Genomic DNA, 254,009 nt, shown 5'->3' on the forward strand with positions numbered 1-254,009 from the left:
TCCATCTTGGTGAAGCAGCTCTCTAATGGCTTATTGGAGGTTAAATTTTTTTTGAGACTTTGCTTGTATAAAATATCCTTATTCTCCTATCACACTTGATTGATAATTTGGCTAAGTATGGACTTGCAGATTAGGAAGAATAATCAGATTTTTGACATTGTCCAAAAATCCACTGTTGGGAACTCCCTGGTGGTCCAGTGGTTAGGACTCTGTGTTTCATTGCTGAGGGCCTGGGTTCGATCCCTGGTTGGGGATCTAAGATCCCACAAGCTGCACAGCGTGGCCAAAATAAAAAAATGAAGTCAAAAATCCATTGTCTTCTAGCTTCCAGTGTTGCTACTGAGAAGTCTGCTATTCTAATCGTCAGTTCTTTGCACGACTTGCTTATTTTTGTCTCTGGAAGTTCTTAGGATTTTCTCTTTGTTACTGGTGTTCTTAACTTCCTTGGTATATGTCATTGTAAATGACTGACAGTCATTTCCACTTAGATATATGTTTTAAATTTCTTAGGGATTTTCTTGAAAAATATAGTATTTTCTTTACACTTTCTCAGTTCTTACTTTTTGGATTTTTTATTATTCAAATGTTGGGTCTCCTGGGCATACTTCTTGGGAGTGAAATTCAGTGTAATCTGGATGTCACACAGCTAACAGTGTCTCCGAGGAGGGTCACATACAAGGCATCAGGAGGCTACGACATGATAGCAGCACAGGCCAATAACTCACTGCTTCTAGTTCAGGACTCGAATGTGAAGAGACCACCTTGTTAGCATGTGGCTGGGTGTTGAGAGTCTGCAGGTAACACTGGGGTGGCAGGTGGGAAAAAAAGTACACAGAAGCTTATGAGAACATCAGTTAGGGGACATTAGAATGTCTTCCTCAGATTTGTACCACGTTTGTGGATTGAAACACATTTTTACATAGTTTATTTCACAGAACATGGGTCAAAATCTCGAAATCTTGGCTGCCCTTGAAGAGTGGTGAACCTGGACCCAGGCAAACTAGGAGACCTGAGTCACAATTTTCAGTCCTCAAGAAGATAATCTTGTTCCCTATGCTAAAAGGACTTTTTTTTTTTTTTTTTTTTTTGGCTGCGTCGGGTCTTAGTTGCGGCTCACAGGATCTTCTTTGTGGCATGCGGGATCTTTCGTTGCAGCGCGTGGGATTCTCTCTAGTTGTGGCGCACAGGCTCTAGAGCTTGTGGGCTCAGTAGTTGTGGCAATGGGCTTAGTCTCCCCGCAGCATGTGGGATCTTAGTTCCCCAACCAGGGATCAAACCCACGTCCTGTGCATTGGAAGGCAGATTCTTAAACACCACACGTTTCTTAACACCAGGGAAGTCCCCAAGGGCTGTTTGTTTCTTACTGATTGTCTTTTTGCCTTGGGAATGTGTCTGTACCCCTTTCTCAGTGTGCTCTGTGCAGTCACACAAGCTGTGTATTGTGGTGCCAAGCAGCGAGGCCTGGAGGAGGGTGTCTGTTATTACATAACATCACGGTGCACTGTTAGGCACACAGCCCAAAACCTGTCACCTACCCCATATGGGAGTTATTACACAGTGATGGTTCCCTGCAGTGTCTTGTTACATTCGTCTTTCCTTTCATTTCTTAGATTTCTTTAAATCATTTACCTTATGTATAAATAATTTCTTTAAAAAATTTTAAAGTAGCTATAACCTTCCAGATTATAGCAGGAAGTTAGCATTAGAAGAAGAAAGCTTCAATTACCCCCCCCCCCCACTTATTTTGTTCTTCATTTGTTTAATAGAGCTAGACTTTAATCTGAATATAGTACAAGGTTCTGGGTGCAATGCAGGAGTTTGAAACCAATAGCGCTGTCATTAAATGGCTATTTTAAGTCCCGCTTACCCTTGCCACTCACACTCCTTCCACATTTCCACACCCTGGGCAAACCAGAAGTTTCTTAAAGCCAACTTCTAATTAGTGAGCACGCTTTCTCTTTTCCTTTCCCTCTCTCCTTTCCCCCAAAATCTAATGTCAGCTATCAGACAAAAATCTTGTTTTGCATTGTTCTGACTCTAGTCCAGTGCTGCGCAAACTATCTCTGGTAAAGAGCTGATTTCTTTACATTTCTAAATCGGTCGTAAACTGGTAATTTTGTAAAATGTAATAAACGTGAATTAGTAGAAAAATGAATTTAAAAATCTAAGGGAAAAGCACTCCTGTGTGTCTCCTTTACACTCAGTACTCTACTTCACTTCTGACACTCCTGGTCACGAAATATTTGTAGGTTTTCCCCCTTATAAGCAGTTCTGAAACACCAGCTGGGTGTCCTACCATTCAATTCAGTTCTGACACTATCTACCTGCAGAGAGCACCAGATTCCAAAGGTTAAGGGCTCAGTCCTACAAGAATGCTCCCCCCACCACTTCAGGTGCCAATCACAGGTTCAGGTTACTGACTGGCTATAAATCAGAGGTTTCGATCACCCGCTCCATGGGTTTGATTAATTTGTTGGAGCAGCTTACAGACCTCAGGAGAATATTTTACTCTCTAGATTACCAGTTTGCTAGAAAAGGATATACGGTCACTGCTCCAAATTCACAGTTTCAAACCAGCTTCAGATCAAAAGAAAAAAATTCCGCAAAGTTCCAAAAAGCAAAACTCGAATTTGCAGCATGCTGGCAACTATTTACATGGCATATACATTGTTTTAGGTATTATAAGTGATCTAGAAATGACTGAAAGTATATGGGAGCAGATAGCCTCATCCAACAGAGGGCAGACAGCAGAAGCAAGAAGAACTACAATCTTGCAGCCTGTGGAAGGAAAACCACATTCACAGAAAGACAGACAACATGAGAAGGCAGAGGACTTTGTATGAGATGAAGGAACAAGATAAAACCTCAGAAAAACAACTAAATGAAGTGGAGACAGGCAACCTTCCAGAAAAATAATTCAAAATAATGAAAGTGAAGATGATCCAGGACCTTGGAAAAAGATCGAGAAGATGATGCAAGAAATGTTTAACAAAGACCTAGAAGAATTAAAGAACAAACAAACAGAGATGAACAATACAATAACTGAAATGAAAGACACACTAGAAGGAATCAATAGCAGAATAACTGAGGCAGAAGAACGGAAAAGTGACCTGGAAGACAGAATGGTGGAATTCACTGCCGTGGAACAGAATAAAGACAAAAGAATGAAAAGAAATGAAGACAGCCTAAGAGACCTCTGGGACAATGTTAAACATGACGTTCTCATTATAGGGGTCCCAGAAGGAGAAGAGAGAGAGAAAGGACCCGAGAAAATATTCGAAGAGATTACAGTCAAAAACTTCCCTAACATGGGAAAGAAAATAGCCACCCAAGTCCAGGAAGTGCAGAGAGTCCCAGGCAGGATAAACACAAGGAGAAACATGCTGAGACAAATAGTAACCAAATTGACAAAAATTAAAGACAAAGAAAAATTATTGAAAGCAACAAGGGAAAAACCACAAATAACATATCAGGGAACTCCCATAAGGTTAACAGCTGATTTCTCAATAGAAACTCTACAAGCCAGAAGGGAGTGGCATGATATACTTAAAGTGATGAAAGGGAAGAACCTACAGCCAAGATTACTCTACCCGGCAAGGATCTCATTCAGATTCGATGGAGAAATCAAAAGCTTTACAGACAAGCAAAAGCTAAGAGAATTCAGCACCACCAAACCAGCTCTACAACAAATGCTAAAGGAACTTCTCTAAGTGGAAACACAAGAGAAGAAAAGGGCCTACAAAAACAAACCCATAACAATTAAGAAAATGGTCATAGGAACATACATATCGATAATTACCTTAAACACAAATGGATTAAATGCTCCAACCAAAAGACACAGGCTTGCTGAATGGATACAAAAAAAAAGACCCATCTATTTGCTGTCTACAAGAGACCCACCTAAGACCTAGAAACACATACAGACTGAAAGTGAGGGGATGGAAAAAGATATTCCATGCAAATGAAAACCAAAAGAAAGCTGGAGTAGCAATACTCATATCAGACATAATAGACTTTAAAGAATGTTGTAAGAGACAAGGAAGGACAGTATATAATGATCAAGGGATCAATGCAAGAAGAAGATATAACAATTATAAATATATATGCACCCAACATAGGAGCACCTCAATACATAAGGCAACTGCTAACAGCTATAAAAGAGGAAATCAACAGTAACACAGTAATAGTGGGGGACTTTAACACCTACTCACACCAATGGACAGATCATCTAAAATGAAAATTAATAAGAAAACACAAGTTTTAAATGACACAAGAGACCAGATAGATTTAATTGATATTTATAGGACATTCCATACAAAAACTGCATATTACACTTTCTTCTCAAGTGCACATGGAACATTCTCCAGGATAGATCACATCTTGGGTCACAAATCAAGCCTCAGTAAATTTAGGAAAATTGAAATCATATCAAGCATCTTTTCTGACCACAACACTATGAGATTAGAAATCAATTACAGGGAAAAAAACGTAAAAAACACAAACACATGGAGGCTAAACAATACACTACTAAATAACCAAGAGATCACTGAAGAAATCAAAGAGGAAATAAAAAATACCTAGATACAAATGACAATGAAAACACAACAATCCAAAACCTATGGGATGAAGCAAAAGCAGTTCTAAGAGGGAAGTTTATAGCTATACAAGCCTACATCAAGAAACAAGAAAAATCTCAAATAAACAATCTAACCTTACACTTAAAGGAACTAGAGAAAGAAGAACAAACAAAACCGAAAGTTAGCAGAAGGAAAGAAATCATAAAGATCAGAGCAGAAATGAATGAAATAGAAACAAAGAAAACAATAGCAAAGATCAATAAAACTAAAAGCTGATTCTTTGAGAAGATAAACAAAATTGAAAGACCATTAGCTAGACTCATCAGGAAAAAGAGGGAAAGGACTTAAATCAATAAACTTAGAAATGAAAAAGGAGAAGTTACAACAGACACCACAGAAATACAAAGCACCTAAGAGACTACTACAAGCAACTCTATGCCAATAAAATGGACAGCCTGGAAAAAATGGACATATTCTTAGAAAGGTATAACCTTCCAAGACTGAACCAGGAAGAAATAGAAAATATGAACAGACTAATCACAAGTAATGAAATTGGAACTGTGATTTTAAAACTTCCAACAAACAAAAGTCCAGGACCAGATGGCTTCACAGGTGAATTCTACCAGACATTTAGAGAAGAGCTATCCCCCATCCCTCTCAAACTCTTCCAAAATATAGCAGAGGGAGGAACACTCCCAAACTCATACTATGAGGCCACCATCACCCTGATACCAGAACCAGACAAAGATACTACAAAAAAAGACAATTACAGACCAATATCACTGATGAATATAGATGCAAAAATCCTCAACAAAATACTAGCAAACAGAATCCAACAACACATTAAAAGGATCATACACCACGATCAAGTGGGATTTATCCCAGGGATGCAAGGATTTTTCAATATACTCAAATCAATCAATGTGATACACCACATTAACAAATTAAAGAATAAAAGCCATACAATCATCTCAATAGATGCAGAAAAAGCTTTTGACAAAATTCAACACCGATTTATGATAAAAACTCTCCAGAAAGTGGGCATAGAGGGAACCTACCTGAACATAATAAAGGCCATATATAACAAACCCACAGGAAACATCATTCTCAATGGTGAAAAACTGAAACCATTTCCTCTAAGATCAGGAACAAGACAAGGATGTCCACTCTCACCACTATTATTCGACATAGTTTTGGAAGTCCTGGCCATGGCAATCAGAGAAGAAAAAGAAATAAAAGGAATACAAATTGGAAAAGAAGTAAAACTGTCACTGTTTGCAGATGACATGATACTATACATAGAGAATCCTAAAGATGCCACCAGAAAACTACTAGAGCTAATCAATGAACTTGGTAAAGTTGCAGAATACAAAATTAACGCACAGAAGTCTCTTGCATTACTATACACTAATGATGAAAAATCTGAAAGAGAAATTAAGGAAACACTCCCATTTACCACTGCAACAAAAAGAATAAAATACCTAGGAATAAACCTACCTAGGGAGACAAAAGACCTGTATGCAGAAAACTATAAGACACTGATGAAAGAAATTAAAGATGAGACAAACGGATGGAGAGATATACCATGTTCTTGGATTGGAAGAATCAATATTGTGAAAATGACTATACTACCCAAAGCCATCTACAGAGTCAATGCAATCCCCATCAAATTATCAATGGCATTTTTTACAGAACTAGTACAAAAAAATCTTAAAATTTGTATGGAGACACAAAAGACCCCGAATAGCCAAAGCAGTCTTGAGGGAAAAAAACGGAACTGGAGGAATCAGACTCCCTGACTTCAGACTACACTACAAAGCTACAGTAATCAAGACAGTATGGTACTGGCACAAAAACAGAAATATAGATCAATGGAACAAGATAGAAAACCCAGAGGTAAAACCACATACTTATGGTCAACTAATCTATGACAAAGGAGGCAAGGATATACGATGGAGTAAAGACAGTCTCTTCAATAAGTGGTGCTGGAAAAACTGGACAGCTACATGTAAAAGAATGAAATTAGAACACTCCCTAATACCATACACAAAAATAAACTCAAAATGGATTAAAGACCTAAATGTAAGACCATGCACTATAAAACTCTTAGAGGAAAACATAGGAAAAACACTCTTTGACATAAATCACAGCAAGACTTTTTTTGATCCACCTCCTAAAGTCATGGAAATAAAAACAAAAATAAACAAATGGGACCTAATGAAACTTAAAAGCTTTTGCACAACAAAGGAAACCAGAAACAAGACAAAAATACAACACTCAGAATTGGGGAAATTATTTGCAAATGAATCAACAAAGGATTAATCTCCTCATGCAGCTCAATATTAAAAAAAAAAAATCCAATAAAAAAATAGGCAGAAGACCTAAATAGACATTTCTCCAAAGAAGACATACAGATGGCCAAGAAGCACATGAAAAGCTGCTCAACATCACTAATTATTAGAGAAATGCAAACCAAAACTACAATGAGCTATCACCTCACACCAGTTAGAATGGCCATCATCAGAAAATCTACAAACAACAAATGCTGGAGAGGGTGTGGAGAAAAGGGAACCCTCTTGCACTGTTGGTAGGAATGTAAATTGATACAGCCACTATGTTGAACAGTGTGGAGGTTCCTTAAAAAACTAAACATAGAATTACCATATGACCCAGCAATCCCTCTACTGGGCATATACCCAGATAATACCATAATTCAAAAAGACACATGCACCCCAATGTTCACTGCAGCACTATCTACAATAGCCAGGTCATGGAAGCAACCTAAATGCCCATCGACCGATGAATAGATAAAGAAGATGTGGTACATATATACAATGGAATATTACTCAGCCATTAAAAGGAATGAAATTGGGTCATTTGTAGAGATGTGGATGGATCTAGAGACTGTCATACAGAGTGAAGTCAGTCAGAAAGAGAAAAACAAATATCGTATATTAACGCATATATGTGGAACCTAGAAAAACGGTAAAGATGATCTGGTTTGCAAGGCAGAAATAGAGACACAGATGTTGAGAACAAACGTATGGACACCAAGGGGGGAAGGGGAGGTGTTGGTGGGATGAATTGGGAGGTTGGGATTGATATATATACACTAATATGTATACAATGCATAACTAATAAGAGCCTGCTGTATAAAAAAATAAATTAAATTAAAAAGAATAAAGTATATGGGAGGATGTGTGTAGGTTATATTGGGTTGGTCAAAAGGTTCGTTCACTTTTTTCCGTAAGATGGCTCTAGTAGCACTTAGTTGTCTTTAACTTCATTCGAGACAATTTTGTTAGATTGTATGTGACAGCTGTCATGTCAGCGTGCATTTAAAAGAATACATCAAAATTTGTGATTTTTGTGCAGCCATTTTAATATTGAAGATGGAAGAAAATAAAGCAACTTTTTGGGCATATTATGCTTTATTTATTTCAAGAAAGGTAAAAACGCAACTGAAACGCAAAAAAAGATTTGTGCAGTGTATGGAGAAGGTGCTGTGACTGACTGAACATGTCAAAAGTGGTTTGCGAAGTTTCGCACTGGAGATTTCTCGCTGGATGATGCTCCACGGTCAGGAGCAAATGTCAAATCAAGACATTAATTGAGAACAATCAACGTTATGCCACACGGGTGATAGCCGACATACTCAAAATATCCAAATCAAGTGCTGAAAATCATTTGCACCAGCTTGGTTATATGAATCTCTTTGATGTTTGTGTTCCACGTAAGTTAAGCGAAAAAAAACCCTTCTTGACCGTATTTCTCCATGCGATTCTCTACTTAAACGTAATGAAAACGTTACATATTTAAAACAAATTGTGACGGGAGATGAAAAGTGGATACTGTACAATCATGTGGAATGGAAGAGATCGTGGGGCACGTGAAATGAACCACCACCAAGCACACCAAAGGCCGGTCTTCATCCAAAGTCTGTTGTGTATATGATGGGACTGGGAGTCCTCTATTATGAGCTCCTTCTGGAAAACCAAATGATGAATTCCAACAAGACTGCTCCCAATTAGACCAACTGAAAAGCAGCACTCGACGAAAAGTGTCCAGAATTAGTCAACAGAAAACGCATAATCTTCCATCAGGATAATGCAAGACCGCATGTTTCTCTGATGACCACAAAAACTGCTACAGCTTGGCCGGGAAGTTCTGATTCATCCGCCGTATTCACCAGACATTGCACCTTCAGATTTCCATTTACTTAGGTCTTTACAAAATTCTCTTAATAGAAAAAATTTCAATTCCCTGGAAGACTGTAAAAGGCACCTGGAACAGTTCTTTGCTCAAAAAGATTAAAAGTTTTGGGAAGATGGAATTATGAAGTTGCCTGAAAAATGGCAGAAGGTAGTGGAACAAAAGGGTGAATATGTTGTTCAATGAAGTTCTTGGTGAAAATGAAAAAGTGTGTTTTTACTTAAAAACCGAAGGCACTTTTTGACCAACCCAATATATAAATACAGGTCATTTTATATAAGGGGCTTGAGCATCCATGTATTTTGGTATTCAAGGGGAATTCTGGTACCAATCTCGCACGGATACTGAGAGAAGACTGTAATTTGGAAACAGCTGGATGGAAGAGATGCATAGGGCAAGGTACATGTGAAGGGGCACAGAGCTTCCATGCCCTCTTCGGGTGCACCAGCTCCCAGCATGTGGATGTTTTCCCAACCTGGAAGCTTTTGGAACTCCTGTCCTTTTGGGCTGTTATGGAAGCTTCATTACATAGGCATAATTGATTGCATCATTGGCCACTGGTGACCGAACTCAACCTCCAGCCCCTCCTTCTATCCCTGGTGGTCTGCGGGGTGGGGGCAGGCTGAAAGTTCCAACCCTCTAATTGCATGTTTTTTTCTCCCCTGGCAACTAGCCCCTATCCTGTGGAACTTTACAAAAGTCATTTCCATTAACATAAAGTCAGGTGTGGTTGAAACGGACGTGTCATGAATACAAAAAACGCAGCTGGAGAATTCCCTGAGGGCCCAGGGGTTAGGACTCAGCACTTTCACTGCTGAAGGTGCAGGTTCAATCCCTGGTCGAGGAACTAACGTCCCCCAAGCCCCGCATGGTGGCCAAAAACGAATAAACAAAACAACAACAACAAACCACTAAAACTCAGTTCACCTTTATCCTCTGGAGCTATTTTGGGAGCTGCTGAACAAAAGATGCCCCTAATGCTCTCATCACTTAGCAAATTACAAAGGTTTAAGAATCTATGTGGTGGAGGGCTTCCCTGGTGGCGGTTAAGAATCCGCCTGCCAATGTAGGGGACACAGGTTCGAGCCCTCGTCCAGGAATACCCACATGCCACGGAGCAACTAAGCCCGTGCGTCACAACTACTGAGCCTGTGCTCTAGAGCCTGTGCTCCACAACAAGAGGAGCCACCGCAATGAGAAGCCCACGCACCGCAACGGAGAGTAGTTCCCGCTCACCGCAACTAGGGAAAGCCCGCGCGCAGCAATGAAGACCCAACACAGCCAAAAATAAATAAATAATTTTTTTTTTTTTTTTTTTTTTTTGCGGTACGCGGGCCTCTCACTGTTGTGGCCTCTCCCGTTGCGGAGCACAGGCTCCGGACGCGCAGGCTCAGCGGCCATGGCTCACGGGCCCAGCCGTTCCGCAGCATGTGGGATCTTCCCGGACTGGGGCACGAGCCCGTGTCCCCTGCATCGGCAGGCGGACCCTCAACCACTGAGCCACCAGGGAAGCCCAATAAATAAAATTATAAAAAAAAAAGAATCTATGTGGTTGAATTATGGTTTGGACGTCCCCCTGCAGATCAGCCTAGAGCAGGTTCTAAGATCGCTGTTCAGAACCACACCCATGGCGCTGGAGGAGCACAGATTCTGATGGCCGGGTGCCCCTGGGAAGTGCCTTAGCCAGAGACCCACTACCTGTGCCCCAAGGCCTTTGCCTCTTCCCAGTCCACGGATCCAAAGCCAGTGCCACCTCTGCTGTCTGCAAAGAGGAGGGGAGCTGGCACCCGAAGGCATTGAGCTTTCCCCTTGCCCTGAATGCGCGTTTCCGGGCTGAGAGCGTGAGGACGTCGGGGGAGGAGGCGGAGGCGCGCGGCGGGGGTCCCGGGGGACCACAGCTGTCTGCGTACCACTGCTGTTAAGCAGAAGACAAATGCTACTCAGGAGACGCCCCCACCCTTTAGCCTCTTCTATACTGCCTTTTCCTAGCAGAATGTGCTGGAATTTGTCAGATTAAAAAAAATGGCGGACTTCCCTGGTGGCGCAGTGGTTAAGAATCTGCCTGCCAATGCAGGGGACACGGGCTCGAGCCCTGGTCCGGGAAGATCCCTCATGCCATGGAGCAACTAAGCCCGTGCCCCATAACTACTGAGCCTGCGAGCCACAACTACTGAGCCAGCGCACCACAACTACTGAAGCCCACGCGCCTAGAGCCCGTGCTCCGCAACGAGAAGTCACCGCAATGAGAAGCTCGTGCACCACACCGAAGAGTAGCCCTCGCTCGCCTCAACTAGAAAAAGTCCGCGTGCAGCAACGAAGACTCAACACAGACAAAAAAAAAAAAAAAATAGGCAATCATCAGCATTATCCACCTTCTCCTCCTCCTCCACCCCTTTTCCGGGGACTCTAATCAGCAGCGGCTCCTCCTGATTACAGAGTGTGGTCCACAGCAGCTGCAGTGATTGTATAAGCCAAACGGCTGATCTCTTTGGCTCGGGAGAATGAAAATGAACTCCTAACAGTCCGGCTTGCAGCACAAGCAGCTTAATGGCCCTGCCTCTCGCCTCTCTCCCGCGAGTCCGCGTATGGGAGATGTCGCCGGAAGGGGGCGCCTGTTGCACGGCTGCGGCTCTGAGATGTATGGAAGCGTCGCTACGTCCCTGCTGGGAGCGGTTCAGGGCCAAAAAAAAGGTCAGGAGGAAAACCACAGTGAAGAGCATCTTTTTGATATAGTCAAGTCTCCTTCAGAACCAGGACTAAGCAGACATTTTTATAGCCTGGTGGAGAAGAGCCCGGACTTGGCCTGTTGCTTAGCAACGTAAAGTGTTAATAAAAACCATTAAGATGAACATTTACAAAAGGCAGGTGGTACAAAGTAAATGGATGCCACTCATCTCATAAATGAAATGCGTGAAGGCTAAGTGGAGAGAGAGAGTAGTTTTTGCTTCCAAATACGTCTCTGCAGAAAGCTACCATACATTCCCTTTGGAATGGAGCTGTTGGTACATTAAGTTCTGTATAATTCTGTTCTTAATTTATGGTGTGGGCATTCTAAGACGGCCAAAGCGGTTAGCATGTTTATTATGAATTTGTTCTTTCCGAAGATATAAAGTATTGTGCAGAGCCCGTGTGCATCTCCACGCAATTGTCTTTATGTAAAGCTCTTCATACCTACATCTGTTATATCTTTCACATCTTTTATATCTGTTACATCTTTTATATCTTGTGACTATATTTTGCCCTATTCCTGCTCTTTCCTACCCCCTCAAAAAAGGCAAAGGCAGGAAAGATGATGACTTGGTAGGGGTGCAGGTTGGGGAAGGAAAACAAACTGATAGTTAATACCTGAAATCTTGTGCCAGGGCCTTCTGAAAGCAGCAAACGTGAAACTAAAAGAGAAGTTGAGTCAACCATTGCTATTCTAGCTCTCAAGAAAAATTTAATAAACTTTGCAACCAGTTCTCCAAAAATTCCCTGGAGAATTAGACTGGGCAATGCGATTGTTATGATCTTATTAAAATTTGTGCAGCCAATAACCGTAACCCATTTGTTGCACCATTAAGGTATAGATAAATGTGGGAAGGAATGAAAAATATCTGCAACTCGTTAAAAAAAAAAAAGGTACGTAGGTAAAATTTTTCTTTTTGGGGAAATCACACTCCCAGCTGCTGCATCCATAATATATGTATAGAAAATGGATTTGGGTTAAATCCACACGTATGTGGCCAAGGTACTTAAAAATAAAGGGCCCAGAAATGTACGGGTGGTGTAGTTCACTAAAAGGCCACCAGAGGGCGCCCAAGCTTGCTTCCTACAAAACTGCAAGTCGCACTTCAAAGGACAGACTAAGCCCATGAAGGTTCAACGCTTAGAGGTCTCCTTCCTGGAAAGTGGCGTGGAGAAGCAGGGCTGATAACCTCGGGACCATCAGTAGGAACTGGAAGATGGCTAGGCTAATGCTCACTGGTGGAGGAGAAAGTCTGGACCTCGTTTTCAGTTGTGGTTTGCTGCCACTTGGTAGGAATTTCTCTCTCCCCTCCGTCTCAATTTGTCCACCTCCAAGGGTACTTAGAGCAATGGTGGACAGTGACAATCCCAGGAAAGGTGTATTTACAGCCTAATGGACATATAGGTATGAATGAGGGGATGTGTACATCTACAGAGGAGAACAGTGAGTGAAATCAGCTCTACCTAATCGGGAGAACTTTGTCATATGTTCTAAAAGTTAAAAGTTTTGAATGAATACAGGGATTCCGTTTATTTTCAAATACGTATCGGAATCTCTTTTGTCTTGTTTACTGTGACTCACTGTATTATCTATTGCTGTGTTACAAATAACCCCCAAATTTAGCATTTTAAAACAACAATAAAGGTTTATTATCTTGCAGTTTCTATAGGTCAAGGATTCAGGTGTGACAGCTAGATAGTTTTAGCTTGGGGCCTCTCATGAAATTGTTGTTGTCAAGATATGAGCTGAATCTGCAATCATCCAAATGTCTGACTAGGCTTGAGGATCCACTCCAAGAAGCTCACTCTCATGGCTGTTGGTAGGAGGCTTTAATTCCTTGCCCTGTGGATATCATCACAGGGCTATTTTGAGTGTCTCCACAATAGGCAGCTGGTTTTCCACACAGTGAGATCCAACAGAAAGTAAGGTAGAAGCCACAATACCTTTTGTGGCCTAACTTGGAAGTCATACACCATCATTTCCTCAACATCCTAAAGGTTACACAAGTTAGCCCTATACAATGTGGGAGGGGACTGACTACCCAAGGGTGTGAATACCAGGAGGTCATAGGAGAGTCTCTTGGAGGCTGGCTACCACTCTGTTTTCCTTTTTTTTAATTGTTAAAAAGTATTTATTTATGGCTGTGTTGGGTGTTCATTGCGGTGCGCGGGCTTCTCACCGTTGTGGCTTTTCTCGTTGCAGAGCACGGGCTCTAGGCGCACGGGCTTCAGGAGTTGTGGCACGTGGGCTTCCGTAGTTGTGGCACGTGGGCTCAGCAGTCGTGGCGCACGGGTTTAGTCACTCCGCGGCATGTGGGATCTTCCCAGGCCAGGGCTCGAACCCGCGTCCCCTGCATTGGCAGGCAGATTCTTAACCATTGTGCCACCCGGGAAGCCCCTCACTTTGTTTTCAAAATGCATATTTAAACACCTTTTCAAAGGCACATTTTACATGTTTAATGTTACTGTTCCTGTTTTAAAAATGTGTATTCAAAAATTTTTTTAAGTTATTTATTTTTGGCTGCGTTTGGTCTTCATTGTTGCACACGGGCTTTCTTTAGTTGCAGCGAGTGGGGGCTACTCTTCATCGTGGTGCATGGGCTTCTCATTGCAATAGCTTCTCTTGTTGCGGAGCACAGGCTCTAGGCATGCGGGCTTCAGTAGTTCTGGCACATGGGCTCAGTAGTTGTGGCTCGTGGGCTCTAGAGCACAGGCTCAGTAGTTGTGGCGCACGGGCTTAGTTGCTCCACGTCACGTGGGATCCTCCCGGCCCAGGGCTCGAACCCGTGTCTCCTGCATTAGCAGGTGTATACGTAACCTCTGCACCACCAGGGAAGCCCTAAACAAATTTTAAAATGTGAACCAGAAGTTTATTTTCCTATGAGTACAAAGACCGACCTCCTCTGTGGATCAGAAAACGATTTCTAAAGAGGTGTGTGTTGGGTGTGTATGTGTGTCCTATCACACACACACACACACACACACACACACACACTATATATATATATGATGTCTCACAACTGTAAAAACGGATGAGTTAGGGAGCAGTTGTCTACTCTCTGGATGGGAATGCTCTTGTTGCTTTCTGCACGCAGACTTTCTAGAAAATGACAAGTTATATTAAACAATAAAATTCAATAAAGTCATTCAGGAAGTTACTGGATCACTTTGCTTCATAGTTAACAATCCCAAGACTTTTCTCGTATGACATGACACTAGCCATCTCTGAATAGTACCTGGACTGATTCTTATGTTCTCTTTTCACAAATGAGGGCTCGAAGGCAGAGAAGTTCTAAGCAACCTCAGAACTGGAGAATGGCTGAGAACTCAGTTCTAATTCACAGCGACCTTGGATGACATTAAAAAGTTAAGAGAGAAAGGCTCTGACAATCACTCAGCAGACAGTCTCCACTTCTGTAAACAACAGAGCCAAAGCTGTGCCCAGCAGCGACGGGCACGCTCGTAGCCGTACAGCCCACTTCAGCTCCAGAGCATTCCTGATGGGTTTCTGGGAAGGACGAACCTTTGTCTCCCTTAACTCGACTCGAGGAACTGGAGCTGCTGCGTTTCCTTGGGTGAGAGGGTACTGGGAGTCTTGGGCAGGTTAAAAATGTGAAACTCCGGTTTAGTGCCCCACAGCTCTGTTAGAAGGTTAATTCTGCTTCCCTCTGTTGGAAGAGACGGAGACCCTCCAGAGGGACATGAGTCCTTTCCGGCTGCCTGCCCGTCAGTCCCTGACCTGAAGGAATCCAGCCAGCAGCCAGTGGGCAGCCGGGGGGCGGAGGGGCCGAGCCAGGCATCCAGCTGGGCCCGAGGCCCGGACAGAGCCCCTCCTCTCTCCCTCCGGCTCCCTTCCCGGCCCCTGTGTCTGTATCTAGCTCATCAGAGCTTTCTCCTTCAGTGTCGGCCTCCAGCTTCTACTTCCCTCGTGCCCCAGTGCCCCTGCCCACAGGCCTCACCCTCCCACGGGTCCCCAGCTCCTCCGCCAGCATCAGGTGAGTCCCTGTGTCCAGCTGCCTGGAGACTCTTCCCACTCAGAACCCCTCTGATTGGGGTTACTGGGAATAATTTAATTTTTAACTTGCTTCCTCACCCCTGCCAGTCAAGAACCCATGCCCCAGGAGGGGCAAGATAGGAGTAGGGAACTAAGAGGTACAAACTACTGTGTATAAAATAAGCTACAAGGGTATACTGTACAGCACAGAGAATAGAGCCAATGTTTTATAATGACTTTTTTCTCTGGCCACACTGTGTGGCTTTCAGGATCTTAGTTCCCCGACCAGCGATCAAACCCGGGGCCCAACGGTGAAAGCGCCAATTCCTAACTACTGGACCTCCAGGGAATCCCTGCTTTAATTTTTTTTAAAAAAGTATGCATGTCCCTTGTAGAAAACTGAGGAAGTATAGAAACGTTAAAGAGAGGCGGAAAAAAAGATCGTCTATGAAATAAGTAGATAGTACTTAAGTTTTTTCATAGAGGTTAACATTTGGTCCCTGATTCTGAGCCCTGCTTCTTCCTATATAGCTGTGTGACCCATGGCCACTTACCTACCCTCTCTAGGCCTGTCCGCATAATAGTGATATTGCATCCATCGTGTAGCATTGAGGATAAAATGAGCTAATACTCGTAGCCCATAGTAGAGCTTAACAAATAATAGGCATTGGTATCAACTAAGTGGCAGCAGTTATTATGATTAGATGCTCAGTACACGGGGCGAGGAGTGACTGTACTGTCGTCCACTGCCAGCTCAGCACCGCGGGAAGGTCTCACCAGGCAGGAAAACAGAGAACCACTGCCACGGGTGCTGGTAATGCCTCTGGATTTGAACAAGCTCCCCGTGGAAGGTGAACAAATAGGTTTGGGTCCCGTCGTGCTGGTGGCCTCCCTCAGGACAGATTGGTCCTGGGGGTCCTCTCCCATCTGCTCTTCCTCACTAACCACTGTGCTTCACTGCCAGGCTCTCTGCCAGTTCTTCCTGGTTCACCTCCAGACCTTCCTGGCTTTTCTTGCTTTTCCTCTCTGGCCTTTAACCTGACCTGCTTGCTTCCCTGACTCCCTGCTTCACTTCCCAGAGAAACTGATGACAAAAGTGAGAGACCTCAGGCAGTTTATTTTACTAACTAGTTTTTTTTTTTTCAAATGTACTTATAAAAGTACATTTTGGAGTGTGTATATATACATATGTTTAACACAAATAGACTCATAGTGTGTATACTCTTCTGCAAGTTGCCTTTTTTACTTAATGTGTAGTGGACATCTTTCCATATTAGTTTATAAAGCTTAGCCTCCTTTTAACAGCCTCATAGGATTTATGATAAGGTTGTACCATGAGTTATTTAAATGTTTTGCCTCTTTTAGGTGTTCCATGTTTGGGTTTCATTTTGTTCTGCTTTACTTTATAAACAATACTGCACTGAACATCCTTGCCCACAGATCCTTGTGTGGCCACACCCATTTTAGAAGGCACCACCCTTGAATAAGTGGCCAGCATCTCTAGGAGGATCTGGCAGTCACAGTGGTGGTGTGTCCAGACCTGACTTCCATCCTGATTCTACTCATACTTCAGGGGCCCTCATGTAAACAGTTTGCAAATCTGCTACAAAAGTTCATGAGGAGCCCGGTTTCCATAAAGACTAGGATCACCAGTCCCTCCAACCCCTGTTTACCCACCTTCACTTCAAATTTCCATGCAGTGAGCTTTCTCTTCCTTTCCTGATAACCAAAAATAGGTCAAGGTCAGGTTTTTCCTTTTTACATTTTCTTCTCAGAGTTTGAATATGCTCACAATCTTCCCATTCCTGGCTGCCTGTTCATATTTTTATTTTGCTTTAGAATCTTGCTGTAGAATCAACTCCTGCATGAAGGAATCAGCTTCTCCTTATTTCAACCCATACAACTATGAACACTTAACTCCTTTAAAAAAGTACTTCTTGATGTAGCTATAAATATTGACATCAAACCACTATGTGTGTGGTTAAAAGATCAACTAGCACAGAGGACCTGGGAGGAAAAGCAGCAGTCCCCGCACCACACCTACCTCCTCCTCCCCAATCTCTTTTTATCTAGACCATGACTTCTACAGCTTTTTGTTTTCCTGGAGTTTAAAATTGCCTTTTTGTTCCCCTCTCTATCGTAACCCTCAAGTGTTTTCAGGTTCTCAGTCATGCTAATAATTCCATAGAATTCCTCTTTCCCATCTGGAACCATCAGTCCTCTTTCTCCAAACTCGATTATCCCTCTGCCGTCCTGGGAGTTCTCTCATCACTCATCTTTATTTTCCAATCCTTCAATTAAGAAGATGTTTTCATCACAATTTTTCCATCTCCAGAAACTCTGTTCTTTGATTTGTCAAATTTCGTAGCATCGTGTTCTTCTTTCATAGATGCTCTACCTTTGTGACTTTCTCTTAGGACACTAATTAGAGGGTATTTTTGCTGTTTGTTATAGTTCTTTTCTGTCCCTTGAATTATGTCTGTTTTCTGTTTTTTGTGAAGTTTGTCCTTCTTTTGTGCTGAAGGCTTTCTTATTCACATTTTTTAAACAAGGGAATTGAATGTTTGATTTGGAGCTCTGTGCGTGTGGGCAGGACTTTCAACTGACAGACTTCGCTTTGTGGTGAGGTTGGGAACCTGGCCATGGTTCTGGGGATCCTGAAATGCCAGCATGTGGAGGACCTAAATATGGGACATCACACATTCCGACTGCCCTGATTCTCCCCAGAGTTTATCCAATTTTTTAAAGAGAAAAATCCTATGTAATGTCATGTTATGTTTCAGATAGGTAGATAACCTCACAACTAACTGGGAAAGTAAATATTATCTCCATGTTTCAGAGGGATACAGTTAGCCTTAGAGAGGTTAAATAAAACATCCAGGGTCACGCAGCCAGTGAGAAGTGAAGGGAGAATTAAACTCAGGTCTCTCTAACTCCAAAAGTCATATGCTCCTAACCACAAGAGGGGGATGGTTTTGGTGGAGCTTGGCTTACCTCCCTTCCCCACTGAAGGATCTTTGTTCAGGTCTTATATAGAAATTGTAGGATCTTAGTGTTGAGAGAGTTACCTTTCCACCCGGCCCAGGCTTCCTGCATCTCTACATAAAAACATCGCCACCATCACCGTCACCGCCGATCCGATGGCGTCGGTTTCCCGCCAGACTCCTCCAGTTTCTCTCCTCTGCTCATCTCGTCCACTTCCAGCAACTGTCACCTCCGTGTCACTGCTGCCTCCAGACCTCCAGTCTCTAGTTCCACACCTTCAACTTCAATGCCCTGACTGCAGTCTGGTGTCATCAAGTCCAGACGGGGGTTGCCAATGCTTTTCTCTACCAATCCGTAGTAAGTAAAGAAAAAAAATCCCAAATCGTCATTTCATCTTGGATCTTTCTTCTCCCTCATCCCCCATATAAGTTACTAACGCTGCTTATTTCTTTCTTCGGAACATCTCTGTTCTCCTCCTTATCCATTTCCATCTTAGTTCTCAACTTTATCCGTTTATTCATTTAACAAGTCTTTATGAAATGTCTCGTGTGCCAAGCACTGTGCCAGAGAAGGGTCAAACACTGACTCCAAATGCCAACCTGGTAGGAGGACCCGCACGTGGCCTTCTCACCCAGCAGCCTGGGGTCTCCCTCCTCCACCTCCCCCCGCCGCTGACCCACCAGGTCAGGCCAAGCTCTCTGAGCTTCAAGAGCAGTTCTGTTCACACAAATTCTTCCCCAGGGCCTAGGAGTTTTAGCAGGGCCACTACTTCATCATTCACATATCTCCCTAAAACCTGTTACTCTGGAACCATTTCTTGAAGAAGGAAATTTAAAACATCAGCAAGAAGAATTCTCCTGAGTCTCCTTGGGCATGTTTGCCAGCAGAGTGATACCAGGGAGGAGGAGGTCAGGGCTCTAAAAGCATGGAGATTTGAGAGAGAAGACACAGGGGACAAGCTCAGTACTTGTACTGAATCCGTCTCAGAATGCAGTGATCTGGGGAGCATGAGCTTAGTTCCTTATTGATAAGCTTCCAATAAATTATAACATTGTGGAATGAGTGTTCAAGAAATGGGCCTATGGGGAATTCCTTGGTGGTCTAGTGGTTAGGGGTCCGCGCTTGCTTCCACTGAAGGGTACGGGTTCCATCTCTGGTCGGGGAACTAAGTTCCCACATGCTGGGCAGTGCGGCCGAAAAACCCACAAAAAAACGGACCTATAAACTACATTATTACACTGCTGCATTTCTATCCTTTATATTTGGGTCCATGGGGCAGATTCATTCTATTTTTTTGCTTAAGCCAGTTTGACTTTCTGTCATTTGTAACTCAAAGGGCCCACACTAATTAAAAAAAAATTAACATTTACATATTCTTTGACAGACTATAGTTTTGCCCTTACAGGAAACAACGTAAGGTAGGCACTTTGTTGTACCCTTTATAAGGAAGAAATGAAAATGCAGAGATAGAGGCTGTCCCCAAACAGCTGAAATTTGAGCCAGAGTTCCTGCCCCAGAGCCTCTGCTCTTTTCTATTGAACCCCCTTCTCTCATCTGTACAGGAAGTTTTTTAAGGGGTCTCAAACGTTTTCTGAGGATGGGTGTGGTTCACATTACTTACACATGATAAACTGAAGCAGTGCAATTAGGAGCTATGTTTTCATTGATTTTTTTTTTTTTAATGACAGTGCTTTAAAATATATATATATTTATTTATTTTGCCTGTGCCGGGCCTTAGTTGTGGCCCGCGGGATCTTCGTTGCCACATGTGGGCTCTTAGTTGTGGCGTGTGGGATCTAGTTCCCCGACCAGGGATTGAACCTGGGCCCCCTGCTTTGGGAGCGCGGAGTCTTAACCACCAGGGAAGTCCCTTCACTGATCATTAATTTGAATATTCCCACAGTCTGATTTCTTTAGGTCTTTTTTTTTTTTTTTCCCCGGTACGCGGGCCTCTCACTGTTGTGGCCTCTCCCGTTGCGGAGCACAGGCTCCGGACGTGCAGGCTCAGCGGCCATGGCTCACGGGCCCAGCCGCTCCGGACGCGCAGGCACAGCGGCCACGGCTCACGGGCCCAGCCGCTCCGCGGCATGTGGGATCCTCCCGGACCGGGGCACGAACCCACTTCCCCTGCATCGGCAGGCGGACTCTCAACCACTGCGCCACCAGGGAAGCCCCCTCTTTAGGTCCTTTTAATTTCTTTCAAATTCTGGACAATGGGGCCTGACATAAATGGCAAAATGTGAGACCCCAGACTTCCCTTTGCACAGGTTTAGTCAAAGCCTTAAGGGAATCGCTAACTTCTCAGCCAGGACACTTCCTTTCTCCTTTCCCACTCGAGAGGCATGAGCTATTTCTGCCCCTATTATCAAGTCTCTCTGCAGCCACGTGAGGGGATGGTGTCAGGTGCCGGGAAAAGTAGAGGCTCCTGCAGGCCTGACGGAGCTTCTAAATTTCCTTTGTCAGGGGTCAGCGGCTGAACCCCCTGCTGGCTGTATCACGCTCATTTCCACCATCCCGAGCTCTGAGGTCAGTCTGAGTGTTTTCAGCCCGCCTGCTGGAAATGCTATTCAACCCAATTTAGATTAATTTGGCAAGTCAGTCCTCATTAGCTGTGGCACCACCACCCTCTTCAAAACCAAAGTAGATCGTGTAGGTGTAGCCTCTGCTTTGATAAATAACAGACTTGTGCACTCAGTTCACGATGAGGCAGCCAACTGTTTTCAAGATACGGTTTGTTCATCATTAAAACAAACATGATCTGGAGATAAGTCCTCATCAAGCTCGCTCAAGATGTGAGAAGCCAACCACTGCACCAAAACAAAGATGTGTCCAGACTCCTTGTCACCCAACTAGGTGAGGGTCTCCCCTGTTCAGAGGTGTCCACGTCTCCTTGTGTGTCACCAAAGCGAACGATGGCACCAACCCAGTGAGAACTCCGAGAATCACACACTTTCTATTTTTCACCACTGTGGACCCCAAAGTGCGTAGGACTTAAGGGTACAACTGAAAGTGCCTGCCTTCCAAGGAGTGACCATGAAGAGGCATTTTCTCCATCTATTTTTAGTGCTCTTATCTCCCGAGATGTACGGAGCAGACATTGAAGGAAACGAGGGACCTAAAATCCCAAATGACTGGTGTTTTGGAGGGTAAGTTTGTGCACAGCACACTGGGTTGGGGGGGGGGGGACAAGTGCTTCCTCCTTCCATTGTTTACACTGGGATACTCGCGCCAAGGAGCGACTTGATAGGAAAACTGACAGGTGTGGGATCCAGGCCTGGACAGACTGGCTTGCCCACTCTGGCAGCCCTGCTGGGGCGAGTGGAGGTGAGGGGAGACCTGGTCTTGGGGCACCTGAACCCACAGGGTTCTACACCAGTTAGCAAGGCTTGAGGGCCAGTCAATATTTACCTTTGTTTTATCCCAGACTGGAGTTAATATTTGGCCTGTTTGATAAAAACAATCGCCATTATCCAATATAGGATTTCCTAGGTCTTCTGCTTTTCATACCTATTAATAGTTTTGGCCATTTCCTGTGAAATGGCTAGAAATGAAAGATGCAAAGTGCAGGATACCTTTACCACTTAGTGACACTATCTCTGGAAACAGATTCAACAATAAACATTTTTGAACATATACAATGCAGCAGACACTGAGCCACAAGAGCTACAAACGCTCACGTAACCCTCCAGTCCTGGTTGGAAGTATTCTCATCTTTGGACTTCAGACGAGAGCAGGGAGGCCTCATGAGGTGTCCACGTCATACGGTCAGCGTGGATTCACCCTCAGCTTCTCAGGGTAGGCTGTGTGGGGTGTGATGCGTACGTAATAGATACCACCGCACTTTTTCAGGAAACCTGGAAACTCTCCTAAAAGCCCTTCACGGTCGGGAAAACACAACCTCCCTTATTTGTTCTGGGGTTGGAAATTTTGACGAGCGCAGCTGCTTCCAGATCCGGCTGCTCGTCAGAAGTAACTGTGGAGGGACTTCCCTGGTGGCGCAGCGGTTAAGAACCCGCCTGTCAATGCAGGGGACTCGGGTTCGAAACCTGGTCCAGGAAGATCCCACACGCCATGGAGCAGCTAAGCCCATGCGCCACACTACTGAGCCCACGTGCCACAACTACTGAAGCCCGGGTGCCCTAGAGCCTTAGAGCCTGTGCTCTGTAGCAACAGAGGCCGCCGCAGTGAGAAGCCCGTGCACCACAACTAGAGAAAGCCTGCACGCAGCAACGAACATCAATGAAGCCAAAAATAAATAAATTTAAAAAAAAAAAAGTAACTGTGGAACCTCATTAAAATACAGAGCCAGGGCCCCACTCCAGGGATGTTTCAGTTCTCGCGTGGCGCCCAGCAGTTTGCATTTTGCACGCCCCCTCCCACCACAATGATTCTGATGACTAGGGAGGTTCAAGAGTCCTGGGGCTGCAGAGACCACGGCGCTGGGGATGGTTCACCTCTCTGTGCTTTTCTGTGTCTGTAAAATGGGGACAGAAAGGGCTATTAAACTGTAAGAGATGTTAAAAGTGCCTTTTCTGTGCACACTAGCAAGTGTGTAAATACAAGTATCACCTCAACCTTCTCAGAACTGGAAATCAATTATTTGAAAACTTTTGCTAATAGTATGTGTGAGATGGTCCTTTATTAGCTGAATCTGCACATAAGCACGTCGCCCTTCTCTTCTATCGATTGAGTAGTCTCTGTTCTTCTATCTTTACAGGGGAATCCCAGGAATTTAAAGCCGGAAGGCCCTTTTCTCGTAATTCTCAGTTACCTGAGCTTCATTGGTGCATCTTTCCCCAGTGCCCTCTCTCTTCAGCTGTGGGACTCCAGGCACAGACTCTCACCAGAAAGGAATACCCTGGAGCAGAACCCCAGGACTCTTCTATCCCCAGACGTGCATTCCTGAGTGACTCTGTTGGGAGGGCACCGCGGTCGCCTTCGGGGGTGCTCGGCTGGCAGAACCGCTTCCTTGGGAAGCCCTCCTGTCCCCGCACTGGCAGGGGCTCTGTGGACACACATTTCCCTCCACCGGTCAGATTAGGAGCGGGCAGCAATCAGATTCTTGCAGGAAAGCTGGAGATGGGACCCAGAGTTAGAGTCAGTCAGCTGTGGGAAGCTGGGCTGAGGCTGGAGCAGAAGATAAAGCAAAGTGCGTGCTGCAGTTCTGGCGGGAACACGGACCTCTGAAGCCAGGGAAGCCTGCAGAGCGCAGGCTGGAGGCAAACCAACGGCAAAGACCACATGGCCCCTAAGCAGGAGGGAAGAAGGGCCAGTTCCCCGGAGGACTGTCCTTCCTGCCTTTGAGCCAACTGGAGTGGATTTCTCCTTCTTACCACTAAAGAGCCCCGGGTAGGACGCAGTTGAGTAAGGATTGCGTGACGGGTGAGGATTTCCGGGCACGGGCAAGATGTGCAGAAGCAGGGGGGCCCGCAGTGGGGGGCAGGTGATGCTGTGAAGCCAAGTAGCAGATATCTTTTCCCAGAACACACACGCCTGTCAGTGTCTGCCATCCTGTCCACAGCGGGACATCGATGTGTACAGCTCAGCGTGTGTGCTGTAGCTGGGGCTGTACCACGTGCAGAAGCTGTGAGGGAGAATAGTAAACCCTGTTCCAGTCGTGGGATGGGCAACAGTGACGGGCCAGCCTGGCCAGGCCCACGGCTTAGAAATACGGAAACCTATAAAACGAGGCAGGATGCTGGAGATCATCCTGGCCAACTTTTCACCAAGTACAGATGCCCTCTTCTGCTGACCAGTTTCCCTCCGGCCACTTGCCCTAAACCACAAGTTTCTCTGTCCCAGAATACTAGTGATAGCAACAACCTAAAAGCACCTGGCAAAAATAAGTATTAGATATGACAGAGAACGTGAAACCCCAATTCTAACTTCCTGGCCTCTCTCCCTGTTCTTTTTTAGCACGATACTCCAGCCTCGACTGACATACTCAGTATTTTCATGAGGAAATCAACTACTTGGGCCCAACAGAAAAGTGTTATTTCAGATAATGCTGGGTTTTTCTTAAAAGATAAATTTATTTTTGGCTGCATCGGGTCTTCGTTGCTGCGTGCGGGCTTTATCTAGTTGCGGCGAGCGGGCGCTACTCTTCGTTGCAGCGCGTGGGCTTCTCATTGAAGTGGCTTCTCCTGTTGTGCAGCATGGGCTCTAGGCGTGTGGGCTTCAGTAGTTGCGGCACGTGGGGTCAGTAGTTGTGGCTCGCGGGCTCTAGAGCGCAGGCTCAGTAGTTGTGGCTCGCAGGCTCTAGAGTGCAGGCTCAGTAGTTGTGGCGCACGGGCTTAGTTGCTTCGTGGCACGTGGGATCTTCCCGGACCGGGGCTCGAACCCGTGTCCCCTGCATTGGCAGGCTGATTCTTAACCACTGCGCCACCAGGGAAGTCCGATAATGCTGTTTTTCTTTCCTGTCCTTTCCCAGTTGATTACTTGGTAACCATCTGCAACAGCATTTAACTTGAGACATCCACATGCAGAGGTGTTCTCATTTCAATGTACTAAGCTTGCAGGCAAAGGTTTGTGGGCTTTCAGATGAATCTTTGTGTAGGTGGTTAACAGAATGCAATCTCAGTGCTGACTGATGCTGTTAAGGTTTCACTTGCCAATGCTGTCTGAAGGTGATTAATTAGAGTTTTATTTTCTGAGAGGATATAAAGTTCGGTGAGTAATAAGCACTCACTACCTCCAGAAGTTGCATCTGAACAGGTCCATTTGCCTGGGCTCACTGCAAGGCTGGCCTGCACCCAGCAAGCGAGGGGGGCCCCTGCGCTCCTCTTACACCCTTGGCTCCATGCAGGGATCAGGCTGATTACCCAGAGGCATGAGACATGAGAAGGTGGATGGTGCAGGGCCGGCAACATTAGCACAAGATTCAGCTCAAGCTGACTCGAGTTCTAGCCTCAGCTTTTCCACAATCCCACCGTGACATGCTCGAGAATTTATCTCGGTTTACTCTGCTTTAAAAACAGCACATCTCTTACCTCTCCTACTACAGTAGGAAATAATTATTCAAAATTGCTTTCTCATACATTCAGCAAATCAAAGAAGGGGTTTCTCTTTCCTCAGTGACACTCATCTTCCAAATTTATTGTGCGTGTATAAATGACTCGTCTCACTGCTGACTTTTTGTGGACTCTCTCCCAGTGGACTTACTTAATTCAAGGCTTTCATCGTTGCACATACTGGGCACTTTCTTCCTTTTTGGAGACGGAACTGACCTCTGTTAATCCTAAGAGAATTTGTCAAGGCAACAGAGCAGGCCTCTCTCAAACACTCTAAAAGGGTATTGACCCACTTATCATGTCCTTCCCTGACGGAAGCGATCCACAGACCCGTGGGCTTGCAGTGCAGGATGAGGATGGAGCCTCATTCGGCTCCCCCAACCCAGCAGCTAGGGTGGCACCTAGGACGCAGCAGGTGAAATTCAATAAATGTCTGAAGTGCAGTTAGCCTCTCTCCCACATTTAGTCCTCTAGGGAGAGCTTCTTCCTTGATGGCTGGACTTGACGTATTCTCTAACCCTACTGTCGAGTGGGGTAGAAATGGAGTAGTGTGTATCTTTGTAAGTTAATTTCATAAAAGGCACGCTCTCCTTTTAAAATATAGGTAGTGTAGTGGGAGAGAGGGTGACGCAAGAGGGAAGAGATATGGGAACATAAGTATATGTATAACTGATTCACTTTGTTGTAAAGGAGAAACTAACACACTATTGTAAGACAGTTATACTCCAATAAAGTTGTTAAAAAAATAAAATATAGGTAGTGTAATATATATACATATATATATATATATATATATATATATATATATAAAGACACATATTCAAATATTCAAGTCAGTAATATACTCACTCTCATTATAAAAATACAGCCATCCCTCGGTATCCAGAGGATTGATTCCAAGAGCATCCTCGGATACCAAAATCTGCGGGTGCTCAAGTCCCTTATAAACAATGGCACAGTACAAGGAATACTGATGGAGAGGACTGTACACACATAGAGAAACCTCCCCCTTGCCCTTCTTCTTATTCTAGTCTCCTCCCTAGAGGTAGCTCTGTTAAGAGTTTTGTGTGTTTCCTGACTTTTTCTTGTTTATATACATGTCTGCTCATGTAGAAATACATACTTTGTTTTGCTCTTAACAGAAATAGGACCTTACTACTCACACTGATTTGAAACTTGCTTTTTACACTCAAGAATACTGAACTCAGGCTTCCCTGGTGGCACAGTGGTTGAGAGTCTGCCTGCCGATGCAGGGGACGAGGGTTTGCGCCCCGGTCCGGGAAGATCCCACATGCCGCGGAGCGGCTGGGCCCGTGAGCCATGGCCGCTGAGCCTGAGCGTCCGGAGCCTGTGCTCCGCAACGGGAGAGGCCCGCGTACCACACACACACACACACACGAAAGAATACTGAACTCTTTCCATGGCAGTATACATTCTTGGACCTCATTTTTTAACTGCTGCAGACATTCCATAATACAGATGAGTCATTGTTTAACCTTTCCCTATTGATGGATTTTTCCAGTTTTCATCCAGTTTAATTTTCTAAAGCCAGATGTATTGAGGTATACTTTATATGCAGTAAAATTCACCCTTTTAAATGTGCAGATTACGTTTTAACGAACAGTCACGTAACCACCACAACGATCAGGAGTTCCATTACCGCAAAAGTTCCCTTGTGTCTCTTTGTAGTAAACCCATTCACTCACCCTCAACCCCAGGCAAATACTGACCTGTTTTTACCCCCATAGCTTTGCTGTTTCCAGAATGTCATACAGTCAGAAGCATACAGTATGTAGCCCCACAAGTCCGGCTTCTTTCACTTGGCACAAGGCATTGGAGATGCATCCAGATGGCTGTATCATTCGGTCCTTTACTTTCATTGCTGAGTTGTATTTCACTGCATGCCTACACTACAGTTTATCTAGGCAAAAGGTGGTGGACATTTGGGTGGTTTTCAGTTTCTGGCAATTAGAATTAAATCTGCTTAAACATTTGTGTACAGCTGTGTGTGTGCATGTATTATTTTCATTTCCCCTGGGCAAATACCTAGGAGTGGGATTGCTGGGTTGTATGGTGGTATGTTTAGCTTTACAAAAAAAAAAAATGCCAAACTACTTTTCAACATACCTGTATACTTCTGCATTCCCAGGAGCAATTCTCACGCGTGAGAGTTCTGGTTGCTCTGCATGTTCATCAGCACTTGGTACTGTCAGGTTTCTAAAATTTTAGCCATCCTTGTAGGTATGTAACGTTATCTTGCTGTGGTTTTAATATGCATTTCCCTAATGACCAACGATGTTGAGCAGCTTTTCATGTGCTTCTTTGACCATCCATAGCTTCTCGGTGAGGTGTATGTGTACATCCATTGCCCATTTTTAAGTTGGGTTGTTTTGTTATTATTGAATTGAGAGGTCTTTATACAGTCTAGATACAAGTCTTTTATTTGTAGTTTATAAATATATTCTCCTGTATAGGATTTTTAAAGTCTCCCTTTCAACATCACTGATGAGAGATCATTACTTATTTCTGAAGTGCTATCAGCAGTTTCACGCTATACTGCTCTCTCTTTGGAGATCCACACGTGACAAATGTTAACTGAACGTACGGCTGAATGAATGCTCACTAATGTCTCGGCTGAGTCCCGGGGGGAATCGGGCAGTACGCTGACTTAAGGAAGGGACTCATTTGAGAACTCTTCTGGTAGCTACCATTCCATCGTCTGTAAAGCCCATCTTTGTTTCCACCGAATTAACAAAGATTCCTTAACAGTGTATCAAACAGCTCTGACACAGCTGTATTCCTCTGTTCCCATCCTCCGTTCTTGAACCCCTATGTTCACTCCTCATGGGGTGAGCATGCCAGGCTGTGCTTGCCTCTGGAAAGCCTGGATGTTTTTTGTCCTTATTATTTTTACCTGAAATACGTCTGACATAAAAACACTGTGTTAAGGTATACAACGTGATTTGATAATTTATATACTGTGATATAATTGCCATTGGAGTGATAGTTAGCTCCTCTATCACATAATTACTTCTTTTTGTGGCTGGTATAATTAAGATCTAGTCTCTTTGCAAGTTTGATGATTATTAATACAACAGTGTTGCCTTTACTCATATCAGCTCTCTAGGACTTATTTACTACTAGTTGCAAGTCTGTACCCTTAAACAGCATCTCTCCTACCCCATCCCCAGAGGCCCTGGTAACCATCATTTTTCTGTTTTTAGGAGTTTAGTTTTACATTCCACATATACGTGATATCATACACTATTTGTCCTTCTCTGACTTATCTCATTTAGCATAATGCCCTCAAGGTCCATCCACGTTGTTGCAAATGGCAGGATTTCCTTTTTCTCACGGCTGAACACTATCCCATTGCATACATGTACACTACGTCTTCTCTATCCATTCATCCATAGATGGGCACTTAGGCTGCTTCCATATCTTAGCTATTGTGAATAATGCTGCAATAAACACGGGAGTGCACATATCTCTTTAATATCCTGTTTTCATTTTCTTTAGGTATATACACCCAGAAGGGGAATTGCTGGATCATATGGTAGATCTATTTTTAATTTGTTGAGGAACCTTGGTATATTGTTTTCCATAGTGGCTGAACCAATTTATACTTCTACCAACAGTATACAAGAGGTCCCTTTTCTCCACATTCTCACCAACAGTTCTCATCTCGTCTTTCTTGAGGACAGTCATTCTAACAGGTGTGAGGTGAAAGCTCACTGTGGTTTTGATCTGCATTTCCCTGATGATTAGTGATGTTGAGTATTTTTTCTTGTATCTGTTGGCCATCTGGATGTCTTCTTCCAGCCGCTCCAGATTTTTTACCTGCAAACGGTTAAGTCAGGCCAAGCAACAACCAGCGGCTGGCTAGTCGTCACTAACTGAGGAGAAGGATAAGTAAAGAAAGCTCTATTTCAGCCTCAGCTCTTAGCTAGGTCCTCCAGTCCAGCTAGGAGTTAGTGGGCCTCCAAACGGAATCATTTGACACCTCTAGCTCTTATCCCCTATTTATCTTTATTGATTAGTTTGCAGTGGTGAGGGGCAAATCATTGGAACCTCAAACCTCTAACACATAATTGTTGGTTTGGACTGCTACTTTAATAGGCATACTAAAGAAATGTGTTCAGGAATAAATCAATGTGAAAAGCATGCTACAAATAAGGGAGCAACTGCGAGGTCTGCATCATTTTGAGCTTGTGTGTACAACCGAAGGAGGTGAGCCCTGCCTAAACCCTCATCCATTCCACCTGGGCCCAGGGTGCGATTATCTGACCTCCAAGTTCTGCCACGAGACTGAGGCTGGACTCAGCTTGTCCAGCTACACTCCTCTGCTACTGAGCGATATCTGTAAGAACACTGAAGGGGTGTGTGGGTTCTCACCCCAGCTACCTTGTGAAGGAAGGCTGCTCCCTAATGCCCTTACGCTTGTTCTTTCTGTATTTCCTGCCTCTTGACTTTTATTAAACTCCTAGACCCTTCAAAACCCACTTCAGATATCAACTCCTCTAAGAAGGCTTTCCTGATTCCTCAAAGATGAAATCAATCATCTCATGCTCCGTACTACTTCTATATTTTACATATTTTGTATATGACAAAGTTGATACTTATAAAGTACTTTCTATGTGTCATGTAGTGTTTCAAGTGCTTTATATATATTGACTCATTTAATTTTCACCACATTCTATTCAGTAGATACTCTTAATATTCCTATTTTGCAGATGAAGAAACTGAGGAACAGAAGGTAAACAACCTGCTGTAAGTCACAGGCTTTGAACCCGGGTAGCTCTTTAAACATTTTGCCATGTATTTCTACTGCTGCACTTACTACGCTATATTGCCATGTACTTGTTTCCAAGTCCTCTTCATCACTTTGAGTTTTTGAAAGCAAGGACCTGTCTTATTTGCTCAGCTCTGTACCTGCAGTCTTATGCTGATGAACTTCCTTTGTGCTCACTAGGCCATGGCAGAGACCCTCAACTGTGACCGGCCAAGTCAGCATCTTTCTCATGAGCCTGGGACTGGACATTCACTGGGCAGTCGAGAATGTAAGCAAATCAAATGCACTGGCCACCTGCATTCATTCCTGGGAAATACCTCATCTGAATCTAGAGCAAAAAAAAGGAACTTCATCCCACAAGTAAGAAACTCTAGAACCTGAACAAGAATTGGAAATAAATCTCTGAAGACAAAACAACTCAGAAGAGACTTTGCTGCCCATTAGTTAGAAGTCAAACACAAGTTATATGTCAATTAATTTTCTTATATTAAACCATTAAAGACTTACACTGCTGGTCTGTCAGATGTTACATCATACTATTGTATAATCAATGGTGGTACCTGCTCAAAGGAAAGGAAGTAGGAAGAAGAAAGGATGGGAGTATGTGAAGAAAACTAATGTTAAAAAGTGACCTCTGCTCCCTCCTCTTACACACTATGAAAATGATATTAGGCTTAGGAACCTGCTCTGGACTCACATAGCAATGAAAACTGAACCAAAAAGATACCCAGCTTACCACCTCCTGGACCGTCACACAAATGCCAGGGAAAATGGCCAATGCATTGGCCATCAGCTAGTGCCCCGTCCTCCTGTCACATTCCACTGCCATCCTGAACTCCTATGCAGGTCTAAGAGTCCATTCTAAAGCTGCATACCCTACTTGGGTACTTGAAGTGTAATAGGGATTAAAATGTCAGCAAAAGGAGTTTGACTTGAAAGGAGGGAATGTAATCTTCATCCTGTGGGTAAGGGAGGTTTGGGTGTCTGGATTCAAGCAGGGATGCCAAAGACAATTTGGCTGCCATTTTGATAGCCCTTTTCCTGGTTTGGATATAAGACTGGGAGGAGGGGGGCATGTGTGGGCTTCTGGGAAAGTATACTCTAGTATTCACTTTACCCCAAGGGTAGAATTCCCCTAAAGAGGAATCAGTACTCATGATAATATGCTGGGCAGGAAATGGTTCTATAAAATGGACATAATCTACCTCTTACTTAGCACTAATTCTTTTGTTTTTAAATTCAGTTTTATTTTTATTTAAAAAACAAATGGTGCCCAGTTCCTCCAAGACCTTATAACCCAGGAGAGATCTGACTGCATCTGCTGAAGTGTTGTCATTACTGAATTGCTGCAATGTGCCTCTCTATGTGTAATACCTGGTCATTACACTACATATCTCTAGATCGTTTATGTAGTTACATGAGCCTGTGTTACCTACACAATTAAGCAAAGCTTTAATAATAAAAAAGCAGCATTTAGTCAACAGCATAAAATATCTGTAAGAGAGAGTGGTTAACAAGCTTATTAATAAGGTTAATAAGCACATTAATAAAGTTAATATGTTTATGCTCATCAAGTTAACCGCTTGATGATATTGACGGTGTTTACTGTAGAGCAGAAGGGTATCTAGTGATTAGATCTAAGTATATGTTGAATCATTAGTTTCTTTTCATTTCAGAGACACAGAAATAGATTTTAAACTAGAAAGAACCTGACTATCTCTTAGGCAAGAGTAACTGAACAAATACTGTACATGTCATTTCAATGTCAGTCTATAATATGTGTTCATTTTTAGTTTATAAAGAGGTTATAAAAATAAAATGACAAAATACTGTATATTACTGACGTAACAGTGTTTATATAAGGTACACTTCTAAAATTAAAAAAAAAATAAAAATTATGTCTTAGTACTAATTCTGAGGATTAAATGAGATACTATTTTAGAGCATTTAACACATGGCCAGGCACTGTTTACTCTTATTATCACTAATAGGTACCAACAATGATGAAAACAGCTTCAAAGAAAATGTATTCACAGACCATTAGGAACAAATGCAACTCTGCTGAAATCCAGGAGAGCTGCTTCTGTTACAATAGAGCAAAACCTGTTTACTTTTTTAAGCTATATCACTTTAGATGTTACTGTGGCAACATGTGATTTCAAAGCTTTCCACTGCCCAGCAACTATAATCTTATTACATTCTGTCAGTTAAAATATCCCCAAAGTGGGTGCACTAGTTGAGTTTAACAATCTCATTTGTTACATATGACCTTCCTGTCCTCTTAGGATGTGACATCTTACCAGATGTGCATCTCCCTTATCAGCCTTCCTCTCTCTCCATCTCACAGTGGTTATAAGGGTTTAGGATGTTTGGCTGCCAAAACCATGTTTATCAGGGCAACAGAATCCTGGAATAAAAGAAAAAGGGAACCCAGGTGGAAGGGAGAGTCTCCTCCATGGCCAATAGCTGTATTTTTGTACTAAATAAGAAAGCAATTTCAAAAAAATTAATCAGGAATGGCACCAGTCAACCACCTAGATTAGCTCTCCTACTGAATAGGTAACAAGTTGTTTAAGAGACACAAGCGGATACTATCAGGTGTGATGAGGTACAAGGTCACTAAAACAAGCTAAAGAAACCAGGTTTGCAGAAAATACCAAAGCATAGCTTCAAATGAGATGAAGTTCTGCCTCGGAAACTCTACCAGCAGCCAGCAAGTTCAATCTGGAAGGTGTTGTCACCACAAAAACAAAAGGCAGGGGTAGAGGAGACACAGGTCTGTTTCAGGGCAGTACCATACCTCCAAAAAAGACAAGGTTTGGGGGGAAGGTATATACTATGAACAAAGAGCATGACAGGTGTCCAGAATTCTCAGCTCCATACGGATTTATCACACCATTGTCCATCTGCTCTCTGACACCGAGGCTTAAGTAACTAGGAGTTGAAAGGTAACGAGGATACAACATTTGGTTCCTGCGCCACAACAAGGCAGGATGAGACAATTGGAGGTGGGGGAGGGAATGGGACCACCCTCTTCAATCAATTTCATTTCACAGCGGGAATGCAAGGACAAAATTTTTCTTAATGCAGTGGTACCCAGCCTCAGCATTCTGCTGCTCTGCTGCTAAAAATCAAATAATACAGGAAAATATTTATCTCAGTGGATAGATTATTTCCTTGATTTGCTTTAATTACATAACATCAACAAATTTTGGCATTGGCTGCTTCCTGGTTGCAGCTGACAAAATTAACAAGTAAAAAAGACGCTTTTCATTGTGTTTAGTTTGCTAAAGCTTCTTTTGTCCTGGTGGTCTTGTTCATGGGTATGCTTTTGGATTGCCTAATATATAACATTTTCTACTAGAAAGACTTTAACCATGGACATGTATTGATTTTCCTTATTTTTTTTTTTGACATGTATTGATTTTATTTTAAATTAATTAAAGAGAAAGATAAAAGAAGCGCTGTCATCCCCCAGGGACTGGCCTCAACCTTTCTGTCTGTACCTATCAGCCTCACCCCTACAACCCGCATCTAGTCTGTAAACAGCAAGAGTCAGTGCATGCCCGCAGAGGGTGCAGGAAAAGCTGGGGGGCAAAGTCAGTCTTTGAGAAACTTATAATCTGGGTGATCTGGGTGGGGGATACATATCTTGAATTGGAAAAATATTTAATTTCTAATGATTTTATTCTTTTTTTTTTTTTTTTGGTGGCCACACCGCGGGGCTCGTGGGATCTTAGTTCCCCGACCGACCAGGGATCGCATCCGGGCCCTCAGCAGTGAGAGTGCGGAGTCCTAACCACTGGACGGTCAGGGAATTCCCAATTTCTAATTATTTTAAAAGAAGAAAGAAAATCTAATTGACCATGATTTTTTCCATTTCTCATGTCACTATCGCTAGGGTAAAATAAGCTAATGATGAAGACAGCTCTCTTAGTACAAACATAAATGCTATCCTTTCATTAATGTGTGTGAACATGAAAAACAGCCACCTGTTAAAAAAAAATAAAGACAGCGTGGTTCTTCGACAATTTCAGAATAAGGAACTCTTTTTAATTCCTTTTGAGAGTTTCTGTAGTTGACTACTTTTTTCCTGCTATGCCATTCAGTTTGGATCTGTATTACCTCAGCTCCTCAGACAGAAACAAGTACGGGGAGTCCTCATTTAGAAAACATTTCCTAATTTTACATTTTAAAAGTTAATATTTAAAAAGAAAAACCTTCTTTAACCCCCAACCCCATCATGAATAATCTGATTATGTATATAAATAAATGTGTTCTTTTTCCTCAAAAATCACTTAAGCAACTTGACAAGAATTATTGTTTAAAAAATTTACCTAGAGAAATTAAAGTACCAGTCATTTCCCCCCTATAACAGATGGTGCTCAAGGATTCACGTATCAAGGCCGTTTGCTTAGCGCATCACCCTTCAGTTGTTCTGTTAGCAGGCAGGCTTCGAGTCTTCTTAATCACTCTTTTCTTCTACTTGATAATGTCTATACTCTGGCTTCAGCTCCCATGTGTTTTTGTGGATCCCTTTTACATTTTGAATACCAATTTCTTTTAAGATTTCCTTCAGGTATGACTGAAAAACAAAAACAAAATAACCTTGACAGGTGAGATTATGAAAGCAGGAAACAAGATTTAAAATAAAATGATACACCGAACCACATTTTTATTAGTAATAAAAATTATGATCCTGAAAGCTCAACAAGATTTCTCTATAAAGAAGTTCAATAAACTGCTGTTTTGATTCCTTGCATACAATACATGAAAACTGCATTAAATATATGATCATTTGCATTAAAGGGGTTGGAAGTCCTGAATGCCAGCAACCTTGAGAGCTAAAAAAAAAAAAAAAAAAAAAAAGACGAAAAAAAAGTCTAGATGAAAATACACTAGAAAATTCGCTGGTGCTTAATTTATTAAGATTACACAGCATACCAAGTGTAATCTGCCCTTGAGTTCAGTGGCATCACCGAGTTCACAGTCAGATAGGGTTATTCTTGGATTGGAAACAGTTGTTTCAGAAGCAGGAGCATATATTTTATTTTATTTTTTATTTATTTATTTTTTTTGCGGTACGCGGGCCTCTCACTGTTGTGGCCTCTCCCGTTGCGGAGCACAGGCTCTGGATGCACAGGCTCAGCGGCCATGGCTCACGGGCCCAGCCGCTCCGTGGCATGTGGGATCTTCCCGGACCGGGGCACGAACCCGTGTCCCCTGCATCGGCAGGCGGACTCTCAACCACTGCGCCACCAGGGAAGCCCAGGAGCATATATTTTAAAAATGATATATGCCTTTGGGACATGAATATTCTATGAAGCAAGCACATGATAGGTATCCAGAATTGTCAGTTCTAAGGTGAGTTCTCAAACTTGCTATTGGGCCACTTATTTTTCTTCTGGGGGCTGCAGCTTTCTTGTGCTTGGCTCCACCAAAGGAAAGAGGTGAGTGATGATGGAGGGCAGAACACTGCATTATGGTATTTCAGGCCACTGAAAATTCAGTATTACCCAAATGCTTACTACAGTCATGAAAATGATGGTTACGACAAGTGTAATATCAGGCCCCACCTCCGCCTGCCAACGCCCACGGTGAAAAAACATTTCACTATAAACTGATCAATACAAATCACAGTACTTCCTTCTTGGGGAAGACAGAAAAGTTAATCATTTGAAACGGACTTTTTCTTTTTTTGCTGGAGAACAAACCAACCCAACAATAATTTTTATGTGTATGTTTCAAAGAACCAGTCACAGGTACATTTACAGTGACTCATCCCATGGATGGAAGATGTAATATTATGTAAATTTTAAAAATTTACTGAAATGAGGCACTAATTAGAAAAATGGCTGAGAAGCTCTTACCTTGATAATGTTTAAGGCAGTGCCTTTCTCAAGTGTGGTGCTAGACTATCTGCATCAGAACCTCATGGGGAGCCTGTGAGATAAGCCCCATTTTCGAGCTAGTCCATCAAAATCTCCTGGAGCCAGGCACGGGACTATGCATTTCACAAGCCCCCAGGAGCCTGATTTAACTACACTAAAAACCACGGCATCTGCTTAAGGGATTCTTCTGGCTCTAATAGTCTGGCACCTTTGGGTCCTCGAAAGTGTTACTTAGTTTTTCAGCCTCACTGTTGTAGAAGAGTATGCGTGAACCAACGTCACCTAACACCACCGTACACAGACTGGTACAATGCTCTACAGCTGATAAAGTACTTCCATTTAGGACCACCTGTTTAGCACTGGAACTACATACGGGTCCCTCAAACAGCCCTGGATGGCTCAGCTCTCGCTGGAGCAGCCTCCCCACCCCGGCAGCCAGGTCCCAGCAGGTGGCAGCAATGAACCGAAGGAGGCCTGGGTTTCCCCGGGAGAAGGCCTGCTTGCCTCCCACTCCTTCTGCAGCTGGCTTCACCGAAGGACCCACCCGAGTAAATGAGTAAAGCGAATTACTCAGGTGAGCTTCAGACAGCCAGGTAATGTGCACGCCTGCCACCTGCTGCTTTAGATAGCGTCGAAAAAAATGGGACACTGTTCGTAAACTACTTTCTAATTAAACAGGATTCATAAGTGGAAAATGGTGGGTTGGGCTTTGATTTTCAGTTTAGGTGCCATGAATGACTTCTTTGTAAAATTCCAAAGAATGGTTTATTGTGAGAATGGCCAGACCCTGGGCACAAACAATCATGCAATTGTGGATGCACTGTGATGGGTCAAAAATGAACAGAGCAAGTGCCAGGAGCATGCTGGTTGCCTGACAGACGCTCTTCACTTCAAGTCTAGCAGGGTCGTTTATAATCTGGATACAGAAGATGAAAAGCCTAGAAAGGGTTCAACACAAAATACTAAGAAAGTCTTAAGGGTACAAATTCAGTTGTCTTCATGTATAGCCCACCCTCACTTTATTAAACTATCAATAGTATAATAAGGTTATGGAGTATTTGTTTTTTATAAAGATGTCACTCTTTTTTCTTTTTTAACAATAAGAATGCAATGAGACAGTCACAGTCTGTCAATTTTTCAGGTAACAAGATGGGATTAGGGTCGCGATATCTAGCATGGTACAGAAATCTTTTGGGGAGGGAGGGGCAAACTTCTGAAGTTTGAGAATGTTCCAAACTGCAACCTAAGACCATTCTACTATAACTAAATGAATTAACTTGGCACAAAGCATTAGCAGAGAAAGTCGTAGTAATAACAGAGAAAAACAAGGTCAGAAAATCCTTGAAGGAAAGACATAGGTAGAGAACAGTGAGATTATGTCATTTCTCTGTTTAAAAATTCTCTCTGACTTCCCCTTTGGCCTACAGGTTAAATTCCAAATTCTTTCACAGGCATCCACCCAGGTCTGTCTTTGCCCTTTGGCCTCTTTCTCTAATACCTCCCCATACGCGCACTTGCCATTTCTGTGTCTGCATGCTCTTGGTGTTTTTCCAGGAGCTAAGAGGGTTTTGCAGGGTGTGGTTGGCTGTGGGGAGATCACTTAGAAGGCCCAAAGGAATAAACCTCTAATTGCAGTTGTTTTCATTTTTCACCTCATTAACATATAGGGCAGCGACCCGGTTTGAGAAATAAAAATTGATTAAACTGTATTACCTGAATCTGAATGACATTTACTACTAAAATCTGTATTATACTGCTAAAATATTATTTGAGACAAAGCCAACTGAGGTGGAGATTTTAAAGGTTTTAGCAGGATTGAAGATTAATTGGGAATCTAACTTTCCTTTTAAAAAATGTATATACCTTCACACTAATATTTATTCTAGTATCAGGCTGAGTGGCACACAGTCTGCTGTCATCCTCACAGAGTTCACAGTTTAAGATCGGGGTGTTAAATGGGGGAAACAAAGGCATATAAGCAGGCAATCATAAACTAAAACAGAAGCACAGTAATAGGACATACACACAGGACATTGTGGGAGCACTTGGAAGGGGCACCTAACCCAGCCGGAGTCAAGATGTTAGGTTCTTGGAGGATGTACATTTGATCATTTGAACTGAATGGCAAGTCTGTGCAAGGATCAAGGGAAACTAGTTCTCCTCTTACTAATTCTAAACACTGATTTTGCAATTTAATCTTTTGCCTCATCACTTGTATTTTAAACACCAGATTCCAGAACTGAGTAGATCACCTTTATGTCACATAGGACTGGAAAGATTTCTCATTACCAACTGTGGGCAGCTCTGCAGAACAAGCTCTGAACTAATAAATTGGCTCAGGTCCAGCAATTCTTCATCAAAGAGATGTGTGGGAGGGTATTTACAGCAAGTCCAAATGCAGAGAAAAAGGGGATAGAACATTACAGCTTTCTTGCAAGGGAAAGGCAAAGCACATACTGGAGCAGAGAGGTCTAGTGAGTAGGATGTGGTGTGCATGTGTGGATCAAGACAAAATTGTGGTGGCCAAAAAGCTGTAAATTCATAGATCAAATTCCTGATCTCTCCCCCAAGATCAAGACAAACCTATGTAGAGTCACAAGGCACAGTAGCCTACTATTTTAGCCTCTCTTCTCCCTCCTTACCAGCTTCCAGCCCTGCCATTTTTCATATTGTCTTTTCCTCTACTGCTCTGCCAGCCAAATGGAAGATTTATCTGCATTTCATTTTATTGGGAATTTTAGTGTTAAGCATTAACATACATAATAATAAACTAACTATAACTAAATTCCTAGAAGTTGATTAAAAAAACATATATCTTTGACAGAGAGCTGATCACCATATAATAATGCTTTAGATAAGCTAAAGATATAACCCTCCTAGACTTATCACAAAATCTTCCCAGAAAAGTTTGGAATAAATGTGCATCATGTAAATCAATACCAAAGATGGCACTGGTTAACAGAGTCACCAAAGGGAAACTGCTATCTGCCTTTTATAAAGTGACCCAGGAGGCAAGGGCATTCATGATCAGTTATGTGATAATTTCAAAGTATCACTTCATATTTATGTGATTTTCACGTGACTGACTGTGACTCCTTTAAACAAGGTTAACAGAACAGAGGACTTACTGATGAAGATGTTAGTGGCTCCAAGGCACAAAATTCTTTCATTAAAAAAATAAACTGCACATTATACATAAGCTGTGAACAAAGGCAACCTATGTTTCTTTCCTTTAGACAGAGAGAACTGTGAACAGGAGAGGGAACACGATACTGAGGGCATCTCTGGAACATGGGCCATCTCAGCATTTTTCTCCTATTTTCCTTCTGGTTTCACCTCTGTTTTTATACTAGTCTCCACCCTGTCCTCCTCTCGGGGTCCCACAGGCTGCATTCCTCCCTTTGTAAAACTCTAAGAAGCAGAGAGATGATCGGTAATGAAATGGCCAAGCCACAAACTCTACCCACCCCCAGCCCTACTTTATGGCTTAATCCAAATTCTAAAGAAGAAATTTATTACTGCATTAATATTCATGTGCTGGTACATCATCTTACTTTTAGTTAACACTTCATCTGTCCAGCAGTGGCAATGACTCACATACTTCCATATTTCAGATAAAGTTTACTTCCTTTGGGCCAAAACTTTTAATTTTAACTGTATGTTTAAAGACATGCTTTCTAAACTGTATTAGTTTATTTGTATGCTAAGCATAACAACCTTGGAATACTGCAAGGTATTCCAAGGCTGGGATATGATGGCTTCCAACTGGGGGAAAAAAACATACATATATTCATATAGTTAATGTTAAAAATGTTAACTAGAAAAATATAATCAAAGATATCTAAAACTTAATAAAGATGAAAAAAATTCCTTTGAAATATCAATATGAATTCTTGCATTTAGAACCATGGAAACTACCTATTAGTGCATTTGGTATGACAAGTAGTTTAGAATGTACAAAAAATAAGAAGATATCAATTGGCAGAGTTATTATTAGTCCACTTGAAAATACTGCTAGAAATTCAATGGCAAGCAAAGAGACTCTTTAGGTATATATTTTACCATAAAGAATTTTTAGAAAATTAGCTAGTATTCTCAACAATGAAGCATTATTCACCCTTAAACTATTTGGAATAGATAGTAAAGTTTTACTTTAAGGCAACAGTAGATAAAAGGTTTGCTGACTAAGGATTTAAAAAGGATTGATGACAATCTGGCAGTTCCTCAGATTAAACAGAGTTACCAAGTGACCCAGCAATTCTAATCCCAAGAGAGGGCTTCCCTGGTGGCGCAGTGGGTGAGAGTCCGCCTGCCGATGCAGGGGACACGGGTTCGTGCCCCGGTCCGGGAAGATCCCACATGCCGCGGAGCGGCTGGGCCCGTGAGCCATGGCCGCTGAGCCTGCGCGTCCGGAGCCTGCTCCGCAATGGGAGAGGCCACAACAGTGAGAGGCCCGCGTACCGGGGAAAAAAAAAAAAAAAAAAAAAAAAATCCCAAGAGAAATAAAATATATGTTCACATAAAAACCTGTACATAATGTTCATAGCAGCTTTACTACAGTAGCCAAAAAGTGGAAACAACCATCTATGGGTGAATGGATAAACAAAATGTTGTATATCCATATAATGGTACACTATTTGGAAATAAAAAAGAAGAAAATACTGATACACAACATGGATGAAATTTGAAAACATTATGCCTAAAGAAGCCAGTCATAGGAGACCACATATTATATGATTCCATTTATATGAAACATCCAGAATAGGCAAATCTTTAGAGACAGAAAATAGATTAGTGGTTCTCTGGGGCTGGAGAGGGGGTGGGTGCATAAGGGAGTAACTGCTAATAGGTATGGGTTTCTTTGTGGGGTGGTGAAAATATTCTAAAATCGCTTGTGGCAATGGTTGTACAGCTATGTGAATATATGAAAATCCACTGAACTGTAACTTAAAAAAAAGTCTAACTTGTACTGAAAATAAGGTTTTAAACTGATGGGAAAAAAAGGAGACCTCTCCAGCTCCTAACAAATTAAGATAATACCATTTTTTTATTACCAAATTACCATGGATAAAATAACATTTCCAATTAACAGCGGATAGCTCTGTGGATCAGTCCATATGGACTGGAAAATATGATGGAATTAGAATATCTGTCTTGGGACATTCTAAAAGGAATGGCTCTCTAATGCTGCAATACAGAACTGAAGGTGGCCAGCCAGGCTGGCACTATAAACTCTTCTGCCACAGGCTTATCCTCTGGTATCTCAATTCCCCTGCTGAGTTAGAGAAACCAGGAGGCTTCAAACACTTATCTAAATCCACACTGTAATGTTTTCTCTTATGCAGAGACCAATGCGAAGAACATGACTTCTTCCCCGAGATAATTCCCATAAGGATGGCAAGTTTAAAACAAGTCCTTCCTTCTAGCTTGCTCAGGGACTAAATAAAGGAATCAGGAGAAAGCAGTTAATGAGCTTAAACATTTACTTTTCCCTCCCTTTAAAATTAAATGGGACCGGAAGGGTAGAGAAAGAGATTTTATGAATAATGACATTTTTCAGAATAAATGTAGTGTGGCCTACTGCTTAATTAAAAACTCTGTGAAAATTCTGTATGTAAATAATGCCCAATTTTGATTACTGGGAGCCTATGTCAGATATTGCTTTTACCTACGTAATATCTCATGTAAAATATGGACTCAACTGGTTATGTTAGAAAATTCACCCCCAATTTTACCCCATGCAGAAATAAGGTAAAAAAGAAAAAACAGTAAAAAGGCTGAAACAAACTGCACAATAAATTAAAAGAGAAAACGTTACTATTTCATAATAAACTTATTAGTAGTAAATCTATTAGTTATTAGAACCTTCTACTCATAAGGAAAGCATTAAAATTTCATAAATGTGTTTAACTTTTATCCTTTTATATTCAACATAGTTAATAATTTATTTTAGTATGACATTTCATATTCTAAAACTTTTAATTAAGGCTCAAATTCACAAGCAAATAATTATATTTTTTAGCCCCCCATTCTAACCAACTAAGTTAACCGGCCACTGCAAATAATTATTTTTTAAAATGGAAGTCTCGGGACTTCCCTGGTGGTCCAGTGGTTAAGAATCTGCCTTCCGGGCTTCCCTGGTGGCGCAGTGGTTGAGAATCCGCCTGCCAATGCAGGAGACACGGGTTCGTGCCCTGGTCCGGGAAGATCCCACATGCCATGGAGCAACTAAGCCCGTGAGCCATGGCCGCTGAGCCTGTGCGTCCGGAGCCTGTGGTCCGCAAAGGGAGAGGCCACAGCAGTGAGAGGCCCGCATACCGAAAAAAAAAAAAAAAAAAAAAAAAAAAAGAATCTGCCTTCCAATGAAGTGGACATCGGTTCGATCCCTGGTTGGGGAACTAAGACCCCACATGCTGCGGGGCAGCTAAGCCTACGTGTTACAACTACTGAGCCAGTGCACCACAACTAGAGAGAAGCCCGCACGCCACAATGAAGAGCTGACGCAGCTAAAAAAAAAAAAAGTCTCACAGAGGGCTGTCACTAGCTAATATGCTCTGCTGGGAAACTGGTGGTCTTTTTAGTTTTGGTAGTACCATTCAAAAATCAAAGAAGAGAGAACGGAAAGGAAATATGTGAACAGAAAGGAAATGATAAAGATTCAGGGGAAAAGAAGAAAAAGGAATCATGTAAAAAAGGGAAGGCAAATGTCAGAACAAGATATTATAATAAAAACAGCATTATTTAGTAGTACATTTGGGAATGAACTTCAAACACTTAAAAAAACCATTTTTGGGACTTCCCTGGTGGCGCAGTGGTTAAGAATCCACCTGCCAATGGAGGGGACACAGGTTCGGGCCTTGGTCTGGGAAGATCCCACATGCCGCGGAGCAACTAAGCCCGTACACCACAACTACTCAGCCTGCGCTCTAGAGCCCACGAGCCACAACTACTGAGCCCACGTGCCACAACTACTGAAGCCCATGCGCCTAGAGCCCGTGCTCCACAACAAGAGAAGCCACCGCAATGAGAAGTCTGTGCACCGCGATGAGGAGTAGCCCTCACTCACTGCAACTAGAGGAAGCCTGTGCGCAGCAACAGAAGACTCAATGCAGCCAATAAATAAATAAAAATAAATTCATAAAAAAATAAAAAATTTAAAAAGCCATTTTTACTTTGGATTAGAAACTGAATGAGCTAAGATAAAGCTTAGATTCCATTCTCTACGTACTTAGATTAACGATGACGATTCTTTCTTTTTTTAAGTTGGTTTCTACTTTTTAACGATACAGTTTTTAAAAATTGATTAATCAATTAATTTTTACTTTTGGCCGCACCGGGTCTTTGTTGCTGCACGCAGTCTTTCTCTAGTTAGGGCGAGCGGGGGCTACTCTTAGCTGCAGTGCGCGGGCTTCTCATTGTGGTGCCTTCTCTTGTTGCGGAGCATGGGCTCTAGGTGTGCGGGCTTCAGTAGTTGCGGCTCAACGGCTCTGGAGCGCAAGCTCAGTAGTTGTGGCGCACGGGCTTAGTTGCTCCACGGCATGTGCGATCTTCCCAGACCAGGGCTCGAACCCGTGTCCCCTGCATTGCAAGGTGGATTCTTAACCACTGTGCCACCAGGGAAGCCTGGTGATTCTTAATAACACAGACATTTGAAAGCAGTCTGCCTGAGAGAGAAATTAGCTTCCCCTCTGCTCATTAAAAAGGGGCTCCTATTGTCAGAAAAACATTTTCTTTGCTTGTCTTTGGTTGTATACACATGTCTGAATAGAAGACGCAATGTGGCTTGTGCCTTCAAGCCACTAGGCAACTTCCTTCTCTGGGACTATAACTTAGACTAGATTATCTCTAGGATTACTTTTATCTTTTAAGATCCTGAGCCAGAGATATAGAACATATATATGATATATATGTACCGTAATGTGTAATTTAGATATCATGAAGAGGAAACAGGGGTACAGATGTCTGCCTTGAGCAACGTGGGGAATGGTGGTGTCACTGCAATGGGGAAGTCTGGGGGGCGGGGTTGGAGGGGTGTAGAAATCAAGAGTTCTGTTTTCAACAAACTAAATTTGAGATAACCATCAAACGATTATGACTCATCAGGTGCTACTTCTGTACCAAGCAGTGTGGCACAAGGGTGGGAGAGGCAGTGGGCTTGGTTGATGGACTTCCGTACCCTTGGCTCAGGAATGAGCATACAAGCCCTACCAGGGCAACTAAAATCTTCCCTGAGCTTTTGCTGGAATTATCAGGACAGATATTCTCTTTCTGCTTCGAGGCTGCTAGCTGTGAGGTGCTTCAGGAGGCCACTTTGGTTACCACATGGCAAGATCCTGCCTAAGGATAAAGACAACACAGAGGATGATGAGGAGAGGTGTGGCGAGATGGGGAGGGACAGTTCTAACTAAATAATATTTGTAGCTGGATCTAGCCATGTCTAAAGCAAGATGCTTTCCTGAACTTCCCAGCTGCAGGAGCCTATAAATTCTATTTCTGTTTAAGCTAGTTTGAGCTGAGTTTCTCTTTCTTGCAGCTGAAAGAGTCCCTACCAATTCACAGATCTATAGGAGCATATACTTGTAAATAAAATTTTATTTTTTGACAGGAGAAATGCTCAGTATATCAAATTCCCTAGCTATTTTATCCTTTAAAAAAGCATATCTTCTTGTATCTTACTGATGCCAAATTTCACTTATTTCTGTTCAAGCCTTTATTTAGGCCTGTCTGGAAACAAACTCTGAGGATTATGTTAACGCTACCTTATTGCTGCATCGGTTTTATCGAAAGCTTACTTTGGGCAAATAAGCAAGTCTATTCAGCACTATTTAGTGCTGGGCAATCTGAAGTGTGGGCACCAAGCTGCTTCACAATCAAAGCCATGCAAATCTCTGCCTCATTTTTCTTGTTGATTTGAACTTACTTTATAAAAGCACGCAAATTGTTCAATTACATACACTGAATTAAACAGTAAATGGCCCACTGGATAGACATGATTGGAGCTGCTGATTTAGAAGGGGTCATCAATAATTAAAGATAAACTTCCCTGAATCTTGACGTGAAATTGAGTGGATTTAGAGCATAAGGAAATGAAGAGGTTCAGTTATAATCAGAGCTGATTTTCGACGACACTTCTAATAGAAATGGATGTTTAGAGAAACACAGGGAAATGGGAGCTGTGTTAAGAGAATGGTATGCTAGGGCTCAAAATGGTCTTGGCAGTTTGGTGTTTCAAAGGGAGCAATTACATACAGTTCCTAGTGATTTGTATTTTTGGAGGAAATGATATTACACTTCTACTTCACAGATATCATAAAATATGAAGCAAGACTAGACATAACACTTTCAAGGTGAAAGAGCAAAGACTGCCAGGAGAGAAATAATAGGCTTCCTCTGATATTTTACTTTAGAGAGGGGAAAAAAAAGCCAAAATTTAAACTGCAGAAAAACACTTCTTTAAATGGATAACGTGTTTCCAACTTTTTATCAGTTACCAGAGCCTGGCATTTTAATAAAATTGGCTGATTTGCCCTTAATGAGTAACTTTAATTCTTTGATTGCTTATGCAAGTCAGACACCGGCGAATGAGAGAAAAAGGCTAGACCTTAAGGGCAGTTTCTCTAATCAATAATTGTGCTTGTAGAAGTGAAGGTTTTTAGGAAGAAGAATATAGAAGGGAAGGAACTGGAAAAACAAGAAAATACTTCAGATTCACTCAGAATGTCAAAAATGACATTCTAAAGGTCAGAAAGCAGATGATAACTTAAGAATATAGTAGTAGTAGTGTTAATAACAAAGAGGATATACTAAAGCAATACACTTCATGGTTAGAAACTTGGTATCAAAAGTGGCATTGAGGGCCATCAGAAAACGAGAGCAGGGACTTCCCTGGTGGCGCAGTGGTTAAGAATCCGCCTGCCAATGCAGGGGACACGGGTTCGAGCCCTGGTCCAGAAGATCCCACATGCCGCGGAGCAACTAAGCCAGTGCACCACAACTACTGAGCCTGCACTCTAGAGCTCACGAGCCACAACTGCTGAGCCCACGTGCCACAACGACTGAAATCCATGTACTCTAGAGCCCACGTGCCACAAATACTGAGCCCGTGGGCCCCTAGAGCCCATGCTCCGCAACAAGAGAAGCCACTGCAATGAGAAACCTGTGTACCACAACGAAGACCCAACAAAGCCAAAATAAATAAATAAATAAATTCAAAAAAAGTAAACAAGAGCATGTCATTAAATGCATATACTAAAGAACTGATTAACACAAAGAAGATCTCTTTTCTTCCCTTTTACACAGGGCTCAAAAATTTGTTTAATAATACTAATAATAATAGTAAAATACTTTGCTGTTGACAAATGCAACTTTCACAAATGTTAATTATTATAAGGATCCTGTAAATTTGATATTTTAAAAACATATTTACAAAGTATAATATGATAAACATTTAATTTGAATATATTGGTAAATTTTATATTAAGAATGTCATATATTAAGTAAATTAAATATTAAATTATATAATGTATTAAACATTAAATGCATTTAAATACCTAGGACTCTGGCTAAATGGCTGGGCTGGGGCTTGAACTGAGATCCTATTACTTCCAGTCCCGTGCTCTTTCCATCATACCAGGAAATCTCTTTCCTGGATCACTGACCTTCATGCTACACTGGGCTCCTTCATTCTCTTGGTATTGCTGAGACTAAAATCAAATTAATAAGGGTATACTCATGACCATTAGTACAGAGTGATTTATGCCCTGTGAACCTTTTAAAGGGGATAGGTACCTACACAGAGGAGAGCTGGGCTCTGGCCACTTTCTTTCTAGGTCAAGGGGCTTTGCTAACTCAGTTCAAATGCGAGTGGGAGGTGGAGAGGAGGAGATGAAAGAGGAGAAACAGAGCATCACAGATGGAGAGCTGGAAGGGCTCACAAGGACTATCCAGTCCAACTCCTCAATTTTAGCAATGGAAGTGACTTCTCTAGATCCCACTGAGGTAAATGGCAGGACTGGAATCCATGCTGACCACTTCCTGTCCTCTCCTCCTCTCTATACAAGGATAACAATAGCTCTGGCATTCCATGCTTTCTTGAGATGGCTCTTTCTACCCTGCTCCTGCCATAAACGACATGAGGCCTGTCAAAATCCATCTGAGGAAAACATGGTGGTCCTTAAATACAGAGGATGGGCCATCTCCTGATTCTTAAATCAATTACTGAATTGCTACTATGTTTGTGTTGTGGAATATATGAATATTTAGGGATATGAATAATATACAAACCTGCCTTCAAAAACTTTACGCTTTGCCGAGGCAATTTAGTCCCTAAATAAAACTATTATAAAATAATTGTTTCTAGATCAGTGGTTCTCAAGCTCTTTGAGGTTCCCAGGCTCTCTACAAGAATCTGATATAAACTATAAATCTGCTCCCCAGAAAAATCCACACATTTTTGTACATATTCAGGGGGTTGCTGGATCTCCTAAAGCCTATCTACTGACCGTGAATTAAGAAGCTCTATTATAAGAGAGTCACTGAGTTCCACCATGTAAAAATTATCCGAAGAACAAAGACTGAGAGAAATACTAGTTATCCCTTTTCTTTGATGCAAAATGAGTAAACTTTAAAAATATGTCATCCCCTGTTAAGGGCAAAGAAAGTGCTTTCCCTAGTATCATCTGAACGGCCCTCTACAAACACTTACTTTCCCATATCTAATTGTGTGTGTGTGTGTGTGTTATTCTATGAGAATATATTGTTTGCATCCAGAATTTCTGGAATGGCCTTTTCATGTATATATAAATACAAAGGTAAACTTCATTAAAACCAGAAGAAACAGAGCTTAGCTTATGAATTATTCTATTTCAAATTTTTTATCTAGCTTGGAATGCTGTTTCTAAGGCTTTGATGCTGAAGGGAGTGAAGTCATTAAGGTGAGTTGATAATACCTCAGGCATAAGCACTTTCCTCCTTTCTGGTAAAAAACAACAACAACAAAGTACTTAGGTCTTCTGGAATTCAAATTTCTTTCTTAATGAAAAAGTGAAAGGATGAAATATAACAGTAAAGAAATCTCTACAGAAGTGGGAAGCCGTACCATCAATACTGAAGTTTCAGAAATAATTTCCTAAAGCTTTGAATAAATCAGAAAAAATTTATACCAAGCCGTTTATGTTAAAATTTTACAAAACCAGTTATCTTGTTACACATTCTGAAGCAAATAAATGGAGCAGTTAGAATTAACATATTCTTGAGTATCCTGGCAAAGAGGACAAAATGATAAAGCAAAGTGGGTAAGAGGACAAAAATAAGGCGGTTTCCATCTAATTTTTAAAAACCTGTAAAGTAAAATACTTTAAGTAAAATACTTAAAATACTAAAATATAATTCAATTTGATACTTTGCTAACCTCAGGTGTGAGAAAGTTAAATGGAAGGAAATGTGACCCAAGGCTGGAGAAAGGGTTTAGATCCCTTACTTGTTACCAACATTTTAAATGGATTAGAAACACAAATTATTAGCAAATAGGCACAAGAGTCTGGAGAAGTGATTTAAAAATGATTATTTATAGAACAAATAAAAACTTTCTAAAACATCAATTTATTAAAATTTTCCTTGAAAATGGAGAATAGCCCAATGCAATCATAATCTCAACAAGCATTGTGAGGCAGTACAGCTCAAGTTTAAAAAGACCTAATGTTAGTGCTTGATAGATTCTGATTAAAAAAAAAAAAAAATCCACAGAGAACAGTTCACAACACAGGGATAAACGTTCACCGTGAAAGACAACTCTTCAAGTTGACCTTTTTTGGAGGGAGGTAAGAGAACAAAAGAAAGACTAGAAATGATATAAACAAAGAGACTTCAGGCTTAAAGTCAAGGATCAGTCAAAAGGAGAACAAATCCACCTTTTCTTCATATGGAACTACTGATATTAAATGTATTTAAAATTGAAAACAATGAAGCTGAGGTAAAAAAACAACATGAAGGAAGGAAGGAAAGAAGGGAGGGAAGGAGGGAGGGAGGGAGGAAGGGAGGAAAGGAGGGAGGGAGGGAGGAAGGGAGGGAGGGGGAAAAAAGGCTACATTGAGATATCTTTTCCGTGTTGAAACAAAACCTGACATCAGCATAGGTACAAGTGAACTTATTCATTTACAATACACTTCTCTTCAGTAAAGCTGTATTACTGAAGCAGGACATATTTAAAGGATCAATGTGAGCATATACATACCACAGGCTGTTTTGTGATGTCCACCAAGTCCTTAAGATTATAATATTGATGTTTCTCAAAGGCGGAAAACAACATGTCTAAAACGTGTTGTTTATCAGCTCGAGCTCGTTTCCCATCTTCTTTCTTTTTCCTTTCATATTCAATCTATGTGCAAAAAGCAAAAAAACCCGAAGGCATTAATTCAACATGCTCACTCTGAAACACAGGCACTCTCTTTTCAGTCCTCTACGTGACTATTAGATTTTAAGCTGCAAAGCAGCAGGTCAAAGAGTGGTGGTTCAGTACCCGGGGTCCTCACTGCTCCCAGAGCTCCTCAGACCTTTAAGGCTCCAAGAAGGCATTAAAGCCCACCTGTAAACCGTTTTCATTATTCCCTGAAGCTTTACATAATGTGTCCATTTTCTCCCCAAAAGCCTTTCTTTACCGAAATTATATCAATTCAGCGTGGCCACCAATTAGCTCATGTTGATCACAAAGTCTAATTTGCAGTTCTTTGTTTCTGATTACCCGAAATTCAGTAAAATACTTTATCTGCTACATGCAGTTTGGTAGGTAACATCTTTCAAAATTGGAGTTTTTCAGGGCAGGAAGAGGGTTGAGGGGCAGGCAGATCACAGAACAGGTTCTCTAGGGATGAAAAGTTTGGTAAACATTGGTAAAAAGGAAAGCATATGGGAGGTGACAGGAGGTCTTTTCTCCTCCCAACTGTGTGACCTCTTTGAACTTGCTTCTTCTGTAAAATGAAGTAAGCAGTGACACGAAGAGAATGTATAAACTCTCTCCTAGTGTTACCATCCAGAGAAGTGTGCATTTGTAAAAAAATTACCTTTTTATTGAAAACGTGCAACTTACTTGCATTCACGTCAGTTGGTTAAGCTTTTAATTTTTTTTTTTAAGAAAAACTTTATTTTGATAAAGCCTCAGGAACTATATGTTATAGGCCATGTATATAAACTGCAGCAGCCCACCTGGTAAATACAGCATCAGTAGGGAGGGTGAAAGCTGCCAAGAGAACAATCTTCTGGGCATCTCTATAATCTAGAGACTAGCTTCAAAGACAGTGAAATACGTTTCAAAATGTACAACTAAATTAGGCACAAATTCCAGCTTCATATAGTTAGGCTTATTCTCTGGATTTTAACAACAGAGATGTAAAAAGATAAAGTCTAATTTCTACTGATGTCAAGACTAAAAATATATCAGAAACTTTCAAATTAGAGGCAAGAAGTTAACTCTGACAACAAGTATCTGTCTTTCAATTAGATAAAATGAGGAGCTATACAAGGAGAAAGGACTAAATCGAATGTCTTAATTTTTATGATATGGACATCTTGGAAGTAAAACTCAAAATCCATTCATCTCCTCAACAGATTAAGCATAGATTAGGTGCTTGGTGTTGCACTAAAATATGGGGCAAATAAGACACTCTCTTTCAAAAGGTATCCCTTTCTTAGGGCTTGGATATTAAAATGTATAGGCAGGGCCTTGAGCATTTTAAATGTAGCAATAGAGAGCACAGAGCTACCTAGAACAAGATCATGATGCTGAAAAAAAGTGCAAGTGCATGGCACAGACTGTATTGTTGGGGAGGAATGAAATCTAGCTAGTCTCAAGATTCTCTGGGTGGAAACAGCCTGAAAGAAAAGAACGGTGGGCAGATACAGAGGACCTGTTAAAGAGCAGTGACGAGAAGAGCTCGAAACAAGACTGGAGAGGGGAGAGGCCAGAGAAACCCATGCCCAAGGGGGAAATCCATGCCTTCTCAATTTGAGGAAGATGGAAGACAGATGAAAAAAAAATGCACTTAAGGAAAAAGGCAGAATTACAGATTCTGCCCCAATTCTGAGAGAAAGGAGGCTGCAGAGATAGCCAAGACCAACAGAGATCTACCTGAGGGCCACTCAAGGAAGAATTTTCTTTCTCTCCGGTCAAAAGGATAGAAAGAACTAAGACAGTGGCTGTATGATGGAGAAAGAAATCATGACAGACCAGGACAAAACCCACAAATCCAAACAGTCTTTGGATTAAAAAGAAGAATGAGATCATGGAATGCCTTAAGGGATTAATCTTTAAGCCTTGCTTTGCTGACCAAGGTCTCAAATATGTCATTATTTCCCCCTGTTTACATTTGTACATCCTGACATTCCCTTCCACAGTTGCACTGTATTTGAAAGGGTGTGCTTTGTCCACTGTGATGGACAGTCTAGAAAGGAAGGCCTGGTAAGAGAGTGTGAAAGTCTGGACCACGGGATGAAGATGTTATAGCCCTTTACTCTGACCAAGTGGGGGATAAGAGAAACTTAACTTGGGATCTAGAAAATAGAGGGAGATAGAATCAGACTAAGGAGGAGTGGGGAAAGCCTATTCCCTTCCCACAGGCTTGAGTGGGATGTGGGATCTCATTTAGGGAAAGGCCATTGGTCCTCAAGAAAAACAAGACAAAGAAGTGGGGACCTAGCAAAAGACCAGTGCTAGGCTTTTGTACTCTCAGTATGGAGCTACAGTTGCATGATATTCCGTCTTCTCTTCTGTCCCAGCTTTAATTTATGCTGAAAGAAGATGGAAAAAGTTAAATTAAGGAAATAGGAAACAGAAGTTATGGTATATTCAGCTTCCACCTTTAGCCATCTCTTCCTTGTGTAAAATGACTTGAGAAGTTAGGAAGATGAAAAAGAAAAATGTTTTCAAGTAAAGAAACGTGCTGGTAAAGCAAGATGGCCCAGTTCAGAGAGGGCATACATTCTAGCTGGCAGTGGAAAGAAAAACTTAAGTGTTTGTTATCAAGTTGTCCCAACCCTAAAGCCATATGTCAGACCCAAAAGGACTGAAGAAAAGAATTTAGAATAAATTAGAAAGAGACTTCAACATCAATATTGAGGATAAGGGATTTCCCTGGTGATCCAGTGGTTAAGAATCTGTCTTGCAACACAGGGGACGCCAGTTCCATCCCTGATCGGGGAACTAAGATCCCACATGCCTCGGGGCAACTAAGCCCATGCACCGCAATTACTGAGCCCATGCGCTCTGGAGCCCTCGCGCCACAAGTAGAGAGAAGCCTGTGTGCTGCAATGAAAATCCTGCGTGCCACAACTAAGACCCATCAAATAATAATATAAATAAATAGGTATTAAAAAAATACTGAGGGTAAGATTAAGAGTCGGATTAGGTTGTGATTTGTAATGTTAATGAGTAGTGAGAAAAGTACCAATTCTACACAGAAATTTTTTTAAAATCTTGGTTTACATGTTTCAACCTCAAAACACTGCATTTAACATTGCTGCTTTCCTTTAAATTGCAGAGAAAACAGACTAGACTTGTATGCTTGTCTTTCTGTGTTAACCACGTCTATCAATGGCTCAATAACCCAGGGGACAGTGCAGTCTAACTTTACTTTTGACCAGTGAAATAAAAACACTTAAAAGCGCACCTGAAACTAACACAACATTGTAAATCAACCATACTTCAATCAATCAATCAAATATTTGCAAAAGAAAAAAAACCACTTAGAAGTGTAATCTGAAAACCCAGACATATATCTCTTTAATGCCCTCAGGGCCTGTAGTATAGGATAACCTACAGAAAAGACTGTTTTAAAACAAAATTTCTGCAGTACAGCATTATTTAAATCTTTTTTGATAATGTCCAAGATAGGCTCATAACCCAAATTCTACTCTGTGGTATCAGGTAGTTCCAATATATGTGCAATTATAGAAAAGGGACTGAAATTACTTCCACGATCATTTAGTTATTAAAAACTGTTATACTCAGGACAAAACTAAGATCCCTGAGGTAACTTTTCTTTTTTAAGCCAAACAGTGTAAAAATGGCAATCTTAACATTTCATTTACAACTCTGTACTACAAATAAAATTAATTCTACAAATAAGCTACAAATGATATGAACTAGTCTGTTTAGGAGAAGACTACTGTTTTGAGAAAATGCTATTTCGTCTCATTTTAGCTCTTTTCCCTTTGAGCATTTTGTTTCGTACTGGCATTATAAGGAAACGACACTCAAAGCAGTCATATTTCTAACTTCTTAGCAGCTACCACAAAATATTAGTAGGAAAGTTACTGGACTAGAAATAGCTTTTATATTATATGAATTTTAATTACTGATCTTATATCTGCCCCCAATGACCACAGACTACTGTGTAACCAGCTGCATAGAAATAAATGTCAATTCAGAAAGAACATTAAATTTAATCTCCAGTTACAAATATTTACAATCTAAAAAATCCATCTATACAATTTTACTTTCAAAATAAAAAACAAATTATTCAAGACTAAAACGCAACCAAATGTTGAAAAATCCATTGTGGATGTGGTATAGAGCTGTTCAACCATCATTACTGAAACAATAATCAGACTAAAATTATAAATGCCACCCACTGCCAATTAAAATATTATAATACAAATGTCTGTAAATTTCTAGATTGTTGTTTGCAGAAATACTTTTTTTTTTTGCGGTACACGGGCCTCTCACTGTTGTGGCCTCTCCGGTTGCGGAGCACAGGCCATGCACGTGCAGGCTCAGCGGCCCTGGCTCACAGGCCCAGCCGCTCCGCGGCACGTGGGATCTTCCCGGACCGGGGCACGAATCCGTATCCCCTGCATCGGCAGGCGGACTCTCAACCACTGCGCCACCAGGGAAGCCCCAGAAATACTTTGATTTCTTCGTCAAGGCAGTCTTTGTGGAGGCTTTTATTTTAACTTTTAAAGTGAGCATGACAGCCCTGAATATCATGGTTTGCTTTTTAAATCCTTATGAAAGACTCCCCCCAACCCTCAATGCTCCTGTTTCTGCTTAGTGTGTTGTTATCTCTTGGAGGAAATTAGTTCTTTAGAGTTGATCAGTCCTTGGTGTGCAAATTCAAATGAACGAAGAATGTATCCTTATACTACACTATATACTATAGTAGGCAAATATTGCCGAAAGGCCTTTAGATACAGTCCTGCAGGCATCCTTTTTAATCAGCAAAATTCCAAATTTATAGATACCTGAAAACAAAACAAAAAGCCAAGCCAAACCCCCCCTACTGCCAACAACCCTAGCTCTGAAGACTAATACAGTTGGTTGCCACAAGAAGGAAACAGAGTATGCATAAAATAAATTTTCTTTTTAGTTCCTGGGGGTTTACGTCAAGATATTATGTAATAGTTCTATTACCTCCAACAGTAGTTTTCTAGTTCAATGTTTCTAATTCTCTATTATTTTCAGACTAAGAGCTCTCGCCAGGAAAAAAAAGGGAAAGAGAAATCTTTTTTCAAGCTGGGCTGGGTGGGGCACAGAGGGGGATTGATGATAACAGAGACGAGAAGATACTAAACCCTTTTTAAAAAAAGCCTTAGGTTTAGTGGAAAGAGACATCCTGGTGTCCTCCCGGGCATCATTTTTGCTCCCCACCCCAACAGGAGATGGCAGACAGAGCTATAAAAAAACGCCTGTAACTGTGGATCAGTGGCGGAATGCTAGAATTACCTAGGGAACTTAAAAATTTTAGACAGTTGGCCTCCACAGTAGATCAATACAATCAATCTCTGGAGGTATTTTTCTTTTTAAAAGCTTCCCAGGTGATTCTAGTGTACAGCCAGCATTGAGAACCACTGTCTAGACAACAGAAGACACAAATCCTTAGGAAAAAAGGGATTCCTTATGAGAAAGGTCATACGATGGAGATGACATATAAGAACACTGTGACATTTACACAGGCTGGAGGATGAAGTCCACAGCGTCAGCCAGAACACACACACACAAGCACCCTGACTTGCAATCAGGGATGGAGGGAGTTGAAAGGAATCTTACACATCGGCCGACTCTATATTTTGATTATACAACTCTATCAGTAAAAAAAATATATTTTTCCCCTCGCCACGCAGCTTGTGGGATCTTAGCTCCCTGACCAGGAACGGAACCCAGGCCCTCAGCAGTGAAAGTGCTGAGTCCTACCCACTGGACCACCAGGGAATTCCCAATCAGTAAAAAATGCAAAGCATAACTATATGAATATCTATTTGTAAATTATTTAAAAATGTACTTCTGAATTAATATGCAGTTATCTTTATAAAGCATACAAGAACAAAAAATTTAAAGAGATGAAATAAAAATAAAACTATTTTAGGAATAAGTTTTAATTTAATTTAATTTGTCAAAATTACAGAACACTTTTTTTTTGTTTTGCTCTCAAAATACAGTGGATCTGTCTTCATGTTCTGGATGCTTAGTCTTTAAATGAATTGCAAACTGTGATGGTTTTGAACCAGCAACAGCTAATACAACTTACAGTACAACACAAAGGTCAAGGGTCACTATGTCAAATTATTTCCAATAAGCCTTCACCTCCCAGCCTTGGCGGCGGTGGTGGCGGCAGCAGGGGACTGCAGGCCATACTTCCGAGACACCCCTGCCAGCCTGTTCCCAGCTGGGGCTCTGCCAATGGAAGAAGGAAGCAGGAGGAAGGGTGGTTTTCTTCTCTTGTGCTGTGGAAGCACCTCTGGAAGCAGCAGCTTCCTCATCTCTGGCAACCTCAGCCCTTCCATTTTTGTTATTCCATTCTGTAAACCATTTGTAACCAGTTTCCTACTTTAAGTCCCTTTCGGCTTGAAATATCTGGAGTTGTTTCTGTTTCCATGATAGACACTAACTGAATCATCATTAAAGACAGGGGATCACGAGCCATATTTAGAACGATAATTTCCTTTTCGGGAGGGCCAAGTTCTTCTCAGATTTGATCATGTCATCACTGTTTCTACCTCACAAAGTGAATGATAAAAGAGTTTTTTTTTTTTTTTTTTTTTTTGCTGTGCCACACGGCTCACGGGATCTTAGTTCCCCGACCTGGGATAGAACCTTGGGTGCACAGCAGTGAAAGTGCCGAGTCTTAACCAGTGGACCACCAGGGAATTCCAAGAGATCGTTTTAGAAGAGAAGTGTCAGTTTTGCCACGTTCATGTTGATATATATTTGCTTCATTAGTATTATCTTTAATCTACAGTTTCTTTGTTGGAATCTTTTTAAGCCATTTATTCACTTTCTGAGATTGAATTTAGTTAATAATAGATACTATAATCTGTAAATCCTTAAATTTAGCACCAAACCTAAAATGCTGAAAACAAAAGCGTGAGGCGCTGAAAGCACCAATGCCAACCCCTCTGTGTTGTACAACTTTTCTTTCTGTCTTTCTTTTTTTGGGGCCACATCATGTGGCATGCGGGATCTTAGTTCCCCGATCAGGGATCGAACCTGTGCCCCCTGCAATGGAAGCTTGGAGTCTTAACCACCGGACCTCCAGGGAAGTCCTTGCGTTGTACAACTTCTACTCTTCTAATGAAAAATGACTGATTAGCACAGGGACTGCATAAGGGTACCAAGGTCAATCCACATTGTAAATATTTCTAGAGTTCAATTTCTTTCCTTTATTAGGTAAAAAACAAGAAAAATATAAGTTCCAAAATCACCCCCTCCCCAGTGGGCCCTCTTGTAAATCCTACTTTGACAGTCATTATTTTTCACAGATTGTTTTTGCTACGTGAAAGGATGGGGGATGGGGAATGTGATGTTCAAATGTTTACAAAATGCAGGATTAAACAAATTCCTAGAGGTTCCCAACTTTAGTATATTAAATGCAGTGTCAATTTTGAAGGGGGAGGATATAATCAGAATCTACAAGTTCTTTTAACACACAATTCTTTTTACACAACTCTTTTTTTCAAGGAGATTCTCATAAAATGAGTGTTTCAAAAAACTTTCTCTGGAAAAAGTTTCAGAAACTTAATGATGATCTAATAAGGCAGAGGAAAGGCCATAAAGGGAGAAACCTGACAGGTCACATCCTAGTAAAGGGTGAGTTTTCAAAGCCAAGCTTTCAAGGAAGGACTGTTCTAAGAGATAACGCTACTAATATAATTCTTTTTGACTGCCAAAATGCTTTCTGAACGGCAAGAATGGTAGGTATCGTACCCCAGACAGTTTGTGAAGCAAAGAGATAAATTTTAATTTAATGCTTAGAAAAGCTCTATGGGGCTTCCCTGGTGGCACAGTGGTTGAGAGTCCACCTGCCGATGCACGAGACACAGGTTCGTGCCCTGGTCCAGGAAGATCCCACATGTTGCGGAGCGGCTGGGCTCGTGAACCATGGTTGCTGAGCTTGCGCGTCCGGAGCCTGTGCTCTGCAATGGGAGAGGCCACAACAGTGAGAGGCCCGCGCACCTTAAAAAAAAAAAAAAAAAAAAAGCTCTACGTACAAAGTAGGAATTCAGATATTTGGAGATGATCATATATACTAAATGTAAATTTATCTAGGTGTCACAGGTGAGTGAAAATGTTTCTGGGGATAAATGCAAAGTGGTTTCTTTCTGATCAAATGTATGTAGGGATATTCTTTTACAAATACATATGCCATTTCCACCCCCTTTAAAATTTTTTTCCCCTTATTTCTATCCTGAAAACTGCATTAAAAGAACCTCAACTGTTAAAATGAAATAGTGGGCTTTATGTTTATATAGCTCCACCTGGCAAAAGTTTGAGAACATTTCAATCCCATATTGAATTTAGAACTGAACATCATAAACCCACCTAAGGAGACAAAAGACCTGTATGCAGAAAACTATAAGACACTGATGAAAGAAATTAAGATGATACAAACAGATGGAGAGACAGATATACCATGTTCTTGGATTGGAAGAATCAACATTGTGAAAATGACTATACTACCCAGAGCAATCTACAGATTCAATGCAATCCCTATCAAACTACCAATTGCATTTTTCACAGAAGTAGAACAAAAAATTTCACAATTTGTATGGAAACCCAAAAGACCCCGAATAGCCAAAGCAATCTTGAGAAAGAAAAATGGAGCTGGAGGAATCAGGCTCCCAGACTTCAGACTATACTACAAAGCTACAGTAATCAAGACAGTATGGTACTGGCACAAAAACAGAAATATAGATCAATGGAACAGGATAGTAAGCCCAGAGATAAACCCACACACATATAGTCACCTTATCTTTGATAAAGGAGGCAAGAATGTACAGTGGAGAAAAGACAGCCGCTTCAATAAGTGGTGCTGGGAAAACTGGACAGCTACATATAAAAGAATGAAATTAGAACACTCCCCAGCACCATACACAAAAATAAACTCAAAATGGATTAAAGACCTAAATGGAAAGCCAGACACTATAAAAATCATAGAGGAAAATACAGGCAGAGCACTCTTTGACATAAATCACAGCAAGATCCTTTTTGACCCACCTCCTAGAGAAATGGAAATAAAAACAAAAATAAACAACTGGGACCTAATGAAACTTAAGAGCTTTTGCACAGCAAAGGAAACCATAAACAAGATGAAAAGACAACCCTCAGAATGGGAAAAAATATTTGCAAATGAAGCAACTGACGAAGGATTAATCTCCAAAATTTACAAGCAGCTCATGCAGCTCAATGTCAAAAAAACAAACAACCCAATCCAAAAATGGGCAGAAGACCTAAATAGATATACCCTGAGAAAACCATAATTCAAAAAAGGTCATGTACCACAATGTTCACTGCAGCTCTATTTACAATAGCCAGAACATGGAAGCAACCTAAGTGTCCACAGACAGATGAATGGATACAGAAGATGTGGCACATATATACAATGGAATATTACTCAGCCATAAGAAGAAGCGAAATTGAGTTATTTGTAGTGAGGTGGATGGACCTAGAGTCTGTCATACAGAATGAAGCAAGTCAGAAAGAGAAAAACAAATACCATATGCTAACACATAAATATGGAATCTTAAAAAAAAAAAAGGTTCTGAAGAACCTAGGGGCAGGACAGGAATAAAGATGCAGACGTAGAGAAGGGACTTGAGGACACAGGGAGGGGGAAGGGTAAGCTGGGACGAAGTGAGGGAGTGGCATGGACATATATACACTACCAAATGTAAAACAGATAGCTAGTGGGAAGTAGCCGCATAGCACAGGGAGATCAGTTCAGTGCTTTGTGACCACCTAGAGGGATGGGATAGGGAGGGATGGGATAGGGAGGGTGGGAGGGAGATGCAAGAGGGAGGAGATATGGGGATATATGTATTTGTATAGCTGATTCACTTTATTATACAGCAGAAACTAACATGACGTTGTAAAGCAATTATACTCCAATAAATATGTTAAAATAAAAACACAAAAAACTGAACATCTTAGTACTTCCCTGGTGGCACAGTGGTTAAGAATCCACCTGCCAATGCCAGGGACACGGGTTCAAGCCCTGGTCCAGGAAGATCCCACATGCCGTGGAGCGACTAAGTCCGTGCACCACAACTACTGAAGCCCGCGCACCTAGAGCCCGTCTTCTGCAACAAGAGAAGCCACTGCAACGAGAAGCCCGTGCATTGCAATGAAGAGTAGTGTTGGAAGCCAACCTGGAGCCTCTGTGCCATGACAGGGTCATGGAACAACACCAAGACAGCGCTGCAGGGCAGTGCTGCGCCCAGGAAGCTGACTACATCTCTTCTGATCTGTTTTGTAATTTTGTGCTTCTGCCTTGAAAAAGTACATGGGGGATTTGCCCCCTGTCCCAAGCTTAACCGTGTAAAACATCCTCTTCCCCCTCCCAAACCAAAACCTTCGAATTGGGACTTTTTAACAACAGCCCCTGGCTGGTGGGAGAAAAAACAACCAACCTGGAAATGTAGGGTTGTTTCTATGGAAAACACCAATAATAAAAAAACAATGGCCCTACATGGGGGTAATAAATGATTATGGGTATTGTTGGTTCTGGTATAAGGATAAATTAATCATACAGAGTCAACTGCCAACATTGGAATTGTTGACTTGTCCATTCAGACAAGGCTTCTTGCCCAGAAAAACACAGTGATAGATTAAATTGTGAAATATATTGTAGATAATTTAGGGGTACATTGTTAAGACTTGTCCATGCGGACCTCTGGGACACATAGGAAGGTTTAGGAAACTTCCTCCTCCATAGTTTCTTCTAATGGCTTGTTACATATTAGCTTGGCTTTGTTATTAGTACAGATTGAACCTACTCTAAGAAAAAACAATGATGTTTTGAGAACCTTTAGAATTACTTTAAAAGTACATCTAGAAATATTAGGTACAATCTATTGTGAATATCTTCTGAGGTTTTAGTTAAACACCTGATGATGTAATCACTTAGGGTATATAAATCCGACTGTGAGAAAATAAAGAAAGAGAGATCATGCTTGTATATACACAGTGTTATTGATTTATTTAACTTCCCCTCACCGACGCTGTCCGTCCCTCGGGTATTCCTGGACCTGCAGGAGCTGGACTCCTGCAGAGTAGCCCCCGCTCACCACAACTAGAGGAAGCCCGCGTGCAGCAACAAAGACCCAACGCAGCCAAAAATATATAAATTTTTAAAATTAAAAAAATAAATAAATAAATAAAATTGAACATCTTGATTACATAACCTCTAAGTCATTCTTGTTGAATGAACTACATTGATGTTTCTCAATCACTTAAAAATTAATGTTCCTGGGCTTCCCTGGTGGCGCAGTGGTTGAGAGTCCGCCTGCCGATGCAGGGGACGCGGGTTCGTGCCCCGGTCCGGGAGGATCCCACATGCCGCAGAGCAGCTGGGCCCGTGAGCCGTGGCCGCTGAGCCTGCACGTCTGGAGCCTGTGCTCCGCAACGGGGGAGGCCACAGCAGTGAGAGGCCTGCGTACCACCAAAAAAATAAAAAAAATAAAAATAAAATAAAATAAAATTAATGTTCCTGACAATAATAACAAAAGTTTTATACTCTTCTTACAGTTGGCATTACAATACTGAATATCCCTTTAAAAACTATGCAGGTGCCTTCAACCCATTTTGATACACTCCCGTGGAAAAAATTCACTAAACATTCAAATAACATCATGTGGTAAGTTACAGTCAATCTGTGTTAATCAAAGATTACTATATGACTCATCACTGTAATTACATTAATATTAACAACTCATTCACGCTATGACAACCTTAACAAAGGCTGTTACCATGAACTGAAATGTCACTTAATGTTAAAAAGAATCTTTAAAGTGGATGTGATAGCCTTTTTTTCTTTTTTTAAAATAGATCTTTATTGGAGTATAATTGCTTCACAATACCGTGTTAGTTTCTGTTGCACAACAAAGCGAATCAGCCATATGCATACACTTGTCCCCATATCCCCTCCCTCTTGAGATGTGATAGCTTTATATCCTAATGAGTGGTTTAGAATATACAAGATATTTGTATTTATTTTAGCAGTAGAAAGAAAGCAATGAAAAACATTCTAAAAATGACATTTGAAATGTATCTTCTATACCTGACAGGTAGATATAGTGCCAATGTCACTCTGTATATGAATTAGATAGAGGTCAGAGCTTTAATATTAGCAAAGGTGCCAGCTTTGATTGACCTAAGAGAGATTTTCCTTTTGCCTCAGAAATGATGGTATGTGGTAGTATAACAAGAGTGACCCTTATAATGGAATTTAAGAAAAAACAATTATAATATACAAATGTGGACTCACTAGGTCAAAGGAAATATAGATTATACCCCAACTGGGGTCTGAAATGGCCTGACCAGAGAAATTGAAAGAAGTGGTAGCTCCATGAAGACAGGAATTTTATCTATTTGGTTCACCAAGAGTAGGTATCTCAGGCACAAAGCAGGCATTAAAAAAATATTATTTTTGTTGAGAGAAGACAAATCTTAGATAACTGTGGTAGGACACTGTCATGGCTAAATATTAACACTCTTCCCTAGCTTTCTTCCCTTTCCCATCCCCAAAGAAAAGTTTTACTGCCCCCTGTAACAATTCACACAATACATGCTCACTGTGACAATTCCAACAATTCAAAAAAGATTTCATAAAGAGGAAAATTAGGATAGAATCACTCTAGAACCTACCATCAAAAAATAACAACTTAAAGTACTGAACCAATCCTTATTTTGGGACAAGTCTTTCTGACCTTTTCCTATCTTAAGCAATAGAGAGAAACACTACTGCATATACATCTTTGGCCACTTGTCTTACTATGATAAATTCTTAGATACAAGACTGCTAGATCAAAGGATGTATCCTTTTATAATGCTTTTGACACAAATTACCAAACTTCTCTCCAGAAAGGCTGTATCTTTTTATAGCCTATGGAAGGTGTGGTCTTTCTTGTCCTCACTGCAATAAAAACTTACACATGAGTAGAAATGGGTATACAGAAGCCTGACCCGTAAATGGAGAAAAAAGCATAGTCAGAGGCTACAGGAGAAGCATATTAATGAAGAAGAGAGGCAAAGACAAGTAAGACCTATCCTATTTTACTTCTCTATTTCCACTTGGCTTCAGAAAGTTGTATGTATTCCCATCTAAGAGTAGAAAAGACTAGAATAGAAGAGGACAAAGAAGGAGACTTCTACTTACTTGTCTCAATCAACAGACGTCATAAAAATACCTCTCTTGGATTATCTTATGTTTGTCCCCACTTATCTTGCCTATCCTTTTTTTTAGTTTACTTTTCCCCTGACACATAACCAGAGGCTATAAAACGGAATCCTGCGTGGATGCAGCTGAATTGTGACTTGCTTGACTAAATCCACACAGTGTCGCAATTTTTAACATCTGAATGTCTTTAGAAGGGGCACATACACTCCAGTTCATCAGTCTCTACCATTTACCTTCTTAAATTTCAGCATCCCACCCAGAGAGATGCCTGCTTGGTCCTGGAGGCACTTGCATTTGCTACCTTTCACATAAAATAACTGAAAGAAATTCAAATATCATAAAGCAGTGGTTTTGCAGATACTATCTGCATCACTGAATAAGCCTGGAACTTAAGGCCAGTCTTTTTTTTTTTTTTTTTTTTTTTCCTGCTAGGCAGGCCTCTCACTGTTGTGGCCTCTCCCGTTGCGGAGCACAAGCTCAGAGGCCATGGCTCACAGGCCCAGCCACTCCCTCCGCGGCATGTGGGATCTTCCCAGACCGGGGCACGAACCCGTGTCCCCTGCATTGTTAGGCGGACTCTCAACCACTGCGCCACCAGGGAAGCCCCCCAAGGCCAGTCTTAAAGAGTGTTTATTTCTTCCTAAACTCAGTATCAAGGGGAATTTTAAGCAACAAAGTAGGACACAGGTTATCAACTCTTAATTGCTACTTGACTTAACTTAGGCTTCCTTTTATTTTCAGAAAATCATCACTTTTCTCCTGACACTGCAGGTACTTCAAGACCTAGAACCGTTAGCCCTTTTAGCACTGCTAATGATGTGCAACAACACAGCACAGTGGTTCATTAAGAGTAAGGCTCCAACTCACAGACACAGAACACAAACTTATGGTCATCAAAGGGGAAGTAGGGGGAGGGATAAATCAGGAGTATGGGATTGACAGATACACACTACTATATATAAAACAGACAAACAGCAAGGACCTACTGTATAGCACAGGGAACTATATTCAGTATCTTGTAATAACCGATAATGTGTATAACCACATTACTTTGCTGGACACCTGAAACTAATGCAATATTATAAATCACCTATACTTCAATTTTTTAAAAAAAGTAAGGCTCTTAAAACAGACTATCTGGGCTTCCCTGGTGGCGCAGTGGTTGAGAGTCCGCCTGCCGATGCAGGGGACGTGGGTTCGTGCCCCGGTCTGGGAAGATCCCACACGCCACGGAGCGGCTGGGCCCGTGAGCCATGGCCGCTGAGCCTGCGCGTCCGGAGCCTGTGCTCCACAACGGGAGAGGCCACAGCAGTGACAGGCCCGCATACCACACACACACAAAAAACCAAAAACAACAACACAACAGACTATCTGATTCAACACCTGGACTGGCTAATTACTGTCTGTGTGACCTCAAGTAAGCTAACCTCTCTGTGCCTCAGTTTCTTCATCTGTAAAATAAGGATAGTAGCAGTAGTTACAATAATAAGAACAGTGCCTGGCACAAAGTATACATAATATGTATACATGAGTGTATACTATTTTTATACACACAGAAAGTACATACTGTGTGTGTGTGTGTGTGTATATATATATATATATATATGCTGTGTATATATATAAAATAAATATAGTATATATGATATACTTCAATAAAAAAGGTTTAAATACACACACACACACACACACACACACACACACACACACAGAGGCAGTCATTGCTTTGAATGGTAGTGTGAGGCCGTAAAAATGCCCATAAAAGCTGAAACTATGCAAAGCAATCTTAATAATCAATGGGAAAAATTATCATTGTTTCATGACCTTTAAAATTTTTTGTCAAAACATTAAAAACTCTCAGTTATGAAGGTAGTGAGGAAAAAACAGCAAAACTAATATGTATTAAGGACACTAAAATATTAGAAACATTGAAAAATGAAGTGTTTTATTTCTTTGAAAAACTTTTCAGGAGTCATTTGAACAGTGGTTGCCTTCTTCTCATCGTATGATTTAGGATACACAGGGAACATCTTTTCTATGCTTGGCAAACTGTTATCTTCCTAAGTCTGGATAACTCAAGCGCCTGACAGCAAGGTATGTGACTGCCGAGGTCCTTTCAAAATCTAAGAGTCTGTGATATTAAAGACAGAACAGAGTGAAGAAAGACATGAAGACTTACATTGTATTGATGATTAGCAACAGGTTTGTAATTGGTTGTCACAACTTTGTCTAGTTGCTGTGATAGCCTTACAGGTTTGGAAGATTCTTCTATTTGTAATCTGAAAAACAGAAGGCATTATTAACAAACTTACTTGTTTACTAGAGTGAAACCTCAAGAGTTATTCCTATAATTCTTCAAGACTAATACTTAATATATAAAGAAGATACATCAGTCTTAATACTTCAAAAACACACTGAATATGACAATAATGTAGAAACCAGACCATAAGCTAAACATACAAACCATGTCATTTAATTCTACAACTTCCTTCTAAACCTATACTTTACAGTCAAACTTTAAGTTTTAAAACAAAGAAGCTAATCATCTTTAAATTTCTGGAAAAAAATTTGCAAGTAAAAATGAATTATCTTAAGTTATATGGTCTAAAACTAATCAAGGTATTAATCCAAAACTTCTATTCATTTGATGAGATAAAAGTATGATAAAAAGATGACACATCAGCACTCAGGATCTAGTGGCTAGTAGCTGCTCTACTGGACAGTGCGTATAAATAACATTTCCATAATCACAGAAATTTCTATTGGACAGCATTGGTTGTCAAACTGTAGGACTCCACCCATCTAAATTAAAATATAATTAAAAATATCACTTTTGGAAACAGAGCCATAAAATAAACCTATGACACTAGGTATAGCATATTATAAATATATATATTCAAATAGCAATCTGAGGAGATTTTGTTTTGGACTAAATATTACCATATGCAGTGACTCACATTCAACCATTTACTTCTTATTTTATTTTATTTTTATTTTATTTTATTTTTTATTTATTTATTTTTTTGCTGTATGCGGGCCTCTCACTGCTGTGGCCTCTCCCGTTGCGGAGCACAGGCTCCGGACGCGCAGGCCCAGCGGCCATGGCTCACGGGCTTAGGTGCTCCGCGGCATGTGGGATCTTCCCGGACCAGGGCACGAACCCGTGACCCCTGCATCGGCAGGCGGATTCTCAACCACTGCGCCACCAGGGAAGCCCTACTTCTTATTTTAAAAATTAATTATTTGGTATATGAGCACAGTACATCTAAAAAATGTTTTAAGGGGGGAAATGGTGTAGCTTTTAAAGTGACTATTTTTCTTTTTTATCAAAGTGACTATTTTTTTTTAAAGGAAAAAAGGTACCACTGTACCTCTAGACTTCTCATCAGCAAGATCTCAGAATACAAGAATATAGTGAAAGTACTATAGAAAAAAAATTGCCAACCATGTCTAGCTAAATTATAATCGAAGAGTAAGAGTTAAATAAAAGTATTGAAAAAAGGGAGAAAAAAAACCATAACCAAGTGGCAACCTGTCTCTGAACACCTCTCTGTGCTCTAACCTTAGCCCCATCCCCTTAATACAATCAGTTCTCAGGGGTTTGGACTCTCTAAATGGTAATCTACCTGTTATGCTGCCACTAAATTATCTTTCCTGCTTCAATCACCTCACTCCACAATTTGATCTTATGAGACATTCAAGTAGCAAGGCATGCGCTAGCTTCTTCCTTCTACGTTAAATGATTGTTCCCATTACTTCACAATTTGAAAATTCCTTGGGGTTTCAGTTTGTTCAGGTAAGTGCATTTTTATAAATGGTAGCTTATTCTTGTCATGCTCTTACACTAGAATTTATTTTCAGCCACTGCATCCTGATTCAGGTTCATGTGTCATACTTTCCTTTCAATTCTAATACAAAAGTTCTAAAAGCCAATTTCATCATCCATTGAGTGTCATGCCATTTTTACCCTCAAAGTATTTAATCTTTTAAATATATAAAGGAAAACACTGAATTAACTTTTTTTAAAAAATAAAAAGCTCACATTAAAATTTAACCTTTTTATTATACATTTAAAAGGTCAACTCTAATGGTTTTGTTTTAATTAAAAGAGGATATCTTTATGATTCAAAACTCATAAGGTGGGACTTCCCTGGTGGCACAGCGGTTAAGAATCTGCCTGCCGGTGCAGGGGACATGGGTTCAAGCCCTGGTCCTGGAAGATCCCACATGCCGCGGAGCAACTAAGCCCGTGCACCACAACTACTGAATCTGCGCTCTAGAGCCCATGAGCCACAACAACTGAGCCAGCGTGCCACAACTACTGAAGCCCACCTGCCTAGAGCCCATACTCCACAACAAGAGAAGTCACAGCAATGAGAAGCTCACACACCACAACAAAGAATAGCCCCTGCTCACTGCAACTAGAGAAAGCCCATGCACAGCAACAAAGACCCAACGCGGCCATAAATAAATAAATAGATTAAAACAAAACAAAACACCTCAAAAGGTTAATCTATGGACTGAAAATATAACATATTCTTTTTTTTTTTTTTTTTTTGCGGTACGCGGTCCTCTCACTATTGTGGCCTCTCCCGTTGCGGAGCACAGGCTCCGGACGCGCAGGCTCAGCGGCCATGGCTCACGGGCCCAGCCGCTCCGCGGCACGTGGGATCTTCCCGGACCAGGGCACGAACCCGTGTCCCCTGCATCTGCAGACGGACTCTCAACCACTGCACCACCAGGGAAGCCCCTATAACATATTCTTAAAGAACTAAATCTTAAAATACTTTTAATTAACCTGAATAGTTTAAAATAATTTAGCAGGGTTCTTTACTTAACATTAAATAATTCATTTAACATTATCTCATGAAGTGTCAGGACAATTTGCAACTCCACTTCATCACTGAACAAAGCACCATATTAAACACCACTGACCTCAACATGCCTTCAAAGTCAAAATGAGGTTTAAAACTAGGCTTGTACAAAATAATATAATTTGGAAATATTTGGTTTGTACAGCTGAACAGCAAACTACACACAGAGGTTTTATGCTGGATTGGGAGGAAGCTAAAAGTTTTACTGTCCTAACCATTTAAAAAATTGGGTCCTAACTTTTTCAGAAAATTTAAAAACATGGTGTTATTTTCAAGAAGTAATAGAAAAATATTACTATGTGATCATTTATTTAGACACAGTTAGGCCCTGTTTTACAAACCATTAAAAAAATACATGTTGCTAACTATTACCACCATTTTAGGACAATTTAGAATACACATTCACATTCTTAGAAGACTAAGACTCAATGAATTACCAGGCTTTCTAGAATTATTATTTAAAGAGTCAGTTTTCTCTCTCATTTTTTCCCATCAAAGAAAAAGCTCAAGGGCTACATGTCCCAAGAGCTTAAACACTAATAAAATGACAACTACAACAAATAACATTTAAAGCACTTACTATGTTGCTAGAAACTGTGTTAAAAGCTTTACCTACATCTTCTCAATCTTGCTTTTTCCTTATAGAAGGCAAAACAGAACTGGAACTCAGATCTTTTTTTTTTTAACTCAAAGGTTCAAGCAGTTAATCTATACAATCTCTAAAAGGCCATATATAGAATAACATCTCTAATTAAAAGCTTATTGAGTTTAGATCAAAATAAGTAATTCTCTTATAATAACTATAAATGGAATATAACCTTTAAAAATTGTGAAGCACTTTGTTGTACATCTGAAACTTACATAATATTGTATATCAATTATATCTCAAAAAACGCTTAATTCTCCTTGATGCTCATCAACCTGCCTTCAAGTAGCCTAATTACACACACACACACACACACGCACACACACAGAGAGAGAGAAAGAAGAGCACATTCTCCTTTATAACACTGAAAAAAATATTCCTATTAAGTCAATGTCACTAGTCACTAGGCTATAATCATAGTGTATAATCACCCTTATTAAAGTTACTTAAAGATTTTCATTATACTTTATTAAGATTTATGCACTACAGTGGGAATTCAATTCTCAAATTATTTAGTATATTTTGAAAATATAAAATTCATTAAAAAAAGTAACATAAACATCCCCAAATATTTTAAAGTATGAACACTGGTAAGATCTAACAAAACAGAAAAAAGCCAAATTCTACCGCTCTAAGCTGTTGGCAGATCGGGGAAGAGAAGTCTACAAATTTTAGTCAATAGATCTTTTGTTTACCTCACTGCTACATACAATGCTTCTTATGTAAAAGTAACTCAAAACTATTGGCTAAGCAAATGAACAAATGACCTTTATTGGACACCTTTTTTAGATCACAAAGGCTGAATCCCATATTAACAAATTTCCCAATAATACCTGATTTTATACATATAGACTATTCTCCTGCCTAAGCAAAATACCCTAAGTAATATTGCCTTGCTAATCTGGTTATTAACTATAGAGTTAAACAACTACAAAAACACTGAATGACAAATGTTTCCATCAGCAGCTGCCAATGTAGGAGTCATTTTTTAAAAAAAATTTATTTATTATTTATTTAGTTTTGGCTGTGTTGGGTCTTCGTTTCTGTGCGAGGGCTTTCTCTAGTTGCAGCAAGCGGGGCCCACTCTTCATCGCGGTACGCGGGCCTCTCACTATCGCGGCCTCTCTTGTTGCGGAGCACAGGCTCCTGACGCGCAGGCTCAGTAGTTGTGGCTCACGGGCCTAGTTGCTCCGTGGCATGTGGGATCTTCCCAGACCAGGGCTCGAACCCGTGTCCCCTGCATTGGCAGGCAGATTCTCAACCACTGTGCCACCAGGGAAGCCCCTAGGAGTCATTTTATAATGTAAACATCATTATTTTAGCATTCATCTATCCTTTGTGCTGTAGCTGCGTTTGATTGCAATTGATGCTATTCTTTTTTTTTTTTTTTTTTTTTTTTTTTTTGCATTACACGGGCCTCTCCCGCTACGGACCACAGGCTCCGGACGCAAAGGCTCAGAGGCCATGGCTCACGGGCCCAGCCGCTTCGCGGCATGTGGGATCTTCCCGGACCGGGGCACGAACCCGTTTCCCCTGCATCGGCAGGCGGACTCTTAACCACTGCACCACCAGGGAAGCCCCTATGCTATTCTTAAAATGACAGGTTTCACAAAAGAAGGTAAATTTTCTTAAGATGCTGATTTCATTTTTGAAAGGGAGAGAGTAAAGCAGTGAAGGAGGTAAACAGTGCCTCCCAAGGGGGAGAAGGAGGCTGACGTTTGCCGGGTGAGAGAGAAAAGTCTCTGGGCAAGGAGAAGCAGGAACAGCCCGGAGCGCTGGGACTGCCTGTGAAAACCCCCACTGGGCCCTAAGTCAGATAACAAAAACAAGTTTCCGAAGAAGGCCCAGCTGGGGAGCAGGAGGACAGAAGGCTGTGAGAAAGGCCAGGTGAGGGAATAAACAGGTGTATGCTGAGCTGATTTACTAATACAAAAAGGTTCTGATGATGTCTAGTTTTAAGACAGTACATTTACAGGAAGCTTCAATAGGGCAGAGAGCTTCTCAGAGGAATAGTAATAGTAAAACATTTTAGTCTATTAGAATGTGGATCTGAAAACATTTTAGCACTTACAGTTGACAAGTAATCAAATATATCCTTATCTGGCAGGACTACTAGAAGGATTACAGACAGTAAATATTAAAATTAAGTATCTCTTAGAAATATCTGTTAATTATTTGTAAGCTTCCTGAAAACAGGGACCTTGCTCATATCCCTACGGCCTAGAATGGGCATGCAATACAAACGTGGTTAAGTGAGGAAAAAAAGGATGAGAAGAAGAAAGGTTTTAGGCTGCATTTAATCAGAGATGGTAATTTGGATGTAAAATCCTAAGACTTACAGTGATATATGCTAACATTTAGATCTGGCATTTAAGAGAAGAGACTGTAAAATATATTAAGGTTTAATGTTCACTCTGTAGGAAACACCCAATAAAGGAAAAAACTCCATTATCTGCTTGCACTGTCCAATACAGTAGCCACTAGCAACATGCAACTCTTTAAATTAATTTAAATTAAAACCTCAGTTCCTTAGGCACACCAGCCACAGTAAGTGTTCAACAGCCACATGTGGCTACCATACTGGACAACACAGATACAGAACACTTCTATCATTGCAGAAAGTTCTACTGGATAGCGCAAGAGGATCGCAAACGCAAATGTCTACAGGCGTCTGTCAAGTAAAGGAGAAAGTAACAGGGAGAGGTGAGGGCTGTGGTGAACTGGAAACAGAGCACAAGCTCCACCCCAAGTGGGCAACTAGTCCTCAGCACCAGGTTACTCTACAGGAGCGTAAGACTGCTATTACCAGATTGCCTAATCATTCAAGAAAATGCAGTCAGATTTTTATGTGAAATCATTCATTAGACACTGCCAACTAATTCAGTTTTTTAAAAAGGGCAATCCTCCTCCCCCAAAACAAAACAAAAACCCCCTCAAAACCAAAAAACAGGGCTTCCCTGGTGGCACAGTGGTTGAGAGTCCACCTGCCGATGCAGGGGACACGGGTTCGTGCCCCGGTCCGGGAAGATCCCACATAAGGAACTTGCACATCTGTGAATTTTGGTGTCTGCAGGGGGTCCTGGAACCAATGTCCCATGGACACCCAGGGATGACTGTTTTCAAAAAGGCAACAAAGAAATACCTTTTGTATTCAGATTCATGCTGATAATTTCCCATTTAAAAAATAAAATCAGAGATTAAGCAAACCTATGGCACACAGAACGACTCTGAACAATGCTTAGTTTAGAAAGAATGTACCATATCATGGTATGGCAGGGTCTGAACCCAGACTCCGGCTTTAAGGTCCAGTTCTACTATTAGGTGTTACCTTGGTCAAGTTAGTCAATCTCTTCAACACCTTGGTGCTCTCATGGGAAAAAATGAGAATTAGAACAACAGAAATAAGTGAGATAATCTTTACAAAACACTTAATAAATGGCCTGTCCCATGGTATGCATTCAGTACATTTTATTATTATTTTACTTACTGTAATCACTTCAGTAGCCACACTCAAATCTTTGTCCGTGGAACAATCCAAGGTAACATGCTCAAATAGCAACTGAACATACAACCTTGGTCTCCTCATGAATACATTCAGTAACTGAGTTAGCCAGGAAAAGGTGAAAAAAATATGTATGTATGTATATGTACATATATATATTTTAATAAACACATTCTAAAATATGCCCATGTTTCTTCAGGTTCAATATTCAGAGCCAAGAAAGAAATTAGTAAGGATTTGAGCTTGCTTCATTTTTATACAGATCAAAACGAGGTTATAGATGAATAAAGGGAAGTGGGCATCTGTGGGTTTCACTCACTCATTTGCAAGGTAGAGGTTAAAGTATAGAGCGTGTTTGATAAAAGCAATTTAGGTGTGAAATGAACTTGGTGGTTTAAAGTGAGCTTTTAGATATTTTAAAACAGATGGTACAGCAATAATTTTTTATCATTTAAGATGAGATCAGATTCTTGAAATTGTGAACTCTATCACAACAAACAGGCTACACCATCTTCTCCAAATAATGTATATTAGAGAATGTGTATCTTCTGCAAGGTCCATGTTTACGCTATGTGAAATCTGAAGAAAACACATTTTAAAAATGAAGACAGATTTATGTAACTTAGTTTCAATGGTGACTGAAGGAACTTAGAGTGGGTGTGTAGGAAGGGAAATATTTGAATGAGGTAATGCAGTTCAAAGAAGCTGACCTAACAGAAATCAGACAATAAAAGACTGGAAAAATTACTGTGATGAGAAGTACTTTCCAATTTTCACATTTATTATACTGTAGCTTGAATGCTTATAACCAGAATTATTTAAAATGGTTTAAAGCTAAGCATCCAAGATTATCAAGCAGCCCCAAATACTAACCTCTGATCACTTTCTTTTACTCCTAAAAATATTTAGGTTAGGGATTTAATAAGCTGCGTATGATGATAGATACAATGTTTCTCTAGCCAGTCTCTGTGATATATACTGCAAGTATGAATCACTTTTCGAAATTAAAATGTCTATGATCCTATGACTACGTGATGGGTGCCAAGAGAATACAACAGTGGAATCAAACAACTCTATTCAGCAAATTTAAAAATACCATTCTGCAAATTTCCAGTTGCCTCTGAGTAGAAATCAGAAATATTAGCCGCATATCATGTCAAACTGTAAGAAACTACCCAGGCATACACGAACCAAGACACTGTTGCTATGGTGACTAAGCAAATACAGCAAATGGCTACTTCATTAGTGACTCCATGAAACTATAAATGCTGGAATAATAGATGGGAAATATCTGGCCGGATGTGGCCATCAATGTGGGCTGGAATTCAGAGAGAATTTCTGAAAAAAATGAGGTAAATTTTAATATGCTGTTTTAGCAACCTTTGAAAAATTAAAAAGTGAGATTAATTAGCACCAAATGAAGCTGGGGGGGGAAATCAGAGAGTGGTTAAGTTCAAGAGAGAGTGCTCTGTTTAGGACCAGCTGCTGTGGTACTGATATTAAAGAGTGAGAGGCACCTAGACTATCATTTAGGACAGCAAAGGGAGGAAGAAGGACTCCCTACTGACTCACTGCTTCAGACTTTCCACTGTGAATGGGGTTCCAGGCCATATGGTCTCACTTTCTCCCTAACAAGAAAATGAATAGAGGGGTGAGAAAGAATATTTTTGCCTATGTTTCAACTTTGAAGAATTTAAACTTCACGTTCAAGAACGAAAATAAAAGCCGGATATGAACTTCTGTAACACAGTTACAAAAGATTAATGCCAGAATTAGATTTATCTCAAAGAATTTAAATTACCCAGCATTCCACATACTCTTACTTAATCTTATAAAAACAAAGGCTGGAAATGAAAAAAACCCAAATGTTTTTGTCTTTTCCTCATGAATTTACATGGCCTCTAAGAACTTTTAACTGCCACTAAATAGGAAGGAACTAACTAAAGACATGTTTATATTTTAGTATCTTCTAAATTCTAGTGATATAAATAATATGTTATATTAATATATCATTATGTTTGTTACCTAAATGATGTTAGTTATATCCTGACCTTTATTTTAAATTAAAACTTTTTAAAATGGAAGTATAGTTGATGTACAATATTATGTAAGTTAAGCTACAGGTATACGAACAGTGATTCACAATTTTTAAAGGCTATACCTTCATTTATAGGTATTATAAAATCCTGGGTATATTCCCCTTGTCGTACAACATATCCTTGCGGCTAATTTTATTCCTAATAGTTTGTATCTCTTACTCTCCTACCCCTATACTGACCCTCTCCCTTTCCCTTTCCCCACAAGTAACCACTAGTTTGTTCTCTATATCTGTAAGTATACTTCTTTTTTGTTATATTCACTAGTTTGTTGTAATTTTTAAGTTCCACATGTGATATCATACAGTCTTTCTCTACCTGACTTATTTCACTATCATAATGCCCTCCAAGTCCTTCCAAGTTGCTGCAAATGGCGAATTTTCGTTTTTTTTAATGGCTGACTTCTAATAAATACTAGGCAGTGCTATGCTTGTTTTTATCCTTGTTTTGATTGGTGTAAACATCAAAGTGTAAAAGCCACACTTACTAGATACCTAGATTTATCCTCCCAGATTTCGATTAGGACTTTCTAATCCTGTCCTATTTAGCCCAGTGACTTGTGCACACTACACCACAGCAGACTCTGCCCTTACTTTCTACTTGAATGGTTTTTTCATCAGCATTGCTTAAGACACACAAATTAGATTGGAATCACCTTTTTATGCCAAACTGAGCTATCAGGAATCAGCTGTTAAAACACGGGAACTACAGCAAAGGATTCACTGTAAAATGAAGATGAATTCTGGCAGCAATATGGAGAATGAAGCGGGGTAAGGAGAGACTGGTGTCAGGGAGAACAATAAACAAGAGATGAAGAGAAGCTACACAGTACCAGTGAGTGGAAGGGCAGAGCAGCATGTGAGTATAGTAAGTGTACATATGATACTGAATTCAAGAGGGTTCTGCATGGGCTTCCCTGGTGGTTCAGTGGTTGAGAGTCCGCCTGCCGATGTAGGGGACGTGGGTTCGTGCCCCGGTCCGGGAGGATCCCACATGCCGCAGAGCGGCTGGGCCCGTGAGCCATGGCCGCTGAGCATGCGCGTCCAGAGCCTGTGCTCCGCAGCGGGAGAGGCCACAACAGTGAGAGGCCCGCGTACCCCCCGCTCCCCCACCCCCCAAAAAAGAGGATTCTGCAGACCTAACATAACCTAGGCCCAGTGTCAGGTACTGGAGGAGAAACAAATATGAAAAAGCTACCAGCTGTTGGAGGAGTAGGCAAGACAGACTGCTACCCAAACAAAACAGCCTCTAGAAATTCTGAGGATCCGCTGGCATTTTCCACCTTCTTTTTCTATTCTTACTCCTCCTTTTCTGCCTGGCAAACTCCTTCCTGGGTCATCGCCTCTCCAGCAAAGCCAGACCCTACTCTGGAGGCGGCTGCTGCGTCTCCCATGTTCTTTGCTCATGGCTCACATACTGGAGGGTAACAGTATTCCCACAGGCACCTGCGAGGCGAGGGCTGACAGCATTGTACTAAAGAAGGAAAAGCAATCCAGCGTTACTCAATTACATTCTGCCTAATACATTCAGTGTCTATTACCTGTCAGGGACCATGGTAACTACTGATCTGCACTTCTTTTCAAGTTCATTAGCAAAAACTGTAATGAAATCTTCAGTGAAAGTAAATGAAGGCAAGACTATCAGAGAAGAAACCTGACTCAAGCAAAGGTTCTGTGATACTGTTTTTTAAAACAGCTTTATTGAGGTGTAACTGACACACAATAGATTGCACATACTTAGAGTGTACAATTTGATAAGTTGTCACATACGTACGTACCTGTGAAACCATGCAATACTTGTTTCAGAAAAACCACCCAGCCTTACAACCTAGGCTCCTCCATGCTGAATTTTGTATTCCCCGTGGAGGAATCTATAAACTCAAACTGAATTTTTTTTTTAAGTTGCTGTCTATTTCTGATCAATCATCTCAGGAACTTAAGGACACAGAGTTTTATTTTGTACTTTTAATAGAATGATAACTATGGATATAATTTTTTTTTTTTTTTTGGGGTGGTACGCGGGCCTCTAACTGTTGTGGCCTCTCCCGTTGCGGAGCACAGGCTCCGGACGCACAGGCTCAGCGGCCATGGCTCACGGGCCCAGCCGCTCCGCGGCATGTGGGATCTTCCCGGACAGGGGCACGAACCCGTGTCCCCTGCATCGGCAGGCAGATTCTCAACCACTGCGCCACCAGGGAAGCCCGGATATACATATTTATATAAAACTCTTCTTAATTTCATATGCTAATAAAATGTCAGTATACATTTGCAGGCAATATAACTATATACTTTAAAAAAAGAGAAACAGGGCTTCCCTGATGGCGCAGTGGTTAAGAATCCGCCTGCCAATGCAGGGGACACGGGTGTGAGCCCTGGTCCAGGAAGATCCCACATGCCGTGGAGCAACTAAGCCCATGAGCCACAGCTACTGAGCCTGCACTCTAGAGCCCACAAGCCACAGCTACTGAGCCCATGTGCCACAACTACTGAGCCTGCACTCTAGAGCCTATGCGCCTAGAGCCCGTGCTTCACAAGAGAAGCCATCACAATGAGAAGCCAGTGCACCACAACAAAGAGGAGCCCCCGTTCACCGCAACTAGAGAAAGCCTGCGTGCAGCAATCAAGACCCAATGCAGCCAAAAATAAATAAATAAAATAAATTTATATAAAAAAAAGAAACAACTGAACAATGATAGACTAGAAATAGTGCAAATATACAAAAGTAGCTTTCTTATATTCTAGCTATATAATTTTTTTAAGGGAAAGCAGTTATAATAGCAACAAAAATATAAATACACATGGCAACCCTTACCAAAAATGTTCAACTCTATATGAAGAAAACTATACATTGTTACTAAAAATATAAAGAAGGCTTGAATAAATGGAGAAAACAACTGTATTTCTGAATGGGAAGATTAAATATGCTAAGAAGCTGATTCTTCCCAAACAATTTTATAGGTTTAAAATAAAAATATATCAGAATTTTTTTAATTTGGAAAAAAAAATTGTTCTAAAATTGACATGGAAGACTGAACAGGTAAAAAGAATTAAGGAAAACATTTTCAGGGACCTAATTTAAAAGCTTTTGCACAGCAAAGGAAACCGTAAACAAAACAAAAAGACAACCTACAGACTGGAGAATATGTTTGCAAACAATGTGATGAACAAGGGATTAATTTCTAAAATATACAAACAGCTCATACAGCTTAATATCAAAAAAATAAACAACCCAATCAAAAATGGGCAGAACGTCTAAACAGGTATTCTCCAAAGAAGAAATACAGATGGCCAATGGGCACATGAAAAGATGCTGAACATCGCTAGTTATTAGAGAAATGCACATCAAAACTACAATGAGGTAACACTTCACACTAGCCAGAGTGGTCATCATTAAGTAGTCTGCAAACAATAAATGCTGGAGAGGGTGTGGAGAAAAGGGAACCCTCCTACACTGCTGGTGGGAATGTAAATCGGTGCAGCCACTATGGAAAACAGTAAGGAGGTTCCTTAAAAAACTAAAATTCGAGTTACCATTATCATCCTACAATCCCACTCCTGGGCATATATTCGGAGAACACTCTAATTCAAAAGATACATGCACCCCTATGTTCACTGCAGCACTATTTACAATAGCCAAGACATGGAAGCAACCTAAGTGTCCATCAACAGATGAACGGATCAGGAAGATGTGGTATATATACACAATGGAATATTACTTGGCCATAAAAAATAATGCCATTTGCAGCAACATAGATGGACCTAGAGATTATCATACTTGGTGAAGTAAGTCAGAGAAAGACAAAAATCAAATGATACTGCCTATATATGGAATCTAAAAATGTGATACAAATGAACTTATTTACAAAACAGAAAGAGACTCACAGACATAGAAAACAAACTTACGGTTACCAAAGGGGAAAGGGGGGTCGGGGGGAGGGATAAATTAGGAGGATGGGATTAACATATAACACTATTATATATAAAATAGTTAACAAGGACCTACTGTATAGCACAGAGAACTATACTCAATGTTTTGTAATAACCTAAAAGGGAAAAGAATCTGAAAAGGAATATATATATATGTGAATCACTGTGCTGTACACCTGAAACTAAAATGATATACTTCAATTAAAAAACACAAACAAAAACGGGGCTTCTGTGGTGGTGCAGTGGTTGAGAGTCCGCCTGCCGATGCAGGGGACACGGGTTCGTGCCCCGGTCCGGGAGGATCCCACATGCCACGGAGCAGCTAGGCCCGTGAGCCATGGCCGCTGAGCCTGCACGTCCGTAGCCTGTGCTCCGGAACGGGAGAGGCCACAACAGTGAGAGGCCTGCGTACCACAAAAAAAAACAAAAACAAAAACGAAGTCTCCCCTAGACATCCACATCCTCTCCTTGGAGGCAACCACTGACACAATTTCTCACACATACTTCAAGATGCATTCACTGACACTTTATTTCTAAAGAAGTTGTTGGGTGGAAATGTTCTGCCTGTCCTCTAGCACTCTAATAACTGTTATCTTTGGGAGACAGCTTGTCATAGGCCACTGTTATTCTCATGGAAAAGATTAATTGTTGGTGGGGTATTCAAGAGAGAAGAAACACCATACTTAGATTTAATCATAGTTTCCAGTAATTTTATCTCACCATAAAGGTAAAAAGTAGAAACATAAGCCAGTGATTTAAAAAATAGACTCTTGAGATAGTTTAGATTATAGGTGAAATATTGATCAGGTTAAACACAGAAATACATTGTTCTTGTCTACATACTATTTGAAGACTGTACCTCCTTGTTAATAATTCCTTATCAGCCAGACTAGTGTTTGTCAAAATGTGCTCTCAGCACCACTTACATCAGAATCATCAGGCTGCCTGTTAACAATGCAAATTTGTAGTCCCAACTCAAGACCTGCTGAGACAAAAACTCTGGAGGCCGGGTCCTGGAATCAGCATTTTAAATAAAGTCCCCAGGTAATCTGTATACACAGGTAAAAGTCTGAGAGCAACTGGGTACTACATAAGCCCTATAAAAACAGAAACCCTGTTTCCCTTATTCATTTTAGGCATACTACCTAGGATAATGCCTGACAAAGTACGTATCCCATTATATATGTTGGCAGTTTATTGAATGTACACTGGGCCTAACTGCAGAGTATCCTGATACGCTGTCAACACTTAATGGATTTTGAAACTGCATACTTCATCCATGATAGAAATTTGAATTTGGAAATCAACAGCTTTTAGAGATCACTAAGTTGTATGACTCAGTTTCATGGCAAAGCACTTGGAAAGATGTCAGGGAATTTAATTAGCAAACTTTATTATATATCTGAATTTCAGATAGATGGTACAGTGTACCAAGGACCAAGTAAGTGATCCAAAGGAAGGGTTCCAAATTCTACATATTTTCTATTTTGTGATTTATTAAACACAGTGACATCTGTCCTAACTAGTACCAGAAAAGAAGCAAAAAAGAGCATCTCAGCAACCAAAACATATGTCACAAGGCCAAGTATGACAGCTCTGGGCACTTGACTCATAGGCGAGCCCATTAGACCTTCACTCATAGTCTATTCAGTCCTCTTTTACACACATTATTCATTCTAATAGAATTTTAAAACTGGTTCCCTAGCTCACAGGAAATTAAAAACACTAAATCAGAACAAAGAGAGGGGCTGTAACTGACAGTAACACAATCAACATTACAAAATGATAGCTGCTAAGAGAGGAGTGAAGAACTACATAAAATAATCAAAAGAACTCACAAACTACAATACTCGGTGGCCATCTTGTGAAAGGGTAAATAACCCACTCTTCTCGATGTATCTGGAGGCAGTTACCACATAATTCAAAAATAGGCATTCTTGAGAAGAAACAAGTTAGAGAGAAGGCTAAATTATGTTCCCAATAAACTTTGTGAGGTATGGATACAAGTACAATGTGTAATATATTTTAGAAAGATTTTCATTCATGAAGCTAATTAAAAAAATGTTAAAGTTACAAACCTTTAAAAACAGTTTAGTAACAGCTATTTGGAAAACTGTTAGAAACAACTCATCTCTCTAGAGTTCCAGGAATAAAAAAGATACTAATGCACCAGACCAACAGAGGTAATTTTCAAAACAAAATGTCCTTGAAAGGCTTCCCTGGTGACACAGCAGTTAAGAATCCACCTGTCAAGGCAGGGGACACGGGTTCGAGCCCTGGTCCAGGAAAATTCCACATGCCACAGAGCAACTAAGCCCATGCGCCACAACTACTGAAGCTCGCGCACCACAACGAAGAGTAGCCCCATTCGCCGCAACGAGAGAAAGCCCACGTGCAGCAACTGAGACCCAACGCAGCCAAAAATAAATTTAAAAAATAGTCCTTGAGGGGACTTCCCTGGTGGCGCAGTGGTTGAGAATCCGCCTGCCAATGTAGGGGACACGAGTTCGAGCCCTGGTCCGAGAAGATCCCACATGCCGTGGAGCAACTAAGCCTGTGCGCCACAACTACTGAGCCTGCGCTCTAGAGCCTGCAAGCCACAACTACTGAGCCCACGTGCCACAACTACTGAAGCTCGCGTGCCTAGAGCCCATACTCTGCAACAAGAGAAGCCACTGCAATGAGAAGCCCGCACACCACGATGAAGAGTAGCCCCCCGTTCACTGCAACTAGAGAAAGCCTGTGCGCAGCAACGAAGACTCAACATAGCCAAAAGTAAATAAATAAAATAAATTTAAAATAAAAATATATAATGAGATGTCTTTAAAAAAATAGTCCTTGAAAAAAATAATTTGGTATCTCTTGGTTGACATGGTCAGCAACAGTTATTCCTATTTTCCATATTTGAAGGACTGTATAGCATATATCCTGTCATTTAGTCACCACTTGGAATCCACCTGGGGGTTATTTCTGGAAAAGTCAGGGTTCTGTATTCTATGAATTATTTTCACCTTGAAGCATAATATTTAATGAAAAAGAAATATTTTAAATTTATATTACAAAAAATAGTGCTACTGAAATGCACTAAAGATAACACAAATAGAAGTATAAACTGCTAGTGAGCTGCAATAAAATGCCATATGGCATTCAATGTAATTATGTAAAAAGCACTGAAAATTCTGTGAACAATAGCACTTGGCCACCACCATACCCGCCCCCTCCAAAACTGGTGTGTGTACCAGACAGTACTGATAAACAACAGATTTGTAAATTAACTTAAAATATTTCACATTCATGTTAGCTTCATAAAGTGTATGTGTGTGTGTGTGTTTCTTCTATACAGGAGCATCGTTCTGGACTATGCAGTAAGGCTTTTTAAAAGCTAGAAGATAGAGTGTAGTTCATAAAGTAGATTTAGTATTTTTCTTCTGAAACTACACAGAATGTTGCATATAAAAGCACAAGCTTTCTAAAGTGAGCAACTCAAGGACAAGTAAAGTGTCTGGTACATAAAAGATGCTCAATGTTTACTGAATAAATGATTTTACATAAACTTGTGAAGCTTGATCTGTGAAACCTTTGGTATTATGATGTAAAATACTGATTCTGAGGGGGAAAACTCTACTCGTTCTATATTATTAACTTCACTTTCAACAGGTAATAGCATCTTTTTTGTTTTTGTTTTTTGGTGGTATGCGGGCCTCTCACTGTTGTGGCCTCTCCCGTTGCGGAGCACGGGCTCCGGACGTGCAGGCCCAGCGGCCATGGCTCACGGGCCCAGCTGCTCCGCGGCATGTGGGATCTTCCCGGACCGGGGCACGAACCCGAGTCCCCTGCATCGGCAGGCGGATTCTCAACCACTGCGCCACCAGGGAAGCCCAGGTAATAGCATCTTTAATTCCCTGTCCAAGCTATAGTACATATAGTATGTGTCATACCAAAGACATTCCATTTTAAAGAAAAAATGACTTCTTTGAGATTTTAAAATTAACTTTGGAATATCTGTAAATTAAATATAAATGAATTCAATTTTATAAGAATTCAACAAATAAAAAAGTATTAGAACTGAACAAAGGAAAAAACCCTGTCGATCTTACGATAAATTTCCAAAATGTAAGGGGGTAGAAAGATTATGAAAAACATTCATTCATGCAACAAATAATTATTGAACATTATCCTGTGGCAGGCACTATGCTAGGTGACAGGGATACCGTCAATAAGTCATAACTAATAATTAATATAGTGCTACACAGTGCTAAGAATACAATAAAACTGGGTAATGGTGTAGCAAGTATTGGGGAGGAGGCCATACTATTTCACAGGAGTGGTCAGGAAAGGCCTGTCTCAGGAGGTAACATATGACCTGAGAACTGCATGATAGAAAGGAGGCTGACCCTTTAAGATCTGGTGAAAGACTTGTGCTTAGGCGGAAAGAGCCCTCAAATGGGACTGTTCTTGTTCCGAGGGACGAAAAAGTGGCCATTTTGGCTGCTGCCTAGGGAATGAGAGAGGAGTGCGGTAGAAGAAGAGGTTGAAGAAGCTTCAGGATCACATCACATACAGTCTGGAAGGCCAGAGCATGGAGGATTCCTGTATATTCTAAGCAGGCAAATGGCATGATCTGATCTACTCTGATGACTCTGACTGCTATGTGAAGAATGGTCTATAGGGGGAAGCAGGGAGCCACTAGTTAGGAGGCGTCTGCTATAGCAGAGGGAAGGCCAGCTTTACTAGCAAGTGCCACCATGCAGTCACACTGCGCCTGCACTTAGAAGGGCCTTGCACTTGATTTAATGCAATGCTGTCACCATTTTGAAATTCTTAATAATTTATGAACAAGGGGCTCTATATTTCCATTTTGCAACAGGCCCTGCAAATTAGGTAGTCAGTCCTAAATATAGCCAAAGAAGGCAGCTTAGAACAGTGTAGCAGCAGGGGTGAAACACAGTAGCTCAGGGTGTGTAGTGTTGGTACAGCTGACAGACCCTGAAAATTGACTGCATGTGTCTTGTCAAGAAAAGAGGACTCAAGGATAACTCCCAGGTTTTTTATCCGAGTAACTGAGTGGAAATGGTGAAGAGTGGGGGAAGAACTGCATTAGGGGTGGGAGGGGGGGTAAAAACCAAAAATTCAATTTCTGGCATAGGGAATGTTGTACATGTATGAGTATGAAGGTCAGGAGAGAGGTCTGGGCTGGAGATACAAATTCTGGAGTTACTGTGTGTGTATGGTGGAAGGGGATGGGATCACTTAGCGAGATAATGTAGCGGGGGAAGAGATCAAGACAGAAGCAGGAGCTACAAAGACTATTAAGGCAAGAGGAAAACTAAAGAGGACCACAGTAACAAAGGGAGGAGAGTGTGCCAAGGACAGAGCTATGAAGGAGACCTGGGACCTCCCTCAGAGGGAAATATGCTCAATCAGTTGATTCACTGGCTCGCCTGCCTGCTCAGTCTAACACTGAAATTCCCTACAATCAGCCCTCTGTCTAATCTGCCAGGCTGATCTACTATGTTTCCTAAAACACTCCTACTGATTTATCTCAAACTATGCTGTGCTGTTCCACCCAGAATCCCTCCCTCCCCCTCTTCATCTAGTCAAACTCTCTGACTCCTTTCTCTGACTTTACCATGTCAATATTTTCTGAAACCTGATATTTACTGCTTGTGCCAACCTCTCTTTCATGCCCCTGAATAACTGTGGTAAAACACTGCCAACGAGCATTAGACGTAGAGTATGAATCAGAAGTGAATTGCTTTAAGGCCTTGATTTTAATCACGTTGGGCTATAACCTAGCTATTCTAGCTGATATGAACCTCTTAGTTATCAGCTAATTTGTTACAAAGATCTACAGGAAATTCTGCAACCAAGTAAGCCAGGAGGAAATCCATCCTGGTAGATCCTGAAATCTGTGTAATATAATACTTGTGATTCTTCATGTAAAAGGTGATGTGACCCAAATGGTTCAGTCCTTTCTAATAACAAAATTTGTGCTTTCTGGAATATTTGTGCTTTGTAATAGAAGTCACATCGTAAGTACAAAGAACACAGTTTTTGGAAAATAAACTAATTTTTTCTCAAAAAATATGATTATAAAAAATTATAATCATATAATACTCTAAATTATTGTTTAGGACCCATCTATGATCCATTCCCCAAAACGAATAAGCTCTGGTTGCTTTATGTTACACTGCTTAGTATACATTAGATGCTCAATAACTATCTGTTGAGCAAATGAGTAATAAATGACACTCTGAAGCTATGAAGCATGGGGAAGTGACAGAAGGAGATAAATTAACTTGGCATGCAACAGCTTGAAAAGGCATGACTCATTGCCATCAAAGTCCTAGGCAGCCTGTGAGACAAAACCTAAGTCTCATGCCTTCCTTTCTTCATTCGACAAATATTCACTGTGCACCTACTAGGTGCCAGGCACTCTTCCAGCCATTAGAGATACACCAGTGAATAAAGCAGACAAGAAGTCTTGCCCTCATGGAACTGCATTTTAGTGGGAATACCATTCACTGGCATATTTTGTTTTGTATAAGCTTACTACTAAGCCCACATCTTTCTCCTATTTTTCCCACGTGTCTACTATTTTTCAGTTTGAAAAGTTTCTGCCTGAACATTACGATGATTGTTAATTCCGTATTTTCAGTTTTCCTCAAATACATAACACATTACAAAAAAAGGGTTTTAGACATTCTGAGGCCTTCAAAGTCACATACAGATCAGTATACAGTATATGACAACCGTAATACTAGGGTATATTAAAGAGAACTAGATCTTCAAAATGGTACAACTACTAGTTCATCAAAAGTACTCAAAGTATTACAAATTTCACATAAACTTCACAGAAGTAAAATAATAAACTTCATAGACACAAAATCATTTAATACTCTACCTCTCTTCTACAGATATATGGAGCTTTGAAATTCAAGCAAGTTATTCTAACAAAGCTCATTTTTAAGTTGTAGAATCTGAAAATTTGATTTTAAAAATCTAAACTGAAACAATGAAGCCATTATATATTTTATATATAAATCCATAAATGTTATCCGATTGTATAATGAAATAGAACTATGGTACTAACGATATTAGTTTAAGTTGTGGGGCATCATCCAGTGTAAGCGAGGAGAGAAAGAGAACACACTCCCTTCCCTTTTCCTACGGATAAGCCAGGCAACGTTTTGAAACTACAAAAGCCAGAAGAGGCAGCCTGCCACCTAACACATTGGAATCAATTAGATCTCGGTTCAAATTCCAGCTTTGCCATTCACAAACTGTGAGCTTGGGCAAATCACAACTTCTCTATGACTCTATGATCATTTGTGAAAATGGAAATAAGACTAAAAAAAACCCAGTAACTAAAATAAACATCTAATTAATATAAATATGAAGCCATTTAAGAATGTGTGACCCCTAAAATCAGTTCCCCAAAACAGTCTTTTAAAATCTGTAGGGCTTCCCTGGTGGTGCAGTGGTTGAGAATTCGCCTGCCAGTGCAGGGGACACGGGTTCGTGCCCCGGTCCGGGAAGATCCCACATGCCGCGGAGCGACTGGGCCCGTGAGCCATGGCCGCTGAGCCTGCGCATCCGGAGCCTGTGCTCTGCAACGGGAGAGGCCGCAACAGTGAGAGGCCCGCGTACCGCAAAAAAAAAAAAAAAATAAAATAAAATCTGTAAGCAATATCTTCTCCTTCTCTACTTATAAATTGAAAGATTCTTTTTAAAAAAATCCAAGTTTTCTTTACAAATACATCCCATGGCAATTGCATTAGAGACTCAAGCAAAAGAGATAGTATATAAGAAGTTTATGAGTCAGGTTTTCTTGTACTTTGACTAACTACTAAGCATATTTAATGCCCGATCATCTCAAAGTTTAAATTACTTCGTCCGAGCAATAAGCTAAAGGCTTGATTATCATTATTCCTACTGATTCAACATACTAAATGGGACCCTTGTTCCCTAATAAAGGAACATGTGGTATCTTTCCTTAGTTTTCAAGTGCTTCAGGGAATCACAGACCAAGAGATGAAAATCCAGTGCCTGCAAGGACCGGGCAGGCAACTTAAATTTTAAGCCAACTAGTAAGAAAATAGGACCTGAAGGCCTGCAGCAAACCAGAGAGTATAGCTCCTTCCCAGGTCTGTCTGTTTAGCGTGTACAATGGCGCCACATGAAGGGGCACATTCACATCAGAGACAGCAAAGATTTGTGCAATTATTGTGACAGTTTTCTGGCAGATGGTAGTAATGTCTTATTTAACAAAATATGTAAATTACTATGATTTTCTGACAGATACAAATAAAAACACTTGAGGAAGGATCACCTTTAAAAATGTGTACAAGGCATCATACAGACTAGTGGTGGTCCTGATCCTGCCTAAGGACATTTGGCCCCTTCTGTGGGTCACATTCAGCAGCAAGTTTTAAATTCTCAGAACAGATCTCCAACAAACACAGCTAGGCCAGATCTACCCACTTGGGCCAGGAAGCACAGATGGTTATCCTGGTGATAAGTAACCCTGACAAATGAAAAGGCATGCTTAATCTGTGTTTAGGGCCAACTTATAAATGCTATAATTTCAATGACTTTCCTTCCTTTCTCATGAAAAAAATGTGCCTACTCAAATACCTTGAACAGGTAACCTGATGGCTATTATTTCACATTTAGTAAGAAAAGGTTTAAAATCAAATACCCAGTTTGACTTAGGCCCATTCATTCTTAAAATATATTCAGAATTGATAGAATAAAAAAGATTAGAGCAGGATAAAAAGTAAATAGATGCATAAAGACAGCATCACTAAGAGGAAAAGAAATGAAAAAAGGAGATGCTGGGATAATAAAGATAAACTTTCCATACTTCACAGTTTTGCCTAAGGTTTAGCGCTGTTGATTTTCAATTGTGAGTGAACAAAGAGAAATTGTGTACTGAGGTATTTTTATCCTGCAAAGCTGTGAGGCTTTGTAGAAACACCACCACATGCCAATACTGTTTCTCACGACCTATTATTCGAATCTTAAATACAGCTAAACGCATTTTTAAAAGAGTATTAATCCTGGAGAGATTCATTAATTAAGGTACACTGTAATTTCTTAACTTTAAAGTACTGATTTTTCGTCAGTTACCCTACTAGCATTTATTGAACATAAAGCTGTTGGAACAAACATGAATGAGATTATAGACCCTGACCTCAAGGAGCTCACTATCTAGTAGAGATGTAAACAAAAGTAATAAAAGTGGAATGAAAAGCAAAATGTGATTAGTGGTTTATTAGAAAAAGTATAGGCAGGAGCTTGGTGGAATGGTACTTAACTTGGGTGGAGAGAAACAGTCGTGCAGGTTGACATTTGAGCTGAATCTTAAAGGACGAACAGGAGTCTGGAAAGCAAGGAAAGAGCACAGCAGACAGTGGGACATGAAAGCACATGGGGAAGACTGAAAATGACTGGTTTTGCTTTAGTGCACACTTGAGCTGGAACAGCAGCAGAGTAAGAAGGGGTCAGAAGCCCCAGGCACACCAAGACAGCAGGCAGAAGGGGTGGGGAATTCATTCCAAAGACAAGCTATGTTTAGGGTGAAACAGTACCCAGATACCGAACAAAATCCCTCTCCTCCTGCAGTCTTAAGGTAAAAATATCTGAGGACTTGAAAGAAGGATTATATGGAACCTTTGTTTGTTGTTTAATTATGCCAATGGTTTAATTTTTAAATATATCAATATATTCCTGATAACTTTTTATAATCATTTGGAAAATCCTTATTTCATCAGAATAGTAAATCTTTAGGAGCAGTCTACAGCTCAAGGGCTGTGGGGACAGCTGCTATGGCTCTTCAGACGGAAAAGGGACATCTTTACTGTCAATCTCCCTAAGAAGTCTTTCTTACACCAGGAATGCCCTGGCAATCCAGTAGTTAGGACTCAGTGCTCTCACTGCCGAGGGCGTGGGTTCGATCCCTGGTCAGGAAACTGAAATCCCACAAGCCTCACGGTGTGGGGAAAAAAAAAATATATTATTGGGACTTTCCTGGTGGCACAGTGGTTAAGAAACCGCCTGCCAATGCAGGGAACACGGGTTCGAGCCCTGGTCCGGGAACATCCCACATGCTGTGAAGCAACTAAGCCCATGCGCCACAACTACTGAGCCTGTGCTCTAGAGCCCGTGCACCACAACTACTGAGCCTGTGCTCTAGAGCCTGCAGGCCACAACTACTGGGCCCGCGTGCCACAACTACTGAAGCCCGTGTGCCTAGAGGCCGTGCTCCGCAACGAGAAGCAACCACAACGAGAAGCCTGTGCACCACAACAAAGAGTAGCCCCCGCTTGCCCTAACTAGAGAAGGCCCACGCACAGCAACAAAGACCCAATGCAGCCAAAAATAGAAGGCTTCCCTGCACCAAACAGCATTCCCCATGAAGATATGTCTTTAAAAAAATTCTTGGGCTTCCCTGGTGGCGCAGTGGTTGAGAGTCCGCCTGCAGATGCAGGGGGACGTGGGTTCGTGCCCCGGTCCGGGAGGATCCCACATGCCGCGGAGCGACTGGGCCCGTGAGCCATGGCCGCTGGGCCTGTGCGTCCGGAGCCTGTGCTCCGCAGCGGGAGAGGCCGCGGCAGTGAGAGGCCCGTGTACCAGGAAAAAAAAAAAAAAAAAATTAAAAAAATTCTTGATAAAACACCATGACTACCTTTTCGTGGTAGTTTTATCCCACTGGTATTTTTGCATGTCTACTGCAGCTATCTATTTATAATACGTTCAAAAATTATTGTACTTCAATGAAGACATCCAGCTTCTTTCACATAATCATTCATTTTTAAATGGTAGTTAAAAAGGAGCAGTTGAAGGTGAAAGGATGTGAGAGCAAGGGCACACTTACGGCAAAGAAGGTTAGCTGCCTTCTTGGGTTAGCTCTTTAGGACTTCCTGTTCCTGGCCTTTAAAAAAATCTCTGATGAAGATTTACAGCCCTATATTTTATTTTATTTTTATTTTTATTTATTTTTTGTGATACGCGGGCCTCTCACCATTGCGGCCTCTCCCTTTGCGGGGCACAGGCTCTGGACGCACAGGCCCAGCAGCCATGGCTCACGGGCTTATCCGCTCCGTGGCATGTGGGATCCTCCCAGACCGGGGCACGAACCCACGTCCCCTGCATCAGCAGGCAGACTCACAACCAGTGTGCCACCAGGGAAGCCCAACAGCCCCATATTTTAAAAATCACACATCTGGGTACCTCAGGAGGGGACGATAAGACTGTTTCCAAAGATAACTTGGGAAAATTTCAGGATCAGTAACCTTTACAATTTCCATAAAGATTCTGAACATCCAGTAGAAGATTTATAAACTAAAAATCCATGGGTTTTCGATCTGTATATGATGGTGGGCACATTAAGGAGTTCTTGAAAGCAAGAACAGGGTAGATGAAAAGATTCTGAAGAGAGGGTTAACTCAGTTCCTTGGGTCTGAATCTCGATAATATCTAGGAAGTTCTAAACCACCACTTTAGGGTTTTTGTTTTGAAAAGAGATTATCATGAACTCTATAAAAAAATCTTCAGATTCTTTTTCCTAGCTCTAGTTCTCTTTCTGCTCTATTTCCAACTTAAACTTGATTAAACTAATTTATCTACCTCAGGGCAGGAATTCAAAAAGAATCCTTGTGTGCAAGTCTCTTTTATCGGGAGAACTAAGACAAACCGGGTTGGGTTGGGAATGTCTCCAGAGGGTTTTAGGACAGGAGTACTTATTCAGGCAACTGTCATAAACATAATGGGTCATATTTATTGAGTACCTACTCTGTGTCAGACACATCATGTATTATATAGTATTATTTAATCATTATCATAACACTGAGATAAATGCCACTACCACATTTTACAGATGAGGAAACAAAGGCACCGAAAGGCCATGTACTTTGCCCAAGATCATAGACCCAGTAAATGGGGAATCCAGTCTTTGAAACCAGGCAGTGAGACTCCACAGCGCAACCTCCTCACCATCTTACCCTATTATTAAGGTATCTTCACAGAGTTGCTTTCTAATAAAAGTTCTGACTCTCTTTCAAGAGAGAAGACGGTCATTCCTCAAGAGAAGCAATGAAGGGTACGAATGTCCCTGATGAGTGTTTCTTACAGCTAAGATGCTTTTCTGGTAAAAAGAGCTTTGCCGTTGATCTTATGATTATCTCCCTAGCACCCATCCTGTCCCTCCCCTCCTGAGCAGCAGCCACATGTTTTGTTTGATGGGACTGACCCTCCCTCCTGTACATTTCCACAGGTGGGCCCTAAGCATCAGTGCACACTTCCCACCTTCATTAACACATTTATTGGTTTCTGAAATAAATTCAGAACCCATGTTGGCCCACAGAAGGAAGTGAAGGGTTCTGTTTAACGGTTGGTTGAAGACAAGGTCACTTAACTCCTGGGGCCCCATATAAATAATGAGGCAGATAGTCCTGGGAGCTGCAAGGAGTCACCTTGCTACCAGGAGAAAAGCCAGTCTGAGAACAGGCAAGCTGGAGAGAGACAGACCCAAGAAAATTCAAAACAGTGAGAACACTAAGGACGTTGAGAACTCCTAGGTAAAGACACGGCTAAAGCCCACAATACCACTGGATTCAATTTACGTGAATCAACAAATTTCTTTTATCTTTAAGCCAGTTTGCACTGGGTTTTCTGATACTTACAAATGAAAGCATCTAATTAATACAAGTATATTAACCATTAACCTCAACATTCACCAAAAACTCTGTTTAATAAAATCTGTTTCAAATAAGATCACCAGAAAACTAAAATCCAATACTGTATTTCCCTGGTCATAAAATTATCTTTACTGAACCCTGAGTTACGTCTATAACCTCATCTTTTATTCAGGAATAACAGAAAACTGATTCTCTGTAAAACTAAGTTTAGTTTATTATTCATTCTGCTGTTTAATAAACTTTATCTACAAATTTACATTAAAATTATACAGATATACATTTAAACATTAACATAGCACTGTCATATGCCCAGCTTTGGGTGGCTACTGGGACTCACACAACAGTTTATGTTCAGCCATAGCAGTTTCTATTCTAGATTTTCTGATATATGTTTCCTAATTGCCAGAATTTTCATTATTTGACTCTTTAAGTTCTCATTTTAAATTTAGCATTTTAATATATCCAGGCTAGTCACAAAAAGGGTGATCTTACGTCGCAGTTTATGTGGGACAGTTTACCCTGCTGTCTCAGTGTGGCTCTCAGGTTAGGCCTACTTTCATTCTTAAAAGTATCCTGTTTTAAACGATAAATTATATAATTACCCTATTTACAACTCATCTTGTACTTTTTTAAATATAAAGGGACATAGCTATAAGATAATCATCCTAATATATAAGAAATATCATTTATAAAATAATTATTCTTTATGCAATTTTATATGAAGAAAAATAGAAATTACAAGGACTAAATATATTCAAAACCTAGTTTAAATATGGTGAAAAGAAAATGCTTCAGTGCTGTTATTGCATTAAGCACAAATTTTATTTGCAGAAACTTCTTTGGGCATGAATCCCATCACCCACAAATTATGTAAAGATCTACTGAGTGAGAGGGTCCTTTCCACTTCCCCTACAATAAGACATTCTAAGACATCTTTTACCATAATATGAAGCATCAGGAATCTAGGCAGGTACAGCAGGTACACATTCTCTCCCCAGGAGAGAATGTGAATCACAACTTGCTTCCTCTGTCTGGTGTCTTAGCATAGAAAAGAAAAATCTGCTTTTTCTTTTCTCTACCCCTCTACAGCCAATGTTCTGTTCCCAAAGGGAAAGGCTTTTCTTATTAGGTTTTTGAAGAAAACCCACAAACACTGAAAGAACTAAAAATAAAAACTTTTGAGACAAATATTTTTAGATGACTTAGTGACAAAAACATGCAAAAGTTAAAAAGCCATATATTTTCCTATTACTAGGATTTCCTACACGAAAACACGTTAGGATGATTGTCTTATATTTATGTCCCTTTACATTAAAAAAAGTACAATATGAATTATAAATAGGTTGATTACATAATTTATCATTTGACTATTAAGGAAAAACTCAAGATGCTTAATAAAGTTACACTTAATGAAACAATACAAATTAAATTTTAATTATATATCAGATATGAGCTATTTTAAATATATTTACATTTAGCAATTCAAAATAAATTTCCTCCTAATAAAGTATCATTCAGATCCATCCAAATTTATGTCAGATAAAGAGAAGGTACTAGAAGCACTGGAAAATTTATTTTTCCCATTTGATTTTTAGATTTTCTTGCGTGGCTAAATGGATTTTTGTAAAATTTTATATACATGATGGGTTTGGACAAAAGAAAATTATAGCACAGGATTCATTTCTTTCTTGGCTTAAATTTTACTGATTCAAGGTTTACATATTTCTTGGGTTTACTGCAATACTAATTTCCACCTTCATTTAAATGAATGACAGACTAACACTAACAGAATCTTACTTACATTTGATTAATATGGGAGTTATAATTCTCATAACATTCGGCTAATTTATCAGCTAAATTTTAATAACAGAGAGCTGTAATAAGAATCTACTACTAAAATTAAATTCCCACTAAAGCAACACATAGTTCTTAGAGAGTATTATTTATAAATATAAAATACACTTTGTACATACCCATTTACATTATTAAGAGTATAGTTCAGCTGCTATTTGCTAAAATATAATACAGTAAAATCTCACTGATTTAAGGAAAAAAATCTCTCTCAATTAAGTCAAGGAAAGAAAGGTCTTCTTTGATACCAAAGGCTTTCTTTTCCAGTCCTCTGTAAATGGAAGACTATTCAATTCTTATTTTATACTTTGAAAAACTTTTTCGTTGTTGATGAAATGTTTCTGTATTTGTTTTACAATCACTTTCTTCTCAAAGCAAGATGTGTGTGTGTATGTATGTGCACACACATGCACATGTAAATGAAATGAAAATCAAGTCAAGGTTTCAAGTGTAGCTCTGAGTGAAAAAAAATAAATAAATAAAAGAAGCTGAGTGCTGCTGATTTCCATGTGGCCGTACCTAGTCTTGCCATTCATTTCTATTTCAATCAATTTCAACCCAACAGATACTTCTGGATATTTATTATTTGTAATGTGCTATGCCAAGTGCTGAGATACAAAAAGGAAAGGAGGAGGAAAAACGGAAAAGAAAGGAAGAAAAACAACACTTACAGTTCCTGCTCTTATGAAGTTTATAATCTTATAGAAGATGCAACTATATACACCTAAGTAGAAGAAAACATAGACATTTATATATACCATTAAAGAAGAACAGTATGTGGGAACATAGGAAAGGGGCAGGGGAGGCAGATCCTGACTGGAGTGGGGAGTGGAAGATATGAGAAGGTTTCTGTAAGTGACACTTGGGTTGGTTTTAAACACCCTTGGCAGAAGGTAGCTAAGGCCTTCCAGATAAAGGATGCAACATATCACACAGCCATAAGAGGTACAAGTGCCTAGTACATCTGGGAAAACAACTTGTAGTGTGATATAACTATCGGACATCTATGTAAAGGAGAAGAGCTGAAAATGAAGCCAGGAAGTGAGACAAGAGCCAGATTATCAAAAAAAACCTTGAATGTCATTAAAGAGTAGGCAGTCAGAAGAAGTCCCTGATGGAAGATCGAAATAGACATTTCTCCAAAGGCAACATACAGATGACCAAAAAGCACATGAAAAGATGCTCAACATCACTAATTATTAGAGAAATGCAAATCAAAACTACAATGAGGTATCACCTCACACTGGTCAGAATGGCCATTATCAAAAAATCTACAACCAATAAATGCTAGGGAGGGTATGGAGAAAAGGGAACCCCCCTATACTGTTGGTGGGAATGTAAACTGGCACAGCCACTATGGAGAACAGTATGGAGGTTCCTTAAGAAACTAAACATAGAGCTACCATATGATCCAGCAATCCCACTCCTGGGCATATATCGGGAGAGAACCATAATCTGAAAAGATACATGTACGCCAATGTTCATTGCGGCTCCATTTACAACAGTCAGGACATGGAAGAAACCTAAGTGTCCATCAACGGATGAATGGATAAAGAAGATGTGGTACATATATACAACAGAATATTACTCAGCCACAAAAGAGAACAAAATAATGCCATTTACAGGGACATGGATGGACCCAGAGATTGTCATACTGAGTAAAGTTAAGTCAGAGAAAGACAAATAACATATGATATCGCTTATATGTGGAAACTAAAAAAATGGTACAAATGAGCTTATTTACAACACAGAAACAGAGTCACAGATGTAGAAAACAAACTTAAGGTTACCAAAGGGGAAGAGGAAAGGGAGGGATAAATTGGGAGACTGGGATTGACATATACACACTACTACATATAAAACAGAATACTAATAAGGACCTATTATATAGCACAGAGCACTCTACTCAATACTCTGTAATGACCTATATGGGAAAATAATCTAAAAAAGAGTAGATACCTGTATATGTATAACTGATTCACTTTGCTGTATAGCAGAAACTAATACACAACTATTAATCAATTAAAAAAATTAATTTAAAAAAAAGAAGAAGGCCCTGAAAAACTTTGAGCCTATGTATGAAATATCTAGGTACAGGATATCTGAAATACTGAATTGCCAATTCTGTTCTCAAACACTTCCACTGTGATATCACCCACATCTGAAAATCTGTCTTTCCACTGTACATCAATAGTACCACAACACTTCCATTCCTCCCCCACTACACTGTCAATAAATATTTTAAAATAATCCTCTGTGTGTGTTTTCTTGCAGTTCAAAGACTGAAAGCTCTCTAGAGCAAGAACAGTATCTAGTGATTTTTCTAAAATTGAATATTACCTTAGTGATCACAGCAGACATTGGAAAATGTTGAATAATGAAAAACAAAACGCATCAGATACAACTTATGACTAAGATTACTTTCCTATTTTGATAATTTACCCATTGGTACGCTTCTTGAAGTTTAAGTACTTGCTGCTTCTTTAAGTTTTTACATAAATTGTCAACCAGGATTTAAATTAAACTATAAGGACTTCTTTCTCTCTCTGACCTCGTCTGTGCATTGCACAGGATGGTATGGAGCCAGTCTGAGACTCACAGCAGGACGTGTATCTAGGCCACAACACAAAAGCCACCACCATCAGTCTGGTCCTAGAGAAATCCCCTGTCCCACAACTATGGAAGTTTTAATTAAGTAATTTATCTATCTATTTATTTATTTATTTACGGCTGCATTGGATCCTCGCTGCCGTGCGCGGGCTTTCTCTAGTTGCGAGGAGCGTGGGCTACTTTTTGTTGCGGTGCGCGGGCTTCTCATTGTGGTGGCTTCTCTTGTTGAGGAGCATGGGCTCTAGGCACACGAGCTTCAGTAGCTGTGGCACGCAGGCTTCAGTAGTTGTAGCTCACGGGCTCTAGAACGCAGCCTCAGTAGTTGTGGCACACGGGCTTAGTTGCTCTGCGGCATGTGGGATCTTCCCGGACCAGGGCTCGAACCCAGGTACCCTGCATCGGCAGGCGGATTCTTAACCACTGCGTCACCAGGGAAGCCCAACCATGGAAGTCTGAGATGAGTTTATCAACTCCCACAAACTCTACCTCCACATATCCTCAAAACCTAGTTTCTCATCTCCCTTCTGCCTGGAACCACCTTGTTTAGTCATTCTGACATTTTGTACCTTGGGCTATTACATCAGCCTCTAATTTATCTCCCTGGTTTCAATCTCTATACTACGGCCAGAATGACTCTTCTAACACACAAATCCCTTCACTTTCCATCAGCTTAAAATCCTTCAGTGCCTCCCTAATAGTAAGAGCACACAAAGTCCAAATTTCTTACCACAGCATATAAGACCTTTTAACAAGTAATTTAACAAGCATATGAGACTAACATTTCAACTTTTCTCCTGCCATTCATTCACTGAACAAATATTTCCTGGGACTTCCCTGGTGGCACAGTGGTTAAGAATCCGCCTGCCAATGCAGGGGACACGGGTTCGAGCCCTGGTCCGGGAAGATCCCACATGCCGCAGAGCAACTAAGCCCGTGCGCCACAACTACTGAGCCTGTGCTCTAGAGCCCGTGAGCCACAACTGCTGAGCCCACATGTCACAACTACTGAAGCCTGCATGCCTAGAGCCTGTGCTCCGCAACAACAGAAGCCACTGCAATGAGTAGCCCCCACTCACCACAGCACGCAGAATTGAAGACCCAACGCAGCCATTAATTAATTAATTAATTAAAAACAAAACCCCAAAAAAGCAAACAAAAAAACCACAAATACTTCCTGACAACCTGCTACATGTCATGAACTATTCTAGACACATGGGGGTACGCGTGTATCAGTGAACAAAATAGGTGCACACACACACACAAAACAAAACATAAAACAACCTACGGGAGCTTAAACTGCACTAGGGCAAAGCTGGTAATAAATATAGTAAATAAATTACATTAGGTGATATGTGCTATTGAAAAAAATACAAGCATAGAAGGAAATAAGGTGGTCAGGGTGTGCCTTATTGAAAAAGTAGAATTTGAGAAGAGACTTGAAAGAGGCGAGGAGGTAAGCCACGCAGCTAACTGGAGAAAGCGTGTTCCAGCTAAGAAAGAACATCCAGCGCAAAGACCCTCATATGAAAGTGTGCCTGTGCTCATGGACTGTTCCGAGATCAGTGTGGATGGAGCCGAGTGAGTGAGGGGGAGGGAAGCAGGAGGTTCGAATGGGGAGAAGGGGAAGAGAACGGTGGGGAGATCATGTAGGTCCCTGTAAACAAGTATAAGGACTTGTATTTTGTTCTGAGTAATACAGGAAGCACTGAAAGTGACGTGTGAGCAGAGGAATGGCACAACTTGGCAGGTTTTAAAAGAACTGCTCTGGCTACTGTGCTGACAATAGACTCCAGTGGGGCAAGGGTGGAAGCAGGAACTCTGCTAGGAGGCTACCGCCGTGATCCAGGGGAGAAACAATGGCAGATCCTGTGGGTGGTGAGAAATGGTCAGACTGCAGATGTATAATATTTTGAAGGTGCAGTCAGTTAACATTTTTCTGACACACTGGACGTGGGGTGTGAGAGAGGAGTCAAGAATGCAACCAAGGTTTATGGGTTGAGAAAAATGGGAGGACAGAGTTGGCATGAGCTCAGATGAGAATGAATACCGGTGGAGCAGGTTTGAGGGGCAAGACTGGGAGTTCAGGTTTTGACATATTTGAAATGTCTACTGGACATCCAACCAGGCTTTTGGATATTTAAGTTCAGAGTTCAAAAAAGGGCTGGAGCTTCTGCTTGTTCTGCCCCAAACAAACCCTGTGTTCCACGCTTGCAGAACTACACACAGGTCCCTGATGTCTTCCCCGGGTCTCTGTACCTACATGTCTCTCTGTGTAGAAAGTGTTCTTACTCATGTCTTTTTCCACTTGGTCAAAAAAAACTCAGCCTTCAAGACTTAGGTCATACAGCATCTATTTTATGAAACTCACATAATTATCATCTCCTGAATCACCCTGTTTCAAGTCACTGAAGTAACTGAGATATATAATGGCTGGTCTTTTAGCATACTCCAAAAGGCTAAACAATTTTAATGTCTTTTTTGGCAAGGAAAAAGCAGCCACTTCATAAACACAGCAGCAGGTGACTTGCCTAATCTCATCATCCGAAATTTTTAGAAACTTTTAAAGAAAATTAAGACCACAGAAAAATATCTTGGCAAGCAGCTGAGTAATCGGATTTTGCATTTTCCAATTTCAGTAGTTATCTGAATAAAAATTCTCAAAAAACTTGTATTATATAATAAACTTGACAGGCCAAAAACAAAAAGAAACATCTGCCTGCGTTCCAAAGTTATTTACTGCTATAAAAATTTTTCACTTTGACTGTCATCCTTTTACTTGCCCTGGGGAGGCACTGAAATTAGAGGAATTATTGGACAAAGCTAGTAGTCTCTTTGTTTCATTCCCAGGAGACAGACTTCCAATCTAATTGAGAAAAGGGGAAACAATTTTTAAATGTGAAACTGAGAGCTGATCCAGCTCAGCCAGTTTGGATATCCACAGGAGCTGCTGCCGTCACTTGAAAGTGTCCTCCCAACTTCCAGTTCTGAGCAGCTACAATCTTCTAAAATGTAAGTTCCATGAGGGTAGAGATTTTTATTTGTTTTGTTCACTACTATTTCACATAGTAAGTGCTGGGTAAATGAAAAAACGTGTAATTCTAAACTACATGGGGTTGAAATACATTCAATATAAACTATAAAGCAAGTACAATAAATACATTTCTTCCGGGTTTAAAAAATTGTTGACTCTTTGAAAGTCACAAAGTTTGAAGTATCAAGAATTCGCGATCATAATCTTTAAATATTAATTACAAAAGGTTAACCACGTACTAAAGTGGGGAGGAGGGACCCTGAAGCAAAATCTCTAACAAAGTAATAAGTTTCTAAGAAGTTATTCGTAGATTAAGAGAAAAGTCTGGTACTCTAGCAACTAACTATACTTGCTTTTAATGTATAGTATTTTAGATACATATTCATCATGGGAAAATGATAGCCCTTGAAAATAAAATAGTACAAAGATCTTATTACATGTCTTTGGAGAATCAAGATTTATAAGGACAACTAGAAAAAGACATTAAAAAAAATTTGATTCCAGGTTATATTAACACAGTAGCTTAACATACCCCAAATTAACAGCAAAGGTTCTGAAAGTTCTTTTGCCAAAGAAACTCTTACTTGAGTTTTTAAAAAATTGAGGTATAACTGACATACAACATTATATTAGTTTCAGGTGTACAAGAAAACAATTCACTAACTGTATACATTGAGAAATGATCACCACAATAAGTCTAGTTAACTTCCACCAGCATAGGTAGTTAAAATTTTTTTTTTGTCTTGGGATGAGAACTTTCAGGATGTATTCTCTCAGCAACTTTCAAATGTGCAATAAAGTATTATTAACTACAGTAACCATGTTGCACATGACATCCTCATGACATTTATTTTATAACTGGAAGTTTGTTCTTACTTGGTTTTAAAACCAAACAACCTTGGAAGAAAACACTTTCAACAATAACCATTGTTTTCATGCAGTCTATAGACAATCTACTATATGTATTTCAATCCCAAAAAAGAAATATCAGGTATTATTTTAAAGTTAAAAAACACTAACCTCTTTAATCTCATGTAGTTTTCACTGGCAGCAGGTCGGCATTCAGCTCTTTGTACCACTATTCCTTCCAGTGAAAGCTTATCTTGAATGGAAAGACAAAAATTAACAAATGTATTGAGAAATAACATTTTTCATGTTCAGTACTGTATTTTGACATACTAACCAAGGTAACAATGATTACAATCAAACATAGTTAATAATAAAAATCAAGGAAAGAAAAGGAATATTTTTAAGTTTACAGTAATATCATTGGTCAGAATAGAGAAAAACCTTATTCTTGGCTAGTAAAAAACTGGGCTCCTGTCAGGTTTATTTATTGGGCTGCTGCAGCCCCTTGCCAATAACAGCTTTTATACACTTAGCTCTTCCTAAAGAGAGTGGCTTAAAAGGGCATAAAAATCAAGTTAAAATTTGAAGGGTGTGGCAGCGATATCATTTTTGGCAGAGAAGTAAGCTCTGAAAACACAGCTAGCCTAAAGCAGTAAATCAAAAATTCATACACACACGTATATGCATGCATGGGCACACACACATATATGTGCAAAAAAGAAAATTCTAGAATACACGGTGACTAGAACAGCTAGCTTTGAAAATACTGTGAAACTATTCAGGTCCTTGGTTGGGTTATACTGTGTACCAGTTCTGCCTGCCAGTTGCTCTGACTTCTATTTTCCAGCGAAATGATTAATATGGATGTGTCTAAACTAGAGCTTTAACTGCTATGAATATCTGTCCAAACAGAAGGGCAATTTTTCCCACCATTAGTAAGAATTCTTAAGGTGACCCTGACACAAAATTCAAGAGAAAACAAAAGTTAGCACCTACTGCGTACCTACTAGGCACCAAGTCAGTTTAAGACCTCATTTTATTTGATAATGCATGTATGACTGACCTACGATGGTACCTGCTTTACTGCAGTCTGGAAATGTACGACTATGGTTAGGAACAGTTATGGTTCAGTCGTATTTCCCGGAGAATTCACCCAGGTTTCTGGAAGAGATTCAGGAACTCCTCTGGCTCATCAGCAATGCATTTATGATCCATCTTTTCAGGGCCAATGACCTCATGCATTCCACAAACATTAGCTAAATGCCTATGATGTGAAGGGAACAATCTAGGCATTGCAGAATCGAAGATGACTGAAATACAGTACTGTCTTCAAGAAGCATACAGTTCACTGGAGGAACAGATAAGTTGACCAAAACATAGAATGCAGATAGAACCATGCCCACATGACTTATGTTAGAAAATTTTTCTTATGGTGACCTTTCTCGATTTTGCCTCCAAAGCCCAGGAACTCCTTATTATAGCCCCTAAGTACTGATACACACAGTAACTCAATTGTTCAATGTAACATATGCAGCAAACCTCAAGTAGAGGCTGACAGATGACTGCAAAGAGCAATGATGAGAAGCATGTCTACCTTACATCAAAATATGCCAGTAAGGAAATAATAGGAAGGCCGCAATTATTTTATATTAAATTTAAGTTTAAATATCTAAAAGTAATTTCCTCTTATTAATGAATTTAGTAAGATTAAAATTTGAATTTTCTTAAAGCAAAACCAAATATTATATTTGAGCGTGCCTCTCCACTGAAGCTGACAGTTGTATCTAGAAAAACTCTTGCCATAACAATAACAAGATTTGGGAAAGATTCCAATCTATAGTGTCTTAAATGCATGAAAAAAGTTCACTTTTTAAACATAAATTAATCCTTTTTAAAAAACAAAATAGATCTGGAATACTGTCTCTGAAAATAATTTAGTTACATATCCAGATGTTTACTAATGCTGAATACTAAAAAGCTACCTTTCAATACCACCTGTGAATGTTCCCCACTTATTTATCTGTACCTTCTCCTGGTGGACAGGATGGGTTTAATTTCTAGTTAAAGGTTTCTGCTGTCAACGTTCCACACATAATACCTGAAAGGGTTAAAAGCATCCAAAGCACCTGCCCATTTCAACTTGGCCACCAATCATCACTCTTCTTCAATCAAGGTCACTCACACAAAGCAGTAAAATTCACTTCCCCAAACCATGATTTTCTGTCCATCATATCCCCTTTTCAAATCTAAAATAGCCTTCAAATGCTTCTCAAATGAAAGGAAAAGTCTTCATCAGCAGCAATGAAAACTTCTACCAATTGGCTGCTCTTAAATAACCCCACATCTCTGTTAACTCTTTGCCGTTCCCGCTCTCTTCCTAAATAAGTTTTTTAAAAACCAATTTACTTATAATACAGCCCCCTAAGCAAGATTTAAAGGTGTCACACACTTTTTAAAGCCTCACAGGAACATGTTTTCATATTCTATCCACTAAACCATGCTTCTCTTCTTCTCCAAAACGTTGCTTAAGATTTCAGGGGAAAGCTATTAAATATCGCATTTTAAGGCATTTGAAAGCACCCACTTGCACACCACTGCTGTTAATTACAGATCATATTCATTAACACAGGAATAGTGACTTAAGACTACTTCATTGGCCCAGTTTGAAAGGCTGTAAATACTTGAAAAATAATCTTTTTATGCTCATATATTTATCAAATATTTACTAAGTACCTTTATGTAAAAGATAATGCAAAAACGCATCAGGAATAACAAAGATAAATGAAACTTGGCTCCTGCCCTCAAGGAGTAGAGGTTAGTGTAGCCATTCACAAACGTGTGGCATATATGCCTGAAAAGTAGTGAGGAACCCCAAAGAACCTTTTATGTGGGTTTACTACTGGTATTAATCATACTAGCAACTAAAACTGAAAAATGTTTAGAAAATCAGAGTGAAAAAGGCAAAAAGGCTTGGTATTATTATAAAAATAGTTTTGATTTCACAGGCCCCTTGAAAGGGTCTCCAGGACCCCTCTACCCAGTGGTTTCCAGATCACATTTTGGGAGCTTCTGGTCTAGTAGGATGATGAGACAGGTATATAAATCACTTTAACACACTAGAAGCACTTTTGATAGACCTCCACTTAACCCACGTCTAGATTACCAAGGCTCTCAGTTCCCCTCTTAACTATGGTGACAGATTCCCACAGCTCACTATACACTAGTGGTAGTAGGTTAATCTCTACTACTCCCACACACTTCTGCTCAAACGATGCGGAACTTGTTTATGCTAGTTTTACTCTGTTAGTAATCATGCAATTTGATTATATATTACATAATCTCATTAATTAAGCGTATGGGGGAGGGAGACGTTTCTACAAAAACTAGGCTTAATGCTTTGTAAGATGTGATATAAAGATAAGTTGCTAAAAATCTGTCAAATTAGGTACTGGAGAGACAACTAGAGATTAGAAGAGAAACATAAAAGTCTAGAAGGATTCTGCATTCATATTGTTTCACAGTGTCTAAGTTTTTGCTCCTTTTTAAAGAAACCCAAACTGAAAATCTAAACTAAATTATGGGCTTAACTTTTCACAGGAAAGAGAAATCAGATGCTCCAATCAGCACCCTATACCGAAAGCAAAGGCCTTGTCCTACGTGTACACTGGTGACTAAATGTACATTTGTGGGTCTTAAAATGTTTAAGGCAGTAGGAATATATACTATTATCATTTTTATGATCCCCTACCTTTTAATTTAACTACTGGAAGGACTACTGGTCCTTCCATAAAGGCTGTGGGATCTACTGTACTACGTAGAAGTTGCCATGGTTTATGAGGGTTATAATCTACTGACAGAGACACAGAGTACTGGGATTTAAACACATACACACAAAGAGAATATGTCTAGCTGGGGATTAAGAAGAGCTTTGATAGAGAAAGCAATGTTTGTGCTGGACCTGGAAAAATGGGTAGGATTTAGAGTGGGAGGTGAAGCAGAAAGGCACCGAAGGTGGTGTGAACAAGCATGAGCAATGGCTTTTGTCTCTTCCCCGTTTCTCTGCCTGTGTGTCTCTCTCAGAATTTTAAACTAAGGGACCCATACCAGAGTCACTCCACCTCAGAAATCTCTGGAAGGACACGGTCACAACAGCACTCTGAAGAGAAGCCACAAAGGCTCATCCTCCTGAAAGCCCAGCCATGGCTTGGTTCCTATCTTTCCCTAGGCTTGGCCGTTCGTTCAACTCTTCTTTAGATTCTGGGAACTATTCCAGGATCTTTTTCTAACTTTTCTCACCTCCCCCGCTTTTTGGGCTAGATTGGTTTGCTTATTGGTTTCTGCTACTTGTAACCCAAAGAATCTTCATGACTATGAACATACACCTTTGGTGATGGTATTTTATTGATCTATACCCTGCCACCTAGTTTCAGAAAACAATTGAGAGAAAGTTTTAAAGGGTAAGTTACACAAAGTGCATCCTATAACAAGAATGGAAGTGTTCTAATTCTGTCTCTAAACAGCGGTGTTACTTTGGAGAAGTTACTTTACATCTCTGGGCCTCAGTATCTATATGTATAATAAAGTCACTGGGATCTCTGAGATCTCCTCCAATTCTCTCTCACTAAAATAAACAAAACAAAACTGGCCTTCCCCTCCAAATGAAGATGTTTTATTATTTCATTAGTATTTATTTTGTTTGCCCTAATACTTTCTAAAAGACCTAGACGTAATTAAATTTTCTTTGAGCAGAAATAAGAGAAACACTGTTTCTTGGAATGACAATGAGAAGATGTTGAGAAGCTGTCCAAGACTTGAAAATATACAAACTTCTGTTCTAAGCTGGACCTTCCAACATACTCTATGTTGAGGAACCCAAGAGAAACAACTGACTGGCATTTTTTACAAGTTAAGGGTCTGGCTAGTTTGAAAAAGTTAAAGTGGAAGTAAGCAGGAAGGGTGTCTATTAGCAATGGCATGTAAGTAATGAGAAGTAATGTGTTAAGAAGAGGTTGCGCATCAGAAAGTTACAGGCGTTCATTTCCACAAGACCACTCGATCCAGTTCAATGTGGAGGCCTTTAAGGGTACTTCCAACTCAAGTTAAAACACAGACAAGGTTAGAACCAAGATTTTGGACTGATCCTTGAGCTGTGAAGCTACTTTCCTGATTCTTCCTTATATCACACCTGTGTCTATCCTCACTGGATAAAGAACTAATATTTCAACAGAGCAAGAGCATTTAAAAGATAAACCATTTTTAATATTCCTACCAGTCTCCACTGTTCTCATTTAAAATCTTTTCCAAGCAGTTTCTGCCTGTGGTTCACAGGGCAAGGCCTATTAATACATGCTACCTGGCATCTTAACAAACCAGTTGGGCAAAGCTGCAATCCCTATGTTATTAAGAAGGTGTTTCTTACTGTATTCAAATTTGTCAACTGATGTTCTGATCTCTATCTAATACTCAGGAATTTTAGGAATAAAAGATCATGCTCAGATTTCAGTAAACCTACAGTCAGCATTTGATTAATTACCTCAAAAGTAACGAAATGAGCAGCCATATAAGTACTCCCCAAAATTATCTGTTTATGCAATATGTTTTCTTGTAATGATATTCAAATTACAAACATGATTAAATAGCTGGGAATTCCCAATTTTAAACCAAATACTGAAACCATAATTTGAGGACTCGACTTAGGATTAGAAACCATCTCGGCTTCCCCACTCCTACTACTGCTCTTCAACTTTTCCCCTATGGACTGGGAGAAAGAAGGTTTACGTACATTCCTCTACAAGGGATGCTGTAATTCTCATCAAAGAGTACCTGTGAATGACAAGACTGGTTGTCCGGGAATAGAAGAGTGGTTACATAAGGTACAAAATCGAAGATGGAAGCCTTAAATGTACAAAGGAATTTGGATTGTTCTATGAGTCTACAGAAGACATAACAAACTTTTCGTCAAAGAAATAACTTAGAGAACGACATTTTAAAAACAAACATTTGTATGTTTTACTGTTTACAAGGCAAGTTCACAAGTTATCATTCCTCCTATACTTCACAGTAGTCTCCTTTTTGCTTGTTATATATCATTATATATATAATTTAATATATATAATTAATCAATATAAATCCTCAAATACAGATGTGGGCATACTGTTGTAATGCTGTATAAACAGACACAATCCCTAATCTAAAAGTTGCTTTCAAGAATCAGAGGTTGGCTCTACCTCTCCACACCAGCTTTCTAGTTCCCAATTCCCTCTTCCTCTTTCTCCTCTTGCCCTTCCAGTCCTCTGACTCTGAGTCCCCAGAACCAGCCTCTGGCCCCATAAATGTACTGCCGCCCCACTGCAGGACCTCTGGTTTGCTGGCAGCTGTGTCTCAGAAAAAGCTGTCTTCAGCAAGCCAGAAGCAGTTCCCTGCTGGTATTCCCAGAGTCTGGTGGAATGCCTAACACATACTGTGTGGCTGACAGGGTCTTGGTGCTCCTGCCAGGTGTCAGGCCTGAGCCTCTGAGGTGGGAGAGCCAAGTTCAGAACAATGGTCCACCACAGACCTCCCTGGTAGTATCAATCAGTGAGAGCTCTCCCAGAGATCTCCATCTCAACGCTAAGACCCAGCTCCACTCAACGACCAGCAAGCTCCAGTGCTGGACACCCCATGCCAAACAACTACCAAGGCAGGAATACAACCCCACCCATTAGCAGAGAGGCTGCCTAAAATCATAATAAGTTGACAGACAACCCAAAACACACCACCAGACACAGTCCTGCCCATCAGAAAGACAAGATCCAGCCTCATCCACCAGAACACAGGCACCAGTCCCCTCCACCAGGAAGTGTACACAACCCACTGAACCAACCTTACCCACTGGGGGAAGACACCAAAAACAAGGGGAACTATGAACCTGCAGCCTCTGAAAAGGAGACCCCAAACACAGTAAGTTAAACAAATTGAGAAGACAGACAAATACAAAGCAGATGAAGGAGCAAGATAAAAACCCACCAGATCAAACAAATGAAGAGGAAATAGGCAGTCTACCTGAAAAAGAATTCAGAATAATGATACTAAAGATGATCCAGAATCTTGGAAATAGAACAGAGACAATACAAGAAATGTTTAACAAGGACCTAGAAGAACTAAAGAGCAAGAAAAACAATGATGAACAACACAATAAATGAAGTTAAAAATTCTCTAGAAGGAATCAACAGCAGAATATCTAAGGCAGAAGAATGGATAAGTGACCTGGAAGATAAAACAGTGGAAATAACTACTGCAGAGCAGAATAAAGAAAAAAGAATGAAAAGAATTGAGGACAGTCTCAGAGACCTCTGGGACAACATGAAATGCACCAACATTCGAATTATAGGGGTCCCAGAAGAAGAAGAGAAAAAGAAAGGGACTGAGAAAATACTTGAAGAGATTATAGTTGAAAACTTCCCTAATATGGGAAAGGAAATAGTCAATTAAGTCCAAGAAACACAGAGAGTCCCATACAGGATAAATCCAAGGAGAAACATACCAAGACACACAGTCATCAAACTGTCAAAAATTAAATACAAAGAAAAAATATTAAAAGCAGCAAGGGAAAAGCAACAAATAACATACAAGGGAATCCCCATAAGGTTAACAGCTGATCTTTCAGCAGAAACTATGCAAGCCAGAAGGGTGTGGCAGGACATATTTAAAGGGATGAAAGGGAAAAACCTACAACCAAGATTACTCTACCCAGCAAGGATCTCATTCAGATTCGGCAGAGAAATTAAAACATTTACAGACAAGCAAAAGCTAAGAGAATTCAGCACCACCAAACCAGCTTTACAACAAATGCTAAAGAACTTCTCTAGGCAGGAAACACAAGAGAAGGAAAAGACCTACAATAACTAACCCAAAACAATTAAGAAAATGGTAATAGAAACATATATATCGATAATTACCTTAAATGTAAATGGAATAAATGCTCCAACCAAAAGACACAGACTGGCTGAATGGATACAAAAACAAGACCCATATATATGCTGTCTACAAGAGACCCACTTCAGACCTAGGGACACATACAGACTGAAAGTGAGGGGATGGAAAAAGATATTCCATGCAAATGGAAATCAAAAGAAAGCTGGAGTAGCAATTCTCATATCAGACAAAATAGACTTTAAAATAAAGACTATTAAAAGAGACAAAGAAGGACACTACATAATGATCAAGGGATCAATCCAAGAAGAAGATATAACAATTGTAAATATTCATGCACCTAACATAGGAGCACCTCAATACATAAGGCAAATGCTAACAGCCATAAAAGGGGAAATCGACAGTAACACAATAATAGTAGAGGACTTTAACACCCCACTTTCACCAATGGACAGATCGTCCAAAATGAAAATAAGGAAACACAAGCTTTAAATGACACATTAAACAAGATGGATTTAATTTATATTTATAGGATACTCCATCCCCAAACAACAGAACACACTTTCTTCTCAAGTGCTCATGGAACATTCTCCAGGATAGATCATATCTTGGGTCACAAATCAAGCCTTGGTATATTTAAGAAAACTGAAATTGTATGAAGTATCTTTTCCGACCACAACACTATGAGACTGGATATCAATTACAGGAAAAAGAAATACAAACACATGGAGGCTAAACAATATGCTACTAAATAACCAAGAAATCACTGAAGAAATCAAAGAGGAAATCAAAAAATACCTAGAGACAAGTGGCAATGAAAATACGATGACCCAAAACCTATGGGATGCAGAAAAAGCAGTTCTAGGAGGGAAGTTTATAGCAATACAATCCTACCTCAAGAAACAAGAAAAATCTCAAATAAACAACCTAACTTTACACCTAAAGCAATGAGAGTAAGAAGAACCAAAAAAACCCCAAAGTTAGCAGAAGGAAAGAAATCATAAATATCAGATCAGAAATAAATGAAAAAGAAATGAAGGAAATGATAGCAAAGATCAATAAAACTAAAAGATGGTTCTTTGAGAAGATAAACAAAGTTGGTAAACCATTAGCCAGACTCATCAAGAAAAAAAGGGAGAAGATTCAGATAATAGAATTAGAAATGAAAAAGGAGAAGTAACAACTGACATTGCAGAAATACAACGGATCATTAGAGATTACTACAAGCAACTCTATGCCAATAAAATGGACAACTTGGAAGAAAAGAACAATTTCTTAGAAAAGCACAACCTTCTGAGACTGAACCAGGAAGATATAGAAAATATAAACAGACCAACACAAGCACTGAAATTGAAACTGTGATTAAAAATCTTCCAACAAACAAAAGCCCAGGACAGATGGCTTCACAGGTGAATTTTATCAAACATTTAGAGAAGAGCTAACACACATCTTTCTCAAACTCTTCCAAAATACAGCAGAGGGAGGAACACTCCCAAACTCATTCTATGAGGCCACCATCACCCTGATACCAAAACCAGACAAAGATGTCACAAAAAAAAAAAGAAACCTACAGGCTAACATCACTGATGAACATAAGTGTTAAAAACCCTCAACAAAATACTAGCAAACAGAATCCAACAGCATTAAAAGGATCATACACCATGATCAAGTGGGATTTATCCCAGGAATGCAAGGATTCTTCAATATATGCAAATCAATAAATGTGATAAACCATATTAACAAACTGAAGAATAAAAACCATATGATCATCTCAATAGATGCAGAGAAAGCTTTCAACAAAATTCAACACCCATTTATGATTAAAAAAAAAACCCTACAGAAAGTAGGCATAGAGGGAAGTTACCTCAACGTAATAAAGGCCATATATGACAAACCCACAGCCAACATCATTCTCAACAGTGAAAAACTGAAACCATTTATACTAAGATCAGGAACAAGACAAGGTTGCCCACTCTCACCACTATTATTCAACACAGTTTGGAAGTTTTAGCTATAGCAATCAGAGAAGAAAAAGAAATAAAAGGAATCCAAATTGGAGAAGAAGAAGTAAAACTGTCACTGTTTGCAGATGACATGATACTATACATAGAGAATCCTAAAGATGCTGCCAGAAAACTATTAGAGCTAATCAATGAATCTGGTAAAGTAGCAGGACACAAAATTAATGCACAGAAATCTCTTGCATTCCTATACACTAACAATGAAAAATCTGAAAGAGAAATTAAGGAAACACTCCCATTTACCACTGCAACAAAAAGAGTAAAATACCAGGGAATAAATCTACCTAAGGAGACAAAAGACCTATATGCAGAAAACTATAAGACACTGATGAAAGAAATTAAAGATGATACCAACAGATGGAGAGATACACCGTGTTCTTGGATTGAAAGAATCAACATTGTGAAAATGACTATACTACCCAAAGCGATCTACAGATTCAATGCAATCCCTATCAAACTACCACTGGCATTTTTCACACAACTAGAACAAAAAATCGTACAATTTGTATGGAAGCACAAAAGACCCCGAATAGCCAAAACAATCTTGAGAAAGAAATACAGAGCTGTAGTAATCAAGCTCCCAGACTTCAGACTATACTACAAAGCTACAGTAATCAAGACAGTATAGTACTGGCACAAAAAACAGAAATTTAAATCAGTGGAACAGGACAGAAAGCCCAGAGATAAATCCACACACCTATGGTCACCTTATCTTTGATAAAGGAAGCAAGAATATAGAATGGAGAGAAGACAGCCTCTTCAATAAGTGGTGCTGGGAAAACTGGACAGTTACATGTAAAAGAATGAAATTAGAACAGTCCTTAACACCATATACAAAAGTAAACTCAAAATAGATTAAAGACCTAAATGTAAGGCCATACACTAAAAGCTTTTGCACAGCAAAGGAAACCAGAAACAAGATGAAAAGATAACCCTCACTCAGAATGGGAGAAAATATTTGCAAACAAAGCAACTGGCAAAGGATTAATCTCCAAAATATACAAGCAGCTCATGCAGCTAAATATAAAAAAAAAACAACACCCCAATCCAAAAATGGGTAGAAGACCTAAACAGACATTTCTCCAAAAAAGGTATACAGATTGCCAACAAACACATGAAAGGATGCTCAACATCACTAATCATTAGAGAAATGCAAGTCAAAACTACACAATGAGGTATCACCTCACACCGGTCAGAATGGCCATCATCTAAAAATCTACAAACAGTAAATAATGGAGAGGGTGTGGAGAAAAGGGAACCCTCTTGCACTGTTGGTGGGAATGTAAATTGATACAGCCACTATGGAGAACAGTATGGAGGTTCCTTAAAAAACTAAAAATAGAACTACCATACGACCCAGCAATCCCAGTACTGGGCATATACCCTGAGAAACCATAATTCAGAAAGAGTCATGTACCATAATGTTCACTGCAGCACTATTTACAATAGCCAGGACATGGAAGCAACCTACGTGTCCATCGACAGATGAATGGATAAAGAAGATGTGGCACATATATACAATGGAATATTACTCGGCCATAAAAAGAAATGAAATTGAGTTATTTGTAGTGAGGTGGATGGACCCAGAGTCTGTCATACAGGGTGAAGTAATTCAGAAAGAGCAAAACAAATACTGTATGCTAACACATATATATGAAATCTAAAAAGAAAAAAAATGGTTCTGAAGAACCTGGGGCAGAACAGGACTAAAGACGCAGATGCAGAGAATGGACTTGAGGGCACAGAGAGTGGGAAGGGTAAGCTGGGACGAAGTGAGAGAGTGGCATGGATATATATATACTACCAAGTGTAAAATAGACAGCTAGTGGGAAGCAGCCACATAGCACAGGGAGATCAGGTTGGTGCTCTGTGACCACCTAGAGGGGTGGGATAGGGAGGGCGGGAGGGAGACGCCAGAAGGAGGGATATGGGCATATATGGATAGCTGACTCACTTTGTTATACAGCAAAACTTACACACCATTGTAAAGCAATTATACTCCAATAAAGATGTTAACAAAAAATAGACAAATGGATAAAGAAAAAAAATAAGAGGTTGAATAAAACTCAGACATAAAATATAGTTTTATTTTAAAAAATGAAGTAATGCTGTGTTGAAATAATAAATGAAAAGGAAAATCATAGTACTGTGGTAGTTTGCCTTAGTTAGACCTTCATCAAAGGGTGCGATCCAGCTTTGGCTGTTGCACTTGAAATAGAGAGAATTAAAAAACAATAGCAAATGTGATTAAGTGGAGAGAAAAACAAATCCTTCTCGGAAAGATTACGTCTCCCAGAGAAAAGACTTTTACTATAGTGCTTCATTACAGTTAAATAGTGCCAAACACTGTGCTAGATGTGATGAGGGGTACAAGGGAAGAAAAATACAGACCCCTGCACTTAGAAAGCCTGTAATATAGTTGAGGGATACAATATTAATATAGACAACCTGATGACGCTCCCCCCCCCGCCCCACCCCCACCCCCCCGGTATGCGGGCCTCTCACTGCTGTGGCCTCTCCCGTTGCGGAGCGCAGGCTCCAGACGCGCAGGCTCAGCGGCCATGGCTCACGGGCCCAGCCGCTCCGCAGCATGTGGGATCTTCCCGGACCGGGGCACGAACCCGTGTCCCCTGCATCGGCAGGTGGACTCTCGACCACTGCGCCACCAGGGGAGCCCCCGATGACTCATTTTAAAATCAACTGAATATGATTCAAGTTTCATTACTTTCATCCTCAATAACTCTTGTTCTCTTCACCATGTTTAGGAATAGTAGTAATACCACATACTAGTTTAGTTCTTTACAATTTTCAAGACACTTTAATAGTAAGTGATCCTCATAACTACGGAGTAGAAATTATGCCCTCATCATTAAGAACTCCTTTAAGATAAGTTCCCCTTCCTGAGCTCATCAATTTCCTGAATATGGTAGTTCTTCAACTCTGCTTGATCCTAAGAATCACCTGGGAGGCTTTTTTAAAACTACTGGGCCCACCGTCAGAGATTCTACCTTAATTGCACTGTGTGGGCAAGAGGTGTTTTTACAACCTCGCTAGATAATTCTAATATGCAGCAGGCAGGGTTGAGAACTACTGCCCTGATATTGCTCTTCTCCTCTCCCCCACATCTTTTCACATCTTTCGTATCTCTGGTAATTTTATTTTCTGGTGGTATGGGGATAACAGCTTACAGAACTGCTCAAATATTTCATCAAATCTAAGATACCATCAATTGTAATGGTCACCATCATTTTATGTGCCACCAAGAAAGACAAAATACTACCATGAAAATTTTACAAGCCAATGATTTTAAGACATACCCTGATTTCAGAAATGTTAAATGTGAAAAAGTGTGCAATATGATAGACTTCTCCATCCCTGATTTGCAATCACTCTACTCTACTCTGTGTAAGAAACTCCATTTCCTCCTATGAACCATGATATCCTGTCCTGCTGGTTCAGGACCCCCCTCTCTCCTCCATACCATGTCATCACTGAAGACACAAGAGAATCTAAAATCGAAATGATAACAGGAGGGACACTGTTAGGGCCCAGCATCAGCAGCAGAGGCTCTTTGGGTTACTGATTTCATAACAATATTAACTTTACAACTTTTCAAAGTCATGTCCCTCATTTTGAGATTGCAGACAATGGTTATTAACGTAAAACATCTCCTTCTGAAAGAGGAGGCAAAATTCCGTTTTGCCAAACAGCACTATAAAAATGAGTTCTACACAATATAATTTCAGTGAGTTCATTTGATGGCTCATAGAAGTGCTTTGCTCATCTAGTTACAATAAAATTTTCCAGTGAATAATAATGCATAGTTGGCACTTCAAAAAAAAAGCAAACTCATTTTTAAAAATTTAAATGACTTCTGCCTACAGAATTATAAAATACAGGTTTCCCTGAAATACTCATCTCCCAAAGTATATTTAAAATATGAATTAATGTGATTTGTAAATTGTTTTCAAGATTACCTCTGTAATGAAAAGCAAAGAAACATGGAATGGAATTTTGTCAGAACTTCTCATTTAGTCTGTCATTTTTATTTGTGCTCCTTTTGATACAAAGTATTTTCATCTTTTCTACACTCCTCATGTGAGGTTTAAAAATTTGCTGATGCAGCAAAGTTTCCTGGGCTTCTTTGAAGACTCAGTTCGACACTGCAGAACATTTACAAGCTTATTCATCTGACTGGAATTACACATCCACATCACCTTCCTGCCAAAAGCTATACTGAATGTGTCCTAGGAGGACTTCAGCCCTCTGCATAGGTGGTGAGACACTGTGGTGAGTCAGCTCCATAAGGTAGTACTTGTGGGGATAGAAGCCCAGTACAAGACAACATCTAATTTTGCAGAAAAATTTTATATTTCAAATGAAACTAAAGTTTTGATGTTCAAATAGAATTAGATTAACACAGAAAAATCCTTGATTCTTAAAATGTTAATACATTACACTGTGTAATTTATTTATATTTTTAACACCAAAAAAGAGGCTAAAGTAACATGATTACAGCTGAATATCAAAGTGAATATTTCTCACATTCAATGCTATTAACAGGAGGCTATGAAGAAACAAGAAAGCCACACATTAAAAAAGAGAAACTCAGCTTGTGAAAGGTATAGGAAGATCAAGGCAAAAAGGAATCAGAGGACATGAAAGTCAGATGGCCAAAGGTCAGCTAGATTTTGGAAAATGAACAGATAAAGATATCACTGCAGAATCAAGTAGATGGGTATCAAATTCAAGTGAAGAAGAAAGACCCAGATCAATAAGCCTTAAAAAATCTGCAAAAGACCAGGGCAGAGACAGAGTGCCAGCTTTAAGTGAAAATTGACAACTACTGCTCTTTCTGTAGTTCGTTTTACTTTCTTCCTAAGGTAACAGGAAATAATCTTTTTTTAAAAACAGGCATTAATGTATGCAGGTGAAAATAACCAAAAAGATTTGGTAGAGGCAGAGAATGAGGAAACAGAAGCCCAGTGTTTTTAATAAAGGCAGCTTCTGAGACCATCCCTTTTCCTTGGAAAGGAATGCCTGAATTTCAGAAAGGAGTGATCTGTTCAGTCTAGGGGAATTATCAAATCTTATATCTTCCAACCAAGAGAGACACCTTCTTGGTAAGGTTCCACTTCCTTCCATGGCAGGAGAATATCTCTGGCATATAAATGGAGCAAGCATATATTATGATCATATTCTGTGTCAATAATGTTGATGACGATGACCTCGTTTCCCATCAAGAGTCGGTAGATAAGATGGGAATTCCCACTGGCCTGGAACAAATCCTGCCTAATCCAGACAGTGGAAGATTAGCATCACCATATAGTGCAAAGGTTTCGCTAAAATGTGGTTAGGCATTGGGCCTAACCAATGAATATACTCATAACAAGAACCTGACAATAACACTGCTTACATCCTCGAAGTTGGCTATCATCAGCAGGAACACAAATGACAAATGTTGGCGAGGATGTGGAGGAAAGGGAATCCTCATACACTGTTGATGGGAATGTAAATTGGTGCAGCCACTGTGGAAAACAGTATGGAGGTTTCTCAAAAACTAAAAACAGAGCTACCACATGAGCCAGCAATTCTACTCCTAGGTATATATTCAGAGAAAACTGTAATTCGAAAAGATACAGGCACCCAGTGTTCATAGCAGCATTCTTTACAATTGCCAAGATATGAAAGCAACCTAAGTGTCCACCAACAGATGAATGGATAGATACACACACACACACACACACACACACACACACACACACACACACAGGAATACTACTCAGCCATAAAAAAGAATGAAATTTTGCCATTTCCACAATATGGATGGACTTGGAGGGTATTATACTAAGTGAAATAGGTCAGACTGAAAAAGACAAATACTATATGATATCACTTATATGTGAAATCTAAAAAACAAGACAAAACAAAACAAAGAAAGGCAGATAACACCAAGTGTTGGAAAAAATGTGGGGAAACAGGAAACCACAGGCACTGCTGGTGGGAGAGTGAACTGATAGAGCTGATCTCAGGAGTCATCTGGCAGTTCTAAGTGAAACTGAACATGGCCAGCAAGCCCTCAAATTTCCACAGACACCCATAAGAGGACACGCTTGAAACTGTTCATCACAGCAAGGGATTGAGGCAGCCTGGGTGTCCATCACTAGGGAATCAAAAACAACATTTATTGGGTATGTAAGTGTGAAATACCAGGTGCCATCCACAAGTAGTGAAACAGATGTATATACAGAAGCATGAACTAATTCAAAAATCAGAGTTGAATGAAAAAAGTAAGAAACAGATATAGATATAGATATATGAGAAAATAAATCTTCAAAGTTGACTAAAGGGCTCTTTTATATGTGTGATTACAGATGTCTATGACAGACACTTTTTAAAAAATATATCTTTCTGCCTGCAAAGCGGATGAAATCTTCAAGTCCAGTGGTCAAGTGGATTTAAGCGAGCTAATCTTTGATGTGTAGGTTAAGCCCTTCTGCTGAAACCGCTGAACTGATTACTTCCAGTTTGTATCTGCAGTGAGGCAGAGAAATGTAGTCACATAAACCATGGATGTTTGCCTTGGAATAGTTTTGAAGCACAACTCATACAGTTTTAGGGATGTGTGGACTTGATCGACATGACTCTCCCCACCCTACAGCCCCCAAAGCAGGTAAATATAAGCTTAAAAAAGACTAAAAAGAAGACAACCTGGCTTTCTCCTGAGGGGCATATGAACCACCACAGCAGCAATGATCAACAAAGCCCCATGATTTCTGTAAACTGCAATCAGCTTCCTTTAATGGGGATGGAGTAGAGTAATGCAGAGAAGCTGGGACCTACTGGGTACCATTTTTCTTCCTTAAGACCGCAAGTTGGGAGCAAAAGGACATAAAAGAAAAGTCCTATGGATTCTTATCAGCTTCCAGTCAGACAAGGCTTCTGTTACACTAGCGTTGCCAGGCCACGGCTGGCAAACAAATCATACAAGTCAGGTCTGCAGAAGCCAAGAACATCAGAGTGAAGTCTAAAGAGAAAGGGCGGTCAAGGGTTAGAGGCACATGATAGGGTGGTTCAGAGTCCGTCAAGGCAAGCCAGTGGAAACAAAGAACGCACACCAGGAATTTTAAAAACCAGAAAGCAGAAACCAGAAGTGAGCAAGTCAGCAAGTGTAAGGTGGCCCTGGGGGTGATGGCTGGATCAGTTGGATCAGTAGTCCAACTTCCTCCAGTCCTGCCTCACCTCCCCCGCCCCCACCCCATGGAAGCAAATCCTCCAGCGGCACTAGGTTTAGGGCTCCCCCAGGAAGGCATCTATAAACATGCCAAACAGTGTATAAGGAAGCAGACTAAGCCTTACGTAGAATTCAACCATATCACTTTATTTAAACATACAAAGAAAATTCTAGCACAGTCTCCACCACTATACTACGGTTATGTTCTATTGATTCTGGTGTCCCACAAAGTTCACTGAAACAGGACTATCACTGTAAATGAAACTGGCATGCCTTTGCTGGTTTTGCCATTAAATGGTGCTACTCATGTGCATTGACTATTGACACAAGAATTCCGTTTCTAAAGTTGTACCCCCCAAATCTATTCAGTATTTCAGAAAAAGTCATAGCCATAGGTAAGACCTGATTCCAAAACCACAAAATCAACACACATGAAATCGTTAGAATATAATAGTAAACTATTCTTAAATGATGCAGTACTGAGAGGAAGCTCTAGTCAAAATGTCGGCTTACTATTAACAAGTTGTAAAGTTCTATATAAAACACTAAAAACTCTCGAGAACGCAATCTTATCTTTGGTTCAATTTCATGGTCTCAAAGCAAAAACTCAGCCCTATTAGATTCCTAGTTTAATTTCAATGAACTTTTGATAAGCTCAAGGATATGTAAATACTAAATTCAAAATGCGCTATAATTAAAAGTAAAATTTTTATATCTGAAGAAAATCTAACATTGCTTAGAGAAAATGCAAGACAAGCATTTTTGGAAGAATCTGCACCAATATTTCTATCAACACAAAGTTGAAAAAATTTCAAATACCTTTAATGTAATAAAAATATAAATCAATTTAACAAAATCTAAAGTCTAATTCCAAGGACAATGTGGTTCCTCAGAATAATTTAGCAGGTAGATCAGCCAAACAATAGTGTACTGGAGACAATGCTCACATTTCTTACCACTGGGTCTTTAAATTCTAGATATGAAAACTCAGGATCCCTAAAATGTTTTGGAAGGCAAGTTACAGCGGAAGGAGAAAAAAAAAAGAAAGGGGAAAAAAAACCACCACACTCACACTGTTCCAGCTCCAAAAAAATAAAAAAGGCAGCTAGGCTTTGGCCTTTTCTCTCTCCCTATGTGAACACTGAAAAAAAACCAACAGCGGCAAAAGGAACCCAACTAACTTGGCCCATGACACTATTTTACAGTAGGTATTTTGAATGTGTGTCTCTGTTATCTTCTCGAGGGAGCACACGCACATGCGCACACACACACAGACACACGGTTACAGTATTTTTCACAGCAGTCCAAGGCTTTGTTCAGCAGTGAAGCACATTTAGGGTGAAACAAGCTTATGAATTTTCCATAGGAGATCTTAACCAAAAAAAAAAAAAAAAACTACTGTAAAACCTGTATATTTGATTTTTTACCTTTAGGGTAAAAAGCCAAAATAACAGAGACTTTTTTTTAAAGGACATGAAGAAAATTTCTTTCTTTCTTTGCTAAAGATCCACAAAGCAGAATCACATGCAAATCCAATTAAATTCAAGTACAATGTCACAGACAACAGGTTTAAATATTCTCACTTGTGTCTCTAAAATGACTACACCACTTGTGAAATGTGTGACTTTTTTTAGGAGAAAAAATTCTACACACCTAGGTCCTTTCTCTTTGGGTTTCCTACTTATGATTTACTTTAAAAAATTATACTAATTCAACATACATTATTCTCCAAAAGGTGACACTATTATTCAATATTAAGCCTGCCTGATTAATAACTTAAAGGACATTTAGAAGTGGATAAAAATTCACACTTAGCTGGAGAATTAAACACATGTAACTGCTTAACTGCCAACAGGAAATTCAATTTATTCAGTAACTTTCATTACTTCAAAGAATACACATGAAAACCTTTTCACAGCGAGTTCCTTCCCTGATATAGTTAAATGCAAATTACCTTTTTTCCCTCTTACTCCAGAAAGCTCCTGCATACATAGCTGATACGCCACCTACTGCAAAACCGAGCTGACAGCACAGGCAACGCTGCCAGCATTTCCATTCCATCACCAGGCTGGGGCTGAATAAAGGCGTGTTTGTGTGGTAGTGTTTCTTTTTAAAAAATCTCAACGCCAAGAAGAACAAGCTGAAATAGCATTTTCAAAAATGGAGCGTAAAATAAACAGAAGAGAAAAAGAAAAGGAGTATGAAGGGAAACACAACAGCCTAGAAGATGCTGACCAGGGAAAGAACTGCAAATCCACCCTGATGACCCTCAACGTTGGTGGATACTTATACATTACTCAGAAACAAACACTGACCAAGTACCCAGACACTTTCCTTGAAGGTATAGTAAATGGAAAAATCCTCTGCCCATTTGATGCCGATGGTCATTACTTCATAGACAGGGATGGGCTCCTCTTCAGGCATGTTCTAAACTTCCTACGAAATGGAGAACTTCTGCTGCCAGAAGGGTTTCGAGAAAATCAACTTCTCGCACAAGAAGCAGAATTCTTTCAGCTCAAGGGACTGGCGGAGGAAGTGAAGTCCAGGTGGGAAAAAGAACAGCTAACACCCAGGGAGACTACTTTCTTGGAAATAACAGATAACCATGATCGCTCACAAGGACTGAGAATCTTCTGTAATGCTCCTGATTTCATAACAAAAATAAAATCTCGCATTGTTCTGGTGTCCAAAAGCAGGCTGGATGGCTTTCCAGAGGAGTTTTCAATATCGTCAAACATCATTCAATTTAAATACTTCATAAAGTCTGAAAACGGCACTCGACTTGTACTGAAGGAAGACAACACCTTTGTCTGCACCTTGGAAACTCTTAAGTTCGAGGCCATAATGATGGCCTTAAAGTGTGGTTTTAGACTGCTGACCAGCCTGGATTGCTCCAAAGGGTCGATTGTTCACAGCGATGCACTTCATTTTATCAAGTAATTACCTGTGTCACAAACAAAGGCAACAAGCATGCAGCCAGCAAGCTTCGGAAAAGCACAGCACCAAAGGCATCCCAAATAACGTGCCCAGCTAGCTCTGTACTCAGAGACCTGCTGCTAATCAATTACTGTGAGCTAACGGTATGTAAATTCTATTGCTAAAGATGTCCTTCTCCAGGGTGTTCCTGCTGATCAGACTCGTACACTTAAAGTGAAAACAGTGATCTTCTACGTATTGTAAATAAAGACTGAATGCTTTTGCTATTTGTTTATTTTTCCTTAAGCTGTCTTTCAATCAGAATGTCTTGAGTATTTGCACAACGAACAAGCATGTACATTATCTATCGTTCTTTCAAGTAAATGGTAATAAAATATTTTAAGGGACTGTAAGATTTTAAATCCTTTCTAGTTATGGCAAAAATCTACAAAGAAACTGAACTGGTAAAATTAACCATTGAGACCAAGACAGATGTGCAGATGTACTAAAACAGAGCTGTGGTGAAACAAAATGAGATTGTAAGAATTAAAGCTATGGATTTAATTTTTAATGGTAGGCACCAAAAGCTTGTTCACAGTTTCTGTATTTCATACTAGAATTACAGCTGAATCTGAACTGATATATTGCTGAAAATTCCTAGAAAACTGCTTGATGACAATAAAAAAAAAAAAGAAAGCACTACTAACTTCTTTTCTTGTATTAATAATTACAGTAAAAAGTTAAATGTGTCACTTTTAAAACAAATAGTACCTTTTGACGACTTCACACAAAATTATGCATTGATGTGGTCAGCTGGCAGGCTGCAGTAACCCTGGCTGGACTTGCAAATGACAAATATCAGCCAATTCATTTCTTTGCAGGCTGAGCTCCGACACAGCATGTATAACTTAGTCTCAATACAGTAGTACATGGTATTAGAATAATGAAAGAGTTCCCTTTCAGAATCATCCTATCCATTCATCTTTCAAGCTCAAAAATATTAGATGAGCATCGCTAAACATCCTTATGAAAGAACTTTATTCTTTTCAGCACCTCTTTTGATGCTAAACCTCAGACTCAGTGAGTTGTGGTAATTTCTTTGCTTCATACTAAATAAGAAGGTATTTTTAGAAATTAAGTTTTATATATGGCTATTTCAGTTAAATAATCTAGAAACTTAGCTTTAAATGTGAGTATTTTTTTTCCTCCCAAAGAACAGCTAATTCATTTATTTCTATGCCACTTATTTTCTTTGGCTTCTAAGAACAAATTACATCTTAAATTCACTCCTTTAAAATTTAACCATTAAAATTGATAATTAAATCTTAACTTTAATAAACTTCAACAAAATATTTCTGAAAATCTTGACTGAGGTTACATAAGTTAGCATATAAGCCAAAAGTTTGCTTACACATAAAAACTCAGCAAAGCTAATATTCATTCTCAGAACTATAACTGACTTCCCATTACAACATCTGAGGTAATACAAATGTTGGCTGTACATACTAAAAGAAATATTTTAAAACTTCTTGTACAAAAAAGTCCTTTAAAAATCCACATTAAAAACAAAAATCTCCACATCAACCTCGCAATCTTTTTGTATTACAAGAAAAAAAAATGTTTCTATGAAAGCATCAAATTATCTCTTATGTACTTTAAAATGGCTTAATCAAGATTTAAAAGAACTATGAAAACAGAAAAAAAATAATAAAATCTATTTTAGCAGTCACTATAACTGAACTGTTTATATACCTCTCCAGCTTACAAGTTGACTTTTCCTTGGCATTTAGACTTCGTAATGAAAAAAAGGGTAGTGATTTAATGTCAAAGCAAGATTTTCTCTAACAGGGTTTCATTACAGATAATAAAAATAGCCCTGACATCTCTTTTTACAGGAAATATAGCTGAACAAATCTCCTTAGAAGTATTATAAGTGAGGTTTTTGCATCAGTTCACAAAAAGAAAATTTAACTGTTATAACAAAATTATTGATGGGAACCATTACTTAAAGAAATTTGTCACTTGTGTTTTTGTATACCTCTAAAAAATCGTTTCTGGAATGCATTTAATTTTTCCTCAAGTTTTTGATAAATCATAATATCCTAAAACAATTTAGGAATCTACAAGGAAATATGGCTAGATTGATAACTCTTGTGTAACTTTTCATTAATGTACCTTTTTAAATTCAAAATTACTTGCACTTGTATTTACATATTCAAGTACCTAAATATTATAAGTGTACAGAAAATATCTAGCTTTTAAATTTCACTATTAAAAAAAAATCTTAGAAATACTTTCCATTCAAAAAATTCAAGAAATCATACAAAATGCCAACTGTAAGTCAGAGTGAAGCTGTCATAACATTTTTGTTTGCAGTCAATGAAGAACTTCTTCCTCAAATCTTTTCTCATAAGTAAATATTGCTCCAAAGAATAAATCACAAAGTGACTCGTCATCTTCTTTTCCAGAAGAAAGGTAATAAAAATAGGTTATTGTACTTGCCATGAGCCAAACATATATACACCTGTATTTGGAATTACACCACACAGTGATTCCGGCATTGCCCTTAAAATATTAAAAATAAACACATAGCTTATGGTGTACTATATCTCTAAAATGTGTGCAGTGTGCAGAACAAATGAAGGGAAACACTTATGAGACTTTTCAAATGATACAAAAAAGATGACTACCATCCCAGACTGAAGATCATGATACCAATTAAGCTTGTTCAGTTATTTTTTTTAAAGAAAATTACTTCTATTTCAAGTGCTATTTTTAAGATGATAAGAAGGTAACATTTATTGTTTTATTACATGCCAGGTACCATGCTATGCACATATATTATCTCAATTAATTCTCATGATGACCCTAAAAAGGATACTATTATTTTTTCCTTCTCACAGATGAAGAAAGAGCCTAAGAGGGCTAAGGAACCTGCTAATAAGATCATACAGTTATTGAGAGGTAAAGGTGGAACCAACATTTGAAACCCAGCTATACCAGTTCCAGAGCCAACAGGAACTATGTCTGCTTTTGCAGGCCACTTATCTTTCTAACACCTAGAACCTGGTGTTAAACAGGTTAAAACAGGCATTCGTGAAGAACATGCTAAATAAATACCAAAATACAGGTTTGCCTCACTTGATGAAAATCTCACAATGCAGGTATTCTTAAAATGTTGAGTAAAACAGCTGAATTTTGGGAAAGCAAATAATATTTTAAATGTCATGCCGTGTCATTTAAAGAACATGAGATGAATCATCTCTCAAGAATAAAGAATATCCCAAATTTGTATATTGGCAAATCTAGATTTTCAAGTGTCAGGTTTGCTGAAAAGGGGGGTTACTTTTTATGACTTATACAGTCCACAGAACTGACATATTTTTCCTCATAGGAAGAAAATATGGCACAGTGAATGGGCTCTGGAGTCAGACTTGGGTTCAAATTCAATTAACTTCCACTAATTTGCTTACATGACCATAAGCAAGACTCTTAACTTCTTTGAACTTCAACATCCTCACAGTAAAATGGAGATAATAATGACTAATTGATAGAGCATTTATAAGGCTTAAATTCTAAATTACATGTAAAATGCCTCACCCATCACAGACTTCCCATAAGCACTGGTTATTATCTTATCCATTGTAAAGGTACCTTCATGACATAACCATGAAGAATAGGCAAAAAAATGCACATTTACATTAATTCGGCTTTCAACTTAGACATGAACAGAACAGAGGACTTTTGACAAATGCATGCTTAATATTGTGATGAATACTATAAGATACAAGAATCGACTTTAAATTAAATTGCTCCAGGCAAATGCAGTTTTCAACTTTATTAGTTTAAAAATACATATAATGAGTTTTTCTTGGGGCTTTTATCTTCTAGCTTCATGCACAAAATCTACAAGATCAAAATAATCACTGCAGCTGTTTTATTAGCAATTTAAAATCAGTCAGCAATAATATATACCATTCCTTTAAAGATACCCCTGTCTAATAAATTATGATCAAATGCCTTAAATTGCAATGATGTCAGTCAAGGTTAAAATCTGAGTATTTGAATCTTATCTTGCAAATAAAGCAGAAATGTAATATGGACTATCCAAAACAGCATGCAACTTAGAAATTATTTGTATTTAGCTTTTTAATATTTTTTATTTAAGTATAGTTGATTTAAATGTTGTGTTAATTTCTGCTGTACAGCCAAGTGACTCAGTTATACACATATATACATTATTTTTTACATTCTTTTCCATTATGGTTTATCTCATGATACTGAATACAGTTCCCTGTGCTATACAGTAGGACCTTGTTGTTTATGCATTCTATACGTAATAGTTTGCGTCTACTAACTCCAAACTCCCAGTCCATCCCTCCCCTTTTCCCCCTCCCACTGTATTTAGCTTTGAAATATATAATGGCTATTTCTGTAGCAGACTTATCTTCCTAATCATATTTTGCTTAAGCTAATATTAAAATTAATTTGCTTCTGTGAATAAACACCAAGGGGGTGGGGATAAAGGAAGATGTGCCGGGCAGAGGGAAATATCTAAAATGAAATTTTATTTATTTATTTATTTCTTTGTTTAATTTATTTATTTATAACATCTTTATTGGAGTATAATTGCTTTACAATGGTGTGCTAGTTTCTGCTTTATAACAAAGTGAATCACTTATACATATACATATATTCCCATATCTCTTCCCTCTTGTGTCTCCCTCCCTCCCACCCTCCCTATCCCACCCCTCTAGATGGTCACAAAGCACTGAGCTGATCTCCCTGTGCTATGCAGCTGCTTCCCACTAGCTATCTATTTTACGTTTGGTTGTGTATGTATGTCCATGCCACTCTCTTACTTTGTCCCAGCTTACCCTTCCCCCTCCCCGTGTCCTCAAGTCCATTCTCTAGTAGGTCTGTGTCTTTATTCCCATCTTGCCCCTAGGTTCTTCATGAACTTTTTTTTCCCCTTAGATTCCATATATGTGTTAGCATATGGTATTTGTTTTTCTCTTTCTGACTTACTTCACTCTGTATGACAGACTCTAGGTCCATCCACCTCACTACAAATAACTCAATTTCGTTTCTTTTTATGGCTGAATAATATTCCATTGTATATATGTGCCACATCTTCTTTATCCATTCATAAGATGAAATTTTAAATTTGCCTAATTTATAAAGAGGTGACTGTATTCCTACTTCTTCTCTTTGTAAAGATACACAATAGTTCAAGAGTTTCTATCAAACAAAAGTCACTGATAGAAGTCTTATAAGCTATTATAAATAACTTACATTTAATTAAATCTTTCCAATAACACATAAACTATACAATATTAAGCATTCTGTACGTAAAATATGGCAATCTAAATTTATCTAAATTACTACTTATTTTAGAAAAACACTGAACTGGATATTAAAGAGCTAGACAATTATAATATACTTCTTTATTATCTGTCTTAAAAAACTGTTCCCTAGCATAAAATATAACACAGTTAACCTAATAGTATAGCAGGTTTTTCCAAACCAAGGATTCCAGAATATTCAGTTACATTTAAAAGCAAGTTTTGCTAGCTATTTTTTTTAAAGATCTAGTTAATTTTATAAATTTCTTTTTGAAGAAAGGCCCAACTTTTCAAATGTAATTTTGACTATGGCCTTCTAGAATCTTTAGCACATATTTTTCTACATCATTAAAGTGTAAAATTGGGCAAATTTACCGATTTTTAAAAAAAATTCCACCCTACTGATTTTGCCTCGTTATAAAAGAGATTTATTAACTAATTTTAAAGGTTCTTGAAATTGTTGAATGATACTAACTTTAACCTCAATGGTTGCTTGAGTTTGATAACCTTCTATGACTTACTGTGGTTTTACAAAGGACTACAACATTTAGCATTTCCTTCAGGTACCATTTGATGAATTTTTATTTAGATTTATTTTTTAAAAAACATAAAAATTAAATATACATGCAGACATCCTACGAAAACTACTTTGAGGTTTGCATATCTTTTCTATCCACGTATAGATATTTTTAAAGAAACCACCATGGAAAGAAAAAGGAAAGACGCAGGGTGCGGTGGGGTGTGGGGTGGGAGGGAGGCGCAAGAGGCAGGGAATGTATGTACACGTACAGCTGATTCACTTGGTTCTACAGCAGAAACTAACACAGCATTGTAAAGCAATTATACTCTAATAAAAAAAGGAAGAAAAAGCAAAGACTACATACAGCTGTGTGCAGAATTATTAATAAAGGTTGGTGATTACTGGAGAGAAACCTCAAAAGAATCTAAAAGTCACAGGTGACTGATTTATAAAACAACAAAACCAAAACAATGCAACCACAGGCATTTATGACACATATGTTTACTTGTTACAACACAGCCAGAAAATAACACATTGGGATTCAACATATAAATATTCAGCTACCTTGAAAACTGGAGGCAGGCTTTATCAAAATGTTATTTTGGTTCCCAGTTATATATCCCTTCCCTCTTTTTTCTATCTTATCAAAATTTAGATTATTTGGATATAAGGCAGATTGTACTTAATAAGAGGCAAGAAAAGAAGGCTCGACTATAGCTCTATTATAGAACAAAAATCTGTGTATTGTAAAATTCACTACATGGTGAATATACAGAAAAATAGCAAAGCTTGATATAAAAATTTGGTAGTTAACAATGAGGTGTTTTAATGAAGCAAGGCTAATAAGCATTAAGTAAAATCATTCCCAATCTTCATTCTGGATCACCCTAAGACTTCCCATTTAACTAAAGGATGTAATAAAAACTAAGTAGAATTCTCTTTATTAAAAAAAAAAAGAATATGTACCAATCAAAGTAAAAAAAGACGTATCAACTCCACCAATGTTAAGAACTGCTAATGAAGCAAAAAAAGATGAAACTTCTACAGAGGCTAATGGTTTTCCAACAAGGGAACAACTACTACCTACCTAGATCTTCCCTTCAAAGAAACCATCTATGGTTGTTTCTGTAAGTTTCAGCTATTGTATCATGGTATTATAAAAGATCACTACCCTGCAAAGTATATGAATGGGTGGAAAGGAATAAGAAAAAGTGGGACGTGCTGGTAATCCGACCTTTTAGCAAAAGTCATAAAAATGCCTGGTATTCACTGAGGTGTTATGATTTATCAGTCAGCACTTAGTACTTTATTTGCCTTATCTCCTTTCTAGTAGAGCTACACAGATTGCTAGTTACTTCCCCAACACTCATTCTTCCCTTACTTGTTAGTAACTGAACTCTAATTCCATTGAGGTGGCAACTGTACCCAGATAAAAACCTGTATTTCCTGATATTCTGTGGCTGCAAGGTCAAGTTATCAAGTTCCGACCAACGGAATATAAGCAAAACTGAGAGGGTGTGACTTTTGGATATGGTCCTCTCACAAAACGGTGTGAGCCTTTCTGCCTTGCCCTCCTGCCTCCATTTTGCTGCCTGGAATGTAGATGTGATGTTTATAACCACAGCAGTCATTCTGGATCACCTTGAGAATGGAAGCCACAAACTAATGAAGGCAGACAGTTGCTGATAACCATGGAACCGCCATACCAGACCTGCACTTCTTACCTCGGAACTTCTGTACAAAGAAGAAAAACGCATTAACTCACTGATACTTTAGATGGAGGTGGGTGGTATTAAAGCCCCCATTTTACAGATGAGAAAAGAGACCCACAAAGTTAAACAACTTGCCTCAGGTACACCGCTAGCAAGCACTCTCTAACCACTGTGTAAGACCACTTTCACCCAGGCACCAGGAACTGAGCGGGAGACTCGGCAAAGGACGACTCAGTAGACTACGCCAAAACCTGGCTTAAAATACTGGAAGACGCCAAAGTTAACGAAAAGGGCATCCAGTGAGCCTGGTGAGTTGCTACAGAAAAACCACACTAGAATAGAGAATCCATTGATGAGAAGTGCGGGGCCACAACCACAGAAAGGAAAAGGGGTAACTGAAAGGTCCGGGAATGAGTGTAACCTGGAGAGAAACCTCTGTAAGCCAGGCAGATTTTTCCTCATTCGGGTACAGATTCATTACTGGATTAAATCCAGAAGAAGAGCTACCTGGGAATAACCACCAAACTGATTTCTAAAAATGAACTAAAAATTCTTAATGGGAACATCTAAGGAAAAGTAGAATACCTTTATGCAAATAGGGGGAGAGGAAGGGTGTTTATATATCAGGTAGGCACAGCAACAACTTCACAGATTTCTGAGATACAGTCAACTTTTATACTACCACCCCCTCCCCTGCTTTGGGGGTGGAGGGGGAGTGTGAGGGTGGAATGGAGAAGAGCATAATTCTCCTGTTTCCCTGTGGTATCAAGCAATTAAAATACTTAGGACGAAAAAGCATCTTGCATGCTCTGTTTTAGAGTCTTCTGGGAGGGAATGAAGTAAAAAAACTGAGAAACAGTCTGAAAACCTGAAATTGTGGAAGCTGGGCGCCAGACATGATCAATTTTTTAGAAACAGTAAGGGATGAATGAACGAAGAGTTACATAAGGAGCTACCTCCAGACACAGAGAGGGGCCCGAGGCTTTAACCAGCAGGGCGGCTGTTTGTTCCCTAAGTAGCTAGTATTATCTTCAATTTTCCAAATTAATAAGCTTGTAGTAAACTACTCAAATAATTAGACATTTTCCCCAAGAACATGTTAACAGAAGGATCAAGAAAAGCAACTGCTAGCTTTTTTACACTTAAGTTCAAATACTGGAGCACAGATGATAAAGCTCACATATTTTTTAAATAACCAGATAAAAAGTGACCTAAAGGACACGGATAAGTGAGTTTTTCTGGTTATATAACCTAAATTTGATGATCCCTTAAGAGGCAAAACGTACTCACGCACATATTAACAGATTTATTTTATATTTACTTCTAAATACATACTACTTGTTTTTGTATTGCACAACTTTAAAAGATAAAATACAGTTATTGTTGCTTAAAACCTTATTTTACAAAGCCACATGGGAGGCAAATTATTTATAAATCATTAGAAGACTTAAACACAAGAACACAGTGTAAAAGAGTTCATCAGAAAGAAAAAGTATTTCGAAAATTAGTAAACAAATAAATGAAAGATGTCAACTAAGACCAATACAGTTAAATAGACCCGAATGTTGCCTTGCATCTTTTAGCTTCTAGTCACTTATAGTGCATTAAATAACTAAACAGATGAGGACAGACAGAGAAATGTTCTTATTCTCAAACATTCAAGGAAGATGCCCGCTACCCTAGTTCCTACCAGTCTTTTATAAAATTAAATAGAGAAGCACAGGACCAATGTCCGTGTGTGGTCAATCTTTCTGGATTGAACACACACCTAACTAAAGCTGCTAATAATATCTTCTGCTTGGCTTCACATTAATGACAGACTGCTTTTAAATTTTCTTGTAATCTGATACAGGCCAAAGCAATTCATCTTCTTAGACCCATATTTTTAAAACATATTTACACTGGACACTTATTTTAAATTGTCTTTGTAGCCGAAGACCCTTACACCTTTAAGTTTATTGCTCAGCTCTGTTCAAAATCCTAGCCTGCACAATTACAGGCTCATATTATACGTGTATTATAATAATAATAATAATAAATTAAAATAAGATGAATAAAAGGTTAAAATGAGCATTAAATCATGCCAGGCACTCTGCTAAAAACATTGTTATTGCTACATCTAATTTACAAATGGAGAAACTGAAGTCTGGCAAAGAAAGAAGTGTGTCAAAGACTTCAGATCTCCTAATGAGAGATTGAGGAGGGTTTTAATTCAGCAGTCAGTTTCTAGAACCCATTCTCAATTACTACCACATACATTCTGTCAACCTACATTCTCCTTCTAGCTTTGAAAAGCAGAAAACTGATTTTTTTCCTCCATCTATGAAAAATAGTGTTCATCAAACAACGTAAATATGATTCAGAGGTGAGGTGTTCAGCTCATCAAAAAAGTGTTTTTAAGAATATTAGAGATGTTTACATATGTAAGTAATTGACACATTTTAAATAGTCTTATAGCTATTCATTCGAAGATTCTCCCCAAATCTCTCTGGGCCAAGCTTTTTGACTCTGATTTATTATTTTGAAATAATGACAATGACTTTCCTTAAAACTACTATGAATTGGGACTTCCCTGGTGGCGCAGTGGTTAAGAATCTGCCTGCCAATGCAGGGGACACAGGTTCGATCCCTGGTCTGGGAAGATCCCACATGCTGTGGAGCAACTAATCCTGTGTGCCACAACTACTGAGCCTGTACTCTGGAGCCCGAGAGCCACAACTACTGAGCCCGCGTGCCACAACTACTGAAGCCCGTGCACCTAGAGCCCATGCTCTGCAACAAGACTAAACGAAAAGTACAAATCTATTTATACAATTAATACTAAGGTTAAATAACAGGAGAATTAGCTGCAGAACAGAATGTTAATCTTAATAAAGTGAAAATACAACCAACAAAACTTGAGAAATTGTGTTTTGAGGAAAATAATTTCCTAATTTTTCATAACAGAGAATCAACAGATTGTCAAAAAATGAAACCTGGAGTTAAAAAAAATAAACAACGTAATAACTCCAATCCCTTGATTTCTCTTCCCTCACATCCACACCCCCAACCCCCAACTTTAGAAGGAGCTCTTGGAAACTCATAGTTTTTGCGGAAAAGAAGCATTTGTCTGACATTCAGCAATTCTTTCTGTTATCTTTCTTCTGTTAATTCAAGTAAATTAACTAGAGTTTCTCCTATTCCCTGTAATGGTGGGCTAAGTTATTTAGATCAAATCTCACACCAAAAACAACTGTAAAAAGCTGAATAAAATTTTGAAAGTATTAAAAAGACTACAAGGTAATAAGTAATCACCAAGCTCCAAAGATAGGGAAAACAAGACTCTCTGAGGTCACGGGCCAATCTGAAGAACACGAGACCCTTTGTTTAGACAGACGCCCAAGGCAAGTGTGGAGGGACAGAAATCAAAGTCCAGAGTGCACAAGGTGGAAGGCCTAACAGAAGTTCCTTACTTTAAAAATTAAAATCCCAAAAGACTATACCCAGAGGGTGAGAGTAAACAGGATGTGGAAAAGTCAAAGTCCCCTAAGGTTCTATTATTTAAAACCTGCCCACTCAGACTAATCAGTGAATTCTGCTAAATATTTAAGTTAGAAATAAACCCAGTCTCACATAAGTTCTTCTTGGTAACAAAAAAGGGGGTCACCTCCCCAATTCATTTCATGAAGACAGTATAACCTCAACACACCAAAACCTAACAAGGACATTAGGAGAGAGGAAAATTATGGGCCAATTTTACTAATGAACATAAATGTAAAAATCTTAAACCAAAGATAAACAAACTGAATCTAGCAATATTTAAAAGTATTATAAATCAAAGCTGAGGTGGGCTTATTCTAAGAATAGACGTTTAATTAGCAATAAAAAAAATCAACATAATTTTCCACATTAATAAGATAAACCTTATAAACATCTCAATAGATACAGAAGAAGTATTTGATAAAATTCATCATCCATTCATTGACACGCTTAGCAAACTAGGAAGAGAAGGGAATTTCCTTAATCCGATGAGGACTAACTACCAAAAACAGCAAACTAACTAAAAGTTATAGCAAACAAAGATAAATGTTAAACAGAAAGTGACCTCATCACTTCCTCAACTAGTAAAACAGAGCAAGAAAAAGAAATGACAGGTATAAAATTTGGAAAGAAAGACAAAAAACTGTGATTATATTCACAAATCTTATAATTATTTAGTTATAAATTTTTTTTAAGTATATAAATAAACGAGTAGAATGTAAAAAGGCAGTATGGCAAGGTTGTTGGATATAAGATCAATGTTAAAATTCAACTGTATTTCTATATGCCAGCAACAAAGAGAGGATAATCTTTTTAAAGATACTTTATACAGCAGTGTCAAAAATATCAAATATATAGGAATTATAATTAAAATATATAAGAATTCTATAGAGAAAACTATAAACATTACTGAGAACAATTAAAGAAGACTTCATAAACGTACATATATTGCAAGAGTCAATAAAAGATGTCAATTTTTCCTAAGCTGCTATAGAGAGTCAAGACACCCCCCGCCCTGGCCAAATCCATTCAAATTCTTTGTGGAAAATTTCAAGATGATTCTAATTTATAAAGAAATGGAAAGGGGCCAAGAATAACCAAGAAACTCCTGAAGAAGAACAAGGTGGGAGGGCTTGCTGTCCTGGATATCAAGAATTATTAAGTTAGAATAGGAAAGAAAGTGTGGTATTGCACAAGAATAAATGAATTGACTAACAGAACAGATAGGAAGTCTAAAAAAAGACCTGTGCTTCAATAGATACTTAAGGCAAAGATAGCACTGCATAACAGTGAGAAAAAGATGGTTTTTAAAAGTACGTGATATTGGGCTTCCCTGGTGGCGCAGTGGTTGAGAGTCCACCTGCCGATGCAGGGGACACGGGTTCGTGCCCCGGTCCGGGAGGATCCCACATGCCGCAGAGCGGCTGGGCCCGTGAGCCATGGCCGCTGAGCCTGCGCATCCGGAGCCTGTGCTCCGCAACGGAGGAGGCCACAGCAGTGAGAGGCCCGTGTACCGCAAAAAAAAAAAAAAAAGTACGTGATATTCATCCATAAGGAGGAAAAATAAAATACGACCCCTATCTCACACCATACAGAAAAAACAATTCCAGGTAGACTGTAGATCTAAATGTGAAAGACAAAACAAAAGAGCTTCTGAAAAATGATATGAGAATACCTTCATGATCTTGGAAGCTGAAAGATTTCTTAAATGGGACACAAAAAACACAAACCATAAAAGAAAAGACTAATAAATTGGACTGCACTAAAGACAATAACTTCTGTTTATCAAAAGGCACCTTTAAGAGAGTGAAAAGGCAAATCACAAAATAAAAGGCATTTGTAACCCATGTAACTATGGGCTATACCCAGAATATATAAAGAATTACAACTTGAAAAGAAAAAGTCAATGCAATAAATAATAGACAAGAGATCTGAACAAGTATTTCACAAAACAGAAAATCCAAATGGACAATAAATACATGACAGGGGTTCAACTTCATTAGAAATCAGGGAAATGTCAAATCAAACCACAAAGACAAGTCACTACACATCACGATACCAGTTAACATTAAAAAAAAAAAAAGGACAATACCATTGGAGAGGAATTGAAACAAAAAGAACACACATACACTGCTGATGGGACTATAAACTGGTGTAACTTCTTTGGAAAACAGTTTGGCATGATCAAACTAGAAGTGAACATAAACTCTGTGACCAAAGTCCACACTTAGGAACATACTTTTAAAATTTCACGTACCAGGGCACAAGTATAAACATGTGGCAGCAGCACTGTTAATAAGTCACAAATATCCAGCAACAGTAAAAATGGATAAACTGAGTTAAATACACACTGTGGAATACAGCAAAGAAAGTGAATAAACTGACGCTATATATAACATGGATTAGTGTTAGAAAACAATGTTCAGTGAAAAAGCCATGCCAAAAAATAGTGCATACTCTGTGATTCTATTTAACATTCAAACAAAGGCAACATAAACTATATTGCATAGGGATGAAGGCTTAAATGCTAAAATACGGGAAAAAAGTGATTATCATAAATGTCAATGATAATGGCTACCTCTTTGGAGAAAGGAATGAGCTATGACAGAAGAAAGATATCCATGTTCTATTTCAACTGCTTATGTTAATGCATTTTTTCTGTATGTGAGTGTTCACATTTAAAATGTTTTTTGGGACTTCCCTGGCGGCTCAGGGGTTAAGAAACCACCTGCCAACGCAGGGGACACCAGTTCAATCCCTGGTCCGGCAAGACCCCACATGCCGTGGAGCAACTAAGCCCGCGTGCCACAACTACTGAGGCCACGCGCCACAACTACTGAAGCCTGTGTGCTCAAGGGCCCGCATGCTGCAACTACTAAGCCTGCGTGCTGCAGCTACTGAAGCCCACGCGCCTAGAGCCTGTGCTCCGCAACAAGAGAAGCCACTGCAGTGAGAAGCCCGTGTACCACAACAAAGAGTAGCCCCCGCTCGCTGCAACTAGAGAAAGCCCGCGTGCAGCAATGAAGATCCAACACAGCCAAAAAAAAAAAAAAAATTTAATGTTTTTAAAATTATCTATATTGTTATTTTTTAAAATAGCCACTCTGAAAAACAGTTTGGCAGTTTCTGACAGAATTTAACATGCATTACCATATGACCCAGCAAATGCCTTCTTGGGCTTAAATAAAAACTTAAATTCACACAAAAATCTATACACAAATGTTCGTGGCAGCTTTATATGTAATAGCAAAAGACTGGAAATAACCCAGATATCCTTCAAAGAATGACTAGACAAACCGTGATACATCTATACTATGGAATATTCAGTGATAGAAAGGAATAAATTATTGAGACATGCAAAACCTTGGATGAATTTCCAGGAAATTTATGCCAAGTGAAGAAAGCATTTATATAATGTTTATTTACATAACATTTATGATACTTTTTAAGTGATAAAATTATAGAAATGGGGAACAGGTCAGTTGTTGCCAAGGGATGACGATGGGGCTGGGGTAAGCGGGGGTTGGGGATTGGGAGGAAGGTGGCATGGTTACAGAGGGTAACACAAGGGATCTCTGTGGGGATGGAACTCTCTGTATATTCATTACGGCAGTGGCTACATAAAACTACACAAGTGATAAAACTGCATGGAACTAGACACACGCAAATAAGTACAAGTAAGAGTGGGGACAGCTATCTGAATAAGATCAAAGAATGTCAATATCAAAGTCAGTGGACTGTACTATAGTTTGGCAATGTATTACCATTGGGGGAAACTGCGTAAAGAGTACACAGGATCTCTGAATTAGTTTTTACAACATGTGAATCTACAACTATCTGAAATTAAAAGTTTAATTAAAGTAATTTCAAAAACAGAACAAACACAATTTCTCTACATTTCTTTCTGTCTCTGTGTATCTTTATGATGTACAGTTGGGATGATGTTCACCAAATGATAATTACAACACTTATTTCTTGATGGTGTACCTCTGGGTGATTTGAATGTTCCTGTACTGTTATAATATTTTTTAAAACAGGCATCTCTTTTTAGAAAAATAACAAGTCATTACTTATTTTTTTAAAAGGCAATATAGTATGAAACTTAGGCTCTTAAAATTATAAGACACTATTAAACAATTAAGAAGACCTAAATTAATGAAAAGACATCTATGTTCATGGATTGGAAGACAATATTGTTAAGATGACAATAACTCTCTAAATTGATCCACAGATTCAACACAATCCCTCCCAAAATCCCAGCTGGTATTTTTGCAGAAATTAACAAACTGATCCTAAAATTCACAGGAAAATTCAAGGACCCAGAATAGCCAAACAATCATGAAAAGTAAAATGAAGTTGGAGAACTCTCAACTTCACACTTTCTAAATTTACTACAAAACTATAGTAATCAAGACTGTGGTACTGGCATAAGGATAGATATATAGAGCTATGGAACAGAACTGAGAGTCTGTAAAAAAATTTCTGATTTTCCACAATGATGCCAAGACAATTCAATGGGGAAAAGATAGTCTTTTCAAAAAATAGTGCTTGGACAACTGGATATCCACATGCAAGAAATGAAGTTGGACTCTCACTTCATACCAAATACAAAATTAACTCAAAGTAGACCATAAGCGAAATGTAAGAGATAAGACTATAAAACTCTTAGAACAAAGCATAGGAGTAATTCTTTATGACCTTGAGTTAGGCAAAGCCTTCTTAAATATGACACCAAAACCAAAAGCAACAAAAAGGAAAAACAGACAAACTGGATTTCTTCAAGATTAAAAGTTTTGTACTTTAAAGAATACCATCAAGAAAGTGAAAGAGAACCTACAGAATGGGAGAAAATGTTTGCAAATCATATAACTGATAATAATACACATGTATACAGCCCTTACAACTCAATAACAAAAGACAACCAACTTTAAATATGGGCAAAGGATCTGAATAGAAATTTCTCCAAAAAAACACAAAATAACAAAAAAACCCCACCCCAAAACAAAAAACAAATGGCCAACATACACATGAAAAGGTATTTACATAATTAGCTATCAGGGAAATGCAAATCAAACCCACAATGAGACCACTTCACACTCACTAAGATGACTATAATCAAAATGACAGACAGGGGCTTCCCTGGTGGCGCAGTGGTTGAGAGTCCGCCTGCCGATGCAGGGGACGCGGGTTCGTGCCCCGGTCCGGGAAGATCCCACATGCCGCGGAGCGGCTGGGCCCGTGAGCCGTGGCCGCTGAGCCTGCGCTCCGCAGCGGGAGAGGCCACAGCGGTGAGAGGCCCGCGTACCGCAAAAAAAAAAAAAAAAAAAAAAAAAAAAAAAAAAAAAAGACAGACAGGACTTCCCTGGTGGTCCAGTGGTTAAGACTCCGCGCTTCCACTCCCGGGGGCACGGTCTGACCCCTGGTCGGGGAAGTTCCACATGCCCGCACTGTGTGGCCAAAAAAACCAAAAACAGACAGACAATAACAAGTGTTGATGAGGATGTGGAGAAATCAGAATGTTCATATACTGCTGGTGGGATGAAAAATAGTACATCTGCTGTGGGAAACAGCTGAACAGTTCTTCAAAAGGTTTAACGTAAAGTTACCATACGATCTAGCACTTTACTTCTACGTATATACTCAAGAGAAATGAAAACATAAGTTCACAAAAAACTTGTACACAAATGCTCACAGCAGCACTATTCATTACAGCTCAAAAATGGAAACAATCCAAACATCCATCAATTGATGAATGGATAAGTAAAATATGGAATATCCACACAATAGAATATAATTCAGCAATAAAAAGGAATGAAGTACTGATTAATGCTAAAACATGGATGAACCTTTGAAGCATTACGCTAAGTGAAAAATGCCAGTTACAAAAGACCAAATATTATATGATTCCATTTACATGAACTACCCAGAATAGATATATCTATAGAGACAGAAAGTAGATTAGTGGTTGCCTATGTGATGCGGGTTTGGGGTGAAAATAACAAGTGACTACTAATAGGTATGGGGTTTCTTCTTGCAGTGATAAAAATGTTCTAAAATCGATTGTGGTGTTGGGTGCAAATCTCTGCAAATATACTAAAAAGCACTGAATTGTAGTACATTCTAAGTGGGCAAATTGTTACTAAGTGAATTATATATCAATAAAGCTGTTCTATTTAAAAAGGCAATATAATGCAAATACTTTTTCATTTATAAGACCACTAAATGACATCACATTTACTTATAGACGAAATAGTGAATTACGAAAAATTCAATACAATGTTTAAGCAGAAAACAGACAAGTTTTCATTTTGGAGCTATTTATTATTTTATTTTATTTTAAATAGGAAGGATAAGAGCAATCCTTAAAGAAGGAGTAGGATCTGAGGACCAAACTAACATATGCACAGAAAAGGTGATAAACCTGGAATCTGCTTTGAAGTAATCTAGCAGTAGATAAGGGAGGTAGGAAAGGGAGATTAAAAATGTAACAGGATTGGCTGTTGTCAATTTTTGAAGCTAAGTAATAAGCATATTGAGATTCATTTATTACTCTCTCTACTATGTTTGAAGTTTTCCATTAAAAACTAAAAAGTATTTTTCTAGAAATAAATCAATAATTATATTATATTCTAATATAACGTCATAATTTACTTCATCACCTATTTGTTTTTGGACATCAGCTCTGTCCAATTCCATTATCAGTATGAATGCTAGGTAAACAGTCCCCAAATCACTTAATGCAGACTTAGCTGGACCACAACACCTTGGGAAAGAAGGGAAGATCAAAGGAAGCAGTAGAGGATACAATTAAGGTGCACATTTTTTGCTTTTGCCCCACCCTCTACCTGGTACTGACAGATATCCAATTACCCCATGGTTAGCTCTGGAGGTTTTGAGATAGACTCTTAGGATGATAATACGTTAATCATATCAGAAAAATAAATAAATAAAATTAAAAGTATAACCTTAAGCACCAAACTTCCAAAGAATTATTTTAAATATTACAGGGACTTCCCTGGTGGCAGAGTGGTTAAGAATCTGCCTGCCAATGCAGGGGACACAGGTTTGATCCCTGGTTCAGGAAGATCCCACATGCCACAGAGCAACTAAACCCGTGTGCCACAACTACTGAGCCCACACATTGCGACTACTGAAGCCTGCGTGCCTAGAGCCCATGCTCTGCAACAAGAGAAGCCACTGCAATGAGAAGCCCGTGCAACACAACGAAGTGCAGCCCCCTCTCACCTCAACTAGAGAAAGCCTGAGCGCAGCAATGAAGACCCAATGCAGCCAATAAATAAATAAATAAATAATATTACAAAATCGGTTTTACAATGATATCTATGGTTCTGCAGAAATGGTACAAATGGTTTTCAAATAAATCTAATTTCCTAAGCAGCTTAGAGAGCGCTATAGCATCCTCCACAATAAGGCAGAGTGTTTTAAAATGGAAATTCTTACCAACTTATATCAAATATGTATCATCTGATTAGATCTAAAGCAGATTAAATGTGTTTCTTACTATTTATAAACCATCGTTATACCCAGCTAATGATCTGCATAGTCAATTAGACAATATATCAACCAAGACAACTAAAAAACTGGCTCCAGGAGCTTCCCTGGTGGTCCAGTGGCTAAGACTCCATGCTCCCAACACAGGGGTCCTGGGTTCCATCCCTGGTCAGGGAACTAGATCCTGCACGCCACAACTAAGAGTTTTCATGCCGCAACTAAAAAAGGTCCTGAATGCCACAACTAAAAGATCCCCGCATGTTGCAGCTAAGACCCAGAGCAGCCACAAATAAATAAATATATAAATTTTTAAATAAATAAATAAATAAATAAAAACTGGCTCCAAATAAGGTCTAATGATTAACATAACTGAAAAAGATCTTAAACAGAATTATAAACACTAGCAAAGCTAATTCTTTGCACTGAAGGGTAATGGCATGAAACAAATGATCATAAAATGTGAAATCCTTCACAAAAGTATTCAAAGCAAATTAAATTTTAGAATGACAAATATTCAAGAACTACAGTATGAGAAGTATTGTGCATTGTCTGAATAAAAGTAATGATAATAATGATAATGCTAATAATGATAATGATAATAATGCCTCTTTTCACCATACGTGAAAGAGGCACTTAAAGAAAGATAATAGTCGTCTTTTGAAAAATACTATAGCCCCAAATGATTAAAATATTCATCGTTCTTCAGTATGAGCAATAAGAAGATGAAATAGAAATGCATATAAAATATTTATAGCTGCATGACAATGAACTTCAAAATGATACTGAGTCTCTCATGAGAAAATGGTAGCCCCCAAAAGAATGAGCCACTTTGGAATTACATGTCTGACAAATTCCAGGCATTAAATATCACGTCTCTTTTCCCCTCCTTTCTTCAAACCTTTATTCTAGTAGCACTGCTCAGTCTGAGATGCTCTGCACCACAGCCCCTCCCGACCTCCTGGATTGTGAGGATGCTACCAATCTTTAATGCTTCCAAAGCATCTTCACCAAGATGCACACACTTCCAGGAGCTACCACTTTCCTTCAGCAAAGTAGGGGAAAGCAGTCATCATCAGAGCTCCACTCACTCTCTGATGTGTACGCACATCTAGTCCCAAATCTCCTCACTCCGCGCCTCATCCTTTACACTCGCAAAATTCCAAACCCATCCTGCTCTCGCACCTCTGCACACGCTGTTTCCGAAGGCCACGGGCATGCTTTGCTTGCTCAAGTAGAACCCCAACTAACACTTCAGGTCTTAACTCCGGCTAGGTTCTCAGCGAAGCTTCTCTCACTCATCCAGGATAATCTGCTGCAGCTTCTCCCTTTTGCTCCCAGTAAACCACTCCCATTTCAGAAGCCAACTCTCGGAGGACAGGAACTGTGTGTCTTTCCAAAACATTTCGTTCTCAGGGCTTGGTATGACGACCTCATAGTAGGTGGTCAAATTATATCTCCTTAACCCACCTCGAGTTATTTATTTTTCCTATCAGAATTCTTGAGGGTCATGTGATAGTACTGAAAAAGTATTTTGTAAAAGTACTGTACAAATGATGGGTTTGTATAGGCTGTACTTATCTTTTAGACAGTGAATCACAGTGCTTTTCATCCTAAATTATAGTTGGGAAATATAGACACCGTTAGTCTCTATGGTCGAATTTCTTAATTCCCTAACCAAATAAACTAAACAATTCCATCCCTAAGATGGATCTGACAACCTTTAGGAATATTAAGATTCCCACTCCAGGAATTTTTTCTTTTAATTTCCCCTAGGGACTTCTCTGGTGGCGCAGCAGTTAAGACTCCGTGCTCCCAATGCAGGGGGTCTAGGTTCGATCCCTGGTCGGGGAACTAGATCCCACATGCATGTCGCAACTAAGAGTTCACATGTCACAACTAAGACCCAGGGCAACCAAAATAAATAAATTCAATAAATAAATAAAGTTTAATATCCCCTAACCTCAGATATAAAGGAAAATTTATAGTGTTTATTATTTTCCTCAGAGGTGCAAAATGAATAGTCAGGCAGGACCCCCCAAATCACTTAAACCTATTTCTTTCAAAGTTTTGTCTGGACTCCTAAAGCAAAAGCTACAGAGCACATTATCATTCTGTCCTGTGTCCGAAGAGATACAACTTGGCTTCTTACTCATCTCTTCACTTCTTTCCTATTCTTTCAATGGCAGGAAGGACATGGATACAGAATAAGAAAACTGGCCTCTAGTTCTCTTTCTCAAAGGCATTCAAAACAATTTTGCTACCTCACAAAAAGAGACTAAAAAAAAAAAAAAAGAGACTGGACTAAAATGAGTCAGTCTCAAATTGGGGCAGGTAAATGTTACGTAAACCAACTGAGTAGTTAATAAGGAATAATGGTTACTATCCTGGCCCTCTGGAGAAGAAATGTCCTGCCTAAAAATCTCAATATTCACTAAAAACAAAACAAAAAGCTAGCCAAATAAAATAGACCTGAAGGCTGGACTCAGTTTCTTACACCAGCAGTATTTTAGTAGACATAACACACATAAATTTGTGAGTTATATTCGTGAGTTCCTTGCTGAACCTGATAATCTTTAAGCACTGCCTCTTCTACCTCTGAAATTTAACTCAAAAAAAAGGACCATGAGAGCCATGTTTTCCAAATTAAAGATATTATGGCTGGGAGATAGTTTCAACAGGCCAGAGTTTGCTGGTCCCTATTTTATTCTAATAATGAACCAATATCTTTGAATGTCTTGTCCTAAAACATCTTTGGCCTAGTACTAACTCTACCTTCAGTCTATAACTTTTTATTCTCCCAACATACTCTCCTTTCTTTTTTTAAATCGAATTGTATACTTTATTTATTTATTTTTAATTAATTAATTAATTTTAATTTTTGGCTGTTTTGGGTCTTTGTTGCTGCACGTGGGCTTTCTTTAGCTGCGGCGAGAAGGGGCCACTCTTTGTTGCGGTGCGGGGGCCTCTCACTGTGATTGCTTCTCCTGTTGCAGAGCACGGACTCTTGGCGCACGGGCTTCAGCAGCTGTGGCACACGGGCTCAGCAGTTGTGGCGCATGGGCTCAGCTGCTCTGTGGCACATGGGATCTTCCCAGACCAGGGCTCGAACCCATGCCCCCTGCATTGGCAGGCGGACTCTTAACCACTGTGCAACCAGGGAAGTCCTATACTCTCCTTTTAAATGTGCAGCAAAGCCACCATCCTTGAATGTCAGTATTACAATACGTTTATTCGTAAACTAAGGTCTCTTCCAACCAATATCCCAATACCACCACAACCCCACACACGTGCACACACACAACTCCTATTCAGAAATGGTCTGGTTCATAAGGCGTCTCCCTCTCCACTAATAATGTGAGAAGATTACCATTTAAATCGCACTCCTTCTAATTCTATAAATTCAGCCAATATGATTCCATTGGTTGAAGTATATACTATTCTCCAGTGATGCGTAAATTACGGGACAGACATAATCTTGTGCTGCAGAGTCATTCTCAGGTTCCCAATCAAATGTCATAATATCGTCACCCACAGGGTGAGCTTCTGGAGAAATCCAATCAAGACAAAAACAGTAAACTGTAACTCTACAGTTACTGTACTCTACAGTTAGTGTGGGCCCTAATGCCACACGACTGGTGTCCTTTGGTCATAAAGAGACACACCAGGGGTGCATGTTCACAGAGGGATGGCCATGTGAAGAGGCAGCAAGGGGGCAGCCATCTGCACGCCAAGGAGAGAGGCCTCAGAAGAAATCAAACCTGCCAGCACCTTAATCTTGGACTTCTAGCCTCCAGAACTGTGAGAACATAAACTTGTTGTGTAAGTCACTCAGTCTGTGATATTCTGTTACAGCAGCCCTAGCAAACTAATACAATGTGATTTAATACCTGTGATTAAAAATTTTTGAACAACCTAAAAGATGTGGTTGCTGGATTTTTAGAAAAATGTGTTTTCTCCTTGTGCTTTGCTTTCTTTGTTAATAAAATTTGTATTGAAATATAACCTACATTTAATAAAAGTATACAAAACGTAAGTTTCCAGCTTTGATGACTTTTCACAAAGTGAACACATTCATGTAACCACCACTCAGGTCAAAATAGAAAACGCTGGTAGCCGTGCTTTCTGAATTCATGGATTCAAAACTGAATTCTCTATACTAATTGCTTACATATCTTGAGTAACTTTGTTTCCTTCCTAACACAGATTGTTTTTTATCTTTCAAGCATAGGTCTTATTGGACACAACCAGTATTATTTAGAAATATTGCAATATCAGAAACATTAAACTTCTTAAGGACTAACATGTTAAAAAGAAACCAACCAGAGTCATGGTTCCATCATTTTATCTATCTATCTATCTATCTATCTATCTAGCTATCTAGCTAGCTAGCTAGCTATCTAGCTATCCTTTTTTTAATGGGAAGAGACTATGGTTATCTTTGTGAGACACTCAGTCTGGTAAACTTATCACATAGGCTCCAATTAGTTTTTCTTTCTCCCACTTCACATCTTTTAACATTTTTTTCCGACAAAACTTCACAGCAAGTAAAGGCTTTTGTGGAAAGTGAATGTCAGTTGAAGCAGTGATGCAGTTAATCTATCTGAATTACTTTTCATGAATTTTATAGTCCTGAAATGAAATTGTTTCCAACAAGTGATAGTTTTTTCAGCTAATGAGGTCCCGTGTATTATTTTCCCCTTGCAATTGTCTTCCTGAGTAAATTATATTCTAATGGAAAAGTTCTACGGTTTTCAAGTAGTTATTTCAAAAAGCTGGAGAATACAGAGAAACTGCATAAATGAAAAACTAGATGCTGAAATCCGAAAAAGATCAGAGGCAGTCTCTAAGAGAACTTTATTGGAATCAGAACCACAGTTCATGGAGGAATTGGAGAAGTCCAGATGAAGAGATGAAAAAAGACAGGACTACCCCGGGGGACTGAGGGGAGACGGTGGTAAAAGGGCAGCGAAGGCACAGCAGCGCGATCAGTCATCCTGGTGGGGGCGCAGGCAGGCACGGAAGACACCGGTCCGTCAGATCGGTAACAGGCAGCTGACGGGGACAGGAGCGGAAACGGGCAGTGATCTGAGGCAGTGACACAGAGATGAAGAAACTGGTGTGCCCTAAAATTACATCTCGACTTCCTATTCAGCATCTTCCTGAGCCTCAGTCTCAGGATATTTGGGTCTATTCAAGTCTACTTTATGTGTGGTATCCCCAGGAAACACATTAGGGGTCTAAATCTCTTGGATGCACAGACCCTCCAAGAGAGAAGGCTGAGGACCAAAGAACACATCAGAACTCTCACAGAAATACTCGTATAAGTATATACAGTCAGTTGTGAAGTATGACATTAACTTAATGAGGATTATAATACCACATTTGGTCCATGCGTTTAAAAATGGGGTGTGTGCCAGGGAATTCCCTGGCGGTCCAGTGGTTCGGAGTCTGCGCTTTCACTGCCGAGGGCGTGGGTTCAATCCCTGGTCGAGGAACTAATATCCCGAAAGCCACATGGCACGGCCAAAGAAAGGGGGGGGGTTGCTAAGGTAATCCCTATAAAGACATCATTCTCACTTTCTGAATAAAGGTAGAGCTACAGTTTACTATCTCTATCTTGGTCTGTATTCCTCCAGAAGCTGACTGAGACAAGTTTTTAAAGTACAGGTAGTTTATTTGTAAGGTGATCCCAGGAAACACTGGAAGAGGATCGAGGAAAAGAGACAGAAAGAAGAAAGAAGTCAATAAAGAGCTGAGTCTAGAAAACGGGTACCAGTTGCATGCCACCGTGGACAACTGCAGAACTGCAGTTCTGCTGCAGAACTCTGCAAGACAGTGTAGGACGCGTGCCCCGGGTCACCCCACCTGAGGGTTAAGGGAGCTGGGTATTTACCCACCAACTCCTGTCAGATATTAGTTGAGGGCCGCTCCCAGAGTGAGGGTTAATACCCTGACATTTCTGACCCGCCCTCCAGGCCAGCAGAGGAGCTGGCAACAGAGAAAGCTCTCAGGCAGAGATATAGATACGGGGCTTTAGAAGTTGGCCAGTGTGCACAGAAATGGCAAGGGCTGAGGGACTCTGGGAGGGCACTGAGAGCATCCAGGGCATGTAGGTCACAGTTCCTAAACCAGGGGAATCTGTCCCTAACTTGGGAATGTAAAAAACATTACCCTTCACCTAGAAGATGCAGAAAAAGGACTGAGAACTGCTCTAAATCAATAGACATTTCCCTTTGCTAAACAGTAGAGGTGCTCTTCTCAAGAAATTGTTTAGCTCTGATACATAACAAGTTACAAAGAAAAAATCTGCCAAATCCTCGTAGTTATTAAGTTCTGCATAGTTACATAAAAGAAACCAAAGCTGTAAACAACCCTGGGTGGTGTGCTTTTTTTCTCTATGAGCAGAGAAGGCCACAACTTCCAACCATAAAATATTCTCCAGAAAAGCTCTTTTAAAGAGAACAGAAAAAAATGTAAAAACAGTATGTTTGTAGAGTTTTCCCCCTTCTTCTGTTGGAATAGCTAATGACACAATATAAGCAGGAAACTGAGGACTGATACACATACACATGGTTCTTACAATAAACTAAAAAATGGACTTCAGCTGAATTTCTTTTCAAGCACAGTCTTTCAGAGTACGCTGGCTCTCCATCGGTGTTCCACCTCTGGCCAAGCCACAGCTGTCTATGTCTAACAGTTGGTAAGAACATATAAGAATAAGGTTTTATTTAAGAATTAAAAATGTTTATTAAGTCATTTTGCATTAAAGACATATAACTGACCTAACTTTCAAGAGGTTTATTTTAAACTTAAACTCAACTTAGATGAGATCGGTTTCTCTAGTCTTCTTGATCAATTTCTTTAATTTTTCCAAGAAACTGATATTCTAAATTGAGGTCTGTACACAAATTGTATATGTCCCTATTGTTTCTATTGAGATAAACTAGTACATTCCCTACTCATAGTAACTATATTGAATTAAATAACATTTTTTAGTCCATTCATCATATAAATTCTTACACAGCTTCTATTTTATTGTTAACTTTTATTTTAAAAGCCCTCTATGCCTTTAGAGTTTGGTCATATTGGGCTGACAACATTTTCTTCTTTCTAAATGTATCTATTTGTTAACTTTAACTTTATGCAATCTGAAAATAATCCATGACATTCGGTAAACACAGTTTAAGTGTTTCCCTCTCCAACAGTGTTACAAATTTGACATCAGTGCCTTGGTACAGCTCTAAAAATGATTTCCTATTCTGTCACTTCTTTGCCAGTCAAATTCCTGAAACAGTTCTGCAGAAAGATTGCTTCATGCCTTCACAGTAATACAAATGACTTGATGAATTGTATTTTCTCCAATGGTGCCTTCGTAAGTGGACACTGTAAGCTGATAAATTGCAAACCACTGTGATTTCAGATAAAGTTGAACCATAAATCAGAAAACAGAACATAAAGAGGAAAAAAAATCAAGAAACACTGGAGTCTGAGCATTAAAGAGTTTCCGCTGACTACATCTATGATGATATTTTGGAATTAATGTTCATTTTTTTAGGTACCATAATGGTACTGTGGTTATGTATTTTTTAAAAAGGATTCCTTATGGAGACATGTACTAAGAATTTAAAGATGGAATGATATGCTGTGTGAGATAAAATAACCTTGTGAGGTCCAAAGGGCAGTGGCTGGGCTATAGCTGAAGCAAGACTGACCAAATGTTGATCCTCTGAAGTTGGACGACAGGCATGGAGTTTCACTATACTATTTCTCTACTTTTGCATATGCTTAAAATTTTTTCCACAATGAAAAGTTAAGCTGCAGGCCAGAAGGGAGTAGCATGATATTTAAAGTGATGAAAGGGAAAAAACCTTTCATCACTTTAATTCTCTACCCAGCAAGGCTCTCATTCAGATTTGACAGAGAAATCAAAAGCTTTACAGACAAGCAAAAGCTAAGACAATTCAGAACCATCAACCCAGCTCTACAACAAAAGCTAAAGGAACTTGTGTAGGTGGGAAACACAAGAGGTGCGAACAAAAGAGTAAGGGAAGGAAAAGGACCTACAAAAACAAACCCAAAACAATTAAGAAAATTGCAATAGGAACATATATATCGATAATTACCTTAAACGTAGATGGATTAAATGCTCCAACCAAAAGTTAAGCTGTCTCAAGAACAGTCTCCTAAAAGCACAGAAATTTCTTCTGATACAACAAAAGGAAGAAAAAAGGCAGAAGGAGGAGGGGAAGGGGAAGAACAGAAGGAGAAGAACAAAAACCAACTACTGGGGAGGTGAACAGGTTCTGGTCACTCCTGTTGGCTCCGTCAAAAAAAAAAAAAAAAGGCATTTTTATTTTATAACTTTAATCTGATCCGTAGTTATACCAAATAGCTTGTCCACTAAAAATAACAGCTTCTCTTACACTAGACAAGGGTTTCTTATCCTTGGCACTACTGACATTTGGGCTGGGTAATTCTGTGTTGCGAGGGGCTGTCCCTGTGCACAGCACGATGTTCGGTGGCATCCCCAATCACCAGATGCCAGGAACATGCAGCCAGTGTGACAGTCAAAAACGTCTCTGGATGCTGCCAAAGCAGCCCCCAGGGGGAAATCACTGCACTAGGTAATACACAAACACAAATACACGCCTGGAAAGAGGCAGGTTAAAAACATATTGATAACCTGCAGACAGACAATGATCAGACAGATTATTTTTGATTCTGCAGGGCAAACCCAATAGGGAATTTATGAAGGAATTGAGGTTTAGAATAAGTGAAGCTATATATCATTTCGATAAAATCACAGTGATAGGCCTTACAGAGGCTTAGGAGACATAATGCAGCAGGGCAATGAGGGGTGCAAATATATATGAAAAAAAGCAAAATACCTTTTTACAGAAGTAATTTGTTCTTTATCACTGACAGCATGTTAAAAAAGCTGGGTGGGGACAGTACACAGGGTTTATTATATTATTCTACTTCAGTGTATGTTTGAGATGTTCCAAAATAAAAAGTTAATTTTTTTCCATTCCGTTTCTCTCTCTTTTTTTTTAATGCTGCCAATGACTCACAAAATTGATTTTGCACCTGCACTCTGAAAACCACTAGAATGATGATTAAGGGCACAGGTCTACAAGCTGTATGTTGGTCAAATTATATCCTATGTAAACTCCATTTCTCTCATCACTAAAATAACAATAGTGCCTACCTCATAGGCTTGTTGTGTGAAATAAATAATTCCTGTAAAGTGCCTAACATAGTGAACAAAATAAGTGCTCAATAGGTTACCTATTTCTGTTTAGCTATCACTGCTTAATGACAAGAAATACATAAACCTTAGTAAAAAGTTCCTTCAATTTTTCTAAACCAAATAGTTATGAGAATATAAAACAAGGCACTATGTGTCACAGCAAATGTAATCAAGAATATAGTCCAACTATAATTCAAAGATACATACACCCCTATGTTCACAAAAGCACTATTCACAATAGCTAAGACATGGAGACAACCTAAATGTCCATCAACTGATGAATGGATAAAGATGATGTGGTACATACATACAATGGAATACTACTCACCATAAAAAAGAATGAAATAATGCCATTTCCAGCAACATGGATGGACTTAGAGATTATCACAGTCAGTGAAGTAGGTCAGACAGAGAAAGACAGATATCATATGATATCACTTATATGTGGAACCTAAAAATATGATACAAATGAACTAATTTACAAAACAGAAAGAGACTCAGAGACATAGAAAACAAATTTATGATTACCAAAAGGGAAAGGGGGTGAGGGAAAGACAGATTGGGAGTTTGGGGTTAGCAGATGCAAATCATTATATATAGAATTGATAAAAAACAAGGTCCTATTGTATAGCACAGGGATATTCAATATCCTGTGATAAACCATAATGGAAAAAATTTTTAAAGTAATGTATATATATGTATAACTGAATCACTTTGCTGTACAGCAGAAATTAACGCAACATTATAAATCACCTATACTTCGGTAAAAAAAAAAAAAGAGTCCCACTGCAATGGCAACTAGTAATATGCAGATGGTGATAATTTATGCAACAGTATAATTCATGTAAAAGCAGTCATAAGAAAAAAATTCAAAGAAGAAAACAGCTGTAGTTGGAAAGCTATAAAGCACACACAGATACACATAAAGTTTAATTCAAACCAACTGACTCTCAACAAACAGGGGAAATGCACCAAGCATTATTATAATGTGTCCAGTGGTTAACAAAGTGTCACATCACACAGCACTGAACTAATCTGATTAGCAAAGAGAAAGCAGAAGAATCATCTGTGCCAAAATAAAAATATAATGAGCAAGAAATAAAGTAGGGAACAAAGGAATTTAATATTCAATTTTGAACCACAAGTGTCCTAAGAAAAAGACTTAACTTTGAAGGAAGAAAATCTATCCTTTTGTCCCTAACAAGCCATCTCACTTAAAAACATGCTAAAGAGCACCTTTAGAGTATCAGTAATTCTTAGGAGAAAATAAAGGAAAACAAACTATTTCAACACATTTTTGCTTTAACAAGCCCTCGTGCTATGTGCTCAGTCCTACACTAGACACTCTGGAGATAAGCATGAGCCACAGTCCCCTGCCCATAAGGTTTAATTCCAGGACAAAATGAGTAATACAAACGTTACTGCCATACAAGTCCAGATGAAGGAAGAATCAACAAAGGCTACAGCCATAAAGGGCAGACTGGTTATGGCTGTAAAAGGCAAACAAATCCCTGGCAGAGGAAAACAAGGGGAAACGGAGAGGCAGCAGTGTCAGGAAGCTATTGTGAGAGAGAAGGGATTCCAGCAGATTGGACTAGAAGAGGGTAGAGAGGGTGGGTGAAGTTTTCAGAGGATTTTGGATTAAGTGGTATCGAGAAATGTGTATGTGTGATGTCTGCTATCGGAATGACCAAGTGGGCAACTGACTGAATGTGAGAGTTAGAGGAGGCTAAGAACTACCATGGCCAAGAGAACAGAAGAATGAGATGTTATCACTGACAGAAATATGGATACGTAGAGAATACAAGAATGCAGAAGTCAATTTGATTTCGTAACTTCTGAGTTTCAGGTGATAAGAAATCCAGGTGGACTGTCTGTTAAGACAACTAAAGATGAGATGAACATCAGATGAGAAACTAGACCTCTGTCACTGTTGCCACACTGGCCCAAGTCTCTGTCATCTCTCCCCGGATTACTGCGATAGCCTCTAGCTTCTACCCTTGTCCTCATGGTCTCTTCTCAACTGGCCAGAGAAGGCCTTCAAAATGTAAGTCAGAGCACATCACTACACTGCTCAAAACCCCCCAGTGGTTCCCCATTTCACTCAGTAAAATCCAAAACCCTTACAATGGTTCACAAATCCCTTCATGATCTGCCACCGCCAACCCCCTTCCTCTCCAGCCTAATGGCCTCTTCTCCCTGCCCATAGATTCTGCCCACACTGACTTCCCTGCTTCTCCTAGAACACTCCAGGTTTGCTTCCACCTTAGGGCAAATGTGTTCTCTCTGCCTTGAAAACTCCTAGCTGGATAACTAACTCCACAAGGCTACCCTTTGCCTCTTTCAAGATTTAGTTCAAATCCCACCTTCTCAATGAGCCCACATCTGACCACACTATTTAAAATTTCAAGCCCCACCCTCAACCTAGTACTCCTGACTCCACTTCCTGCTTTTTTCCCAGAGAACTTACCACCTTCTAGGCTGCAATACAATTTACTTATTATGTTTACTATTTGTTGTTGTCTCCTCTTACTAAAATGTAAGCACCATGAAAGCTGAGATTTTGCTCACTGAAGTATCGCAGGCCTAAGTAAAAGAGGGCTTGCAAAAACTAGGTACAAATACCAATTTTTTGAATTAACGAGCTGCTAAAAAGGGGTCAAAGATAATGAAAACTGGGGCTTCTCTGGTGGCGCAGTGGTTAAGAATCCGCCTGCCAATGTAGGGGACACGGGTTCGAGCCATGGTCCGGGAAGATCCCACACGCCGCGGAGCAACGAAGCCCGTGAGGCACAACTACTGAGCCTGTGCTCTAGAGCCCATGAGCCACAACTACTGAGCCCACATGCCACAACTACTGAGCCTGCAAGCCACAACTACTGAAGCCCATTTGCCTAGAGCCCGTGCTCCACAACAACAGGAGCCACCGCAATGAGAAGACCACGCACCACAACGAAGAGTAGCCCCTGCTCACCACAACTAGAGAAAGCCCGCATGCAGCAATGAAGACCCAACGCAGCCAAAAATAAATAAATTAATTTTTAAAAAAAGATAATGAAAACTTAGAGCGAAAAAGTCACCTTGTCTCTATCTACTCTAAGCCTGCCCATTTCTTCCAATACTTTGTAACTCAGTAATGGTCTCACCATTCAACCAGATTCTCAAGTCAAAGAAGCTTGGAAACCATCCTAGACTTCTCACTCTTCCAGTCCCTGCCTGGTCAATTCATCACCAAAAGCTGTCAAATTTCCTCTAAAATTTCTAAAACAGGAGCCTTCTTTTCCACTGTCACTGTACCAATACAAAGATTTTCATCTCTAAACTAGACTATGAAACGAGCTTTTTTGCTTTGATCTAACCAGGACCATTGAACGGATTTTAGATGATGACAGAGTATGACAGGTTGCAGAAAGCTAAGTGAAGAATAGGATACTTGAAGGTGAGAAAAATAAATTTTATCTTCACTTTCTTCCCTCCTATTGATGTGCATTTATTCATATATTTGAGGTCCAGCTCAAATATTTTCTCCACTTTTTTTTTTTTTTTCTCCACTTTTGAAGCCTCTCCCAGTTCCTTCAGGCAAAGTACATACTCTTTTTTTGTACATAACTCTAACAGAGCACTTTCCATAGCAAATATTTTTTCACATATCAGTTGCCCAACTGGACAGGAGTCTAGTCTTATTCTAGCGTAGAGCCTAGCATCAAAAATATCTGTTGAACAACTTTTAATCTAGAATTGGCAATTGTAAAATGAAAACAGAAGTTTGAGCAAAGGTAGTGGTACAAAGGACAAAAGAAACAGAAGTTATCTGGTTACCAGAAAATAGTAGATAAAAATACTAAACTGAAGACCCAAGGGAAAAAAAAAAAAAGGCCAAACACATGAGGCTTTTTCATGTAGATGAGGGTAGAGAGATAAGCTAATAGAGATCCCCATGGAAATATTTAATAGAGAAAATAGATTATCTGGAATTTCACAGAGAAATCTGGAGGTGGAGGAAGGGCTAATCCAAATGGCCCTTAAAAATGAAACCCATTCTCTGAGATAGGAATGCTCAACTAGAAACAAATGAATTGTGTTCATCAAATGCTCATAAAATGCAGATTGTTTTAATTAAGGAGAAAGCAATCTAAAACATATCATCAGGCCCCTCTAACCCCATCACCCCAAAGACATTCAAATATGTAGAATTCAACCATTAGAAAAACTGGCTCAAAAGAAGTATCTCAAAAACCAACAAAAGTATGTTCACTGAGAAAATAAAGCTATTAAAAATTTCAACACACTGAACTTAAGTGACGGTCTAATCTTTTCTTATAAAATTCTGCTTTGTAGACCTGGGCACTAGTAAAAAGAAATAAAGAGCCCAGAAAAGCAATTTTTTTAATAAGAAGGTACAGTTCTATGCTTGAGAGAAAAATGGAAAAATATTCAGGATAATGTCCGCCTCCATGTATATTTCAATGTAAAATAAATGGCTTGCTCATTGTAAAATGACTCAGTTACTTACACTTTGGCAGGTTCATGACAAACCAAGCTAATACTAGAGTGGTGGCTCTTTAGCTTTTTTGGGTCCCAGATCCCTCTGAGACCCCAATGAAAGCTAGGGTCCTGTCCTGCAGAAAAACATGCAGATATACACACTTAGCTAGCATTTTGAACATGTCAACAGCAGTCACAGAGCCCCTGTTGTCTGTTTATGACTTCCTAGACAGCCAAGGAACCCAGTTGTAGAACTGATGATACCTTAATGAGTAGAAGTAGCAAATGACGGAAGGCTCAGAAAAGGAAATGAACTGTTAATAATTCTAGAGCTTTTTTCTTGGTCCTCCAGGCAATTACAAACACTGAACATAAAAATCTCTTCTGGTTGAATTTTATCAAGTGATATACACCCAGATATAGGTAAAATGCATGCACACACCTTAAAATATATTTGAAACCTAAAAAAGTAAAATCTAATAGTAATAATAGTAATAACAGCTAATAGTTACTGAGCATGTACTATATACCAAGCATTATTCAAAGTGTTTAAAATATATTCATATTTATGCACTAATGTAAATAACTATTATCTGTATTGCATAAATAAGGAAATTAAGGCATAAAAAGGTGCAAAGAGAGTTACGGAACAATGACATGAAACAGAAATGACTGAGATTAGGCAGCAAAGACCTCCCTTATAGTGTGCACCATCTAATAGCAACTTAGACCTGCACTTGTATTATCACAGTCCTGCAAAGCAAGAACATATTGTACAAACTCCAGAAGAAGGATGACAATCTTGATCTTTTTCCATATTCCTGGCAAGATAATCCTTATAATACCATGTTCACGTTGGAGTACACTGTAACCAGAAATGTGAATACAAAATGTTCAAAAAGATCACAATGCTAACTAAAGGATTCACGAGATTAAAAATGAAAGATTAATTTTGAGGATAACAAACCTTAGTTTTCTAAACCACTGTCTTCTGTATACGTACCAACAATGAATCATGCTTTGGAAAAATTAACAACTTGATAAGAGGTAAAAAATCTGAAATAGGGTACCTTTTTCTACCAAGGAAGTTCAAGTTTCCCTACCTCAAACTTTTTTCCAGACTGCTTTCTTTTTATCATCTTGGTGCCAACACCTCTTCTACTCCAGGGACAACCACAAAAGTAGAGAAAACCTCACAGGTTCAATAGGTTTTATTAAATCCCATCAGTTTCAAGACTAATTCAGATTCCTTGGATGTGCCTATGCCATGCCCTGCACAATGTAGCATACAATAGATATTTGTTGAATGGTTGAATCTTCTCCAGGAGAAAATGCATACGTTTAACATCTTCTACTTCCCATAATACTACACTACAAATTATTATGGCAACAGAGTAATGTAATAATACAAATCTTTTACCTTACCATTTTTAGTCCCAGGGGAAAAAAAAAAAGACTAATTTTTTTGACATCAATTTATGCAGCTATTGGCAATCCAAGACACCACAAAAAATTTATCTGAGTACAGGTGAAGCCTGAACAACACGGGTTTGAACTACACAGGTCTACTTATATGTGGATTTTTCTCAATGGTAAACACTACAGTACTACACAATCTACAGTTGTTAAATTTGAGCACACAGAACCACAGATATGGAGGAACCTTGCATTTTCAACTCTGTGAGGGTTGGAGCCCTTAACCTTCCCATTTTTCAAGGAGCAACTGTATACTCTATTTAAACAATAATGTTCTTAACATATTATAAATTCTTACAGCTTTCTTTTTTTTTTAACATCATAACGGAGTATAATTGCTTTACAATGGTGTGTTAGTTTCTGCTTTATACCAAAGTGAATCAGCTATAAATATACATATATCCCCATATGTCCTCCCTCTTGCGGCTCCCTCCCACCCCTCTAGGTGGTCACAAAGCACCCAGCTGATCTCCCTGTGCTAGGCAGCTGCTTCCCACTAGCTATCTATTTTACATTTGGCAGTGTACATATGTCCATGCCACTCTCTCACTTCGTCCCAGCTTACCCTTCCCCCTCCCCGTGTCCTCAGTCTTACAGCTTTCTTTGTAATGTTTAATGAAAATACAACAAAACCATGGATGTTTTTCTTTTATACAACCAATAAACTTTCTGAATCAGGTAAGAGAAATTAGTTCTGTTAAAGTGAGGTGGCCTGCTGCTTTACTAGTAATATTCTAAATTCAGTGAAGCTTAAAAACCAAGAAACAATGAAAATAAACATATACTCTTACATATGCCACAAAAAAGTTCTCTTTATATTTAATTCACAAACTGAAACACCTGCTCTGATTTACTGAACTGTTAAAACATCTGAGAGCAAACACACAAAATTAAAAACTATACAGTTTCTTAGAAGTTGATACCAATTAAAAGAAATTAATCTCTATGCATTAAAAAGTATAGAAAGCATACAAGAGCCGAAATATTCCCTCTATTTGGACTAAATATTCCCTAATATTAAGCAGTAGTTTTTAAAACACAACTTATAGTTACTGAATATTAATTTACCAAAACAGGCAAGGATGACCTTATCTTGGCAAAACTCATAATACTGTTTCCTCAACATCCTAGAAGACAGCTTGATGCACCACACTCTTCCATCTGCTTTGTTCTATTTCTTCCTGCCCCAACTGGAAATTAAACCCTTCCAGTAACAGCCAAAATTTCATCAATCACAGGAAAGTACTTGGAGCAGAGAAGTAGTATGATATGAATAAGAGGTAGAAAGAATAGGTGGAACAGCCCTGGTAATGACCTTAGAGTATGTGCTGAGAGAGAAAATCTACACAACATGTACAGGAATTGCATTTAAATAGTTCTATTCCCACTTACCTGATGAGCTCTCAGTAAACACCGTTAATGTCTGTCCTCCAACACTTTGCAAGACAAATGGATGTTCTCTAGGAGCACTGACTGATGCTGGTTTTCCGCCAATATCATGAATATTTGCAAGATCCTCATTCAAAGTAAATGACACCTAGTAGACACATTAACCAGAGCTTGTTACAATAGACTTTTATATTCAAAGTATCTGTACAGAAATTCTAACTATAAATCAAATACTTTTTTTAATGTGAATCTTTTCCAGTCATTTTATTAAGCATTTTTAAAAAACGTTATCAAAAAATCTTTAATAATTAGTCATAATGAGAGAATCTATCCCCATTTGTCAGAATAATGGGGCTAATCTACCATTATATCGACAGCTTTCAAATGTTTTCTCTGGTCTATGGCTGAAAAACTTCTATTTATAAAACAGAAATAAATTATTTTCCTAAGGTGTCTGAGGTCAAGGAAGAAACCATGTCTTGTTATATTTATAACCCTAAATAAATTAGGTAGGTATTAGGTGGGTGGATGGATGGATAGATTGACAGATAGATAGACAGATTAGATAGACAGACAGATCTATCCATCCATTCATCCATTCATCCATCCATCTCCTAGCAAAATGCCTGGCACACAGAAGGAGGACAGTATTTGCTGAATGACTGAACATTTTTTTTTTTTTTTTTTTTTTTTTTTTTTTTTTTTGCGGTATGCGGGCCTCTCACTGTTGTGGCCTCTCCCGTTGCGGAGCACAGGCTCCGGACGCGCAGGCCCAGCGGCCATGGCTCACGGGCTCAGTTGCTCCGCGGCATGTGGGATCTTCCCGGACCAGGGCACGAACCCGTGTCTCCTGCATCGGCAGGCGGATTCTCAACCACTGCGCCACCAGGGAAGCCCCCTGAACATTTTTAAAGTATTAAGAAAGCAACTGTACTTGAAGCAGGGGGAAGTGAGCTATTTACTCAGGAAGCTTAAACACTCCCATAAGCAGAGGATGTCTTTCTTTTTAGATCCAGTAACTGTATGAGTACACGGTGCTGTTTTACTTTTGAATATTTCAACAAATACAACTAAATATTCATAAGGATAACTCAATATTGAGGTTTAGAATAAAAAGACACAGTAGGTGTTCTTTCAAAATGATTTTTACCATATCTCCCTGAATTTTACATCAAAGTTATTTATAAACTTAACATACTGATCTCTTAACCACGTAGAAAGATTATGAAGTATTATTTAAATATCTCTCTACTATGCAACAGGTACTGCAAATTATGTCCTGGACTTAATAGGTCAAAATCTAAAGCCTTCAAAAATCCAAATCAGGGCTTCCCTGGTGGTGCAGTGGTTGAGAATCCACCTGCTGATGCAAGGGACACAGGTTCGTGCCCCGGTCTGGGAAGATCCCACGTGCTGCAGAGCGGCTGTGCCAGTGAGCCATGGCCGCTGAGCCTGCGCGTCCAGAGCCTGTGCTCCACAACAGGAGAGGCCACGACAGTGAGAGGCCCGTGTACCGCAAAAAAAAAAAATAAATAAATAGATAAATCCAAATCAAATGCATTTGCCACACTGAAATAAGGTTTAAAGTATTACTGAAACTACTGAAATTACTAATTTTCATAGTACCAAGAGAGGGGATATTTAGGTCAAAGTAGAAAAATGCTAAGCATGAACAACTAGAAAGGAGCCTATTCATTCACACAAGAGTGGCATTTATACTAGTATGTGTTCCTGACCAGCCACCAGTTTGATGTGGAGTTTTCCAGAATGTAAACACTACCCTCTCTTTACTATTACTAATGCACAGTAAAATAATCTAATGTTTTAAATAAAATTTCCATAGAAATAATCTTACCTCGGTCCTTCCTTGATTTCTGAAAGAGAGGAAAGAAAAAAATTTCAATTATTTAATTTCATATTTTTTTCAAATGTAAGCTAAGAACTAATGCTACTTCATATTTACAAGAAAATATTACATTTACAGAGATTACTTAATATTTATCCTTGGCTCTCCTAAACTATTCTATTTGTAATCCTATAGGAAAAACAAATACACATTAATCCCACATAAGTATTTTAGATATTATGAGTTTGTGTCTCTTAACACTATTACAAGCTGACCTAATAATATCTTATCCAAATAATGATCTTATTACAATTCTTATTTTAATTTCTGAGTATTTTAATTTATTATTTATTTATTATTTTTGGCTGCGTTGGGTCTTCGTTGCTGCACGCAGGCTTTCTCTAGTTATAGCGAGCCGGGGGGGCTACTCTTTGTTGTGGTGTGCGGGCTTCTCATTGCGGTGGCTTCTCTTGTTGCGGAGAATGGCTCTAGGCACGCAGGCTTCAGCAGCTGTGGCACACGAGCTCAGTAGTTGTGGCTCGTGGGCTCTAGAGCACAGGCTCAGGAGTTGTGGCGCATGGGCTTAGCTGCTCCACGGCATGTGGGACCCTCCTGGACCAGGGCTCAAACCCAGGTACTCTGCATTGGCAGGTGGATTCTTAACCACTGCACTACCAGGGTAGCCCTCTGAGTATTTCTAGCATTCAGCAGCATGTGAATGGCATATTTAATACCAGATAATATAGAACTTCAACAAATTTTACTATTTATTTTGTCTAGCTGAAGAAGTTTCACTTACCTAACAAAATCTTAAAGATCAAAAATTATTTTTAAATTACAAGCAATTTTATCTGCTATAAAAATAATATATGCCCATGTAGAAATAATTTTATTACAGACAAGCCAAAAGTTTTAAATTAACCAAGATTCTACTGTTAACATCTACTGTTACCTACAGTAAATATCCTTCCATACGATTTTTTATTTATTTGAATTACATTTTTAAATTTTTCTTTTTCTTTTTTTAAAAATAAATATGGGATCAATGTACATCCTAATAATAGCCTAATTTTAAAAAAACGTATTAAATACCTGCAAAGTACTGAGTGGAAGGCCCTTATCCCCAGCCAGCAGAAGATATAAAAGCTAAATCCATAACTATAAAGTGAGATAAACTTTAATTTTAATAAAGAGACCACAATGTGCTAGGATTAGGTAGGAGGACACCATTTCTTCCATTTTAAGAGCTAGGATTGGCTCAACAAGAGGCAGCTTTTGAGCTATAATATCAAAAGTAAATAGCTAAGTGGGACTTTCCTGGCGGTCCAGTGGTTAAGACTCTGCACTTCCACGGCAGGGGGTGCAGGTCTGATCCCAGGTCAGGGGAACTAAGATCCTGCATGTTGCGTAACAGGGCCAAAAAAAAAGAAAAGTAAATTGCTAAGCAAAGCCAGGAAAATGTGATCAGATTTGGCTGGGAGGGAAAGTACAAAATAAAGAATCGTAGGAGATGAACTGTAAAGGAGAAATGGGGCCAGACCATGTAAGATCTTGAATATCACAGCACAGAGCATGGACTTCACTCTTCAGGCAATGGAGAGGTACAAGCATTGTTTGAACAAAAGTGTAACAAGTACAAAGACATGTTCCAAGAAACTGACATCAGAAAATATACATAGAATGGATATGAAGACAAGTTAGAAAACTACTATTTCTCCATAACACCCGGCTGAGTTCCAACCTGTCTTCCTTCAATGGTACAGTCACTCACTGTCATTAAGTGTCTGCTATACATCCACTTGGCACTGTGACAAGTGCATGGTATAGTATGAGTATAGGTCTTTATCCGCAAGAAGGTCCCAGGCTAATGAAAAAAAGACAGCTCAAATCCATATGAACAACTACAAACAGGACAATAACTTCAAGACAGAGTTACAACAAACTGTCATGGAAATGCAGATAGGAAAGCTAGGAAAAGATGAACTGAGTGGGGGATGAGATCGACAACAAGTAGCCATTCCAGGCTAAGAGAAGAATCCAACTAAACACCAGAAATGACAAAGTACCCAGCATATTCTTTCTAATATCAGTGAACGGTAGGCTGGAGTCAAGTGGTAAAGAGCCTTTTAGGCCAGACTAAGGATTCCAGATTCTTACAGAGATTTGTTTACTGTAGGAATTCCCAGTCTTTCATACATTAAAATACAATGTCAATCTTCTTTTTGTTGGGGAAGTACCTAGAACAGAGGTGAACAAAGTTTAAGATTTCACAAAAAAATAATGAATTTCCAGCTTCTCTTACAAGACCGGAAGATCTGGCGACAATGTGCTCCCAATTCAGCATGACAACAATCCCCTCAACACGCATAGACAGTGAGGCACTGAATTCACTACAGTCCCTTCCCTATCTCTCCAGAACCTTCCTTCTAGAGGAATTTAATTTAGCTACCCTAAGACAGAGGCACTGTAGGCAAAGCCACAGAAGGCACTCACGTAATGTTTACTGAATTGAACTGAAGCTAATGCAGAAACACATATAGAAAGTAATGAAGGCCTGAACCAGACAGCTGTAGAATGCAAGGAGGAGTGCGTGGCAGGACTAATAGAAGAGGAAATGACTGAAAGTGGGAAGCAAAGGAAAAAGGACGGATTAAAGATCATGCTGCCATTTCCCGTCAGTGACTAGAAATCACCCAGATGCAATCAGGGAACACAGGAGGGGAGGTCAACTTCCTTTTCATATACAGTTGACCCTTGAACAATGCAGGGGTTAGGGTGGATGACACCCTCTATGTTCATGGTTCCACGTCCATGGATTCAACCAACAGCACATCGTGTGGTACTGTAGCATATACTGACTGAAAAAAAAACCATGTAATCAGTGGAACCGTGCAGTTCAAACTCTTATTGTTCAAGGGACAACAGTATATATTATAATAGCACCTTAGTTGGAATGATAAGAGATTGATCAACTCTAGATGAGTTAATTTTCTAGAATAAATATTAACCCTTGAAAACTTATTTTGAAAGGATTATGTATTGCTTTCTCTTGGTATATGAATGTATGAAGTATACATGACCTTTTGTCATTCTACATTACAACTAAAATATACCCTTTCCATGATGATCTGTGGTCAAAGTTATAAACATCCACTACTGTTAAACACAGTAATGTCTTCAGAAATGGATGAAGTAAACAGCTGGTCCACCCTTTCACTGAAAGTCTCATAATGTTTCTCGTTACTCTGAGTCTGTTTCTCAATACTCCACAGGTACTTCTTTAGACTCCAGCCTCATTCCTCTTTAAAAATTAATGTCTTTCCTTTTTCTTACACTTTTTTTTTTTTTGCGGTACGCGGGCCTCTCACTGCTGTGGCCTCTCCCGTTGCGGAGCGCAGGCTCCGGACGCGCAGGCTCAGCGGCCATGGCTCACGGGCCCAGCCGCTCCGCGGCATGTGGGATCTTCCCGGACCGGGGCACGAACCCGTGTCCCCTGCATCGGCAGGCGGATTCTCAACCACTGCGCCACCAGGGAAGCCCTTTCTTACACTTTTAAAATACATCTTAGATTTGACACCAATGGCGCCAGACTTTTCACTAATCACTGATAACCAATAAATCACCTGCTTCTTCAGGATAAGAAAACCAACCAAATAATAATAATAACAACCCTGTGCTCCACAGGATTTTTTGTGGTTTTTGTTTTGTTCCATTTTGAATTCCTATTCATATGTCCCCTTCTTGAATAATATAGCTCAAACACCATTAGGGGAGGCCAAGCAAGGTAGGCATCTGCAGAGTGGGTTGAGCAGGGCAGTCACAGCCCAAGTGGAAAGGAAGTGCCTGGGGTGGAGAGGGCAGGCCGGGGCAAGGTGCCAGAGCCCAGTGGGGTAAAGGCGGGCACCCCATAACGGAACGGCTCAACAAGAAATGGGTCAGAGCCTAGTGGGGCGAGGGCATCCACATGGAAGGACTGCCTGAAACAGGCTGTTGGAGCCCTAGCGGGGTAAGGAGGCATGCCTTTGAGGAGAGGGCAGCCTCGAGAACAGGGGGTGGAAGCCTAGAAGGGCTGAGGAGAGCATCCCCGTGGAGGGCAGCAAAGGTTAACAACAGCCTAACAAGGGTTGCTATAGCGCAAGGAGGGTGAGGAGGGCAATCACCAACGCGGGGAGAAGTGGGGGACTCTGAACAAGTAAGGACAAAGGTCTGCACAAATAAGTGAATATATTAAGAATAACAGGAACCAGGTTTCTCACTTTCAGAAAAGAGGTGCAAATATGAAAAGGGAGGAAACTAGAACACACCCTGTAGTGCTGAACTGGAACTGGGTATTGGTATAAATTCATGATTTTCAATACATGTAAATATAAAAATAAATGTAGACCTCGAGGTGTGTGTGTGTGTACATATACATCCACTTAGAGGTCTGGGAGCAGCCATGAGCACCTGTGGTATCCAGAGCTTAGTTTCCAAATCCCATTTTCCTCTAGAGGAAACCAGGGATCTTTGGAGAAATGACTGACTCCAGGGCTCAGAAAGAAATGTACAAGATGAGTCTAAAACATCTTTCCTTAACAAAAAGTTAAGTGCTCCAAGAATGATGAAGACATGCCCAAAGTCTATGGGACTTACACTATCGAACTGTACACTTAAAAATGGTTAAGGTGGGGGGCTTCCCTGGTGGCGCAGTGGTTGAGAGCCCGCCTGCCGATGCAGGGGACATGGGTTCGTGCCCCGGTCCGGGAAGATCCCACATGCCGCAGAGCGGCTGGGCCCGTGAGCCATGGCCGCTGAGCCTGCGTGTCCGGAGCCTGTGCTCCGCAACGGGAGAGGCCACAACAGTGAGAGGCCCGCGTACCGCAAAAAAAAAAAAAAAGTTAAGGTGGTAAATTTTATATGTATTCTTTATCACAATAAAGAAAACAAAGATCATGGGTGCCAGCTAGAAGGAGCTTCCATTGGCTAAACTTTGGACAATTTGAACATCAGAATAAATGATGATAAATTGAGTCTCTCAGTGTCTTTCTGTAAGGGCAGCACCAAGAACTGAACATAATGCTTGCACTGTGAGCTAACCGGCAGAGGAAACAGTGGATTATTATTCTGCTTTGTTTTGATCAGCAATGTGTATCTGTGCCTATGTGTGTGTATTCTATATGTATATATACGTATATGTGTGTGTGTATATATATGTGCATTGATATACATGTGTGTTTTGCCAGACTGCTCTTCAGAAAGTTTGTACTGATTTATTAAACTCCGATCAACAGTGTAACACTGTTCTAAACTTAGTCCATTTTTATAACAAAAATTATCTCATTGATTTTTTTATTTGCATATTTTCTATTATTAGTGGGCCCCGATATGACCTTGGAAGTTAAGTGTGTTTAGAAATAAAATTAGAAATTAAACGTCTCTGAAAGAAGCTGTATTAGTACAAACTGTATGACTGTCAGTAAAATATGACATATATCAAACATTTTGAAAACTGAAGTTTTCTGAGGCAGGATGGTAATGTAGAAAGGCTGGTTTTAAAATTAAACAAACTAAGGCAAAACTATAAACCAATTAAAATGCAGTACACATCAGATGTCCAAAGGTATAAGAATAGTCCAAGTACAGTGATTTAGGGACATGGCATGAATTGCTTGACGAAAATGGCCCAAATGTTACCAACTGTTAAAAGAAGCTGTTACTCTCATCTTATTGTGGACTCTCCTTTTTTCAGGTATAAAAACAACCAAATTTGGGAAGAGCTGCGTTCCCAGCGGCATGTGTTCCCCCCTCCTCTGCCTCTCTTGATTCCTTTACTCCACAGTGCCTGTCTCTGCTGGAATCCACGTCCACACCATGTATTTCTTCCTAGCTTCTGGCCTACTGCACAGCAAGCTGGTGCTGCTGCTTAACTCTGGGAGGGCTGACGGGGAGGGGAGGTGCCAGACATGATGCAGGGTCTACTGCCTGTACTTTGTGGCATGTGGGGCATGACAGCAGGCAAACACTTACGGGGTATTTTACATGCACTGAACCTGTGAGGTATTAATACCATCTCCTTTTCACAGGTGAGGAAACAGAGAGGGTAATAAGCAACTTCCCTAAAGTCACATAGCTGGTAAATGACAAGGCCCGGATAAAGCCCAGAGCTGACCGCCTCCTGAGTCCAAACTCATTATCGGTATACTACACTGCCTTTTTAAAACCTTAGCTATTTTTCATTTTTTACCCAAATATACGTTTTTTTCAACCACACAGATAACCCACCAAATGGTTAATCTGCCTCTAAGGATCAATAGTTGATCATACATCTTCTAGGCTTTAAAAATATTTGAAGACAGTTTCACTGGTTTGCCCTAAGTCTTCTCTTAAACAGCCCTCATGCCTTCAAACGTTCCTCACAGGAAATTGATTTTAGTTTTCTCATTGTCCTAGTCTCACTCCACTGAATGAACCTATTTGTCCGCGTCTCTAAGTGCAGCGCTAAAAACTGAACACAATGTTTGTTCTGGAAGCTCACTGGCAAAGAAGAGTGGGGTTATCATCCCACTTCATTCTAAACAACAATCATCTATTAATGGAGCCTTTTGTTTATAGCCACAAAACCTTGATGAGTCATATTTAGCTGAAATTAAAGTACTGATAACCTAGTCACCGGCACTGCTAAGCCAAACTCCTCGCTCATCCTACACTTGTTTAATAGTGAATCTAGTAATCAGTAAGAAGAATGAAAACTAAGTAAATTAGAAACATAAATAAGATAGCCAGTAGCCCTACTTCAGAACAAGCTGTTTTCAAGCATTTCCATAGCAATCTTAGGATACCAGCTACTAAAAATCTGTTCCCACCATTAAAAGTACTAGCTCTTCTACACAGCAAGATTATATTTCATGTTAGGTAGAAAATCTGCTAGATTTTTTATTTACATATAAAATACACATACACACATCTGTTAATATTGAGGGCAAACATAGAGTTTATTGCCAAAACCAAGACACTCTGGAGAGTGAAAGAGGGGACACTATTAATAACTACACAGGAAAAATATGTAAACCAGCGCTGTAAAACATGTAAACTGGTCATGACCTAGGGATACAGCCTCCCTATGCATATTAGATGTAACTATGTAAAACATCTGCTTTAAACTAAGGACAAGCTTGAAATTTTCTTCCAAACAAAGGGTAATCAAGAAAAGGTGATCACAGCACACCCATTACTGTTTATTTAGCATGCTATCTTTAATATTTACCTTAGGGATGAAAGCAGTACTTAGGGCTTACATAGGTTTCCCTAGAGCTTGGCTCCTTTTACTTTGTTTCCCATACCAGTTCCCTCCTCCCCACACCAAAAGATTTTACATTCCTTAACTAGGTATTTTCTTTACACAGAGGTTTTCAGGAACGCAATATTCATGGTAGGGAAAGGTAGCGAATCTAAACTCAGAAGATTAAGTATCTGTCCAAAGTCTCACTGATAGTAAGTGATGGAGCTGGCACTGGAACCTGTTGGAGTTTTCTTACCACTCAAAGGACTGAATTTAAGTCCAGTTCTGCTATTAAATGTGTAGCTGTTTCTTAAGAAAAGAAGATATTACTTCTCTCTACCTAACATTAGAACTTTGGATATAAAAGCATGCCCATTTCCAATAAATATATTGTGAAAACAAAAGGAAGAATTAAAAGATTTGTCTGAAACTAATGCAAGTAAGATAAAGAACAAAAATATTGATATTTAGGGCATAAACCATGAAAGTATCGAAGCTTCTTACTTTAAAGACATGACATCATCCAAGAACACAGGATTGCTCCTCCAAAGAACAAAACCCAGAGGGTGTCCAAATAACATTTAGAAATTGAGAAGATGAGAAGGAGCCAGCAAGAGAGTGATGTCTCAGAAGTGAGGTGAAAAAAAAGCGTTTGAGGGTAGAAGTGATCACCTATGTCAAGTTCTGTTGAAGGTCAATTGAGAAGAGCTTCTAGTTGACTCTTAGATTTAACAATGTGGATGTGGTAGGGGCTTCCCTGGTGGTGCAGGGGTTAAGAATCCGCCTGCCAAAAAAAAAAAAAAGAATCCGCCTGCCAATGCAGGGGACACGGGTTTGAGCCCTGGTCCAGGAAGATCCCACATGCCACAGAGCAACTAAGCCCGTGTGCCACAACTACGGAGCCTGTGCTCTAGAGTCTAAGTGCCACAACTACTGAGCCCACGTGCCACAACTACTGAAGCCCACGTGCCTAGAGCCCGTGCTCTGCAACAAGAGAAGCCACAGCAATGAGAAGCCTGTGCACCACAGCGAAGAGTAGCCCCTGCTCTCCGCAACAAGAGAAAGCCCGCGCACAGCAACAAAGACCCAACACGGCCAAAAATAAAATAAATTTTTTTAAAAAACTTAAAAGAATGTGGATGTGGTAGATTGTAAAAAAAAAAAAAAAAAAAAAAAATCTAGGACTACAAATTATTTGCCTCAAATCCCATCAAGAGGTAGAGTCTACTGCAAGTTACATTTACATTTGGCAAACATGATGCAAGCACAAGCTTGCAAAGCGCTTGTGTAGTGGGGCTTCCCTCTCTCTTGCTACTAGGAACTCCTTCACATGGAGCACGCTGGAGATGAAAAACACATGGCAACTGCCCCAGATGACAGCAAGTCAACCACTGGACACATAAATGAGGCCATTCTAGCCAGGAAGACCAGCCAGGTCAGCCTCAACCAGAACTGTCTAGAACGGCCTCATAGAATTATAAGCTAATAAAATGGTTTAGTTCTAAGCCACTAAACTTTGGGGTGGTTTGTTATGAAACAAAAACTCAGTGATAAAGAGATGGATATTGGTGGTATACAAGAGCCATTTGAATGGAGCAGTGGGCATGGAAATCTGATTAGAGCTGGATTAAGAATGAATGGACAGTAAGAGGGGAACACAAGGCCTATGGCTGACACCAGCTGAGCTATGGAGGCTTCCTTTTCAAACACGGTTACTTTCTCAACTAGGAAACAATACTCTTACATTGTTTACTAGGTGTTCCCTACCCTCATCCAAAGCCTCTATAAATAGGCATGGTGGAACAATGGCAAAATCCTTCTCCTGAAGCCCTTAACTGGTGCATCCAGTTATGCCCAACTCAAGCATACCTCCTCAAAGATGAGGAGCAGGGCTTCCCTGGTGGCGCAGTGGTTGGGAGTCCGCCTGCCAATGCAGGGGACACGGGTTCGTGCCCCGGTCCGGGAAGATCCCACGTGCCGCAGAGCGGCTGGGCCCGTGAGCCATGGCCGCTGAGCCTGCGCGTCCGGAGCCTGTGCTCCGCAACGGGAGAGGCCACAGCGGTGAGAGGCCCGCATACCACAAAAAAAAAAAAAAAAAAAGATGAGGAGCAGATAGATGGATGAGGGAACTACATACTCTGCTACTTCACTGCCAATAGGCTTTACCAATAAATTTTACTTGATATTTATACCTTTCATTAGAGGAATGTGTCTGTGTGTGTGTGTGTGTGTGTGTGTACACATGTGTACACATGAATCCTTACAGGGCACCTAATCATCTCCTGACAAGCCTTGGCATGCTCATTACTTCTTATTTTTCACGTAAATTGTTTGAAAAAGAACTCTAATTACATTTAAAAACACTTGTAGGGCTTCCCTGGTGGCTCAGTGGTTGAGAGTCCGCCTGCCGATGCAGGGGACACGGGTTCGTGCCCTGGTCCGGGAAGATCCCACGTGCCGTGGATGGCTGGGCCCGTGAGCCATGGCCACTGAGCCTGTGCATCCGGAGCCTGTGCTCCGCAACGGGAGAGGCCACAACAGTGAGAGGCCCGCGTACCACAAAAAAAAAAAAAAAAAAAAAAAAAAAAATCACTTGTAAAAAAAATTCAAAGAAGTTTTATAAAATGTCAAAAATTCATAAATAACTTACTTGGCAATCCGCAGTTTCCCAACTTCACCTCTTCCAGGGGCTTTAGCCCATTGCTGTGACAAATATTTAGGAACCTAAAACAAAATAAGACACTATTAGACAATGTTTTAGATGCTAACAAATCTTTTTAAATATAAAGTGATATATGGCTTCTATATATACTTTCTGTCTGTAATAATCGCTAATTAAGTAGCAAGCTCTCATTATATGTTTTGCACTAAAGAGGTACTAAGATATGAAAGAAATGATTTTAGCTCTCAAAGTGTTTGAAGTCAGTCCAGTTGATGACACAAAACTAAAACTGGTCATATAACTTAAGAATAATGAAGTGCTAACTTATGTTCCCAGATAAGTCCAATAAAAGTTCAGAGATGAGAAAGGCTACCAGAAGAGGCTTCTTGGAGGAGCATAACACTCTGACATGATATTATTTAGAGACACTACTGAGCTGAAGATGATTCAAAAGTCATATTTTATTATGTATAAGATTATAACTCTGACCAATATGATGAAGGATCTGCTGAAATAAAAGAAATTATTCAATATAACAGCTAGCAGTTATATAATAGTACTTTCCTAACACATATGTACTTTTCATACATTTATACCTCACATCTCTACGAGGTAGGTACTGTTAATTATCCCCATTTTACAGGGAATTTTTTAAAAAATTAATTAATTTTATTTTTGGCTGCGTTGGGTCTTCGTTGCTGCATGTAGGCTTTCTCTAGTTGTGGTGAGCGGGGGCTACTCTTCTTTGCAGTGCACGGGCTTCTCATTGCTGTGGCTTCTCTTGTTGAGGAGCACGGGCTCTAGGCGTGCTGGCCTCAGTAGTTGTGGCGCATGGGCTCAGTAGTTATGGCTCGTGAGCTCTAGAGCACAGGCTCAGTCGTTGTGGCACACGGGCTTAGTTGCTCCATGGCATGTGGAATCTTCCCAGACCAGGGCTGGATCCCGTGTCCCCTGCATTGGCAGGCAGATTCCTAACCACTGCACCACCAGGAATATCCCCATTCTCCAGATTATGAATTTGGAGCACCCAGGGATTATAAAATTTAGCCAAGGGTATAAAATTAGCAAATGAGGAGCCAGGATTCAAATCCAGGCAGTGTGGTTCCAGCATCTAGGTTCTTAACTGTGTTGTGTCTGAAATTAGATATATGTAATCAGAAGGGTTTTAATTCTCAAAAAGATTAAGGGAATATATGCTGAATGCCTACTATGGACCTTATCTCATTTCTTCTAACAAGTAGTTTGAACTCGGGAATCAGTACATACTTTTAAGGTATGCTTCATACTTTATATGTACATATAAAGTATGAAGCATAATGCCTCACACAAACAAGTACTCAGTGAGTGTCAGGTGTCATTATTATTTCCCACAGTAATCCTGGAATGACAATATGAACATGAATGTGTAACTACGTCAGAGAGACCTTCCAAGGCTGGAAAGGAAAAAAATAATTCTATCTAGCAAAATTTCTTTTGCAAAAAGAACCACTTGACCATTAGTCAAACAAATAGCAGTGCTCTGGATATAGTAAAAATTCAAGAATAAAAGAAGATCCTAATGGTATTTGTTCATTCTTTACACTGAAATATATTGAACAACGACTGTGTCAGACAATATGCTAGAAAAGATGAAGGGGAAGGGAGCCAACAGTGTCAGGTACAGGCTACACATTTTACACCCACTATCCCATTTAATTCTCCCAATCACCCTGCAAAATTGCTACCGCTCTCCTCATTCTATAGATAAGAAAACCAAGGCTCAGGGGGTTGAAATAACATGGTTAGCTAGTATCAGCCACAAGAGGACTCCAGATTGGTCAGATGCTCTCTTTGTTATACAACTAAATAAGAGTATATAAAAGATCCTAAAGGAAAAGGGGTTTCGAAGATTCTACATCTTAAGGTTTCAACTACACTGCACTCCACTTATTCATGCATGCTTAGAGGATTTGGCAAACTCCTTCTGATAACTGTATCTACCTATTAGGTCTCCTTTGATTACAAAAGGAGAAGAAAACCCACTTAGGCATACAGAGGATTTACTGGCAAAAGTAACTAAAAATTCCAGAGGTAGTCTTAAAGCAGCTTGATTAAGGGCTCAAATGATGTAACCAGGACTCTTTCACCATCTCTCATCTCTTCTCACCACACTGACTCACTTCTTTGACAGCCTTGCCCCTTGTGTAGCAAGATGGCTGAAGCTGCTCCTGAAGAGCAAGAGTTCTCCTTCCCCAAATCCCCAGCAAAACTGTAATTGTCTCTCGTGGCTCTGACTAGGTCATGTGTCCTTCCTTGGGCCTACTATTGAACCCACAGATGAGATCCTTGCACTGTCAGCCTGAGTCAATGACACCTCTGGTGAGGGACAGTCAACATCATTAGAATCACACAGACTGAAAAGAGGGAGCACTAAGTAAGCGCTGTTACCGCACTTACTGTAAACGCAGGGTGCTGTTACAGTGTCAGAGCAAGAGGATACTGGTTAGTCAAAGAAGCAAATGTCAACATTTCCCATCAGAACTAAATACAAGATCTGAAACTGATCTGGACAAATACTGTTACAACATCAGACAGAACCCTGAATCCTTGAACTATGTAAATTATTACCTCATGGCCTCAATCTTGAAATACTGCCTAAGGAGTGAGACTTTGCTTCTTGCTTGTCTTTGATTTTTAGCCCCAGGGAACCTTCTTGTCAATTACTCTAACAAAAAGAGAAAACTATGTTCTACAGATAGCAGCCTACTCTACCAAGCTAGCACAAGCTGTATTCCCTAACAAAGTCTTTAGGGGAAAGATGGTGGCTTTTCTTCATCATATTTCAAGTTACCGATTCAAATGAGCCCTACATTTAGATACTGTAAGACTTTCTCGTTATCACTAACAGTACCCGCTTTCCACAAACTGTATTTCAGGGAACAATTCTGACCACCACCTCCTAACTTCCTGGCCCTTTCCTCAGTACTTTGACTCCAACAATTCTTCCATCCCTCAAATCATAGACTCTACATCTGTACAATGTCCCTGTCTGCTTATGTCCTCACGCCTCTCTTTAACGGAGCTACATTTCACAACCCATCATTATAACCATTCTCTTGCCCCTAACTCCCTCCATCATACTGGCCTGGCAGAACCTAATCCCGATTAAAGCCAAGCTATACTACTACTTATTTTATTAATTAATTTATCTATTTATCGTTTCATTTGATCGTGCTATTCTTCCTCCACACTTGCACCTGAGCTGCTGAAGAAAAACAAGCACGCTCGACGGTCTCCCTTGAAATACACGGCTACTAACATCAAGCAAGCCCTACAAGATGCCAGGCAATTTAACGCCCTCTCCCTGGTCAATTCTCACCTGCAGTGGGAAAGCCACTGCAGACAGGTCACATGTTCTCGTCACTCCTCAAATATGTAACACTTCTTCCTTCCTCTTCCACTGAGAAAGACGAACAATCAAAAGGATACTTCCAAATCTACCACTTAGGACTTCCCTGGCAGTCCAGTGTGGTTAAGTCTCTGAGATTCTACTGCAGGGGGCGTGGGTTCCAACCCGCATGCCTTGAGAACTAGGATCCTGCATGCCATACCGCTTGGCCAAAAAATCAATCAATCAGTCAATCAATCAATCTGCCGCTTAGCCACAGGTGGGGCTTTTACTCTGTTTTCCCCTTTTAACAGATGAACTATGTATGGCCAATCCCTCCAGGTGTGCACTGAATTTCTCCCTGTGGTCTAATCAAGGACACCTTTCTCTCAATTCTACCCTTTCCTCCACTCCCTTTAGGTAATTATTCCCCCATCACAGTAACAATGACGATGGTGACAGCTAACTCTCAGAGCGCTTACTAAGTGTGGCAGAAGACTCTAAGATGGCCCCCAATGATCCCCACCTCCTCATATTTGCACCCTTGTGTAACTGCCTCTCCCTGGGTGAGAGTAGGACCTGTGACTTCCTTCTGGTCAATGCAATATGGCAAAGGTGATGGATGGGATGTTACTTCTGTGGTTAGGTTACATCAGATTGTGATCTCTGTCTTGCTTCGAAGCCCACGTGGCAGAAACCTAAGGGCAGGCTCCGGCCGACAGTCAGCTACGAACTTAGGCCCTCGGTCCCACAACCTTAGAGGAACTGAATTCTGCCAGCCACAGAACCTTGGAAACAATCTTTCCACAGGCACAGCTTCAGCTGAGAGTCCAGGCCTGGCTGACCCCTTGACTGCATCCTGTGAGAGACTCTGAAGCAGAGGACCCAGCTAAGCCACACCAGGACTCCTGATCCACAGAAACTATGAAATAATAAATGCACACTATTTAAGCTACTAAGTCTGTGGTGATAATGTTATATAGCAATAGATAACTAAGACATTAAGTGACAAGCACTCTTTTAAATGTTTTAAATATATTAACCATTTAACTCTCACACAATCTTTTTATTGTCTCCATTTTACAAATGAGGAAACGGAGGCACAGGGAGGTTAGCAAAGTAACTCACGATCACACACCTGGTAAGGGCAGGCTCTATAATTCTTTCCACCCACTGTCCCGTCTCTCTGCCTCTCTACAGCAAAGCTCTTTGAAGAGCCGTCTCTGCTGACTGACTACAGTTCCTCCTCTGCCACTTTGTTCTGCTCTAGACAGGCTTCCCCCTCTACTACTCTGCTGAAACTGGTTCCCATGGTTACAAAAGCTCCTATCGCCAAGCCAATGTTTAGTCCTCGTCTTGCAGACCTATCAACAATATTTGAGAACTCACTGTTTCCTCCTTCTTCAAACACTTTCTTCACTTGGCTTCAAGTCACCCCAATCTCTCTTGATTTTCCTCCTACTTCTCTGGACTCTCCTTTATTGGTCTCCACACATCTAGATTCTCATCTTCCTGACCTCTTAACCCTCAGAGGGCCCTGATTTCAGTCCTCAGACCTTTCCTCTTCTCTATCCACACTCAATCTTATGTAATCTCATCCAATCTCTTGACTTTAAATACCCTCTATGTAATGACAACTCCCAAATTTATAGCTCTTCCCTCCAAGTCCCAACTTATATATCCAACTGCCTACTCAAACTCTCCATTTGAATATTCACTAGACATTTCAAACTCAAAATATCCACACCAGAACTCTTATTTCTCCCTCATAAACCTGTTCCTCCTGCAATTTTCCTATCTCAGTAAAAGTCGACTCCGTCATTCCAGGCACTCAGTCTGAAACTGGAGTTACCCTGAATAGCTCCTTTTTTCTCACATTCCACATCCAATTAACTGACATAGCCTGTCAGCAATACCTTCAAATTATATCCGGACTCCATGTCCTTCTCACCAATTCCTGGGTTACCAGGCTAATCTAAGTCACCATCATCTCTTGTAATCGCCATCTCTTACTGTAATAGCCTCCTGATTCCCTTGCTTCCACTCTTGTCCATGTACACTTTAGTCTCAATACAGCAGCCAGAGTGACCATATTAAAACCTAAGTCAGATGATACTGTTCTGCTCAAAGCCTTTCAATTCATTTAACAGACATCTACATAGTGCTTAACATGTGCCAGGTACTCTTCTAAGCACTTTAAAATTTTACTTCACTTAATCCTCATAACAACTCTATTATTATTCCATTTCGCAGATGAAGAAACTGAGGCACCAAAAAGTTATCATTTGTCCAGTCTCACAATTACTAGCGGTGGGGAGCCAGGATTCTAACCTAGGCAGTCTAGCTCCACAATCAGCATGCCAAGCTGCCTCTCCATGGCTACTCGCTTCCCATGTCACTCATTGTAAAAATCCTCTAATGTCTTAGATGATTCAGCCCACTGCAATCCATGGCCTCATGGATCTATGGATTCATGACCCTCCTACTGCCTTCACCCACTTGACTCTAATCACACAGATCTGTGAACATTCCCAACACCATCCCATCCGAGGGCCTTTGATTCGTTGTTACTTCCGTCTGGAACGCTCTTCTTCCAGATATCTGAAGGGCATCCCCATAACTTCCTTCAGGTCTCTGCTCAAGGTCCACCTTATCAGTGAGGCCCTTCCCCACGCTATTAAAATAGCATCCCCAGCTACCTTCTACACCTTTTACCCTGATTTGTTTTTCTTCAGAGCACTTATCACCTGCTCTATACATATCTGTTTATTGTCCATTCTCCCTCCCCATTAGAATGCAATCTGCACGAGGTAGATATTTTGTGTGTTTTGTTTACTGCCACATCCCTAGCATCTAGAATAGCCTGGCACACAGTAGGAACAGAGTTATTATTTTAATGATTGGCTATTGTTGAAGAAATGTTACTAATGTTAATGTAATGACAATGATGGTGTTATTAGGATAAATCCAGGATATAGAATTTAATTTTAATAAATCTCACTGCATACTCGAAGGGAAACCTTATTTCAGAGATCAACCTTAAAATAAGGGGGAAGAGAGGAAAACACCAATAGTAGAGTGGAGCGTTTTCCAACCTGCCACTGTCCCCTCACTGCTGGTTCCCTGAAATGCTATTAAGATAAAGGGAAGACAAGAATGTTCTGGAGCTCTTGAGGCTTCCCTGGTGGCGCAGTAGTTAAGAATTCACCTGCCAATGCAGGGGACACGGGTTCGATCCCTGGTCCAGGAAGATCCCACATGCCACGGAGCAACTAAGCCCGTGCGCCACAACTACTGAGCCTGTGCTCTAGAGCCCACATGCTACAACTACTGAGTCTGCACTCTAGAGCCTGTGAGCCACAACTACTGAAGCCCGTGTGCCTAGAGCCTGTGTTCCATAACAAGAGAAGCCACCACAGTGCGAAGCCCGCGCACCACAACAAAGAGTAGCCCCCACTCGCCACAACTAGAGAAAGCCTGCACGCAGCAACAGAGACCCAACACAGCCAAAAATAAATAAATTAATTAATTTTTAAAAAAAGAATGCTCTGGAGCTCTTGATGAGACCACTGTTCTTCAATACATTAACCAGGTCAGAAGATTCTATGATCAAACTGCTGGAGACTACAATTTAGGCCACCAAACAACAAGACAATAGTTCTAAGTGAAGTGAGTATATATCATACACTAAAACAAATTTAAGAATCAAATCCAGTACAATAATTGTATCTAATACAAGCAATTGCCAACTTAAAAAAAGATTACGTCCCAGAAGTTAACTGATAAAAACAAGTTTGGAACTCATACTGCATTGTCATCATTATTATAATAAAACTGTAAGTTCCCATGGAACTTTCCTGGTGGTCCAGTGGTTAAGACTCTGCGCTTCCAACTGCAGGGGGCACAGGTTCAGTCCCTGGTCAGGGAACTAAGATCTGGTATGCTGCGTGCAATGGGGCCAAAAAAATAAAAAATAAAATAAGTTCCCAGGTAAGCCTACCAGCTTATTTAATTCAAAAGGTTGCCCAAATACTATACCCTGGTAATGAAAAACAGTAGAATACAATGAGGATACTATGTCAATCATAATATAACTTTTTACACCAAGAGCTTACGGAAATGGGCTTCCCAGAAGTCCCAGCCCATTAAGTTGTGAAAAGAGAGGTAGAAGGAAAAGGAAAAAATAACAGTATATATGGTTCCAAGGCTTCAAAATACTTTTTTTTGAACAGCGGATATTTTTATTGTTATTTTAATTTTTTTTTAAGATTTAATTTTATTTATTTTTTGGCTGTGTTGGGTCTTCGTTACTGCATGCAGGCATTCTCTAGTTGTGGCGAGCAGGGGATACTCTCTGTTGCGGTGTGCGGGTTTCTCCTTGTGGTGGCTTCTCTTGTTGCTCTAGGCTCATGGTCAGTAGTTGTGGCTTGCGGGCTCTAGAGCGCAGGCTCAGTGGTTGTGGTGCCCGGGCTTAGTTGCTCTGTGGCATGTGGGATCTTCCCAGACCAGGGATGGAACCCATGTCCCCTGCAGTGGTAGGCACATTCTTATCCACTGCGCCTCCAGGGAAGCCCCTGGACAGCTGATATTTTTAATTAAAACATTATATTTTATTTTTAAGGTGTACAACATGATGATTTGATATATGCAGTGAAATGATTATGCTAGTCAAGCTAATTAACATATCGTCTCCTCACATAATTACCTTTGTTTCTGGATGAGAACACCTAAATTCTATTCTTAGTAAATTTCCGCAAAACACTCTTGTCAACATGTCACTTGTGAGATATCTATGTTGCTTCCACTGTCTACACATTCATTAAAGAAAATGAGATGGAGACAAGATAATGGGTACAGGGATGTTTTCTCATATTTCCCAAGACCAGGGAGTGTGACAGAAAATGACTCACTTAAGCATTATTTCCTCAGGGAAACTCCCTTGACCTCCCAGACTAAGTCAAGTTCCTTTGCTATTCACACTCACAAAACAGTACTCCTTGCTTCAGTGCCCTTATCTGTTTGGAACTGTCTTCATTAGGACTTGACTGACGTCTCTCTCCAGCAGCAGACTACAGATCCTAGTTTACAGAGTCCAGGCCATGTCTGTTCTTGCTCACCATAACCTCAGAGCCTAGAACAATGACTGGTGATCACTGAAAGCTTGTTGGACGAATCAATCCGCTCGCTCAAGCTACAGGTCAATAGTAAGGTCGACAGTGCCTTTGAAGCCAAGGTGCGAAGGTGATATATACAGTAGTTACTCCTCTAAGCTTGTCTGCCAACTTTGCATCATCAAATATCTAGTTGCCCAACTACTAGTCTCCAAAGCCCTGTTTCTCCCAGAGTATTGGACACTGTATTAGACACTGATGTGACCCCCTTTTCCTCGTTTAGGATTGAAGGCCTTATTCCCCTAGCTGCTGGGAGTGGCTACAGAGAGCCCTCAGCTGTTAGCTCTCTGTGGAATTGCCTCCACTGAAGACAGGCCCTTTGGCCACGATCGCCCCCGGTTCCTTGGGGCAAATCACCCTGTGCCCAATCCTGCATAAGTTCTTTTCCTCCCATAGGTGATGATCCCAGGAGCACTCCATAACAAACCTCTGCATTCTAACCTCCTCCTCAGAACCAGCTTCTCCGGGAACCCAATCTATGACAGGCAGCTTCTACTCACACGTTTTCTTGAAGGTCAACATATGGAGCTGACAAGACCCAAGGCCATAAAAACAAAGTCCCCCACCTCACCTCTGGTCTCCAAGGAGATGATTCATTAAACAGAACCAAGGGGGAAAAAAAAGACATTTCCTATTCCTGGCATAAGCTTTGGAGCCAAACAGACCTAAATTTGAATTACTGTTCCATGCTTGGGCAAGATAATTAACCTCCCTAAACCTCAATTTTATCATCTGAAAAATATAATTAGTACCTACTTCACAGGTTTGCTGTGTAAAATACTTGGTACATTGTAAATATAAGTTCCTTTTTCTCCTGCAAGACTTTGGGGTATCACCCATTCCAGTTTCATCTCTCCCTGGTACATAGCTTTGTCTCTGGCTGCCAACGTCCAACTGTTTAACTGTGTGAAAAAATAAAAGTTGAGCTTGGTGGCATTTGAGTTGTTGAATGGAGGACCCAATACTCTCAGGGGATGGTGTCCATCCCTCCTGTCCTGATCCTCTCCTCCAACAAGTATCAATCAAAACGCTTATAAGAGGAAGGCTGATGGGGCTTGAAACATACCTTTTTGCTGGCTAGGAAGCTGTTGGTTGGACCCATTGCAGCGTTTGTCAATATCTCCACCTGTCCATTTCCCTCAAAAGATAGCATTTCTTATAATTCAAGCTCCAGTATGATATTCATTACTTATAAAAACCCCACCACTCCTAAAAACCCTGCCAGCTTTATCTCCCCCTCTTCCCCATCAGGTACCCTACTCTCCTGCCAGTCATAACTAGATAAGATGATTTTTTTTCCAGAAGTCTAAATATTGGAAGCCGGGCTTCCCTGGTGGTGCAGTGGTTAAGAATCTACCTGCCAATGCAGGGGACACGGGTTCGGGCCCTGGTCCGGGAAGATCCCACATGCCGCGGAGCAACAAAGCCCGTGCGCCACAACTACTGAGCCTGTGCTCTAGAGCCCATGAGCCACAACTACTGAGCCCACGTGCCACAACTACTGAAGGCCACGCGCCTAGAGCCCATGCTCCACAACAAGAGAAGCCACCGCAATGAGAAGCCCTCGCCCCGCAATGAAGAGTAGCCCCCGCTCGCCGCAACTAGAGAAAAGCCTGCGTGCAGCAACGAAGACCCAACGCAGGCAAAAATGAATAAATAAATAAATTCTAAATAAATAAATAAATATTGGAAGCCAAAGAAAAGAACTATGCTAAAAACTTTTTAAATATCATTTTTAGCTCCTGATTTGGTACCAGGTGTGTAGTAGTAGTGTGACCAGCTGGCAACCTAACAGTGGCATAGACTGAGCAACAGAAATAGGGCAATGCAAACTACAAGGGACTAGCTCCCTGACCAGGTAAAAACTGCGGCTGTTTATGTTTTTTAGCAGGTGACATCTATTGTGAAGTTAAATCCAATCATGTCTATTATCTATCAATACTTATTTAGATCATCATTCTCTTGTAGATTCAAGATATTCAAAACTCCAGAAATGGCATTTCATTAGGCCAGGACAGTTCCAGGTAGTGGATATTCTGGTACACAATCTTCCACTATATTTGCCTTTTCCTGAACGCACTCACCAGCGCTGCTGGGAAGTTTTTTCTAACTAATCAACTCCACAGGCTCTTCTTTTTTTTTTTTTTTTTTTTTTTGTGATACGCGGGCCTCTCACTGCTGTGGCCTCTCCCGTCGCGGAGCACAGGCTCCGGACGCGCAGGCTCAGCGGCCATGGCTCACGGGCCCAGCCGCTCCGCGGCACGTGGGATCCTCCCGGACCGGGGCACGAACCCGCGTCCCCTGCATCGGCAGGCGGATTCTCAACCACTGCGCCACCAGGGAAGCCCCCACAGGCTCTTCTTAAACGTCACCTTCCCCAAAGTCTTCCCTGTTCCCACCTGACAACTTTTTTCCTACTTAAAACTCTCAGAGATCTTGTACGTATAGCCCTTACTGTATTTATCCTTTTCTATACCTGTCTAGTGATGGAATTAATAAAATATCAACAAAATGGCCCATAAACTTGCGATACTCTAGGAAGAAACTCATGTATCTTACAAGAAATGATCCTCAAAGATCAGAACTCAAGGCGTTATTTATAAGAAATATTAACGTGTACTGAAAAGATTTAAAGTCATATGTAGTTCTATTCACAAATTCTAATTGGGTAAGAATGAAAACAAACTCTACAAACAACATATTACATTTTAATATCACACAAAGAAAGCTGAAAATGAAATTAACCATTACAACTTGAAGCTCTCATATAATTTATTCCTATAATTCAGAGATAAAAATCCAAATATGCTTAGGATATGGGTATGAAAATCATACTGGAGGCTAATCCCAGAGCAAATGAAACAAATTCAAACTTTCTGACAGGTGTGCAAATCAAACCTCATTGCCTACTAGCATTCCTTTAACTAAAGCAGAAATAAATGTCAAACAAAGAGGGAACATGAATGGATTTTAGAACAGAAAGTATTTGATAGCGATTCTCATCCTCTTTAAGAGATAAGGTTGTCAGAGAACAAGAACTGGCAAAAAAAAAAAATAGTCCTTTCACACCCTGGTAAGATGTAGTATTTGCAAGCCTGTTATTTTTCTTTGATACCTAAGGTTAGAAAAAGAAATACTGCAGGCCAAATTGATGTAAGGAAACAATGATACAGCAAACAATAAATAACTGAAACATTATAACTACCTTTATAAAGCAGAACAAATCATTAGTCTGAGGTGAGTTCTTTTTAAAGTGATAAAATGTATTCAAATGGCCATATATGAAAGAACACTAAAATTTCTTAACTTTAGAGCCACTGCTTTCTTTCACATCCTCATTTAGTCAGTCACCACATCCTGACAACTTTTGCTGAAAAAGTTTCCCTAACTCCTCAGAATTCATTATCAAATGCCTATGATCCTGTGATAATTTTCTAATTTTGACTCTAATTTTGTTATCTTCCCCTCAAGTTTTTTTCCCCTAAAAGAATCATTTGCATCCCTGCCTTACTCAAAAACTTCCAAGTTTCCTCACTTCTTGTAGACTAAAGTTAAAACATCCCCATTTCACAATGTGACAGTATCAGTATACAGTCCCAGGCATAATAATCTCCTCTTTGATTTCCAGGATACAGCATGTTACTGTGCATTTTCACTCTCGCATTTCAGTTCCACTCTCCATGGTATACTACGGAGATACTATGGGTGGCCTCTGTCCACCCATCCAAATCTCTCTGTAAGGAAAACATTTCTTGAGCATTTACTGTTCTCCAAGCACAAACACATCATCTCAAGCTTCACCATCTTTTCAAGCTCTTTCAGTCTGTAAAGGAGCTCTCCTCCCTAATAATTCCCCTCCATTTAGCATGCAGGAGGAGAGAGAGATGCTCATTTACTCCATCATTTTATTTTAGTTTTATAAATTTATTTTTTATTTATTTATTTTTGGCTGCGTTGGGTCTTCGCTGTTGCACACGGGCTTTCTCTAGTTGCGGTGAGCGGGGGCTACTCTTCGCTGCGGTGCGCGGGCTTCTCAATGCGATGGCTTCTCTTGTTGCGGAGCATGGGCTCTAGGCACGCGGGCTTCAGCAGTTGTGGCTCGCGGGCCCTAGAACGCAGGCTCAGTAGTTGTGGCGCACGCAGGGGGCTTAGCTGCTCCGTGGCCTGTGGGATCTTCCCAAACCAGGACTCAAACCCATGTCCCCTGCATTGGCAGGTGGATTCTTAACCACTGCACCACCAGGGGAGTCTCTACTCCATTATTTTAAATCACACTGATATCGTCGTGATAAGTCAAATGAGTACCAGAGACTAAGGCTAGCAATGAAGAACAAGAGTTCATTCACTCATTCATTCATCACATATCTGATCTATTACCATGTGCCAAACACAGTTCTGGGTGTGACAGGCAAGGAGCCTAGTCGCGCGAAATGTGTGCATGTGCTGGGGAAAAGGAGGTAACCAACACTGAACACAGAATCACTTTGGACTCTGCCAAGTGCTTTGAAGAATATAATACAGGTTCGACTGGCTAGCGAATAAGCATAAGAGAGCTACCTCAGAGAGGCAGACAGGACGGGCCTCTCAGATTTAACTGATGAGAACTCAGCCATGTGATATAAATTTTAAAAAATCTAACAAACCAAAGGTCCCTACATTTTACTTGAGTTTCAGATACTGTCACAATCACATTTTGAACATACATATGTCTTATGAAACCCTCCTAAAAGACAACACTCCCCAATGTTTAAAAGTAAAGCACAAATACCGTGCTCACTAAGGGCTAATCAAGATTGCTGTCTTTACAAAACAAAACAAAACAAAACAAAACAAAACGAAAAGACATTTGCTGACAGTTTCACGAGACCAGGTCATGCTCTAAAAGAATACTCCAGTCCACGGCCTCTCCTTCCCTGAGTTCAGGGCTCTCTCAGCTCTCTTGAGAACTTCATAAGAACCAACAACCTAAAAGAACACTTTAAGGGTATGCAGAGACCAGTTCTACTTTCTGGCTGAGAAAATTCTAACAGGAAGCAGACACTCAACTTCCTTATACAGACTGATAACTAAAATCAGTTTCACCAAGAGAAGATGCAGAAATTCTTCAGTTTGGGGTTAAATGCACCACTCACATTGGGGGACACCAAGACAGGGCCCCAGAAAAACCAGGTCGTGGGGAAAGAAGATCCATGCCAGGCAGGTTCGGGCTCTTAATTGGCTGAAAAACACTGGGCGTCCCTCAACTAATCTTCTCGTCTGCAAACGAGCATAACAATGAGTCCTGCCTCTCAAGATAACTGAAGCTCTTATGAGAAGGCCGTAAAGAACTTTAAAAGGCGCACGGGGTGGGACAGTCTCAAGTCACTGAAACTACTTTAAGGAGGAGCGCTTTCGGGAGCCGCGTAAACCTTACCTTGACCAGCCACACTCCGGTGTTCTGCTTGGCGCCTGTCAGATCGAGTTCCCCGCGCTCGGCCATGGATCTGTCGCCGGCGGAGGCGAGCGGGCCAGAGCAGCGGCCCCGGAAGCTGGGGGACTGCGGGGCGAGGACCCGGAGCACAGGGAAAGCTGGAACCGGAGGCTGACTGTGAAGAGTCGGGGTCCACCCGCTGGGACGCTGGGATCCCAGGAAAAGAGGAACACGCCGCCGGGAAGCGGCAACTGGGCCTGCGCGCTGAGACCGTCAGTACGGCGCGCTGCTGCGGACAAACTTCCTGAGCGGGCAACTTCTTAAGTGGGTGTGGCTACTGCCATGGGCTGTGCCCGAGTGATTAAAACATAGGGTGGGATGGGCCAAAACGTCAGCAATACTTTCAAAGACTAGGTCAGCGTAACTAAAGAAAGAAGGTGTCAAAACAGAAAAATGGGGTTCAAAGAGACAAAGGCTGTCAGTATCTGTCCAACCCTGGCCAAGGAGAGAGAGACAGCATTTGGAGGGCAGGGTAGGAGTAATAAAGTGAGTTAGCACAAGTGGTCTCAATTGAAAGGCACCCTGAGCACCTCCAATTAAACAAGCAGCGTACACCCCTTTCAGACTCCAAAACCCGGAGCCCTGTAATTAGGTCAATGACAATAGACATGTAACAGACAAATCTGATTGTTAAACTTCCCTGCTTATAGAATTTCCTCTCTCTTCTTGCCTCTAGAATAAAATTCAATCCTCTCCACACAGGCCCTCTCAGTTTGATCCCTGCCCCTCAGTGCACCACACATCCAAACACACCTAACCCATCAGACCTCCCTGAATACAGCAGGATGTTCCTCAATTATTTCAGAGCCTCTGCACACTGGATTCCCTTTACTCAGATGCCCTATTCTTCCCTTACCCTCATTCTCACCTCTGTCTTCTGACTGGCAGACTCCTACTTAGGTGTCAAGACTAATGGAAATGTCACTTCCTATGAGATCTTTTATCAACTCCCCCAGAGGAAGTTTCATTTTTCTTCACATCACAGTGTGAGATACTTAGCACAATGCACTATAATATACATGTTTACCTGCTGCCTTTGCTTTCTACACTATGAGCTCCTCCTAGGCAGAAATAGTGTTTTTATTCATTTTTTATTCACAGCATCTGGCACAATGCTTGACATCCTGTCAGATTTCAATAGGCTTTGGCTGAATTAACATTTGCTGGAAGAGAAACAGACAGTAAGATATTGTTAAGAATGGCAAGTAATGTATTGAATCCTGGATCAGAACCGTACACATAATTGAAGAAATTCCATGTCTGTGCAGCATAGGGCTAGGAAAAGCTGTCAGGTCTCTGAGATCAGCTGGGAAAACTAACAGGAAAAATAGGAGACGAGGCATGTGTTAAAAAGGAAGATTGCAGTCTTGTGTTACAGCTTGGGAAGTGGCCTTAAAAGATGTAAAGGACAAGTGGATAAAGAGAGCTGCTTTAAGCTTTGATCGAATAGAAGGAATAAATTAAAATATGAGACCATAAGAGAAGAGACTTAATGTAGCCTGGATGACCCTAGTAATGAACTTTAGAGTAAAGGATTAGAACCTTGGCCTTGATCTGTGGCTTATGGGAAGCGTAAATGTGTGTTTGTGTGTGTGTGTATGTGTTTACAGGGATTGGGGAAGAACAAATAGCTAAAGAAGAAGAAATGCCTAGAGAAGAAAGGAAAAAGTGAAGATTTTTAAATGATTATATAAAGAAGAAGAAAAAAAACAACTTATTAAGCACCTCATCCTCCTACATTGCTGAATAAAGAACAGACTTCTCCTATCTGTCCTTTTCAAATTTCCTTCCAGCTTGAAGAGGATGCTTATGAGCTGTGAGAGGAAAGGAGGATGTGGGCTCCATGAAGCAGATTCACAGATTTACTTTGGAGACCAGCAGGGTAACATATATTACAGCTAGATCCTTCACCCTCCTAAGGGCCTATTATATGCCAGACATTGATAATTTTGGCCCAACCCAGCTTTATGTTCTTTCCACCATGATCCCATACCCTTAATATCCATTCTCACACACACGGTTCTATGGATTTCTGCTTGTGGTCAATTAGGCATATCCAGTGCAGATATTTTAAGTATCTCTATTGCCCAATCATGCCAGACACCATTAGTGTTCTCTTTACTACTTGAAATAGAGTCATTAGCATTTTAAATCTAATTAGATTAGACAGCTAGTTCCAAAAACCCAGAACCAATTTAGGAAAACTTATCCTTAACATCCTGTTCCTCTAGGATCACTCTCAGTACCAAAATCAGTATTAGTCAGGGTTCTCCAGAGAAACACATGATAGATAGATAGATAGATAGATAGATAGATAGATAGATAGATAGATAGATAGATAGGCATTTACTGTATAGGAATTGGCTCACATGATTATGGAGGCTGAGAAGTCCTAAGATCTGCATTTGGCAAGCTGAAGACCAGGAGAGCCAATATGCTTCTAATCTGAGTTCAAAGGCCTGAGAGGGAGGAGAGATGATGGTGTAAGTTCCAGTCCAAATCTGAAGGCAGGAGATGATTAATGTCCCAGCTTGAAGACAGGCAGAGAGAGTGCATTCTCCCTTACTGAACCTTTTTTTCTACTTCGGCCTTCAACTGATTGGGTAAAGCTCACACGAATTGGGGAGGACAATCTACTTTACTCACTCTACTGATTCAAAGGTTAATTCATCCAGAAATACCCTCACAGACATACCAACAATAATGCTGGACCAAATATCTGGGCAAACTGAGGCCCAGTCAGGTTGGCACATAAAATTAACCATCACAGACAGATACAGAGCTCACCACGCAAAAAGGAAACTCACAAATTCTTTACTCTCCCAGATGATTGACTAGTCAAGTTTTTTTTTAATGGAAAATTTCAATATCTTATTTTATTATTATTAATGTAAGTATGTGATGCCAAAGAAATGAAGGTAATTTTACAAACTCAGAGTTTCGGCAAATACATGAAATTTCCATTTTATTACAGTTTTATACCACATTAGTTCAAATGTATTTCTCTACAGCTCCTTCAACAAAGCTCCTCTGGAATTATTTCAATCATCCTCAACATGTGACTTTACCAAAGACTTTGAATGTAAATTAAACATATAAAATTTCAAATTAGTAACTTTTAATTATGAATGAGATAAGAAATAAAGTCATCAGATGATGGCTGGGGATATTCATTTCTTTTTTTTTTTTTTTTTTTTTTTTTGTGGTATGCAGGCCTCTCACTGTCGTGGCCTCTCCCGTTGCGGAGCACAGGCTCCGGATGCGCAGGCTCAGCGGCCATGGCTCACGGGCCCAACCGCTCCGCGGCATGTGGGATCTTCCCGGACCGGGGCACGAACCCGTGACCCCTGCATCGGCAGGCGGACTCTTAACCACTGCGCCACCAGGGAAGCCCGGGATATTCATTTCTAACAAGACACTTTGTTGAAATGTTTTTTCGGATACCCCAGGTATAAATGAGAACCTTCAAAAAAAAAGGGCAGAACCAGAGTACAATAAAGAAGCCTCTGCAGCTTAAGCCTCCCATAGTCCTAAACCTCTGACAGAAGCTAGGCAAAGCATCTTTCTTGCAAATTAAGTGGCTTTCCAGTATTTCCATGTAGTTGAGCTTTCAGGGACAGACACTCAAGCATATCCTTAGGATATACCATCTTGGCTCTGGTTGTATTAATTATGCCTGAAGAGTTTAATACCCAACCAAGTCCAAAGGTGGAAGAACACATAAATGGGTGAGGTAATCAACAAGAGCAGACTGTAAAAGCACACCACAGAGGCCGAGTGTAACAGTCCTGCTAAAGAGACCAATGGCATAAGGACAGTCAATGTAGGAAGAGACAGAAACATTCTTTTCCTCCACTTTTTACACACCACTCTTTTTTTTATACATTTATTTATTTTATTTATTTCGTTGCTGCATGCAGTCTTTCTCTGGTTGTGGCGAGCGGGGGCTACTCTTTGTTGCGGTGCACGGGCTTCTCATTACAGTGGCTTCTCTTGTTGCAGAGCACGGGCTCTAGGCACGTTGGCTTCAGTAGTTGCGGCATGCGGGCTCAGCAGTTGTGGCTCGCGGTCTCAGTAGTTGTGGCTCATGGCCTCTAGAGCGCAAGCTCAATAGTTGTGGCACATGGGCCTAGTTGTTCCACGGCATCCGGGATCATCCCGGACCAGGGCTCGAACCCGTGTCCCCTGCATTGTTAGGCAGATTCTCAACCACTGCGCCACCAGGGAAGTCCCCACTCTGACTTTTTAAAAGGTGGATGGTATTTAGAAAATTTAACTGTGCTGTTGTTTTCAAGTATGACCTAATGCTGCTTCATTTCTTCTTGCTTCTTATTTTGATGTGTCATCCTAGCTGCCTGTGGTATCATATTAGGAATCCCATCAATAATTGGATAGGCTATTCCTAACTTCGTTAATCAATTCATTTGGTCGATGCTTCATATCTGAGCGGCTTCTTGGAGAGCGGGCATACCAGGAACTGCAGCAGCGCTGGGTCGAAGGCGCGGGGCGGTTTCCTCGTCCCCTCGCTCTTGTCTGTGGACGGCCGCGACACCGACGCGTGCAGACGCCTCTGGGCGCCCGCGGACGGCTCTGCGTGTGTCCCCCGCAGCGCTGAGACGAGCTGGCCGCACACTCCACTCAGCATGTCCCGGCGGCCCACGACCGGGCCTCTGCGCGCCCCTTGACCACCCCCATCAAGTTTTTATTAAATCTTTTTTTTTAACATCTTTATTGGAGTATAATTGCTTTACAATGGTGTGTTAGTTTCTGCTTTATAACAAAGTGAATCAGCTATACAGATACATATGTTCCCATATCTCTTCCCTCTTGCGTCTCCCTCCCTCCCACCCTCCCTATCCCATCCCTCTAGGTGGTCACAGAGCACAGAGCTGATCTCCCTGTGCCATGCTGCTGCTTCCCACTAGCTATCTGTTTTACATTTGGTAGTGTACATATGTCCATGCCACTCTCTCATTTTGTCCCAACTTACCTTTCCCCCTCCCCGTATCCTCAAGGCCATGCTCTAGTAGGTCTGAGTTTTATGCAAGCCAAGGAGGGAAAGCTCAAGAACTCACTAACGGGCTGAAAATTTTTCAAGAACATGACATGTTTTGTAAATTTAGAACACCACAGTTCTATCATGTAGCCATTAGAGGATAAGCAGCAGTCATTAGAGGAGATGTTACAAGTGAGTTGAGGGAATTAGAATGATATTAACAGTAGCTGAGTCCACTCTCAGATTTTGTCCTTGGCCCTCCCATAGGGGCCCAGTGTCCCTCTAGGCCAGAGATTCTCTTTGTTCATACTTGCTCAGAAACATTCTAGCAAGAGGAAGTATTACCTTCAGCAGCATTCATATAGGCAGAAAAACACCATCACAAAATCCTTTCTTTAAAAAATTTTTTTCTTCCAATTTTATCGAGATATAATTGACATACAGCACTGCATACATTTAAGGTGTACATCGTAATTATTTGACTTACAACCTGAAATGATTATCACAGTAAGTTTAGTGAACATCCATGATCTCATATACATACAAAATCAAAGAAACAGAGTAAAATATTTTTCCTTGTGATGAGAACTCAGGATTTACCCTCTTGACAATGTTCACATATAACATACAGCAGTGTTCATTATATTTATCATGTTGTACATCATATCCCTAGTGTTTATGTATCTTATAACTGAAATTTGTAACTTTTGCAAAATCCTTCTCCATAAGCCAGACTTACTCTGTATTGGTTATTAACAGAAAGATTTTCATTCAAAAATTACAAATGAATGTGGCCGTGTGGTCCTTAATTAGATTTCCCCTACACTCGTGATGGTATAGGTCGATAATTTTGCTTTGGTATCACACCAGGGCTTTATGATTCCACCTGTAAATTCTCCCTGCCTCTCCCTTCGTCCTCTCAGTTCTCTCTTTCACAGAATACCTGCCTTCCCTGGCAGAGTCCTTGCTTCCCCAGCCATCCACAAACAAAAAGAAATACTCCCTGCAATCGTTTCCATGTTGTTAGCACGAGCACATTGTCAAGCATGAGCTATGGAGTCATGGCTTCAAGTTATAGCACTGCTGCCTACTAAATGATTTCATCATCTCGGCACCTAATTCCTAGCTTATAAAATGGGGTTATTGTACCTACCTTGTAGAGTTCGGACATGATTAAATGTGAAAATAAATCAGAAAGACTTAACACTACAATGTGAAAACTGTGTGGTAACTGCATTCATTATATCGGGTCAAATAATTGAAAGGAAACACAAAAGATGTATTATAGGCAGTGGTGTGCTGGTGAATGTTTAACAACTGGCTTTTTCTAACCCCCAGAAAAAGCCCTGGTTTGTAATGTTTGCCTGATTTTTTTTTTTGAGGATTCAGTTTATTTATTTATTTATTAAAATTTTTTTTTGGGGGGGGGCCACACCTCACGGCTTAGTTCCCCGACCAGGGATCGAACCTGGGTCCCCTGCAGTAGAACCTCAGAGTCCTAACCACTGGACCTCCAGGGAAGTCCCTGTTTGCCTGATTTGCAGTGTGAAGTGGATGAGATGCATATTAGCATGGCATGGTATAGTATTTTCACCCTATGGCTACATTAGATGTAAATAGAGCACATAGACAATCGTAAAGTACAGTAAAATAATAGGGAAGTGATGAGGTTTTGGTTTTATTATCTTGGTGTTCAGTATAATTTATTTAATCATTAGTGTTCTGGAGAAAAGGGAGTAAGTAGCATGAGAACCTGCTGTATAGCATAGGGAACTCCACTTTGCTATACAGCAGAAACTGATAAAACATTATAAAACAACTATACCCCATTTAAAAAAAAAGGGAGTAGCATCTGCAAACCCCAAAGGGACTTATGTGTTGATGTCTGTGGAGTGGGGAGATGCCAGCAGGCAGGGCACAGTGAGTGAGTGACAAAGCAGTGACAGTGCCACCAGTTGGAGAGGGAATGGGAGGTCAGCCCATGCAAGGCCTTGCAGGCCTTGTTCAGATCAAATATAAACTTGAAGAAGCAGGGTTTTTTTTTTTGGCTGCACCGCGCGGCTTGCGGTATCTTAGTTCCCTGACCAGAATTCAGGCCCAGGCCCTCAGTAGTGAAAGCGTGGAGTCCGAACCACTGGACTGCTAGAGCATTCCCTGAAGAAGAATTTTAAGCCTGAGTATAAAATAATCAGATTTACATTTTTAAAAAGATCTCTTTAGCTACTGTGGAAAAACTAAGTGGATAGGAAGGGGCCAGAATGGAAACCAAGAGACTAGTTCAGACGTTACTGCACTAATCCACGTTGGAAGGAGCAGTGGTTTGCATTAGGAAAGTGGCAGTGGAGATAAAGAGAAGTAGATGGGGGCTTCCCTGGTGGCGCAGTGGTTGAGAATCTGCCTGCCGATGCAGGAGACACGGGTTCGTGCCCTGGTCCGGGAGGATCCCACATGCCGCGGAGCGGCTGGGCCTGTGGGCCATGGCCGCTGGGCCTGTGCGTCCGGAGCCTGTGCTCCGCAACGGGAGAGGCCACAGCAGTGAGAGGCCCGCATACCGCAAAAAAAAAAAAGAGAAGTAGATGAACTGGAAATATATAGATAGATTTAGGAGGTCGAATTGACAAGGCTTTGTGATTCCTTGTTGTGTAGCAAAATAGGACAATTTACTGGGCAGAAGACCTGAATAGATATTTTTCCAAAGAAGACATACAGATGGAAAATGGGCACATGAAAAGATGCTCAACATCGCTAATCATCAGAGAAATGCAAATCAAAACCACAGTGAGATATCACTTCACACCTGTCAGAATGGTTATCATCAAAAAGTCTACAAATAAAAACCGTTGGCAAGGATATGGAGGAAAGGGACTATACACTCTTGGTAGGAATGTAAATTGGGGCAGCCACTATGGAAAACAGAATGGAGGTTCTTCAAAAAACTAAAAATAGGGACTTCCCTGTGGTCCAGTGGCTGGGACTCCGCATTCACAATGCAGGGGGCCTGGGTTCAACCCCTTGTTGGGGAAGTGGATCCCACATGCGTGCCGCAACTAGGAGTCCACGTGCCGCAACTAAGAGATCCATGTGCCACAGCAAAGATCCTGTGTGCTGCAACTAAGACCTGGCTCAGCCAAATAAATAAATTAATTAAATATTTTTTAAAATATTAAAAAAAACTGAAAATAGGGACTTCCCTGGTGGTTCAGTGGTAAAGAATCTGCCTTACAATGCAGACTGAACGTGGGTTCAATCCCTGCTCGGGGAACTAAGATCGCACACGCCACGGGGCAACTAAGCCCGTGCACCACAGCTACTGAGCTCGCGTGCCTCAACCAGAGAGCCTGCGTGAGACAAACTACAGAGCCCATGCATTCTGGAGCCTGTGCGCCACAACTAGAGAGAGAAAACCCGCACGCCACAACTAGACAGAAGCCCGCATGCCTCGACAAAGATCCCACATGCCACAACTAAGACCCCATGCAGCCAAATAAATAAATAAATAATAAATAAATCTTAAAAAAAAAAACCCTAAAAACAGAATTGACATATATGATCCAGCAATTCCCCTCTCGGGTATACATTTGAAGAAAACAAAAATACTAATTCAAAAAGATACATGCACCCCAATGTTCATAGCAGCATTATTTACAGTAGCCAAGATATGGAAGAAACCTAAGTGTCCATCAACAGATGAATGGGTAAAGATGTGATATATATATATATATAAAATATATATATATATATATAAAATGGAATACCACTCAGCCATATAAAAGAATGAAATTCTGCCATTTGCAACAACTTTCTAGATCTAGAAGGTATTATGTGTACTGAAATAATTCAGGCAGAGGAAGACAAATACTGTATGTTAGCACTTACAAGTGGAATCTAAAAAATAAAACAAGCAAATGAATGTAACAAAACAGAAAAAGACTCACAGATATAGAGAACAAACTAGTGGTTACTGGTGGGGAGAGGGGAGGGGGGAGAGAGGAGATGGGGCAGGGGATTAAGAGATACAACTATTATGTATAAAATAAACAACAAGGATATATTGTATAGTACAGGGAAATATAGACTTTATTTTATAATAACTTTAAATGGGGTATAATCTCTAAAATTATTGAATCACTGCATTGTACACCTGAAACTAATGAAATTTTGTAAATCAACTATACTTCAATGAAAAATAAATAGGACCGGGCTTCCCTGGTGGCGCAGTGGTTGAGAGTCCGCCTGCCGATGCAGGGGACACGGGTTCGTGCCCCAGTCTGGGAGGATCCCACGTGCCGCGGAGCGGCTGGGCCCGTGAGCCATGGCCGCTGAGCCTGCGCGTCCGGAGCCTGTGCTCCGCAACGGGAGAGGCCACAACAGTGAGAAGCCCGCGTACCGCAAAAAAAAAAAAAAATAAATAAATAAATAAATAAATAAATAAATAGGACCATTTACCAAGTGATCAGTCAATACAAGAAAACAGAACAAAACACACACACATAAATACACATAGCTTTGCTCCTTCTGGGAGATGAGACAAGACTCTGCGTGTATTTTCCCTGATGGATAACACAATTCAGTTGAATTGCTTTTGTTAAGTGTCTTGTGTCTGATGTAACATATGGTTTCTGTGGCCTCCTAGAAGCCCTCAGTCTCAGTAAGTCAGTTTAATTGCCATTAGGGATTACTCTGGGAATAAAGCGTTAAATAAAGCATGAGAAAATTTAATTTGTCATTGCTGTAATGAAATCCAATTTGTTTTCATATATGATTTACCAAAACATTTATATCATACTTTATATATTAAATAAAATTATAGTTAGGAAACAGCACTGAAACCCTTGATCAAAGTGCCCAGATAAAAATCACAAATAACAGTAAGTCCTAAAATATCATATTAAACAGATGGATCCTCACGAGTGTTCAGATTTCAAAGCCAGGGAGGCCATGTGTGCTGAATATCAATGAGGAATTATGTCCATATTCCTGCTAAGAGCAAAAGCAAGGCCCTTCCTTATTGATGGATCTGACTTCCCACCCGAATACACAAACATCAGGGACAGGAATAGTTTTCACATGCAGGGTGAGGTGCAAATATTAGCTAAAGCAAGGATGTGCCTACCCATCAATGGGTAGAGTCAAAAGTTCAGTTTAAGGCTCCTTTCTATAAGTAGAGCTCTTGCAATAGCTTTGTCAATGCATTTGTGAGTGTGTGTGTGTGTGTGTGTGTGTGTCAACGCATTTTTTACTTCTCTCTCATGTAACAACTGAGATGATGATGGCTCTGCTCCATGTAGTTGTTGGGGACCTAGGGTTCTTCCATCTTACTATTTTGTCATCTCTGGGGTGTTGTCCTCCTCTGCATGATGGACCATAAACTCTGCGTCTTCCAACCAGCAGGAAAAGGAAAAGGGGAAAAGAATTATACATCACTTTGGCCAGAGCTTCAAAACATTTTTTTTCATGGCAGCATTATTCACAAGAGCCAAGAGGTAGAAGCAACTCAAGTGTCCAAGAACGGATGAATGGATAAACAAAATGTGGTCTATACATACAATCGGGTATTATTCAGTGTTAAAAAAGGAATGAAATTCTGTCACCTGCTGCAACACGGATGAACCTCAGTGACATTATTCTAAGTGAAATAAGCCAGTCACAGAAAGATAAGTATGTGTGATTCCACTGACAAGAGGTACCTAGAGGGCTTCCCTGGTGGCGCAGTGGTTGAGAATCCGCCTGCCGATGCAGGAGACACGGGTTCGTGCCCTGGTCCGGGAAGATCCCACATGCCGCGGAGCACCTGAGCCCGTGAGCCATGGCCGCTAGGCCTGCGCGTCCGGAGCCTGTGCTCCGCAACGGGAGAGGCCACAGCAGTGAGAGGCCCGCGTACCGCAAAAAAAAAAAAAAAAAAAAAAAGAGGTACCTAGAGTAGTCAAACTCATAAAAACATGGTAGAAAAAAGGTAGCATAGAGGTTGTCAGGGGCTAGGAGGAGCGGGGAACGGGAGTTGTAGTTTAACGAGTACAGAGTTTCAATCTTGCAAGATGCGAGAATTTTGAAGCTGGATGATGGTGACGGTTGCACATAAATGTGCATGAACTTAATGCCACTGAATGGATAAGATGGTAAATGTTCTGTATCAACAGTGAGAGGCCTGCGTACTGAACAAAGAAAAAGAAACTAGATTAGTTTCTTAGATATAGTTCTTTAACTATACACTTTTCTACATTCTGTATTTTACTCATTGCATCTGAGGGTATCATTTATGATGCTTCTCCTTCCCTTTTATTTCCTGCAAACTGCTAGTTAGATCTTGAGGCATGATCAGACTCGGGCTTGATTTTGGTGGAGGTGAAGATGATTTCCTTCCTGTGTGCTCTTGTGCACTTCCAGCCAGAGAGAGATCACATCTAGCTTGCTTTCTTCTTGCGATGTTGTCAACCATCGATGAGTATTACATAGACCCAATAATTCATTAGGGATTGCAAAACTGTTATATTCCAGGTGCTGGGCTGAGTCGCTGCTGTCCTGGGACAGAGACTGCCCCAGAGGAGCCAGGGGGGACCAGGGCTGAGGGGTTGAGGCACATTAAACACCGACCCACCCACCATTTGGCTTAGGTTCCCCGTGTGGATTCATTGACACAACGACTCAAGGTTACTGTGTATGGGTTTATTTGGATGGACTTGTAGGTACTACATTAAACATTTTTACCTACATTAACAGAGACTCTTTTAGGCTGGAGGAGTACTCCAGGGAGTTCGGCTCTCAATCCACCTGTAGTACTCTGATGCCCAGTCTTGCATCCTCTTTATCCCTCAACCCCAAAGCCACAGCCTTCCTTTTCTGTTTTATTTTCCTGCAACATCCTTTGATCAACCACCAAGAAGAGCTTCAATGGCCTATTAAAATTGGAGCTCCCAAATCGATTGCCTAATTGTTTTTGTTCCTACACATAATAGATTTCTACAGCATTTGCCTCTCAAGCATCCAGAAAGAAAAGCACTGTCTTTGCTAAACTAAGAGAATCAAGTGCAGACTAACTCCATTCAATTTGCACAAAAGTTCGGCTCTGCGTGGGGATAAACCAGGCTGGGTCACAAGTCTGCTCTGTAAGTAGCTGCCCCATGTGGACACATCTCTGCAATGCCTCAGGACCAGTAAACAAGCTATTTGTTTACTGTCCTCTGGGAGGACAGAACTGATCAAGATGGAATGACCCTGAGGGGAGTCAGTAGTTAGTGATATTTCTGTTCCACTGCTATTTTATTTTTCTGTCTTCAAGGATCAGATTCAACTCTAGCAGGAGAGAAAGCCCTTAGCAATTACTTATTATTTTATATCCTTTTGTTCCTATGTACTCCTCATTAATAAGATAATGAGAATTTGCCTATTTCCTGAATCCAAAGTAAATCACACTTTAAAACCGATTTTGTCATATTGACTCTTTTGCAATTCCTTCCAGCTTGCAGAGGCCTTGAGCCATGAATGCTTTCTTGTGAAAAGGATGTTAATTTCTTTCCCTGGGGTCAAACACACTCTTTGTAAATCAGGAATCCAATACTCACTAAGAACCCAGATGAAGAATTGACCACCACTAGTCTTACAATTACAAGAGTTACAATTGAGCTTTTTTTTTTTTTTTTTTTTTTTTTGGTGGTACGCGGGCCTCTCACTGTTGTGGCCTCTCCCGTTGCGGAGCACAGGCTCCGGACGCGCAGGCTCAGCGGCCATGGCTCATGGGCCCAGCCGCTCCACGGCATGTGGGATCTTTCCGGTCCGGGGCACGAACCCGTGTCCCCTGCATCGGCAGGCGGACTCTCAATCACTGAGCCACCAGGGAAGCCCCTAATTGAGCATTTTTTATTTAGCTCTAATGCAGATTTGTTTTCAATGGATTTTTTTCTATCATCTTGTAAATAAAATAATTACTGTGAATCTTTAGACTCAGATTATTCATTTATTGTATGAGAATTCTTTCCAAGAATCTCTTCCCTCAATGACTAAAACATCTCTCTCTCTCTCTCTCTCTCTCTCCCACCACCCCCCCCCCCCCGCCCCCATCTGTCTGTCTTTTCTTCGGTCACTGATGATTTACAAAGTGAACTTAACAGTCTTGATTTTCCATATTGGTTGTAGTGGTGGGGTTGGCAGGTGGTAGAGAGACAAATGCCAGGATAAAAATTCCTCTCCATATCCAGACAGATTTAACCAATATCATCTTGTGTGACTGGGCAGACTAGAGCAAGTATGTTGCACCTGCTATGTTACTATTTGAATTTTGATGAACTTTCTATGTACTATTTAAATTCCACCAGGCAAGAAAAAGGAAAACTATAATACTTCTATTGAGAGAATGCCAGAGCAAGCTACTATTGGACGTGAGTTACTGACTATCTTCCTGGGCAACTCCTGTTGCTGCCATTGGCTATGATTCTGGAGTGGTTTTAAAATATATCCCAACCTAATCAAACTTACAAGTTTTTGCACAGCAAAGGAAACCATAAACAAAATGAAAGAACCTACAGAATGGGAGAAAATATTTGCAAACGATGTGACCGACAAAGGCTTAATTTCCAAAATATAAAAACAGCTCATACAACTCAACAACAAAAAAACAAGCAACCCAATCGAAAAATGGTCAGAAGGCTTAAATAGACATTTCTCCAAAGAAGAAATACAGATTGACAATAAGCACATGAAAAGATGCTCAACATCACTAATTATTAGAGAAATGCAAATCAAAACTAGAATGAGCTATCAGCTCACAACAGTCAGAATGGCCATCATTAAAAAGCCTACAAATAACAAATGCTGGAGAGGGTGTGGAGAAAGGCGAACCCTCCCACAGTGTCGGTGGGAATGTAAGTTGGTGCAGCCACTGTGGAAAATAGTATGGAGGTTCCTCAGAAAAGTAAAAATAGAATTACCATATGATCCAGCAATCCCACTCCTGGGCATGTACCCAGACAAAACTATAATTCAAAAAGATACATGCGGGGCTTCCCTGGTGGCGCAGTGGTTGAGAATCTGCCTGCTAATGCAGGGGACACGGGTTCGAGCCCTGGTCTGGGAGGATCCCACATGCCACAGAGCAACTGGGCCCATGAGCCACAACTACTGAGCCTGTGCATCTGGAGTCTGTGCTCTGCAGCAAGAGAGGCTGGGATAGAGAGAGGTCCGTGCACCGCGATGAAGAGTGGCCCCCGCTTGCCACAACTAGAGGAAGACCTTGTACAGAAAGGAAGACCCAACAAAGCAAAAATAAATTAATTAATTAATAAACTCCTACCAACATCTTAAAAAAAAAAAAAAGATGCATGCACCCCAATGTTCATAGCAGCACTATTCACAATAGCCAAAACATGGAAACAACCTAAATGTCCATTGACAGATGAATGGATAAAGAAGATGTGGTACATATATACAATGGAATACTACTCAGCCATAAAAAAGAATGAAATAATGCCACTTGCAGCAATGTGAATGCAACTAGAGATTATCATACTAAGTGAAGTAAGTCAGGAAGCCAAATACCATATGATATCAATTACATGTGGAATCTAAAATATAGCACAAATGAACCTATCTACAAAAGAGAAACACTCACAGACATAGAGAACAGACTTGTGGTTGCCAAGGGGGAGGGGGTGGGGAAGGGAAGGACTAGGAGTGTGGGATTAGCAGATGTAAACTATTATATACAGGATGGATAAACAATAAGGTCCTACTGTACATCACAGGGAACTATATTCAATGTCCTGTGGTAAACCATAATGGAAAAGAATAGTAAAAAAAGAATGTGTGTAAAACTGAGTCACTTTGCTGTACAGCAGAGATTGGCACAGCACTATAAATCAACTATACTACAATAAAAAAATTAAATTAAATTAAAAAGAAAAAAATATGGCACAGATGAACCTATCTATGAAACAGAAACAGAATCACGGACATAGAGAACAGGCTGGTGGTTGCTGAGGGGGAGAGGGCTGGGGGAGGGATGGAGTGGGAGGTTGGAGTCAGCAGATGTCAGCTTTTATATAGAGAATAGGTAAAAAAAAAAACGAGGTCCTACTGTAGAGCACAGAGAACTACATTCAACATCCTATAATAAATCATATGGAAAAGAATATTTTAAAAAGAATGTAGGGCGGGCTTCCCTGGTGGCGCAGTGGTTGAGAATCCGCCTGCCGATGCAGGGGACACGGGTTCGTGCCCTGGTCCGGGAAGATCCCACATGCCGCGGAGCGGCTGGGCCTGTGAGCCATGGCCGCTGAGCCTGTGCGTCCGGAGCCTGTGCCCCGCAATGGGAGAGGCCACAACAGTGAGAGGCCCGCGTACTGCAAAAAAAAAAAAAAAGGCTATCTATGTATAACTGAATCACTTTGCTGTAAAGCAGAAATTAACACAACATTGTAAATCAACTAAATTTCAATAAAATAATATTAAAATTGAAAACTAAAATAAAATATATCCCAATTCTTTGACACTCCTTCCTTCAAAATGTGAAGCCTAGGACTTCCCTACCCCTTGATACAGTGACTCACTTCAAACAAAAGGAATGCTATGAAAGTGAAATTATATGATTTCCATGGCTAGGATAACAAGGCTGGCTTTCCACCTGTTCCTCTCTTTCTCTCAGCAACTAGATGAGTCAGTTGATTTCGTATGCACACGGGCCCCAAATGCTCATTTGTAAACGCAACTATTATAACACAATCCAATTTAAAAATCTCTACTCAAATGAATAAAACAAAATAGCCACTACCATAGGAAAATTCAGCTGTGTATGTTTTAAGATGAAAATACTAATGGGAAGTTTAAAATTTATGGTTTAGAGCCTCATTATTCAAAGTGTGGTCCCCAGACTAACAATATCATATCACTTCAGATCTTTGTGAGAAATGCAGAATTTAAAGCCCTACCCTAGACCTACTGAATCAGAATCTGCATTTTAAACATCCCCAGGTGATTCATATGCAGTTGAAACTTTGAGAATGGAGGTGGGATGGGGGTGGTTAATTCATATACTCATTATTCAATAAATATTCATTGCACTGGGGATAGAGCAGTGAACAAGGCAAGTCAGAAACTTTCAGTTCTCTTCCAGCTTGAAAGCCTTACATTTTAAAAATCGAATTCTTTGACAGGTAGAATTATTTTTCTCTAGCTTTTCTCCTACCATCACATGATGACGGTACCATGAAACTCTGAATAGAAAAACAGGTGTCAGAGAAAGCTGGGTGGGGTGTGTGGAAATTCCTTCAAGATTATTACTCTACCCTAAAACTGGAGTAGAAGTATGTGCATATACATTAAAACACCCACTACTGCCGCTGACAGCTTGCTACATATTGCCTCCTTAAGGATTCCAAGGTTCTCTGACTCGAATTTCAAAATTGCTCCACAAATCGCTGTGAAAGTTCACAGTATTTTGGAAACAGTGAGATTTTGACAGCATGTCAGGCATACACTGTTGTGTCTTGCAAAGTTATATCTCTAATGATAAGCCATGGTGCTAGAAAAAATGGCAGAGGTTCACCTATAACAACAAAGCCAAAACTTGCTATTTGCCACTAGCCACACGTCTAGAAACATTTTTTATCTTTTACATTTCATGAATAGGCCTTTAGGCAGGGAAAAAAGAAAATGGGGAGGAGAATAAAAGGACAGAAAAAAGAAAAAGAAAGATGAAAAAGAAATACAGTATATCAGAACTAACCTCCATTCCCATTCACTGGTCCCAGGTGCCCCAGGCTGCGTGTCTTTGGTCTAACTCCTTCATTTAGCAGTAGTGAAGAAAAAGCTAAAGCTATTATTTTAAAATGTCCTTTCCGGGGCTTCCCTGGTGGCGCAGTGGTTGGGAGTCCGCCTGCCGGTGCAGGGGACGCGGGTTTGTGCCCCGGTCTGGGAGGATCCCGCGTGCCGCGGAGCGGCTGGGCCCGTGGCCCGTGAGCCGTGGCCGCTGGGCCTGCGTGTCCGGAGCCTGTGCTCCGCGACGGGAGGGGCCGCAACGGTGAGAGGCCCGCGTACCACAAAAAAAAAAAAAAAAAAAAAGTCATTTCCTTTCCCTCAGAGGTCAGATTTACAAGACGACTCTTTTTAAAGGCTGAAGGAAAAAATTGATTTTTAACACAAAATACTTTGTTGATTTTATAAGATCGCTTCTTTTTTAACCCTTGCAAAGTGTTTTCCGCTTTTTATGCATATGTGAAGCAGGGTGCTATTTGGCTGTAACATCTTTGGTCCTGTAAATCTATACAAATGTGATTAAACAACATGGTTCAGATTATTTGTTGGGGGAAATTTTTGTCATAATAATTACACCACTGTTTAACAGTCCTTTAAAATTTTAATGAGTGCCTGACATACATTAATATAAAGAACATATCAATAAATATTTGTTGGGCTTCCCGGGTGGCGCAGTGGTTGAGAGTCCGCCTGCAGATGCAGGGGACGCCGGTTCGTGCCCCGGTCCGGGAAGATCCCACGTGCCGCGGAGCGGCTGAGCCCGTGAGCCATGGCCGCTGAGCCTGTGCATCCGGAGCCTGTGCTCCGCAACGGGAGAGGCCACAACAGTGAGAGGCCCGCGTACCGCAATAAATAAATAAGTAAATAAATAGATAGATAGATAGATATTTGTTAAATAAATAACTGAAGCAGAGTTCCGAAAGACAACAGAAAATATAATTTAGACCCCCATCTGTCAGGGACTCAGCAGTTGGTTACATGACCAGTCACCTCCTGTTACCACAGCAAGGCTATTTTAATGAAAAGGGATAACATTGATTTATACCCTTTGGTTTCAGTTTGACTCCGGGATTACTAAATATTAAGGTCTTTGGGGAAGCAAGACTGTTAAAAGCAATGCTGGATGAGGCAAACATATAATGGTCAAACGACTATGTAACTGAAAAATCCTCCCAAACCAAACATTCACAAATGAGCTTGGTTTGTGGGTTTAGAATTATAATGAAGAGAAGGCAGTGTTTGAAGCCCTAAAGACTGTGTGTGTGTGTGTGTGTGTGTGTGTAAGCAATGGCTTCTGAAGCACACTTTACAAAAGTATGCTTCAAAGGAGCTAGCTGAATGTTTTCTGTTCACTGCATGTTTGTTAGTAACTGCCCTCATTTCTCCTGTTTACTTCTTTTCTTACTGATCTGAAGAATGCAGTTAAAATCCCAGTGACTTGTGGTTTCTGCTAGAGAGATAAACAGTGCCTGACCCCAAGTGATCTGTTGCACGAATAGAGATCAGGATTTCATCTTCTAGCAACTCAATTTTGGGTGGTTGCTAAGGAGACTATTGGCATCTCTGTGTCCTAGGTGCCATATTGCTTGGAAAGAATTACAGCAGCTTCGCCTGTTACTTTCCCGGAGAGAAAACTTGAAAACTCATTAAGGCAGCCAACATTTTAAAATTCTGCTGGTCTCTTTGATGTTTTGAGTGCCTTTGGCCTTGGAGTATAACTTGTGAACATGTTGGCATCTAAACGAGAACACTCTCAGAAATGACAGTGCAGCCTTGCTATAGAAAATAGAAGCATGAGTGGTCTGGCTGTGGGTACCAAATTCTCCAAGCCAGCCTACAGCACAGGCCTGGTTTGTTTTTTGTTTCTTTTTTTTTTTTTTTTTTTTTTTTCCAGTTCTACTCACCCTCCTTCAAGGTCAGTTCCAACCTTATTTTTAATAAGCCATAAGGTCCTGGGCAAGTACCCTCTCTGACCTTCAGTTCCCTTATCCTTTAAGGCAGAAAAATAGTGATCCTTCACAACGTTGTTCATGGAGATTAAAGAAGGTACTGAGAACATGAGGTCAAAAGCTACTTGTAAATTGCAAAGCATGTGTAAATTACTATTCCTGCGGACAGTAAATTTTGCACAAATCTAGATTAGCTCTGAAGCTAGAATGACCCTTCAGGATTGTCCCACATAGGGCTAATATGGCCAGGCCTTCTTTGCCCTCTGTTACGAACTGAATGTTTGCATCCTTCCCAAATTCATTGTCAAAGCCCTAACCCCCATGTGATGGTATTTGGAAGTGAGGCATTGGGAAGGTTATTAAATTGAGATGGATTATGAGGGTGGCACCCTGTGATGGGATTAGTGTGTCCCAGAGCTCTTTCTCTCCCCACCGTGTGAGAACACAGTGAGAAGGTGGCCATCTGCAAGTCAGGAAGAGAGCTCTCACCAAGAACCTGATTCTGCTGGCACCCTGATCTTGGACTTCCAGCTTCCAGAACAGCAAGAAAATAAACGTTTGTTGTTTAAGTGACCCCGTCAATGGCATTTGTTACAACAGCCCGAGCTGACTCAGACACCCTCTGTCAATCAGTTATTGGATGTCGGCTGCCCCGGGAAGTGGCTGGACTTCTGTCTACACAGTTCAGGTAATCCCTGAAGGGGCTCATTAGCTGAAGGCTGTCTGTGGGTACACATCACAGTGGACACGCAATCACTGTTATTATCTCTCTCTCCTCCCTAACAAGAAACCCCATTCTGTCCAGCTAGTTTATGTCAGGCAGTAATAACAAGCTCATTACTGACTTCACATTTCATTTTTTTATCTCTATTGGGCTCCACTCCTCACCTCTTTTGCACAAAATCTTTTTAAATAGCGGGTCTCAATTACCTTTTCATTTGTACTGCATCCAGGGATACAACACGCACCAATTAGCAATGGTAGCCTGTGATTTTCCCCAGGTGGGAACGGTGGGATATGGGCTCCTTCCTCCCCTCAGGGCAATATATTAGGATCTTAGAAAAAATAACTAATCACATCCATTCTGCGTGGAGTATAACTCTTACTATTAAGTCTTGGGGCAACTCATTGTTACTCTTAATGTAACAAAAACAAATGGATTTAAGCAGATGAACGCCGTGGTAAAACTTGCAATTTAGGGCTTCCCTGGTGGCGCAGTGGTTGAGAGTCCGCCTGCCGATGCAGGGGGCGCGGGTTCGTGCCCCGGTCCGGGAGGATCCCACGTGCCGCGGAGCGGCTGGGCCCGTGAGCCATGGCCGCTGAGCCTGCGCGTCCGGAGCCTGTGCTCCGCAACGCGAGAGGCCACAACAGTGAGAGGCCCGCGTACCGCAAAAAAAAAAAAAACAAAAAAAAACTTGCAATTTAGAAAGATATCTCAAACTAGAATGTGGACCAAGTTGGGAAGACTAGGAGCGGGGAGGTGGTAGGACTTCCAGTCAAACCCTGGAAGTGTTAACTACAGATTAATTTTCTTATTTTGTCTTCCCTCAAATTCCCACTAAAAGGATGGTACCTTTAAATATATTTTTTAAGAACAGAATAACAGCAAATGAGGAAAGAGTTAAGCCCCATTTGGGAAGCTAGAAAATAGATGGAAGAATGAAGAGTGACAGCAGCACGGAGAAAGGTACCATCTAAGTGCCTGGGGAAAGAGATATCAGTTAGGGATGTGTTCAGCTGCATGTAATGGAATATGCAACAAGCAGAGGCTTCAATATGCAGGGTTTACTTTTCTCATATCAGAAGAGGTCCAGAGGAAAGTGGTTTCCAGCATTAGTTCAGCTATTCACCTATGCCGGGTTCTAGCTTTCTGCTCAGCAATCCTTAGCTAGTTGACTTTTGTTTACCTCATGGTCACAAGTTGATCCCTGCAGCTCCAGGTATCATGTCTGCATCAAAAAAAGAAATGGGTAAAGGAGAAGCCTCAGGACAGTCACATCCATCCCTTTCTATTGGGGAAACAAACATTTTTTTTTCCGGTACGCGGGCCTCTCACTGCTGTGGCCTCTCCAGTTGCAGAGCACAGGCTCCGGACGCGCAGGCTCAGCGGCCATGGCTCACGGGCCCAGCCGCTCCGCGGCATGTGGGATCCTCCCGGACCAGGGCACGAACCCGTGTCCCCTGCATCGGCAGGCAGACCCTCAACCACTGTGCCACCAGGGAAGCCCGGAAACATTTTAAAAAGTATCTCCAGCAGACTGCTGCCTACAACAGAAGTGGTTCTATTTGGTCTCTGTGGCTACACGGGAGGCTGGGAAAGTAAATACCTTGCCTGAGGCTGGGCACCTGGTTGTCTTAAAGGTAACTGATATCCCGTTAGCAGAGAAAAGGAGGAACTAGATATCAAGTGGGTATCTGACAGGCTTGGCCATATATACCCACGAAAGGTGAGTGATTTGCCTAAAGGGCATCAGGTCCTGTGGAAGGAACAAAGAGCAAGCTGAAAGCCTTGAAATGTGTTGAAAACCTGTTGCTAATCCAGGTGGACGCCTCTGTGGATTGTCTCCTACACCCATCCTGCCAGCACTCAACCTTGCCCCCTCTCTCCCTTATGGAGACAGGACCTATTCCCTAAAGAAACTGAAGGAAGAGAGGCTCTGGATCAGAGGACACTAGGCTTAGCAGAAGGCAAGAGTGAAGATCCAGACAGAAAGAAGGGGATTCAGGGGAAGTTTGCATGTGGAACGGTGAAACTCCAAGGAGGTTGCCTTGCTCCTGGAATGCCAGCATCTGTGTAGCATCCAGGCAGGAGTCCAGAGGTTCCCTTTCTGGAAAAAGGGAAAATCCTCAGAGAACAGACCTCCCGATACTTCTTGTCACTGTCATTTTTGTCTTAGTGTTAATGTAAAAGAAAAGTTTTGTTTTGTTTTGTTTTTAAATTGAGGTGAAAAGCAACATGGATGGACCTAGAGATTGTCATACTGAGTGAAATAAGTCAGCCAGAGAAAGAGATATATCATATGATATCGCTTATATGCAGAATCTAAAGCAATCTAAAGATTCAACACAATCCCTATCAAATTACCAGTGGCATTTTTTTTACAGAACTAAAACAAAAAGTCTTAAAATTTGTATGGAGATACAAAAGACCCCGAATAGCCAAAGCAGTCTTGAGGGAAAAAAACAGAGTTGGAGAAATCAGACTCCCTGACTTCAGACTATACTACAAAGCTACAGTAATCAAGACAACATAGTATTGGCACAATAACAGAAATATAGATCAATGGAACAGGATAGAAAGCCCAAAGATGAATCCATGCACCTATGGTCAACTAATCTATGACAAAGGAGGCAAGGATATACAATGGAGAAAAGGCAGTCTCTTCAATAAGTGGTGTTGGGAAAACTGGACAGCTACATGTAAAAGAATGAAATTAGAACACTCCCTAACACCATACACGAAAATAAACTCAAAATGGATTAGAGACCTAAATGTAAGACTGGACCCTATAAAACTCTTAGAGGAAAACATAGGAAGAACACTCTTTGACATAAGTCACAGCAAGATCTTCTTTGATCCACCTCCTAGAGTCATGGAAATAAAAACAAAAATAAACAAATGGGACCTTATAAACTTAAAAGCTTTTGCAAAGCAAAGTAAACTACAAACAAGACAAAAAGACAACCCTCAGAATGGGAGAAAATATTTGCAAACGAATCAACAGACAAAGGATTAATCTCCAAAATATATAAACAGCTCATGCAGCTCAATATTTAAAAAAACAAACAACCCAATCCAAAAATGGGCAGAAGACCTAAATAGACATTTCTCCAAAGAAGACATACAGATGGCCAAGAAGCACATGTAAAGCTGCTCAACATCACTAATTATTAGAGAAACACAAACCAAAACTGCAATGAGGTATCACCTCACACCAGTTAGAATGGACATCATCAGAAAATCTACAAACAACAAATGCTAGAGAGGGTGTGGAAAAAAGAGAATCCTCTTGCACTGTTGGTGGGAATGTAAATTGATACAGCCACTATGGAGAACAGTATGGAGGTTCCTTAAAAAACTAAAAATAGAATTACCATAAGACCCAGCAATCTCACTACCGGGCATATACCCAAAGACAACAATGATTCAAAAAGACACATGCATCCCAGTGTTCATTGCAGCACTATTTACAACAGCCAGGTCTTGGAAGCAACCTAAATGCCCATCGACAGATGAATGTATAAAACAGATGTAGTACATATATACAATGGAATATTACTCAGCCATAAAAAGAAATGAAATTGGGTCATTTGTAGAGACGTGGATGGATCTAGAGACTGTCATACAGAGTGAAGTCAGTCAGAAAGAGAAAAACAAATATCGTATATTAACGCATATATGTGGAACCTGGAAAAATGGTACAGATGAACCGGTTTGAAGGGCAGAAATAGAGACACAGATGTAGAGAACAAATGTATAGACACAAAGCGGGGAAAGTCACAGGGGTGGGGTGGTGGTGGTGGTGTGATGAATTGGGAGATTGGGATTGACATGTATACTCTAATATGTGTAAAATGGATAAATAATAAGAACCTTCTGTATAAAAAATAAATAAAATAAAATTCAAAAAAAGAAAAAATAGGGCTTCCCTGGTGGTGCAGTGGTTGAGAGTCCGCCTGCCGATGCAGGGGTCACGGGTTCGTGCCCTGGTCCGGGAGGATCCCACGTGCCGTGGAGCGTCTGGGCCCGTGAGCCATGGCCGCTGGGCTTGCGCGTCCGGAGCCTGTGCTCCGCAACCAGAGAGGCCACAACAGAGAGAGGCCCATGTAACGCACACACACACACACACACAAAAATAGATGCAGGGACTCATGTGGTTTTGGCTTCCCATCTTAGGGAGAAGGGGAGTGACTTAGGTTAAGCAGATAGTCTGTTGTTCAGAAATTTAAATATGAGAAAGTTCAGAGGTTGAGTAGCTACAGTTGTGGACTGTTGCAGATACTGACTCTCCACACCCATTCCAACCACCTGCTGGCCTGGTCATCTGCATCATATCACCCGAGAAACAAAAACCTACATTCCCAGACTCCTTTGCAGCTAGTCTCCAGCTATATTTCAGGCTTCCCTGATTGGATGCACAAATGAAATGTTGACTTGGAATGAAGACTATGGAGAGAGAATCAGGCTCTGAGTCATCTCTTGGCTGTTTTGGGTGATGATAGATGTTGCATAGTCTGACAACATCTGTGCTTGTGGCTTCCCGAGTGGACAGGTTCCTAGTAGTGGCAGGGGCAGCAGCCATTTTGGCAGACTTGGCAGTTCTTCGGTGAGTATGGTTTTGGTTTGTGAGTCTAGGTTTTTGAGTTTTTAAAATTTTTGTTTGGTTTTTGTCAACAGTTCTGTGAGTTCTTTATTCCCCTCAATAAATCTGGTTGTACTTAAACTAGCCAGAGAGGATTCTATTCTCAACTACTTTGGAAGTTGATAGTTCACTTTTTGTCTTGTGATATGATAAACCCTTTACCTACATTATCTAATTTAATCTTCACATCATCAAGAGATAAGTACTATTATTTATTTCTATTAGCAGATGAGGAAGCAACTTTTCCAATCTCTTCTGAAGGTAAAGAAGGGATACTACAGGAACTTTTAATTATGGAAAGTTGCAAGAATTGTACAAAGAACTCTTGTTTACTTTTCAGATTCCCCACTTGTTAACATTTTACCACATTTGCTTTATCTTTTCTTTTTCTCTCCATACACACACAAACACACACACATGCACAAACACACATACAGTATTTTTTTTTCCTTCTGAACCATTTAGGAGTAAGTTTCAGACATGATAACCCTCAGTATATATTTTCTAAGAACAAGGACATTCACTTACATAACTGCAGTACAATAATCAAAATCTGGAACTTAACATTGATAACATTCTATTCTCTGATCTACAGACTTTATGCTTTGCCTACTGTTCCAATAATGTTATTTATAGAAAAAATAAAAATAATATCTTTTTTTCTGGGCCAAGATGCAATTCAGACTCACAAATTGCATTTAGTTCTCAAAGCCAATTTAGTCTACCTTAACTGGAACAGTCTTTCAGGTTTTGTCTTATCCTTAATATTTTTGAAGTACAGAAGCCAGTTATTTTTTTAAATGTCTCTCAATTTTGGATTTATCTGTGTGTTTCTTGATGGAATAGTTTTAAATATACATATTACATGTACATTGCAAAGAATTCGGAGAAGTCTTTCAAGTAGAAATAAAAGTTGCCTCTTTTCCAACCTCTTCACCATAAATAACTGTTGTTAACAATTTAATTCTTCAAACTTTTTAGTTCAAAATGTTGCTTAAAAATAATTGCTTTATTTGAGTATGCATTGCTAAAAGTTTAAGAACATTTCCTACTTTCCTAGGTGGCTGAAATAACATCCGCATCTTAAAATTAATAATAGTTCCTTAATATTATCTAACACCCAGTCCACATTCAGCTTCCCATAATTGTTCCAGAAATGCCCTTTAGAGTTCATTTGTCCATACCAAGATTCAGTCCAGAATCAGACATGTGTAACTGGTTGCTATGTCCTCTAACTCTCTTTTCATCCTGAAGAGTCCATAAGGTTGAATGGTAAGGAACAGTACGGTAAGAAAGCACTAACCTTTAATGTTGACCTTGGGAGTCTGTCAAGAAGAAATATTTGGCTGAAGTTCCAAGGGATCAGAGGTCATTCCTACAGCAGCAGTGAGAGTCCTCACTGCCTGTGGACCAGGACAGGTGACTCAGGACCTGGCTGTTCAGGTAGATCACCTCTCCATGCTTTCTTTGATTTTCTCTTTTGCAAAGCAAATAAGAGAGTACCTAGTCCCAGGGTTTTGTGAAAAACAACAACAACAACAACAACAACTAATTATTGATCAAATATAAAGTATTAAATACAAATATACTTGCTATAAGAAATTACATCTAAAGCAGACAAGGGGAAAACTCAAGCCACAACTAATTAGATAATGAATACTCAACTCACACAAAGGAAGAAAAGTCTGTAGTCTGAAGATGTTTCTTCTTTTGACTTATTTTTCAATTTTTTTCTTTCAACGTTTTCTTTTTCATATCATAGTGGCAGTAGGTGAGACCAGATAAGTTAATGGAACACAATGGAGCAACATTGTATTTATGGACCTGGTGTAGTGGGAGTGAACTGACAGCTATGACACAGGAGAACAAACACTGAACAATGTTTCACAAACCTTCTGTCATGTCAACAAATGCTATGGCTATTACTTTTAAAGGAGACTTCAGCTTGCTTTGAGATTAGATTATATGACTATATTACCTAGAAAAAGGAATCGTTTGTTTAGTACTCCTTTGGTTGTAAGCATGTTAAAAAGTCAAAAAATGAGACATAATTAATGATGACTTATGGATCTTTGTACTAGATTGAATAGTGTCCCCCCAAATTTATATTCACCCAGAACCTCAGAAGGTGACCTTATTTGGAAGTAAGGTCTTTGCAGATGTAATTAATCAAATTAAAGTGAGGTCTTTCTGGATTAGGGTGGACCCTAATCCAATGACTGATATCCTTACAGGAAGAGGAAATTTGGACGCAGACATACTGAGCAAAAACCATGTGATGATGGAGGCAGAAATTGTTGTAATGTGTCTTCAAGCCAAGGAGTACCAAGGACGGCTGGCAGATCTCCCAGCAGTTAGGAAGCAGCAAGGAAGGATCCTCCCTTAGAGCCTACAGAAAAAGCATGCCCTGGCGACACCTTGATTTTGGACTTCTGGTCTCCCAGAACTGTGAGAGAATAAATTTCTGTTGTTCTAAGTCATCCAAGTTTCTTGCCATTTGCTACAATGGCCCCAGAACACTAAAACAGCCTTGAGGTGTCATATGCTGCTGGGCTTTGGAGGGCTGACTCATTATAACCAAAATTCGCCAACTGCTTTATAAACTCAAATTTCAACTTATTAATCTCCAGTGGGAAATAGCTGGCAGGATAACAAGCATTCTCTTAGGGAGCACCAACCTGGTATATGGGCCTAAATTATAAATCAGGAAGGAGAAGGAAAAATTAATATTTATCCAGCATCTGATGTGGTTCAGGCACCGTCTGTGTCACAAATGATAAAGTTACAACTGCGATATGTGTCATAAATAGTTACAACTGTGTTTTGAAGAGAGGTATACTGTGGACATGAAGGAGATCAAAGAAAGTGAAGCTGAGGAAAGGATCTGGAGGAAGAATAGGAATTAACAAGGGGAAGGTGATACAGGAGGACGGCAGGTACAAAAGGCTTCTGTGTTCAAGGAACTGAAAGAAGGGCCAGGGGTGGGGCATTGGCTTGTACAGTGTGAGGCAGGGAGGAAAGTAAGGCGTGATACATGCAAGGGCTCCCAGATGGGCTTCAGGCTCATGTCTTTCTCCTAAGGATGATGAGGAGGTGTTAAGGTTTGCTATACAAAGGAGTGACCTGATGAAATTTGCATTCTCAAAAAGATGACTCTGACAGCAGTTGGGGTACAGGTTGGAGGGAAGGGGAGAGTCTGATGCCAGCAAAGGATCCAGGGGTTAGGACTGGACAAAACACACTCAGCAGACACTCTGTGAGACCCTATGAGAGTGACCAGGAAGCCAGGCCCCTTGTCCCCCAGTGCCAGGAGTTCCCCCAAAGCATACCCCTCCCTGTAGAGCCAGACATCCTCTTGGACAGAACTATGCCAGAGCATTTGCCTAAGTTATCCAAGCAGAGAGAAGGTAACTCAAGTGGTTATTGAGATCATGGAACTGGATTAAGATTGTGGTGCTGGACTAAATTTTAACCCCGCTACCCCAAATGATGTGAGTTCATAAGATCAGATTTGTTACGGGATACGATGACCTTACATTCTATTCATACACCTGAGTGCTGTGTGAGTGAATTCACAGCCCTGACACAGGTGAAGAATAAACATTGATCAATGTACCATAAACATCCTTTCAGGTCAGAATATATACATCCTGGGCATTCTTGTGTGAATGTACTGCCATTTATTTAACTATTTTCTTATTTATCCATAAACAATCTCTCTCTGGTGTTTGCTATTACACCAGCACCTTGAATGTGTATCTAGATACCCTTCTGAGAGATTTTTCTATGGCATAGAGCTTCAGGGAGGAGGATTTTCAGATATAAGAGGAAGCATATTCAACCACTGATAGATCCTGGCAAACTTCCTAGAAGATTTTCTGATACCACAATTCTATCAATAGTCAGGGCACGCCTTCACAAGGATTTCAACCTGGGTATGATACACACTACAGTTGCACACATGTTATCTAATTTTTGCGTAACGTTTTTTTCTGCTTATAAAAGTTATATGTGTTTCAGAAGATGGACAGAATTTCTTCCACTTGACCCATCGAGGAAAGCACTGTGTATGCTGGGATGAGATGCATGAGGTGCTGCACGGGGCGAGGGGTAATTCTCCCTCTGGGCTGTTCAGGTGAGAAACTCCCTCAGGAGGATGGGCTTCTGCCTTTGCTGAGCTTGCATTTCAGAGTAAACCCCGAGCCAGAACGGACACTTCTGTGTTCCAGAGGGGAGAATTTGAAGGTGGCACATGGGATGGGGATTCTGAGAGGAAGGCCCCCGAAGCCAGTGACAAGAAAGCCGCGCAGGGGAAGGATGGGGAGGTAAACCCCAGATGCAAGGTAAGTAGAAAGGATTTTGGAAGTCAATGTATCATTTCCTAGAGTTCATAAATTCCCTTCTTGTTTGTGTTAGTTGTGCCTCAGAATATGTATTTAACCTCTTATTAGAGATTTTGTGAGTTGATGAGTTCTGGCCTTTGTCCCAGGAAGGCAGCTGCACAGCTTTCATGAGTTGTTTCAACACAGCAAAGAGAAGCCAGGAGAGCCAATTTCCGATGGCAAGAGTAGAAGAAGGTGAGGAAAGGTTGCCACCGATGGATAAGACAGCATATCTGAGGGCTTGCTCTTGGTACTGTTCTAGGGAACCCATGTAAATCTGCTTTGCCCTCCCTTCAAAACCCATGTGAGCAAGTGAAGGGGCAGGGGGTCACTTCAATGTAAGACTCAGGCCCAAGCTTTTAGTCACACCTCTGGAAAGGGCTCTGGGAATCCTTGTAGACGGTCCCAGAAGGGTTTAGGTATTGTGCACCTGTGCAGAAGAGATGGCCAGGGACAGCTGGGCGTCACCAGAAAATGCAACACGGAGCAACGGGAGAAACAACCTGCGAAGTGTGAGAGCCATTGGGGAAGTAGGGGCCACCTGAGAGCGGGGAGGGCCTGCCTCTACCTGGGCTGGTCAGGGGATCTTTCCAGAGAGCACAGCACCGGAGCTGAGTTTGAAAGATGGGCAGCAGATCTCCATAAAGACCGGGGTGTGCAAGGGTGAATCCGATCCCTAGGCCTGCAGTCACAGAAATGTATTCTGCCACAATTCTGGAGGCCAGATGACCGAAATCAAGACGTTGGCAGGTTGAACGCTTCCCCGGAGGTTCTGGGGGAGACTCCCTTCCTTGTCTCTTCCACCTTCTGGTGGTTACTGGCTTCCTTGGCTTGGGGTCACGTTACACCAGTCTCTGCCTCCATCTTCACGCTGGCCTTCTCTTCTGTCCCTTTTAAGCACACTCGTCATTGAATTTAGGGCCCACTTGGATGACCCAGCATGACCTCATCTCAAGATACTTAAATCAATTACATCAGCAAATAAGGTAACATTCACAGATTCCAGGGGTTAGGATGTAGACAAGTCTTTTGGGGGCGGGGCACCAGTCAACCATCAGAGGGCACTCCATTCAGAGCATCTCTGGGAAGAACACAAACTCCTTAACAGAAGGTCCTGAATGATCATGACCCGGCTATCTTGCAAGTCCTAACACCCACTATTTCCCCTGACCTCAAGGTGTGATTAACTGCTTTTATTTCTACCAGTGAAAGGTTTTTCCATGTCTCCATGCTTTGTACATGCTGTTCTCTTTCCATTTCTTTCTTTCTTTCTTTTTTTCGATACGTCACGGGCCCAGCCGCTCCGCGGCATGTGGGATCTTCCCGGACCGGGGCACGAACCCGTGCCCCCTGCATCGGCAGGCAGATTCTCAACCACTGCGCCAACAGGGAAGCCCCCTCTTTCCATTTCAATGAATCAAGTTGGATGGTGGAAGGAAAATCAATAGGATGGAATGGTTATAGGGAACAGGTTTAGGGGGTGAGGCAAACAGGCTTTGTGGTTCCAAATGTTCGTATCTCCTCAGTAAAATCTTCCTTTGGACAATCTAGCTACTTTCAGGAGGTCCCTTTACCATTTTGTCTGGCTTTAAGAAAGTCAACAATTAAAAGGTTTATTTGGGTGAAATGTAAAGTGTTCCTCTCTGAAATTTGATTTCATGTTTACTCATGAATAGCAGCTGCTCTCAAAAGAGGTTCACTTTTTTTTTTTTTTTTTTGTGGTATGCGGGCCTCTCATTGCTGTGGCCTCTCCCGTTGCGGAGCACAGGCTCCGGACGCGCAGGCCCAGCGGCCATAGCTCACGGGCCCAGCCGCTCCGCGGCATGTGGGATCTTCCCGTACCGGGGCATGAACCCTCGTCCCCTGCATCGGCAGGCGGACTCTCAACCACTGCGCCACCAGGGAAGCCCAAAAGAGGTTCACTTTTGAGTAAATTAGAAGTCTGTCTCCGATTGCATAAAAACCCTAAAGGTTTGTTTTGTTTTGTGCCTCTGGAGAAGTAAGTAGGGCAGAATGAGCTGGATATTCACAAGGCTGCAGGTAACTTGTTTTGAACGCTCTCAGCAGACTGGAGAACAGCAGCTGAAGTGGAGAGATGCTTGAATTTCACTGGGAATTGTCAACACGAAGCGAATGACAAAGCTGCCAGCCACAAGATCAATGTCCTCATATCTTTCTTTTATTGCCTCATTGTAATTAAAGCCTAAAGTGAATTATGAAAATATACAAACAAACATCTTCTGCCTTGGGTTTATGCCTGACGTGCTGTGAAATGGGATGATTGCTTATGTATTATGCATGTTATACTACAAAGGAGGGACTTTAATATGTAAATTTCCATGTGATAAAAATGGGTCTACCAACACAAAGGCAGATGAAAAGTGCATTGCTTATAAAAGATCATAAATAGATGAGGAGACGTAAAGAGGCAGGGAAGAAAAAGAAGCCAATGTGGGCCAGACACAGAAAAGGTAGAGGATATCTGGTGCACAATCAAAGGCACATATTTTGGGGGTATGTGGTAAATAAAATTCTAAGATGATCACCCAATGGTCTTGTATAATCCCTCCTTTTTAAAAATTATTATTATTTTTTTTTTTTTGCGGTACGCGGCCCTCTCACTGTTGTGGCCTCTCCCATTGCGGAGCACAGGCTCCGGACGCGCAGGCTCAGCGGCCATGGCTCATGGGCCCAGCCGCTCCGCGGCACGTGGGATCTTCCCGGACCGGGGCACGAACCCGTGTCCCCTGCATCGGCAGGCGGGCTCTCAACCACTGCGCCACCAGGGAAGCCCATAATCCCTCCTTTTGAAGGTGGGCAGGATCTGTGAATATGACGTGTGTCACTCCTGTGATGAGGTTGTGTACTTATGGCAAAGGTTAAGGGATTTTGCCCATCAGTTGATTTTGAGTTAATCAAAAGGGAAATTACCTGGGTGGATCTGAATCAGATGAAACTCTTGAAAAGTGTAAGGTTTTCCTGCTGGCCTTGAAGCAGCCATCATGAGATCTATAACTGCAAGGAGAATTTTGCCAGCAACCAGGTGAGGCTCTGTCTCAGGGCACTGACACCTGATCGCAGCTTTGCGAAACCCGGAGCCGAGGACCCAGCTTATGCCACATCAGGTCTCCCAAGATACAGAAACTGTGATCTAATAAATATGTGTTATTTTAGGGTGCTCCATCCCAGGTGATTTGTTACACAGCATCATGCTAAGCACTGGGGATACAATGGTCCCCAAGGCAAACACAACCCTGCCCTGCAAGGGACACAACAAGGAAAGAGATGACCATTGGCTGATGTGTGACAAAAGGGAGGTACTTTTCAATTAACTCCTCCTATTGCCCCTGTAGTGATTCTTTCACTACAGCCCCTCTGCCATTATGCCTGTAGGGAAGCGGAACAGGGAATTTGGAAAGGAAGGGAATATGAGTGGGGGAAATCCCTGCCGGGCAGGCAGGGGAGGAAAAACAAATCCTGTTGGGTTCTGAGCGGTGAGGCAGAGGAGAAAGAAGGCGGGGGTCGGGGGGGCAACCACATGGGCTGGTCCGCACCCCCCCCCCACTCCTTCATCCTCCCCAAAGTTGGGGGAGGGGAGAGGTTTTAAATAACCGGAAAAGTTCTGGGGAGATTTCAGAGTAAGAGGTATTGTTCCTCTCTTTTCTGGGTAAATACTGGGACATTATTAAGTGCCTTTGGTAAGTGCTGAATCCATCACGCCCCTGCTTAGACGGTAAGCTGCAAACAGACCTAGGCAAAGGGATAGCCAGAAATAGGGCCCGTTCCCTCCTGTCAGGTCTGCGACCCGATCAACAGTCAGCTCATTCAGTCCCACTTGCTTCTCTTGAGACACAAGATAAAATAAACCTTTAGGACGCTTATGTGCTCAGAGGCAAACTTACAATTTATTCAAAAGTGAACAACTTTTGTGAGCAGCTGCTATTCATGAGTAAACATGAAGTCAAATTTCAGAGAAGAACTTTCCACATTTCACACAAGAAAGAGATGGTGTTCAGCCAGAAGAGAACAGGGTACCTTTAACAAGCAAGCTGAAGTGTTTTCTCTCAGTGTGATGGTGGCTTGAAGGCAAGATCAGACCACTATTAGCAAATAATGGAATCTTTTTCTTCTTCTTTTTTTCCTTAGCATCTGAAAGTATCTGGGGTATAATTGGCCCCAATATAAGCAGTACCTTAGAGCGGGGGTTTTCAGTGGGTGCAGTTTTGCTCCCCAGCAGACATTTGGTAGTGACTGGAGACATTTTTAGTTGTCAGAACCTGGGGGGCATGGTTGTGCTAGTGGTATCTAGTTGATAGAGGTCGTCGATGCTGCTAAACATCCTACAGTGCACAGGACGGCCTTCCTCATGAAAAACGATCCAGCCCCAAATGTCAGTGATGCCGCTGAGAGACGCTGCCCTGGGGAAAGCACGAGTTGCTAAGGAAGCATTGATGAGGATCCCCCACTCAGGTGAGGGTGAAAGGGAGGAGCAGGGAAGGAAGGGCACAGACAGGGACTGGCCTGAGCAAAGGCCGTGGGGTACCTAGAGTTGGAGGCGGCTGAGAGACAGGAGACCTCTGCAGAGGTGAGCCATGCCCAGACTCTGGACTTCATTCCAAGGACCTGGGGGAGACGTCGGGGGGGTTTTAGGCACAGAGCAAGTTTGCCCTTTACAGCGTACAAAGGGATTTCAACTGCTTCTCATCGGATCTTCATAATAACTCGGCGAGGAAGGAAGTGAAGCTGTTATGATTTCTATTTAAAAATATATCTGTGGGCTTCCCTGGTGGCGCAGTGGTTGAGAGTCCGCCTGCCGATGCGGGGGACGCGGGTTCGCGCCCCGGTCCGGGAAGATCCCACATGCCAGAGAGTGGCTGGGCCCGTGAGCCGTGGCCACTGAGCCTGCGCGTCCGGAGCCTGTGCTCCGCAATGGGAGAGGCCACAACAGTGAGAGGCCTGCATACCACAAAAAAAAAAAAAAAAAAATATATATATATATATATATATATATATATATATATATATATCTGTATTTCTTGACTTTCCTCACACAAACTGCCCTCCTGCCTGTGACAGGAGGAAATGCCGACGGAAAGAAGAAGGGAGCGATGCTTTCCTGCCTTCACGCGTGGAAGTGGCAAAGCTGTGCCTTAAGGGGTGGTAAGTGCCCGATTCTCCTACGGACCATCAGTGTGTTGATCTTGCTCTGCTTACTGTCCCTTTGGTGAACCACGACTAGGCAACAGCTACTTAGAACCACACAGTTAAATCAAGTTCTGCTCTGGCAACGCTCTGCACAAGAATTGTGGGATTAGTGGAAATAAAAATGAACTATGAGTTCATATAGACAGAAGTAGAATTATCACTGTGGGAGCACGATTAGCTTGTCAAAAGTCAATGGGCTGGGCTTCCCTGGTGGCGCAGTAGTTGAGAGTCCGCCTGCCGATGCAGGGGACGCGGGTTCGTGCCCCGGTCCGGGAGGATCCCACATGCCGCGGAGCGGCTGGGCCCATGAGCCATGGCCGCTGAGCCTGCGCGTCCGGAACCTGTGCTCCGCAATGGGAGAGGCCACGACAGTGAGAGGCCCGTGTACAGAAAAAAAAAAAAAAAAAAGTCAATGGCCTGCGCACTATGGAGAACAGCATGGAGGTTCCTCAAAAAACTAAAAGTAGAGTCACCATATGATCCAGCAATCCCACTCCTGGGCATGTATATGGAAAAGATGAAAACACTAATTCGAAAAGATACATGCACCCCAATGTTCATGGCAGCACTGTTTACAGTAGCCAAGACATGGAAGCAACCTAAGTGCCCATTGACAGAGGAATGGATAAAGAAGATGTGTTACATATACACAAGGGACTATTACTTAGCCATAAAAAAGAATGAAATAACGCCATTTGCAGCAACATGGATGGACCTAGAGATGATCATACCAAGTGAAGTAGGCCAAAGACAAATATCGTATAAAATCACTTATATGTGGAATCTTAAAAAATGATACAAATGAGCTTATTTACAAAATAGAAACAGACTCACATAGAAAACAAACTTATGCTTACCAAAGGGGGAAGGGGAGGGTAAATTAGGAGTTTGAGATTAACAGAAACATACTAGTATACATAAAATAGATAAGCAGTAAGGTCATACCGCATAGCATGGGGAACTATATTCAATATCTTATAATAAACTATAATGGAAAAGAATCTGTATATTTATATATATGTAAAACTGAATCACTTTGCTGTACACCTGAAACTAACACAACATTGTAAATCAACTATACTTCAATAAAAAGAAAGTCAATGGGCTGTGAAACCTTATTGAACCAGATGTTAATTAATCAGTGTGGAAAGATAAGCTGCACAGAAGGACAGGTTACCTTATAAATGGGGTGACGTACTGGTACTCAGATAGAATTAGGGCAGCACATTTAGAGCACCCTGCGTAAAGTATGGCTCGTTCACATCACTGACTTTCAGAGCATCTCCTACTCTTTGTCTGCCAACGGACTGCCCTGAATGCGCAATGTGCTGGCTTTTCCTGGGAGGTACAATGCAATGAACCTTCTCCACAGACTCTATTTATAAAAGTCCTCCAACCACGCAGCAGGTGAAGGTGTAGTGTTTTGCCTTCTGTTCTGCAGGTGGTGAAGAGAAGGATTCTGTGTATTCACTGTCCAGGGCAACGACTGCTTAACAACTTCTCTGGTATATCTGAGAGATATTTGCCAAGAAATATAAATTAAATGAAAACCAGAATAAATTCAAGAAATAACTTCCATCAGGAACCGTGATTGTTTTTCATCGTTTAACTTTGGGGACTATGCTAGGACCTCTGCACTTATTTTCCTTAACTGTAAAGGACACACGCAACACCCCTGTGCTCTAGAACCTTCAGGGGCGCCCTCCATTGTCAAAATTAAATTCAAATGCCAGGCACACAAATTATTTTACAATCTGACTCCAGCTACTCTGCCTTCCTTCCTCCCCTTTTGGGACCCCAATATGGAAGCAGTGCAGAGGCCACATCAGAGGCCCTGTCACTCCTCCCTTGGGATGCCCATTTAATGCCTCCTTCTTTCTGACAATGTTAGACAATGTTAGAAACTGCCCTTCCAGACATCTATCTGGAAGATGTCTCTGGATCACTTCAAATGATGAATTGGTTCAGGGTGTAGGCAAAATGAGTGTGCTTGCAAACCCAGATTTTGGGCATCAGAGCCAAGCTCCTTGTCCTTTGACCTGTACATGAATGTCAGTTTGATTTTTTTTACATCTTTATTGGAGTATAATTGCTTTACAATGCTGCGATAGTTTCTGCTATATAACAAAGTGAATCAGCTCTACGTATACATATATCCCCATATCCCCTCCCTCTTGAGCTCCCACCCTCCCTATCCCACCCCTCTAGGTGGTCACAAAGCACGGAGCTGATCTCCCTGTGCTAAGCAGCTGCTTCCTACTAGCTGTCTATTTTAACATTTGGTAGTGTATGTACGTCAAGGCTACTCTCTCACTTCGTCTCAGTTTCCCCTTCCCGTCAGTTTGATTCTGAGATTGGTCATTTGCAAGTACCGTTCAGCTCACAAGGATCCCCTGCTTTGGGGAACTGCCATCCCCATCCACAGGTCTCTGCAGTGGACCTCTGGCAGCTGTATTTGTATCATAGGATCCATAGTTTTTAGAGCTGGCACTTGACCCTGTAAGGGAATCTCTTTTCTGGAAATTTTTAATTGGGATCCAGGAAGAATTAGGTCGTACACATTAGGTGGCTGGAGCTGCAACTTACAAATTTAACAGCCATGAAGCAGCCACCTTCACTGTGAACCTGCAGAAGATGCAGAGGAAATAAGTCCTCTGAGAGAGGAATGTAACAAATCCATATGGAGAAGCAGAGACGAGAGATGGAGAAAGAGACCTAGAAGCTTGGCAGACCTTAATTTCTGTAGCTTTCTGAAGCCCAGCCCAGCCACATTCCTGTGCTTGTGGACCAGGAAGTAACATCGTATCTTTACAACAAATCCTTGCCTTTTCATTTCTGTCTTACTCAGTTGCAGATTACAGCACACTAGGCTCATTTAATGGTGCAAATCCCCCCTCCTTTTCCTCTTTCATCTTCAACCTCCACTTTCTTACCTCAATCCCACCGCTTAAAAGCAATCCATTGTGACTATAACACAAGTTGTTTATCCATTTTCCAACGGATGGACATTTAGGTTGCTTCCTTTTTATTTTTGTTTTTATTGTTTAAAATTTGGGCTGCGACATGTGACTTGCAGGATCTCAGGTCCCCGACCAGAGATTGAACCCAGGCCACAGCAGTGAAAGCACCAAATCCTAACCACTAGACCACCAGGGAACTAGCTGCTTCCTTTTTAAAAAAATTTAAAATTTCCTTTTTTGCTATTTCAAAGAAAGCTGCTAACAATATTCTTGCATATGTCTACAAGTGCACATAATTAAGAATCTTTAGGGTATATTTCTAGGAGTGGAATTACTGAGTTGGAAGTTACTATTTTAACATTACAAGATAATGGCAAATTGTTTTCTAAAGCATTGTACTAGCTTGTGCTCCCACCACCATTACTAATCAAATAAATGAACAATTTTCTACTCTTAATTTTCTGGATTCATCTCTCCTTTCCAGACTTCTACTGGGTAAATTGAATTAAGACCTTTAATTATATTTACTTTGTTGGTACCCATCTGTAGAGAAATTGTCGAGTTGTCCACGGCTTGTAACGTTAGCTTCTGATAGTAGATGTCTCTTCGGGTACCCGGTGCTAACATCCCCGCCTGGCTGGCTCCTTTGTTGGTGCCCATCTGCAAACCAATTATACTTTGGCCAGCTTTTAATTTTCCTTCATCAAAACATCTTGTTTGTTTTTCTGCATGCTTAACTCCAATGTCAATGGTTGTATGGAATCCTTTTGTTTTAGCCAGACCTGCTAGGGCCACCAGCGTAGTCTGAACCTGGGTCATGTTTCCATTCTCAAAAAGATCATTTGCTTCAAATATGTCATGTGGCTTCATACCATAAGCCTGAATAGTTTTGATAAAGTTGCCAATATTCTCCAACTGAGGCCAGTTTAATGAGGGCTCAGTGACCTTCTTCACTGAGCCTGGCTGTAGCTTGTTTATGAGTTCACAGAGGACTATGCCATCTTTTAGGCCCAGCTGAAAGTTGGTGCCAATGCTCATGCTGGTCACCTCTTCTTTTTTTTTTTTTTTTCTTTTGTGGTACACGGGCCTCTCACTGTTGTGGCCTCTCCCGTTGCAGAGCACAGGCTCCGGATGCGCAGGCTCAGTGGCCATGGCTCATGGGCCCAGCCGCTCTGCGGCACGTGGGATCTTCCCGGACCGGGGCACGAACCCGCGTCCCCTGCATCGGCAGGTGGATTCTCAACCACTGCACCACCAGGGAAGCCCATGGTCACCTCTTCTATCCAATTGTGAAGATCTTCTTCTGCCTGATGATCATACTTGGAAGCAATCTTGTTCTTGACTTCGGCCGAGAGCCCATAGGAAGGGCCCTTGTTGAAGTGGGTCATGATGATTCGGTAGGCGGGAAGAGGCTGAGCTCTGGTCCGGGGGTTTCTCGCACTTGGCTTCCCAGCTCCTGGCCCCGAGGAGTGGCCGCACCGCAAGATGCTCGGAGCTTGCTCCCCTGGGCGGCGCAGGAATCGCCCGGACTTGGCGGCGGGGCGCGGGTGGTGCCTCGGCTACTCAGTCGGACTGTCTATGACATTTAAACTTTGAATCCTATTTTTTCTAATATTAAAATTGGTATCTTGGTTATCTTTCAGTTCCCATACCTTAATCTTTTCCCATCTCTTTATGTTTTATCTGTCTCGATCCTTTTTAAGTGTGTCTCTTCTTGTGGTTAAAATGTTACTAGATCTTATTTATTTTTTTAAGACTCTACCTTCTAAATGGTGAGTTCAACATTTTCATTTATTTCTGGCTTTTTTTTTTGACATTTTATCTTATATTTTCTGCATTTTAATTTTCTGGATTCATCTCTCCTTTCCAGACTTCTACTGGGTAAATTGAATTAAGACCTTTAATTATATTTACCTTTCCCTAGCACTTTCTTGCACACAAAAAAATCTGTCTTTCCCCCACATAAGACAAGTATGATACCACATTCTCGCTTTCCTCTGGTTGGTCTCCAGCCAACCCTGCTTCCTTCTCCAACATGCTGGGGATCACCTGGCTTTAGTTCTAGACTGCAATCATCCGAAGAAAGAGAAGATCCCTCCTTCTTTCTGAGTGTCCTCCAGCACCAGATCACAAGCACTTTTTCTCTCTCCCAAAGAGGGAGATGAGAAGAGCTCTCAATTGTCTTTGTAGGTCTCTAGGTCCATACACTTTTTCTCTATAGCATTTATTAGCATCAAAATTCTATATATTTTACTTATTTATTATCTGTCTCCTCCTGTTACAATGTTAAGCTCTTTAAAAAAAATTTTATTTATTTATTTATTTATTTACTGGCTGTGTTGGGTCTTCGTTGCTGTGTGCGGGCTTTCTCTAGTTGCGGCGAGATTGTGGTGGCTTCTCTCGTCGCAGAGCACGGGCTCTAGGCGCGCGGGCTTCAGTAGCTGTGGTGCACGGGCTCAGCTGCTCCGCAGCATGTGGGATCTTCCCGGACCAGGGATCGAACCTGTGTCCCCTGCACTGGCAGGCGGACTCTCGACCACTGCGCCACCAGGGAAGTCCCCAAGCTCTTTAAATTTTAATAAATTTACGGAATTGTTCCATCATTATTGTAATCCAGTTTATCAGGGCACGGGGTGGCCTGGGAGAGGAAGCTAGCAGCCTTTGAGAGTTTCACCTTCTGAAGTTCCATCTTTTTGCTTAGGCCAGCTTGAATTGGTTCTTGTTATTTGCAGCCACAGAGTCCTAACAGCAGCATCTATCGATTTGCATGTCATAGCATTCAGTTGTAGACACCAGGTTTTGTGGACAGAAAGTTATTATGGAACTACCTCATGCACTCTTCTTTCTAATTTGCACGTATTAAGAAATTTGTAATGCAAGCATGCAAGGTTACTAGCACACCCCTTCTCTGACATTTTTACTCTAAAATAGTCAAGGGGGATTTCCCTGGTGGCGCAGTGGTTGAGAGTCCGCCTGCCGATGCAGGGGACGCGGGTTCGTGTCCCGGTCCGGGAAGATCCCACATACCGTGGAGCGGCTGGGCCCGTGAGCCATGGCTACTGAGCCTGCGTGTCTGGAGCCTGTGCTCTGCAACGAGAGAGGCCACAACAGTGAGAGGCCCGCGTACCACAAAAAAAATAATAATAATAAAAAAATAAAATAAAATAGTCAAGGGAAGAAATTACTGAATTTTCTAGATCTTGGCCCACAGCTCTTCTCTGAAAGAGTCATCAAGTTTTGAAACTCTCCTCCCCATTTTCTATAGTATTGACATCAAAGTTCTGAGTAATTACTGAAAAGAGTTGAATTTGGATCTTATAACTTAACTTTTCTAGTCATTATTTTGAAAAGCATCACTTATAGCAAAATAATGAAAACTGAAGGACAAAAAATTTACAAGGAGGATCCTGTGTGTGATGGTGACAGGATGGTGATAACTAAGCATCAAGAAGTGTCAAGTGAGCACCTTCTCTATGCTAAGTACTGACATTAAAGATACAATGAGAATAAAATATGGTCCCTGCTTTTGGATGGCTTACGACCCAGTGAAGAAAGCATGCATGCATTGTGGTAGGCATAAATCTAAGACAGTCTCCAAGATACCAGTCCCTGGTGTGCAAACACCTTCTCCCATCTAGTAAATTAAACAATAATCTAGGTACTGCTGTGAAGAGATTTTGATGATGTAATTAACATCCCAAACCAGATGACTTGAAAATAGGGAAATTTTATCCAGATGGGCCTGACCTCATTACATGATCCATTCAAGTCAGTGTCTAGAGGTCAGAGACGGGGAAGTCAGAGACTTTAGGTGTGAGAGGAATTCAGAGTGAAGAAGGTTCTTCATTGAAGATGGAAGGGACCATGTAGCAAGGAATGTGGGCGGCCTCTAGGAGATGGGAGCAACCCCTGAGAGGAAAGAGGGACCTCAGTCCTACAACCACAAAGAACTAAATTTGGCCAAGAACCTGAATGAGCTTGGAAGTGAATTTTTTTGCCTCTAGAAAGGAACACAGGTGGGCCAGCACCTTGATATACATCATATAAGACCCTGAGCAGAGAGTCCAATCAAGCCTGTCCAGAGTTTTGATCTGTAGAACTGTGAGCTCATAAATGAGGGTTGCTTTAAGCTGCTAAATGTGTGGCAATTTGTTATACAGAAATAGAAAACTACTACATGCACAAAAAAGAGAATAATAATAATATAAGAAAGCTTTTGTGCAAGACATGCTGCTGTATTACATGTGGAGCTGTAACTGTCTCCATGTCAGGAGACTATGTGTGCAGATAACGTGGAAGATTCTGGAGGATATTTTGAGAGTCTGGGTTGTTGCATAGTTAAGAGCTTAGGCTTTGCAGTCTATGTGACCAGATTAAAATCCTGACTCCATCTCTTATAAGCTGTTTGATGTTCCATAAATTACATACTATCAAGGAATGTTCTGAAAAGTAAATGAAATACAAACACCTACTTGAATGGCCAAAGTCTGGAAGAGTGACTACACCAAATGTTGGTGAGGAGGTGGAGCAACAGGAATTCTCATTCATTGCTGGAGAGAATGTAAAATAGTACAGCCACTTTGGGAGTAGCTTGACGGCTTCTTACAAAACTAAACATACTTTTACCATATGATCTGGCGATTGCATTCCTTGGTATCTACCCAAAGGAGTTGAAAACTTATGTCCAGACAAAAACCTGCACATGGATATTTATAGAAGCTTTATTCATAATTGCCAAAATTTGGAAACAATCAACATGTCCTTTAATAGGTAAATGGGTAAATAAACTATAGTACTTCCAGACAATGGAATATTATTTAGCACTAAAAAGAAATGAGCTAACAAGTCATGCAAAGAAATGGAGGAACCTTAAATGCATACGTGTCATTATACATTTATCCAAACTCATAAAATGTACAACACCAAGAGTGAACAATAAGGTTAGCCAAGGACTTTGGGTGATCATGATGTGTCAATGTAGGTTCATCTTTTGTTAAAAAATACACTGTTCTGGTGAGTGATGTTGATAATGGGAAGGGTATACATATGCAGGGTATGTGGGAAATCTCTGTATCTTCCTCTCAATTTTGTTGTAAACCTAAAACTGTTCTAAAACAATAAAGTCTCAAAAAAGAAGAAATAGTAAATGAAATAATGCTTACAGAAGACTTAGTGACCACAGAATGGAGATATTTTATATACAGATATATTTCTAAAAGGAGTATTTATTAAGTTAAATGCTAAATAATTACTGTTTGCTAGAATTTTCCCTAAGAGCTATAGAATGTTTGTCTCGAAAGGCACTCTGTGATATAAGGGTTCTACGGTTCATTTCCCCTCTCCTGTACTGTATTCAAAGTGCTCCTGGACGAATTATAGGCTCTGAGAAATCCTGCAGTACAGAAACCTGTTGAACTTTGTTAAACTCAGTTATTCATCAAACTTACTTGACTGCAGAACCCTTCAGTCGGGAAAAATATATCATCATCCATGAGAGCAATTTCTGTGGAGCTTACAGATGTAGATAATTCACTCATTCAACCAAAAACACTGAGCACTGGGCAGCAGGCACTCTGCTCGGGGCTCACAGGAAGAGTCGGGTCTCCTGTTTCTTCACACTTAACACACCCGCAGGGGAGCCAGACACTACCAAATAATCATCAAACACATTATTTAAAACTGCAATAAGTGCGATGAAGAAGTGAAGGAAACTTGAGAGAATAGCATTTAGACTGAGAGAGCGTCAGGGAAGATCTTTTTTGACAAAGTGATGTTTAAGCTGAAGTCTGAAAGATGGGTAGAAGCCAATCAGATATGGAGTGGGGAGAAGCATTCTGGGCAGGAAGGGAAGACGGTGTGTGTAAATGCCTTCCAGAATCTGGAAACGGCACATGGGGGATATCAACAATATTAATTTGCAGAAAAAGATCAAGGTTTCAGGTTTGGACATGATTATCTTGAGATGCTGTGACATAATAAGAAACATACATTTGTTCTTAGCTCCTGGTTCCTGGTGCAAAGCTTCTAAAATCCTTGTAACTTCCTTGTTATTCACAATAAGTCCTTCCGCCACACCTGAGTTTATGCTAATGCAGTGACTCTTGGAGGATGGGAGTGGTTGTCAGAAGAACTAACCTTGTGACCAGGGAGTAGGAACTTTCAGCTCTCCACCCTGCCTCTGGGGAGGGGTGTGGGGGCTGGAGATTGACTTAATCACCAGTGGCCAATTAATTAATCAATCATGCCTACGTAATGAAGCCTTAATAAAACCCCTAAACAACAGGGTTTAGAGAGCTTCTGAGTTGGTGAATACAAGGAGGTGCTGCTGAGACCGGAGGGAAGGGGGCGGGGCACAACCATTAAAAGAATGACAGAGCTGTTGAGGATACAGCATAAACTGGTTAGAACCAATTAGGCCCAAGATGGAGGAAGACTGAACTTCCAGTAGACCTTGAGCCTCATGATACGCTCATCATAACACATTAGCATCTGCTGAATAACACACTCGCAGGCGCCATGACAGTTCCGAGGCCAAGCGTAAAAGGCCAAAATGCGGGCGACGGCCCAATTCTGGGAGAGCCCCGCCCCTTCCCCAAAATATTATAGTAGAATAATTCTCCCACTCCTTAGCCTGTGAAACTCCCCAGCCTGTAAAAACTAACCACCCACGCACTCCGCGGCCTCTTTGGCCTTAGGAGATGGCCCACACTCTGTCTGTGGAGTGTGCATCTATCTCCCAGGGCTGCTCTCACTTTCTGATATGGACCACATTCTGCTTATAGGATGTGCATCTCTCTAAATAAATCCACTTCTTACCTATCGCTTTGTCTCTCACTGAATTCTTTCTGCGCTGAGATATAAAGAACCTGAGCTTCATTAAGTCCTGAGATGAGTTGTGCGGTTTCAGCTGGAAGATTGTGGGTTTGCATCTCATCTGAGGTGCGACTGGGTTCGGGTCCCATCTGGGGTGTGGTTCTGTTAAGGAACCGTTGACAGAAACCGCGTGCCTTGAAATAGAGACACAAATGTAGAGAACAAACGTATGGACGCCAAGGGGGGAAAATCGCGGGGTTGGTGGTGGTGAGATGAATTGGGAGATTGGGATTGACATATGTACACTAATATGTATAAAATAGATAACTAATAAGAACCTGCTGTATAAAAAAATAAATTAAATAAAATTCAAATATTCAAAAAAAAAGAAAAAAAAAGAAAGAAACCGCCTGCCTTGGCCAGGCACGCTATAACGGCTTGCATGAGTTGTCTCACAACAGGAAGGAGAATTCGGGAGGGGCCAAAAGGAGGGAGGAGATGCCAGCCCATAATATGTCCTGCTAACCTCCCAGAAACGCACACACGGGAATCCATCTTGGCTGAGAGATGCACGCACCACCAGGAAGGACCCAAGTCGCACCACATACGGGCAACAACAAAGATGACTGGCCAGAGATGACCCAGAAAGCCAACTCCATTACCATAAAACCTGAGGCTGTGAGCCACGTGGCAGAAAAGTTCTCCCGGGTTCCCTGACCCTGCTGCTCTCTGCCCAGGCGCCCCTTCCCAGTAAAGTCTTTTGCTTTGTCAGTATGTGTGTCTCCTCGGACAACTCATTTCCTAGTGTTAGACAAGAGCCCACTCTCGGGCCCTGGAAGGGGTCCCCCTCTGGTAACAGTTTCACTGGGAGGGTGGCACACCCAGAGCGGGCACACATCCATCCTTCCCCCCTGACTTCGCCTTATGCATCTCTTCCACTTGATTCTTCCTCAGTTGTATCCTCTATAAAAAACCAGTAATAGTAAGTAAAACGTTTCCCTGAGTTCTGTGAGCCATTCTACCGAGTTATGCACCTCAGAAGGGGGTCCTGAGAACCCTAACTTCTAGCTGATTGGTCAGAAGAACAGGTGGTCTCCCCCCCCTCCTCTCCCCGTCTCTCTTCTCCCCCCTCCCCTCCCCCTCAAAAAAAAAAAAAAAAAACAGGTGGCGACCTGGGACTTGTGATTGGTGTGTGAAGTGAGGGCCCTTGTGGGACCGAACCCTTAACTTGTGGCATCTGACGCTAACTCCATGTAGAGTGTCAGAACTGAAATGAGTTGTAGGACACCTAGTTGGCGTCCACAGAGAATTGGAAAATTGTTTGGTGTGGGGAAAAGAACTTACACATTTGGCATCAGAAGCAATGTGAGTCTAGAAAAACTTCCCCTTCAGATACTCATGAGATGGTTAAGCGGAGACGTCATAGGCAACTGGAAATGAGTTTGAAGCTCAGAAAATAGATTTAGGCTACATAGTTAAATTATAATTTGCTTATATTTCAATAAAAAATTATTAAAACTATAGCAACTGAAAAAAAATCACTGGTGGGTATATGAGAAATTAATCACCAAATTTTGTGCCTATTCTAACCAGGAGGAAAATGTCTGAGTGTGCCTTTAATTTAGTCTTATTTTCCTTAAAAAGAACAAAGCTTATTCTAGTGATTAAGGCTCTTAAAGCCCCCGGGAGTCCCAGCTGGCAGCCACAGTAGCTGTTCCAAAGCCAAAGAGGAAAAGTGTTTGTGTCTGCTTAAAAATGGAGTAATTAATGACGTGGGAAAAATATTTTTTCTTTATTTGCTTTTCAACATGATGGCTTTGCATGATAAAGGATAGAGTGTTAAGACTGAATACGAATGCCACAAGGGAAAAAAATATGTCAGCTGATATGTCTGTGTTGTATAAAGCATGCTCAGATGTTTAACAGATATGCTGCAGAGACCAAGATGGCATCTTGAAATATCTAGAGAATCCTCAAATTAAAATTCCTAGAAAATGAGAACATCCACAAGGAGCTTTGGGCATCTCAACAATACTAACAAAAATTGGGAAACTAGGGTTATTGCAAGGGGATGTGCTGGACAAATTTTCCTGGTAACAAAGCAATGGTGGGGATTTTTTTTTCTTCCAGGCAGAGGACATGGGAATATGCAGTCTAGCAGCACTGGAGATAAGAAGTGCTTGGCCCACATACTTTTTATTTTTTTTTAATTTATTTTTTATTTTTTCACATCCTCTTTAAGGGCTTCCTATTCATCCTTGAGCTCTCAGCTAAACTGCAAGGAAATCTAACTTGATCTTCAGCCATCCCCTTCCCCTCATCCAGATGAGGCCCCTGTCATAGGCTCTCAAAGAACCCAGCCCTTCTTTCACAGCATGTGATACCATTGTAATAAATCATTCATTATGTATAGGCATAGAGATAGTCCACAGCTCAGGTGAGCAAGAAATATAACTTAATTTATACTTCAAGATCCCATTCAACCACCGTGGTAGAAATATAGTTTCAGTCCACTTGGGGGTCCCCAAAGTTTCTCTAGTTCTGAAGGACTAAAGTTCTATAGTTGGAGAGAGGAAGGGGAGGAAAAGAAGTGTTGAGGGTGATCATTTTGTCTTTAGTGTCATCTGTCCCTGAAGCTGTCTGCTAAGATTCCCAGAGTCCTGTCTGGTTCTATTTCCTTAGGCACCTCGGCTGTTGAACAACAGCAGTCAGAGAGATCCTTGGAAAGCTCGGTGCCCTGCCACACCTCCTCTGGGGCAATGCACACAACCTCACTATTTCAAAGGGAGAAAGCAAGGAGAGGCAAGGAAATCACTAGAGAGAGAAAATATTGGTTAATTTTTTTTTTTTTTTTTGCGGTACGAGGGCCTCTCACTGTGGTGGCTTCTCCCGTTGCGGAGCACAGGCTCCGGACGTGCAGGCTCAGTGGCTATGGCTCAGGGGCCCAGCCGCTCTGCGGCATGTGGTATCGTCCCGGACCGGGGCACGAACCCATGTCCCCTGCATCGGCAGGCGGATTCTCAACCACTACGCCACCAGGGAAGCCCTGGTTAATATTTTTAAAATAGTAGTTCAAACATATGTTTACTCTCTGGGAATGTGTAGTGAAAGTTGTGTGGGAGATATAATTTGCCAGTCTTTACCTGCTCTGTAAGTCTAGTGTGGGAGCTTAAATCCCTTTAAAAAAATAAAAAATAAAATAAAGGGAAAAAAGTTTAAAAATACTATCCAAAAGGTGGAAGCAACCCAAGGGTCCACTGGTGAATAAACAAACAAAGTATCTACACATACAATAAGATCTTGTTTGGCCTTCAAAGGGAAGGAAATTCTGGGACTTCCCTGGCAGTCCAGTGGTTGAGACTCTGTGCTTCCACTGCAGGGGGCGTGGGTTCTATCCCTGGTTGGGGAACTACGATCCCACATGCCACGTGGAGCAACCGTTAAAAGAAAAACTGAATAGTTACTTGACTCTGGGTCTCAATGTAAAATGATAAATAAAGATGCTTTAAAAAAAAAAAAAAAAAGGAAGGAAATTCTATCACATGCTACAATATGGATGAACCCTGAGGACATTATGATCAGTGAAAAAGCCAGTCATAAAAAGACATACTGTGTGATTTCACTTACACGAGTGTAGTCAAATTCATAGAAACAGAAAACGGAATGGTGGTTGCCAGGGGCTGGGGGAGAAGGGAGTGAGGAGCTGTTTAATGGGTATAGATGTTCAGTTCTGCAAGGTAAAAGAGTTATGGAAATGGATGTCATTGATGGTTACACAGCAATGTGGATGTACTTAATGCCACTGACCTGTATACTTAGAAATGGTTAACTCTGCATGCCTGGATACAGGCTGCTTTACTAAGAGACACAGTACAGTGGCTTAAACAAGTCTCATGTTACATGTATATTAATCACAATAAAAAAATTATCCAAACACATGTGTAATTAGTTGTTTAACATCTTTCCCCGGAGCTAGAGTGGGATCTTGTCCATCTTATTCAGTGCTATGTGTTCACCATCTAGCACAGTGCTTAGCAGATAGGAGTAACCCTGTAGATATTTGTCAAGTGAATACATGGTCCTGGGAGCAGGACTCGGGGACAGATTATGCCTCAGGAAAGCAGTACTCCATATAATGACCGACCTACAAAACATTGGCAGGGGGTCACAAAATTTGCTACTGCTAATATTCAGTTGCCATACCATAGTGCCTGGATGTTCGTGAACACGAATCTTGATTAAATACAGAAAGAGGGAAAAGAGGTATTGTGTTACATATCTCTGATCACATTATTAATCACTTGGTTCCCTGTAGAAGAGGGCTTCTTCCTGAGAGAGCCTTTTAAAACAACGATGATTTTTTTTTTCGGTTTTATAATATTCATTGCATTTTCACAGATTAGCACAAACAAATGACATTTTAGCCTATAAGATTAGACCTAAAATGAACATGTCAGCCTTTTAATTATAGAAAATGAAAGAGAGAAAGGATGTAGCTGGAAGTGGGGAAAGAGGAGAGTTATAGGGAGCAAATGGATAAAAAGGTTGGTTCTGGGAATTCCCTGGCGGTCTAGTGGTTAGGACTCTGCACTCTCACTGCCAAGGGCCCAGGTTCGATCCCTGCTCAGGGAACTAAGACCTCACAAGCTGTGAGGTGCTGGCTGTAAGGAAGTTATCAATTGCCACTGAAGATAATATTTATTAAAATTAAAAATTCATATGCCTTTTGACCCAGCAAGCCCACACCTGGGAATCTATCCCACAGAGATAAAACCACCATAAAAACACATGTACGTGGATAGCTATTGTAGCATTATTTGTTGTGACAAGAAGCAGGAAACAAAGCCCAGGGCTGAATAATTTATGGCAGACCAACACCATGAATTATTATTCAGCCATTAGAAAGACTGAGTTAAATCTAAACCAATTGACTTAGAGAGATTTTTATGAGATTTTTGTTGAATGAGAAGAGAAAGATGCAGAAAAGTGTATATGACATGATCTCACTTTTGTAAAGCCCCCCCTCCCCACTGCCCATGACAAAAACCCTCCAAATCTCTGTATGTGCTTCTGTGAGCATGGAGAAAAATGTGGGAGAATGCATACTTGGTTGGTGACCTGGTTTGTGTGTTTGTTAGTGTGGGAATGGCTGGTGTTGGAGGGGAGGAAGAAAAGGAGGAAAGGAAGGAGGAAACCAAGTAGAAAAGAAAAAAGAGAAAGCACTGTACCAAAATAATAATAGCACACTATACATATTTATGTAAAATTATACGTGATAGGGAAAGAACTAAGTTAAAAAATTATGCAGGTCTTTCCTTAGGTCAAGGGCTGCTTTTTAGCTTTGATTCCATCATCTCTGAAATATTCATGTTACTAGCACAGGGAGTGACAGTCTTAAGCAATACTGACCTCTAAGAGAGATTAAGATTCTTGATCATGGCTGGCTTGCCTCTCTCTTGGCTGTGATGGGGGAAGGGCCTGCTGCCTGGCATGTGGGAGTCAAATTACTTATTTATAATAATAGACATTAAGGTGGTCCTCAGGACCCTACAAGAAGCTCCCACAGGTAAAACATGAAAATAGAGTGAGAAGGAAGAAGTATGGAAAAAACTCCTGGAGGGTACCATCTTTTATTCATTCTGAGGTCTAATGTAGATCCAGGGCATGAGAACCACCTTCACGTGTTCATCAAAGTGTTCTACCATATGATCTGTGATATATGATGAAAAGTATATACAGAGAAGAGGTAGATGGTGTGGAAGAACATCATGTGGTGGCTTTGGGGGCTTGCAACCCCCAAAAGCTTGCTTTGGGGTCAATCAGCCTTGGGTTCAAATCTGCATCTGTTGGCTATAGGCTGCTTTAATAAGAGACACAATACAGTGGCTTAAACAAGAAAATAGTTTAAGTGATTCTCATGTAATAATCCTGATCATTAGTTGAGGGCTGATCTGGTGGTTATGGAGATGCTCACCACTTTCATCCTGCTGTTGTTCCATCCTTTCATCCCTGCATCAGTAAAGACCATTCATCATTATATTTGCCTTCCGGGTTGCTAGTGGGAGGAAAAAGAATGGGGAGGGTGTGCTCCATTCCTTCTAAGGGCTACACTCAGAAGCTGAACACAACCCATTGGCCAGACTCTAGTCATATGATCATATCTAGCTGCAAGGGAGGCTGGGAAATGTGGTCTCTGGCTGGCATGCATGCAGTTAAAACTTCCATTGCTAAAGCATATAGGGAGACAGACATTAAGCCAAACACCACACAGCTATAGATTTATAAATCCTACCAAGTGTGCTCGCTTTGGCAGCACCTATACTAATAAATAAATAAATAAATAATAAATAAATAAAACCTATGAAGGAATGGTAGGGTGAACTCTGAAAGCATAAAAAGGAAGCCCTGTTCTAGTCTGGGGAGTCAGGGAATTGACTTGTTTCAGCAGAGATCTATAGGACCTGATTAGATGGAGCAAGGAAGAGGGTTTCAGGAGGAGAGAACAGCATGTACTAAGAAGAGGCACAAGGCATATTTGAGGAATTGAAAAAAGGTGTAATTGAAGCAAATACATAAATCCGTTCTCTTTCCAAGGATCTGAGGCTGGTTAGTGAAATATATTCTGATGTGCATACCTAATGGTCTAAAAGAAACCATTTATTTTCTGTGGCTTGGAAATATCCCACTGCAGTTCGTCTGGCAGCCCAGAGAAAGCTGACGCTGGTTTGGGAAGGTCTAACTATTCCTCATATAAGACCTGGGTAAATGAGTGAAATGTTTGAGTATGTTCCTTAGAAGAATTTGACAAAGTTGTGTGCCTGGTTTGTGTTATTTATGATTTTAAGTAACATTAGGACGTGGTCCTAGAAGTTTTGTCTATAATATATTGAAGTTCAGTGTTTTGAAAATCATTTGCCTTTTTGCATGCAAGGAACAAATTGGCATTTGGGTAAATGAATCCACCTTGCCATGTGGGAGGTGAGAGCAACAATAATCGTTGACTCACAGAGACTCATTTCCATACGCTGCACAGGAAAACTGGTTTCATTTACTTTAAAATTTCACCTCCTATTAAAGCCTTGTTAAGTGTGAGTCATAGTAAACTTGAGGTCCTAGAATTTGAGAGAGCCCAGTATAAAAAATTCATGAAATCTTTCTGCACTGTTTACTCCACTTTTCCTTATTGCAACTGGGTAATCGTTTATGTTTTTGTTTTTGAGTTTTAATGTGCTTCTCTCCTTTGCTTTCCCAAGGACATAACCTTCACCTTAGTAAAGGTATGTATCTGATTTGGAGGAAATGAAAATCTTTTATGGGAGGAAAGCTGAGAGAAAGACAGGGTAGTTTCCAATTATTGGAATTCAAAACCAGGATTTGGCAGCTAAGCTATTGTCTTTTTTTTTTAAGATTTAATTTTAATTTATTTTTGGCTGCGTTGGGTTTTTGTTGCTGCACGTGGGCTCTCTCTAGTTGCGGTGAGTGGGGGCTACTCTTCATTGCGGTGTGCAGGCTTCTCATTGTAGTGGCTTCTCTTGTTGCGGAGCACGGGCTCTAGGCTTGCGGGTGTCGGTAGTTGTGGCACGTGGGCTCAGTAGTTGTGGCTCACGGGCTCTAGAGCACAGGTTCAGTAGTTGTGGCACACGGGCTTAGTTGCTCCAAGGCATGTGGGATCTTCCTGGACTGGGGATCAAACCCGTGTACCCTGCATTGGCAGGCAGATTCTTTTCCACTGTGCCATCAGGGAAGTCCCTGAGCTATTGTCTTGAATACGGATTTTGTATGTTAGTATGTTAGCAACCCCAGGAAGCAGGCCCTGGTACAGTGTAGAAAACTATAGTGAAATATAAAAAAGATATCCCTAGGGAGGATCATCAGATAAAATACAGGATGCCCCATTAAATTTGAATTTCAGATAAACAAGGAATACTTTTTTTAGTATAAGTCTGTTCCAAATATTGTATGGGACATACTTATACCAAAAAAATTATTCACTGTTAATGTGAAATTCAAATTTAACTGGGCATCTTGTATTTTTATTTGTTAAACTTGACAGTCGTACCCCTAAGATCTAGGACAGCAAGGCAAGTAATACTTATACAGTAATAGGAAAGTAAGATGTGAGGGAAGCCTAGGGCATGCTAATCATACTGACCATCCATCCATCTTTGAAGCCCTTTTCTCTATTTGAGCAGAGCCTGTACTCAGTGTAGAATCAGAAAGTACCAGATACTTGCTTTCCCAGCCTTCCTTAAATATACATGAGGGCACCACTTGCCAGGCAGATACATCGACGCCAACTTTGATTCAAAAGCTGGTATTTGGAAGAAGCAGGTGCAGTGCAGAGTCAGTTACAGTGACGGCTGATGACAGTGACCTTGGCAGCATCCAGTGTCCAGTGTTGTCAGTGGAGTAAGCTGTGGGGTCCAGTGTCCATAGCAACAGCAGTGTCTCTAAGGCCTTATCCTGAGCATCATTCCTGGCTGCAGAGCCTCGGTGCCTAGTTTTGGAACTCCCTGGGACCCTGCAAGTTACCAAGGTCCTTCTGATGAGTTCCTTTGCTCCTTAACTACGTCATAGTCAGTTCTGTTCCTTGCATGTAAAAACTGTGCATCACAGTACTTGAAGTATGAAATATACGCCTCCTGAGGCTTGAGAAATTGTGGAGAGAACAATAAGAGGAGCGAGAGGAGAACAGAGTGGGCAGAACGGTGCCTGGTGAGGAGATGGGATATAGATCAGCTGGGGAGGGCAGAGGCCTTAGAGGACGCTCCTGTGCCGGTCTTCACCCATGGAGCGGCCCTGGGAGTTTGCAGCCAGTTCTGACTGCCTGATGGAGATCGTAAGGACCAGTGTCCATTCGGACTGCACAGCGTTTGTGCTCGCTGGGCTTTTAAATATTTTCTTTTTATTTTTCGTTTTCTAAACTTGTGGTTAAAAAACACATGACATACAATTTACCCTCTTGGGACTTCCCTGGTGCTCCAGTGGTTAAGGCTCCGTGCTCCCAAGGCAGGGGGGCATGGGTTCGATCCCTGGTTGGGGAACTAATATCCTGCACACCGTACAGTGTGGCCGAAAAAAAAAAAGTTGCCATCTTAACCATTATTAAGTTGAGTTCAGTAGTATTCAGTATATTCACAATGTTGTAAAGCAGATCTCTAGAACTTATTAGGCTTGGAAATCTGAAACTCTCTCCCCATTAGACAAAACTCCTCTTTCCCTCCCTCCCTCCAACCCCTTTCTGTTTCTACGAATTCGACTCCTCTAGGTCCCTCATATAAGTGGATTCGTACAGTATTTGTCCTTTCGTGTCTGGCTTATTTCACTCAACTTTATCTCCTTAAGGTACATCCACAGTGTTAGCATGTGACAGGATTTCCTTCCTTTTGAAGGCTGGATAGTATTCCACTGTATGTATAGATCACATTTTCCTCCTTCATTCACCCATCATTGGACACTTGGGTTGCTTCCACCTCTTGGCTATTGTGTATGAACATGACAGTGCAGATATCTCTTCAAGGGCTCTTAAATATTTTGAATTGCTCGTGGGTGCAACCATTTCATCTTGGTGAGGCGGAGGGAGCCGCCGAGGTTTAGAGGTCCAAAGCCTCCCTCAACTCCAGTACGGCACGGATAGAATCCGAGTGTGGCTGAGGAGCTTGGTTGGCGGAGGAGCGGTAGTTCTGCAGCTAAGACCTGTGCAGGGAAGAACACCCAAGCCTGGGTAAGCCTGGGTTGATGGTGAGTCACAGACAGACCTCAGAGCAACGGGGGCCCAGTGGGGGCTCAGAGTTCAGGGAATGCTGCTGGGCTGGGTCTGGCTGAGTTAGACCAGAGTTGCCATGGATTTTCGGTCTCAGATACCAGCATGGCAGGCAGTACCCCAGGGAAAAGAGATGCCTTCCCAGGTTCTTGAAGTCCCCAGCTCTTTCCGGCCATGATAAGGTTGTAAAAACCATGGAACTCAATACTCCTTCAGGAAGAGAAGCAGAGGGCAAGGTGAGCTATCTGAGAACCACAGGTTACCTACGCGGATTGTCAAATTACTGCATTAGATACAGAGTTACTTCTGTACCTGGCAAAGGTGTGGATAAGGCAGAGAAGGAAGCTAGATCAGTGGTAGATTAAACAGTTAACTTTTGGTGACCCTGCTCTATTTCCCCACCTGCCAACTAACATCTCATTCTTCAGCCACATAGCACTGCCCACCACTCCCCCCAGAACTACCCACGCATCATCACTCGGGCTCTGGAAGCCCCTATGGCATTCCGAACCAGCAGCTCGGCTGTTGCTGTATGTGTCCTGGAGAAAAATCAATGGTTTCCAAGGTGCCTCAGCTTCGGACCCTGTGGGTTTCTGTTCATTCAGTTCCCTCGGTGTGGAACTCTCCCTTCTCCACTTGAGAAACCACATTCGCCCCTCAAAAGCCAGACCAAATGCCACGACTGGGAAATTCCTTGAGACCTGTGCTCCCTTCTGCATTCCCTCTTCAGGCAGAATCAATTACAGCAGTTTCCCCCTGCCTTTTGTATTTGACGGTCATGTGTCTGTCTGCCTGGCTGGGCCATGAGCACGCTGAGGACAGAACACATGGTTTTCTTTGTTATACCCCAGCTTCTGACATGAAACTGAACAGGGCGCTGTGGGGCTTTCCTGGGAACAGACTCCCTCCATGTCCCTCATCTCTTGTTTGTAGAAAAGCTTTAGCTTCCTAGGCCTTCCCTGAGTTCCAAAGAGCAAATTTAATCAGAGAAGTAAGAAAATGAAGAAACAAAGGAAAACAGCCTAGCAAGACACAATAATAATAGTTTAGCCAAGGACCTTTAATTCCTCCTCAAGGGATAGAGATAATATCCTGAGCCATACTCTTGAGTTGTTTTGCAGATATTAAAACCTGCACCAGGTGGAAGAAGTTAACTGCCTGCTGACCACAAGCAAGCAGGCCCCAGACCAGCTGGAATCAGAAGGTTGATGATGTTAGCTCCCGAAACACCACCGTGTCACCTTACCACCAACCAGTCAGAAGCATGTCCACGAGCTGATCATGTACCCCGCAACCCTCTCTCTCATCTTTTATTTATTTATTTATTTTAATTATCTTTTTTTTTTTTTTTTTTTTTGCTGCATTGGGTTTTCATTGCTGTGCACGGGCTTCTCATTGCAATGGCTTCTCTTGTTGCGGAGCACGGGCTTGAGGAGCACGGGCTCAGTTGCTCCGTGGCATGTGGGATCTTCCTGGACCAGGGATCGAACTGTGTCCCCTGCATTGGCAGGCGGATTCTTAACCACTGCGCCACCAGGGAAGTACCCCTCTCCCTCATCTTGCCTTTAAAAACCTTTCCCCGAAAGCCATTGGGGAGTTCGGGTCTTTTAAGCATGAGTTGCCCATTTTTCTTGCTTGGTCTTGCAATAAATGCTATACTTTCCTTCACCACAAGCCAGTGTCAGTAGATTGGCTTTGCTTCGTGTCTGGCGAGTGGACCCGAATTTGGTTCAGTAACAGACATGGAGCATGTCCCTAATGTTACCTGAACAAATTGAATGAGTGCTTTCCTTTGTCTCCTCCTATTTATCTCTTCCAATCTCACATCTAAATGACCCTTAATTATATTTGTCTTTGATTTAAATGCTGGTGAGAGTCCATTCCATTCATTATAGCATTTAGGGAAATAGTTTGCACATAATGGCACTCTACGGTGGCTGATTGATTGGATGTCTTGGTTTGATACCTGCATTCACAGAATGTCAGAGTTTGAAGAGACCTGAGAAGTCATCTGGTGTAAGCCCTTACCTGGTATGTGAATTTATGATACCTGTATGCCAATGATTTTATGTCATCCATGTGGGTATCTATACTAATAAATCCCTCTGGCTCTACACTATTTCATGGCCAATGCTTTGTTTAGTTATCAACAGCATTTTTTAAAAAATTAATATTTATTGGAGTATAGTTGCTTTACAATGTTGTGTTAGTTTCTGCTGTACAGCAAAGTGAATCAGCTATGCGTATACATATATCCCCTCTTTTTTTGATTTCCTTCCCATTTAGGTCACCACAGAGCATTTAGTAGAGCTCCCTGTTCTATACAGCAGGTTCTCATTAGTTATCTATTTTATACTTAGTAGTGTATATATGTCAGTCCCATTCTCCCAATTCATCCTACCCTCCTTTTCCCCCCTTGGTAACCGTACGTTTGTTCTCTACATCTGTGTCTCTATTTCTGCTTGCAGATAAGTTCATCTGTATCATTTTTCCAGATTCCACATATAAGTGATATTATACAATATTTGCTTTTCTCTTTCTGACTTTCTTCACTCTGTATGACAGTCTCTAGGTGCATCCACGTCTCTGCAAATGGCATGATTTTGTTCCTCTTTATGGCTGAGTAATATTCCTATCAACAGCATTCAGTGTGTGCTGATGATTATGATTATGATGAAAAGCGTTAGCTGCCAAGGGAATTTCTCTGCCATCCTCTTGCTAACAATATTAGTTTCTAATATTTAGGAAATGTTGGCTATTTTGAAGACATTTTGCTGGACACTGGAGGGACAAAAAAAAATAGTACTTGCCTTAAAGGAACCGGTAAGTCGAGAAAAGGAGATAGACCAGTCAAATAATTACAGTATAATAAGATAAACTGTTGGATGGGAGTGTGTAGAAAGCACAAGGGAAGCCAGGCCGGTGAGAGGATGGGGAGGGGATGGGTGGTGGCACAGAGCGGGTAGAGAATATGGATGAGGGCTTTGCCTGATGGACAAACTGGGGATGCAGTTCCAGAAAGAAGGGATGGAATGTGCCAAGTGAGGAAGCGTGAGTGAAATGCTGGTGGTCATTGCGTCCAATCCTGTTTTGCAGCCATAGCACGAGAGAGGCAGTGGTTATGGACGCAGAGACACAAGTGATGAGGCTGGAAAGGCAGGAGTCAGGTCACGAAGGGCCTTTCTTGTTATGCAAAGGCACTGGTTTTCATTATGCTAGCATTAGTGGATTTTGAGGACTGGACTGATATGCATATCAGAGACAGCTTGCTGGTATCATTATTGTTGACAGAGGTTGAGGCTTAAGGTAGAGGGAGACTAGTGAGGAGGTGATCTGAATATTTTGAGAGAGAAGGGATGAGGGCCTGGTGGAGGGGATGGATGAAGAACAGAAGGAAGAGGTATTTTAAGATGTACATGTAAGAGGTCCTGGTGACGTGGGGGAGAGAGAAGGACTGGAGGATGATGTCTGGTTTGGTGACTAGGTGTCCTCGGTGGATGGTGGTAATGAGTTGAGGATGAAGAGTCCATGATCCTCCAGTCAAGATGGTTAATAGCATTTTTATCTACCGCTCTGAAGCTCAGAAGAAAGTTCTGGCTAGAGATACAGACTCGGGACTTCCCTGGTGGTCCAGTGGGTAAGACGCTCCCAATGTAAGGGGCCCGGGTTCGATCCCTTGTCCGGGAACTAGATCCCGCATGCATGTCTCAACCAAGAGTTTGCATGCCGCAACTAAGAAATCCGCGTGCCACAACTAAGAATTCTGTGCACCGCAACTAAGAAACCCACATGCCGCGGCGAGGATTCCGTGTGCCGAAACTAAGACCTGGCGCAGCCAAAATAAATAAATATTAAAAAAATAAAGAAATAAAGACACAGACTCGACACTGACAGTCCCCACGGACAGGTGATGCAGGTTAAAGATCTCCAGGGACACACAGACATAAGAACAGGCAGTGCGGGAGGAGCCAGCAAAAGAGATGCAGGAAGAACAGGAGAAGGTCAAGGCCAGGTGAAAGTTTTCAGGGGGAAAAAGTGATGGATAAAGTTAAATGCTGCAGAGAGGAGCAGGACCTTAAAAAAAGTCATGTATTTTAGCAACTTTGGAGGGCCCCTGGAAGAGCAACCGCAGCGGAGTGGGAGTCAGGAAGCCTAAAGACAAAGGTAGAAAGCTTTTTCTAGGAATTGGGTTGTGAAAAGGAAAGAGAAGATGATGAGCAGAGAGAGTTGAAAAAAATTTTTTCTAATAAGAGAGAACAGACTGGACCTACTTACGTGTTGAGAGGAAAGTGCTCAATGAGAGACGGACTGAGGATCAGGAAGGAAGGGGATAATGAAGGCATCGAGGGATTTGAAGGGGCTGCTGGATCGGAGGAAGGCTGATCCTTTCCTCTGAAACGTCGAGGAAGGGCGTGGGGACAGGTGCTGGTGAACATGTCTGCTAGTAGTGGCGAGAGTAGGGCTTGACCAAGAGATGTTTGAGGGAGACTGTGCCTGTGGACTCTACACTCAGTGAGCTAGGAAACACCATCATTGGAGGGCGACCATCCCATACTGGTGCAGGCTCCGGGGGCGTGGTGGCTGGGGTTCCCATTCTTTCCGTCACTCACTAGCTATGACCTTGAGAAATTTACCCAGGCACCATGTGCCTCGGTTTCCTCATCTGTACAATGGAGATGATAATAATCCTCAATGAATCGTTGTAAGAACTAAGTGGGTTAAAATATGTGAAGGGCGGGGCTTCCCTGGTGGCGCAGTGGTTGGGAGTCCGCCTGCCGATGCAGGGGACACGGGTTCGTGCCCCGGTCCGGGAGGATCCCACGTGCCGCGGAGCGGCTGGGCCCGTGAGCCGTGGCCGCTGAGCCTGCGCGTCCGGAGCCTGTGCTCCGCAGCGGGAGAGGCCGCAACGGTGAGAGGCCCGCGTATCGCAAAAAAAAAAAAAAAAAAAAAATATGTGAAGGGCTTAGAACAGTCTGGGCATATAACCAGCACCGTATAACACTTCTTGTTATTATCATCTTCTGCACCATCATTACCTGCGGAGACAGAGGGTTTCGGGTGCAAGCTGGAGGTTGTAAAGATTTGGACCAGCTGTTGAGTAAAATAGGAGAAGGGACTAAGAACACGAAAGAGTGCTGAGTGATGCTGGGGGATACAGATAAGACCAGAACATAAAACTTGCTAACAGTGTAAATCTTCAGAGGTGTGCAAAGTCATTACTGAATAACCTGTAATAATGAGACATGGGTCTTACTTCCCTTTTCTAGATGGGGAAACTTTAGGTTTAGAAAGGTCCAGTCACTTGCCTAGGGTCACACACTGATGGGCGGCAGACACAAAGGATCTGATTCCAGTGCTCTGCCTTTTAACACCCTGGTGTTCAGAACACGCCACAGAGCAGGTCGCAAACCAAACTGTCATCAGGCCTTTGAAGCTGTGGTTGCAGCGGCGATAATGGAGTTGTAACACACACAGGGAAAGAACAAAAGAAACGGATAAACAGAATGCTTATGAACTTTGTGAAGCACTGCTAAGACACTGGCTAGTGAAAGTTTCCTTCAAAATGAAAATAGGCTAGTTCACATCTCATGTACTGGCAATGCAGAGCCAAATTCCGATGGGTTCTGGTAAAGAAGGTTTTCTTCTTTTTTGGCCACACCGCACGGCATGCGGGATCCTAGTCCCCAACCAGGGATTGAACCCAGGCTCCCTGCAGTGGAAGCGCAGAGTTCTAAACACTGGACCGCCAGGGAAGTCCCAAGAAGCCTTTTGATAAGTACATCCTTTATTCAAGGACTTGCCTCAACATTAAAGCTGATGGGACAGAGAATGTATATTATCCGGGATACATATATGGTGGGATCCAGCAGAATGCCCGGCACACCAAGGTGATTAACGTGTGTTTGTTGATAAAGTGATGGCTCTGGAGGGTGAGGGAGAAAGATTTGGGAGATCCTTTAGAAATTAGTCTAACAGAGGAAGTCCTATCAAAAGGCTTTCTCTCTAACATTTTACAGTATTGGCAGTACCCAGAAATTACTTAATTGTCTGTAAAACACTCGCCTAAACTGAAATCATTCAACCGTATTAACTGGCCTCCTAACAGCTAAAGCCTTACCAGCTTCTAGACGGTAATGGCCCAGCTGGTTTAAATGGGTCTCCATGGTTACAGGCATACTCTGGTTTCCATGGTTACATTTCCCAGTCCCTCACAGGAGTTAGAGACATATATTTGAGATTTAAAAGGATTTTTTTCTTTTCTTTGCCAGCCTACACAGAAATCCAGGGTTCCAAGGTCTGGGATGAAAGTTTCAGTGACCTCTTGGGAAGAAAAAGGGGAAATGGTAATAATATTTGTGACAGTTCTATTTTCCTCATTCTCACTGAATAAGGAAGAGAGGATTCAGCGGGGAAATATCGTGGCCGTAGAATGAAATCGCTGTAGTATGAGCCTGAGTATTTTGCTTAATTAGTGGAGGAGGAAAATGGGAGAGGTAACAACATGACATGGCTTCCCAGGGCGGTGGGATGTTTCCAAAGGTGGAGGGGGGGTCCTTCTGTGTTAGAGTCCCTTTGAAGCGATCATTCCTCTTTGCTACATCTGCGCTGTAATCGCCTTGCATTAATTTCCCCCTCAGTCCTCTTTTCAAATCATCCCTCTTGGCCCATTCGGGCTCAGCCAGGCATCTGTCACAAGGCATCAGCCCAGGTCAAGACACTTGGATATGCCTTTTCTTGGCAGAGGGAACCCATGTGGAATTCTAGTGCCTCCTTGTGGTACCTCTAACATTCCCAGCTCTGCTTCACTCTGGAAAAACCTTTCCATCCATCCTTCCGCCCAACCCTCTCTTTCCCACAAACTTTACTGTGTATCTATTATATTTCAGCTAGGCCCTGGAAATGATACTAACAAGAAATACAGGCTCTTTTCTTCACAGAATTCACAATCTATCGGGGTATAGGGAGGGGACAAAATAAGCAGACAGCTCCTAACAGTACAAAGAGCTATGGGAGAATGAAAGAAGGAGGGACCCACTGGCTGGGGAAGCTGCGTAAGCTATCGAGATAGAAGGCATTTTTCAGCTGGATGTTCAAGGATCCTGTCCCTCAAGGTTGCAAGATTTTAAAAAAATGACAATATTTTCTCAAATAGGGGTTTCTGTTATCAAAATAGAGTATAAAATGTAGTAACAGCTGTCTCTATCTGGGTTCATATGCTTGCTACCTTCAAAGCAGCTCAGCAGTCAGAAGCAACTATAAGGACTTCGTGCTGTTGAAAAAAACCTAAACCCGAGAAGAAGCTGTCAATACCAGACAAACTGCAACACAGCATCATCAGCTGACAGTTATGGGGCATCTGGTGCAGAGCTGACAGGCACCTCCTGGGAGGTCCAGGTTGTTCACTGGGCAGAGGGTGCTGTGCGTGCGTGCGCGTGCGTGCGTGCACGTGCGTGCGTGCGCTCCCACAGTGGCACAAATACAAGTGAGGAGGAAGGCACAGACACCGCTCGCCCTCCCCTTAGCGCCAAGGGCTTTGTGAGCCCATTAGAAGAGATGGCACCTTAATCTGAAGGCTATGGAGTCATTGAAAGATTTAAGTAGGGCAGTGATATAATCAAGTTTGTATGTTACAAAAGTCATTTTTATGGCATGATATTCATAACCAAGGTCAAGAATGACACCTGGGCTCTGGCTTGAGTGACTTCACTGATGGTGGTGCCCATTCACAGAAAGACATAACAGTCTAGGAGGAGAGGTGGGAACATGGCAGCTACACCTACTGGTTTCTTGTGTGTTCTTTCAGAGAAGCGTATTTCGATTTAAAGCAGATAATGAATTCTATGTTGGTCAGGGGTTTGAAGTAGAACTTCCAAGTGGAGATGGGTGGCAAGCAGGGGATTTGGGGTTAAAGAAAGCAATCTGCCTAGAGATTAGATTTAAGGGTCCTGGGTATCCCAAGGAAAAGCAAAGTCATAGGTGAAAGAGCAGAATATTTTGAAGAACATTTGTATTCAAAGGGTGAGTAGACAGACTTATGGAGGCCTGTAGTGGACACATGGGATTGATTGCCCCCCTTGCCATGTTTGTTTGTTTGTTTATTTTTTGGCCGCGCTGTGCAGCTTGTGTGATCTTAGTACCCTGACCAGGGATTGAACCCAGGCCACTGCAGTGAAAGCACCAAGTCCTAACTACTGGACCGCCAGGTAATTCCCAGTGCCATGTTATTATTATTTTTTTAAAAAAATTATTTATTTTATTTATATACTTATTTTTGGCTGCATTGGGTCTTTGTTGCTGTGCACGGGCTTTCTGTAGTTGGGGTGAGCGGGGGCTACTCTTCACTGTGGTGCACGGGCTTCTCATTGCGGTGGCTTCTCTTGTTGTGGAGCATGGGCTCTAGGCACATGGGCTTCGGTAGTTGTGGCACGCAAGCTTCAGTAGTTGTGGCTCGTGGGCTCTAGAGTGTAGGCTCAGTAGTTGTGGCACATGAGCTTAGTTGCTCCGCAGCATGTGGGATCTTCCTGGACCAGGGCTCAAACCTGTGTCTCCTGCATTGGCAGGTGGATTCTAAACCACTGTGCCACCAGGGAAGCCGCCGACTGATTCTTTTAAACAGCAGTGTTATGTTTCATAGAACGAAGGCAACAATTTATTTATAACCAGTCCCCTACTGATGAGCATTAATTTCTTGCTATTACAAAGAATGCTCAATTAAAAATGACATGTCATTCTACACTTATGTGAGTATATTTGTAGAATAAATTCCTAGCAGTGGAATTAAGGTTCTGTTGTACGTAATTTTTATGAATATCAACAAATTGCCAAAGAGGCCACATCAAATTCCATTCCTCGCAACAATGTATGAGAGAATGAATTTCCCACCAGATTTGCCAACACAAGGTGTTTTAACATTTTTTGACTTCTGCTAATCTATTAGTTGAAAAGTGATTTCTCATTGTAGCTTTAATTTGCATTTCGTTTTTATGAGTAAGGTTGAGTTTCTTTTCATATATTTAAGAACTGTTTTGTTTCTGCGACTCATGAGTTCATATCCTTTGCCCAATAGGATTGCTGATTTTTTTTCTTGTTCGAATTTTTCTTATTGACTTTTATCAGATATTCAAATGCTAAGGAAATCAGGCTTTTGTCTGTGATGTGAGTTGCAAATATTCATTTGTCTTTTTTTTTTTTTTTGCGGTACGCGGGCCTCTCCCGTTGCGGAGCACAGGCTCAGCGGCCGTGGCTCACGGGCCCAGCCGCTCTGCGGCATGTGGGATCTTCCCGGACCGGGGCACGAACCCGTGTCCCCTGCATTGGCAGGCGGACGCTCAACCACTGCGCCACCAGGGAAGCCCCTCATCATCCTTTAACTCCCCCCTTTCAGCGAGATTATTTTCTCTTGGCTCCCCATCTCTCCCTTCCACTGTCTTTCCTTTCCTTTTGGTCCCTCTCAATCCCAAACACACATAACAGCACCACCACCCAAGCCCCTATGTTGCTCTCTGTTTTGCTCTCAGCTCAACCTTGGTAGGTCCTGCTGTCTCCTTTGTGATCTCCTGGTGTCCTGTGTGCATGTCTGTCCTGAACTTGCTGTGCTGCATTATCACAGCTATTTTTCTGTATCTGTCTCTCCCTTTAGGCTGTGAAGTTGACCACATCTTAATAATTTCTGCATCCCTAGACCAGGGGCTCAAACACTGTGGGAGCTCAATAAATATTTGTACACAGGACTTAATTTAGTTCTCCTTCTGTAGACTTCCTTCTTCTCTACTGAGTTCTTTCCCGGAGGTATAGAAACTAGAAGAGGAAGCAGTACAACTTTTTCTTGTATTTCTTTTCTCTCTTATATTATCCAATACTCTACTAGCTTTCGGGGGCTATAGCTACACACAGAGTTGGTCTGAATGACTCCTGAACCCTTTTCTGCCTTGTGACTGAGAATTCAAAGCTCATACTCTAGTAAGTATAATTTACATTTTCATCGCCTAAATTAATGTCATTACTGCCCACACTGAACCTTAATTGCCTTGTAAGGCAGTACAAAGCTCATTTAAAAATAGTTACCTATGTAAGGAAAAATATTCTACTTTTTTTCTCTTTAGAAAGATACATCTACACATGATCTAATTGCCATGTGTAGGAGGCCAGCAGTACTATGGCAACATATCTGATTGCTAATTTTATTTTATTGCTTTTCTCATGGACTTTCACATTAAAAAAAAATTATTTATTTATTTATTTATTTATGGCTGTGTTGGGTCTTCATTTCTGTGCAAGGGCTTTCTCTAGTTGTGGCAAGCAGGGGCCACTCTTCACCGTGGTGCACGGGCCTCTCACTATCGTGGCCTCTCTTGTTGCAGAGCACAGGCTCCAGACGTGCAGGCTCAGTAGTTGTGGCTCACGGGCCTAGTTGCTCCGTGACATGTGGGATCTTCCCAGACCAGGGCTCGAACCCGTGTCCCCCGCATTAGCAGGCAGATTCTCAACCACTGCGCCACCAGGGAAGTCCCTTATTTTATTTTTTTAAAAGAAGATGTTGGGGGTAGGAGTTTATTAATTTATTTATCTTTGCTGTGTTTGGTCTTCATTTCTGTGTGAGGGCTTTCTCTAGTTGTGGCAAGCGGGGGCCACTCTTCCCCACCAGGGAAGCCCTGATTGCTAATTTTAAGCAACAATTTATTAATGAACTACCTTCACTTGACAACACTTCTTTAAAAAATCCATTTCTAACTACTCCTTATCAGGCCTTTTACTGATTGTACTGTTTTTTGTTTTTTCAAATTTTTGCCTGCCCAGAATATATTTTCTTTTGGTAACAATCCCTCCCGTTTCTCCTAGGGAACCATTATGCATGGAGGCCAGAACCCTCAGAGCATCTGACAAATCTACTGGCCACCATGTCCTCAACCAATGAGAAGTTGCTAACACTAGGCCTCATCTTGGGCTTGATGAAGCGAAGGCGAACTTGCCTCCTGTCTTGTTACATTAGTTTCCTAGGGTTGCTGCAAAAAAAAACTACCATAAACTTGGTAACTTAGAATTTATCTCTCACAGTTGTGGAGGCCGGAAGTGTGAAATCAAGGTGTCAGAAGGCTCTAGGGGAGAATCCTTCTTTGCCTCTTCCAGCTTCTAGTAGCTTGTAGAGTGCCTTGGCTTGTGGCAACAAAACTTCAATCTGTCTCCATCTTCCCGTGGCCTTTTTCTCAGTGTGTCTTTGTGTCTTAAATCTCCCTTTCCTTTCTCTTGTAAGGATACCAGTCACTGGATGTAGGGCCCAACCCAAATCCACGATGATCTCATCCTGAGATCCTTCATTTAGTTATATCTGAAAAGATCCCTCTTCCAAATAAGGTCACATTCTGAGGTTCTGCGTGGACATGCCTTTTGGGGCCGCTATCCAGCCCATGACACTTGCCTCTGGCATTCCTCCAGACCCAGCTCTGCAGATGCTCAAGAGGTAAATCTGAGAATCTCCTACTCCCCTTCCTGTTTCCTCCTACTTTCGTGATTTGGGAGTTTGTGGCCCCAACTTTGGCTAACACCTCTCGAGGGCTGCCTCAGATATTGGATACCTTCTATCAAGATACATGATAAATTGGCAACGGCAGGTAAGCTTCCTCGCTATTGATCGGGTTGAAGCTGGCAATCCTTTATATAGTTTTTCATTTCCTTCTCTTCTTTTTTCTTGTCTTGTTTGTAAATGGAAAGGCTAAATAAATCATTTTGAGTTGTGCTGTGATTTATACATGGCAGCAGAATGTGGTGAATAAACTATGACAGCCTCATTTCTTATCTACTTTGTGCTAAATGTACTTCTTGATGTCAGAGGACTTCACAGAAACAAATAAGCAGGGGACAAGCACTGCTGTCTTACTGGGCAGAACCTAGCGACGTTAAGTCATCTCTAAAGCAGGTCAGTGTGTGCTTGTTCCGTCCCCAAACGTCCCACACAAAGATTCATAACCAGGAGAACTGGTAGAAGCTACCTAATGAAAAGGAGATTCACCAAAAAGAAAAAAAAACAAGCCAAAAAGGGAATTTCCTGGTGGTCCAGTGGTTAGGACTCTGCGCCCTCACTGCCGAGGGCCTGGGTTTGATCCCTGGTTGGGGAACGAAGATCCCACAAGACGTGCAGCATGGCCAGAAACAAAGGGGGGGGGGGTTCACAAAGGTGAACCTGGGGTGAATAGACAGGTAGATGTGTGATATCCCATTTTTGTAAACAAAACACTGGTATTCTCATTAACAAATTGGTGGGAATAAAAAATGAGATGGGGGCTATTGCAAGCATCACGTTTTGTCCTTTGTAGCACATGTTGCCTTGTTTCCAGTTACAGCACTTTCAGTTTCTTTTAGGGAGCTACCCTCCCAAGTTCTCAGCCTATGTGGTTTAGATCAGGTTTAAGCCACTCTTTGGAGATGTGAACCAGCCTGGGCTATGATGGGGTGACCTCCTGACCGTATGATTGATTCAGGGGTAAACAAGTGACCAAAGCTGGTCCCTAGAGCCAATTAGCCTTAGTCCTTGGGCATTCTTGGCTGGAATTAGTGGGAAAGAGAGGCTTTCTTTTCACTGGTTGCTAAGCTGGTAGGATGTCAGTTTAGAGGGGCTGCTATCTCTGCCTGTCACCACCTGGGAAGCCCACCTAAAGATGAAGTCCACACAAAGGAAGCAGGCTGGGGGACAGGGACCGAATCCTGGTGACATGAACTGGGCATCCACATCCAACTGTACCTCAAGCCAGGGTTATCTTTTTTTGCTCAAGCCAGTGTGAGTTTGGTTCCTACCACTTGCTGCCTGGAGTCCTGATGAATATAGGAATTTTCTGAGGTTGTAAGAAATGAGCGGGTCTGTTATCCACGGGTCTACACTAATGATAACCAGCATTTATTGGATTGGATTTTGTGCTAATTGCTTAAATGCGTCATCTCATGTAATCCTCATAACACCCTATGAGGTATCAGTGCCCCCATCTTAAGACAACTTACCGAAGAGATAGGTTAAGAAACTTTCTCAAGTTTACACAGCTAGTGGCAGTGCCAGGATTTGATCCCAAGATGCTGTCTCCAAAATTTCCGCTCTTAACTAGCAGAGTATGACTCCCTGATGTTACTCAGAGCTCTTAGTTGCAAACAAAATAATACACCTGGCCAGTTTAAGCAGGTCTGGAAGCTATATAAGCAGGGATATGTCCAACCTCACTGCAACGCCCCAGTGTTACCACCGTTCCATACCACATCACAGGCCTCCAACATGGCGGGTCACAACAGTGATGCTTGGGACTGGGTACCAGAAATGTCACCTCTGCTGCTGTTGGAAATCTAGCCACCACAAGATGATTCTGGGAATGTCTGCTTCTTTACTTTTCTCTCCTTGGAATCCCAATCCTATGTGGGTAAAGCTGATTGGCTGAGCCCAGGCCATATACTTGTGCTCTAGCAGCAAGGGAAGCTGGGAAACGAGTTTTGCCTTCTGTTCTTTGAATCAAGAGGCTCAGTGGCCACAGCATAACAGCAATCTGACATTTTTGATTCTAGAAATCTTAATATGCCATGTTTGGACCAAACCAAGTTTGGTTCTTACACTTTGGAATGCATTAGAATTACCTGGGGAGCTCGCCAAAAACAGATGCCTGAGCCCACACCAAAACCTACAGACAGAATAAAAATCTCTGAGAATGAGGCGAGGGCATCTTTATTTTTAATAAACTCTCAGGGGATTCTGATGAACACTGAAGAGGATTTTGTTGTCTAAATTGGTCCACACCATGTTTGTTCAACTATCACCCCTCATCCCTCTAAACCTAGGTATTACTTAGTTCTGATAAATGCTGAACTAAAGATGCAGTCCTTCTGGGTGTTGATATGCACTAATTAGAAAGAATATAAGGACTTCCCTGGTGGTGCAGTGGTTAAGAATCTGCCTGCCAATGCAGGGGACACGGGTCAGATCCCTAGTCTGGGAAGATCCCACATGCTACGGAACAACTAAGCCCATGTGCCACAACTACTGAGCCTGCACTCTAGATCCCTCGAGCTACAACTACTGAGCCTGTGTGCCACACCTACTGAAGCCCGTGTGCCTAGAGCTCATGCACTGCAACAAAGAGTAGCCCCTGCTCGCCACAACTAGAGAAAGCCTGCGCACAGCCATGAAGGCCCAACGCAGCCAAAAATTAAAAAATAAATAAATAAATTTATTTTAAAAAAAAGAATATAAATGTGATTTTTTAAAAAGCTCTTTATGATTAGATGGTAAAAGGAAATGCTCTGAATCCATCTTTTCATGTTTTCTTAGAAGGACCACAGTATTATGAATGGGTCAACTGACATCTTATATGTTGATAGGGTGAGTCCTAATCTTGTCTTTATTGACAAACCAGTTTCACTGGCAAACATTTTTTTAACTCTAAGAGTCTCAGTTTCCAGGTATGACAATTTCATTAACCAGTGTACAAGGCTGTTGGGAAAAAAAGACATTTAAAAGACCATAAAGTGTCCAGTTAAAATGAAGACTGAAAACTGGGCACAATTTCTAGATTGATTTTTCTGGCCAGTGTCAAATTAATTATGTCTGTACCTGTTGTAACAAGTAGCAACCTTAGGTTAATAAACTGCTTTCTTTAAGTGTATAGTGCGGATGAGGTATTACAGTATTATGTATTCTTAGGGGAGCAAGATGTGTTGCTTTCAGCATTACTCAAAAAGATAAAAATCATCCTAAGTTATATTCATAGGCAACTCCATTTCTTTTCTGTCCAGTGATAAAAGGAGCAAGTTTATTTTTACCTCAGAGCGCTGATTATATAAAGAGAAAACTTTAGGACAAAATACCTGATCATAGGCTCTGTTCAGCCAACATTAACCCATCCTAAGGAAACCAAATGGAAGTTCTATAAAGGGCTGCACAGTGGAAAGGAGGTGATCAGAGAGACTTGAAAATGAGCTTCGAAATGCTTTTCAATATTCTAGCTTAGGTTCTGGACATTTTTCAGTCTTAATACAATCATGTACTTTTGCTGTTTGCCATTATCTATAGTCATCTTTTATTAGCAAATGCAGAAACTGATATCTAAAAGTATATTTGCTAGCTTAGTTCAAATAATACCTTAGCTGCCAAAGCAGTTACCTAAGACTTTAAAATACTTCAGTGACATTCACTGATTAATTCCCCCAAGGAAAATAGTCACAAGGCACCCACTCTGAAGTTCATCTTTAGCATCCCATTGAACCCCCTAACCCTTTCAATGTTCTGTACTTCCAGGGCATTCAGTGATCTCATAGGGACCCAGGCAGCCAGGGACAAGGATCTTATAACCTAACTATTGCTCCCGAGGACTCTCCCATTTTAAAAGGTGCCCAAGAGAAGGCTAAGTCTAATGAAATTACACTGAATTACCACTGACAGTATAATCTTAAACCCTGTAGCACCAGGCTGGTAAAAAATGTTTCAAGAATGAAAACTTTTTTTTTTTTTTTTTTGCGGTACGCGGGCCTCTCACTGTTGTGGCCTCTCCCGTCGCGGAGCACAGGCTCCGGACGCGCAGGCTCAGCGGCCACGGCTCACGGGCCCAGCCGCTCCGCAGCATGTGGGATCTTCCCGGACCGGGGCACGAACCCACGTCCCCCGCATCGGCAGGCGGATTCTCAACCACTGCGCCACCAGGGAAACCCAAGAATGAAAACTTTTAAGCATCAATTCACTCAAGAGAAATGATAATCCACTCCTCATAATGCAAGTATTATCAGTACTGGTGATTACAGCCATGTAACATAAAATGACTATGTATTTAAGAATATTTAATATAGGAAAGTGGAACGCATAAACAAGGGAGAGAGGAGTGTTTATAGGAACATATGTGATAAGTGCGGTGATTCTCAAACTTGAGCTGACAAACCATCACAGGGGATAATTGCTAAAAATGGAGATTTCCTGACTGTAACCTCAAAGATCCCCATTCAATAGGGGTGGGTTTGGGAATCTGCATCTAAACAAGCTCCCCAGGTGATTCTGATGGAGGTGGTTCAAGGCTCTCAAATTAAGAAACAGGTCTACTGTATTCTCCAGTCCCCAAATGAAAAGGTTCTGCCAATGTCCTGGAATTCTAAAGATTAATTGCTATCAATTAATTAATTGCTTGATATCAATCGATATCTACTGAATTCATCTGGTGTTATTTAGCTCTTAAAAAGGCTGTATATAATCCTCAATCATTAGGCCTAAGAGGAGGAAATGAACAATCATTTATAACAAATTCTGAAAAAAAAAAAAACCACGCAAACAGCTCTACTTAAATAATCGCAGGTTTGGTGCTAAAGTACAGGCAGGAGTTCAATGTACTAATATTCTGATAACTGATGACTGTTATTAGTGAGGATTCATACAGGTTTTCAGAGCAAGGGCCTAAGGTATGAACTCAGATATGTTCAGGAAATTCTGGAAGGCCAGTAAGGTAGATCTTTGATGTTAGGATGCATCAGGTCAACTCCTGTGCGATGTTTATGACTTGACCGAGAGCCACTCTCCTCTGGGAGGCTCCTTTTACCTTCTAAAACTGGGTTAATTGCAGTTACATGGGTTTCCTAGTATTTGCTGGCACAGGGACCACCCAACACATCTTTCTCACTGTACACCATCCACACTGGTGCGATTCTTCAAACACCAAAGAACGAATGCTTCAGAAGGGTTTCTGCATACGTGGTCAGTCTGTAAGCACCTTTCGGCAGGAAAGAGCTGCTTGCAGGAAAGGGGTCTCTGCAGGAGGCCCCTTTTGTCTTATCACTTACCTTAAACCAGGCAGCCCCATGCTCTACTCAACTCGGGTCCCAGCACACCTCTCCATTTTTTGATCACACAATACCTTGCCTAACCGGTTCTTTCCACGGGTCAAAGAAGTAGAAATGAAGAAAACGTAATTAACAGATGATCAGATCTCTTCCCTAGCTTCCCCCTTCAGTAATCTCATGAACAAACCGTGTGAACAAGACAGCAACTGTAAGCCTGCACGACGAGCCTGCGACTCGGACCCCCTACCTCAATGATTAACTGAGGTTACTTCCCTTTTGCCGTTTAAAAACTTTCATGGCTGAGCAGAATCTTCGGAGGTGGTTTTAGGGGGACACTGAGTCCACAGTCTCCCCAGACCGCCAGCATTCTGATTAAAAGCAGCTTTCCTTTCTCGCGACATTTGCCTCTCTCTCGAGTATTGATTGAGCAGCGAGCAGCCAGGCCTGATTTGGTAACAAGTCATTTTTCAAACTGCTGGTTTGTCATTTTTTTAGGTTTCAGCTTAAATAACATCTCTTCAGATAGATTTTCCTTATCACCTTACTCAGGTAGGATTTCCATCCTCAATTACCTGTTGGATTGTCCCATTACCCTGTTTTCTTTATAACACTAACCACAGCCTGTGGCGTCCCCCCCCCAGTTTTACGGAGAATTGACATACATCACTGTATGAGTTTGCGGTGGACAGCACAATGGTTTGATTTACATATTGTTAAATGATACCACAACAGGTTGAGCTAACTAACATCCATCTTCTCAAATAGACACAATAAAAAGAAAAAAAAATTCTCCTTGTGATGAGCACGCTTAGGATTTACTCTCTTAACTTTCCTATATACCATACAGCAGTATTAGCTATAGTCATCATGATATACACTTACTTGGTCTTTTTTACTGAGATCTTCTGCTCTCCCACTTCTCACGAGGCAGGGAATCTGCGTTACTTACCCGTGAACACTCTGTAGTGACTAGCACAGAACCTCCTCTCATGGACGAGGGCTACGAATGTCTGGTTCACCACTGTGTTCTTAGCACCTAGGACACACCCGGGTATTTAACAAATGTTTACTGAATGAACAAACACATTATCTCCTCAAGAAATACTTATTATAGGGAAATGATCTGAAAACTCAAGGGCTTTCTTTCCTTGGATCCTGTATGTCCAGATTCCTATCATTTAATGCTTAGCTTTTGTATTGCAAAGTACCTCTTTGGTCACTTCCCCAGTTAAGGAAGAGAGAAATATTCTGTAATAACCTAAATGGGAAAAGAATTTGAAAAAGAATATATATATATATATATATATATGTATAACTGGTTCACTTTGCTGTACACCTGAAACGAACACAACATTGTTATTCAACTATACTCCAATATAAAATAAAAATTAAAAAAAAAAATAAAGGAAGAGAGAAATCCCAAGTCCTGTCTCCTTAGTAATTCAGTTTCTAACTCTGTATAATACAAAATTGGGACTTAAAAAAAAAAGAGGTTCATTTCCCCTGGAATTATAAAAGAATACATGCTTCCTGAAAGAATTTGAGAAGTAGGAAAACGGAAAAAAAAAAAAAAAAAAAACCCAAACAAAAAAAGGAAAATCTCATAATCAACCAATCCAGAAAAAACCATCACATAAAAGTGGAATATTGGTTCCAAATCCAGTACCAGCCCCTCTTGTGCCATTGTGCTCTTGAGAGCATTTCCAATTTGTCTGTCTTGTGTTTCTAAATAGTTATATTTGTAGTTATACTGGGATAATGAAAATCTGGCAAGTGAGCTGAAGTGCAAGACTTTTTTTTTAAACCCACAACAGCCCACAATGATCTGGATCTGGTTGGTTAGAATAAATCTTTACAGGGTATTCTCTTTATGCACATTGCCTGCTTCAGATAAGCTAATAATATTAAAAGAAACAAAACAAAAATAAAAGACGACAACTTCTCAGATATAGATGCAAATTTATTCATACATAAAAAAATCACACCTCAGGAATTCTTCTTTTCTAAAAACAGTCTTTTAATTGTAAAGTTCAAAATGAAAAGATCGAAAGGGGCAGTGTATAGCTTTTTAATTTTGTAGATACTCTAGTCACAGTTAAATATTTAAGCTGCCAAAAAATATACCTCTCCTATAATAGGAAATGCATGACCTTTTATAACTGTAGACTAAAATCACACGATGGTGTCAAAAGCCAAAGTAAAAAAATTAACCGTCTGAAGTAGAAGACTTGGTACTGATGTTACATGGGTACTATCCTAGCTACTTCCCCCATGTTGACTCTTCCTTTTAGGTATATAACTCAACAGAGACTGTTTTTTGTGAACGATACTTGTCATTGCCATGGAAAAAGTGAAGAGAAGTGACAAGGGCTCCTGTAAATAATCTAAAAACTATTTCCCATGATCATACGTTTCTAAGTAATATATAATGTTCACATTATCCACCCTATATAAGAAACAAAAAGTGCCAAGATGTTTCAGGATCGAATAATTTATACGATAACTGTTAATCTATTCTGGAGCATGTAGGCCTCAGTACCATCTAAAGCCCAACCTTACTTCTAAAAAAAATCATTAATTCAAAGAACCATAAAATGTTCAAGTGATAAATATCAAGTAGCTGCTACATCTGAACAAGATTAAAAAACTCAGAAAACCGTAGCTTTTCTTTTCTTTCTCTTTTTGGCATAGGGCTTAATTTATGATATTTTTCCCAATACAAAAAAATTTATCGGATGAGACAGCCTTATTATGGATGTAGCTACCACCTCTCACCTTTTGTCTCCCCTCCCAATTCCCCCACTTGCTAAAGCCATTTATTTACCGGTAATGTTGCTATTATTTGAAGCATCAAAATCTACCTGAGACGACAATTTAGAGAGCTGAACAAAATCATATAATTTCAAGGACAATGAACTTAAATGTCACCTTCACCAAACAGTAAAGAATGTTAAAATGTCTGCTTCCCTCTTTGAACTTAGTGTTGTTCTTTTTTCTTCTTCATTTTTAAGTTTCAAAAGAGGTCACAGCTCGACAAAATTTGGCCAAGAAGTACAGAAAATTAAAAAGTTCTTAGCAGAAAATGTCAACAATCCCAATCTTCTGCCAAACGGAAAGGAGAATTGATTTACCAGGCCTTTTGCAGCTTTGGAAGAGGGAAGGGAATAAAATGAAGACCACCTGTCTATCCTGTTCAGATAGCTACTTTCTTCTTTTATTGTCAATGTTGTTATATTGGGTTTGGTCTCTCCATGGGGCAAAAACCTCTGGCTTGGCCTCACATTTCGTTGAAACTGTCCTCAGGGTGGCATGAAAGAGCATGAGACCTGACGTACCACGTAAGGTGTCACTCATGGAAAGTATTAATATTTTCTCCCTTTTGTTAAGGTCACAGACATTCCAAGGGTGATGGAAGAAATAGTAAATATGTACTAGAGAAATATCCTTATCTACCTTCAGGTGAGGAAAGCAAAGCAAAAGTAAGTATCTGAAGATGACACTTTTACATTAAAAATACCAAAATTTCTCAAAAATATATATTAGGAATTTACATAAGGATGAAGAACTAGAAAACATTTCTTCATCAGGGAAAAAAATCATAACAAAATTAATGAAAGTAATAGATGCTCCTGTACAAAGTTTTATGTTCAGAAAATAACATCCACTAAAAATGACATCTTTGGTCAAAAGGTAGCTCTGTTCAACCTGCTTAGACAAGACTCTTTCAATTTGCTTAGGAGAAAAATTCATCTTATAAATAGTAACACTCTTTGAGTAGGTTACGGTTATGGAAGATCATTGTACTTCTATGATCAGGAGAAAAATCTGTCACATAATTTGACTGAACAGTTTACTCAATTTTCATGAAGCCTAGATGAGCTAGGACTCAGAATCTTTTTTCATTAAAACCGTGTGCTTCATCAAAACTAGAGCACAGAACTAGCAGAACAATCGGGATTAATCTGTAAGAAAATATAACTTCCAGAATTTGAATTTAAGCTTTAACTATTAAGAGTTTTAATATCTTAAGGGGCAGTGCTTAAAGCATCACAA

At 40.8% G+C, this 254,009-nt stretch overlaps 4 protein-coding genes and 1 pseudogene across 4 annotated transcripts; 1 reads left to right on the forward strand and 4 right to left on the reverse strand.

The window, feature by feature from the left end:
• Positions 1 to 34,328: 34,328 nt before the first annotated feature.
• On the reverse strand, positions 34,329 to 180,271 carry GTF2F2 (general transcription factor IIF subunit 2). The gene is made up of 8 exons (XM_059041885.2): positions 179,939 to 180,271; positions 165,976 to 166,049; positions 156,077 to 156,095; positions 154,225 to 154,369; positions 99,103 to 99,184; positions 65,025 to 65,124; positions 49,420 to 49,563; positions 34,329 to 34,882 (listed from the first exon to the last, which is right to left on the reverse strand). The coding sequence occupies exons 1-8, from the start codon at positions 180,002 to 180,004 to the stop codon at positions 34,763 to 34,765; spliced, it is 750 nt and encodes a 249-aa protein (XP_058897868.1). The 5' UTR covers positions 180,005 to 180,271; the 3' UTR covers positions 34,329 to 34,762.
• KCTD4 (potassium channel tetramerization domain containing 4) lies at positions 118,168 to 119,135 on the forward strand. Its single transcript, XM_059041884.2, has one exon. The coding sequence runs from the start codon at positions 118,258 to 118,260 to the stop codon at positions 119,035 to 119,037; it is 780 nt and encodes a 259-aa protein (XP_058897867.1). The 5' UTR covers positions 118,168 to 118,257; the 3' UTR covers positions 119,038 to 119,135.
• A 3,390-nt stretch (positions 180,272 to 183,661) lies between the features above and the next one.
• On the reverse strand, positions 183,662 to 183,838 carry LOC131743321 (phosphatidylinositol N-acetylglucosaminyltransferase subunit Y-like). Its single transcript, XM_059041893.2, has one exon. The coding sequence runs from the start codon at positions 183,836 to 183,838 to the stop codon at positions 183,662 to 183,664; it is 177 nt and encodes a 58-aa protein (XP_058897876.1).
• Positions 183,839 to 184,296: 458 nt separating this feature from the next.
• On the reverse strand, positions 184,297 to 184,640 carry LOC131743318 (protein preY, mitochondrial-like). The gene is given in 3 exon segments (XM_059041891.2): positions 184,297 to 184,402; positions 184,404 to 184,420; positions 184,422 to 184,640. Coding segments are annotated over 3 exon segments (342 nt in total).
• Positions 184,641 to 217,045: 32,405 nt separating this feature from the next.
• Positions 217,046 to 218,107, reverse strand: LOC131743313 (calponin-3 pseudogene; annotated as a pseudogene).
• Positions 218,108 to 254,009: the final 35,902 nt, after the last annotated feature.

The sequence above is a fragment of the Kogia breviceps genome, chromosome 16 (genome assembly GCF_026419965.1).
Source record: "Kogia breviceps isolate mKogBre1 chromosome 16, mKogBre1 haplotype 1, whole genome shotgun sequence".
Classification (NCBI taxonomy): domain Eukaryota; kingdom Metazoa; phylum Chordata; class Mammalia; order Artiodactyla; family Physeteridae; genus Kogia; species Kogia breviceps.

Coding starts and splice junctions, on each gene's coding strand:
- LOC131743321 (XM_059041893.2), bottom strand. CDS start 183,838: ATGTTTCTGTCTCTTCCTACATTGACTGTCCTTATGCCATTGGTCTCT.
- GTF2F2 (XM_059041885.2), bottom strand. CDS start 180,004: ATGGCCGAGCGCGGGGAACTCGATCTGACAGGCGCCAAGCAGAACACC. Junction 166,050..179,938: donor CCGGAGTGTGGCTGGTCAAG/GTAAGGTTTACG, acceptor ATTTTGTTTTAG/GTTCCTAAATATTTGTCACA. Junction 99,185..154,224: donor GTTTACTGAGAGCTCATCAG/GTAAGTGGGAAT, acceptor TTTCCATTCAAG/ATAAGCTTTCACTGGAAGGA.
- KCTD4 (XM_059041884.2), top strand. CDS start 118,258: ATGGAGCGTAAAATAAACAGAAGAGAAAAAGAAAAGGAGTATGAAGGG.